Source organism: Mobula birostris, chromosome 19, assembly GCF_030028105.1.
Source record: "Mobula birostris isolate sMobBir1 chromosome 19, sMobBir1.hap1, whole genome shotgun sequence".
In the NCBI taxonomy this organism is placed as follows: Eukaryota; Metazoa; Chordata; class Chondrichthyes; order Myliobatiformes; family Myliobatidae; genus Mobula; species Mobula birostris.
Genome location: NC_092388.1, coordinates 46,164,775 through 46,453,132, shown reverse-complemented (window position 1 = coordinate 46,453,132; position 288,358 = coordinate 46,164,775). Strand labels below are relative to the sequence as shown.

The 288,358-nt window shown below is 42.0% G+C and overlaps 1 protein-coding gene across 1 annotated transcript; it reads right to left on the bottom strand.

The window, feature by feature from the left end:
* Window positions 1-80,032: 80,032 nt before the first annotated feature.
* Window positions 80,033-284,618, bottom strand: elmo1 (engulfment and cell motility 1 (ced-12 homolog, C. elegans)). The gene is made up of 22 exons (XM_072283537.1): window positions 284,512-284,618; window positions 253,529-253,680; window positions 250,313-250,353; window positions 248,678-248,750; window positions 245,200-245,250; window positions 241,645-241,814; window positions 235,248-235,283; window positions 224,195-224,294; window positions 218,864-219,015; window positions 215,777-215,855; window positions 204,076-204,126; window positions 198,847-198,969; window positions 197,222-197,350; window positions 191,314-191,418; window positions 181,213-181,321; window positions 159,857-159,993; window positions 107,666-107,829; window positions 104,114-104,226; window positions 101,770-101,877; window positions 99,836-99,918; window positions 93,812-93,889; window positions 80,033-81,686 (listed from the first exon to the last, which is right to left on the bottom strand). The coding sequence occupies exons 2-22, from the start codon at window positions 253,604-253,606 to the stop codon at window positions 81,486-81,488; spliced, it is 2,181 nt and encodes a 726-aa protein (XP_072139638.1). The 5' UTR covers window positions 253,607-253,680; window positions 284,512-284,618; the 3' UTR covers window positions 80,033-81,485.
* Between the last annotated feature and the right edge of the window lie 3,740 nt (window positions 284,619-288,358).

Sequence of the window (288,358 nt, the reverse complement as noted above, 5' to 3'; positions counted from 1 at the left end):
GAGGTGAATGGGCAGGTATAGTACTTGAGCCTGTTGTAGGTGTTAAGTATCAGGAGGGAGATCAGTGGAGGGGGCTGAATGGACAATGGAGTCACAGAGAGAGCAATCCCTGCGGAAAGTAGAGAGTTGTAGGCAGGGAAGGTATTGTGGTAGGCGATTGCAGACAATGATGTGCAGGATGCAGAGGCTCATGGGCTGGTAGGCAAAGACAAAAGGAAATCTATCCCTGTTAAGGCGGCAGGAAGATGGGGTGAGGACAGATGGAGGAGAGGTGGGCAAGGACAGCGTTAATGGTAGAAGAAAGGAAACCCCATTCTTTGAGGAAGGAGGACATCTCTGATGTTCTGAAAAAGAAAGCCTCATCCTGAGAACACATGTGGCAGAGACAGATAAACTGAAAGAATGGAATGGCACTTTTACAAGTTGCAGGGTGGGAAGAGATATAGTCAAGATAGCTGTAATATTCAGCAGGCATATAAAAGATTATCTGTCTCCAGAGATGGAGACAGAAAGATCGAGAATGGAGAGAGAAGTGTCAGAAATGGACCAAGTGAATTTAAGGGCAGGGTGGAAGTTGAAGGCAAAGTTTGATGAAATTGATGAGCTCAGCATGGGTGCATGAAGCAGCACCAATGCAGTCATTAATGTGGTGCAGAAAGAATTGGGGAGCATTACCAGAGAATGCTTGGAACATGGGCTGTTTTATGTAGCCAATGAAAAGTCTGGCATAGCTGGAGCCCAAGAGGGTGCCCATGGCTACACCTTAGGTTTGGAGAAAGTGGCAGGAGCCTAAAATGAAATTATTGAGTGCGACAATTAGTTCCTCCAGATGGAGGAGGATGGTGGTGGTGGGGAACTGGTTAGGTCTGTTGACTAGAAAGAAGTGGAGAGAATTAAGATCTTCTTGATGAGGGGTAGTTGTGTAAAGGGACTGGACACCCATAGTGAAAATGAGGCGATCCACTTCAAACTGAATTATCAAGTTCGCTGATGACAAAACAGTGGTGGGCCTCATCAACAACGGTGACGAGATGCCATATGGAGATGAGGTAGGATGATGCAAACACAACAACTTGAGTCTTAATGTGGATAAGACTAAAGAGATGATTGTTGACTTTAAGAAGGTGCACTCCTCACTTCAAATACAGGGCTCCTCAGTGGAGAGAGTTAGGAGCACCAGATTTCTGAGTGTGCACATAATGGACAATCTCACCTGGTCCCTCAACACCAACTCTTTGGCCAGGAAAGCACAGCAGTGTCTCCACTTCCTGAGGAGATTGAAACAGGTACTCCACGCCCATTTTAACCAATTTTTACAGAGGCACCTTTGTGGGCGTTCTGACCAGCTGCACCCATGTCTGATTAGGGAATAGCAATGCATCTGATGCAAGCCCCTACAAAGGATTGTGAGGACTGCTGGAGAAATCATTGGGGTCTCTCTTCCACCCACTAGCCGGATTTATCAGGAGCACTACGTACACAGGGCCATAAGCATTGTCAATGATCCCTCCCATCTGTCCAACTAACTTTGGTGCCCTACTATCAAGCAGGAGGTACCATAGCACTAGGACAAGATCTGTTAAGGTGGGACACAGTTTCTTCCTCCATGCCACAAAACTAATGAACTTTCACCCCGGTCTCATCATGTATGAAGCGCAAGTATCATTATACTGTTTACTTTTTCACCTGTATCCTATGTGTGTTATTATTTGTTAATTTATTTGTGGTAATATTACTTTATGTGTGATATGTTCTGCACCTTGGTCCAGAAGAAAGTTGTTTCGTTTGGTGATATTAATGTGTGCAGTTGAAAGACAGTAAACTGAACTTGAATTTCAACTTGATTAGGGCCAGGAAAGTGAAAGGTGCTGAAGCGAGCAAAAGCATGTTCAATGTCGCAGATGTAGATGGGAAGGGGCTGAGCCAAGGGGGACAAAATGGAGTCCAGGTATGTGGACATGAGTGGGCCAAGAGCAGGCAGAGACAATGAGTCTACAATGACAGTCAGATTTTCTGCCTCCTATCAACAAGGCTAATTTTGGATTATATTTGCCAGCTTATTTTGGATCTTAGATATTCTAACATTTTCAGAATGTTACAAGGCCCAGAGCTTAGCCTCCTGCTCTATTTGCTTAACACCAATGTCATATTTAAGTTTGCTGACGACACCACTGTCGTTGGCTGAACCAAAGGTGGTGACGAGTCAGCACGTAGGAGAGAGACTGAAAATCTGGCTGAGTGGTGCTTTAACAGCAATCTCTTACTCAATGTCAGTAGGATCAAGCATCTGATTATTGACTTCAGGAGAAGGAAACCAGAGGTCCAGGAGCCGGTTCTCATCAGAGGATCAGAGGTGGCGAGGTCAGCAACTTCAAATTCCTTCGTGTTTTTATTTCAGAGGAGCTATCCTGGGCAATTATGAAGGAACCATGGCAGCACCTCTACTTCCTTAGGAGTTTGTGAAGGTTCAGCATGACATCTAAGTCTTTGACAAACTTCTATAGATGTGTCGTAGAGAGTATATTGACTGTCTGCATCACAGTCTGGTATAGAAACACCAATGCCCTTGAACAGAAAATTCCACAAAAAGTAGTGGATACAGCACAGTCCGTCACGGGTAAAGCCCTTCCAGTCATTGAGCACATCTACACGAAATGTTTTGCAGGAAAGCAGCATCCAGCATCGGGTACCCGCACCACCCAGGTCATGCTGTCTTCTCACGGCTGTTATCAGGAAGAGGATACAGGAGCCTCAGGACTCACACCGCCAGGTTTAATAGCTATTACCCCTCAGCCGTCAGGCACTTGAACCAAAGGGGATAATGCCACTGAACTTCATTTCATCATTGAAATGCTTCCAGAGCCTATGCAGTCACTTTCAAAGATTCTTCATCTCATAGAACCTAGAACAGTACAGCACAGGAACAGGCTATTCAACCCACAGTGTTGTGCCAATCAAGCTAAAATGCAAATCAAGAACATTCAAACACTATTCCCTCCTACCTACACCATGTCCCTATCCCTCCATCTTTCTTACATCCATGTGCCTATCTAAACATCCCTTAAAAACCTCTAATCTATTTGCCTCCACCACCATACCACCAGTGCATTCTAGGCCTCCACCAGTCTCTGAGTAAAAAAATCTATCCCTCACATCCCCCTTGGACCTACCCTCTCTCACCTTCAATGCATGCCTCTAGTATTAGACATTTCAACCCTGAGAAACAGATACTCTCTGTCCACTATATCTATGCCTCTCTTAATCTTGTGAACCTCTGTCAGATCTCCCCTCAGCTTCCACCACTCCGGATAAAACAACCCAAGTTTATCCAGCCTTTCGTGATAGCACCTGCCCTCTAAACCAGCTAGCGTCCTGGTAAACATGAAATACAATATTGGAAAGTGTATGGTTATGTACTTTGGTAGAAGAAATAAACGGGCAGACTATTATTTAAATGGGGAGAGAATTCAAAGTTCTGAGATGCAATGGGACTTGGGAATCCTCGTGCAGGATACTCTTAAGATTAACCTCCTGGTTGAGTCGGTGGTGAAGAAGGAAAATGCAATGTTAGCATTCATTTCTAGAGGAATAGAGTATAGGAGCAGGGATGTGATGTTGAGGGTCTATAAGGCGCTGGTAAGACCTCACTTGGAGTACTATGTGCAGTTTTGGGCTCCTTATTTAAGAAAGGATGTGCTGACGTTGGAGAGGGTTCAGAGAAGATTCACTAGAATGATTCCGGGATGAGAGAGTTAACATATGAGGAACGTTTGACCACTCTTGGACTGTACTCCTTGGAGTTTAGAGTAATGAGGGGGGACCTCATAGAAACATTTCGAATGTTGAAAGGCATGGACAAAGTGGATGTGGCAAAGTTGTTTCCCATGGTTGGGGAGTCTAGTACGAGAGGGCATGACTTAAGGATTGAAGGGCGCCCATTCAGAACAGAGGTGTGAAGGAATTTTTTTAGCCAGAGGCTGGTGAATCTGTGGAATTTGTTGCTATGGGCGGCAGTGGAGGCCAAGTCATTGGGGGTATTTAAGGCATAGATCGATAGGTATCTGAGTAGCCAGGGCATCAAAGGTTATGGTGAGAAGGCAGTGGGACTCAATGGGAGAATGGATCAGCTCATGATAAAATGGCGGAGCAGACTCGATGGGCTGAATGGCTGACTTCTGCTCCTTTGTCTTATGGGCTTATGGTCTAAATCTCTTCTGCACCCTCTCCAAGGCCTCAACATCCTTCCTATAGTGGTGTGACCAGAAATGTATTCAATACTACAGATGTGGCCTAACCAGAGTTCTATAAAGTTGCAACATAACCTCCTGACTTTTGAATTCAATGCCTCAACTAATAAAAGCAAGCATTCCATAAGTCTTCTTAACCACCTTATCGACCTGTGTAGTCACTTTCAAGGAGCTATGAACTTGGATACCAAGGTCTCTCTGCTCAGCAACACTGTTAAGGACCTTTCCCTTAATAGTGTACTGTCTCCTTGCATTTGCCCTACCGAGGCGCACCACCTCACATTTATTTGGATTAAACTCCATCTGTCACTTCTCAGCCCATACCTGCAACTGATCTATATTGTGCTGAATTCTTTGCCAGTCATCTACACTATCCACAACCCCACCAATCTTGGTATCACCCACAAATTTACTAACCAACCCATCCACATTTTCATCCAGGTCATTTATATACATCACACACAGCAGAGGTCCCAGCACAGACCTCTACAGAACTCTACTAACTGCAGACCTCCAACTCGAATAAGTCCCTTCAACCACAACCCTCTATCTTCTATGGGCAGGACAGTTCTGAATCCAAACAGCCAATTCACCAGGGGACCCATGCATCTTAATCTTCTGAATTAGCCTCCCATGAAGGACTTTGTCAAACACCATACTAAAATCGATGTAGACAACCTCCACTGCCCTACCCTCATCAATCTCTCTCTTCACCTTGTCAAAAAAATCAGTCAAGTTGGTGAGACACGACCTGCCATGGACAAAGCCATTCTGGGTCTCCCTAATGCAGCCATGGGTTTCCAAATACTCACATATCCCATCATGGAGAACAATGGTGCCTAACGGCGACTCCTTTGCCTGCATCTTCGGAAACAGCTCTATTTCCACCTTTAATATCTCTATTTTTCCCTTTCAGGGTTCTTTTGGAGACCCTGACCTGGAGTTACACGCTGACTTCAGTTCTTTGCGGGAATGGGACCCGCTGTCAGGGTCTCACAACTGGCCGCTATTCGATATACCAAGGACGCAGCCTAGAAGATTAGCGTGCCTTTGGAATTTCGGGATTTTGTGGCTCAGGAGGCGGGCGGACTCGAAGTCAGTGCTGTCGCAGGAAATCGATGTGTTGAGGGAGACGGAAGATTGAAAGCAACGAGCTGGCTGCTGGCTGTGTGCCCAGAGACCTGAGTTCTTTGGGCACAGAGCTCGGAAGAAGCGACGCAACAGACTTTTAACATCGTAAATCAGCGAGTTGTTTGTTATGTCTCCCCTCTCGCTGTGAAACTGTGACACCTCTTTTTCCCTTATTAGGGAGAGAGGGCCTGTGGTATGTCAAATTACTAGGTGAACTAGTAGTCTTTGGGGTACTGCAAGTCTGTGTCTTTATTGATGCTTTACTGTATGCTTGAGTGCTCGGGAGGATGCTGGTGCTTTTTTTTGCCGGTGGGGGAGAGGAGATTGTCGCTTTGCTGCTGCTTGTGTGTGGGAGGGGGGAGCTGGGGGGGGTGACATTGGGGTTCTAACATTTAACTGTCATTCATTCTTTGGGGAACTCCTCTTTTTTTGTGGATGTTTGCAAAGAAAAAGAATTTCAGCATGTACGGTATATTGTATACATTTCTCTGACATTAAATGTACCTTTGAAGCCTTTGAAACCTAAGGATTTTCTCTGGCAATTTCTCTACAACTGACATGAGACTCACTGGCCTATAATTCCCAGGATTTCCCCTTGGTCCCTTCTTAAATAGGGGTACAACATTAGCCACTCGCCAGCCCTCTGGGACCTTGCCTATGCCTAGAAGGTCATGAAGATACTGGTCAAGGACCAAGCCATTTCATACAAGACAAATAGCTCCGAATTATAGTTTACAGAGAAGGATTGGAAGGTCTGGCTGTAGAAAGGCTGTCATGCAGGGATATATTTCTGAGATTCTGCTTCTGAACGGAGGAGGCTAAACTTGTTCGAAGTGGAAGCACTAAACTGGCCGATTTAGATCTCTGCTTTACATACATTCCCATCCCCTTTTCCTTTGAAGTTCCTTTTACAATTAGTCGCTTTGCATTATCACCTCCAATGTGTGCAGCTTTCAATGTCACTGCTCCAGATTTGTCAGAGCAAAGTAGCTAATATCCCTATATAAGCTTCCCCTATCAGATGGAAGGCTTAGCTTCATTTCCAAAAATACCCTGCTTTCACTGACATCGAGTCGTCATGCAAGTGCCTCACAGATGGATGATTGCCTGTTTAATTAAATTGATTTAATCCAACATGTTCAATAATTATAAAGCAAAATTCATCATGCGGTATACACAGGGGGTCTTTATCCTTTTTTGCTATTATATTGTTCCAAGTAAGGAACTCATCCGCTTGATGGCTGTAAATACCATATCCTCGATGAAGTGAAATTTCCTTGTTGCTTTATTTTTTGAGGCAGGCACATCTTACGTCACATTCTTTGTGTTTTCCTATTGATAAACTAAAATGTTAACCCCCCCCCCCACCCCAATCTCTCCCCCGCCCACCAAACCCCCATTGCAGCACTACCCTGTTTGAAAATGCTTGAGCAGTCGTTAAAACTAATGAACCGCCTGACATCTGGGAACCAAATCATTTTTTGAGCTCCTCTTTGTCAATTGGACAGTTGAGAAAAGATAATCTATCTTTTTGATTGTGTGTGTGTGTGCTCGTAAAAATGAGTAATGACAATGGCTGCGAGTGAAAGAATAATAGAATCAAACATTTCATGGTCAGGAGCAAGACAGGAAGAAAAAAAAGGAGAGTTTCCTATGTATTAATCTGACAGCTAGCATTTAATAACTGTTCCTAACTGAAGACAATTGCTTTATGGACAAAGCGAAAGTTTCAGTGTATGAGTAATTTAGTACTTGATCTGTGGAGGTACAACATATTTGACAGGAACAGCTATTTGTGCTTTCCATCATTAACATTTTCATGGTAATATGTCTATGTCTACGTATTATAGACTGATTGATAAGACAAATTGCAATGATTAATCAACAAATTCATTAGACTTGTATAAGCAATTGCTGGGATATAGAAGACAAAGTAGGTGGACTGTGGCCATTTCTCATCTCTCCCTTGCCAATGGTGAAGTTTTGAAGATCTGGATGGGTTGGTATTGACTCCATTTCCTATTTCCATTGCTAGAACCTCAGCAACTTTCCCCACTATTCCACATCCCTGTCATTGCTGATTCCTTTTCTGTAGCTGGGGCTAACCAGAAGACTGCAAATTACCTTCATTCCTTAGCACAGAGCTATTTTTGTTCCAAGTTCACCCTGAGCAAATGAAAATCAATGTGTGCAGAGTTCATATATGTTTATAAGTGGGGAAGATAGTGAGACCATAAGACATGTGAGCGGAATTAGGCCTTTTGTCCCATCAAACTGCTCTGCTATGTGATCATGGCTGATTTATTTTCCTTCTCAACCTCATTCACCTACCTTCTATCTGTAATTTTTGATGCCTTTACTAATCAAGAACATATATATCTACTTTAAATATACCCAATGACTTGGTGTCCACAGCCGTCTGTGGTGAACAATTCCACAGATTCGTCGTCACCCTCTGGCTAAAGAAATTCCTCCTCATCTCTGTTCTAAAGTGACATCCTTAAATTCTGAGGCTGTTCCCTTTGGTCCTAAACTCTCACCACTGAAAATATCCACACCATGTCCACTCTATCCAGGCCTTTCAATATTTGATAGATTTCAATGAAATCCCCTTCCTCCCCTTATTCTTCTAAACTCCAGCAAGTACAGGCCCAGAGCCATCAAATGCTGACTCTTTCGTTCTTGGGATCATTCTTTTGAACCTCCTTTGGACCCTCTGTAATGCCAGCACCTGGTTTCTTAAATATGGACCCCAGAACTATTCACCAGACTCTGACCAACCACCTTATAAAGCCTAAGCATTACACTCTTGCTTTTATCATATACTCATAGAATCATAGAGTGGTACAGCAAAGAAACAGGCCCTTCAGCCCATCTAGCCCATGCTGAATTCTGCCTAGTCCCGTCTACTTGCACCTGGACCATAGTCCTTTATACCTCTCCCATCCACGTAACCTGTTCAGACTTCTCTTAAATGTTGTAATGGATCCCAGCCCATATAAAGTAGGGCTGGGTCACTTCAGGGCTCCCAGTTTCAAATAACTGGGTAAAGAAGTGGCAAGTGAAAGGAAGAGTTTTGCTTTACTCAGTAACTTTCCAAATCTGGAATGTACTACCCGATAAGGCGATTCGATAGGATTCAATAGCAGCTTTCAAAAGAATGCATACCTGTGAAGGATAAACATGCAAGCAAATGGGGAAAGAGAAAGGAGTGGGGATATTTTGTAGCTCTTCCAAAAGAGATGGCATGTTTATAGTACGCTCTTTCTGTGCTCTAGGATTCTACAAGAATATCACTTTATATATCATCTCCATAAAAATGTCATCCTCTCTTCAATTCTTGAGCTGAAGGCATCTGATAATAAACTTCATAACCTGAGTAAACAGGAGCATGGCTTAGAAATAGACTCATACGTGGCATCATTTCTGCTCTGCACCTACTGAACAATGGAGATATTTTATCTCTGCGATCATTTTCTTCATGCTATAAGACAAAGGTCCCCAATGGGAATATTCTTCATCATCTGAAATTAAGATTTACTTACAGCTAATGCTGCTGCTAATCAGCTGGAGATCGGTCGTTGGCAATCATCAGTTTTGTTTGGTAGACAGTAATACCTTATTAGTGGAATCTGCACATGCCTCCAAGGCTACTTGCACAATAAATATGTGATAATCATTTGAAGTATCAGGCTCAGCTGCGATAGAAGTAGACTGTAGATTCAGACTAAACTCTGGGGATTGAGTATGTTTTCGTAATGTCCTCAGGCCCCACAGAATTCAGACAGCTCTCAACTCTGCACTGTTCAGCATCTTTGATTTCATTCACACCACAAGCAGCAGCTGTGTCCAGGCTCAGAGCTGCTCCCTCCTCATTTAAAATGCTCCATAAAACCTACGTCCTCGTCTGGACTATTGATCACTTGATTTAATGTCGTATTATGTGCATATTGTCAAGTTTTGTCGTGTTTCCAGCGACAGGGCCCAAGCCCGAGCGTGAGTAGTTAGCCAATTTCAGCACCAGGCCAGACTGAAAAGCTCCGGGTGTCGGGCCCAGAGGCCATGGATGGACTGGTGTTTAGGTTGCTGCTCAGCGAGGTCTGTGCACAGAACTGAGGCTGCAGCCTCAAGTATCAGACTCCTGAACTGGCGGCAGTGAGGACTGCCTTTGTGCCTGTGAACTCACTTCTGTGAACTTTAGTTCTGAATGTTGTTTGCTTGCTTTTAATTGTTTGCACTATTTGTTCTTTTGTTTTGCATGTAAGGTGTTCCCGGTCTTTTTTTAGTGGGATGCATTGGGTTTTTTTGTTTTGAGGCTGCCTGCGAGGAGACAGATCGTAAGATTGTATATAGTATACATAATTTGATAATAAATGTACTTCGAACTTTGATACCCCTTCTGTGAAGTAACTAGAGGCATTTTACTATCATCGTTGCCACTGATATCTGGGATGAGGAAGAACCATTATGAGAAGAACCATCCCTTGGGTTTGAAATTAAACCATTGGAATTCCATCTACATGTCTGATATCAATGGTGAAATTGAAAGGTCCCAAGACACCACTGAGAGAAATATATGGGGAAACATTTCCTCTTTTTTAGCCAAAAGCAGCACGAAAAAGATGTTCACTGGATTCCGTGATCCCTCTGTGTTAGAGTGGGTGAAGTGTTTCCTTTTATTCATTTTCAGGATGAAGCAAGGCAGCATTTATTGTCCAACTTGAAATGCCTTTTAGAAGGTGTTGGTATGCAACTTTCTTGAGTATTATATTCTCTGGTGAAAATACTCCATTATTTCTTTTGGACAGGGAGTTCTATGATTTAAACACCTCCTCCTTGGTCTCCATTCAGGGTCCCAAGCAGTCTTTCCAGATGAAGCAATGCTTCACCTGCAAATCAGCCGGGATTGTCCATTGTGTCCAGTGCTCCTGATGCCACCTCCTCTACACTGGTGAGCCCATTGTACACTGGGGGACTGCTTCATCGTGTACCTCCGCACCATCTGCTGCCACAAGTGGGACTTCCTGTTGGCCAAACATTTTAGTTCCCATTCCAATGTGTCAGTCCATGACCTCCTCTTGTGCCAAGATGAGGCCACTCTCAGGGCGGAGGAGTAACTCCTCATATTCCGTTGGGAACTCTCCAACCTGATGAATATCAATTTCTCCTTCTGGCAAACACATCTCTCTTCTCTCTCCCTTCCTTTATTCCTCACTCTGACCTTTTACCTCTTCTCACCTGACGATAACATCCCCCTGGGTCCACTCCTCCTCCACTTTCTCCTATGGTACACTCTTCTCTCCTATCAGATTCCTTCTTCTCCAGTCTTTGACTTTTCCCACACACCTGTCTTTGTTTATCACCTTCCAGCTTGCCTTCTTCCCCTCCCTTCCACCTTTTTATTCTGGCATCTCCCCCCTTCCTTCTCTGTCCTGAAGGAGGGTCTCGGCCCTAAAAGCATCGACTAACTATTAGTTTCCATAGGCACTGCCTGACCCACTGCGTCCCTCCAGCATATTGTGTGTGTTGATTTAGACCCAAAGCTGATGAAGGAATGGTACAATAATTCCAAGTCAGAATGGAGGGCAATTTTGAAGGGAACCAGTGACTACTCCTGCCATGAGCCTACTGCTCATGTCCTTCCTGGTGGTTACATGCACAGGTTTGAGGAATGCTTTCAGAGTGCCCTAGCTTAGTAAATGCAGTGAATTTTGCAGTGACAAATAACGGAGATGTTGGACGGAGTGAGTTTAGGATGGTGGATGGTCCATAGCAGTTACTGGATGGTTACTCTAAGCCACCAGATCTGGTGTGAAGTCAGAATTCTATCTCCACAAGGACTATGTGGTTATTGCTTCTACCAATATTGCATGGACAGATTCGCTTGTCAGATGTAGGTTAGTGAAAATGAGGTCAGGTAGGTTTATCTGTCAGGTTGGTTCCAGACATCCTGCCACAGACCCAATACGGTGCTATGTTCTTTGGGTCTCAGTATCTCCTTCAGAGATCATACCCTTGATGATGGACTTTGAAATTCCCTTCACTTTGCTACTTGCAGTGCTTTTTCCAAATGCTGTTCAGCATGGAGGAACACTAATTCATTAGCTTAAGGAGCACAGTCAGTGATATTGAAAGGAGGCTCCCTTCCCCATGTTTGCTGATATCATGAGACCTCTGGAGTCAATATTGTTCTCTCTTATGTACACCACAGTGACTATATCCTGTTGGTAGGATGCAGCATACCCAGAATTATGATGGAGGAGTTGATTACATTGTCTGTGAGTCATGGTTCTGAGAACTGTTGCTTTTCTTATCTGTATAGGACAGTGCCCTCAAATTAAACACCAGCCCTCAGAACCTTCTGAGGAAGATTTTCAAGATCAGCTCATCTGGGAGCTGACATTACTGTGCCTAAATTCAGTTCCTCAGTCAATGCAATTTGGTGTGTTCAGTTTTGTTAACTTTTTTTTAAGGTAAGTGCTGTGGTAAAATAAAATGGCATGTTAGATTTCTTTAAAGGGCATTTGGGAGTCAATAATATTGGACTAATAAATTAGCCAGTCTAAGTAAAGATGACAGATTTCCTTCCCTGTAGGACATTTGTGGAGCAGATGAGTTTTTACAACTACCTACAGTTTCTTAGTCTTAATTCCTAAGACTAATTGTCATTTTTTTCCCAAATCCCATATTAATTGATTTCTGATTCCACAGCTGTCATTGTGAGACTTCAACTATGTGTCTGGACTGTTAGTCAAGTTAAGCATCTAACCATGTTAACTGCCCATCATTTTTGTGCAGATTATTTACAAGCAATATGATGCGATGTTTTGTAAATGCAGATTCCTCCTAAATAGACATACCATAGGTGTAAATGTGACGTTTCCAGTTTTTATACCTGATCCAATGTACAGGTTTGCAATGGAGCTTAAAGGGCAAAAGCATATTTGGATGCTTTCTCAATTAATCATTTGCTAATGACAGCAGCTATTTTTATGCATGGTAACATGGATAGTTAAAGGACTGAAATCTCAAGAAGCAAAACCCAGAAGTTCGTAAGTATTGTATAAAGAGAAAGATCCACATCTAGAGTATGTTGCATCTTTCACAACCACCCGACTTTATACAATCATAGAATAGCACAGGAAGGCATTGTGTCCATGTTGGTTCTCTGCCAGAACATCTCCCAAAACACTCTACAACTGATCAGTGCTTTTGAAGGCAGTCACTTTCAAATATATCAGGGAAGTTGTTGGAAAGCTAAGTATTGCCAAAAAAGTAAGGCTGCCTGTGTTGGCTGAAGAAAGTTCCCTTATGAAGAAAAATTTAAAGAAAGGGGACACCAAGTTGGGTAACAAGTCAGAAAATAAAAGCAAAATATAGTATATATTCAGTTATGTATAATATATAGTTTAATTGTCAGGTTTTAGAGCAAACCACAGCAGAGACAGCCTTTACTAAATTCTTCAGCAACCTTAGCTTCAGTAATGATGCCAACAGAATTTCAATTCTCATTCTTCTAGATCTAAGTGCTGTCTTTGACACAACTGACACAACTTTCACCTATATCACCTTGAACTTCCAATATGTGCCTTGTAAGGCATGAAGATGCCCGATGCAGGCCTCTCATGTTCTGAGTCGACGTTCCCTCCCCCTTCCTCCCCACCTTGAACTGAATTGAATTGAATTGACTTTATTTCTTACATCCTTCACATACATGAGTAAAAATCTTTATGTTACATCTACATCTGAATGTGCCATGCACAATCGTAGTAATTTATAATAAATAGAACAGTCAATGTAATATAGAGTACACTCAAATCAGCATGAGTTCATCAGTCTGATGGCCTGGTGGAAGAAGCTGTCCTGGAGCCTGTTGCTTCTGGCTTTTATGCTGTGGTACCATTTTCCAGATGGTAGCAGCTGGAATAGATTGTGGTTGGGATTATTTGGGTCCCAATGATCCTTTGGGCCCTTTTTACACACCTGTCCTTGTAAATGTCCTGAATCATGGGAAGTTCACAACTACAGATGCGCTGGGCTGTCTGCACCACTCTCTGCAGAGTCCTGTGTTTAAGGGAGGTACATTTCTCAGAGATGCAGCCAGTCAGGATGCTCTCAATTGTGCCCCTGTAGAAAGTTCTTATGATTTGGAGGCCCATACCAAACTTCCTCAACTGTCTGAGGTGAAAGAGGTGCTGTTGTGCCTTTTTCACCACACAGCAGGTCTGTACAGACCACGTGAGGTCCTCGGTGATGTGGATGCCAAGGAACTTGAAGCTGTTTACTCTCTCAACCCCAGATTCACTGATGTCAAAAGAGTTAGCCCGTCTCCATTCCTCTTGTAATCCACAACCAGCTCCTTTGTTTTTGCGACATTGAGGGAGAACTGGGTTGGGCTTTCTGGCAGTGTCCTTAATTGGTTTCATTCATATAGCTAAGAGAGAAATTTATTTTTTGTCTGTATTGGAGACCAATTTTCTAAGAGATATGATGTTGTTTCTCAGGGAAGCTCTCTTGGTCCCCTACTCTTCTACTTGTACATGCTCTCCTTAGGAGACGTCATTAGAGAACATAAACTTGATTTGCACATTTATGCAGATGACACACAGTTGTATATTTCAGTTGGGCCTGATGATGGCAACACACTATCTTCTCTGACATCTGGTATGGTTGCAATAAACAAATCCATGAGCAATAATTTCCTAGCAGTAAATGAAGATAAAATTGAAATACTTTTGGTTGGGCCCAAAGCCATAAGAGATAAATGTCTTGATAAACTTTGATAACTTGGCTTCTCGTGTAAAATCAGAAGTAACAAGCCTGGGTGTTATCCTAGATTCAGATTTGAATTTTAAATCCCACAGGAAGAAAGTGACCAGAGCAGCATTTCTATACTTAAGAAATAGTGCAAAGGTACATCTGTTTCCTTCATGTAATGATGCTGAAAAACTAATTCATACCTTTATATCAAATAGACAAGATTACTGCAATGCACTTTCTACTGGTCTTCCTATGCAATCTATTGACAATTGTAAACTCATTCAGAACACCACTGCTAGACTTTTATCCAAAACAGGATGAGGGAACATATCACTCCCATCATAGCTACTCTGCATTGGCTTCCTGTATCTTTTAGAATTGCTTTTAAAGTTCACTAACTTGTTTTTAAAGCTCTTAATGGTCTGGGACTAAAGTACATTAAAGAATCGATTTTTGTTTTATAGTCATTCTTGAGCTCTCAGGTCTACCTCCACTGGTCTCTTAGTTTTAAACAATCTCCCTCAAAAGATCATTGTCAGGTCAACTTTTTTGAACTCTGCTCCTAGACTGTGGAATTCAACAACTAAAACTATAAGGATCTCCTGTTAGGGAATGAGATAGGTCAGGTGATGGAGGTATGTGTTGGAGAGCACTTCGGGTCCAGTGATCACAATGCCATTAATTTCAGTATAATTATGGAGAAGGATAGGACTGGACCCAGGGTTGAGATTTTTGATTGGAGAAAGGCTAACTTTGAAGAGATGTGAAAGGATTTATAAGGAGTGGATTGGGACAATTTGTTTTATGGGAAGGATGTAATAGAGAAATGGAGGCCATTTAAAGGTGAAATTTTGAGGGTACAGAAACTTTATGTTCCTGTTAGGTTGAAAGTTTGAGAGAGCCATGGTTTTCAAGGGATATTGGAAACTTGGTTTGGAAAAAGAGAGAGATCTACAATAAATATAGGCAGCTTGGAGTAATTGAGGTGCTCAAGGAATATAAAGAATGTAAAAAGAATCTGAAGAAAGAAATTAGAAAAGCTAAAAGAAGATATGAGGTTGCTTTGGCAAGTAAGGTGAAAATAAATCCAAAGGGTTTCTACAGTTATATTAATAGCAAAAGGATAGTGAGGGATAAAATTGGTCCCTTAGAGATTCAAACAAGAGGACATGAGAGTTAAAGGGAAAAAGTTTAGGGGTAACATAAGGGGGAACTTCTTTACTCAGAGAGTGGTAGCTCTGTGGAACGAGCTTCCAGCAGAAGTGGTTGAGGCAGGTTCGATGTTGTCATTTAAAGTTAAATTGGACAGCTATACGGACAGGAAAGGAATGGAGGGTTATGGGCTGAGTGCAGGTCGGTGGGACTAGGTGAGAGTAAGGGTTCGGCACAGACTATAAGGGCTGAGATGGCCTGTTTCCATGCTGTAATTGTTATATGGTTATAAGAGATGTAGACTCAGTTGGCACTTTTAAACACCAGCTAACAACCTATTTATTTAACCTTGCTTTTAACCTTTTAACCAGCATCTTTTTGACTTTTATTTCCATGCTTACTTTTATTTTATTTTCATGTTTGCACTTTATCCCGTTGTAAAGCACTTCAAACTGCATTGTCTTTATGAGAAGTGCTCTGCAAATAAAAAGAAAAACGTTTTTATGCCATTGAAACTTCTCAGGAATTTTCTATATATTTTCTTTCATTTATTCAATATACAGTATATTATCTAAAATCACATGAAAACTGAAAATCATGTTTCTGATGGCCCTTGCCCAAAAGTATTCCTTCAAGCCAGCATTATTAATAAAACATACAGATTCTCAGAGGGCAATCCTTAAACCACACCACCACACACCCTGGAAGTAATGAACAATTAGTCCCTAGGTGTAACCAAAATATTTATGAAGCTTTGAACTAGGGTGTACTAGTGGCTATTGACTCATTTCACAATCGCTCACCAAGTAAATCTAGGAGTTTTTAAACACGCTGTACTCTCATCCATTCAACTAGATGATATTTTAAAGTGGAGTTGATGGTTAAGCAGCATCTAAGGCAGGAAGTGAACTATCCATTTGAGCTGGAATGCTGACTGTCCATTTCCAGCTGAAGGTGCTGCCAGACCCACCGAGTTCCTCCAGATCCTTTGTGTGTTTCTCCTCATTTCCAGCATCTGCAATATCTTGTATCTCCTTATTCTAGTTAGGTTTTATTCTACCTCGGTTTCTCTGCAAACCGTTACAGAGATTTAGAGTTGTAGAGAGGTACAGGATGAAAACAGGCCTTTAGACACCTGGGCCATGTCCCCCTCCAGATTTTACCACTTAACAGCTCTAGGGTCCAGTTTATGCTGGCCAACTAACTCACTATATTGCTTGTTTTTAGGGTTTGGGAGGAAACAGAGGACCCGAAGACTTCACCGAATATCAACACTCCATCTGCCAGATCAGGCAGCTGTGTTTACAGACATTTTTAACCTCTCCCTCTCCCAGTGTAGAGTGCCCTCCTGCTTCAAAGCATCCACCATTATTCCTGTACCTAAAATGACTAAGGTAGCATGTCTGAATGACTGGCATCCTGTCGTACTCACCTTAGTAATAAGGACTACATCTGCAGCATGCTACCACCCACACTGGATCCCCTACAATTCGCCTACCGATGCAACTGATCGATAGATGACGCAATAGCCACAGCTCTACACACGATCCTTACACATCTGGAGAAGAAGGATGTTTATGTGACAATGCTGTTCTTGGACTACAGATCAGCATTCAACACCATAATTTCCTCCAGGCTTGACAAGAAGCTCAGAGATCTTGGCCTTCACCCCGCCTTGTGCAATTGGATCCTGGACTTCCTGTCAGATCACAGGCAGGTGGTAAGAGTGGTCTCTCTCACCTCTGCCCCTCTGACCCTCAACATAGGTGCCCCCCAGAGCTGTGTCCTAAGCCCCCTCCTTTACTCTCTGTATACCAATGACTGTGTTGCCACCCACAGCTCCAATTTGCTAATCAAGTTCGCAGATGATACAACATTGATTGGCCTAATCTCAAATAATAATGAGGCAGCCTACAGGGAAAAAGTCATCACCCTGACACAGTGCTGTCAAGGAAACAACCTCTCCCTCAATGTCCCAAAAACAAAGGAGCTGGTTGTGGATTATAGGAGGAATGGAGACAGGCTAACCCCTATAGACATCAATGAATCTGGGGTTGAGAGGGTGAACAGCTTTAAGTTCCTCAGCATACACATCACCGAGCATCTCACATGATCTGTACATACTGGCTGTGTGGTGAAAAAGGCACAACAGCGCCTCTTTCACCTCAGACGGTTGAGGAAGTTTGGTATGGGCCCCCAAAATCCTAAGAACTTTCTACAGGGGCACAATTGAGAGCATCCTGACAGGCTGCATCACTGCCTGGTATGGGAACTGTACCTCCCTTAATCGCAGGACTCTGCAGAAAGTGGTGCGGACAGCCCAGCACATCTGTAGATGTAAACTTCCCATGATTCAGGAAACTTACAAAGACAGGTGTGTAAAAATGTCCCAAAGGATCATTGGGGACCTGAGTCACTCCAATCACAAACTGTTCCAGCTGCTACCATCAGGGAAATGGTACCACAGCATAAAAGCCAGGACCAACAGGCTCTGGGACAGCTTCTTCCACCAGGCCATCAGACTGATTAATTCTTGCTGACACAACTGTATTTCTAGGTTATACTGTTGCACATACTATTTATTATAAATTACTACAAATTGCAGTTAGACAGAGACGTAATGTAAAGATTTTTACTCATATATATGAAGGCTGTAAGTGATAAAATCAATTCAATTCAATTCGGAACAAGCAGGATCTCCCAGTAGCCATCCATTTTAATTCCACTTCCCATTCCCATTCCGATATGTCCATCCATGACCTCTTCCACACTTAGATTGGAGGGACACCCTATATTTCGTTTGGGTAGCCTCCAAACTGATGGCATGAACATCGATTTCTCAAACTTCCCATAATGTCCCTCACCCCTTCCTCCTTCACCATTCCCCATCCTCTTTTCCCACTCTCACCTTATCTCCTTACCTGCCCATCACCTCCCTCTGGTGCTCCTCCTCCACTTTCTTTCTTCTATGGCCTTCTGTCTCTTTCACCAATCAACTTCCTAGCTCTTTGCTTCATCCCTCCCCCTCCAAGTTTCACCTGCCATTTGGTGTTTCTCTCTCCCCTCCCTCCACCTTTAAAATCTTCTCCTCAGCGTTTTTTCTCCAGTCCTGCCGAAGGGTTTCGGTCCGAAACATCGACTGTACTTTTTTCCATAGATGCTGCCTGGCCTGCTGAGTTCCTCCAGCGTTTTGTGTGTGTTGCCCGGATTCCCAGCACCTGCAGATTTTCTCTTGTATATGAAACCCACACGGCCACAGGGACAACTTGTAAGCTCCACAGACTGTACTGCAATTCAGGATTGAACCTCGCTCGCAGGTGGCTGTGAGGCAGCTGTTCTAATATTACTTGTACTACTTAAGTTCAAAGTTCAAAGTACATTTATTATCAAGGTATGTCAGAATCAGAATCAGGTTTAATATCACCAGCATATGTCGCGAAATTCGTTAATATTACAGCAGCAGTACAATGAAATATGTAATAAGTAAATATAGAATAAACTGAATTATAGTGATTTTATATGTGTCTATTAAATAGTTAAGTTTACATAAGTAGTGCAAAAAAAAACAAATAAAAAAAGTAGTGAGGTTGTGTTCATGGGTTCTATGTCCATTTAGAAATTGGATGGCAGAGGGAAAGAAGCTGTTCCTGAATTGCTGAGTGTGTGCCTTCAGGTTTCTGTACCTCCTTCCTAATGGTAGTAATGGGAACAAGACATGACCTGGGTGACGGAGGTCCTTAATGATGGATGCTGCCTTCCTAAGACACCGCTCCTTGAAGGTGTCTTGGATACTACGGAGGTTAGTACCCATGATGGAGCTGACTAATTTTACAAGCTTCTGCAACTTATATCGATCTTGTACAGTAGACTCCCCCCCCCCGCCCCCCATATCAAACAGTGATGCAGCCAGTCAGAACGCTCTCCATGGTACGTTTGTAGAACTTTGAGCGTCTTAGCTGACAAACCAAATCTCCTCAAACCCCAAATGAAATATAGCGACTGCCTTGCCTTTTTTATAGTTGCATCAATATGTTGTGAGCAGGTTAGGTCCTCAGAGTTATTGACATCCAGGACATGTACAAACCATACCATATACATATACATACCATGTACATACCATACCATATACATCCTTGAGATTCAGCTTCTTGCAGGCAGCCAGAAAACAAAGAAACACAATAGAATCCATTAAAAACATTACACAATAAAGACTATCAAACATCTAATATGTGAAAAAGAACAAATCGTACAAATAAAAAAAGTAAATAAGTAACACATAGAACATAATGTACCGAGTCTCCGAAAATGAGACCATAGCCACAGAGCCAGTTCAGCACTGGGATGACGCAAAAGCCCAATATTGTTCCTTTCCAAGTTGTTAGGCAAAGTCTGTTCTCATATTTCTATTTCAAATAACCTTCTGCAGCCAAGTTTCTGAGGGACTGCCTGGATTTCCACCTAGAGGAATTTCCAAGACTGCCAGTGCTTTATGAACTCCTGGTCTGTTTTATCTTCTCCCACCACTCTGCTCTTCATTAATGTTTAAACAGCTTTAGGTTCATTTAAGTTCATTTTATTGACAAAGTAAGCACGTACAATACAACTCTGATATTTGACTGCTCCAGGTAGCCGTTAAATACAGAAAGACTATGGGTGTTGATGAAAGAAAAGACATTAGCTCTCCCCACCCCGGGACAAAAAAGAAACAAAACTCACAGACCCAAAAATTCCCCCACAGCAGCAAAAAACAGCCACAATAACAATCCTGAACCCCCCCCACTCACAGAAAAGAACAGCAACAGTAGCAGCAAACTCCCAATACCTCAACACACAAAAATTAACATATCACCCACCTGCCAATTGTTCACAGGAAAGAAAATGTTGAAAACTAAAGGAAACCAATATAAGGTACAGCCCAACATTCACACAAATCTTCAAACATGGGAAATGTCTTTTCGTCTGCATACGAGGAGAACAGCCTTTCTGTAAAGAGTGACCGCCAACCCGGGTACTAAGATGCCAATCTGGCTGCAGAACGTCTCTGCTGGGAGCCATCGCTGACCTCATCCACATTCACCTCGATGCTTCAGTCTTCCTCACTGCTTCGAGAGAGAGTTGTCCAGCTCCGAGTGAAGCTTTATTCCTGATTATAACACTGCTTTTCACTGAATTACCCCGGCCCGAAGAAGGCAAGCGAGAAGGGAATTAGTTGCTTGTTGATCCCAAGTACAGTATTTAGTAAATAGGAAAAGCATTATACTTGGGCCATCCAGTGACGTCATCGTCCAGAATGGCAGCCTAAAATAATAGCTCCTCCGGAAAAACGCTTTTTTTGCCCCGTTAATCTGCCAAATACAAGATCTCTCGAAAATATCTGAACTGGTAAAGGGGGCAAGAATGAGGAAAAGGAATGGATATATAAAAGCATCACTGCGGAGGCTGTGGACGAGGGGGGTGCAATGAGCGGCTCTCCTACATGAGCGCGTGGTAGCAAGGCTGACGCTGGGCCTCGTTCAGGCGAAGCGGCAAATTTAATAAAAATTCTCGAAGAGATACGGGAATTCCAAAAAGACATAAAACAGCAACTAAATGATATCAAGTCAGAGTTGACCAATGTTAATCAAAAAGTACCAGTGGCAGAGACACGAATTGAGAAGGTGGAAGATCACGTTCAAAACGTGGAACAGATGCTAAGTAAGATGATAAAAGTGTTAAATCAACAAGAAAATAAACTACTCAGTCAAGAAGGAAGGTCAAGACAGAAGAATATCAGGATTTATAATGTTCCTGAAGGAGCGGAGGGGTTGTCTATGGTGGGGTTTGTAGATAAGTTACTACGGGACATGCTGGAGATTCCCTTGACTATGGAACTGGATGTTCAGAGAGCACGCTGCGTGCTCATTCCGAGGCCTTCTGGAGATAGGGAAGATAAGCCATGGTCAATAGTAATTAGATTCCTTCAGTACAGAACCAAAGCAGAGATTCTGCACAAGGCCTGGGGAAAGAAGAAGGTATTTTTGAATGGGAAATTAATATATTTTGATCAAGATTACCCCCCAGCAATCCTGCAGAAACGTAAAGAATATTCTGAAGTGAAGCGAGTATTAAAGCAAAGAAAGATTAGCTACCAGACTCCATACCCTGCTAAACTGCAAGTGTTTTATGAAGACAGGATGCAGCTGTATCAGACAGTGGAAGAGGCGACTGCAGACATGAAGGACAGAGAGTGGATAAGCTAAACAGAAGCAAAAATAGATGGTGCTATACTTACCTCAAGAAATACATATCACAATGTGGATTTTGTATTACTCAATTATTTTATTTTTTATTCATTCATTCACTCCTTTTTCCCCACCTAAGTGAGAATATATACATGGGAAGAATACACAGGGAAGTCTTTTCTGTGTAATGGACATAGATTTTTTCACTTACTTTTATGGGTACTGCAGTGGGGGCCCTCAACTCGCAGGTAGGAGAGGCTATCCCCCACGGCTAGATGTTTCCTCTAGTTCAACCCAGGGTCATCCACTGGAGACCTCAGCCTTGGAATCACACCTTTGTTACCTTTTTTTTCATTCGCGTTTCTTGGTTCTTATTTGTGCAGGGAGTTTTATTCTGCTAATTTCAATGACAGATAAATACACATGGCTAAGGACAAATTAAAATTCTTTTCTTTTAATGTCAATGGGCTGTTAAATCCAATCAAATGCTGTAAAATCCTATCAAAAATGAAGAAAGAACAAGCTCATGTAGTACATTTACAGGAAACTCACTTAAGTGATAATGAGCATGGAAAACTAAAGATATTGGGCTTCACTAATTTGTTTTTCTCCTCATATATATCAGGACATAGGAGAGGAGTTGCTATTCTCATCTCAAGCAAGCTAAATTTTGAAAAAGTATTCGAAATGGGAGATAAGGAGGGAAGATATATTCTGGTAAGGGGAATATAGACGGAAATTCAGTTACTCTATTGAATATATGCGCACCCCCAGGAAGTGATATTAGTTTCTTCCAGAAAGTTACTAATATTATGGTAGCGGAAACAGAAGGTCTCTTGATATGTGGGGGAGACTTAAATTTACAATTACAACCAAAGTTAGACTCTTACAATAGAAAAACATATGAAACAAAGTCCTTACATAAGAAAGTTAAATCACTTTTCGAGGATGTTGGTCTAGTTGATATATGGAGGGACATTTTCCCCGACAGAAGGGATTACACTTATTATTCTGCCTGCCCATTCCGTATATACAAGAATAGACTATTTCAAAACATTTGGAAAAGATAAAGACAAAATAAACACCTGTGGAATTGGGACAACAGATGTAAGTGACCATGCACCTATATATTTATCTGTTGATTTTGACCTACAACCAAAGAATACTATTTGGAAACTAAATTCAAGTCTACTTAATGATCCCTATTTTAAGGAACAAATTAAAAAAGAAATTGGTATTTACTTAGAATTCAATGATAATGGAGAGGTTTCACCTCCCATTCTATTGGATACTCTGAAGGCTGTCTTAAGAGGGAAAATTATAGTGATATCTTCATATAAGAAAAAAAAGGAATAAAATATTAGAGGAATTACAAAATAAGCTGAAGGAACTAGAAAAAAACACAAATTGAGTTTGGCACAGGATACATTAGAGGAAATTTAAAAAATTAAGAATGAAATTAATAGTTTGGTTACACAAGAAATCAGGAAAAAACTAACGTTTCTGAAACAGAGACACTATGAAAGTGAATCTAAATCTGTGAAAGTACTGGTGTGGAAACTGAAAAAAAAAGATAGCAGAAAATACAGTTCATAGAATTAGGGATCCAAGAACAAAAGTGATAAAAAATAAGGTAAGTGAAATTCAAGAAGCTTTTGAAGTGTTTTACAAAACGCTATATTCCAAAGTTCCAGGGGGAAGCACAGCCCAAATTGACACCATCCTAAATTCTCTACAGTTACCCAATTTAAGCAACGAACAAAATAGTGCGATGACTGCTGACATTACTGAATCTGAACAAAAAATTGCAATTAGTAGGCTTAAATTAAGCAAGTCACCAGGATCAGGTGGATATACGGTAGAGTGGTAGAAAGAATTTTAAAATGAGTTAATTCCCATTTTACTCCCCACACTGAATTGGGCTCTAAAAAAAGGTGCAAATGCCGCCCAGCTGGATGGAGGCAATAATCTCAGCTATACCGAAAGAAGGCAAGGATAAAATGGAATGTGGGTCATTTAGACCAATATCTGTTCTTAATGTGGATTATAGGTTATTTACCTCCATCATGGCCAAACGATCAGAAGAATTTCTACCCACACTGATACATAATGATCAGACAGGTTTTATACAACAACGCCAAACACAAGACAATATACGAAGGACACCACATTATGGATCATATACAAAAAAATAAAATTGAAGCAATAGTGATAAGCGTGGATGCTGAAAAGGCATTTGATTTGGTTAATTAGAATTTTCTTTACAGAGTTCTACATAGATTTGGTTTACATGACACAATTATTAAAACTATACAGGCACTATATGACAATCCTATTGCTAGGATTTAAATCAATAGATATTTATCAAATAGTTTTACCCTAGAAAGAGGCACGAGACAGGGTTGTGCATAGTCACAGCTACTCTTCGCATTACAGTATATCTGGAACCATTAGCTCCATACATCAGACAAAATGAAGATATCGGGGGAATTACTATTAAAGGGACAGAGCATAAATTGACCTGTTATGCAGATGACATCTTGATCTATCTAGGGCAACCAACATACTCTTTACCTAAATTGATGCAGTCCTTTGAACAATATGGTCAATTATCAGGATACAAGATCAACATAGATAAAACCCAATTACTTTCATATAACTATAGCCCACCAAGAGAAATTGAATGTAGACATCCCTGGGCATGGCAAACAGAGTCTTTCAAATATTTGGGCATCACTATACCAAAAGATGTGGCAAAATTATCAGAATGCAATTATCTGCCTGTATATATAAAAAAAATTAAGGAAGATATAACAAGATGGACCCTAATTCCTTTTTTTAGTCTCAGTTCAAGGATTGAATCCATTAAAATGAATATATTGTCCAGACTATTATATCTCTTTCAGACCCTACCAATAGAAATTAACCAAAATCAATTCAATGAATTGAACAAAATGTTATCAAGATATATATGGCAAGGTAAAAGGCCTAGAGTTCGTCTCAAAACTTTGCAATTATCGAAGGAAAAGGGGGGATGGAGCCTACCTTCTTTTAGAGATTATTATTTTGCAGCACAGTTGAGAGCCGTGATATGCTGGTGCAACCCATCATATGGCGCTCAATGGAAAAACATTGAGGAGAGGATACTTTCCGTCCACATATAGGCAATTTTGGCTGATAACAACTTACAAAGTTACATAATTACTATTGATAACCCATGGGTGAAATGGACTCTTAAAATATGGAAAACTATTATAAAAGAATATAAACTCTAGGGAGATATGCAATTCTTAAATGGTGTGCATATGACTTGGATTTTACGCTGAATAAACTGGATGCTAGATTTAAGGACTGGACAGCTAAAGGAATAACAGTTTTTTGCAATATAATGAAAGAAAGAACACCGTTCAGTTTTGAAATGCTTAAAGAGAAACACTTATTAGAAAAACAAGACTTTATGGGTAACACACATAAAAGTTGCTGGTGAACGCAGCAGGCCAGGCAGCATCTCTAGGAAGAAGTACAGTCGACGTTTCGGGCTGAGACCCTTCGTCAGGACTAACTGAATGAAGAGCTAGTAAGAGATTTGAAAGTGGGAGGGGGAGGGGGAGATCCAAAATGATAGGAGAAGACAGGAGGGGGAGGGATGGAGTCAAGAGCTGGACAGGTGATAGGCAAAAGGGATATGAGAGGATAATGGGACAGGAGGCCTAGGGAGAAAGAAAAGGGGGAGGGAGGGAAAAATGCCCAGAGGATGGGCAAGGGGTATAGTGAGAGGGACAGAGGGAGAAAAAGGAGAGAGAGAAAAATAATGTGTGTATATAAATAAATAATGGATGGGGTATGAGTGGGAGGTGGGGCATTAGCGAAAGTTTGAGAAGTCAATGTTCATGCCATCAGGTTGGAGGCTACCCAGACGGAATATAAAGTCTTGTTCCTCCAACCTGAGTGTGGCTTCATCTTTACAGTAGAGGAGGCTGTGGATAGACATATCAGAATGGGAATGGAACGTGGAATTAAAATGTGTGGCCACTGGGAGATCCTGCTTTCTCTGGCGGACAGAGCATAGGTGTTCAGCGAAACGATCTCCCAGTCTGCGTCAGGTCTCGCCAATATATAGAAGGCTCACCTGTGAGTTGGCTGGGGTGATATACTGCGTCCAGTGCTCCCAATGTGGCCTTTTATATATTGGCGAGACCCAACGCAGACTGGGAGATCGTTTCGCTGAAATGATAATTAATTCTGAGGAAGAATGGACAATAATATGGAGGTATCAATGGAAGTGTACCAGTTCACAGAAATGGAAGGAGATTGGATGGAAAAACTTGATTAGATATTTTATTACACCCTCTCAGAAATACCATTATGATAGTAACCTCCCTGTTTGCTGGAGAAATCAAAATGCAAACCATTATCATATTTACTGGGATTGCCACAGTATCAAAGACTATTGGAGTGGGATACACAATGCCCTACAAGACATCTTTAAATACCCTTAGAAAGTAAGACCATATATTTTGGGTATATACCTCAAGAATGGTTGAAAGGAGATAAATATTTAATGAATGTACTGCTGGTGGCTGGTAAAAAGACTCTTACCAGGAAATGGTTATCACAGGAGAGCCCAACTTTAAACGCATGGATGGAAATTACAATGGATATTTATAAAATGGAGAAGATAACAGCATCTGTTAATCATAAGTTAGAACAATTTGATTCATACTGGAGAAAATGGTTTAACTACATAACACCTCATAGGCCTGATTTTATTCTCACAAATCAATGAATATGTTGTAAAAAAAAGATCATTCCCTACTTGTATATTGTTTTCTCCTTCTGCTTGTTCTCTTTTTCCTCTCTTTTCTATAAGTGTATACCTTAGATAAATATTATGTGGAGATTTGTGGCAAATATGATTACATGATATATATGTACAGTATCTGAAATACATCTTATGGAAATATTTGTTTGATGATGAAGTTCAATAAAAAATAAATTACAAAAAAAGGAAAAGCATGATTCTTAAGTGCTTTTTTGCAATTGAGCAAACACTTTATAGATGTAGGATGGAGTTGGGAACATTGCCTGTTAGAAATTATTCTATACGAAAAAAAAATGTCAGACTGTTGAGACTCATCAAAATGCTGAATCAAGGCTGCATCGGGGCTAAAGCAGCCATCCAATTTATTTCTAACCAGTTTATGTAATAACCAGTTTATTTGCAGGTGAGACCAGAAGGCACATTATAAGAGAAATATGTAACATGGTGCCAATTTCACGGACATCAACTGACTAATATTGAAAATCTACTAACTTCAATGTTCATTCATACATGTACCCTATCACCTTCCCTTACTGCCATCAGCTCAAGATCTGCAGATGCAGACCCAAGTTTTGTGGCTGTGAATGCATTTGGCTGTGCAAACTGAAGGCTAACTGCCTCTTTGTTATTTATGTTCCAAGTCCCACTCACCTGTTGGCCCTGCAATACTGTCCTACAGTTGTTCCTGGTTGGGTAATGCTCTCTTCCTTGTTTTCACTCTCTTGCATGTCTCAGATTTACCCTTTTTCCTTCTCTTCTCCCCTTGGAGTCAATGGTGTGTCATTCTTTTTCTCTTGATCTTCTGCCTGCTTGTGTTAACTAAGTGATGTGTATTATTAAAATGCATGATATATTGTAGGAGAAATATGTCTTGGTGTGTCTTTAGCTACAAAGTCCTAAGTTTTGAAATCTCTGAAATTTCTTTTCTAGTCTTTTCTTCTCCTTTCGCCCCACTTTAAGTTGTTTCTTAAAACTACCTCTCCAAGAAAGAATTTGCTCTTCCATCCCAATATATCCTTTTTCAATTTGCTATGAATTTCTGCCTGCCGGTGCTCTATGAGGTACTTGGCTTTGTTAAAGGAATTATATGAATTAATCTTGTTGTTGTTATTATAGTGGGATCATTTCCTTGCCCGCATTATACTTGGCTAACAACCTTATCCTGTATGAAACATATTTGGACCATCTCACTCCAAGACCTGTCTATTTAGCACACAAATTCAAGTCCTGTGAGGGTAATGTAGACAACAGGGAAGGAAGAAAGACTCAACTTATAACATTGTGATTGAGTTTGAATAAATGTATCTGAATGAGCCCAACACTGGAAACCTAATTGATCATATTATGTTCCCATCACCACCATTATATGACATTGAAACAGACAAAGTCACTTCTCATTTTCTTTGTAACTGTAAGAGAGCCAAGTACCCAGGAGTTCAATTTGAAATAGAGGTTTTGAGCTATAATAATTTCCTACCATCCCACGCTTACTAATCTCTTTGTGGCCTGCAGAGACTGTGGCTCTAGTAATAATGCTGTATTGAAATTCTTAGATGTCGAGATATATGCTAACATTCACTTAGTAAGTAATTGCTTTAAATTTTAATGCCTAGTGACTGGATTGCAATGTTTTCTTTTATTGCCCAAAACAACGTGAGACTGGTGAATATCCAGCTTGAAATGGCTGTAGGGTGGTTCAGACTCCAACATAAACTCCACAACAGGGCCTGCAGGATTCTTGATGGGATCTCACTTAGTTTCATACATCTCCCATAGTTGACTATAATGGAAGAGATACTAATGACCATCAATATACATTTAGTTGCTATGCAGGAGACAGAGGCCGCAGAGTGGGGGAGACTGCCCTCATATCCACTCAAAGGAAGGTGCAAATCCTGGCCAATGGGATTGATATCATGGGAGGGCGGTTGCGGTGGAGGGCGCAATGGTGGACATTTGGGAGGGGAAGGCAAGAGCTTACTACTTGTGGTCAGATAAACCTGAAGTGGTAACTGAGGTGACCTTTTGCACTGAGATACCCTACACAGAATGCAGAAAGAAATTTCATTTCTTCACAACACACAGTCTGGCGATCTCTTTGTTATTGTGTTCACCTGCAAAGGGGAGATGTCACAAGAAAAATATTCCACACAGATCTCTGAGTTCACATCGGGAATAAAAGATGTTAAATCATAAACTCAGGAGATTCTGCAGGTGCTGAAAATCCAGAGGAACAAACACAAAATGCTGGAGGAACTTGGCAGGTCGGGCACTATCTATGGAGAGGAATAAATAGTTAACATGTTGGACTGAGACCCTTCATCAAGACAGGAAAGGAAGGGGGAAGACGCCAGAATACAAACATGGGAGATGGGAAGGGGTACAAGTTGGCAAGTCCTGCCGAAGGGTCTCAGCCCGAAACGTTAACTGTACTTTTTTCCATAGATGCCACCTGGCCTGCTGAGCTCCTCCAGCATTTTCTGTGTGTTGAAGTGATAGGTAACACCAGTGAGGGGGAAAATAGGTGAGTGAGGGAGGGAGAATGGAGTGAGAAACTGGGAGGTCATAGCTGGAAGAGGTAAAGAGCTGAAGAAGAAGGAATAAGATAGGAGAGGAGAGTGGACCATGGGAGAAAGGGAAAAAGGAAGGGAACCAGAGGAAGATGATATCATGACATTATAGTGATTGAGGCAAAGTTCGTTCACGTGTTATGTTCAGTGAAAATGGATCTGCGCAACAGGACATTAGGTGATGTTGTGTCTCATCTGGGTTCTCTTGGTTTGTTTGTGATCTAAGGATTATAGTAAGGATAATTTTGCATTGTCCTTAAGGGGATCTCCTCCTGGCAATGCTGCCTGAGAAATTTGCTCAGCAAGGAGTTGAGGCTGAGCAGAGAAGGAGCTCCATAGTGGCCTCCTTCCTGCTTCTCTGCAGGGCCCTGTGCGGGGTCCTCTGCAGGGCCCTGTGCGGGGTCCTCTACAGGGCCCCATTCACGGTCCATGCACATCAGGGAGCACGTGATGACAAAATATTGGTGTGCAGGTGCTGAAACCAGAGGCATTTCCCAGTATTATCCTATTAATTGTCTAGCTCTCATTGTATCCACAGAATAAGAATCAGATTTAATATCCCTGGCATATGTTGTGAAATTTGTTGTTTAAATAAATATATTAAAAATAAATTAAAGTAGCGCAAAAAGAGAGTTTTAAAAAAGTGAGGTAGTATACATGGGTTCATTGTCCATTCAGAAATCTGATGACGGAGGGGAAGAAGCTGTTCCTAAAATGTTGAGTGTGTGTCTTCAGGCTCCTGTATCTTCTCCTTATGGTAGCAATGAGAAGAGGGCATGTTCAGGGTGCCTGGTGTCCTTAATGATTGATGTTACATTTTTGAGACATCGCCTTTCGATGATATTTTCGATGCTGATGAGGCTAGTGCCCATGATGGAACTGGCTGAGTTTGCAACTTTCTGCAGCTTTTTCCGATCCTGCGCAGTGTCCCCTCTGTACCAGACAGTGATGTAACCAGTTAGAATGTTCTCCATGGTATATCTGCAGAAATCCAGTTTCTGTGGTTAAAGATGTCAACAGCCATGATTGTATCCTCCAAAATCCAACCCTCTGGAGGACTATCCATTGAAAAAGTCCAAAAGTGCAGACTCCCTCCTGATGAAGCAGTTACATGTGTTTATTGGGAGAGTGGCATTTAGAGTTGTACAGCTCAGAAACAGACCCTTCAGCCCAACTCATTGATGCTGACAAAGGTGTCTTCCTAGTTCTTTTTGCCTGAATTTGGCCTCTATCCCTCAAAACACATCCTATCATGAACCTGTCAAAAAGTCTGTTAACCACTTCCACTGGATATACCCACTACTATCTGTGTTAAAAACTTGCTCCTTCAAATATTTTCCCTCTCACCTTAAATCAGCACGCTCTGGCTTTTGTCTTCCTTACCCTGGGAAAAAGACTGACCACCCACCTTATCTGTGCCTCTCATTATGTCCTAAACCTCTACTAGATCATTCCCTAGACTCCCTCACTCCAGGGAAAACAGCCTCAGCCTATCCAATCTCTCCTTATATCTCAAGCCCTCCAGTCCCAGCATCACACTTGTGAATCTTTTCTGCATCTTCTGTAGATTAATTACACCGTTTTCATGTTAAGGCAATCAGAAATTGCATTCAAATATTCCAGACATGTTTCCCCTAATGCCTTATATGAAAATGTAACATGACATTCTAATTCTTGTATCCAATCCCTCATCCAATGAAGACAAGTATGCCATATGCTTCCCTCGCCATATGATGACTTATGTCACCACTTCAGGAAACTATGTATCGGTATTAATTATTTTCATACTGTATTGGTGTTAAGTGGGAAACCATCCCCCATTTACTATTTTCATTATCATCTCCAGAGTTGCAAGTTTCATTCTCATTCAATAGTGCCAAGAAAAGATTAAAATTGGAAAAAGCTATGGAACAGTTTTAAATGAAACTGTGAATCAAACAGGGAACATATGGAAGATTTTTCAAACGAGCTGGTGTCACATAACGACTACAGGAGCATGTTGTGTGACATGCTACCATGAGGAAGTTCTTGTATGCACAGTGTGCTGTAAATTGACAGTGTGGAAGTCCTTCCTATCCATGATAGGCTCTGGGTAATTGAGAACAACGCTTACGGACTTCTGCACTCATAGGACGCCAGCAATACTGACAGTCCCAATTCCTGAGCTGACACTTGGTCAATACTGAAGTCAAAGTAAGTAATCACTTATTTGTAAGTGTGATGTCTGGACAGGAATATTGGGAGGCATGGTAGAGACCTGCTGCAACTACTTGGATTGACTCTGAGGGAGGGAAGTGTAACCTTAACTTCCACAGGTGAGCACCCTGAGCACGAGAGTGTGGCCACGGATCTTCTCACAGAGTGCCTTCTTCTCGGTGATGGAAAACATGAGCCTACAGTTAACTCGTTCACCAGGTAAAATCTGGAAGTTTCTTGCCACTTGCCTTGAGGTTCTCAACCTACCATCAGCCATGGTCATAGCAATGTTTCCAGTACTACTGAGATACTATGGGGTAGCTAAATTATCGCAATAGCTAAATTTAGGGAAAAGAATCACTCCAGTGTCGATTGTAACACGGTGTCTGCATTTTGGCCGGTGTTGGGGCAGCTTGCAGTCAGTTTCTGAGGCACTTTGCCAGACCTAATGACAACTGATAATCCCTTTAAAAAGCAAAATAAAATGGCAACACATCAGTGAAATAATGTTCCTAATTCTAAACACTCTGTTCCATGATAATCGTATAATTGAGTTTTTTGGATTCAATTTATAGTGAACACATTTGAAAATGTGTGATATATGAATACTAATGTTACTTAGACTCTGCCTGATATTGGTCTGTGCCAAAGCGAATAGGTCCCTGTGCTCAGCCCAATTTTAGCTCCGGCATAACTTCACCCTGAATTGAGTCCTCTGGGAAATGTCCAGATTGGAGCTAACAGCACTTAAAATCGGGAGCAACACGATCCAGTATTGAGGGTTTTATATGTTATAAATATACACTCATTGTCAGCTGCTGTAGTATTGCATCAGTGAATGATATCTCACTTTTTGTCCCTTCAATCAGCCTTTTAATTACAAATAGCATTTGAATTCACAGCTTCTTCATTACGGAAGACAACTGAAATAAAATCGCTTGTCAGTTGACCTTTGGAGAAAAGAAGAGCCTTTCTTTACTTGGTCCCACTTTATTGTTTAATTTTGGATGCAAATTTGATCTGTTTGCCAAGTATTGAATGATGGGATGTGACTGTGGTGCAGAATATGCTGAAGACAATCTTTCAAGAAAATAACTAAAGAGATAGACCTGCTGTTGGTAGGCCCAACTTCAACGATTTCTTTCTTTTATTGTTACTGTACTTCTATCTGTTTCCTCTCCTACTGTTGTGGGTAATAAACTGAACTGTGACAGGAATCGAAAAAAGGCTCATTGTATTTTCTGCCCTCTGTGTTTGTCCAGTATCCAGTCCTATTGAAGCCAATTTGACTGAATGGGGAGCTGGATGTATCACAGGAAGCTTTTGCAATTTCATCTCTTTTGCCTCTCTTTTCAGTTTCACTTCCAGCTTTCTGTTCTCTGCTGCACTTAAAACAGCAATAGCTATTCCTTGCTTTGGGTAGACATTACCTTTCAGAAAAGATCATGCTCTTTTTTGACTAAAATTACAAAATTAGAAAGCATGAAGAAAATTCAATGGGTGCCCCATCTCTGCAACTGTTAACCCACAACAGCGACAATACTCCCTTCTTTTCCCTTATTATACTATTCTGCTCCACCCTTTCTCAATCTTACCTGTGAGTCACCATATGCCATAAATTCAAAGAGAGTCTGAGTAATAAAAACAACTAACATGGAAGGAGTTCCTCAGCCCATCTAGAACATGCCAACTGTCCACTAACCAGTTATACTATTCCTATATTGATTCTCATATTGTCATCAACAGTCCCCACCTTCTACCTCTCACTTATACTCTAGGGGCATCTGACAGTGACCAAACCACACACCTTTGGGATGTAGAAGGAAGCTGTACACCTGGGGGGATCCCTCAAGCTCACAGGGAGGATGTGCAAATTCCATACAAACAGGTCCAAAGATCAAGAGGAAATCCAGGTCTTGGGTCCCACAAGGCGGAAGTTCTACTAAATGTGCCATTCTGTCATCACCAACTCTTCAGACAAATGGATGGTCAACACTGTTATTTTGTCCAGAAGAATTCTATTCATGGAATTATTCTGATAGCTGTCATTATTGAAATATTTCTTCATTACTCTCTTTCATATTGCTGCCAGTCATGATTTCCAGAAGTGATAGATTGCGCACTGTGAGCTACGAGGACTTTGTCAACCCTGTGATCGTTTGTCAAGAAGTTAACTTGGATAGAACTGAATGGACAGTGTGGAGCAGTACTTGAAATGAAAGGCTTCCGTTCAAATCTAGTGTCATGTCAAATGTTTTGAAGGGTTGCTCTCGGATTCTGCAGTGCAATGTCTGTTGTCTCATTCAATCTCTCAAGTTCTGTTTTGGATTCTTCCTTTCACTTCAATCCAAATATTCTCATCACACCTGTCAGTGGGTTAAACATCCACTGTTAATGGTCAGATATCCTCCTGGTGAATATCATATTAGCTTGTCAGTCAGATAGTTGCATGTTTAAGTTCTAATTCAGCAAAGTGAACCCAAAAAAAAACTAGGTAGATCAATGCTGAAGGAGAGTGTTGCTCTGGTGGACCTGATGTCTCAGATGTACATTTAACTGAACGTCAGTCTTCTCTGTCATAGTCATACAACATTCAACCCAATTTGTCCATACCAACCAAGATGCCTCTTTAACCTTTACTATCCATTTTTTAAAAAATACAGAAGTCTTCGTCAGTGGAGTTCAGGTGGTATAGGTGAGTACACACTATTCTATAAACTAGCACAAACTGACCAAATACTCTACTGGTGTCCCAACTAGGAGCATTACAAAGGTTCAACATTAAAAGTCAATTACCCTAAATGGTAACATAACTTCTTTGAACATAGTTGTTGCTGGATCTAATGCTGCATTTTCTGTTTTTATTTCACATTCCAGAAAAACGTAGATTATTTTATAGTTTTTGATTCAGCTGATTTTTCCACTCTACCTTTAAAAAAGGCAACTTAAGAAGCCTAAGATTCCACTAATCATTCTTAATATGCCCTGTGACATTAGCTAATGTGTCCATGAACCTTAGAACGAAGCCACTAAGTCTATATTGTTAGCGCCCATTTTTTCTGTGAAAATGTATCACCTCGCTATGAAATGCTGTCTGCCACCAGTCGTCAGATCTGCTAGGCCATCATCCTTTCAGATCTGCTTGAGCTCCACTCCTCCAGGCCCGCACCTTGTTGCCAGATGCACTCTGGGGTCACTCTACCCTCTCTGTGCTTCTCCCAGCCTCCTGCTACCTCTCTGCCCTAAGTCGTTTGCTCTTGCTTCCCATTGCTTCCCCTTAACTTGTGCGCAGGCTTGTCACCCTGCACCTCATCATCTCCTCGGGCATATGCTTAGCTGCCCCTTTGGACTTCCCATCCCTGCTTTTGGTTCACCCTACAAGGTCCACTAGAACATCGTCCTTTCAGGTCCACTAGGTTCAAGTTCCTATGGCATTGGCATTCTACTCAATGTTTTCAGCAATGTTCTTGTTATTACATTTATGTTTGGTAAGCTTGGAGTACATAAACAAGCTTCCAATATTCCTACATTGCAAATAACATTAAGTCTACTAGCTGTGGAATTTGAAAATTACTTTAATATTTTAAGCCTTTTTCTTTGTGGAATAAATTTCCCTTGATTGGCTTTTCAACCAGAGGAAATTGTCTTCTGTTTATTCTTTGGAGATGAAGTAAATTAAGGTTTAGTGCGTGAGTCGATTGCACAAAAAATACTGAAGAAATATTTGGAGACCCAATTGTTCCTCTGTGGGTTTTCTTTCTGATTAAGTTCAATTTGGCAATGTCCTTGGGGAAAAGTTTAATTTTTAGGTGTGGTGCCAAACTGTATCTGGATGATCAGTAGCCTGCTTATTTGATTTTCCAGCATATCAGATGGGACTCGGATCCCACTCCCGAGATTTATTAACCTGCTATTGCATTGATAGAGCCAAATGGAGGCTCTTGTATAAAAAGTCTGAGTGCTCTTGTACCACTTTCCAGGAAATGGAACTGATCTACTGGAAATAGCTTCTCTGTTTACTTATCTTCAGCTCAGTGACATTTCCTTAAGTGTTAGCCAGATAAGCTCTGTACAGTACTCAAACACAAAAAAAAACTTTTTATCAGTAACATCACATTTAAATATGGGGCAGTTCTTGTTATTTTATGGCAATATAAATATGTTCACCTCCTGAGTCTTCTCTGTGCATTAGAGCAAAGCTGGTGATCTACCAAGTATAAATCTGCATTTTCACTTCCTGTTGAACCTTCCTACTTTCCATGATTATAATAGAGAAGGAGATGAGAATAACTGGGTAGGAAAGAAACTACAGCTTCTTTAGATGATAGGAACGAACAAAAGAGTGAATAAGGAAGTTAAGATAATTGGAAAGAAGAGTAATAGAAAAGGTCAGAGTAAAACAGGGAGATGCATGGGAGTTAATAAAAAAGAATAGCAGGAAGAAATGAATTATTTGTCCATTTTCATAATCAGTGCTCCAAATGACCAATTTTTGTTCTTCATTTTTAAAACTTAAGTTGACCGTTCTTTTAGATTGTTAAACTGAATTGTTAATGTCAAATTTTTTAAGAGAATAAGTTGGTTCCTCACATTAAACAAATATATTACTTACACAAGCACATATTTGCATATTTATGGAGCAATTATATGAATGAGCTACAGATTTTAAAACAGAAAAATTGCAAAGTATTTAGGTTTTGGTATGTATTATTTATCACATTAATATTTCCCATGCTATTTTTATAACAGTTAATTTTCAAGCATAAACTTTGATAAATAATTCATCACCATATTTAAACTATGCTCTAAATGTTATAGCGGATTTAATTTAGCATTAGAAGATTTGGAGTAAGAATTTAAATGGATTTACCATAAATTATAAAGGTTAATTATTTTTCAAATTGTAAGATAATGATATTAAACTATGCAACATTCCTGGCCCTTGTTCTTAAGAAATGATAATCCATCACCCAGGTAAAAGCTGTCAGAAATCCCTATCAGGATATGATGGGTTACCTTTTCCTTTATTTTATTCCAGAATGAGGAGCAGGATCTGACATGTGTTAGCCACAAATCCAGCATTCCATAACTAATGAAAAAGGAAATGGCAAAGAAAAACTCCCATTTGTAATTACAAATTGGATGTTCAAGAACTTGTCGATGGATTTTGCTCTGACCTCACTCAGTCTCAAGTTGAAGTGGCAGCGGAGAAAGAGGAAATATATAAGGACACACTTTTCAATTGAAGCCAGTTTCCAACAATAATCTAACGGACAAATGGGTACAGATTTATGGGACATTGCCAGGTCTAGTTTCACATAGGCCTGGAAATTTCATCACATAACTTGTGTAGTAGTGTTATCATTCTTCGGCCAATCACATGCCTTACTGAAGGCACAAGAGACTGCAGATGCTGGAATCTAGAGAAACAAACAATTTGCTGGAGGAACTCAATGGATTGAGCAATATCTGTGAGGGAAAGCAATTGTCGACATTTTGGGTGTAACTTCAAGTTTACTTTAAGCAAGGTGCACACATATCCCGTGTAAGCGTGATGACAAATGCAATTGACGTATTTATACACATAACCTGTAATTTATTATTTAAAAGAACAATAATGCTTAATCAAACAACATATATATACAAGATTACGCAAATATATCTGAAACATTAAATACATAACACTAGTGACTTGGCTTTCACAGCCAGCTGTGGGAAAGAATTCCACTGATTCACCACCCTCTGGGTAAAGAAATTTCTCCTTAGCTCTGTTCTAAATGGACAGCCTTGTACTCTGAGGCCGTGCCCTCTGGAAATAAGAGCAGCTGTCATGCTGAACATTTAACCTAACAACTTAGTGACATTTCAATGCCAACTAATCACTGTCTGACGTGCAGTTGCCCTTTTAAAGTGGTAAAAGGAGGCAAGCAAGAACATGAGAAAATAGGAGCAGGAGTCGGCCACCTGCCACTCAAGCCTGCCTTGTCATTCAGTCAGCTTCTCAACTCATCTTCTGTGTCAGCTCTCCATAATCTTCAATACCCTAAGCTTTCAATTTTTTAATCTATTTCTACTGTAAGTATATCAAGTCCACCTCCCTGAAGGCAATGGATTGTTAGACTCTGAGAGAAGAAATTTCTATGCACCTTTGTTTAAATAACTGGCCTCTTATTATGTTGCTCCTTCCTCTTGCCTGTGTGACTCTCCCTTCAGTGAAAACTTGAATGGCCTAATTCTGCTCCTATGTCTTATGGTCTAAAACACTTCAACATGTACCTTCGCAAACAAGAGAAAGTCTGCAACACACACACACACACACACACACACACACAAAATGCCAGAGGAACTCAGCAGCCCAGGCAGCATCTATGGAAAAGAGTACAGTCGATGCTTTGGGCTGAGACCCTTCAGCAGGACTCATGAAGGGTCTCGGCCTGAAACGTTGACTGTTCTCTTTTCCATAGACGCTGCCTGGCCTGCTGAGTTCCTCCAGCATTGTGTGTGTGTGTCAACATGTACCTTATTAGCCCCCCAGAGGAACATAAATATTTAAATAAAGTCACCCCTCATTCTTCTAAATTCCATTGAATACAAACCCAAACCATCTAGCCTCTAATGATACGATAACCATCTCATTCCAGGTACAGCCTGGTGGATCTCCTTTGAATCCTTCCAACCCTACTGTATCCTCTTTTTGGGCAAGGGGACCAATACTATGACTTCAGCAGTTCAATCCCTCCCATGCCCTCTGAAGTGCAACCAGGGAACGGAGAATAAATTGCTAAATTGCTTTCTAACCAACACCCACACATAAACAACAAACTTTGGGAAATGATGCGTAGATGAGGAAACCAAAACAGTACAACTGAACGGGTTGTGGTTTGTACATCAGGAATATTTTGACAATGGGATAATTTAAGAAACTGGACATGAGGTATTCCTGCAGGAACATGGATGGGCGGCCAAACACCAACTCCGTAATGTTCAAGAAAAAAAGGCAATCATTTCCCACTGTACTGTTCCTAAACACTGAGGGGATTTGTTTTTATCCCCAGGAATCTGTTCACACAATTAGGCTAATATGCAAGGTTATGCGAAACATAAATCTGCTGAAGGGCTAGACATTTTAACAGATGATTAATTAAGCTACGATCTAACAGTTGCATGAAAAATATTTCTGGACAAATTACTTGCCTTTAGGGTAAGGAGATGTAAAATGGGTAATTTAAATGTTGGTTTAAAATTATATTAATACTGTAACTATTTCAAACTAATGCACATTCAGTTGATTGGCACAAATGACCTCTAGAGAGTACTGTATAATTAAATCCAGTTCATTAACGCAATTCTCCATCAAACTATATAATAGGAAACTCTAGTCAGAAGTACTAAAGACTATTGCTTACTTCCCTTAGCAGCTCCAGGTTTATTGCCAAAATGACCCATGGCATATTCCAGCATTTCGTTCAATTCTAGTTACTGAATTTAAGGCCTAATTATGTGCTGGCTTTAATCGAGCACAACTTTTTCATCATCTTTTACCATTGGGATATCGAAAAAGCGTAGAAAGTGGAAAAGAGAAAGAACTTCACATTTATCATGTTGTCAGAATTTACCCAAATGATTGGAAAGAAGTTAACTGCTCCTGCATTATAATCATTTTTATATGGGCAACACGACAGCCAATTTATACATAAAATTCCTGCAATACAGATGAACATGTTCACTTGTTTTTAGTTGAGGGAACTACTTTAACCAGAAGGATAAATCGCTGCTCCTCAAAGTATCTTTTATAATTGCTCCAATGAATGGAATAGGCAAGGGACACATTTACAAGGTACTTAAAAGAACTCCAACAATGTAGCACTCCCTAAATTCTGCAGTGAAGTGATAGTCTAGATTATCTGCTCAGTGTGGACTGTAATAGAGCTTGGGGCCTTTTGGAGCTTTTCACGGGCAGCAATAATCATGAGAAGCCATTTGTTGGTGACACAATGCAAGGATTAAAAACAACTCAAGGCCTTACGAAACTTATCAGTGGCTGCAGTAATAACAATTTTGGCACTCAGCAAAGGGCCAAAAAAAAGTAGCAATACGTAAGCAGAGCAGTCATCCCATTTTTTAAGAAAGGAGGGAGAGAGAAAAAGGGCGATTATAGACCAGTTAGTCTGACATCAGTGGTGGAGAAGATGCTGGAGTCAATTATAAAAGATGAAATAGTGGCACATTTGGATAGCAGTAACAGGATCGGACCAAGTCAGCACGGATATACGAAAGGGAAATCATGCTTGACTAATCTTCTGGAATTTTTTGAGGATGTAACTATGAAAATGGACATGGGAAAGCCAGTGGATGTAGTGTACCTGGACTTTCAGAAAGCCTTTGATAAGGTCCCACATAGGAGGTTAGTGGGCAAAATTAGAACACATGGTATTGGGGTTAGGGTACTGACATGGATAGAAAATTGGTTGGCAGACAGGAAGCAAAGAGTAGGGATTAACGGGTCCTTTTCAGAATGGCAAGCAGTAACTAGTGGGGTATCGCAAGGCTCGGTGCTGGGACCGCAGCTATTTACAATATACATTAATAATTTAGATGAAGGGATTAAAAGTAACATTAGCAAATTTGCAGATGACACAAAACTGGGTGACAGTGTGAAATGTGAGGGGGATCTTATGAGAATACAGGGTGACTTGGACAGGTGGAGTGAGTGGGCAGATGCATGGCAGATGCAGTTTAATGTGGATAAATGTGAGGTTATCCACTTTGGTGGCAAGAACAGGAGGGCAGATTACTATCTGAATGGTGTCAAGTTAGGAAAAGGGGAAGTACAACGAGATCTAGGTGTCCTTGTTCACCAGTCACTGAAAGTAAGCATGCAGGTACAGCAGGCAGTGAAGAAAGCTAATGGCATGCTGGCCTTCATAACAAGGGGAGTTGAGTATAGGAAAAAAGAGGTCCTTCTGCAGTTGCACAAGGCCCTGCTGATACCCCACCTGGAGTATTGCGTGCAGTTTTGGTCTCCAAATTTGAGGAAGGACATTCTTGCTATGGAGGGAGTGCAGCATAGGTTCACTGGGTTAATTCCAGGGATGGCGGGAATGTCATATGTTGAAAGATTGGAGCGACTGGGCTTGTATACACTGGAATTTAGAAGGATGAGGGGGGATCTGACTGAAACATATAAGATTATTAAGGGATTAGACACGCTAGAGGCAGGAATCATGTTCCCGATGTTGAGGGAGTCCAGAACCAAAGGCCACAGTTTAAGAATAAGGGGTAGACCATTTAGAACGAGTTGAGTAAAAACTTTTTCACACAAAAGGTTGCGGTTCTGTGGAATGCTCTGTCTGAGAAGGCAGTGGAGGCCAATTCTCTGGACTCTTTCAAGAAAGAGTTAGATAGAACTCTTAAAGATAGAGGAGTGAAGGGATATGGGGAGAAGGCAGGAACAAGGCACTGATTGTGGATGATCAGCCATGATCACAGTGAATGGCGGTGCTGGCTTGAAGGGCCGAATGGCCTACTCCTGCACCTGTTGTCTATTGTCTATTGTCTACTATTGGAGTGACCACTGTTGGAATGGACAGCATTAGAGTGCCCAGGCTTTGGCTCAACAGGCTTGGTCGAGAACAGTTGGAAGCTTGAACTTAGGCTTGAGAACTTAGAGGCACGACATGTGGGATTGTAGGGTATCTAATGGTCTCCCTAATGACTATGTCTGCAGGAAGCGCACCCACCTTCAGCGCCTGACTGACTGGGTCAAGGAACTGGAGCTGGAGCTGGATGTACTCAGGACTATCTAAGTGGCTGAAAACCTCATAGATGAAACTTTTACTGAGGTGGTCACACCTAGAATGCAGGCGTCAGATACTAGATAGAACGTAGAACATAGAACATAGAAAATCTACACCATATTGCAGGCCCTTCAGCCCACAATGTTGTGCCAACCATGTAACCTCCTCTAGAAGCTGCCTGGAATTTCCCTACCATATAGCCCTCTATTTTTCTGAGCTCCATGTACCTACCTAAGAGTCTTTTAAAAGACCCTATTTTATCCACCTCTACCACCCTCACTAGCTGTGTATTCCACGCACCCACCACTCTCAGTGTGCAAAAATTACCTCTGACATCCCCCTTGTACCTACTTCCAAGCGCCTTAAAACTAGGCCCCCTCATGATAGCCATTTCAGCCCTGGGAAAAAGCCTTTGGCTATCCACACAATCAATATCTCTCATCATCTTATACACCTCTATCAGGTCATCTCTCATCTTCTGTTGCTCCAAGGAGAAAAGACCAAATTCACTCAACCTATTCTCATAAGGCACGCTCCCCAATCCAGGCACATCCTTGCAAATCTCCTCTGCACTCTCCCTATAGCATCCACATCCTCCCTGTAATGAGGTGATCAGAACTGAACAGAGTACTCCAAGTGGGGTCTGACCAAGGTCTTAAATAGCTGTAACGTTACCTCACGGCTCTTGAACTCAATCCCACGATTGATGAAGGCCAACACACCATATGCTTTCTTAACAACACTATCAACTGCGCAGAAGCTTTGAGTGTCCTGTGGACATGGACCCCAAGATTTCGCTGAACCTCCACACTGCCAAGAGTCTTACCATTAATATTGTATTCCGTCTTCAAATTTGACCTACTGAAATGAACCACTTCACACTTATCTGGATTGAGCTCCATCTGCCACTTCTCAGCCCAGTTCTGCATCCTATCAATGTGCCGCTGTAGCCATAGACCATAAGGCCATAATACATAGGAGCAGAATTAGGCCACCTGGCCCATCGAGTCTGCTCTGCCATTCAATCATGGCTGATCCTTTTTTGCTCCTCCTCAAACCCAGTTCCAGGCCTTCTCCCCGTAATCATGTCCAATCAAGAGCCTATCAATGTCTGCCTTAAATACAACCAATGACCTGGCCTCCACAGCTGCATGTAGTAACAAATTCTACAAACCACCCTTTGGCTCAAGAAATTTCTCCACATCTCTGCTTTGAAAGGGCACCCCCCTATCCTGAGACTGTGCCTTCTTGTCCTAGACTCTCCCACCATTGGAAACATCCTTTCCACATCTACTCTGTCTAGGCCTCAATGAAAGTTTCAATGAGATCCCCCCTCATTCTTCTGAATTCCAGTGAATACAGACCCAGAGCCATCAGATGTTCCACATATGATAACCTTTCATTCCTGGAATCATCCTTGTGAACCTCCTCTGGACCCTCTCCAATGCCAGCACATCTTTTTTAAGATAAGGGGCCCAAAATGGTTCACAATACTCAAGGTGAGGCCTCACTAGTGCATTATAAAGCCTCAGCATCGCATCCTTGCTCTCATATTCTAGACCTCTTGAAATGAATGTTAACATTGTATTTGCCTTCCTCACCACTGACACTGAACACCCCAGGGTTCTGAAAGAGGAAACTGAAGCGGTTGTGACAGCATTAGTAATGATTTTTCAACAATCACCAGATTCTGGAATTGTTCCGGAGGTCTGGAAAATTGCAAATGTCATTCCACTCTTCTAGATGGACAGAGGCAGAAAGAAGGAAATTATAGGCCAGTTAGCATGACTTCAGGGTTAGGAAAGCCATTAGAGTCAATTATTAATCAGGTTTTGGAGTACTTGGAAGCACATAATAAAATAGGTCAAAGTCAGCATGGCTTTCTTAAGGGGAGAACTTACCTAAAAAATCTGTTGGAATTTTTTGAGGAAGTAACAGGAAAGATAGGCAAAGGAGAGTCAGTGGATGCCGTTTACTTGGATTTTCAGAAAGCCTTTGACAAGGTACCGCACATGAGGCTGCTTAACAAGATAAGAGCCCATGGCATTACAGAAGAGATTCTAGCGTGGATAGAAGATTGGCTGACTGGCATAAGACAAAGAGTGGGAATAAAGGGGACCTATTCTGGTTGACTGCCAGTGATTACTGGTGTTCCACAGGGGTTGGTATTGGGACAGCTTCTGTTCACACTGTATGTCAATGATTTGGGTGGTGGAGTTGATGGCTCTGTGACCAGTTTTGTGGATGGTATGAAGGTAGGTGGAAGGACAGGTAGTGATGTAGAGGTAGGAAGCCTGCAGAGGAACTTAGACAGATTGGGAGAATAGGCAAAGAAGTGACAGATGGAATACTGTATAGTGTAGGGAAGTGTATGGTGATGCACTTTGCTAGAAGGAATGAAGACATAGGCTATAAACAGCTTAATTTCTACCTTTAATGTCTCTCTTTTTCCCTTTTCAGGGTGGGTAGGGTTCTGTTGGAGGCCTTGACCTAGACTTACACTCAGACTTCAGTTCTTTGTGCTGGTAGGACCCACTCCCGGGGACTCATGACCGGCCGCTTTTCAAGGTCCCAAGGACGCAGACTAGAAGACAAGCATGCCTTCGGGGTTCCGGTGCTTCACAGCCCTGTGAACAGGCTGATTCTATGCCGATGCCGCCCACTGAGGCGTCGCGGTAAAAATCAGAACATCAGAATAGCTGTCGGAGGCTCTGTACTCAGCGAATTGTGCTCTCTCTTCTTGGTGGGGGAGAGTTTGTTGCTGATTCTTGAGTTGGAGAACTCGGAAGAAAGAAACATGACAGACTTTTAACATCGCAAATCAGGCAATTGTTTTGTTATGTCTCCCCTTTCACTGTGAAAGGGAGATACCTCCCTTTCCCTTTGCTAGGGAGAGAAAGGGAGCCTGTCGTATGTTGCATGAGTGATTAGTTTTTGTTGTACTGCAGATCATGGTCTTTCTTGGAGGCTCTGCTATTGTTTACCTGGTGGGTGGAGGGTGCTGATGCTTTTATTGTGAAAGTAAACAGGAGTGGGGGGGGGTCATAGCTTTGCTGCTGAATGTGGGTGGGAGGGGGAGTAGGGGGCTTTGTGTTCTAACATTTTTACTGTCACTCATTCTTTGGGACACTCTTCTGTTTCCGTGGATGTCTGTGAGGAACAAGAATTTCAGGATGTATATTGTTTACATTCTCTGATATTAAATGGAACTATTGAACTATTTTCTAAACAGGGAAAAGATGCAAGGATTAGGTGTGCAAATGGACTTACAAGTCCTTATGCAGTGATCCAAACAGGTTGAGTCGGTGGCAAGGAAGGCAAATGTGATGTTATTATTTATTTTGAGAGAGCTAGGAAACAAAAGCAAGGATGTAATGCTGAGGCTTTATAAGGCATTGGTCAGACCGCACTTGGAGTATTGTGAGCAGTTTTGGGCCCCTTATCTCAGAAAACATGTACTGGCATTGGAGAGGGTCCAAAGGAGGTTCACGAGAATGATTTTGGGAATGAAAGAGCTGACATATAAGTGGCATTTGATGGCTCTGCCCTGTACTCACAGGAGTTTAGAAGAATGAGGGGGGATCTCATTGAAAATATTGAACATTGAAAGGCCTAGATAAGGTGAATGTGGAGGAATCTAAGACCAGAGGGCACAGCCTCAGAATAGAGGGGTGTCAATCTAGAACAGAGGTGAGGAGGCATGTCATTAGCCGGGGGTGGTGAATTGTGGAACTCATTGCCACGGATGCTGTGGAAGCCATTGTTCCCTCCAAGCTGCGCAGGTGCGCAGCCGCACAGTAACTGAAATGCTTCCATGCACATAGCCATTGTTGCTGCGCAGCTAGAGTTAGACACAGCTAGAAAAAGTTTATGAAACATGCAAGTTGCTTTGTTCTACTGCATTTCATTATACCCTTCAATTAATAAATAATATCAAAATTACAGTGTGTGATTTTTCAGTTTTCATTCAAAGAGTTGATAGTATGCATATTCCAAACAAAACATTTGAAGTACCATGCAGGCCATGTAAAGATTTCCTGTTCAGAGCAATGGTTGCTCCAATACAGCTGTAAAGAAAATTACAGAGAGTGTTGGGGGAGGCCAGGACACTGTGTGTATTTAATGCGGAGGTTGATTAGTCAGAGCACCAAAGATTACGAGGAGAAGGCAGGGGAATGGAGTTGAGAGGGATAATAACTCAGCCATAATGGAATGTGGACCAGACACGATGGGCCAAAAGGCCTTATTCTGCTCCTATGACATATGGGCTTATGGTAATAAATGGAGCAAAACAGTTATAGCAGTGTGAGTATTATACTTGAATGAAAACTGTAATATGGGAACATCTTTAAAACAAATATTCATAATTACTCATTACATGCAGAAAAGCTGCCAAAGTAAAACAGTCAATTTAATAAATATTTATGAAAAGTATGTTCAGCATAGTTCTATTTCTTTCCAGTAAATGTCTTATGAAAGTTCATACAGTAATGTTTTAGAAATGATGGTAACCAGCTTGGTATGGAAATGTTTGTGGAAAGGTAAAGCAGGACATGCAACCATAGACTCACTCAAAGAGCTGGCACAACTCTATATTATCCAAAATCACTCAATGATCTCATGAAATAATTTTATCTGAATGAAATCTATATCATAATCATTAAATAATTACAACAATATGAACAACCTTCATGAGTCTGTTTTTGTTGTGTATTTAATATTTCAATAATATTTGTGTAGTTTTATTTATACCTGTATACTGTTTGATTAAGCATTCTTGTTCGTTTAAACAATTAGTTGCAGGGTTATATGTAAAAATATGTTAATTGTATACGTCATCATGATACCATGTGATACACGCACGTCTCGTTTAAAATAAACTCGAAGTTAAACCCAGAATCACGGACTCCCATATCTTCCTTTGAATTAGTTTAATGTTTTGAAGATACAAACCATAACATTGGCAACAAGGTATTTTTAAAACAAACCCACAAGTTTATTTTGAGGTTCCCCCACAGTGATATATTTGAGTTCAAGGGAAAGGAATGGTCGAATTAAAGGAAGACAGGATTCCCAGCCTTTGAATTAGTTTAATGCTTTAAACATACAAAACATAACAGTTTTTATTCCAGTTCTGTGAAGCAGTGATCAATATTATACTGGGTAGGATATATCATAGTGATGAGTCTCATTTGGCTAGTTCATTCTATCACATGCTCCAAGACATCAAAAACTTTATTCAGGAATACTGTAATCAGGTAACATTTTTGGTGATTTTCATTGAAGAATAAATGCAGCATAAGACTCTGGCAAAAACTCCAGCAACCTTTATTCCATGGTGTTCTGTGCTCGGTATCAGACGTGGGAGGTCCTGAAGACTCCCAGCCTCCTGGACGGCCACATCTGCGCCAGGTGCATCGAGCTGCAGCTTCTCAGGGACCATGTTAGGAAACTGGAGATGCAGTTCGATGACCTTTGTCTGGTCAGGGAAAGTGAGGAGGTGACGGAGAGTAGCTATAGGCAGGTAGTCACACTGGGGGGTGGGGAGACAGATAAGTGGGTAACAGTCAGGAGGGGGAAGGGGAAGAGTCAGGTACTAGAGAGCACCCCTGTGGCTGTCCCCCTTAACAATAAGTACTCCTGTTTGAGTACTGTTGGGGGAGACAGCCTACATGGGGGAAGCAACAGTGGTCGCACCTCTGGCACAGAGTCTGGCCCTGAGGCTCAGAAGGGTAGGGAAAGGAAGAGGATGGCAGCAGTGATGGGGGACTCTATAGTTAGAGGGTCAGACAGGCGATTCTGTGGATGCAGGAAAGAAACACGGATGGTAGTTTGCCTCCTGGGTGCCAGGGTCTGGGATGTTTCTGATCGCGTCCACAATATCCTGAAGTGGGAAGGAGAACAGCCAGAGGTCGTGGTACATATTGGTACCAACGACATAGGCAGGAAAAGGGAGGAGGTCCTGAAAGCAGACTACAGGGAGTTAGGAACGAAGTTGAGAAGCAGGACCTCAAAGGTAGTAATCTCGGGATTACTGCCTGTGCCACGTGACAGTGAGTATATGAATAAAGTGAGTTGGAGGATAAACGTGTAGCTGAGGGATTGGAGCAGGGGGCAGGGATTCAGATTTCTGGATCATTGGGACTTCTCTTGGGGCAGGCATGACCTGTACAAAAAGGACGGGTTGCATTTGAATCCCAGGGGGGCCAATATCCTGGTGGGGAGGCTTGCTAAGGCTATTGGGAGAGTTTAAACTAGAATTGCTGGGGGGTGGGAACCAAACTTAAGAGACAGAGGAAGAGGTGGTTGGTTCACAAATAGAGAAAGCTTGGAGAGAGTGTGAGAGGGAGGATAGGCAGGTGATAGAGAAGGGACGAGCTCAGACCGATGATTTGAGATGTGTCTATTTTAATACGAGGAGTATTATGAACAAAGTGGATGAGCTTAGAGCGTAGATTAGACTTGGAGCTATGATGTTGTGGCCATTACAGAGACTTGGATGGCTCCGGGGCAGGAGTGGTTACTTCGAGCGCCAGGCTTTAGATGTTTCAAAAAGGATAGGGAGGGAGGCAAAAGATGCGGGGACGTGGCACGAGATAGTGTCATGGCTGCAGAAAAGGACGGAAGACATGGAGGGATTGTCTACGGAGTCTCTGTGGGTGGACAATAGGAACAGGAAGGGGTCAATATCTCTACTGGGTGTTTTTTATAGACCACCCAATAGTAATAGCGACGTCGAGGAGCAGACAGGGAGACAGATTCTGGAAAGGTGTAATAATAACAGGGTTGTCGTGGTGGGAGATTTTAATCTTCCAACTATTGATTGGCACGTCCCTAGAGCAAGGGGTTTAGGTGGGGTGGACTTTGTTAGGTGTGTTCAGGAAGGTTTCTTGACACAATATGTAGATAAGCCTACAAGAGGAGAGGCTGTACTTGATTTGGTATTGGAAATGAACCTGGTCAGGTGTCCTAACGAAGGGTCTCGGCCTGAAACGTCGACTGTACCTCTTCCTAGAGATGCTGCCTGGCCTTCTGCGTTCACCAGCAACTTTGATGTGTGTTGCTTGAATTTCCAGCATCTGCAGAATTCCTGTTGTCTGGTCAGGTGTCAGATCTCTCAGTGGGAGAGCACTTTGGAGATAGTGATCACAATTCTATCTCCTTTACCATAGCATTGGAGAGGGATAGAAACAGACACATTAGAAAAGCGTTTAATTGGAGTAAAGGGAAATATAAGGCTATCAAGCAGGAACTTGAAAGCATAAACTGGGAACAGATGTTCTCAGGGAAATGTACGGAAGACATGTGGCAAATGTTCAGAGGATATTTGTGTGGAGTTTTGCATAGGTTTGTTCCAATGAGATAGGGAAAGGATGGTAGGTTACAGGAACCATGGTGTACAAAGGCTGCTGTAAATCCAGTCAAGAACAAAAGGGGAGCTTACAAAAGGTTCAAAAAACTAGGTAATAATAGAGATCTGAAAAATTATAAGGCTAGCAGGAAGGAGCTGAAGAAAGAAATTAGGAGAGCCAGAAGGGGCTATGAGAAAGCCTTAGTGGACAGGATTAAGGAAAACCCCAAAGCATTCTACAAGTATGTGAAGAGCAAGAGGATAAGATGTGTGAGAATAGGACCAATCAAGTGTGACAGTGGAAAAGTGTGTATGGAACTGAAGGAGATAGCAGAGGTACTTAATGAATACTTTGCTTCAGTATTCACTACGGAAAAGGATCTTGGCGATTGTACGGATGACTTACAGCAGACTGAAAAGCTTGAGCATGTAGAAATCAAGAAGGAGGATGTGCTGGAGCTTTTGGAAAGCATCAAGTTAGATAAGTCACTGGGACCAAATGAGATGTACCCCAGGGTACTGTGGGAGGCGAGGGAGGAGATTGCTGAGCCTCTGGCAATGATCTTTGCATCATCAATGAGGACAGAAGAGGTTCTGGAGTATTGGAGGGTGGCGGATGTTGTTCCCTTATTCAAGAAAGGGAGTAGAGATTGCCCAGGAAATTATAGACCAGCGAGTCTTACTTCAGTGATTGGTAAGTTGATGGAGAAGATCCTGAGAGGCAGGATTTATGAACATTTGGAGAGGCATAATATGATTAGGAATAGTCAGCATGGCTTTGTCAAAGGCAGGTTGTGCCTTAAGAGACTGATGGAATTTTTTGAGGATGTGACTAAACACACTGATGAAGGTAGGGCAGTAGATGTAGTGTATATGGATTTCAGCAAGGCATTTAACAAGGTACCCCATGCAAGACTGATTGAGAAAGTAAGGAAGCATGGGATCCAAGGAAACATTGCTTTGTGGATCCAGAACTGGTTTGCCTACAGAAGGTGAAGAGTGGTTGTAGACGGATCATATTCTGCATGGAGGTCGGTGACCAGTGGCATGCCTCAGGAATCTGCTCTGGGACCCCTACTCCTCATGATTTTTATAAATGACCTAGATGAGGAAGTGGAGGGATGGGTTAGTAAATCTGGGGGTGTTGTGGATGGTGTGGAGAGCTATCAGAGGTTACAGCGGGACATTGATAGGAATAAAACTGGGCTGAGAAGTGGCAGAGGGAGTTCAACCCAGATAAGTGTGAAGTGGTTCATTTTGGTAGGTCAAATATGATGGCAGAATATAGTATTAATAGTAAGACTCTTGGCAGTGTGGAGGATCAGTGGGATCTTGGGGTCCAAGTCCATAGGACGCTCAAAGCTGCTGCGTAGGTTGACTCTGTGGTTAAGAATGTATACAGTGCATTGGCCTTCATCAATCGTGGGACTGAGTTTAAGAGCTGAGAGGTAATATTGCAGCTATATAGGACCCTGGTCAGACCCATTTGGTGTAATTGTGCTCAGTTCTGGTTGCCTCACTACAGGAAGGATGTGGAAACCATAGAAAGGGTTCAGAGGAGATTTGCAAGGATGTTGCCTGGATTGGGGAGCATGACTTATGAGAATAAGTTGACTGAACTTGGCCTTTTCTCCCTTGGAGCAACGGAAGTTGAGAGGTGACCTGACAGAGGTGTATAAGATGATGGGAGGCATTGATCGTGTGGATAGTCAGAGGCTTTTTCCCAGGGCTGAAATGGCTCGCACAAGAGGGCACAGTTTTAAGGTGCTTGGAAGTAGGTACAGAGGAGATGTCAGGGGTAAGCTTTTTACGTAGAGAGTGGTGAGTGTGTGGAATGGGCTGCCGGCGGCGGTGGTGGAGGCGGATACGACAGGGTCTTTTAAGAGACTCCTGGATAGGTACATGGAGCTTAGAAAAATAGAGGGCTATGGGTAACCCTAGGTAATTTCTCAGGTAAGGACATGTTCGACACAGCTTTGTGGGCCGAAGGGCCTGTATTGTGTTGTTGGTTTTCTATGTTTCTATGTTTCTTTAACATTAACCTCAGAGGACAGATGCCACCTCAGTTTAATGTCCCATCTAGAAGTCAGCAACCCAAATGGAAGTACTTTTAGATGCCGTCGTTATGGAGATTGAGGCTGGCATTCTATGTGAGAATATGTCAGAAGCCCAGTTCACTGCAATAAACTGAAGCCGGTGAAGATTTACTGCAGTGTGCAAAACTGGAAAGCAACTAAATTAGTCAATCCAGACTGACAGGAGTTTCTGAGGCAGTTTATTTAAAACAGGGTGAAAGGCTACAGAGAGAGAGAGAGAGAGAATTCTGTGGTAAATAACACTTGAAACTGTCTTCATAAATTCTTTAAAATGGGATATAAAAAAACTAGCAGAGGATGGAGCTGCTACAGATTACAGACTGGTCTAGAAACACTAGGCCAAAAACTGTTCTTATTGTTTTATTTATTCGGGCAGAAGATGTGTTTACTACTGAAAGGGACGGTATTTATTGCCCTTCTCTAATTGCTTCCAAACTGAATAGTTTACCAGTAACAGGCTAGTTAACCACATTGTTCACAGACAGCCTGGGTAAAGATGATGGATTTCTTACCCCTAAAGACAGGGTTTTTTATGATTAGCTACTCGTTCCATGATCAGCATTAACAAAACTAGAATTTCATCAGAGATTTTATTTCACCATCTAATTTAGTTTATTTTTTTCTATCTGCATTTAAACTGATATCTCTGTATCACGTCAGGATGATTGGTTTGTGAACGTAACCAATAGGAGCTACCTCACCGTATGATCAGCAAGGAAGGGCCCAAGTCTGACCCCAGTGCTTGTAACACAGTCTGATCATAACAAACTCCGAATCGGAATCAGGTTTATTATCACCGGCATGTGACGTGAAATTTGTTAACTTAGTAGCAGCAGTTCAATGCCATACATAATATAGAAGAAGAAGAAGAAGAAATAAATAAGTAAATCAATTACAGTATATGTATATTGAACAGATTAAAAATTGTGCAAAAAAAGAACAAAAATAATATATATTAAAAAAGTGAGGTAGTGTTCAAGGGTTCAATGTCCATTTAGGAATCAGATGGCAGAGGGGAAGAATCTGTTCCTGAATCGCTGCGTGTGTGCCTTCAGGCTTCTGTACCTCCTTCCCAATGGTAACAGTGAGAAAAGGGTATGCCCCTGAGACACCTCTCCCTGACAATGTCCTGGGTACTTTGTAGCTTGTACCCAAGATGGAGCTGACTAGATTTACAACCCTCTGTAGCTTCTTCTGGCCCTGTGCAGTAGCCAACTCCCCCCACCCCCCCAGAATACCAGACAGTGATGCAGCCTGTCAGAATGCTCCCCATGGTACACCTATAGAAGTTTTTGAGTGTATTTATTGACATTCCAAATCTCTTCAAACCCCTAATAAAATATAGACGCTGTCTTGCCTTCTTTATAACTGCATCGATCTGTTGGGATCAGGTTAGATCCTCAGAGATCTTGACACCCAGGAACTTGAAACTGCTCACTCTCTCCATTTCTGATCCCTTTATGAGGATTGGTATGTGTTCCTTCGTCTAATCCTTCCTGAAGTCCACAATCTGCTCTTTCGTCTTACTGACGTTGAGTGCCAGGTTGTTGATATGACACCACTTCCTGTTTTATTAGTGGGAAAATCATAATCCATTATGGCAACAAACCTAGTGCAAGCAGAGGCACCTGTTAGATTACATCACCATCTGAGCAAATGATTTCAAGATGTCCACATCACCCATTCTATGACAGTTATTGATGACTGCTGGACAGGCCACCATTTACTCTTCTCTCTTATCTCCATCATATTGGTCCCAAAACACCAGTTTCAACAGAAATGTTAGGACAGCAGTACAAAACACTCAAGGATCCTATCAGGTTTCCTCTGGCGCCACCTCAGTCAATGTGTTAACCACCAGATCTTAGAAGCCATGGAGTGCCCGCCACTGAGGGGTAGTCCTGATATCCAGCAGAAGTGAAGTGACTCTTATCTCCTCTATCAAGAAGAACCAACACTGGTTTGGTGAAAACAATCTGGAGGCAGAGGAGGCATTAACCACAAACATAAAATCAGAAGATCCATTGATTCTTGAAGAAAAAGAAGGAGGTCCATAGGCACCTGAAGACAAGGTCCAGTGGAAAATCCAAGATGAAAGAACAGATGGCAGATGGAGAAAGCACAGGAAACTCAACAATTCACTGCCAACCATGACATACACAGAATCCTCTCTGATATAAAAGCCATCTCTGGCCACAGCCCCATTACACTAAGAACCATGAATGAGAATGAAGTCGTCCAGGACTTGATATAATTGCAACTTATTCAGCTTTGATGACACTCCTGATCAAGAAGAAATCAAAAAGGTTATTTCCCAACAAAAAAAAAGTAATAAGGCATAAGAAGTAGATGGTACTCCTGCTGAACTCCTATAACTCAGCAGTGACAAGTCATGAATCCACAACCTTATCATCTACAGCTAGGAAGACAAGGATATAATAGAAGAGATAAGAGATGCTGTAATCATGGCCATTTGTAAGAGATAAAACATATCCAACTGTGGTAACTTCAGAGAGGTTTCTGTGCTGCCTGCCACAGGAACGCCCACGCCAGAGTTGTATTCAACCTCGTTCTCCTAGAGGCTGAAGCGTAGCTTTTGACCATTCTAAGGAAAAGACTTTGGAAGATCAAAAACACAGATCTGACATGAACATTCCCCAACCAAGCTCTTCTGTTCCTCAGTCAGACAAGTTTGCTCATCCCTGTCTGGCCATCAACCTGTCAATCATACCCTCTCACTATATAATCCCTCAATCACTGATCACTTCCTACTGATCACTGCCTCCCTTCAGCTATTATGTTTCTGAACACGAAACATCCTCCATTGATCCTCCTTTGAAATAATCCCCATCAGTGATCTCTGGTAGCCAAAGCAAGCCCCAAGCCCAATGCTGACTTTCCAGCTTGACCCCTTATTTGAACCTGGTCCCAAGCTCTCTGGTTACTCATCAATCCTCAGCCCTCCTCCCAGTCCCACTCTGTTCCACTCCTGTGACTGTGAACCCCAGTCTAACTCTATCTAGTTCCTTCGCAGGAGCAATGTATGCATAGGAAGGTCCTTTGAATGTACAAAACCTGTCTAGTGTTCAGTAGCTGACCTTAGAACTAACCGCTTGTTGGCTTGTCATGTATGGCTGATTAATGGCACATTTTAATTTCTAAGCAATATGTCTGAACTAGAGTCACTGTGGAACCATGTCTCCCAGTGATTTTACTTTAAACTTACACTGGTTTATCAGCTGGCAACAGTACATGCTGATTATGTGAGTTATTTTAGAGGCACATTGGATAATCCAGGGCACATAAAGAAAATTTTAAAAAAGGTGAACAAAAGCAAAGAAACGTTATTAACCAGGGCATCTCTTCCAGACAGAATGGGCTTATTATAAGGTCCAGTTATCATTACCGCTGTATTCACTGGGTGAGCAAACATTTCATAAAGAATTACCAGGAAACTTCCTGGATTAGAGAGCATGTCTCATGAGGAGAGGTTGAGAAAGCTAGGACTTTTTGCTTTGGAGTCAAGGAGAATGAGAGGTGACTTGATAGAGGTGTACAAGATGATAAGGAGTATAGAAGGAGTGGACAGTCAGAGGCATTTTCCCAGGATGGAAGTAGCTAATGTAGGGGAACATCATTTTAAGGTGGATAGAGGGAAGCATAGCGAGGATCTCAGATGTAAGTTTTTTGCACAGGGAGTGGAAGGTGTGTGGAACGTGCTGCCGAGATGGTAGTAGGGGCAGATATATTAGGGGAATTTAAGAGACTCCTGGATAAACACATGGATGGAAGAAAAATGGAGGGCTATGTGGGAGGGAAGGTTTAGATTGAAGTTAAAAGATCAGCACAACAGTGCTGTACTGTTCTACGATTCCATAATTTTTGTCTATTGAAGTGGGCAAAGCTTTAGCTGTTAGGGTTCTTGATGGACTTTAAGGACAACAACAAGGTAGGACTCCCACTGTTGTCCTGAATGTTTCATATTTTTTACTTCTTAAATTAGTATTCCCCGCATTTAGTCAAAAAAGTAAATTATCTGACTTGCCCAATTAAGTGCTCAGCCTAATTTATACTTGTTACCCTTTTAGCATTCATTGCAGATGAACTTCCTCTTCATTATGCAGTCCTAGATGCTTCACCAAATGTGCCTTGATTAGTTAATTGATCTCAGCACTCTACAGTTGTAAAATCATTGTCAAGAGGGACTCCAGCCATGCAAAGTGTCATGAGGGCATCAGGCCCTGTTTTTACTGCTCCTCGTGTTTTGCACAATACTGATGAAGTACTTGGCAGCCGACAGGTTTCTCCAGTGACACCTCCATGCAAGGACAGCAGTACACATGAGCAGAAAGTATTAGAGGCAGAAGTGGAAGAGGTAAATGCCAACCTTTGACAGATGGCAACAGCGAGGAACACCACAGTAACATTTTCAGACTGAGAACCTCAGCTAAATGCTGCTGATTGAGCTGGCAGTGGTAAATGGGAACCCATGTGCCATGTGGGAGGAAGTGAAAGCTGCCTGATTTCACCACCTATGCCTTTGGGCTGGAGGGAAGGATGAGTCTGCTGGCTTGTGGAGGGAAAGATGATCCTGGCAGAGGGAGAGCTATGATACTTAGTTCTGTGCCAAAGTAGCACCCTGCCATTGTCATTTACCAAAAAACCCCACTGCTCTATCAATTAAATTACATTACCCGTCTTATGAGGCAGAGATTAGACATCAAACAAACCACCATGATAAAACTAATATCCAAAATTTGAGGGGAAAAAAAAGCTCAGCCATCTGACACAGAAAATATGACTGAGGCTGCAGTACTGATCGATCCCTGTTGCACCCTGCAATTATGAGCTGCCAATTCAGAAATGATCCATTTATCCTGGATTTTTTGCATTCTGGTAGTTATCTCCACCCTACCCATCTTTAAAGGAAGAAGGAAGAAATCCCAACTTCACTCACACGTCCTTATACTGTAACATAAAGGATTATAAGCCCAAGAGATTCTGCAGATGATGGAAATCCCGAACAAAACACACAAAATGCTGGAGGGATTTAGTTGCTCTGGCTGCACTGATGGAGGGGAATAAGCAGTTGGCATTTTGAGCCAAGACCCTTCATCAGGACTTAATACTGTTTTTAAGAAAGCATTACTGAAAGCACTTATTACTTTATGGTACAGAGTAATAGCTTACATTGATAGTGTGCTTGAGATTGGGATCTTAGAGGCACACTAGAACAGAAGGAAGTCAATATGTTCATGCAAGCTCTATGAAACAAATATTCAGTTGGCCCCACTCCACCTCTCCTTTCCTACAGCCTACAGATTTCCTTAGCGAGTCTACAAACAATTCACTTTTCAAATTTCCTTTTGAATCCCTCTTCATCATCTTATCAGACAAAGCATTCCAGTTGATAGCCTCTCGCTGTGTAAAGAAAAATTTCCTTCACCACCCACCACCCTAACTCTACTGTTTAGTCAATTGTACCTGACCTGGCCTGAGGTTGCACTGGACAACAAAGATTTTGCTTTCTGAACACTTATGGGTATCTTGTGGATTTTGGGCTGTTGATCATGAAAATCACCATGAAATTTCCCTATTACGCACCATTGTTTAAAATTGCCTAAGTTTGATGTTTCAATTCACAATTCAAATCATTTAAGATGTTGCCCACACTGTTTTCTATCTTGCCCAGGCATGCCAGGTCATACTCAAGCAGTGTGAATACTGCATGGGAGGACAGGTTTTAGAGAGCCTGTTAAAACATCACACACACACACCATTCTATGCATTGCATTTACTGTTTTATTGGTTTGCGATCACATTGATGTGCATGCTATATGAGCATAGCATACTCTTTATAATAAATTAATCGTATTTTCTGGAGAATTTGTGAAGCAATATGTCTTGTCAATGTTGCAACAGCCTTGATACTCTCTGTTATATTTGTGGTGAGTATACACTTAAATGTCAAAGAATTGAATTGAATTGAATTGACTTCATTTCTTCCATCCTTCATATACATGAGTAAAAATCTTTACGTTATGTCTCCGTCTAAATGTGCAATTTATAGTAATTAATAATAAATAGTATGTACAACAGGATAGACAATATAACATAGAAATATAGTTGTGTCAGCGTGAATTATGCAATCTGATGGTCTGGTGGAAGAAGCTGTCCCGGAGCCTTTTAGTCCTGGCTTTTATGCTGCGGCACCATTTCCTGGAAGGTAGCAGCTGGAGCAGTTTTTGGTTGGGGTGACTTGGGTCCCCAGTGACCCTTCGGGCACTTTTTACACACCTGTCTTTGTAAACATCCTGAATAGTGGGAAGTTGGCTTTTACAGATGTGCTGGGCTGTCCACACCACTCTCTGCAGGGTCCTGTGATTGAGGGAAGTACAGTTCCCATACCAGGATTTGGGAGCCCATACCAAACTTCTTCAACTGTCTGAGGTAAAAGAGGCGCTGTTGTGTCCTTTTTACCACACAGCTGGTGTGTACACAGACCAATCCTCAGTGATGTTTATGCCAAGGAACTTAAAACTGTTCACCCTCTCATCCCCAGATCCATTGATGTCAATAGGGATTAGCCTGTCTCCATTTCTCCTGTAGTCCATAACCAGCTGCTTTGTTTTTGCGACATTGAGGGAGAGGTTGTTTTCTTGACACCTCTGTGTCAGGGTGATTACTTCTTTGCTGTAGGCTGCCTCATTATTATTTGAGATTAGGCCAATCAATGTAGTATCATCTGAAAATTTAATTAGCAGACTGGAGCCGTGGGTGGCGACACAGTAATGGGTATACAGAGAGTACAGGAGGGAGCTTAGGACACAGCCCTGAGGGGCACCTGTGTTGAGGGTCAGAGGGTTGGAGGTGAGGAAGCCCACTCTTACCACCTGCTGGCGATCTGACAGCCTTTGAGATCTACTTGGGTGTAAAATTGTTTACCAAGACAAAACCTGAGGTCCTCACATTTATTGTGCAACATGCACTGTTGATCTTAGAGCTTGGCTCAGAGGTACTTGCAAGTCAATAACATCTGCTGTCCTGATGATATGGTGAGAGCAGAAGGATCAAGTGACAGACTGCTAATTCTGTCTGGCCAGTGTGCCTGGTTTCTCTGCTAAAGACAAGATATCCATGGAATACCTCAATTTTCCTTCATCCATGAGACCTGTGCCACATGACAATAGTCTTCCAATACCAAAGCCACCTGAGACATGGAGTCTTGAGGAGGCAGATGAAGATGCCATGATACACAAGCCAGGAATGGGAAACGACACTGACCCTGATTCGGATTTTGAACCTTTTATGCCGAGTGATAACTCAATCTGAGTTAATTGCCTGGTCAGAGACTTGGGTTTGTCAAAGGCAAAAGCAGAATTACTGGGTTCTATACTGCAAGGATGGAATCAGCTGTCACCAGGCACAAAAATTTCCGTGAAGGATTTTGTATTTGAGACAGATGTTTCTCAGAATAACTGATGCCAATATTAAGGAAGGCATTTTTGTTGGTCCACAAATCAGATAGGTCATCAATGTCAGAGAATTCAAAGAACTTCTAGTGGAACTGGAGAAAATCGCATGGAATGCATTTAAGGATGTTGTTGAAAATTCTCTTGGCAATTACAGAGCACCAAGCTATGTGCAGCTGGTTGACAACAAGCTTCAAGCATCCAAACCTGGAAGTGCAACTTGTCACTAAAGATTCATTTTCTGCATTCCCATTTCGACTTCTTCCCTGTAAATCTTGGTACCGTCAGTGACGAGCATGGTGAAAGGTTTCACCAGGACATTTTGGTCAGGGAGAAACAGTATCAGGGCAACTGAAATCCATAAATGTTGACTGATTATTGTTGGACACTTAAGCAAGAAGCTTCAGATAGTAGAAGCGAAAATCATCAACAAAACATTGTTAGCTAAGTTGAACTAGTGCAAATTGTCAGCACTGTTATGCAATTAAACACATTTATATTAAATAAAAATTAATTTCTTGTTTCTCCAAATTCCCATGTGACACAAGTAGCCTGAAATTATATTTATATTCAGTCTCAGGTGATCTATAATAAACATAAACAATTTCCAAGGAAGCAACACTTTTGAATAAAATTGCTGTCCAGTGTTATAGACCCATCTAGCAGAAGGAAATATTTATGACATCAACATTTTGAGCGCTTGCATTAAATCTCCCCGTAAACTCCACAACTCCAGGAAAGGTAACACCTGGACTCATCTGTCTGCCCATATATATCCACATGGCTTCTTTTTAGGAACGAATTATTGCTGTGGCATTTCCTACATCCATTTGTGAAGCCCAAAGGTTCCTTTGGTTTAGTATCTCTGGCAGTGCAGCGCTCCCTCAAGTCCTCCCAGGAACACTCAAATCTAGAGCATGGAGCTAAAAGCACCCATCTAACTCCTACAGCAAAAACACTCTAAAGATGACCCGCAGATGACTCTCAGAGTGGGGACAGCGTGTCAGTTTAACCTGTGCATTCTCGAGTTGATGAATGAGTTTTCAGACAAAGCCACTGTACTCCCTGGAATATCATCTATAAAGAGACCATCTTCTTTCAGCAACAGTACCTCTTTTCAGTATTAGTCTACTTTCAAATCAAATATTTATTACAGACTAAGTAATGGCACACTTGCTCACAATTGTTACCACAGATCATTGTTAAGTGAAAACTTCCTGCATTATTAATCATTTGAATATTGTTGCTATAATGTGCTGTTTCTAGCTCCATGGTTAATTTAGTTTGCGAGCCTTCAAATAAGGCAGCAAATGGGCAATTACATGACATTGAAAAGGAAACATGCCGAAAGAAATTTAATCTGCAAGTTAAAAGTTCACTGCGTTACCAGTAGCAGTAGTTCTTTTAGCTTGAGAATTAGATTGGGGATTGCCCTGGACCTGATCACTCCCATGGAAGTATTGAGACACTGACCCCAGTCAATGAGTATTCTATCAATCTACTACAAAACATCAATAAAGGTGTTGTGGACAGTTTTACTCATAGATATTGAGGTTCAATGTAGGTTTTGCCAACACCATAAGATTCAAGATTGATAAATGTCATTTCCACTACACAACTGTAATGGAGAATGAAATATTTGCTATCCCAGATCCAATGCAGCACAAAAAAGCATGGAAGATAAAGGGCACAATAATCATAAAAAACAATAAATATAAATACATAAGATAGGTCATATACATAGATTGATTGCATGTCCATAAAGTGAGGCCACTATGTGCATAAGGGGACTGACAGGAAAAAATAAACTAGTGGTGGAGGTATTGATCAGCCTTACAGCTTGGGGAAAATAACTGCTTTTGAGTCTGGTGGTCCTGATGTGGATGCTATGTAGCCTCCTCCCTGATGGGAGTGGGACAAACAGTCCATGAGCAGGGTGGGTGGGATCCGTCCTGATGTTATTGGCCCCTTTCTGGCACTTTTCTGTATATACGTCCTTGATGGCAGATAGGCTGGTGCCAGTGGAGCACTGGGCAGTTTTCACCACCCGTTGTAGACCCTTCCTGTCTGCGGCAGTGCAGTTTGCATACCAGGCAGTGATGCAGCTTGTCAGGATGCTCTCTGCTGTGCGTCTGTAGAATGACATGGGAATGGAGTGTCCAGCTCTCTTCAGCCTCCTCAGGAAGTAGAGGCGTTGGTGAGCTTTCTTGACTGTGTAGAATGTGTTCTGGGACCAGGAGAGATTGTGTGTGATATGTACTCCCAGGAGTTTGAAACTGCTTGCCATTTCTCCTGCTGCGCCACTAATGTAAAGGGGGGTGTGAGTGGTGCAAGTTCTCCTGAAGTTGGTAACAATTTCTTGCCTTGTTGACATTAAGGAAGAAGTTATTTGCCTGACACCAGGCCTCGAGCTCTTCCACGCCCCTCTAGGCGTCTTCAACCAGAGTTAATTCCAGAGGAGAGTGACTTTGAGCTAATTCTTATTAGCTATGATTAAGCTAATTCAAGATGAGAATGGCCTTGACATCATGGCAGCATCACAAAGCTCTGTTAAAACTAAAATCAGGGAGATCAAAGAGAAAGTGCTCCACTGACAATAGTCCATAAAGAGAGATGGTTGTGGCTATTGTACCAGTCATCTCAAGATTCAAGATTATTTCATCTGTCATGTGTACATCGAAACAGAGTGAAATGCATTGCTTGTGTAACAACCAACACTCCCAAGGGTTTGCTGGGGGCAGCCAGCATTTCCGACATAGCACTTCCACAATGCTTGACAGAACCACGCAGAACATAACAAACAACAAATAACAACAGCCCCATTGCTTCCTTCCATCCACCGCACATACACAGTCCCATAACCCCTAGGCAGGCCTTTACCTCCAGCCTCCAGCGGACACAGACTCAAGCCTACAAACAATGGGCTTCAGCCTTCCCAGCGAACTCATCGACTTGTCTCCAGCCAATGGGCCTAGACTCTCTGACCTCCAACTCATCCTTGGGTCTCAATCTTCAGCATTGCTTCCAGGATATGCCAATCACTGAACACTAGGCCTTGAAACCTGGAATCGCCAATGATGGGAACCCAAACACCAGTCTTTGAACTCTGGTCTCACCAATTCATGAGCCGGGGGGGGAGGTGGGGAGTGTCATTGGAACTCATTCCTCCTGGCCATCCAGAACTCCCACTCCAGAACCTGATAACCACTTGCTGACCTGGGGGTTCCCCCATTCACTCTCTTCAGGTTCAACATCTAACATAGAAACATAGAAATAGGTGCAAGGGTAGGCCATTCGGCCCTTCGAGCCTGTACCGCCATTCAGTATGATCGTGGCTGATCATTCAACTCAGAACCCTGTACCAGTCTTCCCTCCATACCCCCTGATCCCTTTAGCCACAAGGGCCATCTGACGTCCGACCACAGATGTCCCCTATCCATGCCACTGGTCTCTGAACACAGATCGGGGACTTAGGCTCTGGCCTGACCTCAAATTACCCCACATCCCTCTTCCTAAAACCCTAACCTGACCCCTAATTTCTGCCAACAAAACCATCCTTTGGAACCTAGAGAAAAACATAGATAGACAGATAGAGGACAGGTAGATAAGCAATTAAAAACAGATAATTTGAGATACAACTTAATAGAGGTTGCAGGTCAGTGCCACCTTGAATGAGGGAGCATGAAGACTCGGCATGTTGTCACAGGAGCTTCTTCAGGTCCACTCAATATTAACAGCTTTATAAGTAACCTCTCTTCCATCTTTAAGGGCAAAACTGGAGATATTTACTGTTCAATTTTATTTGCAAGCCCTCAAAAAATGAAATAGTGCACTTCGTGAGCGGGATGATCTTGACGGTACTCAAGCATGGGTTGTGAAGTAATGTGCGAGACTTGTACTGCACAGCAGCCAGGCAATGATGATTGGCAACAAGAGGGAAGTAAGCACCCATACTTGATGTCCCACGACTTTACTGTTGTTGGGTCACCCCGCTATTGAATTCTGAGGGAAAGGGTTGTGTCACTATTGACCAGATATTTTACTGACATTGCCAACAAAAACAAGTTAGAGGCTGGGTCTTGTTTAGCAAAAGACTCCTCTCCTGACACTGAAATGTAGAATACACTCCACTTGCCTGACCTGTGCAGTTCCTGCAACACCCAAGAAGCCAGATGTCATCCAGGTCAAAGTTCTCCACTATGTCTGGCACTTCATCTCCTTCCTCCGTCTCCACTTTCCAAATATTCTCATCCTCCATGCCTGCAGTATGTACCACATAATAAAAAAAACATTGCAGAAACACACCTAGGCTGCTTGGACAGCATCTCCCAAACCTGTAGTCAACATGACTTAGATAGACAAGGACAGCTTTGGCATTAGATTATGAGGACACGTGGTCCTCTTTTATTGTCATTTAGTAATGCATGCATTAAGAAATGATACAATGTTCCTCTAGAATGATATCACAGAAACACAAGACAAACCAAAACTAAAAAACTGACAAAAACCACATAATTATAACATATAGTTACAACAGTGCAAAGCAATACCATAATTTGATAAGAACAGACCATGAGCACGGTAAAAAAAAGTCTCAAAGTCTCTCGAAAGTCCCATCATCTCATGCAGATGGTAGAAGGGAGAAACTCTCCCTGCCATGAACCTCTAGCGCCGCAAGCTTGCCGACGCAGCACCCAACCACAGCCGACTCTTCAGTCCGTCCGAAAACTTCGAGCCTCTGACCAGCCCTCCGACACCGAGCACCGAGCACCATCTCTGCTGAGCGCTTCGACCCCGGCCCCGGCAACAGGCAATAGGCAAAGCCGAGGATTCGAGGCCTTCCCCTCCGGAGATTCTCAATCGCACAGTAGCAGCAGCAGTGAAGCAGGCATTTCGGAAGTTTCTCCAGATGTTCCTCCGTGCTTCTCACGTCTGTCTCCATCAAATGAGGATTGTGCATGGCCCCTATTTAACAAATACGATATCATTTCCGAGCGGCCGCACGCACTATGTCGCGTCGCCATCTTCTCCTCCCCTCATATGGGAGCACTTCTCCATTGTCCTGAACTGGACACATCTTGTCATTCCTTCATCGTGCTTTATCTAAGTCCTTGAACTTCTTACCCAACATCACTGGAGTTATATCTTCACCAAACATACTCAACATCGCCATCTTAATTAGGAATGAATAATAAATGTTGCAGGACATTCCAGGCCACAACAGCTGGGCATAGTTGTGTAGTGGTTAGCACAATGCTTTATGGTACCAGGGTTCAATACCTGCCACTGTCTATAAAGAGTTTGTATGTTCTCACTGTGACTCCATGTGCTCCAGTTTCTTCTCACAGCCCAAATACATACCAATTGGTAAGGCTAGGGTTAAATTGGGGGTTGCTGGGCAACGTGGCTTGAAGGACTGGAAGAGTCTTTCAAATCTGCATCTCAATAAATAAGTGTTCTTAATACCAAGGGAGGAACTTTTATATAAAATTACCTTGAATTCATTGAATCTATCAAGCCATTGAAACCATCAAGACTATCCCAGTGCTTACTGCAACACCTCATCTAATGCCATCATCGATTCTCCTTTCTTCATCTAGTTTTCTCTAAAATGCATCAATGCTTTTCACTTGATCTTTGCCATGAGGTGGTACATCTTATTTTACTCTGTTTGATCTTGGCTTTCCTTTGATTTTTTTTCAGTCTCTTCCAGAACGTCCTGCAGCTTTCAATGAGTCAAGGAATTGTGCTGAAAGGGCACTTCAGTTTTGCGAGTGGGCTGGATGACAAAGGAAACCTTTCCTGTCCATCACTGTGAGTGTGCTTGGAAATTAAATAAAGAGCTCAAGAGAAAATACATTTGGGAATTGCATACTGCTTTATAATGTAATTTTAATTTAAGAAGATGTATTAGTGATAAGACTGTACTGTGTTGATAGAAATTGGCATTCTTAACCATGAAACAGGAGTAAAATTTTACACGCACATGGATGTTTTTTTTTCTAGTTTCTCTCCTTATAAGAGAACTCCAGGCATTTAATAAATTTTATTGAATGCACTAGGCACATCTGCAGTATTAGCAGGCAGTAAATTGTATTTTATTTCTTCATTTAGTAAAGCCAAGCTCTAACATGATTTTTTCCCAGTGTTCTTCAGTCAGCAGCTACCCTGCAAGCAAAATGTAGATGTGGTCGTCATAGAATTCATAGGTCTGGGAAGTTAATCTGAGCCGTACTGAGAACGAAAAAGCAAGTACACTTTCAAGTAACTGTGTCAATCAAAGGAACAACTATTAGGAAAATTCAACAGTGAAGATAACTTTTTTTAATATATTAGTGACCTGCATTTCCCAGTACTGATCCAGGTTTAACTAGATTACTTGAAATGTTAGTATCCTGTTTGAACATGAGCTTCCAACCCCCAGAATAACCGGAATCAATACACCTTCTCTCAGCTCCATAACACTGCAGGTTCTGCATGCAATTCATCAATTTTTTTGCTGAAATCTCCACCCATCATTTTCATTACCTCCAATTTCAATGACCTCTCTATTCCACTGAATTCTTCAGACATGAGGTTCACTGGCCATACCTACAGTAAGTCCCATTCAGTGACAGTCCTTCCCCTATGGATTTACTTTGCTTGTTGATTTCCCTGTATGACAGAAATGGAATTCTCTTCCTCCTGTCAAATATTTCCAGCCCATCACTTCTCCCTATCCATAGAACCTCCTCGCAGAGCACAGTTCAAGTTTTCCCTTCATCTGTCCCTAGTCTTTGTGTGGGTGGTATATTACTGCAGCTTTTGGTGCTGGTGTCTAACAGCTTCAACAAACTGGTGACGTCTGTGCAGAGTTTCCATCTTCTCCTTGTAACCATGAGGGTTTCCTTCGGGTGTTCTCATTTCTTCCCACATCCCAAATTTATACCAGTAGGTTACTTGGCTCAGTAAGTTAGCGTAGGTAGCAGGATATTCTGACAGGAGATAGGTGTGTGCATACAGTGCAGTTACTGCCTGTTACACCATTGGCATTTAGGGCAGCAATGAATGTCCTCCATCTCTTTCTGTCCTGGGCCATCTTCTCTTTTGTCTCCACGTGGTTTAGAGTCATCATTTCTGTCTCTAAAGTATGGCATCAAGTTGTCTTTGGTCTCCTTCATTTCCTCCATCCTTTAAGGGTCCAATGAAGTGCTGACTTGGTGATGGAGTTGGTCTGTCATCTCATCATGTGCCCAATCTATCTTCAATGTTTCCTCATGATGATTGAGGCCATGTCCTTTTGAAGACCCTGAAGGAGGAGTGTGTGGTTGGAGATCTCTTTTGGCCAGAAAATACAGAGGATCTTCTGAAGACTCATGGTGTGGAATGACGACAGCTTGGCAAAGTCATTCTCTGTCATGCGCAGCATTCTGACTCATGTCTGAGTACGGACAGAACACAGCTCTGGTACAGCTTCACCTTGGTGTGGACGCTGTACTTGGTTGATCCCCTTATGTTGCTCATTGATCTAAAGGTGTTTCTAGCTTTGCTGAGTCTGCACTGGGTGGCATCCTTGGTCGCACCATCCTGCTGAATGATGGTCCCCAGGTAGGTGAATCTGTCAGTGCTGGGTGTGTTGATGCCATATGACCTGACAGGAGGAGGAGACTCTACATTGAGGGCCATGGTCTCAGTCCTTCTCTGCCTGAATCTAAGTCTAACTTGTCCACCAAAGGGACACAGGCACTGAGCTTTCTTTTACACGTGCTAGTATATACATGATAGTAAAGTGAGGCCATCCACAAAGTCATTGTCTTCTACAGTAGAGAATAGAGTCCACCTGTTCTAAAGTAGAGAATAGAGCCCACCTGTTTGTCTTTTGTTGTTTGCCTCATAACCCAGTCAATCACCAGGTTAAACAATACTGTTGACTTCACACAGCCTTGCCTGACTCCTGTCTTGACTTCAGAGCTCAAATTGCAGTCCCCAGTTGGACAGGTGAAATTTGCATAGAAACTTTGGATAAGCTGGACAATTTTGGAAGGGATCCTATATGATCTGAGAGTTCGCCAGAGGATCTCCCTGTGGATACTATTACATAGAGTTGTCTGTGCCACTCTGCACTGTTCTATAATGTTATGCAGCGTGAAGATCTGAACTAAACAACCGCTGTTTCTCCTAAAGCCAGCTTGTTCTTCCCTCAAACACATATCGACAGCATCTGTAATGGTTTGGACAATGACTTTGGCATGAATATTGCTGGGCACTGACAAGCGTGTGCTGCCACGCATTTGTTGCAATCGCCTAGCGCTCCTTTCTTGCAGATCCTAACTATAACTTCCTTTGCCCAGTTCTTGGGTAGTTGTCCCCATTCCCAGATTATATCAAACAGTGGCTGCAGGATGGCTGCTGCTACTTTTGGTTCAGCTTTAAACAGTTTGGCGTTCAGCTTGTCATGTCCTGGAACTTTGCTTTGCTGTTCTTTAATGATTTAATTGCAGCAAAAATCTCTTCTTTCTTGGGTGGATATGTGTTGATATTGAGGTCTCTGCTGCCCTTGTATGTCAGGTTCTTTATTTGCTGGTGGTAATTCAGTAATTCTCTGGGATATTCTGTCCAAGGTACTTCTTGCTCTTTCTCAGTTGTCAAAAGCAGACTGTTCTCTCTTAGGAAACCACTGGATGTAGCCTGGAACTTTCTGCTTACCAATTTTGAAATCTTGTATACAGTATATTTCCCTGATCACTTTGATTGGCTACAGCTTCAGCCTCCTCTGCAAGGTCTTCAATGTAGACTCTCTTATCCTTTCTTACAAATCTCTTCACTTTCTTGTTAGCTTCAGTGTATGCTAGTTAAAATTTCATCTAAATTCTTGTTGACTTTGCACCTTACACTCCCTTCTTAATTTTTCGTCTTTCTTCTAAGGCTGTCCATGCTTCCAGATGTATCCATCCGTTTTTCTTCTTTCCAGCTCTATAACCTGGACAAGCGTCACAGCTCTCCTTGAAGACTGAGGCAATCTGTTGATCCTGACTACTGACACATCCTGGTCAAGGTTTTGCAAGGCTGAATGGTGAAGGCAGATCTCACACTGGAGTCCTTAAGCTTTTCAACATCAAAACATCTTTGTACATGTGTTCTGGTCCCAGCTTGAGTTTCATCACTACTACAACAAGGAGGTGATCACTTCCTGTATCAGCTCCTCTCTTCACCTTTACGTCCTGCAATGATCGTCCCCATGTACCATCAATCATTAAATGATCAGTCTGGTTCTTGTCACGCCCATTGGGTGAGCATCATGTCAGCTTGTGGATTTCATGGTGTGGAAAGAGGGTTCCCCCTATGACCAGATTGTTTGTGGCATAGAACTCCACCAGTCTTTCCCCATTGTTACTCATCGTTCCACAACCTTGTGCGCCCATGACCCTAGTGAAGTGTGAGTTGATATTTCCCACTTTGACGTTTAGATCTCACATGACGATGATTATGTCATGGCGTGGTATTAATTCTACCGCTGATTGCAGCTGTTTGCACCTGAATCCATCTGACTCCAGCCAACGTAGCTCTCCGAGTCATTGAGGCACAAAAGCTTCCAAGGCCTTCGACAAGGCTGAGGCCATCTTGGAGGGGCATGTGGTGTAGATATCGGGATATTCTGAATGGGGGTGGGTGGGGCATCTCAGGGAGAATGGGGTGTAGAGAAATAAATGAGGAATAGGAGTGATAGATGTGCTCTCACGGTCAAGAGCTCTGACTGTTCCAAAGCTTCACCAACTTTAGAAGAAGAAATTCCTCCCCAGCCCTGCTTTTAATGAGCAACTATTTATTATAAACATATACCCTTTACTTCTACTTGCGCTCACAAGGAAAATCCTGCTCTCAGATATATTTTGTCAACCCCCTCAAGCATCAATAAAATCAATATCATATTCTTCTAAATTCAGATGATTATAGGCCCAATCTATCCATTCCTTCCTCATATGTCAACCCTTCATCCCAACAATCAACCTTAGGAACTTTCTCTAAACGGCTTGCAATGCAAATATATCCCTCCTTAACTAGGGAGACTGAAGATATATGTAATACACCAGATATCCCCTGATTAGTGCCTTGTAAGCTGTGGCGAGAATTCCAGGCTTTTATACTCCACCTCCTTTGCAATAAAGTCCTTCACTCCACTGCCTAACTAAATACTAGCTACATCCGATCGTTCTGAGTTTCCTCTACAAGCTGCATTCTGTAACCTGTCTCCAGTTAAACAATCTTCTACTTTTCTATTCATTTGATCAAAGTTGGTAGCTCCACATTATCCATCTGCAAATTACTGCCATTGAATTCACCACTATTCATCCCTTTGCAGATCTTTACATCCTCATTACAGCTTGTTTCTGGACCTATCGTTTTCTTATCAACTCTGGCAACAAGATACTTGGTTCTTTAATCTGAGTCATTACTATAGATTGTAAATAGTTGAAGTACCAATATTGTATTGATTCCTGTGGAAAACTAATCATTACATTTTGCCAACTTGAGATTGACCCAATTATTCTTGGACTCTTTTCTCTGCTAAACCTCATCCATGCTAATACACTATCCCCAACTCTTTATCTTGTGCAATAACATTTAATTTGACACATTAATACAGACATTAAAAAATAAAATTATATCTTCAAAGACTCTAAGAGATTTGTCAAACACAATTTCCCTTCCATGAAACTACATTGAATCATCTGGCACCTTTCCAGAATCTAGAGAATTTTGGAAGTTTCCAACCAAAGCAGTCACTGTCTCTGCAGCCTTTTCTTTTAAGACACTGCATGGCAAGGCCTAGATCCAAAGGACTTGTCAGTCTTCTGTTCTCTCTCTTTACCTTGTATTTCTGTCTAATGATAATAATTGTTTTAAGTTCCTCGTTCCTTTCAAGCACAGATTTTCTACTATAACTTGGATGCTTTTACAGACTTCAATTGCAAAGACAGATGTAAAATATTTGTGCAAAGGCTCTGCCATTTCCATATTTCCCATTAATAACTCTCCGGTGTTCTCCTCTAAAATATCAATGTTTACTTTAGCTGTTCTTTTTTTTGAAATTCTTGCTACTTTTACATTCATTGTTAGCATCATCTTATAATCTATTTTTCCACTTTATTATCTTAGTTATCCTTACCTCTTTCCTAATATTTTGTATTCTGACCCACCACTTAGAATTGCAACATTGCAAGAGTTTTCTTTCAATTTGATATTGTTCTTAATTTCCTTGGTTGGCCATGAATGAATCATTCTTCTCATGATGGCTTTATTTCTGAATGAATTATACTTCAGTCAAGAATTATAAAACATCTTTGAATGTCTGTTACTGTTTATCTACTGTCTTATCTTTTAACCTACTTTACCACATGGCACGTGGCCAAGTGGTTAAGGCATTGGACTAGCAACCTGAAGGTCGCGAGCCCCAGTGAGGCAAGTTGTGTTGTGTCCTTGAGCAAGGCACTTAATCACACATTGCTCTGTGATGACACTGGTGCCAAGCTGTATGGGTCCTAATGCCCTTCCCTTGGACAACATTGGTGTCGTGGAGAGGGGAGACTTGCAGCATGGGCAACTGCTGGTCTTCCATACAACCTTGCCCAGGCCTGTGCCCTGGAGAGTGAGGACTTTTCAGGCGCAGATCCATGGCCTTGCAAGACTAACAGATGCCTTTAACTTAACTTTACCAGCTCACCTTAGACAACTCTGCTCTCTAACCTTCTCATTGCCTCTGAGTTTCTATAAGGCATTGGTCAGTCCATATTGGATTACAGTGAGCAGTTTTGGGCTCCTTTATCTAAGAAAGGTTGAGCTGGCATTGAAGAGGGTCTCGAGGAAGTTCATGAGAATGATCCCAGGAATGAAAGGGTTAACAGATGAGGAGTGTTTGATGGCTCTAGGTCTGTACTCGCTGGAGTTTAGAAGAATGAGGGGGATTCTCATTGAAACCTATGCACAGATAGGGTGGCCATGAAGAGGATGTTTCCTGTAATGGGTGAGTCTAGGACAGGAGGGAACAGGCTCAGAATACAAGGACGTCTCTACAACAGAGATGAGGAGGAATTTATTTAGTCAGAAGGTGGTGAATCTGTGAAATTCATTGTCACAGTCAGCTACGGAGGCCATGTCATTGGGTATATTTAAAGTGGTGGTTAATAGGTTCTTGATTCCTTAAAGTTGTTACAGGCGGGTGTGACTGTGGGGACAAGCTCCCACTACCTATTAAATGTTCCCAATGGTGTGTGCCCCAAATAGCCTCTGACAACCATGTCCAGCTGCTGGCCTTCACGAGTGGCTTAGCTACTAAGCCCAGCAAAAACCGCTTCTACTGTCAGAAGAGGCAAAGATGATTTTCTGGCGCCTTAAAACTGGTTGTTTCAGGCAGGTGGGGCTCATCAGCTGTGGCTGGCAGCTCAGCTGGGAGAAGGAAAACTCTGATCTCAAGCCTCCACTGCCTTGCGGCTATACCCACTCATGGGAAAGGCTTCGGGAGTAAACCCCGAGGGGAAAAAATCTGGAGCTGGAGTCCCTAAGGTAGTCCTACATTGAGTTCAATGCTGACTGGCAACTCCTGTGATGCTGCTGGTGCCGAACTGTATCGGTCTCAGCCGTTCTTTTGGGTTCATCGGAAGTACGGAGAGAGGGAGCTTGCTCTCCGTATCATACTGCCCTGCCTGCGTTTCCAGACAGCCAGGACGCGAGATCCGCGATCGACCCTGACTGATGGAGTCCTCACTTGTTCACTCTAACAGGTTCTTGATTAGTAAGGGCATCAAAAGCTATGGGAGAAGGCAGGAGAACGGGGTTGAAAGAGATTATAAATTAGCCATGATGGAGTGGGTGAGCAGGCTCGATGGGCCGAATTTCCCTCATTCTGCTCCTATGTCTTATGGTGTTTATTTAAGATACCGATCTCATATCAAGGTTGGCTCTGCAGCCCGCAGTCAACGAACGACACAGAGCTAAATCCAACTGAACTGAACCAAACTGAATATTCTTAAGCTGTTTCAATGATTCTGTGGTGTGATGTATTTATATTTTGTGTTTTTCACTCATTTTTTGCTGTGTGCGTGATTTGTTCCTTTTTATTGCACGTTGGGTGTTTGATGTTTTCTTTGAACAGGTTCCATGGTGTTTCTTAGTTCTGTGGCTGCCTGTGGGAAGATGAATCTCAGGGTTGTATATTGCATACATACTTTGATAATAAATGAATCTTTGAATCATGGTCATACTGAATTTGAAATTTTGTTGTATTAATTCTTTTTCTTTTTACTGATCCTGGTTCATTAAAACATGGTAAAATCTATAATGGTCTGTCTTTGATTGGTTCTAGTTCAAAAGAAGCTGCTCCAAATCCACTTATCCTCTGACTACTGTATACTGTACGAGAGGCATTGATCGTGTGGATAGTCAGAGGTTTTTCCCTAGGGCTGAAATGGCTAACATGAGAGGGCATAGTTTTAAGGTGCTTGGAAGCAGTTACAGAGGAGATGTCATGGGTAAGTCTCTTATGCAGAGAGAGATGAGTGCGTGGAATGGGCTGTCGGCAGCGGTGGTGAAGGCAGATATGATAGGGTCTTTTAAGAGACTCCTGGATAGATACATGGAGCTTAGAAAAAATAGAGGGCTATGGGTAACCCTAGGTAATTTCTAAAGTAAGTATATGTTGGGCGCAGCATTGTGGACCAAAGGGCCTATATTGTGCTGTAGGTTTTCTATGTTTCCATGTTTTCCACTTTAATCTGTCCAATGTATATGAATATTATTGTTGTCCACAACTATTGCAGTTCTTAGAAACAAGGTTATTACCTCCACCCAATATATTTCTATATCTTCATCTTCCAAGCCAGAATCATTTCCAACCAAGGTATTGATCTTGTTCTCTCTGAACAGTATTTTTCCCATCTCCTTTTCTTTTCAGCCTACTCTTTCAAGGTGCCGGGTATCCCAGAATGCTCAGTTCTCAGCCTTGGTTGACAAGCAACCACATCTCTGTATGTCTTTCAGATGATGTTCTTCTACAGCTGCTTGGAAAATTGTGTTACTCGGAACTTCGGCGGTGCTGCACCGTATGATTTTATGAACTGTGGATATTATTCAAATTAATACTCCAACACACTTCAATTCACCTATTTTTACAATAGTATAATAAATTTTCCAGTGAAACTAGTAAGTTTAAAGGGAGCAGAGAACTGAAGCTCTGAGTGAGTTTAAAGGGAACAAAGTAATCGAGGGCCCTGTGAGGTTTAAAGGATTGTTGGATCTGGGGCCCTGGTGCAAAGGGACTAAGAGAGTTTCCCATGGTTTATGAAGTGCAAAACCATCAGGAATTCCAAATAGGAAAATAGGTAACTAGAATTTTACTGTATTTCCATTTAAGAATGGAGCCTTCTTTCAGATAAACAGCCATTAATTTTGTTATAGGCACGAGAAAGTCTGTAGATACTGCAAATCCAAAGCAACACACACACACAAAATGCTGGAGGAACTCAGCTGGTCAGGCAGCAACTGTGGAAATGAATAAGCAGCTGACTTGCCTTAACTGGCAATTGTACCTTACTCTACATCAAAAAAACACGGACTACAAATAGCGGCTTTGTACTGGTGGCTTGAAGCTTCAGGTCATGGACCACATCTTCAGTGCCTCGGATAATGTGACTGTTAAAAATGCACATTAGTTGAATTGAGTGCTCCATCGCGTTTTTATTATACATAATCACTCCAGGGAAATCGAAAAACAGGGGATGCATTTCATTTACACTTTCACACACTTGAAAGCAAAAGTTAATGGATTTTCCTGAAACAGGTTCACTGCACCTTCAAAGCAATTTTATCTAGCAATGTTGCAGCTAGAGGTTTTATTATGTCACTGTAGATTAAGCTGTTAACTGCTGAGCAGCTATTGGGATTTTGGAACTCCTTTTTAAATATTCTCTCTTATTTAATGTTTTCCTTAGGATGTCAGGGAATGATTCAAAATGCAACCGATTAGAACTTTTTTTGATTAATCTGGCACCTGACCCTATAATTTAAAATACAGTTCAGTGTTGCAGGTTACATTTCAGGTTAGCACGAGTGCAATAGTAATAGATGGACAAACAGATATTAAAAAGGAATCCCATTTTGACTATTAGGTAGGATGTAAAACATCCCAAAGCTCTATTCAAAGAGCCAAAGTGTCCTCCTAAGGTGCCACAGCTGCTAAAACGCAAATAAACATCGCTGTCTGTGGGATTTATCTTTATATAATTGTGACTTTGAAGCAAAAAGAAAATCATTACATCAGAGATGTTCTGAGAATATACAAAATTCAAGATGAAAGTAAATTGGTAAATTGGTTTATTATTGTCACATCTACCAAGGTACAAAGAAAAACTTTGTTTTGTATGCCATCAGTGCAGATCATTTCATTACACCAGTACATTGAGGTAGTACAAAGAGGAAGCAAAACAGAATGCAGGATATCCATAATGTTACAAGTGTTATAGTAATGTCACAGTAGAGAAAGTGCAGAGCAAAGAGACAATGAGGTTCACCAGGTTGATTCCAGAGATGAGGGATTAGACTATGAGGAGAGATTGAGTCACCTGGGACCGTACTCGCAGGAATTCAGAAGGATGAGAAGAGATCTTGTCGAAACATATAAAATTATGAACAGGATAGATAAGATAGAAGCAGGAAGGTTGTTTTCACTGGTAGGTGAGGCTAGAACTAGGGGACATAGCCCCAAGACGCAGGGGATTAAATTTAGGATGGAGATGAGGAGGAACTGCTTTTCCCAGAGAGTGGTGAATCTGTGGGATTCTCTGCCCAATGAAGAAGTGGAAGCTACCTCAGTAAATATATTTAAGACAAGGTTGGATATATTTTTGAATAAAGGGGGAATTAAGCGTTACGGTGAAAAAGCGGGTAGGTGGAGATGAGTTCATGGTCAGATCAGCCATGATCTTAATGAATGGCGGAGCAGGATCAACAGGCCAGATGGCCGACTCCTGGTCCTATTTCTTATGTTCTTAAGGCCACAACAAGGTAGATTGTGAGGTCCAGAGTCCATTATATCGTACAGGAGATCCGTCCAGGAAAAAGTGGAGAACAGATTTCTTAGATCCTTCTCCTCCACTGCCCTCCAAACCCTATTGGTCCATGCTTCCTTCCTCGGCAGAAATTTAGAGCAGAACATGAAAATTTTAAAAAAACTAGAAACATTCAATATTACTTGGAGACTGACTGACCAGATGAATGTTTCCAGCACTTTCTGCTTTTATCTCAGAATAAAAGGGACAATGGTACAGATGTATTTCATATTTTGGTTGATGTAGGAAAGTAAAGGAAGAAAGAAAGATTCCTTGGCTCAGTATCAATTCATTTCTTTCCTGAATAGTAAATTCTACATTGTCTTTTGAATACCACAATTGAACCTGTTTTCCCCATCATTTTATGGTGTGTTCCAGATTATTACATGGTTGTGTAAGACTCTCTTCACAATTACTTTAAGCCTTATCAACCCTCTGACCACTGGAAGCATTTCTCTCTTGCCTGATTGAAGCATTTCATGACTTTGAACACCTCTGGACCTTCTCTACTCCAGAGAGGACCCCAGCTTCTCCTTCTTCCCCCCATATAAATGGACATCATCCTCAGTGCTTTCATTGTACATCTCTTCTGTACACTTTGCAGCTTGGTAGAGCAATTGCTCTGCCCAAGATCTGAGAAGTTACAGAGTTGTGCACACAGCTCAGCACATCACAAAAACCAGTATCTCCTCCATAGACTCCGTCTACACTTCTCAGAGGCCCAGTAATGCAGCCAAAATCATCAAAGACCCCACCCAACTGGACACTCTCTCTTCTCCCGCTCCCATCAGCCAGAAGATACAAAAGTAAGTACCACCAGGTTCAAAGACAGTTTCTGCCCCATAGTTGTGAGACAATGAAATGGATCTCTTCAATAAGATGGACTCTTGACCTCACAATCTACCTGGACATGGGCTTGCACCTCATTGTCCGGTGGCACTGCACTTTTTCTGTAACTTTACACGTTGTTCTGCATTCTGTTACAGCTTTTCCCTTGCACCACCTCAATGTACGGATGCGATGAAGTGATCCATATGGGTAGCATGTAAACAAAACTTCAGTCCGTGAAACCAATATTCCTCTCAAAAGTTTGTCATCTGTCATAAAGTGTGGCACCCAGAAGTGAAAAGAATACCGCAAACGAAGCCGGAGGAAGTGCTTCAAATGTTTGCTGTGATTTTATATCTTGTGAGCTCTTTAAAAAAACAGTGATCCAGGTATCTTTATTTTAAAGGAACCTCCTTTGTATGGTTAATGGCTCTTTTTCCCTTTCCTTTAAATTTATGCCATTTAATTCACACTCTTGCTCATCATTTGGCTTATCAAGATTAACCTTCTCCCTTTGCTGTGTCATTATTTCACGTCTCCCAGGTCGGGATAGTTGCCCAGATGCAACACACCTTCTATTTAAAACATCCAAGTCAGTTATTAAGAGCCAAAATAATCAGAATTTCCTGGAAATGGGTTGGGCCACACCTTTGGAAAGAGAAGCTGCTGAAGAAAGAAAGTTATGAATAAGAACTAGGAGAAGTTGGAGAGCAAACGTATTTTAACTTGCAGTGAAGGAAGAGGGGTGGGAAGAATGGAGACCAAGAGAGACAGAACGATGCAAATTGTGTCAGTACAGGTTGAGAGAGCATGGCAAAGACTGAATTGTCGAGGCTGGCCTCGCAGCAGAATGTGCAAATAGAACTCAGCTGGCCAGCGTTAAAGGGGAGTTAGTGTTAAGGGCATCAGTCTATCATCAACATGCCCCCATGTAGTTGTGATGATATCAGAAGGGATTAATGCCTATTTTTGTGTATTTATTTATTTATTGAGATAGAGTGTGGAACAGGCCCTTTGCGTCACATCACCCAGCATCCCTCGATTTCACCCACCCTAATCACAGGACCATTTCCAATGAACAATTAATCTACCAGTACATCTCTGGACTGTGGGAGGAAACCAGAGCACCCGGAGAAAACCCACACATCCTACAGAGAGAACGTAGAGACTCCTCACAGATGCGAAGATATCCCATTGTGTTCAACATTTCACTATACTCACCTGCTATCATTGGAAGAATGCAAAAAGGAGAGGAGCAAAAGAAATTTCTGAATCTAGAGGACTGTAGACTGCTATAATGTAGAAACGGGGCACTCATCCAGTTCTTTGGAACAGCAATTCAATTAGTCTCACTCTCCCTGCTTCTACCTCAAGTCACTGCAGGCTTTTTGTCTGAACATTGCAATTGAATCTGCTTCCAACTGACTTCAAGCTGGTATTTTCTGGATCATGGCAACTCATTGCTTAAAATTTTCATTCCATGTCTGCTTTATTAGCCAAATGTCTTAGAAAAATTAAGCCAATTCCCTTTGATCAACTAAAGAAATGGAAAATGCAGCATTGTTTAGAAAAAAATCTTTATTTTATTGGCTGGCAAAGGTGGCAAGCAACCTACTTAATGGCCTCTGATGTACCAGTTTATTAAGAGTTTCACCAAGTGTGGGAAAACGTGTCTTAATTTCACTGTCTTTTCATTGTCAACCGTCTCGACTTCTCCACCACTCTCTCCAATTCCAGCCTCACTCCTTCCAAACACTCTATTCCCCACTCTCTCTGCATCAATCCTATTCTCACCATCAAACCTGCAGGTAAAGGTCGTGCTGTAGTAGTCTGGCAGACTGACCTCTACCTTGCTGAGGCCCAGCAACAACTGTCAGACACCTCCTCTTATTTACCCCTCAAACAGTACCCTATACACCTCCATCCCCCACCAGGAAGGCCTCAAAGCTCTCCCTTTCTTTCTGGGCACCAGACCCAACCAGTTCCCTTTCATCACCACTGTCCTCTGTCTAGCAGAACTTGTCCTCACTCTCAATAATTTCTCCTTTGGCTTCTCCTACTTTCTTCAAACAAAAGGTGTAGCCATGAGTACTCACACAGATCCCAGCTATGCCTGCCTTTTTGTCAGCTAGATGGAACAGTTTATGTTCCAAGCCTACACTGGAGTCACTCCTCCACTTATCCTACACTACGACGACTGCATCGGTGCTGCTTCCTGCACCCATGCAGAGCTCATTGGCTTCATCAACTTTGCCTGCAACTTCCACCCTGCCCTCAAATTTTCCTGGTCCATTTCCAACACCTCCTTCCCCTTTCTGGATCTTTCTGTCTCCATCTCTGTGGACAGCTTATCTACTAATGTATATTACAAACCCACTGACCCGCACAGCTACCTAGACTATACTCTTCCACTCTGTTACTTGTAAAAACACTATCACCTTCTCTCAATTCCTCCATCTCTGCTGCATCTGCTCTCAGGATGAGGCTTTTCATTCCAGAACAAAGGAGATGTCTTCCTTCTTCAAAGAAAGAGGCTTCCCTTCCTCCTCAACGCTGCCCTTAACTGCATCTCTTCCATTTTGTGCATATTTGACCTCACATCATCCTCCCACCACTCCGCCATGGATAGGGTTACTCTTGTCCTCGCTTACCACCCCACCAGCATCCATGTCTAGTACATAACTGTCTGTAACTTCCACCATCTCCGACTGTATCCCACCACCAAGCACACCTTTCCCTCCCTACTTTCTGCGTTCCATAGGGTTTGCTCCCTACACAACTCCCTCATCCATTCATCCCTCCCCACTGACCTCCCTTGCTACAGATGCCCCTACACCTTCTCCCTAACTAACATTCAGGTCCCCAAACAGTCTTTCCAGGTGAGGCAGGACTTCACCTGTGAGTCTGTTGCGGCATCCGGTGGGCCTGGTGTGACTTCTTGTATATTGGAGAAACCCGACATAGATTGGGAAACCACTTTGCTGGGAACCTGCACTCCGCTTACCAGAAAAAGTGGGATCTCCCAGTGGCCACCCATTTTAATTCTGCTTCCCATTTCATAAGTCCATCCATAGCTTCCTCTACTGTCACAATGAGCACACACTCAAGTTGGAGGAGCAACACCTTGTATTCCGTCTGGGTAGCCTCCAACCTGAAGACATGAACAACGATTTCTTGAACTTCTGGTAATGCACCCCCCCATCCCTCACCTTCTCTATTCCCCATCCCCTTTTCTCTCTCTCACCTTATCTCCTTGTCTGCCTATTGCCTCCCTCTGGTGCTCCTCCTCCTCTCCTAATCAGACTCCCCCTTCTCCAACCCCGTATCTCTTTCACCAGTCAACTTCCCAGCTCTTTACCTCACCCCTCCCAGTTTCACCTATTACCCTGTGTTTCTTCCTCCCCTCCCCCCACCTTCTAACTCTGACTCAGCTAAAAAAAAAAGCTGAGTCGGAAAAAACTCCAGTCCTGACAAAGGGTTTCCGCCCGAAATGTTCACTGTACTCTTTTCCATAGATGCCGCCTGGCTTGCTGAGTTCCTCCAGCATTTTGTGTGTATCAATTGCACTAACTTCCTTTTACTTTCACCTAGGTTATGGGCAGATCTTCCAGCACAACCTTGGCTGATTGTGGTGAGCTTTAGCTGCTAAAAAGTTTCTGATGAATTGGTTTCCTTTGCAGTGATGATGACTGAATCTTGAGAAACCTGTATGCTTTTGGGCCATTGCTCATTCTCAACAGTACTCTTGGAATTTATCAGGCAAGATGCAACACTTCATTAATAATGCTTTCTCCCACTGGCTGGATGTGGCGCTAACTGATAAAATTGTAGCTGAGTCACTGCTGGCAAGGATGGATGAACCTGGACAATGTGTTGTCTAACAATCTGACACCTTCGCAGGAGGACAGCATTAAATAATTCAGACAAGAACATCTCTTATCCAGCTGGTGATCATCTCTCTAAAGATTCGTGACACTCCTCAGTGACAAATAGCCAGTATGTTGCCTTTGAAATGACTTCTCTGCTAGTGAAACAGCAAATTGAATCCATCCTCCTTTTGACCAAACCCAAGAGTTTAGTAAACTACAAAACCCATGCCTGTTGCTAATTTCTGATAAAAGCATCATCTACAGTTCTAAAAGAACAGCTTTACATCTTCCCAGTTTTTGGCTGTCAGCCCATCCATTAATCACAGTGGCTCTTCAGCGGGTGCCTGTAATCAGTTCATACAGCAGGCTGCAAGGAGAATGAAACAAGGCCAGAGACACAGACTTTCCAGAAGCTCCAACTTGCAGAATTATAATTAGCTTTCAGATAATGTAGAAACTAGGAAGGTGTTTACATCCAGCTATTTTAAAAATGAAGAATTGAAATGACTACCATGGATATGAGTCTGGACCTGGTTTGACATCCTGCTCGGGTCCAAAATTGGAGGCTGGAGAATCAATATCAATCTGTCCTTGACCTGAATCAGCATACTCCCTATCTGCTCCACACAGGTGGGCATTTGTACTCCTCCAAAAATGAACTAATGTCAAGTGTTCAACCTTTATATTCAAACAAAGGTTTGCCTCCATTTTGACACTCCCTTGTGAAACCATATTACCAGGTGTGCATGAGTTGCAGTTCAAAGATAAGAGTAAAGAGAGGGAGTTCAGCAAAATTTCTTGGGTTCAAAGAATCATATATGCATGGAAAAAGTTAACAGGGAAATCACAAAGCATAGAACATGAATAGCTTCAAGGTGGATGCACTTCTGATAAGAATATGAATATGGAGTGAAGATGGGTTTAATCACAAAATAAAAGATTTGTTTCAACCAGATCAGAATCAGGGTTCTTGCACTGGTCTATATGAGGTACTATTTGTTGTTTTGTGGTAGAAGTACAGTGCAAAGACAAAATTACTATAAGCTACAAACTAAACAAAATAGTGCAAAACAGAGGAATAACAAGGTGATGGGCATGAATTGATGCACCTTGCAGAAACATGATAGTGGAGGGGAAGAAGCTGTTCCTAATTCATTGAGAGTCAGCCTTCAGGCTCCTGTATCTCCTCTCCGACGGTAGCGATGAGAAGAGGGCATGTGCTGGATGGGGAGGGTCCTTAGTGCTGGAAGCACAGCCTCTTGCAAATGTTTTTGATGGTGGAGAGAAGGTGGCCAACCTCTGACAGGGCTCCCCAAATGTCGGGCAAGGCGCCCAATGTGGACCTCAGAACTTTGCATGTCACTGGCTCATGACAGACAAACAGGCTATTAGAGTTTCCCCAAACTCCTTGCAGGTCTCCAAACTCTCACTGCAATGAAGGTTCAAAGTTCAAAGCACATTTATTATCGAAGTTTGTACACATTATACAACCTTGAGATTCGTCTCCTTACAGGCAGCCACAAAACAAAGAAACCCAACAGAAGCCATTAAAAAAGACCGCCAAACACCCAATGTGCAAAAAAAAAATCGTGCAAACAATTTAAAGTTAACAAATAACATTCAGAACTGCAGTTCATGCAAGTGAGTTCAAAGCCACAAAGCCAGTCATCTCTGCAGCTGGTCCAAGAACCCATCAGTCACAGGCCACAGCCTCAGTTCAACCCCACATTCCTTAAATCCAGGACACCACCCCAAAAAAAAACAAACCACATGGCTTTTCTGCTGATGGTTCAGCTAAGCTCAAGACCAAAATCACTTCATAAACCTTTTCAGGGAGAGATATTACACATTAAAATTGATGGCAGAAAATTGTGAGGGATGACTGGCTTTCATAGCTCTGCGCCTGAAACAGAAAATCCACCTCGGCGTTGCCAGCCTGTTGCATGTACAGCATCTCATTAAAATCAACGGCTCCTTTGTGACAAGTGAAAGTAAATCCACTCCCCGGTAATAAATCTGTTTCTTTTATTGAAAACTGCAAGATTCCAAGGACATTTATTCCAATATTACAAAGCGGCGAAGGAACATTACAATACCCAGATATGCATTCCCCATAAAATATATATGTAACAAGGCAAAACTGGTAAAACATTTTTTTATATATATATATATATGTATAACATATACAAAAAATGTTTTCTTGTAAATTCTTTTACACAGAAATAATACAACATTGACATAATACTGGCTGTTTGGCATGTTCCACAAATAAAAAAAACACTCATGCAATACAAGGTGCTTTACACTACAGAGGATCAAAGCCAAGACCATATGCTAGTTTAATAGGGAATTAGTCTTTCCTTTTAAGTATGATCCATATTCATGACCTACAATGTTACTTTCATCACGATGTAAGCTTTGTCTACTGAACAAGTGTACAGCTGCAGGGCTGATTCTGAGAGGGCAACTTGAGATATGAACAGACCTAGACTGATTTCAGAAATCCTGAATGGAAAAACGCCGATCATTTGTTTTTGATGTACAGATCAAAAAAAAAGATCCACCTCACTGCCTCATATCCTCAATCCCCCCCTTGTTACTCTGGTAACAAAGAGCAAAGGACGGTCTCAAAGTGCTGTCAGAAACAAGGCTTTGGTAAGAAGGTGACGCATCAAAAGATCCAGGAGTTGGTTTCCCTCTCAATGGAGGTTGTACTGTGCCAAAGTCACTGTCCTTAATGATACGGATACTCATTAAGTAACAATTTGGTCTAGCTAAACATTAGTAGAGGCTGAAGAGCAGCAGGAAGGTAGATAGTTAATAGATGTGCTAACAAAAGAAGCAGTTCCAGCCGACGCTGATTCCAGTTTATTCTCACAGGCTTGTCTCTGTGTTTAGTTACAGTCATAAACAAAGTCATAGTTGCTCGGCTCCTTGGGGATAGGTGGTGGGGCTTCTGGAATTTGGATATTTTCTAGGTCAAGGAGTCGCAGCTTCATCTCCATGCTGAGGAGCGTGTCAAGGTCATTCTTAGTCAGCTCGCTCATCATCTCCTTCCCGAGTAAAGCATTCAGCCCGTCTGTCCACACACAGTACTGGAAGAGAGAAAAGGTACGGCAATGAGAACACTGGTCAACCTTCCGTAAGATAAACTGCACAGGGAAGATGCCATTCAGCCCACACAGTCTATGCTAGCAGCTGTGCTACACACACCAAATGCTGGAGCAACTCAGCAGGCCAGGCAGCATCTATGGAAATGGAGAAGCAGTCAATGTTTCGGGCCGAGATCCTTCTTCGCGGCTGGAAAGGAAGGGAGAAGCAGCCAGACCGAGAAGGTGAGGGGAGGGGATGGAGGACAAGCTAGAAGAGAATAAGTGAAGCCAAGTGGGTTGGAGGGGAAGGAATGAAGTCAGAAGCTGGGAGGAGATAGGTGGAAAAGGTAAAGGGCTAGAAAAGAAAGAATACGACGGGGAGGAGAGTGAACCATGGGAGAAATGGAAGGAGAGGCACTAGGGGAAGGTGGTAGATAAGCAGTTGAAGTGAGAAGAGGAGTGGTGGTAAGATGAGGGCCAGCAAGGGAAATTGAAGGAGGAGGAAAGGGGAGAGGGATAAATTACAGGATTGGAGAAATCAATATTCGGGCCATCAGGCTGGAGGCTACCTAGACGGAATACAAGTGTTGCACCTCCAGCCTGAGAGTAACCTCATCAGGGAGCCATGACCGACATGTCTGAGTGGGACAATATATAGGACATTAACTCACTTGAGCAGAGATTCAGTTATAGAGACACAGAAAATTACAGCACAGAAATAGGCCCTTCAGCCCGTCTACTGTGTCAAACCACTTAAACTGCCTAGTCCCATCAACCTGCACCCAGACCATAGCCCTCCAAATCCCTCCCATCCATGTACCTATCCAAACTTCCCTTAAACATTGAAAGCAAAATCACATCCACCACTTGTGCTGCCAGCTCGTTCCACACTCTCACCACCCTCTGAGCAAAGACATTTCTTCTCGTTCCCCTTAAACATTTCATCTTTCACCTTTAATTCATGACCCCTAATAAAGTCGCACCCAATCTCAGTGGAAAAAGTCTGCTTGCATTTACCCTATCTATACCCCTCATAATTTTGTATATCTCTGTCAAATCTCCTCTCAACCTTCTCCGCTCCAGACAATAAAGTTCTAAACTTTTTAATCTTTCCTTAGAACTCAGGTCTTCCAGTCCTAGCAATATCCTTGTAATTTTTCTCTGTAGTTTTTCAATTTTGTTGGCATCTTTCCTGTAGGTAGGTGACCAAAACTGAACACAATACTCTAAATTAGGCCTCAGCAATGTCTTATACAACTTCAACATAACACACTGAATGACTTGTGTACTCAATCCTGTGGTCTATACAGGCCAGTTGCTAAAACTTTCTTCACAATTCTATCTACCTGTGATGTCACTTTCAATGAATATGGACCTGTATTCCCAAATCCCTTTGTCCTACAACATTCCTCAGCGCCCTACCACTCACTACCCTGGTTGGTCCTCACAAAGGACAATACCTCACACTTGTCTGCATTAACTTCCATCTGCCATTTCTGGCCCATTTTTCAAGCTGATCCAGATCCCACTGGAAGCTTTGGTAGTCTTCCTCGCTGTCCAGTAGACCCCCAATCGGAGACATCTGCAAATTTGCTGATCCAGTTAGCCACATTATCATACAGATCGCTGATATAGGTGACAAACAACAACAAACCCAGCATCAGTCTCTCCAGCACACCACTAGTCACAGGTCCCCAGTCAGAGGGACAACCATCTCGCTGGCTTCTCCTGCAAAGCCAATGTCTAATCCAGTTTACTACCTCATTTTGAATGCCAAGTGACTGAACCTTCTTGACCAGCCTCCCATGTGGGACCTTGTCAAATGCCTCGCTAAAGTCCATGTAGACAACAACCACTGGCTTGCCTTTATCAATATTCCTGATAACTTTCTTAAAAAGTTCTGTAAGATTGGTTAGACATGATCTACCATGCATAAACCCCTGCTGACTATCCATAATCAGTCGCCATCTATCCAAATACTCATATATCTGGTCCCTTAGAATGTCTGCCAATAACTTTCCTACTACCGATGGCAGGCTCCCTACCTATAATTCCCTGGATTATCCTTAGAGCCTGCCTTAAACAGCAGAACAACGTTAACTATCCTCCAATCCTCCTGTACCTCACCCGTTGCTAAGGATGATTTAAATATCTCTGCTAGGCCCCTCCAATTTCTGCACTTGCCTCTGCTTAGGGTCCGGGATTTGTTCACCCTAATTTGCCTCAAGATGGCAAATACCACCTCCAGTATAGGGCACTTGACCTTGCTGCTGCTTGGCCTCAATTATATAGACACTGTGCCCATCTCCTGAAGCAAAAAATCCATTTGAAGGCTCCCCCTTATCTTTTGACTCCACATGTAGATTACCATTCTGATCTTCCAGAGGATCAATTTTGACCCTTGCAATCCTTTTGCTCTTAACATATCTGTAGAAGCCCTTAGGATTCTCCTTCACTTTGTCTGCTAGGGGAACCTCATGCCTTCTTTTAGCCTTCCTGATCTCTTTCCTAATGGTTCTCCTGCATTTCTTATACTCAAGTACCTCATTTCTTCCTACCTGCCTGTACCTGCTATGTACCTCCTTTATTCTTAACCAAGGTCTCTTGAAAACCAAGGTTCCCTAACCTGTTGCCCTTGCCTTCTGAAAAACACAGAGAAGCTTTGTGTCCTCAAAATTTCAATTTTTAAAGCCTCCTACTTAGCAAATATATGCCAGAAAACAGCCCATCCCAATCCACACTTGTCAGATCCTTTCTAATACCATCAAAATTGGCCTTTTTCCAAATTAGAATCAACCCAAGAACCAGACCTATCCTTTTCCATAATTACCTTGAAACTAATTGCATTATGATCACTAGATTCAAAGTGTTCTCCAACAGAAACTTCTGGAACCTGCCCTGTCTCATTTCCTAACAGGAGATCTAGTATTGCACACTCTCTCATTGGGACATCTATGTACTAATTAAGAAACATTTTCTGAACACATTTGACAAAGTCTATTCCATCTAGTCCTTTTACAGTATGGGAGTCCAAGTCAATATATGGAAAATTAAAATGACTTACTATCAGAATCTTACGTTTTTCATACAGTCTGCGATTACTCTACAAATTTGTTCCTCCAAATCCCTTTGACTGCTGGGTAGTCAGACCTTTCTTAATCCTCAGTTCCACCCTTAAAGCGTCACTAGATGAGTTCTCCAGTTTGTCCTGACTGTGCACTGCATGACATTTTCCCTGACTAGTAATGCCACCCCTCCCCCTTTAATCCGTCCTGCCCTATCACATCTAAAATAATGGACCAACGGAATATTGAGTTGCCAGTCCTGTCCCTCATGCAACCAAGTTTCACGAATGGCCACAATATCTGTTCTGGCACTCTGGTTCCCATTCTCCTGTAGATCTAGTTGAAACAACCCTACCCCCAACCCCACCACCTCTCACCCCGTGCAGTACCAGCAACCTTCCCGCCAGGATATTAGTTTCCCTCCAGAACAGGAGATCCTTCTGTTCAGATCCCACCTTCCCTGGAAGAGAGCCCCATGATCAAAAAATCTGTAACCCTCCCTCCTTAACCACATGTTAAACTGTAAGACCTTCTTATTTCTGGCCTCACTGGCATGTGGCATGGTTAGCAATCCTGAGATCACAACCCTGGAGGTCCTGTCCTTCAACTTAGTACCCAACTGCCGAAATTCACTTTGCAGAACCTTGTACCTCTTCCTACCTATATCCTCGGTACCTTTATGGACCATAACCTGTAGCTGTTCACCCCTCATTTGAGAATGCTGAGGGCTCGATCCGAGACATCCTGAACCCTAGCACACGAGGCAACATACCATCCGGGAACCCTGAACCTCCTTTCAGTTCCTCTAATAAACGATTCCCCTATCATCACAGCTCGTCTCTTCTCCCCCCTTCCCTTCTAAGTGCAGAACCAGACTCAGTGCCAGAGGCCTGACTGGTGAGACTTTCCTCTGCTAGGTCATTCCCCCAACAGTATCTGAAATTATCTGTTTTCTGGGGATTCTCACAATTAAGGAGGTGTAACTGTGAAAGATCATTGCAGGTAGAGCATCAGAAAAGTTAGCATTACCAAGACAAGGCAAGGAAAGGTCCAAATCTCATATTGACAAACTCTGTTTCCTAATGAGGGGAATATAGTATCTGTCAGAGAAAAACAGATGACACATTCAGCTACTATAATAAGATGGAGAGTGACAAATCAAACATTTTGGCCCCGATTTGATGGATTTTCCAGCCTATGGGAAACAGAGGACCTGAAGGAAGATGTAGACAACTTCACAGAAGAGATAAGTGTCCCTTCAGCACTACTCATGAGTTAGGAGTCAGCAGAGCTTTTCCAGTGTCTCCAGGACCATAGTCCTGGTCCCTCCCTCTATTGTATATGGAGTGGCCAAGTTGGGCAGGGAAGCCTCTCAAACAATAAAATCGTTCAACGGTTTAAAAAAAATAAGTTAACACTACTAAATGCATTCATCATAAATATAACAGTTTTCCAGTTTCTTCTTAAAATTGTAAATAAGGTTTATTTTGTCACATGGTGTGAGCAGAATTATCTGCAGCTTAATGTGAAAAAGACTAATGAGCTGGTGGTAGACCTGAGGAGAGCTAAGGTACCGGTGACCCCTGTTTCCATCCAGGGGGTCAGTGCGGACATGGTGGAGGACTACAAATACCTGGGGATACGAATTGACAATAAACTGGACTGGTCAAAGAACACTGAGGCGGTGTACAAGAAGGGTCAGAGCCATCTCTATTTCCTGAGGAGACTGAGGTCCTCTAACATCTGTCGGACGATGCTGAGGATGTTCTACGAGTCTGTGGTGGCCAGTGCAACTATGTTTGCTGTTGTGTGCTGGGGCAGCAGGCTGAGGGTAGCAGACACCAACAGAATCAACAAACTCATTCGTAAGGCCAGTGATGTTGTGGGGATGGAACTGGACTCTCTGACGGTGGTGTCTGAAAAGAGGATGCTGTCTAAGTTGCATGCCATCTTGGACAATGTCTCCCATCCACTACATAATGTACTGGGTGGGCACAGGAGTACATTCAGCCAGAGACTCATTCCACCGAGATGCAACACAGAGCATCATAGGAAGTCATTCCTGCCTGTGGCTATCGAACTTTACAACTCCTCCCTTGGAGGGTCAGACACCCTGAGCCAATAGGCTGGTCCTGGACTTATTTCCTGGCATAATTTACATATTACTATTTAACTATTTATGGTTTTATTACTATTTAATTATTTATGGTGCAACTGTAACGAAAACCAATTTCCCCCAGGATCAATAAAGTATGACTATGACTATTTTGAAATATCAAAAAATCTCCTCCATAACATTAATTCTATTTTCGATACTGAGTATTCTAGTCTTCTCTCTTGCTTTGGTTTACAAGGAACAGAATGCGTGTGGCACCTCAAAGCTCCACCTATTTCTTCCTTTTGTTTCATTCAGAATGTGGAGGGTGGCAAAGAATACCCAACACTGCTCTCATCCTGACCTCCACCTTTGTGTGCGGCTGTATCAAGCTGAACTTAGACATTTAGTACACTAACTTCAAGTACCACGGCACGCCAAGGTTCTAGCAGTCCCTGGTGTTGCAAAGGATGGGCCTGGCTTTGCTGCTGCACAATGTTTCATTGAACTGGACTTTGCTGCACTACCTGTCCGTCATAAAAAGGTTTCTGCAGTAAAACACCTTGGACCACAAATCCAATAGCAGTGGTCAACACCAAACTTCCTGCAGGCCCTGTGGGAGAGAGACACAATGTGGGACGATCTCCTCAGCAGACCGTCAAAACTATTGGGCAGAATATTTCTCTGCCAGAACCCACTATCAAGCACCAAGATCTCTGCCAGATGAAAGGGAGCCCTCTGTCAGAGTTGGAGCCTCACTCACAACATACCCTGCCTTTAGGCCCCTGAGGCAACTGTCCAACTATTTGTGGATTGTCTGTTTGCTTTGAAAAGGATGCAGTGGCTCTGGGCAATGTTTGTCCCAAGCAAATGTGTAACTGAGTCTCTCTGATCTACGGGTTGTTCCCAGGGCTGGATACTGAGACTGACATCAAGTGCTGCTGGAATATCATCAACTAGGCCTCCCCGAGACTTGTTGATCTTCCAGTATATGGGAAGATACTGCTGACCGGCACAATCTAGGCCACAGGATTATGTGCTGAGGGATCCACCGAGGCTCGGTGCAATTAATGCAAAGACTTTGTGGGAGAGGAATGCAGTCTAAACTTCTGCCACTACTAAGGGGCTGGGCCCAGTGTAACACTCTCTCAAACACTGTTCAGAGGCCAGGAGTGGCATTGGTACTCTATGCAGAGCAAACATTGTTTTGATGAGACTATGAATGCAACTTAGGAGACGTACTAATGGCATTGTATTTTCTCTATATAGTTTCATGGTTTAGCTATGTGTGTGCATTGGGGGGAGGGGTAGTTCCGGGTGCTCTGATTTCCTTTCACATTCAGCCTGGTACATTACAGGTAAAGCCCCCCCCCCCCCAACCATTGAGCACATCTACATGAAATACTGTCAAAGGAAAGCAGCATCCATCATCAGAGATCCTCACCACCCAGGACACGCTCTCTTCTCACTGCCGTCCACAACTGAAGGTACAAGTGTCTGAAGACTCACACCGTCAGGTTCCAGAACAGTCACTACCCCTCAACTATCAGGCTCTTGAACTAGAGGATAATGGCACTCATCTACTGGAGTTATCCCACAACTGATGGTCTCACTTTAAGGACACTTTATCTTGTTATTTCATGCTCTCATTATTTATTGCTATTTATTTATAGTTGCATTTCAACAGTTTGCCTTCTATGCTCTTGCTCCTTCCTTGTTCCCGTCTACAGTTACTAATCTATAGATTTGTTGCAAATCTCTATAGGTAAAAGAATGTCCGGATTGCATGTGGTGACATGTATATACTCTGATAATAAATTCTACTTTTGAACTTTGTCGGAGCCATAAGTAGCACTGGTGCTCTGTGCGTAGACTGTATTAACTTGACACGAAAGGCAAGTATTGACAAGCATTATGTTTTCTCCATACAGTATACTTTCCTGTTTTAACTTGTGGGCTTCCTCTGGGTGCTCTGGTTTCCTCTCACATTCAAAAGAAGTTCGATTAGAGTTAGTTAGTTGTGGGCAGGCATACTATGCTGGCGTCAGAAATTCGATTAGAGTTAGTTAGCTCTGGCAGGCACACTACGCTGGCGTCAGAAGTTTGATTAGAGTTAGTTAGCTCTGGCAGGCACACTATGCTTGCGTCAGAAGTTCAATTAGAGTTAGTTAGCTCTGGCAGGCACACTACGCTGGCGTCAGAAGTTTGATTAGAGTTAGTTAGCTCTGGCAGGCACACTATGCTTGCGTCAGAAGTTCAATTAGAGTTAGTTAGCTCTGGCAGGCACACTACGCTTGCGTCAGAAATTCGATTAGAGTTAGTTAGCTCTGGCAGGCACACTACGCTGGCGTCAGAAGTTTGATTAGAGTTAGTTAGCTCTGGCAGGCACACTACGCTTGCGTCAGAAGTTCAATTAGAGTTAGTTAGCTCTGGCAGGCACACTACGCTTGCGTCAGAAATTCGATTAGAGTTAGTTAGCTCTGGCAGGCACACTACGCTGGCGTCAGAAGTTTGATTAGAGTTAGTTAGCTCTGGCAGGCACACTACGCTTGCGTCAGAAGTTCAATTAGAGTTAGTTAGCTCTGGCAGGCATACTACGCTTGCGTCAGAGGTGCGGTGACACATGCAGGCTGTCCAGCATAACCGTCGCTGATCTGATCTGACGCAAAATGATACACTTCACTGTATGCTTCAATGTACATGCGACAAATAAAGCTAATCTTAAAAAAAGTATTTTTTAGAAAATAAAAAAAAAGCATGTGTTATCTTGAGAATTGTACATCCACTCTGAACAAGCACCTCAACTAGCACTGACTCTCTGGTTGGGAATGCCATCCTAAATTCCCACTGATGCAGTACCTGGTTCCATACTTGATTGTTCCTGGTTTCTGCAAACTGGTACATGAAAGTGCAACAGACTTGCATGCCTGTAGTAAACTCAAAAGTGGAAAGTGATGGAGTTGGATATTACATTTTAAAATGTTTATATAATACAGAGTCGCACATCACCTCACAACTCTTACAACCCCAGAATCACTTTGGTCCCTGGTGCCCTCTGCATGGAGTTTGTCCGTGAGAGTTTCCCACAGATACTACATTTTGTTTCATTTCCCAAGGGCATCTAGGTCGGGAGGTTAATAAGTCACGGTAAGTTGTCCCTAGCATAATGGCTCATGAGAGAATCAAGGGGTGTTAATGGACATGTGAGAAAGGATAGGTTTACCAGGAAATAAGTGGGGGGTAGGATTGATATTTGCTCTGAGACATGACATAAGTCATCTTGCCTATCACACACAAAATACTGCAGCAACTCAGAAAGCCAAGCAGTATGAATGTCAATTTCTCCTTCGGTAAAGAAAATCACTCCCCACCCCCCCCCAACACTTCCTCTATTCCCAATTCTGACCCTTCACTTCTTCTCACCTGCCTATTACTTCCCCCCGGGTCCCCTCCTCCGCCTCCTTCCCTTTCTCCTATAGTCCACTCTCCTCTCCTATCAGATTCCTTCTTCTCCAGCCCTTAACCTTTCCCACCCACCTGGCTTCACCTATCAACTTCCAGCTAGCCTCTTCCCCCTACTCCCACCTTTTTATTCAGGTGCCTTCCCCCTTCCTTCTCAATCTGGGCCCGAAACATCGACTGTTTACTCCTCTCCGTGGATGCTGCCTGACCTGCTGAGTTCCTCCAGCATTTTGTGTCTGTTGCTTTGGATTTCCAGCATCTGCAGAATCTCTTGTGTTCACGATCTTGCTTATCATGTCATAAGAAAATATACAATGAGGAAAATGCAAGAGAAGGCCTTTGGAGGAATCTGGAGCAATGTAGAGGGTGCTGGTCAAATCAGCAGGTCAAATTGAAGGGAAATAGACAGTCGATGTTTCGAGTCAAGACATTTTATATGGGCTGGAAATGTCTTGACAATGACCATACTGAATTACACTGATCTATCAATCTACGTTTAAAAACAAACTCGACAACTGAATTTCTCCAACATAAATAAGCCCAGCCAGTGGTGTAGTAGTATTGGCATTGGACTTTGAGGCAAATGGTCCTGGGTTCGAATCCAGCCTGCCCCTTGCACGCTTTCCATTCGTGCTGGGTTAAGCGTCAAGCTAGCAACTCAGCCTCACAAAAAAAGTCAAATGCTACAGAAATGGCAAAACACCACCCGATCCTCCACAAGGTGTGAAAAAGGAAAAACAAAAATTAGGAAGGTGCTGCATAATTTCTACTAGAAAGAATCTGCTTCTTTCCATTTATGTTCTGGGAGTTAAAACTATCCTCCAAATGTCAGTGCAGTTTTCAAAACTAAATATCATTTGATGTTCAACATCCTACAGCACGTTTCCCATTTGTGTAATTAAAAATGCTTTCCTTTAACAACTGAGTGTCTATGGCGTTTTTATGGGCACTAGGATGCTGACAATGCAATGGAGATAAATTAGCACTTGGCAAGTGACTCGATAGATTAGTGACATATTCTGGGCTCGTAGCACAATCCAGAGGCAGCTTGCATATCTCGCACTGCAGTGCTCAGCATCTAGTTTATGCCATAATTTCTGCTCGCCAGGAATGCAGGCTTTCACGGATATAAAAACTGGGAGACATTGAAAAAAAAGAAAAGGGCATCTGAACTAAGCAAACCACATTTTAGATGTTATTTTAAACACCAAAGAGCTTTATGACACAAATTGTTCTTTATATGCATTTCAAGGATAGGATGACTCGACACTCACCTTGATTTACCTGCATTCATAGAGCTCTTGTGTTGAATATTTGTCCCTGGGATGTGGATGTGCCTGGCAAAGCCAGCATTCATTGCCCATCCCTAATTGCTACTGAACCAAGGAGGTGGTCAAGGGTCAATCACACTGGTTGCGTCTAGTTCTGGTCCTATTGCTGAATTAAAACTTGCTGCCTTGATATTTGATATGCTGAATGCTATTTGGCTTAGGTAACCCCTTGCCATTCAAGGAATGTGCAGAAATGAAGACTGCATTGTTTCTGCAAGAGACTACTTACAGGAACGACAAAGGTTGGTAGTGGTTTTGATAGTGTAGGAGTTTGTCTTAGGCTACAATGTGACATAGGCAGGACGCAGAGCTGGGCTCAGAAGTAGCAGTTGGAGTTCAATCCGGAAAGGTGTGAAGTGGTACACTTCGGAAGATTGAATTTGAAGGCAGAGTACAAGGTTAATAGCAGGTTGCTCAGCAATGTGGAGGAACAGAAGGATCTTGGGGTCCAAGTCCAGAGATCCCTCAAAGTTGTCTTTGGAGCAAAGGAGGACTAGAGTGTTTAAGATTATGAGAGGCACAGACAGAGCCAGCACCTTTTTTCCCTAGGGCATTAATGGCTAATACAAAAGGATATTTTTACGGTGGATGGAGGAAAGATCAGAGGAGATGTCAGAGGTAGGTTTTGTTTTACACAAAGAGTGCTAAGTGCCTGTAATACACTGCCAGGGATGATTGCAGAGGCTAACAGGGTAGATATCGAAGAAAGAAAAATGGTTATGGGCTATATAGGAGGGGAAGGTTAGATTGATCAAGAAATCTGTTAAAAGGTCGACACAACATTGAGGGCCGAAGGGTCTGTACTGTGCTGTACAGTTTTATGGCATCTCTGAACAAAGTTGCTCTGTAGTACAAATTCTCTCCCTTCAATGCATTCTGATTAAGCATACAAAGCAAGAAAACAAAAGTAGATACTCATTCTGCTCTCTTGCCGTGGGAGTCTGCAGTTACTGTGTTCTAATTCTTCTTTTAGGAGGAGACTTTACGCTGTGTCTACTATTTACAACTGAGTAGCTCGGGCAGCACAAAACACACCACAAATGACCACAGCTCAACGAGGACTGCTTTGGTTGCCCGGTGAACTTTGCTAAGTGAAGTCTGATGCGTTAATAAGGTATGTCACCTCCTGTGATGCTTAATCCTCAGTTTGAATCACAGCTAAATGGCTTCTGAGAAGTGCGACAGAGAGTCACAACATAATTCAACTTGTGGTTTACCATACAGGCAAAGTTTAGAAAGTTAGGCTCATCAAGAAATGAAATCAAAACACACACAAAGGCTGACTAAGGCAGACACGTAATGGAGCAATAAGAGACTTCATTTCCCCCATTTAGAAGTTCACCCCGCTGGACTCCGACTATGGACTTTTTTCAGACTTATCATTTTTAAATTCTGTGTTTTTCACCCACTCTTTCTCGTTGTTTTCTGTGCAGGGGAGGGGGATTTGTGGGGAGGGGGTCAATGTGCCTGTTCCGTTTTTGTTTGTTTTCTTTTTGTGCGGGGAGTTGGGATTTGGGGGTTGATGATCGAGCTGCCGTCCTGTACTTTCCTGTTTTATCTGGAGACGAAGAATTTCAGATTTGTATACTTCGATAATAAATGAACCTTTCCAGGGGTGATCTCTCAATCCCAAAAGGACGGCAAACACCACCAGTGAGGACAGTCAGAGAAATGCTAATATTAGGATTTATCAACGCCAACACTGTCATCTGAACAAAGAAAAGCCTGCAAAAGCTGGAGTTCTATTTTACTATTCATGTGGCATTTGTCATGCTGAATTATATTTACATTAGATGTCACACGTACAACAGCTCCAGCATTTTCAGTATTTACTTTCACTTAATCTGTTCATTATTTCATTGTTCTTTCAGTCTGCAGCAGAGCAACAGCACAAGCACCTGACACAATTCTACAATTAAATGGAGCTGGTCTCATTTCTGCAGCTTTTTTAACAATATGAAGGGAAAATACCAAACAGATCAATTATGACTTCATTTAAACTGATGGGATCGAGGCAGTTCCCGTTCCAAAATACTTGTGATACTTTTTATTTAAACCATGAAGCAAATTACTAACAGATACATTCTCAAAGCTTGTCAGTTTGCATATCAAGTACAAAATTGCTCAGAAGGCAGTTTAAAAATAGCATGAAGGGAGGGGAGAAGTCACATTTACCTCATGCTTGTCAGGGGCAATGAAGTTCAATGAGTCATCAGGGTCATACAGGATCGAGAAGGCGAGCTCCAACACCTCCTGTGGGGAACCAGAACAATGTGAACGGGCAGTCAAACAGAGAGGAGGCCATCCCCACTAATGACAGGTCGCATCCAAACCACGTGCATTTCACAAACTTTAATTTGAGGATCAAATTCAACAACAGTGGCTCCATTTTAAAAGAAATTTTAAAGGAGTAAAGTGCTCCATATATGCTTCATGAGAGCTTTACTTAATAATTCACATGATAGAGATAAGGGAAGAAAGGAACTTGTTAAGGAACTTGTTTTAGGAGTGTCTGAAGAGAGAACAACAGGGTCAAAGGTTCATTTATTATCAAAGTATACAACTCTGATATTCGTCTTCTCCAGACAGAAATGAAACAAAGAAAACCATGGGAGCCATTCAAAGCCCCCTCCCCACCCCCCCCGGCACAAAAAAAATCTCACGAATGGCAACACGATCATCAACAACACCCCCCCTCATTCCACTCAAAAAACTCTAGCAAATCGCACCAAATGGCAGCAAGAACTCCCTCCCTCACACAAAAAAACTAACAGATCACACCAAACGGCAACTTAAAGCAGCATGGAGGAGGGAATGAGCAGATTTAGTGGATTATCGGGAAGAAAATTAAATATCAGCCCTGGTGCAGGTTATTTTCTGAGGCTAAGTGCAGGTAAAATGAAGAATAAACAAAATGCTTCTTGTTTTTTTTTTGGAAATGATAATCAAGGCAATTGAAACCTTCTACAATCCAGAATTTGCATTGAAAGGTACACACACACACACACACACACACACACAGGATATGCGTGCTCCAATCTGTAATTCACCTTCTGAAAATTCATTTTAAAAAAACTTTGTTTAAAATTTGCGCCTTGCACTTCTGTCAGTGATAAATTTCTTTTCCAATGCAGTCAGCTTCTCAAATGATTTTGCCAAAAACAAGACAGGAACCAATGTTTGGAAATAAGAGTCTGAAACATAGTTGAATTTAGCAATGCAAAGTTTTTAATAATGAATATCCATTTTTTATGATAAAAGTATGTGCCTTTGGTGTGTGTGTTTGGGGGGGTTGTAGAGAAGAGGACTGGAGAGATACAAGTAATGTCAATCCACAGTTCCAAAATTAGACTTTTATGACTGGGGAGATCAGTCAGCAGTAATTAGGACTTAATTTTAGTATGCTGTTAAAGTCTCTGTTAGATGTCAATCAATCAACATGCTTTAATACTTCCATCAGCTTACATGTGTTAACTGCTGAAGTTCATGTCGAATTACTGATTCTGTCTCGAGTTCAAGTGATGAATGCTTACTCGCCCAGTCCAACGCTTTCAGTTTCCGGGTGTTCCATGGTTCAAGAACAGCTATTTCCCTTCAACCATTTAGTTCTTGGAAAAAACCCTAATTACTAGAGTTTAGCAACACTAAGAGTACTCTGATCACTTTGCACTAAAATGGATTGTTCTAGTTGTGTTCCTTCTTGTAAAAAATTGTGTTTATGGTTTACTTATGAATGCTGGTTATATGATGCTGCGTACTTGCGACACTGCTGCAAGTTAACTTTCCATTACACCTGTGAATACCTAAACTTGCGCATTTGACTATAAACATGACTTTGACGTGGGCTTCCCCTTATGCCCCCAAACAATCCTTCCTTCTCCATGCCCCTTTTTCGATATAGGTAGCAAATCCCCTAATCAAATTTCTTCATACAAAGTGACTGGCTTCAAGTTTCTGCTTAGAAGTGACTTAACTCAAGTAACTGGTAACTGGGGAGTTGATCTGAAGTAAAGCTTTGGGAAGCAGAACAAGCTCGCTTTTTACCTGTGCTTTCCATCTCTTGTGGTCGGAAAGGAACTTTTCATTGTCACAGAGCAGCGATCCATTCTACAGCCCCCTGACTCTCAGTGTGTCCCTTGCAGCAGCTGTGCAGGACCACTGGGGTACAGTTATCACATCAGCATTACACTGAATATTCTGCTACGGCCCTCCTGCCTCTATCGCTAATGCTTTGAGCACAGCATCTTGCAGCTCAGCAGAACTCGACAGGCTGCACAATGGGTCCTGTTTACCCATCACCTCCCCAACTTTGGCCTCATAACAGACAACGATTCCTGTCCTCTCACTGTTTCTGATTCACCCCAGTGTTTTGTCTTACGTGGACAGATGAAAATGACCAGTTTGGGGGTGGCGGGGGGGGGGGGGGGAATTAAACAGTTCACCTTGGAGTATTGTGACAACACAAACTCCACTCAAAACCCATGACAAGTGACTGAGAAAAAACGAATTCTACAAAAACGGTGACTAAACCAATCAGGGTTTCACACTGACAAAATGCCTCAACCCATCATTGCAACCATTTCCACTTCCTCCCACACCAACTGGTGAGTCTCTGGAGCTCTCTACACCAAACGGTTGTGAAGGCAGGATCATTGTGGCATTTCAAGAGGTAATGGAGGTCTTGATGGGGGCTATCGCTCTTGCTTACGTGGTGGTGGTGGGGGGGTCAGGTAGGTGCTTCCCCTGGGGTGAGTGGGGGGGGGTAGGGGAGGTTGATGCTTTTGTTACTGCTTCTGCGGCGGGTGGGGAGAGTGAGAGGTTTCAGGGCTTCCTTCATTCTATGGGGACCCTTGTTTCGTGGGTGACTGTGAAGTGTACAACTTTCAGGTTGTATACAGTATACATTCGCTGATATTAAATGAAACCAAAAACGTTTTTACGAGATCAGGGAATTGAGGGCGATGTTTAACTGGCACACAAGAGTTGAGGCCTGGGGCAGATTGACCACAATCATATTAAAGGATGAGCAAACTTGAGGGGCTGAATGGTCTATCCCAGATGCTATTTTCTTCTGTTTGAATGTTGTTCTGTATCACCTCCCCTCAAGACTTCTACTACCCCTCATTTTAACTTCAGGACAACAGGTTTCCCTTGTTACAACTCTATTTAAATACCTCTCCTTACCCATCCTTGGCAAGGCCTGCCTTCACTGCCCAAGCTGATCCAGTCCTATACTGATATGTTAAGAACAAACAAGAGAAGATCTGCAGATGCTGGAAATCCAAGCAACACACAGTCCCGCTGAAGGGTCTTGGCCCGAAACATCAACTGTACTCTTTTCCATAGATTCTGCCTGGCCTGCTGAGTTCCTCCAGCATTTTGCGTCTGATATGTTAAGAAAGTGAACAAGCAAGGATGCCCATTTTGTTCCCGAGAGAACATCAGCAAACCAGTTAGGGTTTTACAACTATATGACATCTTCACGGAATTACACAAGCCAGCCATTCAGAATCAGAATGAGGTTTAATATCACTGGCATACATCGTAAGATTTGTTGTTTTGAGGCAGCAGTATATTGCAGCACAATAAAAAATGTAAATTACATTAAATATATATTTATTAAAAAGCTAAAGTAGTGCAAAAAGAAAAAAAAAGTTCATGGATTCAATGTCCATTGGAAATCAGCATTTCACAAGGACAATGCAGCTAGATTGCAATTCTCACCCCATAACTGCTTTCTCTGTGCTAAATCATTTTCATCACGCTGTCCTTTCCAGATGGCAACTGATTGCTGCATAAATAAGGTATTTCTTATGTCACCCATGTGATTTGCTTCTCTTACTGTTCCCAGAATTATTTTTCCTCTAAATTTCAAACTGCTACGGTGAGATTTGAGCTCTCTCTCTCTCTCTCTATCTTTAGTGCTTAAGTGACTGGATTACTGACTGCCACAGTGTTAGGCTACCCAGCTCTATTCTCACTGTATGCAGAATATATATTGGTTTCCAACTGCTGTAAAGTCCCTTTGTGCTTTCAGTATTCGGGAGACATTATTTCCTGAGCTATGTCTCTTCATGTGCATTCTCCTCGCATTCAGTGTTTTCATTCCAATCGTTTGTCTGCACTCAGCGTGACAGCACAATTCGCTCTAGGATTCATCACCTCTGGTGTAAAAAAAATCATAGTAGCTTTCACACTGAATCAAGCCAATTTCTGAGCAGAATTAACAACTTGGGAGCTGTAAAGAAAGGGCCCATGTGGGAGAAAATGACAGCAGCTAAGACCCCCCACACAGGACTCGATCTGGATTATTGGATCACTATTTCCTGCAACACCTGCTGCCAACTAAAGGATTAATTAAAATGATGGGAAAAGGCTAAGGAAGCAAACGCAGAGGGCGGGTTTAATAATGTTCTTTTGTCACTAGTGCCAAATATGCCATTTTCTCCTTTGTTTGAAACGAGAGATGTGCAGCCTCAATATTTAACATTAACCCAAGTAACCGATCACGAGGGAGTTAAGATCAAAGGCACTGACAATTTCATACAAAGCTGAAATCAGTACAGAGGGATAGGAATCCTCCATTGACCAACAAACTGGCTGAGGTAGTTTGTCTCCCACCCTTGGAATACCCCCCACCCCCTGTTTTAGCAAAGGGCACATTCTTTAGCTGAGAGACCAACCCTCAGAGAGGCCCAATAATGGTATGGAGAGGCCATTAGATACACACATGAAATTTCAAGAAACGGAGAGACCACGTAGAAGCAAAGGGGATTTAGTTTAATTTGGCACTGTTTCGGGCAGATTTTGTGGGGTCAAGGCCAGTTCCAGTGCTGGACTTTCTAACTATGGAAGTCCAATCCCAGTGCAATGCAAGTCCATTCTAAGCAAGGGGCAGGCTGTGCCCTAGAAAGGCTTTGAAGAGCAGAAAAGCCCCAGGTATGAAAATATCAGAAACATCCAAAAACACAGGTAGCATAGAAAAATGAAAACACTATTTTTTAAATTAACATTTTTAGAAATACAATTAAATGAATAGCTACATTGAAATTAACATTATTAAATCAAATAGAAAGGAAACCAAACTCTACATATTTAAATTCTCCCTATGGTCCTTACATCTCATGGATTTCAATAGGCTTCCAGGCCTAAGCTGATAACTCCCAGGAGATTCGAGAAAGTTTGTGTTGCTCGGTTAGGAGTCTATTAGCATAATGTAGGGCGGATTTGAATATATCTGCTGGTTTTTAAAAAAAGGTGTGGACTTTTGTTGGATAGGGTGCGGAATTAGTTTGCACCCAACCCTGTGGATTCCCCACTGGTAATTGAAGAATTTCCTCCATGCCAATCTGTTGAAAACTGCTCTCAGATCACCTGTTGGGAAGCATAGTTGGTCAATGCTGGTGCAAATCTGCTCACAATTGATGGATAACATTAACCAGCAAATGTTAACCGTGTCCATTGAGATTCAATTCCTCGTTCTCCATTCACGCATGGCCTTTAGGTGGTGAGATGTGAACCACAGGATGCCTTTTAAATACACAGAAAATATGGTTTGCTCTCATGGGTTCAGAAACGAGCACATAACCTAGGTTTAGTGGAGTACTGAAGAATCACTGTCAAAAGTTAAACCTGGACCCTGTTGGGTGAACATAGAAGATCTTCAGTTTTAAGATTTTCAACTGAAATAGCTTCAATAACCTTGGTAGTGGATACCTCCACATTTACTGGACAGATGACCTTAGTTGTTGTCACTTTTGTTTGTGGAGCTTTGCAATGTAGAAACTGACTACCAGGACTGCAATACTGAAGATATTTGCATTTAAGTCTGCTCCATTCTCTACATAATACTCATAAGAGTAGGAACCTAAATATGCACACTGAGCCAAACAGTAAGTTCTAGCTTCTTTTCTCAAAAACCTTGAACTCCCATAAGCTTTAAAAGGTAAAATCATTTCGGCTCCTGAATAAGAACATTTAGGCATTTGAAGATTAGAAACCAAGTTGCAAAATACAGTGATCATCAGCATTCCCTGTCCATTCAATCTATTTTACACTGTGTGTGTTTGAAAACATATTTAGACACGTTCCTGTTTGCAGTACTGTTGTACATGCTCCTAGGTTAATTCACGGCATCTGGATTTATAAAATTATCTTTATGCATACAAAATATTTTAGGAGGGCAAAGTGAACTATTACCTTATTTTGTTTAAGAGCACCTTTTTCCTTCATATGTGGACAATCCTTTCCTGTCACAATAGCTTTAATATCCGCCACGGGAACTGTGGAGAAACAAGAAGCTGCTAAGAAATAAATCCTGCATTTGATACAAAGAACTGTATGTAATATTCATGGTAGAGATCTTTCCAACCAGCGCATCAGTGATCCATAGGTCACACTTTTCAAATTGATTCATCCTATCAGTATCATGACACCACACTGAGATTAAGTGATTATCTAGTTTGTTTAAACAAAATCATACAAAAAGGCAAAATCCAGCACAGATTCTGGTGAGGGGGAGAGAGATACAAAGAACACCAGCGGAGATAAAACAGATCTTAAGTGCTGCAGAAAGGAATAATGAAATCTGCAAGGAATATCGAAATCAAAACATACACAGGCTGCAATTACATCAGGAAAAAAAACGTGTACGGTCAGCAGCCCCTAACACGGGTGATGATGGTGGTGCAATGGAAATGGAGAATGCGTTGAATTACTTTGCATCAAGTGAGAAAGCAATCCCAAATATTCCAAGAAAATTAAAATTGAATCCGAAGCAGTGAGGAGCCAAAGCGATGACAAGCATCAATGAAGGAAACATCTGAACAAATCTCTAGGTTCAGATATTTGATTTGGTGTTTCATAGAGAATATTGCTGATGTGCATATTATAATTTCTCACAAACTTAAGATTTGCCACCCTTGCTTCTCTACGAAAGCTAAGAGAGAAATGGAAAACTGGGAATTATGGACAAGTTAACCTGCTGTCAGGTCTGATCAGAAAGAATCTGCATAGATTTGCAAAGGGTGGAAGTCATCTAACAAACTAGATTTTAATTTTTTGAAAAGGCAACTTAAGTAATGGACTTCCAAAAAGTAGTTAATTAAGTCCCTTGTAAGAAATTCTTAGCTAAAAACGAAGCTTGTAGAACTGAGGAGAAATTGAGCTAGTTAGGAAATTAACTGGGTGGTAACAGACAGACAGAGCAAGAATAATGGATGCATATTTGAATTGGCAGTTTGTGACTAACTGTATCTTGCTAGGTTCTGTGATGAGGTGGCAACTATATATATATATCATTCTTATTAATAACTTCCAGTTCTCTAAGTCGCTAACAACACAATAAATAAAAGCTATTTTAAACATTTTATAGAATGAAAGGAATTAAAGTTAAGCAATGGACAAAATGGGGGTAAATAGGTTTCAATGCAGACAAACACAAGATCAACCAATTTGATCCTGATAAGGCTAAAGCAGTACAATTTAAATAGAGAAAGGATTTCTAAAAGTCCTTGGAGTTTTACATGCACAGATGATAAAATTCTTATGGACAGAGAGTAATAAAGCCAGTCAAATACTGTTCTGCTGATGGGTTTAGATCACAATCACAGAACACTTTGGTTAACCCACAGCAGGATCAGTACACAGCCTTGGAGGAGAGCAGAATGATAATTAGAAAATTTGAAGGGGGGGGTGGTCTGTTACTTGAAGATATACTTGTTGGGAAGTTTGGGAGTTGATTCTATCAAGAGTTCAAGGGAAGCTGATACAGCAGTCAGTAAAAACTTGATCTGAGATTTTAATTTGTAAATGCAGACTACTAAAGGCATCTAAAAATATTGATGTATTTATGGAGTATAAAATGATGTCTAGAATATTTCAAAGTAATGTACTTTCTAATTTGCATGTAAGCACATTTCTAGCCTTTGCTGATCAAAAGCTCAAAGTAGAACAGTGCACTCCATTTTTGGATTGCCAGACTAAAGTTACACAGCAACATAATGCAGCTCAGGCATAATAAATGTACATTCCGGTTTTCATTGCCCGAGAATGATATCTGTAGTCATCATGAGCACTGAAAAGCATATGAGTTGCAAAGTACTTTATGCCATTCGGTTAATGATGTCACCTACGCTTGTCCTGCAAAGATTCGTACGGCACCTCCCCCTGTGGGCTTTCTTCCAGGTCACCATAGTGCAGGACCTTGTGGTTTGGTGAAAGCCGACAGTACCAGAATTTATCTGCAAAAAAAAAAAGTTCACTTATATTACTGACATTAAAATTCTGAGGAAACACTCAACATTTTGATTTAATACAAGAATAGAAAATATTAGAAATACTTTGCAGGTCAGGCAACATCTGTGGGAAGAGAAACAGTCAACATTTCAGGTTGAGGCTCTTCCTTCAGAACTGACCCAACACTTCAGTCCAGTCAAAACATCATGGCTGAGGCAGAAACAAGAGACCCATTTCCAAAGCTGATTGGCTATTCCAGCTGATTCTGCAAAGACGGTCAATGAGGAGGTTCATGTCACCGTGCTACATTGCAATTAATGTACAATCAGCAGGAGGTAGTCACTGCAAAGCACTCATAGACTAATACCACCCACGCCGACTCTATCCCACCTATGGGTCATCATGTAAGGATGCTTTCCTGCTGTTAAGAACTTAGGACTTCTACCTTTGCTTCACAAATTTACATATTGTCCTTTTAACCTCACTAGACTGCTCCAATATTTAGAACATTGCCAGAGAATCGGATAATTTAATTGTTGATGATGAACCAGGATTTATTGTCTTCTATTGTTAGGATCAGAAGAATGGTAAAGGTCTAGTGATTGCAAAGAAAGGAGCTTACTGCTCCTGATTTAGTTGGAAGAGATACATTTCTGAAAAGTGCTTTCAAGCACTGGTAACCCGAATTAACATCAGCAAGATTTGTACTGTGCATGTAGACTGTGTCTTCCCTACCACACGGCAATCAACTTTCTAAGGTCTACAGCACACTGCGTAATTGCATGACTTTTCATTTATCATATCATTGACTGATCTCAGAGCCTGGGTGACGTGATGTCAGTTGGAAACAGTTTCGCATATCAAACTCAATTACATTCAAAGACACTGAAGGCTATCTAATACGAAGCAATGTTTCTATCACATAGTAGGATCTTCTCCAAATCTCGACTATAACCCTCCACTGCAAGGAAGTGTGCCTAACCAAGATCAAAAAATCCATTCCTTTTCTGTGATCCCTCAACTTTCTCATTCATCTACATAATGGTCCAACTACTAAACTCAGTTGTCAGTTGAATGAGCTTCCTCTTACCTTACTGTATAATATGTTGGCCAAAGAATCACTTTCCTTCCACTGTTACTGCATTCATCTACTGAACGTCCATAAAGCTCTCAGCTTGCTTCGTTCCTACTTCTCATTCACGTGCTGCCCCTCAGTAACACCACCCGTAGAGTTGATATCAATAACAGCCTGCTCAACTACACTGCAACTTTTCTCCATCCCTCTCTCTTGACAGACCACCCGCTCCTTGTCTCGGTTTGGAAAAGAAAAAATTTCATCCAACTATAGATTAGGAAGACTAAACCCATTATTTTGGCTCCTGCTTAAACTCTGTTTTCTAGTTATTCTACTCGATTTTCTGGCCAGTACTTCATGCCCGTTCACAGCCTCAGTTTATTACTTGGCTCGAGGCTAACTTCACCGCCTCTTCAGCACTAAGTTTGCCTACTTGCACTTTCAAGCAAAAAAACTCACCCATCTCCTGCTGTGCTTAAACTTGACTGCTCGATGTAGCTCTCACTAAATTAAGGCATTCCAGACTCGCTTCCTGCCTTGCATTTGCCATGAACTTTAGCTCAGCCAAAAGCCTAATTCTGTATTTAAAGCCACCTTCACCAATTTAACCCCCAGATCTTTGTTAGCTGCTGGCCCTGCAAAGCCTCCATTTTCATGCCCACAATCAACTCCAGCCACAGTCTACACCCCATATCGCTGTCCCTTCCTGTGTTCTCACAACCCCATCAGTGGCAGAATGTGTCGACCCACCATTAGCCTCATCTGCCAACTCAGAACCACAGCACTGCGTTGGAAGCAGATCATCCTTAAACACCAACGAACAGCCTTGGAAAACAACATTAGCTGCCAAACTTAACAGCTGTCAGGTGAAAATCCTGCCATATGCAACTTAGTTTCATGGTGGCAGGAGCACCTAACTGAAGATTAGCAGATGCTCGGAGCTCGAAGGAATGGGCAATGTCAACACTGCTAACGTCACAGAGATTGACAACACACACACACAACTCACTGTATAGTACAAGAGCAAGTTATAAACATTATAGATGAATAAGGATTTAAATTTATTGCAAATAGATATACTCAAAACCTGTTTTATGGAAAAATTGATTTGACTGTCCATTCACAGCACTGAAATGTTCACCAGGGTGCCTGGAGAGTTCATGTACCTTGTCGTCGGCGACTACTGATCTTCCTGAAGCAGGTGCCTTCGCACAGTCGGTTCAGCCGCTGCTGCTTCACCAACTCAAGGATCTCAGGCTGAATCTTCTCCCTAAGTTCGCTGCAGACAGGAAGACAAACCGTCATCAGCCGAGACCTACACCCTGCTCAGGAAGCATCTTGGAAAGGAGGCAGAGGTAGAGTGTGAAGTGGTGGGAGTGTACGCAAGGACACAGAGCAGGGAAGGGACGACCACGTGGGGCGGATACGAAAGGCAGGTGGGGAAGGGTAATGTGCTTGAGATGAGTGGGAGGAGGATGAGCAGTAGGATGCAGGGGTCAGGCAAATGCATGGGTGTGTGGTGGAGGGTGGGGGTAAGAAGGATGCTGTCAGTATATTAGTGAGCACAGTGGCAGTGAGGTGAGGCGGGAAGTGCACAGTACACAAACAGGGTCTGACAGTCAGGTACGGCCGTGGACCTATTAGGAAGGACAGGGATGGGGCAGCTGATGTAGTAAGCGAAGTGCTTCTGGGTGGATGACAGAATGTTTATTGCAATATGATGTTCTGCACCTTCAAGAGGACCACAACCCTCATCGTTAGGTTTGGAGGCTTGTGTGCCTCAATGATCTGGAGGGCTACGTTGGCTGGAGTCAGGGCTTTATGCGTTGGCTCTTGGTAGGGTCACCCATGCCAACAGTTCAGAGGCCAGACTAAGAGTGGTCCACTGGTCCTCCAGTGGCAATTAACCTAATAACCCACCATTTTAGGGATGTGGGATGAAACTGGAGCACCCAAAGGAAACCTACAAGGTTACAGGGAGAATAAGCAAGTACCACACAGACAGCACCTAGAGTCAGGACTGAACCCGGGTCTCGGGCACAGTGAGGCAGTGGCTTTACTAGCTGTGCCACTCTGCCATAGAGCATAGGGTAAGTATTGGATACTGTGTTGGGAAAATGTCACAAAATGTCGGGGAGAAATAAAACAAATTAAGGAGTTTGTACATTAAACAGGAGAATGTTTGGTTGATGATACGTTTGATGGGTAGGATATATTTGTCCTGGTTAGTTTTCCTCGGGATGATGAAGGATTAAAACCAGAAATAAAACTCTAACTTGTTAAAGAATCTCCACAAATTTTCTGTCCATTCTACTTAATATATCAATGAAATTTGGAAATCTCCTTTACAATAAGTCCAACTGACAGCTTCATATCTGCTTCAGGTATAAAACCTCTGTATGTTAATTTAAGAATCAAGTCAGTCCCTACTGCACACGATGTCCCTGATTTAGGATTAACCATAATAGAACCACAGTCTTAAATTAAATAAATAATTCAATTATTTTACACTAAATTCCCTTATATACAGGGAACACATAAGTTTCCCTCCTACTCTTTCTAATAAAAGCTAAAAATAAAACGGAAGAATGTGGAGACCTTGGGAGACAGTTACAATTCTGAATGAGCACCAAGTCCCACAGCACCAAACCATTCAAACTGCTAATCAAACAGAGATCTTGTTACTTCTTTTGAGACCTTGTTCAGTGAGACCCTTACTAAACACAATTTCCCTTTTCATGCTGACAAAGTGATCTGAGACCAGGAGTATAGATTTACAGCGATGCAATATAAATCATAACGATTTTATGCAATAAATTAGGAAATTGATTACATACTAAAGTACCTGCAAACAAAAAGTTTGCGCAGAAAGAGATTTCACTGAGCTGGTAAATCTATTTTAAATTATGGTTACCGTGACTTTCATCTCTCTTTTTAAACTTTTCCCTGTCGGGTATTCACTCCGTGACAAGCCAATGCCGTGGAAGTTTAGAACTCGCATGTAGCGTGCTAGAAATGCAATTTCCCAACAAACATGTCATGAAGTTGTCAACATTTAGGGCAAACACAGGCACATGAATCTAATTAACCCACTGTGCAACTTACCTAAAAGCTGAGAGTCTGAAACTAGGAAGTGATGGCTCTGAGGTGTTAGCATTTGCAGGCAGTACTTACTAGAATGTGGGGCAGACTACTGCGCATTGGTCAGAGTCATACAGAAAGAAGTTCTTCGGCCCACTGACTCCCCACCGACTATCAAGCACACTGATCCTACGTTAACACACACAAACACAATGCTGAAGGAACTCAGCGGGTCAGTCAGCATCAATGGAGGAAAATGAACAGTTGATATTTCAGGGCAAGACCCTTCAGCAGAACTCTGAGGGGTCTCAGCCCAAAATATCAACACTTCATTTTCCTCCACTGATGCTGCCTGACCCACTGAATCCTCCATTTTGTGTGATGGCCCAGATTTTCTGCATCTGGAGTTTCACGTCTCTCTAATCCTACACTAATCTAATTTCTATTTCTCCCCGTCTTTCATCCATATCTTATAAATGGTGATAATAGTTGAGTCATAATTGGCCTCATACTAGCTGACACGTGATTGGCAGTTGGAGGGGGGAAAGGAGGAAGGTAAGGGATGGGAGAGGAAAATTATTAACCATATTTATTATTCCTTATCACATGCAGTGAGTTTTCACATTAATAAATGGGGAAGAGGTGAGAGGTCGTGCATGTTCAAACAACCCGTAACATATGCTCGGGTGAAATTCGGGCAGTTAGATTTTGTGTTTGACCTCATTTCCGGGAAAGACCAGAATTTATTATCTGCCTTAAGTGCTTGAACTGAGGAGACACAGTCACCAACATTGCCTTAGGTCTAGAGTCTCGTAAATGCCAGATGGGCAAGGATGGCACACCCCCTTCCCAGAGGGATATTAGTGAACTGTACTGGCCTTTACAACACTCCAGTGATTTTCTTGTCATTACTACTGACACTAATTTTCCTTTTGAAAAAGTGGTCTGCTCCCTTTAAACTGCCCAGATGTCACAGTGAGAATCACACATGCCTCTCCACATCAATAACCCAGACTTCCAGATATGATATCACAAAGTTAGTAACTTCATAAGCTATTAATCCTATTTTTAGAATGAGGATGATATATCCCTGTGCATCGAACTGCATATCTGAAGTGTCACCTTCAGGGAGGAGGAGAAAATTAGGCACAAAGAGAATTATTATTAATATAATCTGCTCTTTATGATAATCATATGAATTAAACACATTTTGTCGTGTTTTCTCTGTGACAGCAATGAGAATACATCACAGAGCTTCTGAAACCAATTATTTTTTTAATCCATATCCAGTCTGTATCTGAATTCTATTGACGTCAAAACCCTTGACAATCTTTTAAAAAATCTATTGATTATAATCATGAAAATATCAAATTAGCTCCAAAAAAACGCTGACGTGCAGGAGGCAGAACTCCAAATTTCCACAAGCCTTTTGAGTTGTTCACTGTAAAGATACCAGCTCTAATTTTCAGACTGTACTCTCTGGTTTTTAATATCTCATTGCCAATGGATAAAATGTTTCTGCCTTCCTTTATCATGTCAGGAACTTCAATTAGATCACACTCCTCAAATGAATAGAATAAAAATCGAATCTACACAAAATCTTCCACTTGGATGTGCGAGAGCTGTTGGGTGCTTACAGGATTGGGCGAGATTGGAAGTCCTCCTGGTTCATCCTCTCCGACTGTCGGATTTTCAAGATCTCTGTGTAACTCAGGTTCTGCAACTTGCCCTTGAACTGGTCGAGAGAATTAGGCTTGCTGGTCAGTGCTCTCATTATCTGCTCTTTTACAACTTGCATTACCTGAAGTAAAAGAGGGAAAAAATTAAAAACCTTCTGCAGTGTAACAAGCTGGGCTACAGTTGAATCCCCTTCCACTCAGTACCAGTCCCCCTGTTGAATAGTTTGCTGGCTTGAAGGTTCCAATGAAACATCCATTATTCCAAAGTTACAGGAACTCGAGCTGCTCTATTTACAGTTTAGGTGACTTCAGTCTACAAAATAGATTCTGGACTCATAGAAGTGTAGTACAAGGGCGTGCATGGAACATTGTTAGCACTTGTGCATTCTGAGATCACTTTCATATTAGTTTTGTTCTTGCCATGGGTCAACATGCCAAAATATTGAAAGGCTGAAATCGAGTGGATGTGGAGAAGAAGATTCCTATAATGGGGGAGCCTAGAACCGAAGGGCACAGCTTCAGAATACAAAGTCGTCCCTTTAGAACAGAGATGAAGAGGAATTTCTTAGCCAGAGGGTGGTGAATCTGTGGAATTCATTGCCATAGACGGCCGTGAAAGAAAACTCATTGGATATATTTAAGGAACACACACAAAATGCTCGAGGAACTCAGCAGCCATGCTGAAGGGTCTCAGTCTGAAACGTCGACTATTTACTCTTTTCCATAGAAACTGCCCGGCCTGCTGAGTTCCTCCAGCATTTTGTGTGTGTGTGGCTTGGATTTCCAGCATCTGCAGGTTTTGTCTTGTTTGTGATTGGATATATTTAAGGTGGCATTTGATAAATTTTTGATGAGTAAGCACGTCAAAGGTTGCAGGGAGAAGACAGAAGAATGGGTTGAGAGGGATGAGAAATCAGCCATGATGGAATAGTGGAGCAAACTCAACAGGCTGAATCACCTAATCCTGCCCCTACGTCTTACAGTCTTAAAATGGTGCCTTTTCCTAATTATTTTCAGCTATTTCCAAACAAGGTCTCAATAACTCTAGTAGGTTGTACTTTTATATCTATTATTTAAGATGCAAAAATTAGAATGCTTGCTTGTATACTTGTTCAATACATTGATGTCAATGTACTTTGATGATGCATTTTACACAATTACATTGACTAACCATCTCCAACACTCTCGTCACCAGGTATCAGTAATCAGCAGTACTGGTTAGGACTTCAGGGAGATCTTCCTGCTCTCCTTTGATTCATACCATGGGATCTCTTACACCCAAAAGGCACAAGGGTCAACAGGATTACTGTGGTACGGGCAACTTGCATTTCTGCTTTGAAGTTATGGAGGGGAATATAATACACAATCCTCTGAAAGGGCAACCAACTCAGCTCCATTTCACCTTTCTCCCTCTTGAACAATCTCGTTGGTTCAAGGTGCTACTCAAGTGCCAGTGATGACACGCAGAGCCAAATCTCTTCTGAGAAGGGATTATTGGATTATATTCAAGCAAGAAAATTACGAAATGGCTGACTCTTCATCAAACAGGCAACAGCAAGCACCAACAGTAAACACTTAAACCCAAGCTTTTTTGCTGTTTGCACAACTTTGGATGACAACGCTTTAGATATTTATCTATTTAAGATGGTAGGAAGTCCACAGTGCGTGGTTTTTATACGGAGTGTGCCATGTTATTGAGACTCTTTGCAAACCAGGTCTGTTACAAAGGCTCCAGTAATTCTAGAAAGGACACTTCCTTATGGAACAGTTAAAAATGAAGTGATGGATTATCCAATCCCAAGTAATGCCTCAAATCATCTAAACAAGCAACACATTCATTTCCTCTTACTCTGCAATTTCAGCCTTAACCTGTGCCCTCTGGAAGCTTCGTTCGTGTTCCAAACGTCCAGACTCATCAAGGGACTTTTGCAAATGATAGCCGGCTTTGCAAATGCAGTGTGCAGTGAAAAACAGAGACAGAAGTGCAGCCCGAGTTGAGGGTGTTCTCATGCAACAGAAAGTGTACTTCTGACCTCCATGGTCTGGAAGCATCAGCTTCCTCAAACATCTTAATTTGAAAATGAGTCCTGAGGACCGCAGCATTTTTAGTTGCTAAGCAGTAGAACACAGCACTTTCCCTCAGCCAGCTGCAGCATCTCATGTATTCCATAAAGCACACACCATGACAAATACTACAAACTGTAGCAGATAAAGGGAATACTGCCTGGCAGGGGACAGCAGCTATCGGCAGGGGAGCGGGGAGGTGAAGGGAAATGGACAGTTCATTTCCCTCTATAGACGCTGCCTAACTTGCTAAGTTCCTCCTTGTGTGTTGCTCCAGATTTCAGCATCCACAGTCTCTTGTCTCCTGGGTTAGGAGACCAGCTATCACAATCTAATTTATGAAATTGATTACAGATTAAGGTGGGGTGCAGATGGCAGCTCTTGTTCAAGTTTTCCATAAGAAGCCCGCAAAATGTCCTCAGCTCTAAAGAGAGATTGTACCCAGCTTGTGCATCACTATAAAGTTTGCTGAAGCAAAATTAATATACGATTCTTCTCTAATCTGTCAGAATACGAGATTACCAAAAGAAAAGAAAATGCACCAAAAACCTTCTCAAAGCATCCAAGAAAAAATATAACAGCTTCTTTGATTGGAATCCCTGGCCTATGATTACATAAAGTGGAGAAGGAGCATCGAACGTGGACACAGAACAGTTCATTTCCCTCCACAGATGCAGTCTGATCCATTGACTTCCTCCTACATTTTATGTGTTGCTCCTAACAGGGACACTCTCATGCTAAAACAGCATTCCTTTTAACTGCTATGGTTCTCAGCATTTGCTTTTGCTTGCCTGTGCTGTGTGCTCTATGGAGATTTTGCGGCTGACTAGGGACGTTCCAGGTTTTGGTGCTTAGCAACTAAAAGATACAATGCTCAGGACATGTTTTCAAAGGAAGATGTCTTAGGAAGCTGGCACTCTCAGACCATGAAGATCAAATGTATTTGCTGATGCATGAGAATTCGCTCAGCTCATACTTCACATTGTCTCCACCAAGAAACTCTAATATGTTTGACTGGAGCACAAAAATAGTGGAATGCCATCTCCTTGGATCAGTCTGTGGATCCTAGACTAATTTGATCAGCCATCTCAGATCCGTAGTAGAAGCAGGTTTTCCATAATCCTGGAGAAAAGATGCCCGGAAGATGCAATTTTTAGAATTAAGAATTTCAGAAATACTTTAACTTAAGAAGCAGTGGGAAAAAAGAACAGCACATACACAGGAAAAGATTTCTGTGAGAGGGTCTTCTGCAACCAGACATATTAGTGAACATATCACTGCACAGGAAGTGGAATTTATTGTTATTTAATTTAAAATTATTTCTCAAGTGGAAAAAAGGCAGTCAAGTTTCATTATCAAATTGAAATGCCTGTCTTATTGTTCCCAACGCTGGGTTATCAAGGGATTTGATTCTGATCACTACATCAGTCAAAGTACTTCTGTACAGTCTTCTTCCTTATCTTTCCTGAGGCAATGTGATGTGTATTTGAGCTCTCTGGATCAACCATCAGTCTCCTGTCCAATCCAGCAGTAACAGTACACATAAATCATTCGTAAACAAAGGCCTCATTGCTCTTTGCACATGATAAGCAATTTTCTTTGTTCCAATCCTTCTTAGCATCCATTTAAAATAGCATAGATAGCACAGAGTCATAAATACTGCAAACACGTTGTCTCCTTATGATCACTTTCATTATCCTCCGTAGTTGTGGTCAGATGAAGAATTACAATAGCACCACAAACTACAACACGAAATGTTTCAGGACGTAGATCGAACATGTAAAATCAAAACAATCCCTTCTTATTTAGAATCACTGTTAAATTATACCTTTGAGTCACAAACCTGCAATTAGTTACAAGGAACACCTATGATTCTTGGGGATACCTGATCTTCATTATAAGAACATTAGAGGGAGGCTGAGAGACAGAGAGGGCTTAAAGGCTGATTTATACTTGTACATCAAATGTACGCCGCTCGTACCCTACGCTGTACTCTACGCCAACCCTACGCCGTAGCCTAACGCATACCTCTCCCAAAACGTAACTACGTGTCACGGCGTCACAGACCGCAACAACTGTGATTGGTCCGCTTGATAGCATCGCATTTCCTCCTAAACACTGCAATAGCTTCCCATTGGGCGACTGAAGGGCAGGGAATGAACTCTGGCTGCAATGCTTTCCATAAAGCTTTTACAGACCTCTGAAATTATGGAGGACCCTGTGCTTGACACCAGTTTGTAGCTAGCTGCTACAGCCTGTTGACTTCCACCTGAAGCTAAAACTCGAATGGTGATTGCCAGTCTCTGAGTATACTGTGCGTACACTGATACGAAATAAATGGTTGGAGACGATGAACCAAATCGTCAAATCTACCTGCCGACATCTGAAAATATTTGAAATGCATTTCTTCGTCCATGTCTCTCAGTGGCCGGACAAGCACAGAAAATTCACCCTCCTTCAGTTTCAGTCGCCATTGTTTGAAGTTTGAGTTTCTTCGTGTTGAGTTTCAACATGAAGAAACTCAACACAGTGGCATAGAAACCCCACCGCCAACTAGCGTTTTTGCCGGTGAATTGCAGAGTGACGCAGACACACCAACGCACAAATATAAATGCTCACAATGCAGTAGCCCACTTGTGTCGGCTACAGCGTAAACTAGTACGCACAAGTGTAAATCAGCCTTAAGTGTCACAGGGCCTGTGAGCTCCTTTGTTGAACTGACATCTTGTTAGGTGTACTAAGGATGTTTCTTGTTCAATCCTACAGATGGTTACAGAAGATAGAGGGTACAAAAATCAGAAGATGAATCTATAGATTTTATACATTAGACAATCAATTGCCCATTTCGAATCTCATAATAAGGAAATGTTCAGCAGCCTGTGCTCTTCATTCTAATGTTACTCTCACATCCTGGAAAGCTGCAAAACCAACCTCACATAAAATAAGGCAGATACACATGGCGTCACAACCAGGTCTTGAAGAGTCTGGCAGTGGTGCTCGAGACCAAGAGGATAGCAATGGACTCCTTGCCCCCTAGAACGTTCTGACATCACCAGCATTCGTCCAGGAAGAAGAGAAAGGAACAACTAATCTTCCTTCTCAGCCAGAAAGAGGACAGATGAACATGGCTCGTGACTGGAACATGCCGGTGGATATCAATAAGTAACTCACCTTTCCACTGGAAATTGCTACCACCAACCTTAGGCCAGACTTGGCTCTCATCGCAGATCGTCTACATCGTGGAACTCACAGCCCCATGGAAGGATTCAGTGGCCGCAGCATATGAGCGCAAGAGGCTACGCTGTGCAGGTCCAGCATCTGAAGCTCAGCGACGGGGTTGGAAAACCGAAGTCTGTCCAGTAGAAGTGGGTTGTAGGGAATTTATAGCCACATCCATCATCAAGTTGCTGAAGGAGCTCGGGATCCATGGTCAGACTCTACGGCAAACCATCAGAGGCAGCGGAAAGAAGCAGTCACTGGGTTTGGATCAAGCGAAAGTACCTCTCCTGGGTTCCAAGATAGCATCAAGAGAGTGGGAAGACACAGTGGGGGGGGGGGGGTGACTCTGGGACACCAGAAGTCATCGTTGAGCCCTCCGAAGACATAGTGGACTAATCGAGAAAGAAGGGTGCCCACATGAAAACCCCTGCGTGTCAGCCCTGTGCCACTCCCAAAATCAAGGCAGTCTCAAGCAAATGCTCATGACCCATTGGTACGAGGGATATTAACATCTTACCCTGTGTTTTTTTGATTTTGTAAACTTTTCCCCTTCTTTAGTTAAACATATCCCTTGAAATCTACTTTGATGAGGATCTTTCGTTACCTGTTCTAATGTCACCAGGTGTGTCCCAGTGTCAGACCTTCTATAATGCTCAACTATATGCCAGTGGTTAAGGTTTGGTATAAATGCAAATTACTACTGTTGTTAAGATTTTAGTTCTCTGCTTCCTTAAATGAAAAAACAATGGGTTTGGGTATACAAAACTTGTTCTCTGCTTCTTATGAATACAGTATCATTTGGCCTGACTTTGCACAGGCCCATGCTACACTAGTACAGCCCGCGTGACCAATTAACCTACTCACCCGTATGACATTGGAACGTAGGAGAAAGCTGGCGCACCCTGGGGAAACCCACACGGTTATGGGGAGAACGTGCAAACTCCTTACAGGCAGAGGATGGAGCTCACCCCACACTGTTGGCGCTATAAAGTGCTACGCTATTGTGCCACCCCAAGCTGAGATACATTTATTTGGCTGGGAAAATGAAAGTCAGCAGGCTTCGTTCTATGTAGTAGAAGAACGTGCAATGCCAAAGCAAATTCACTCTGGGGATAGTGGGTCATGCAGAACGCCAAAAATACTGAATGGACCGAGGACACTGACTAAGTGCCTGGTTAAATGACCGAAATCAAGAAGTATCTTTAAAAAGTGAGAAAGGATTGTTGGAAGAGGTTTCTGGAGATTTGGGCCCAGATAGCAAGCAGGTGGAATGGCCATCAACACTGAAGGAATTAAACTCCAGAATGCATGAGTGCCCACACTTGGAGCAGGACAGGAACTTGGGGGATTGTAGGGCTGTCAGAGAGCAAGGGAGGGTTTTTTTTTAAATTGAGGTGCTGCACTGGCAAGATCAGAGAGCAGTGCCTTTTAGAGTCGGGATGCAGTCAGCAGATCTCGGAGTGAGTTTACGTCTATAATATTTGAAAGATACTGGATGACAATGTCAGTATCTCCCATTTGTCAAGTGTCTGTAGCAACACCCATGCCAACCTATAAAAGTACCACTATATGAAGCATTCCTTGCACTGCTGAATTTTTTAACTCTAAGGAAACGTGGGCTTCAACAGTTTATAAGCATGAGAAATTCTAGAGATGCTGGAAACCCAGAGCAACACACACAAAAAGCCAGAGGAACTCAGCAGACAGGCAGCATCTACAGAAATGAATAAACATTCAATGTTTCAGGCTGAGACCCTTCTTCAGGACTGGAAAGGAAGGGGGAAGACGACAGAACAAAAGGGCTACATGTCAATGAAATGCCTGGCTTTCATATTTCTGATGTACTTGTGCGTTGAAATGATCTGTATGGATAGAATGCAAAAGAAAGTTTTTCACTGTATCTCAATACTAAAAGAATTAACTATTCTATTAAATACCATCATAAAAATGGTGACGGGTGCATATGCAGTGGGTTATTGCAGCAAGTGACTGACTAACCCTGTTCCTTCAAGGAGATGACATTCACACTGGGCGCTTGAGCTAACTTGCTTGGCATATGTCAATGTCTGAATGAAAAGCATTAATTGGTCTTGCCTAAAACATCCACTCTTTATTCACTTCCACAGATGTTGCCTGACCTGCTGAGTTCCTCCAGCATTTTGTGTGTGCGCGCGCGTGTGCTGCTCCGGATTTCCAGCAACCGCAGAATCTCGTGTTATTAATGGTCCGTTAACTACACAGCAGAGAACGAGACCAGGAAGCCCCTTTGACCAAGCTGTCATCTGTGTGGAATTGATGCAACATGAAGAGCACTGGCTAGCAGTTGTATCGTTCCGCAATTCTAAGCAGCTGCCTAGCGTGTTTGACCACATGCTGTCTATCACCCTGAGATGGTTTCCACGCAGAGGGCCACTGGAAGAAAAAAATAGCACCTAGGGAAAACTCAATAGTTTCACGATGCCAACAACCAAAGTAGCTGACAGCTGAGTGAACCCTCTGACCCAGAAAACATCAGTTTCAATTTTTGCTCAAGAACCTTGAGCACAAAATTTACACTCCAATGCAGGATGGATGGAATGCCATACCGTCTGAAATGTCAGCTTCCAGATGAGCTGTTAAACTAAAGATCACATGCCACAATTTTAAAGGAGAGAGAAGCTACTGCCGGTGTCTGAGCTAATTTTACCTCCTCGCCCATCAATACAGATTATCTGGTCATGACTAACCCTGCTGCTTGCAGGACCCTTGCTGCGCACAAATTTTCTGCTGCGTTCCCGACATGACAACCAGGGCTACGTTTCAGAGGTAATTCTCTGAAGTATGTTGTGATGTGAAAGGCTCCGATGCAAATGAGTCTGTCTTCAATCACTGCCACTGGAGATGGAGTGCACCAGCTGCTTTGACCCTTACCTCAAACTGGGGTGGGGGAGGGCATTTGGATTCAATTGACATTTTCCTATTCTGCCATTTGCGCAGGTTTGTGAAAGCTGTCAAGTCCCTTGACAACATTGATATAATAACATTGCAGAAACGGAGCTTGATCCAATTTGAAAGCAAAATTAGAATTTTTATTGTAAAGGGAGACAGAAAATCACATTTATAATGGGTGCTGTAGGCAGTGAATGTTAGGGAAAATCTGGGCTACATTATGTTTGTTAATGTACAATTTAAATTTTACATTGCTTATATTTTCAAATGTTAACACATCCTGCATAACTAATTTAGTTCTGTTGATGGCTTTCTACCTACAAACACCAAGCACTACTAAGACATTGAAAAGCTTTCTTTTCATGTGTGAACGTTATTAATAGGATTGGCAAGATTATCAAGCAAAATGAAACATTACAGATAGCCTTTTGTCTGCATTAAATTGCCAAAGGAAGGATGTCACAGGCACATAGGTGGCTCAGGAGAGATTTAGTAAGAGAGAGATTGAGAGAGATTTAGTAAGAGAGAGATTGAGAGAGATTTAGTGAGAGAGAGAGATTGAGAGAGATTTAGTGAGAGAGAGATTGAGAGAGATTTAGTGAGAGAGAGAGATTCAGTGAGAGAGAGATTCAGAGATTTAGTGAGAGATTCAGTGAGAGAGCAATTCAGAGAGATTTAGACCGAGGTTTAGTGAGAGTGAGATTGAGAGAGAGACAGCAAGATTCAGTGTGAGAGAGAGGGGGATTTAGAGGGAGAGAGAGGGGATTTAGTGAGAGAGATTGAGGGAGATTGTGTGAGAGAGATTGAGGGAGATTGTGTGAGAGAGATTGAGAGAGATTGTGTGAGAGAGAGATTGAGAGAGATTGTATGAAAGAGAGAGATTGAAAGAGATTTAGTGAGAGAGATTGAGAGAGATTTAGTGAAAGAGAGAGGGAGCAAGATTCAGCGTGGGGGAGGTTTTGTGCGAGAGAGGGGGATTTCGTGTGAGAGAGGGGTGGTTTAGTGTGAGAGAGACTTAGTGAGAGAGATTTAGTAAGAAAGTATGAGAGGGAGAGAGATTTAGTGTGAGAGAGATTTAGAATGAGTGAATCTCTCACTCTTTCTCACTAAGTCTCTCACTCTTTTTCACTGAGATTCAGTACAAAGGTGAAAGAGAAGGGCGAGGGGGTAGAGAGCGAGGGGGAAGAGTTTGATTGATTTTGTAAGTGAGTATTCTAGAGGGATTTGTTCAGAAATGGTAACTTGGCTCCCTTCTCCTTCTAACAGAGATAAACTACTGTCACTTCTCAATGCAAAAGCTAATTGGAATATTCCTTCAAGCAGGAGCCTGAGTCCATATTAGCCAGCTGTTCCTTGTTTCCATCAGCTTAGGCATTAGGGAATGGGAGCAATGTGCTGCAGATGTAACAGGTTCCTGCGAGCCTGTTACCAAATGCTTAATCTTGTGATGAATGCAAAATCAAACTAAAATATTTCTTGCTTTCATCAAAAATAAAGCAGAATTAATAATTGACCCATCACTTTTTGAAGTACACCAAACGTAAACAAACAGCACAAATCTAATTAGTTTCACACTTTTTATTGTTAATAATGCATTGCAGATTGTTAGCACCCAGCATTAGCGTTAACTTCTAACTACTGATGGCACTTCTATAATAATGGCCTTCAAAACAAAATATCAAGCATTTCTCAATAGGTATAAAACATACCATATGCAAACCTTTATAATCTGATTTGATGTGCTGAGGTCCGTAGCTTAGACAGAAATAATTAACAAGATTACCAAGCACCAAACAGATTAATATACAACACCCACAAATGACCAAATGTTGACCAACAGCTGCTCTAACCTGACTAGCATTACCCAACCCAGGTGATCAGTACCTCTAAAACCCGAACTATATCCCACTCAGTACCGCTCTATGTTAGCCACATCTTTCTTAACCCTCCACCTGTCTGAGATCTCACACTGGATAGGCAGAAACTGTTTTCAACTAAATTCAGTGAAGGTTGAACCTCCAATTGTCAGTCTCCATTATAAATTGCTCTCCCCAGCCACCAACTCCATCTCTCCCGTGGCAACGGCCAGAAAGTGAGCCTGACTGCTCAGCAACCTTGGTGTCACAACCGACTTGAGAACATGACTTGCATTCACTTCATCATTTTACCTATTTAGACTAGTTGTACAACACTGCTCACTCTGACCCCATTTCAAGCTTACCTGCTACTGAAATCCTCTAAATCCTTTTGCTACCTCTCGACTTACTATGGCGATGGACTTCTGGTTGGCTTTCTTAGTTTCACTTTTAAAAAAGAACCTGGTCAGTCCAAACAATAACACCAAGTTCTGATGTCCTGTCACCCTGTGTATGCTGACCTCAGCTGATTCCCGATTAGTAATGCCTCAGTTTAGAAATTCCTATTTTCACTTACAAGTATTCCCATGGACTCATTCATCTACATCTCTGAAATCTTCTCCAGCTCTATAATGCTCCGAGATGAATGAATCTCCATTCCAGCCTCTTGAGTAGCCTTGAGCTCAATCTTCCATCACCAACAATAATGCTTTCAGCTGCCTAGATCCTAAACCTTACAAATCACAGCACTAAAGTTCCTGGAAACTTAGCATTAGCTCACACAATGAAATACTCAAATTGTTCTGTGCAAGCAGCATTTGACCACTCAATCTCTCCAACCCCAGCTATGAGTTGCTGGCAGCTGATGATTTCAGCGTGCTGCTGAACAAAGATTTGGAATAAGGCTAACATTCTCAACAGTGTGCTTCATGTTAAACCTGGCCATCGATGTGTTAAGTGCTTCCTGGCCTTTGGCAGATGAACATCGAAGAGAAAAGATAGTAACAGCCCAAGGAATGCCTGGAAAATACAAGTTTCTTTTTGTCCTTTGTTCAAACATCACAAAGCCATGAATTCTCAGAGTGAAAGCAGTACCAGTTCCTCTAAAGATTGTTGAAATAATGATGTCACCGTAAACTCTCTTTTAATTGCATTTCTAACTCTTTTATCCATTTTATTAATGTGATGATTCCTTCTCAAGTTTTTATTCTGGTTGAGCAATTGGACAAACTGATCATTTTCTCTCGAGTGTTGGAAGCTGAAGGGAGACTGGATAGAAGTTTATAAAATTATGAGAGTCATTTGAGATTTTCACTAGTAGAAATGTCAAATACTGGAAATAATTCAGAAGATGTGTAGCTCTGCCAGTTTACGGTTGGGTTGAGTTGCCCTTTGATCTTGGCAATGTACTTGCAAACGTTTCGGCGGCATGCTAGGAGACATCGTCAGTGTGCTGTTGATTGTGGTGTGCCCTCAAGGCCAAGAACTTGGAGGACACGCCACAATTAACAGTGCCTGCCGATGTCTCCGCACACGGTGACGAAGCATTTGCTAGTAAATTGCCAAGATCAGCGAACAAATCACCCCGAACGTGGCAATTAGGAAGGAGATGCATTTTAGGTAAGAGGGGGGAAAAAATTAAAGGAGCTATCTCGGGCAAGATTTTTTTTAATAGAGTGGTCGGCGTCTGGAACAGTATTAAGGGCAGCGTTAGGGGCAGTAATGGAAGCAAACCCAGTTGGGGCATTTAAGAAGCTTTTAGATAGACATAGGAATTTGCAGGAATGGAGCCATATGAATCATATGCAGGCGTAAGAGATTTAGTTAACTTGACTCTGCGCTCAGCAGAGACATGCTGGGCAGAAGCTGTCCCTGCGGTGTGCTGCTCTATGTTCCATGGTCCTCCCACTTTCCATCTCTCTCACTCCTTCCCCTTTCTGTACTTTCTAATTCTTCCCCAGACTCCAACAGCTATTTTCACCGCTATTAAAGTTATTCATGAATGCCCTTTCCCTGCGTCCGTTAAAAGAAAGCAAGTTTAGGCCCCCACGTAAGTTGCGCGATACTTGGTTGTTGTTGTGCACCATGGAGAAATGATTTAATGGTGAATGCAGAAACTATGCAGACCTTGGTCCATGAAGTATGCATCACAGGGAACAGGCAGATATTTTGGGGCTTTTTCCCCCTCAAATGCAAGTACAGTTTTTTTTTACCACCCTTTGCGATAGAGAAGGAACAATAGAACTGCAGGTAGTTTAATGAACCAGAAAAATGTAATCAGAAACATGAACATACAATAATTAAGTAGCAGGAAATAACATAATGCCAGGGAGAGAATTCTCTGTTAAGTTCCTCTTAATAAAAAATAACAAGTTGTCATGTGCAATTCTACATGTATTTGAAACCACTATTTGAACACCAAATGCCTTAAAGCTACGTGCACAGAAACTCTGATGCAGAATGATAAATGTGCCACACAAAATCAGTTTCAATATCCTCAGCAAGCTGTGCAGACAAAAATCTGACAAAATGGAACAAAACAACCAAATAATTGAGCAATGTTCATAATTATCCTTCACTTAAAAGAGGACATTATGGTAGAAGTGACATGTACAGTAAACATGGTCTGATGTGGAAATCCAATGTTTACATTTAGTGCAAACCAACTGAAGTTATAAGATTTCAATGCACCTACTGCAACTTCAATAATGCTCACTATTTGCATAACCTCTGCACAGTGCAAAGGGAAGGAGGAATAACGTTTTTGAAAAGAGAGCAACTGGAAAGAAAGCATTAACAAGAAGAACATTAATAAGCGCAGGCAATTCAGCTTCGCAGATCTGTTTTATCATTCAGTAGTTGACTGGAACTCCACGATAACTCCACAACACAGATGGCTTGCATAAATTCCATTATCATTTAATACCCTTAACTAACAAAACTCCAGCTGGTGAACAATAAATCCTAGCTCCTGTGGACCGTGGCTGGCCAATATTGGATGCGAAATCCGCTGCAGCTATAATTGTTGCAAAGATCTCAGCACAAAACCCCAGCTAATACTCCAAAACAGATGACCAGAGAACGCACACCAGGTTTTGCCTTTCAGAAGATCCAAGGGGGACATGAGGTTTGAAGACAAGTTATCAGGCGGATGTGAAAGTTGTGCTTTGTTAATTGACAAAATGGCAGTTGACATTTTCTGAGGGAGAATGCATTGGATTTTGGGCCTGGAAGTTCCCACCTGGCAATATTATAACTCCATTGGGCATGGGTCTCAAAGTCATCGATTTCCACTTTGCTGAACTTAATGACTGAGCAGGAGATATTGGAACACATCCTACCACCCTGCCTGCTCTTACTGATAGTTGCTCAACATTCCCTGTGCAAAATGTTTTGCTTCCAGTTTGCCCTGTAACATTGACATCTAAACACTCAGAGACACCTTCTTTTACAACTCTTTTAAAGCTTCTGCTGCTCCAAACACCTCAGCCTCAAGGCTCCCTTAATCACATGCCATACCACAGCATTAACAGGACTCAAGAGCAGAAGCCTGGGTGATGACGGTCTTATGTAAACCTGATGCTTCTTATGTGTTGGCGCGTGGCGAAGTGGTTAACGCGTCGGTCTAGTGATCTGAAGATCACTAGTTCGAGCCTCAGCTGAGGCAGAGTGTTGTGTCCTTGAGCAAGGCACTTAACCACACATTGCTCTGCAACGACATCGGTGCCAAGCTGTATCAGCCCTAGTGCCCTTCCCTTGGACAACATCGGTGGCATGGAGAGGGGAGACTTGCACCATGGGCAACTGCCGGTCTTCTTTTCCCAGGCCTGCGCCCTGAAAAAACCTTCCAAGGCGCAAACCCATGGTCTCACAAGACTAACGGATGCCTATAGATGCTTCTATAGATGCCAAGACTTCCACATCTCTCCAAAATCCCAGATATCACTCATCCCTGGAGACACTATCCTTCTGCATTACAGAGCAAGGTGGACACAACTTGCAACAGTGTGTTTGCTGATACTGGTAGTCAGTGGTAGTGGCCATTGGGCTGGAGAAGAGAGTGGTGAGGGGAATGATCAGCAAGGGTGAGGTGGAGTTGGGTGAAGAAATCAACCTGCTTTTTCCATTTCTGATCAGTGAGCTTGGATGACTCCTGGAAAGTGCCCATGCAGAGGATGATCAAAACCACGTGTGCTGGCGATGCTGACTAGTGTTGTACGGTGTGTCCATGCAAACTACCCTTACTACCACAGGTACAAAGGAAGTGCAAACATGGAGGGTTTTCCGAGTTATGTCAAAGCCTCTAAAGGTATTGTACCTGAAAAATACAGCTCTCAACAGTACTCGAGTTCTGAAGGATCTGACACAAAGGCAAGAGTGGAATTCCAGATAACTGCATGATTTCATCCATTATAAAATAATTCACAGAATTAGTACTTTCAGTAACCTCCTTTGGCACAGCTGACAAAACAGAGAAGACAACTTTCAGACTTCGAACCACTCACAAAGTCTAATGTTCGTGGTTTGATTTCTGGATTATTACCAATAAACACAAGCTCGTTAACTTTATAACGCAATAAGGAATAATTCAATACTTCCTACATGTATATAAATGACATTGAACTACCCATCAAAGATGCCTTTTCTGAAGCAGATGTGTTGATACTTTTGATTGCCACATTTTCTGTTGAAAGGGGTGAGTTATGAATTTGATGGTTAAGGATCAATGCTAAATAAACTGCAATCAAAAACCAACTGGACATTTGAATAAAGACAGAACATGTTGGAAAGACTCAGCAGAACAGGCAGCTCAAAGGAAGAGAAAAAACTGCTCAACGTTTCAGATTGTTCACACTTTAGGTGTGTTTATCTCCAACATAAATTACCTGATCCATTTTATTTAAGCAACATTAATTTGGAGGGTCTTGTAAAATTAACATGAGTTAACAAATCGTCCTTATCAGAACCTACCTTTAAACAAGTAACTCTATAACCAAAGAGCGACCACATGGATCATTTTGAATAGGTTGATAGCACTTTCACCAGTCTGATGGCAAGGTTCTGCTCCAGGGTACCAGGTAATAAAGAGTGAAAGTTTGAGAATGAGGTGCATTTGCGTGCAGTGACATTATTCAGAGGGGACAGTCATTTAAAATCCACTCAGTGAATCCAATAGGTGAATGACACTGCTTAAGGTAGCACACAACCAAAAATATATGTTTACTTGATCACTTGCCCCTGGGGATAATATTACTGTTTTTAGAGTTATCACTATGCAAAAATTGGGTGTAGTGTTAAAAGCTTTAATTGCTCTAAAATGCACTGGAACATGCTGAGGTTCTAAAAGACTGATCAAAAAAAATGTAGAATTGTCTTTGAGAGCCTCAGTACTATAAAGGCATTTGCAGCCACTGAAGTATTTTGAAGTGTAGTAACACTAAAAATATTTAAGCAAGAAGCCATCTACAGTATAAATAAACTAGTAATGCTTTATTTGTGCAAAATTCTAGTAACCCTTTGTTGGTATTTCTACATACTGTATCTGCAACACAACTGTTCTTGAAGCTCTGTTCAGAGACTCAGTGTCGTCCGGATGAGGGAAGGTGGGTAAATAACCGTAAGGACACTCTTTCTGAAACGCTCTTCTACATTCTGTAGCTGTTATCTCCACAGCACACCAGTGGACTCTACAGGAACTCAGTCCCCAGGACCGCCAGCAATGGTATGCAACTTGGTTCACTCCCGACATCAGCAGCAGGTGGTTTGTTATCACATCCAAGCTATGGCAGCCCAATCCAGCATCACCTTCCTGTGCTCTCACTGATCTGCTTTCCAAATTCAATAAAGGCAAAAGCACAAACACTTCCCATCTCTCTTCAGTACAGATATTGCCTTCATGTATTGAGGCACTTACCTCAACATAATGAATGTTACATCAAACACGAGGGATTGCTCCCTATGCGACTCCCTTGTCCATTCGTCCCCCCCATCCCTCCCCACTGATCTCCCTCCTGGCACTTATCCGTGTAAGCCGAACAAGTGCTACACATGCCCTTACACTTCCTCCCTTACCACCATTCAGGGCCCCAGACAGTCCTTCCAGGTGAGGCGACACTTCACCTGTGAGTCGACTAGGGTGATATACTGCGTCCGGTGCTCCCGATGTGGCCTTCTATATACTGGCGAGACCCGACGCAGACTGGGAGACCGCTTTGCTGAACATCTACGCTCTGTCTGCCAGAGAAAGCAGGATCTCCCAGTGGCTACACATTTTAATTCCACATCCCATTCCCATTCTGACATGTCTATCCACGGCCTCCTCTACTGTAAAGATGTAGCCACACTCAGGTTGGAGGAACAACACCTTATATTCCGTCTGGGTAGCCTCCAAACTGATAGCATGAACATTGACTTCTCAAACTTCCGCTAATGCCCCACCTCCCCCTCGTACCCCATCCGTTATTTATTTATATACACACATTCTTTCTCTCTCTCTCCTTTTTCTCCCTCTGTCTCTCTCACTATACCCCTTGCCCATCCTCTGGGTTTTTCCCTCCTTCCCCTTTTCTTTCTCCCTGGGCCTCCTGTCCCATGATCCTCTCATATCCCTTTTGCCAATCAACTGTCCAGCTCTTGGCTCCATCCCTCTCCCTCCTGTCTTCTCCTATCATTTCGGATCTCCCCTCCCCCTTCAAATCTCTCACTAGCTCTTCTTTCAGTTAGCCCTGACAAAGGGTCTCAGTCCGAAACATCGACTGTACCTCTTTCTAGAGATGCTGCCTGGCCTGCTGCGTTCACCAGCAACTTTGATGTGTGTTGCAATGTTATATCAAATTCCTCTTTATTGCAATTGATGATGACCAAATCCATTAGAATAATCAGTCAGATCAATTCAATGCAGATCCACAGAAATGTGGAAGCTCATGCTGCTGGAAGGTGGACGAATCTATACTTACACTGCTCTGGTCACGGCGTTTTCATTAGCAGTAGGATTACTCTGAACTACTGGAAACAATCTCAGTGCAGATATCTTTGTAACTGAAGGCGCTAGTGCAAAGTCCACCTTGTTACCTGATGAATAGCATATGTTTTGTGAATACGCAAATGACTGTACCTCAAGAGTCACTTCTCTTGGGGCATTCCTTGATCAAGACCAAACATTCAAAAATAATCACTTTGCTATCTCTGTAAATATATTACGACTTTCTCTTTTCCTCTGATCGCTTCTCTTCCCATTAGCTAACTAATGCGCCAATCAGAGGAACTAAATTCATAGTGTTACAGGTTCTTCCGTACACTAGATTGTGCCTATCACCATGCATCTACTTTCATTCACCCAATTTTACCTTTCTCACCCTCTCACCAACTTGCACCAGATTCAACCACCCATCCTGCTTCCTTTTCTCTGGGATAGTTTATAGTAGCCAACCAACCTACCAATACACATATATTTAGGAGAAAACCGTACGGTCTCAGGGAGATTATGCAAACTCCACACAGGATTGCCGAATCCACTGATTTGCTGCTGCTGCAGGTAGCGGAGCTGCTGGCTGCACTACTGTGTTATTCCAAATCTCGCAACCTCTCATTGCAGGCATTTTAGATCTAATCTGAAACAAGGATCTTCAACAAATCTGGCGAATATGGAATGAGCTCACCGGAGTCTTTCGGTAGTCGCATATAAACATATTCAGGCAGGGTGTCATAATGGAACTGAGGAGCCCACAATACCATGCCATATCCTTCTCAATTGGCATTAATTTAGCACAAGCACTCTGAATGGAGCCTGCGGACTTCATGGGTTATGTGGCTCTATTCTACACTTGGCTAGTTACCACGTGACCAATCCCAGTCAGGTCTTACTTCATAAGCTTCATAAGTTTCCTAACACACGTAGGTTTATCTATGCAGACGACCTATGCATAGCAACACAAACTTACTCCTTCTAAGAAGCTGAAGTATGACTTACATCAGTCCTCGAAGCAATAAAGCAGTATTATGAAAAATGGTTTCTGAACCCAAATCCATCAAAAACTCATGTGTGTGCATTCCACCTGAGGAACCGAGAAGCAGCTTGGAAACTCAAGATCTTCTGGTGTGGGAAGGAGCTCGAACACCATCCGACTCCAATTTACCTGGGCGTGACATTGTATAGGACGCTCTCATTTGCCACCCACATCCAAAAACTCCAAGGGAAAGTTGGCTCTTGCAATTCTCTCTTGAAAAAATTAGCAGGCACGAAATGAGGAGCTAATGTTCACACACTTAGATCAACTGCACTAGCACTCTGCTATACACCTGCAGAATACTGTGCACCTGTGTGGGGCAGATCAGCCCATGCGAAGAAAATAGACCCGTTGCTTAATGAAGCCTGCTGAATAATCACGGGTACACTGCGCCCCACACCCACTAACATCAGTTACAGACGGGCAGGCATTGCTCCCCCAGAGATCTGAAGACACACTACAACAAAAATTGAAAAAGGTAAACAGAGCTCGGATCCACGGCACCCACTACGTCATCATGTGGCAGTTTCCAACCACCTAAAATCGAGGAAAAGCTTTGCTACAGTGGAGGAACTACCGCACGGAACGTCCCCCCAAACATACAGGATTGACCTCTGGCAACAAACAGAAGCCAGAACCCCACCAAACAATACAGTGCAAGACCCCACAGAAATGTTGCCGGACGGGGCACTGCTTGACAGACGGAAGTGGTGCACTCTCACCAGAGCGAGAGCGGGAGTTTGTAGGACGGGAGACAATGTGGTGAAGTGGGGTTTAAAGACCAGCGAATCCTGTGAGTGTGGCGAAAGGGTGCAGAATATTGAACACGTTCTGCGCAACTGCCCACTCACACCTGATTTAGCTGACACTGACTTGCTCAACATCAACCAAACAGCACTAGAGTGGCTGGCTGTCTGGTGTGACGAGCTATGAATGATGAACAGTGATCACCCTGGGCTCACGACTGCTAATAGAAGGCCATTCAGCATCACTTTCATAAAATTATAATTGCAAAATGCTTTATGCTCTTCCTTCTTTACAAGAGTAATATATTCAATGTCATTTAAATGCCCAGTACACAAGAAAACAGTGCAACCTATACCTTTCAGTAACGTTGTGCAGTACAAAAATTCTTAATTGACTTCAACTTATGGTTATCCCCAGACACCTGGAAATGGAGCTGAAGACTGGCTCATTTATGAAGCTCTATTTGGTTAAAGAGACAACAGTCATCGTCAAATAGAGTCATGGAACAATATGGCATGGAATCGGGCCCTATTGTCCAACAAGACTGCGCCAGTCATTGTGTCCAGCCTGCTAGTTCAAATTTTCTGCATTTGGCCCACATACCCCTCTACGTGTAACCCCTCCATGTACTATGCGACACTGAGACACATGCTAGGATGCATTGGGACACATCATGTAACCTGTGGTCATCAGGTCTTTCAACATCAGACACTCTCGCTCAGGCGAGGCAGCCAGGGTTGATCAGGTCCTGGCTTGTCACCCAGCAGCACTGATTCACAGGTCACACCCCTCGATCCAGAGCCGTCTGGAGGCTCGCTCAGCGGCCTCTCTGTTGGTCTTGAAACCTCTTTTCTTTGCAGCCCCTGCGGTGCCCAGAAGAGAGTGAGCAGCCAAGCAAGACCTCCACACCCCACTTCAATAGGCTTGCATCGTGCGCTCCACCCCTGTCTCTGGCATTGCTCTACCAGCTCCTGGTATTTGGCTTTCTTATGTTCAAACGCCTCCTCAATCTGGTCTTCCTGAGGAACTGCCAGTTCTACCATGACCACCTACTTCGAGGTTTCGGACAAATGACTGTCCAAGTGCTTCTTAAATGATACTATTGAATACACGAAGAATGGTCACCCTGTGAAAATGAAATGGTAATGTCCTTTGAAGCGTGCAGCCAATCTTTGCAGGAGTCGGCCGTCTGGCCCGTCGAGCCTGCTCCACCATTCAATAAGATCATGGCTGATCTGACCATGGGTAAAGAAACAGATCTTACTGTTGGCCCGACTATCGCTGCAATGTAGACAGTCCTCACTTTAGGACTGAGCAAGATAAAGATATGCAACACGAAGTTAAAAGGCTCAATAATCCAAACACCGAGCAGTGTGACATGGGCAAACAAACCTCGCCAACCTGCCCTCAGAAGTAGCAGAAATGAGGTTTCCAGTTCCTGAAAACGCCAAAGACAAGTAGATCTGGTGGGAAGGAAAGCGTACAGCAAGCTTGCCCTCATCAATTGAGACATTAAGTAGAAAAGTTGGCAAGTCATGTTGCAGTTGTAAAGAATTCTGATTCAGCCGATACTCTGCACTGTGTACATTTCTGGGTGTTGCATGCAGGAAGGATGTGAAGCTTTTGGGGAGGGTATAAAATAGGTTATCTTGGATGTTACATGTACTGAACAGTACGAGTACCAAGGAGAGGTTGGATAAACTTGAATTGTTTATGCTGGAGTGTTGGAGATTGAAGGGGAACCTAACTGTAGAATATAAAGCTATGAAATGCGAATATAGGGTAGGTGGTCAGAGTCTCTTTGCCAGCATGGGAATGCCACATACCAGAGGGCATAGCTTTAAAATGGAAGGGGAAAAAAATCTAAAGATTTATGAGCATGAGATTTATGTTTTCTTTAAACACACCAACAGTACTGTCTGGAACACACGGCCAGCAGAACTGGTAGGAGCTAATATAGTGGCAATATTTTAAAAAAACATTTGGACAGGTCGATGAGCAGGCAGGGGATAGAGGGTTATGGACTTTGTACAAGCATATGGGACTAACCTAGACTGGATTCATTGTTGATTCAGACATGGTTTGTGAAAGGAGCTGCTTCTGTGTTGTTCGATCTTGTATGTTCCCACCTTCCTGACTCTGTGTGTGTGTGTGTGTGTTGTGTATATACACCCTCTTTCCCCCTTACAATTTACAAGCAGGATGTGAAGAGAAATAATGAGAAAGGTTATAACAGGATGAATAAACTCGTGAGGAGAGAGAAAGAAACAGTGGCCACACTTCAGACACTGTGTTGGTCAAAGTATTGTACTAGCCCAGAGCAGAAATCATTGTATTAGGATCACATTTCTTGCAGTGGAGGAATACAGCTCGATTTCAGATTTCATTGGTCAAGGACCCCTCACATAAGGTACATGCATGAACTAAGAATCTTAAAGATGCTTTTTAGGATGCACAAACACTAATGCTGTGGTCTCAGTTACTGATAAGGAAAGCAGCATCACGTTCAAAATGGTATATACCGTATGTCAAAGCTGCCCTCCTGTGACAGATTGATTTCCTTATAAACAGTTCAATTAAAAAGTACTTGACACCTGGATATATCTCAGAAATAATTTGAGATTTTCAAAACAGTCAAACTTCACCCATTCCCAATTAAGTATACAAATGGACAATATTTCAGAAATGATTTCTTGAAGGAGTTTTACATGCTCTCATATATTAAATCCATTCTCATCTCACAACCTCCTTTGATGCAGCATTCACAGCTTGATTACACCAACGGGAGCTGACGACAATCAAAGATTCAGTGTACCCTTACTGAGAAATGGCATCTGGAATGAGACTGTAAAATCTCATCCCAGTTTATGACCAGAGAGGCACTGTATTTAATATCCCAAGCCTAAAGATTTCTGAAGGTTCAACATTAACAAAAAAAAACTCAACAAAATCTTTAAAGCTAGATTTACATAATATACACAGAAACAGCACAACATAGAGGACACACTAAGCACCAAGTAATAGTTTTTTTTTAAAGCAGAGTGGTAAGGCGGTATAACCCAGCCAACTGGCAAGTTTTTGATCTCATTAAATTCCCATGAGAAAAGGGAACTCAGTGGAGAAGTCATTTCGATTTTAAAAAAAGAGCTGATATTCTTCACAAAGGAGCTATTTATGGTTTTCAATATTTGGTACAGATATAACAATGGATTGAGAAACACAAGTGATACTCATTCAGTTCTCTCCTCCCTTCTAACTGGATGCTTTTCAGGCCTTCACAAATAAGACGGCATCGAAGAGCTCCTCCAATGAAGTACCTAAGAATTGGGGTGAAGGCCTCTATAACTGATTAGCTCCACCACCCTCTCCCCATTCCCACAACTTTACATTATTCTGTGCAGGAGGGATCAGTTCTAATCAGCATCATTTAAACCGTCAGCACCTAACTTGGAACAGGGGCCCCTGACTTCACTGCTTTTCGGTACTTTTCCAAGGTGTCCACGTTCCATCCTTTGTTATTCCATGCTTTCCCCCTCTGGCCAGTTTAGATTAGGCGTTTCCAACCTGGGGTTCATGGACCACTTGCTTAATGGTATTGATCCATGGCATAAAAAAGGCTGGGGACCCCTGGTTTAGATGTTGACCACAATATCGGGTCCAACACACCCCTTCCCTTTCCCTAATTATTCCTCCTCACTATCTACTTCAACGCGTCAGACACCATCTGAGCTGCAACTATTGGAACAACTTGAACTAATCAATATTAAACATAGTTTGCATCCAGTGTTACAAGAGCTCTTCAAGATACCTACAGAGACAGCCCACAGGAATCTGAAAAACAGTTCAAAGTTATTTCAGAGAATTCAATGAAAGCTGTTCAAAAATACTGTGGCTAATGAAATAGTGCAGGTTCACTATTCAAGTCACTTCAGACCCGATTCATAAGTGCATGAATGAATATTTTTGGTGTAAATGACACTTAATATTTAATCTCATATGTGGTGTCTCTAGTTAAAAAAATAACTGCTTTAAATTTCTGTTGATATCCAAGCATTTCCCATCACAGATTTGGTAAAATGACTCATTATTAATAAAATATAACTGCAAGCTTAATAAATTATAAACAACAACTGGCTCTACCCAACTGAACCACAAAGCAGCAGAATCACAAAGTGATGATTGTTATCAATGCAGTTCAAAAAAATCTCTTGGCTTTTCTGTAAGCTAATAAGAACAAGGGGATAAATCGAAGGGGAAAATTAGAAACTCCGAGAGAGAGAGAGAGAGAGAGAGAGAGAGAGAGAGAAAGAAAAGCTGAGAATCCTGAAAATCCCAAAGCAACAGTCCTACTTCTGCCAGGTTATACAGTACTAACAGAGGCATAACATGTAAATTTTAAAAAAACTTGCATGCAATAAACAGCTCCAATTCTGTGCAGGGAAGGTAACAGCTACTCACACAGATGCTGCTGGTCCATAGTGGCAGGTTGCAAATCTTTATTTACGGAGCTCAAAAGGAAAGAGAGAGGGTGTGGGGCAGGGGTTGGAGAAGTGGGTGGCTGAAGGAGTAGAAACTCTCTTTCCAAGATTATCAGCACACCCTACTAACAGATGGTCTCTCAACAGAGTTCTTGCGATGCAAAATGCTTTTAAACAAAACACCTTTAATCTGTCCAAGAGAGATGAGCTGGAATCAATTTGAAGCGGCAAAGCTCCAAATCTGAAGAGGAGTGTGCGGCTTTGCCTGTGTTTATAGAGTAACCTCTACCTGCCGATATGCGGATTGGCCGATGCCTCTGTACAAACGTCCAATCGCAAGAGGTGGCTAAAGATGTCAAGAAGATGTCCTGCCCACTGCTCCAGCTTCCCTTGGCATTACAAGCATCGTGTGTACGAACAGCCCGATCTCATGTATCTCTGACTGTTAGGCAGGAGATATAGGGGCAGGACAATTAAACAGTGAGAGAGAGATCAAATTCATTAAAATCGCCAATATTTCATGAAGTGCAGAGAGAAAGAGAGTCTAGGTTCAGTAATTACCATTTCCCATTACCATGGAAACAGACTCCGGCAGCAAGTCGAAATCTGTTGTGAACAGCTGCTGTCAGCTTCGTTAGGGGTACCGGCCCATCTTTATATACTTATTTTAACCTACAGCCTGACAGAATTTTTTTCAACTGCTGGCTGGACTGTTACACTTTACAATTTTTACCCTCTGTTCGCACTCCCCACAGCACAAAAAAGAGTAAAGAACCGTAAATTTTGTCGAATATTACAAATAGTTTCTTTAATTCAGCTCTCAAAAATTGTCATATTTAATAAAGCAAACTGAGATTTTTCTCCATTACAAAATGTGGCATTTTTTCTGTATCAAATTTTTCAAGCATCCAATGTCACACCAAGGTAATAAATTTAACAACTGACGTTTAAATTACAGTGGTTTGGAGATTTACAGTTCACTTATTAACTATTCTATGAAAGCTGCAATGGGCAAAGATCTGTCATCTGTAATTTATTCAAGTGTCTACAACTTACTCCCAGAGTGATTAAGGATGACACATGAGCAACGCTTTGACTGCCAGTATCTGAACAATAGGCTAGAGGTGTATTCTGTTAGGAAGTAGTCAAGAATGAGCCACAGGTCACCCATCTATGCAAATCACAAATGAATTTCTTGAGTGGTGGACTCAGAAAGCCAGAAGAATCCTTACATCAAAATAAAGACCACTCCTCTCTTCTCCCCACCCCCCACCCCACAATGTAGTTCAAAGCGTAGCCGAAGTGACAATGAGATGTTAAATTTAGGCTTGGTCAGACCCTAAAGATGAACGCACAAATTTCAGAATATCAACTGAAAGAAGAGCAGCAGAGTTTCTCTATCTAGTTGCTATTTATAACTCAAGCAACAGATCATATAATTATCATCTTTTGGATGCTTATGAGTGTTTTATGTGGATTTGGTAACTGCTTTTCCAACATGTATTTGTTTTCTTTCTCTCTTCTGTTCTAATTGCATTCTTTCTTGTATAATGTAAATAATTAATTTATATTTTTCTTGATAATGCTGCTTATATGATTTGCCTGTGATGTTGCTGCAAGTTTTTCATTGCACCTGTGCATGCAACAATAAACTCTAAAATTACAGCAGCAAATGTTCGTAAAATATGTTGGAACACTATTCAAAAAAAAACCTGTTGAATTATTAAACCCCTCCTTTGCTTAATTTTTAATAGAAAAGGGTTTATTTCACAAAGCCTGCATTTTCAAATAAGGCAATTTATTTTTCTCAAAAATCATAATCTTACACAATCCCTTGTGAAATTGGAGGAATTTAACAGTTTTTTTTTGTCCTTCAAGGGATTGAAACAACATGTAAGACAGTGACTTGATTATGGTAACAAAGGTGTATTCCGTATCCCCTCTCTAGATCTACGTAACTTGAATTTTTCTTATAAATATCTGAACTGTTGCAAAAACAGGCATCACTCAACTTTAAGATATTGCTAGCCAGAAATTAAAAACAAGCCTCACAAAATACTTATTAGTCCATTTAAAGGGCAATTAATAGTTCCTTGAAGCTATTTGCATTGCTCACACCCAAGACTAATAATATTATCATTTCACTTCATGGGTGAAAATATTTTTATTCCTAACTTATCTACTACGTTCTTTGGTTTTTGAAGCTTTTATAACAATGACCAACTGCTGGCATCACAGAGTTGAAAGCCTTAAAATTTTATCCAAATCAACTGTTGTGAATCACCAAAGATTTCTGCGGTCTTCAGTCTGATTACTCAAGCCGTGCTCAGGTAAATTTGAAGCCGCAGTTCCAGCTGCTTTCTGTTGAGCCAACACTAGGACCATGGAATCAATTCCCACCGACGATGGTAAGGACAGGGAACCAGCATGGAGGGTAATGTTTAAACTCAAAAATGAATTCTACATCATTTGTTGTATCATTTAATTAACTAAATTAACAGAGAAATACTCCTTTAGACTTCTCTGTCTCTTTTACACATCAAAAACGATTATAAAGGCTTTGGCCCAAATTCTTGGTTGATATTTTCACAGTAGAGAATTGCCATCTTTCCAATGCAAAGGTAAACAGATGGTGGACACTAGTAATTCCAGGGTAGTATTTGTAGAGGGGCATTTGAGAATTCCCCTATGCCCTAATAAATAATTATTTCTTCTTCACTGCCTAAAACAGATTTCCTATTCATACATTTTATCGCTGTTTGTGGATTACTGCTGTGGGAAAATAGGCTACTGCATTTATCATGACAGTACTACACTTAATGAGATACTTTCATAGCATTATAGTGCTTTGGGACTTCTTGAAGTTATACAAGATGCTCTATAAATTCATACCATTATCGCTTTCTAGAATCTAAAGTTCCACCTCTAGACCCTCTCAGAAGCTCAGTGACTGAGTGACAGAAATGTAAACGGTACAGGAAGTCTTCTTTCGTACAAGACAGCAACAATAATGATAACTTTTAATTTGGACTCTTTGGTCAATTCAACTCATGACTTGCCATTTTTCCACAGTCAAGTACTGTATAGTGTTTGCCAATTAACTAATTCGTAAGCGTTGTGTTGTTTATTGATTAGCTGAATGATTCCTCTCTGATAAATGAAAGATAAGGTAAATTAAGATGGTTTGAACAGACCATTAGCGTTAGATGTAGTGAAAGAGAAACCAAGGATAATAATAACTGCTACAACTGTTTTGGATTTTTGATACGGACAAATAAATTAAAATTTATGGCTTAACTACCCAAATAATGATAAAGCAAGGATCAACTGCTTGGCTGTAATTAATTTTGTCTTGTCTCACACACATAAAAAATCTGCATCAAGGTCTAACTGTCCTTACAATTCAACAAAACAAGGTACTGTTTGCAAAACTTGAACAATATAGTTAAATATGAGCAGCTGTCAAAAATCAGTGAGAAGAAATCCTGTCAGCTCTTTAAACAATAATTAAATCCCCGGGGAAGTGAGCAAACAAGCAGCGGATTTGAAACTTAATTATCTGCAATTTTATATCTTTCAGTGAGAGTCTACCGGCTTGCATCAAGGAAGTGCAATACCTGGATTTCACAGTATAAATGCCAAACCTTCCTCCATGTATTAATTTGTCTCAGATGAAGCACCATGAAATGGCCTCCTCCCAGCCCTTTATGCCTGCATCAGCTTTTCACATCAACAAAAGAAAGGCGTTCAGGAAATCCCTCATAGTTCCCCTGCACTTATCCACAGTTTATTCTACACCAATTGTTCTTTTTCATAAGCATTAAGCATTGTTTGGGGGCTGCTAACGTTCAGTCAATTACTGCTGAAGGACTGATGAAGGCTGGAAGTAGGTTTCTCTCATGTGTTGAAATAAATATCATGTAGTAAAGTGCCTGAGAATGTCAATAAGTGTTCATGTGACACATCAATGTTGCAACAATTTTAAAGAAATGCAAGAGAACACTTAAGGAGGAAATCAGGAGGGCTGAAGGGGGGGGCGCGAGTTTGCTCTAGCAAACAAGATGAAGGAGAATTCTAACAGCAACTACAGATATATTAAGAGTAAAAGGATTGCAAGGGACAAAATTGGTGCTCTGGAAGATTGTAGTGATCATCTATGCCTGGAGCGGAAAGAAATGAGGAAGATCAACGCAGGGTCGATACCAGTGAGGCAAAGCAGTAGTGAGGTCATGGACCATATACAGATTGCACAGCAGGAATTGTTTGCTGTCTTGAGAAAAATCTGAGGAAAGTTACAGTATAATCTCCCTTTAACGAGAGTATATCCAGTAGGACTTAAGATCTACATTTGAGTTTAGAACTTTACGATCATCAAACCCAATACCATCACAAACTCACTCCCCTTCCACGTCATTTTCTGCCCCTTTATCTCCTTTCTTTCTGTCATCCAAGGTCCTATACATGCTTTCCCTTCTTTCTCCTTTCACCTTCACCCTTTGTCATATAACTTCATGTGACATCCGTCCAATGACCTGTTTTTTCGCTCTTTGCTTCCTTCCAATCTCCCCACTTCTAAAAAAAACCCTTTAAACTTATTTCCATGCTTCTGAAAGATCATCCACCTCAAACGTCAACCCAGTTTCTCTTTCCACAGATGCTGCCTGACCTGCTACTCATCATATCTTGTGGTATAATTACATTAAACAATATTTCTTTGGAGACGGACACAAGGGAACCCACACCTTGTTTTCCCACAAAGAAGAACAAAATTACACTTGTCATAGTAATTATAACATTCCACAGAAATTTATCTCCAAGCAAAGATTACCAAAAGAGAATCAGATGTTTTATTTTCTTCCGTTTCTCCCCCCTGGAGTGGCTGTGTTGATTGGCTTCCATCCTTTTCCATGAAACAACAGCGCACCTCAAGAACACTTGGTTGGCTATTTATTGCTCAAGACATCCCGGACTTATGAAAAGCATCACATCTCTCCAAGTTCTCTTTTGTTTCCTTTCGCACTGTGAATACTATTCAGTCAATCACCAGCGAGTGCTTTTAGCATCCCACAATCAGTGGAGCTTATTCTTCGCTCAGCAATGCAGATTTTCTGACTCATGGCCTCTTAACTCACTTGCCAAATGGCAATGCATCAAATATGATGATTCTACAATTGAACAGGCTGCGAAGAGCAATTATTCGTTACCATCTCTCTTGTCTTTCAAATAGGGCCTGCCCAACTAGCAGTATATGCTGCCTCACAGCAGTACCTTATCTTGCTACAGGTCGCCTGAAAACAGGAATATTTCTCCCATCTAAAACAAAACCTTCCACGTTTTCCAATGGATTATTTTCTTTGAGTGAATGCAAACTGTTTTCCAATGGACAAATACCTATCAGACATGGTGATCAAAGAATTGGTTGTTAACTTTCTTGAAGTAACTTCAAGTACTTCACAGCATTGGTGTCACTTTCACACTCACAATACAAAAGAGCACATTATTTTATTTGGGAACAGCAAGGTAGATAACGCTGAAAATCAAAGTTTGAATGCGAACAGGGATAAATGACTTCTTATAGGATCATGGGCTGAAAGTATGAGATAAAGAGGTGGGAAAAGGATGGAGTGAGGTACAAGATACAGCTACAGGGAAAAGGTAGATAAATAGAAACAATTAGAGAGCTCTCTCAAACTGTTGCTGTAGTTCCGCTAAAATGGTGTCTTCCTGCTCTGTGTGAACCTATTGTCTACATGTGTGAACTTTAAGAAGATTGTTTCTTTATATCCAAGAGGAATTAATCTTTACTCCTCAATTGTATTCAATTTATTTTTGGAATTGACTTGTAATGATTAAGTGATGCATTGCTATAATAGATATTATAATCCATAATAAAATATACTAAATTTTACATTTATAAACTATTAACTATTAGATTCTCTGAAAGGTACATTTGTTAGCAGTTAGGAATTGAAGGTAAATCAGAAATACCATTTTGGTTAAATTGTACATTGAACATTGCTGTGGTGGGCTTTTAATAAAATTATAGAACCTAAAGACATCCATTCAGTTTATGACTATTTAATAACATAACTGTTATCAACTACACTGATTAAGTGCAAGCCAATCAATATTTCATTGACCAAGAACAAGCTAATTAATGTGCCATTAGTAAAATCCACACAATCAATACACACTTATATCTGAACAAAGCAAAAACTGTTCCATTCACTCAAAAAGCCAAAGAATTGAGCATTGAGAACAATCAATGTGTATTATTGTAGCACCAATGCAATCATTCTCAAACCAGCAAATAATATTAAATTAACAAACAAATCTCTTAAGTTGTATTCTTTTTCAAATTCCTATGATCATTTTTATATATTAATGGTCATAAAATGACTTTGCGTCTTCCCCTTTCTTTAAAGTTCTGGACAGGAATCAGATCTTTGAATCTTCACTTGGCATGACAAGTTAGGGTGTGTAAAGATGTTGTTTTCTGTCAGCTGAAATGAAACAGCACTGCTGGAACCCCTGCTACATAACAACCAGGCTAAAAGATCAGTGACATGTAGTAGAAGGAATTTATTTTTGCAATCCCATCTTACACTCAAAGTACGAAAACCAAAAAGATGTGCATTGAAAAGGAGAGGACGCTTGGTGCTAAGTGGGATGGTGATGATTAGGTGAATTGAAGCTGAATTTGAACTCCAGTTCCACAGGAGCCAATCCCGTCCAAGGGATTGGCTCCTGTGGAACTGGAATGGCTATAAATGGCTATCTATCCCGACTGAAGATTTTGGTGAGCAAAATCTCCTTAAGGAGCAAGATAAAAACCAGCTTCAGTCAAGATCACAAGCCCACTGAGGCAGATTACAGCAAGATACTAAACAACATATGAAGGACTACATAGTAATTCTGGACTTAAATAAACACTATCAATAGACATATGTAATAATCTAAATAACTGAATAGATACTGTAATAGCAAAAGTCAATGGGTATTATTTAGATAAAGTTTATAAAATCTCTCAGAATTTTTATAGCCAAAGTTGAAGCTAATATAGTTAATGTTAATTATTAACTTTAATAAGAAATCATCTAAGCAACCGAAGACATTGTAGATGGGCACACATGTTATTTGGAGGTTTGAGACTACTTAGGTCCCATATGGCTCCTATTAAAACTGTAACTACTTCACAGTCAGTAAAAATACCTTGGATGATGAAATGGTGAATCACATTTCCAAGTTTGCCAATGATGGGTGATGTAGCCAAAGAGGCCAGTACATGGAGTTGGGTCACAGATTACTTATGATTTTATCGAACAGCAAACGGGCTTGGAGGATTACACACACTATACCTGTTCCAGTGGATATTATCTACACCTAACATGAAGTCTCTGAAAAGATGTACAAAACATATATATGCACAGTATTTTCCAGTGTCAAAAGATCTTGGTGCCTACAGAATTATGAGAGGTTGTATAAATTCATCATGTAATATCTGACTATCTGAGATTGTTTCAAATTTGATGATCAATTAAACATGGTGGGCCTGTAGAAATTAGTTCTTCAGATGAGAATCAAAAACAAAGTATATAATTTTACTGTAAATGAGGGCATTCGGAAGTGAAATCAGCAAACACTCTTGATGGTAGAAATATGGAACCTATTACCACAAAAAAAGCAGAGGGCTTATATAATTGGAGCCTGCAAAGGTGAAATAAGTATATTTTTGTACAGCAATGATATCAGGGAACATGGAGCAAAGCAGGGGAAATGGAATTGAAGGCAGATCACCTGTGATTTGATTGAATGGTGGAACAGACCCCAGTGACTGATGGCCTGTCTTGCTCCTATGTTACTTGGAAGGTTCGTAAACATCTATCATGTCAGCCATTGTACTTTTGTAAGTCTTGTGCATTATCAGAGTGAAGCAATGTCACATTCAGATTGTAGTGAGACCCTGGTAAACATCTCCACAGGCTCTAGCTTACTGACTGGTACTACTATGAGGAATTCACTGGTTTATACTAAACATTAATCTACCATGTAGCAGGAATAAACAGGAATTTCAATAGCATTTAACAGCAGAAGAGGCAAAATAAAATTCCTTGTGCTTTGGGTGCTGAATTACACAGCTACAAACAATCAGCATGATTGAAACAAGAACTAAATAAAACCATCTTGAATGTCAACATGATGCAATAAAAATCAAACCAAGATTTAATTGGATTGATGTTTTAAATTTAAATGCACTTTTCAATTATAAATCAAACCACTGAAAGGCTCCAACAATCAGGATTCATGTTCATTTTAACTAAGTTGTAAATAATTTCTGAACAGAAAGTAGGATTAGACTTCAGTTTTGTTCAGGTGATTAATATGCACTTTAGGATTATGCAATGCAACCATAAGAGGACTCTCAATCATTCATCTTCCCACTGTCGCTCCTTTTCTCTTGAATGATGGAGTCCTTCTCCATTGTGATTTGTTAGGATACCTCAGGCCATAATTCATTGCTGTGGGCCATTACTAAGAAGCAGGTAAAAAAAAATTCAGCAGAAACAAGCTCACATACATATCAGCTCACACACAAAGTCATTTTTTGAATTATCAATTAGTTGATTAGTTTACAAAAATAATGTTGGAGGGCTAGCAAATATATCGCTCAACTGTGCTCAAAGAGAAAAGTGCTCACAAGATTACATTTGTCAGAAAACGCAATGGAATTCTCAGAATTCGAGACTTCTGGAAAGTGAACAGGAAGCTTGCAAGAATTTTATGCAACAACTTTCTAAATGTTTAAGTTAGTTACTCCCATGAGTAATAAATTTAAAGCATATAATGGAGGCATTCAATTTAAAGGGCTATTTCTGCTAGCAATTAGCTTAAGGACTACTGGATCAAATATCATGATTAAGTCTGGTAAATCAATACACAGGGATGGCACAATAGGTAAGATCTTACACTAGCTATCTACAGGCCCAAATTAAAATCCAACCATAATAGCTGTGGGATTTAAATTCAGATGAATAATCTGTAATTAAAAAAAAAATTAGCAATGAGGACCACTAACATGAGAAAACTGTCAGTAAATTTCACCTGATTTGTTAATTTCCTTTGGGGGAAAAGATTGACCATCTTTACCCAGCTGGGTCTAAATGTGACTCCACACAAGCTAATGGGAATGACTCTTTAATGCCTTCTCTAAAGGCAGAGCAAACCATTCAGTTCAACAGCAATTAAGAATGGGCAATAAATATCCACAACATCAGTCCCAAAAAGAACAACAGCATACACAACCTACTGGGTCATGTTCCAAGCTGCTACCTCTCAAGGGTGAACCTGTTTTTAGAACTATTAGCATACTTTTCAAATATCAACAGAAAGAGCCATGACTTTCAACCGAGTAGTATTTTAGGAGAAGGAGCTCACTCGCTCCAAAAGGAGTTGAATTGAATCGACTTGATTTCTTGCATCCTTCACATACATGAGGAGTAAAAATCTTTCTGCTACGTCTTTTGGGTAAAGTGATGTTAATTCTCACAGTTCAAACAGTGGATAAGTTAAACATTACTGAGTAAACATCTCAGCCAGAGAAGGTTACAATGCTGCCTGTCCTGCTGAGTCCCTCCAGCATTTTGTCTGTGTTGCTTTGATTCCCAGCATCTGCAGATTTTCTTGTGTTTGTGAAGGTTACAGCGATGCCATTAAACCAGAAGGAGAGAGGGTCCATTTTTTTTTAAAAACATCATGCGGAGTTACATGACTTGCACAGGCTTCAGACTTTATACTGAGAGAGAAAGAGCAGGATGCAGAGGCAACTAACAAAGTAAACTGACTGGCAGGCACAGCACTCTTGAGTGCAAAGTGAATTAATTACTAAGTGATAGGATCTGCATATTTGTACATTCTCCTCATGACTGTGTGGGTTTCCTTTGGGTAGTCCAGTCTCCTCCCACATTCCAAACATGCACAGTTAAATTATTAGTGATCAACCATAGAATAGTCACCAAACAGCTAGCTGCAACTGCTGCAGAAAAATTGCATCGTATAATTATCTATTTAAAAATATCCTAACCTGCTCCACAATGGCAATACAAGGCAGAAATTGATTCTAAGACATACAGTACAAATTTAAAGAAATGCTGAACTCACTCAGCAGATAGGCAGCATGCACGGATAGAGAAACACAGTTGATGCTTTCAAGTAAGAGACTCAGACCCGAAATGTTAACATGCTTTCTCTTCCTACACATTCTGCCTGCTGAGCGTTTTGAACATTTTCTGTTTTTACTTCAGAATTTCAGCATCTGCAGATAGCAGGACAAATGATTAAAGGTTATTTGTAATTTAATAAAGACATTAGTGGGGAGAGTGGAAACTCCAGAGCTTGGGGCAATCGAGCTGAAGGTAAGGGTGAGCAAAACTCAGGAGATTAGAATCAGATCTGGAACAGAGCAGAGAACTGACAGTCAAGAGAAAATCTGCAGATGCTGGAAGTCAATGTGATCCACACATAAAATGCTGCAGGAACACAGCAGGCCAGGCAGCATCTATGGAAATGAGTAAACAGTCGACCTTTCAAGCCGAGACCCTTCATCGGGACTGGAAAAAAAGAGATGAGAAATCAGAGTAAGACAGTGGGGGGGGAGGAAGAAGTACAAGGTAGTAGGTGATAGGTGAAACCAGGAGATGGGGAGAAGTGAAGTAAAACATAGAAACATAGAAAATAGGTGCAGGAGTAGGCCATTCGGCCCTTTGAGCCTGCACCACCATTCAGTATGATCATGGCTGATCATCCAACTCAGAACCCTGTACCAACCTTCCCTCCATACCCCCCGATCCCTTTAGCCACAAGGGCCATATCTAACTCCCTCTTAAATATAGCCAATGAACTGGCCTCAACTGTTTCCTGTGGCAGAGAATTCCACAGATTCACCACTCTCTGTGTGAAGAAGTTTTTCCTAATCTTGGTCCTAAAAGGCTTCTCCTTTATCCTCAAACTGTGACCCCCTCGTTCTGGACTTCCTCAACATCGGGAACAATCTTCCTGCATCTAGCCTGTCCAATCCCTTTAGGATTTTATACGTTTCAATAAGATCCCCCCTCAATCTTCTAAATTCCAACGAGTATAAGCCTAATCGATCCAGTCTTTCATCATATGAAAATCCTGCCATCCCAGGAATCAATCTGGTGAACCTTCTTTGTATTCCCTCTATGGCAAGAATGTCTTTCCTCAGATTAGGAGACCAAAACTGCACACAATACTCCAGGTGTGGTCTCACCAAGGCCTTGTACAACTGCAGTAGAACCTCCCTGCTCCTGTACTCGAATCCTCTTGCTATGAATGCCAGCATACCATTCGCCTTTTTCACCGCCTGCTGTACCTATCTGCCCACTTTCAATGACTGGTGTATAATGACACCCAGGTCTCACTGCACCTCCCCTTTTCCTAATCGGCCACCATTCAGATAATAATCTGTTTTCCTGTTTTTGTCACCAGAGTGGATAACCTCACATTTATCCACATTAAATTGCATCTGCCATGAATTTGCCCACTCACCTAACCTATCCAAGTCACCCTGCATCCTTTTAGCATCCTCCTCACAGCTAACACTGCCGCCCAGCTTCGTGTCATCCGCAAACTTGGAGATGTTGCATTTAATTCCCGCATCTAAGTCATTAATATATATTGTAAACAACTGGGGTCCCAGCACTGAGCCTTGCGGTACCCCACTAGTCACTGCCTGTCATTCTGAAAAGGTCCCGTTTATTCCCACTCTTTGCTTCCTGTCTGCCAACCAATTCTCTATCCATATCAATACCTTACCCCCAATACCGTGTGCTTTAAGTTTGCACGCTAATCTCCTGTGTGGGACCTTGTCAAAAGCCTTTTGAAAATCCAAATATACCACATCCAATGGTTCTCCCCTATCTACTCTACTAGTTACATCCTCAAAAAATTCTATGAGATTCGTCAGACATGATTTTCCTTTCACAAATCCATGCTGACTTTGTCTGATGATTTCACCGCTTTCCGAATGTGCTGTTATCACATCTTTGATAACTGACTCTAGCATTTTCCCCACCACCGATGTCAGGCTAACTGGTCTATAATTCCCCGGTTTCTCTCTCCCTCCTTTTTTAAAAAGCAGGGTTACATTAGCCACCCTCCAATCCTCAGGAACTAGTCCAGAATCTAAAGAGTTTTGAAAGATTATCCCTAATGCATCCACTATTTCTTGGGCTACTTCCTTAAGCACTCTGGGATGCAGACCATCTGGCCCTGGGGATTTATCTGCCTTTAATCCCTTCAATTTACCTAACACCACTTCCCTACTAACATGTATTTCCCTCAGTTCCTCCATCTCACTGGACCCTCTGTCCCCTACTATTTCCGGAAGATTATTTATGTCCTCCTTAGGGAAGACAGAACCAAAGTAGTTATTCAATTGGTCTGCCATGTCCTTGCTCCCCATAATCAATTCACCTGTTTCTGTCTGTAGAGCTGGGAAGTTGATTGGTGAAAGAGATACAGGGCTGGAGAAGGGGGAATCTGATAGGAGAGTACAAAAGGCCATGGAAGAAAAGGAGGAGGACCAGAAGGAGATGAAGGGCAGGTAAGGAGATAAGGTGAGAGAGGGAAATGAGAATGGGGATGGTGACAGAGAGGGTGAGACAACTACCAGAAGTTCGAGAAATCAATGCTCATGCCATCAGGTTAGAGGCTACCTAGATGGAACACAAGGTGTTGCTCTTTCAACCTGAGTGTGGCCTCATCGCAGCTGTAGAGGCAGCCATGAGCGAACATGTCAGAATGGGAATGGGAAGTAGAATTAACATGAGTGACCATTAGGAAATCCCGCTTTTTCTGGTGGACGGAGTGAAGATGCTTGGCTAAGCGGTCTCTCGGTCTATGTTGGGTCTCAGTGATACACTGGAGGCCACACTGGGAGCACCAGATACAGTAGATGGACTCCAACAGACTCAAAGGTGGAATGTCCCCTCACCTGGAAGGACGGTTTGGGGCTTGGAATGGTAATGGGGGGGGGGTATAGGGGTGGGTGTGGCATATGTTCCACTTGCCAGGAGTGAGATCAGTGGGGAGGGACAAACGGACAAGGGAGTCGAGTAGGGAGCGATCCTTGCGGAAAACAGAAAGTGGGATGGAGGGAAAGATGTGCTTGGTGGTGGGATCCCATTGGAGATGGTGGAAGTTACGGTGAATTATGTGCCGGACGCGGAGGCTGATGGGGTGGTAGGTGAGGACAAGAGGAACCCTATCCCTGGTGGGGTGGCGGGTGGATGGGGTGAGGGCAGATGTGCGTAAAATGGAAGAGATGCAGGTGAAGGCAGCGCTGATGGTGAAAGGAGGAAAGATCTGTACTATGTAGAATTTTGGGCTTCTTACCTATTAATGAATATATTTAGTATTGACAGAATGCAGCAAAAATCCACCAGATGGATTCCTAGGATGACAGGACTTTGAGAGGTGAGATGAAGTAGACTAGATCTCTATTCCCCAGCATTAAAACATACAAATTTCTTAGAAGGCTTGATAGGATAAATACAGGATGGATGTTCCTAAAGGCCACAAGGTCCAGAACTAAGAGTCAAACTCACAGAGTAAAGGTAGACCATTTAGGACAGAAATGAGGAGGCAGTTCTTCTCTCAGAGGGTTGTCAACCACACAGTTCTCTACCACAGGGGATCATGGAGACTAAGTGCATTCAAAACAGAGAATGACAAAGATACTTAGATATTAAAGCAAAAAAAAAGGGATATGGAAGATCGTGCAAAAAATGTTGCTGGTAAATATTTGTGGTGAAAGCCTGAGGGGATAAATCATAGTCAGAAAGAGTGGTAAATATTTGTGGTGAAAGCCTGAGGGGATAAATCATAGTCAGAAAGAGTAACATCATGAAAATAGATCCTTCGGCTAAATGGGTTCATTAACTTTTATGGTACACTGAACCTAACCTAAATCATCCAATTTGCCTACACTTGCTTCTATTTATGGACTTATGTTGATAAATATTCAGTGACAATGTATACATATGTAGTATAAATGCAAAACTACTAACTCTCATATAAAAATCACATAAAAGGCATTATCTCAAGCTGTTATGCAACATAGTGGTTACACATGGAAATTACCAAAGCTATTACTGCATAAACATGAAAATGATATCTGAGTAACACCGAGATAATAGATGTCATCCACGTAATACAAGTGTATTTTGGTTTGTACAATGGATACGACCTTTTAAAGCACAACTTGTCTAAAGATCTGACAAAGGGTCTTTGACCTTCAATGTCAAGGGTGAGGTTTCGGGGTACTTGGAGGCACATGATAAAAATAGGCTAAAGTCAGCATGGTTTCCTTCAGGGAATTCTTTGAGGAAATAACAAGCAGGACAGACAAAGGAGAGCCTGTAGATGTTATATGCTGGCTGATTGGCAAGAGGCAAAGAGTGGGAATAAAGGGAGCCTCCTCTGATTGGCTGCCAGTGACTAGTGGTGTTCTGGTGGGGTAGGTGTTGGGACCGCTTCTTTTTATGTTGCATGTCAATGATTTGGATGACAGATTTTATGGGTTTGTGGCTAAGTTTGTAGACGATATGAAGATAGGTGGAGGGGCAGGTAGTGTGAGGAAGCAGGAAGGCTGCAGAAGGACTTAGACTAATTAGGGGGATGGATAAAGCAATGTGATGGGATATAGTGTCGGGAAGTTTATGGACATTGTTACGTGCATGTGCACTGTACGGCCCTGTTGTTGTTTTCTATTTTCTCTCTCTCCATCCATCCTTCCTCATTTCAGGTGTGCTAAGCTGCAGGCTGATCTCCAGATAGAGTGCGGCTGGACTCGCCCCTTGTCAGGACTGCTCCAATCGGGATTTAGGGAGTTCTGTACTGTACAGCATCCGGGAAGAGGGAGAGAGAGAGCCGTTGGCGCTAGTCTTTGTATTAATAAATTTGTAGACTTCATGCTCTGACCTGCGCTTTCCTATTGCGGATTTCAGCTTTCGGATTACTCCCTTGGACCTGGTTGCCCTGGATCACTTCTGTAATTATGTGTGGATACTGAAGTGTGCTGCAGGTGGGACTGCCTGCGTCTGCCTTGTCCTCTTCCCGCCACAAAAAACACACAACACTGGGGTTTGGACTTGTTTTTAATGTTGTTTCACTCACACCTCTAGACTAGAGCTATAGCATAAATTGAGGATTCGCCCGGGATACTGCCTGTTGGAGTCAGTTTCTTTTGTAAAGGGTGAGTTGAAGTATTTTTTCTTTCATGAGTGATCACTGTATTATTGAGGGTTCTCCAGTTAAGTTAGTGTGTTCCAGCTAGAATGTGCTCACTCCTCCCATCGGAACACTAGTTTGTTATTTTGCTTTGAGTATTTTCTATTTTTTTGTTTTGGAGGGTAATCCTGGGTGGGGATTTAATCCCCAGTGGGGGTACACTATCAGGCATTTTGTCTCCGAGTTGAGCGTTTAAAGCCGCCCCAAGCCCGGCAAACCCTTGAACAGCGGCTAGGACTTAGTTAGGGTTTGTTGGTTGGGTAGACAGGGACCAAGAAGAGTGCTCTTCAACCTCGTTGGCTGGCTTGGTTGGTGTCAGTCATTGTGTTTACACTCACTGCTGTTTGGATGAAAGTCTCTCGGTGTGGATATGGACCAGTTTAGTGTGCAGGTGCTTTAGAGCGATTCTACTGTGGAGCAATTAGACAAGTGCTGTAAGGATGATGACCTGCCAGCCCTGGCAGGGCACTTCAGTATTCCAGTGGTGAAACAAGCCCTGAAAGAGGTCATTAAGCATACTGTGTTTGAAAGTCTGACGGAGCGTGTCATTTTTGTGCTTGGTGCACAGGCACGATGGGGGAGAGGTACCCACAGCCGAGAAATCTGAGAGCCAAGAGGTAGAGCAGGTGGAGGCTAAGACTGGGCCCAAAGTCACTTTGCCACACTATGTGTCCGCTGTATCTGGAGGCGAAGGTTTGCTTGCCAGTATCCGCCGTCTGGCGCGGCTGCAGCTTGCCTCAGAGGAGAAAAAGCATGCGCTGCAAGCCCAGCTAAAGTGACGACTGGAGGTTCGCAGACTGGAGATCAAACTGCGGCAGCTGGGGCCTGAGGCAATGAAAACTGCTGCAGCTCCGGCTGCACAGCCGGCTCCCGCTTCCTCACCCGCTGTGAGCTCTGACCCAGTGATCCCACAGACAGGGTTTGATGTGGGTAAGCACTTCAAATTAGTGCCACGTTTTCGCAAGAGTGAGGTGGATTCGTAATTCAGTGCTTTCGAGAGCACAGCAGCGTCATCGAAATGGCCTAAAGATGGCTGGCCTCTCTTATTGCAGTGTTAGTTTGCAGGGAAGGCGCAGGAAGTAAGCTCTGCTCTGTCGCCGTCCAACAGCCTCGATTATGATTCTGTTAAAGCTGCTGCCCTGCATGCACATAAGCAAGTGCCAAAGCTTTAGGTCCTGTAGAAAGATCAGGAGCTGATTGTGAACTACAGGAGGAATGGAGACAGGCTAATCCCTATTGACATCCATGAATCTGGGATAGAGAGGGCGAACGCTTAAAGTTCCTTGGCATAAACATCATCGAGGATCTCACGTGGTCTGTACATACCGGCTATGTAATGAAAAAGGCACCACAGTGCCTCTTTCACCTCAGACATTTGAAGAAGTTTAATATTGGCCCTCAAATCCTCAGAACTTTCTACAGAGGTACAATTGAGAGCATCCTGACTGGCTGCATCACTGCCTGGTGTGGGAACTGTACTTCCCTCAATCGCAGGACTCTGCAGAAAGTGGTGCAGACAGCCCAGCGCATCTGTAGATGTGAACTTCCCACTATTCAGGACATTTACAGTGGCTGGTGCATAAAAAGGGCCTGAAGGATCATTAGTCACCCCAACCACAAACTGTTCCAGCTGCTACCATCTGGGAAACGGTACCACAGCATAAAAGCCAGGACCAACAGGCTCCGGGACAGCTTCTTCCACCAGGCCATCAGACTGATTAATTCATGCTGATGCAACTGTATTTCTATATTATATTGACTATCCTGTTGTGCATATTATTTATTATAAATGACTATAAATGGCACATTGCACATTTAGATGGAGACATAACAAAGATTTTTACTGATGTATATGAAGGATGTAAGTAATAAAATCAATTCAATTCAATCACAACTCAAACCTGGGTTGAGTTTGCAAGGGAGAAGGGCCATCTCTCTGAATAAATGGTGTGCACTAAATAATGTGACGGATTTTGCTTCTCTTTGGGAGCTGATAATTTTGGAGGACTTTAAAAACTGTTTACCTGAACGTATTGTTCTGTATCTGAATGAACAGGAATGAATTCCTTGTCTCAAGCCACTGTGTTAGCGGATGAATTTTGCTTTTCGCACAAGAGTGTATTCAGAGCAGTGAGAAGGGAGTCAGTGTTGCTACGGCTCACGATGAGAAACAGCTTCCTCCTACTTCACCTCATTCTAAGGAACAATCCAAGTGTTTTTACTGTCACAGGTCAGGTCACTTAGTCGCAGACTGCATGAGCCTGGGGCATAAACAGCAGCGGCAGCAGTCAGACCAGTCTCAAGGTGTGGGTCTGATTAAAACTGAACGTGTTCCTAGGGCTTCAGCTGATGTAGGATCCAAGCCTGATCCTAGCTCAACACTTCTGTATTTCACAGGCTAGTCTCAGAGTCTGGTAACCCAGACGAACAGGTCTCGCCACTACCAATTTCCATTTAGAGCGCTGCTGGACCTGCCCCTTGTCTGGACAGCTCCAATCAGGACTTGGAGAATGCAATTTTTTTAAAAAAGCCAGCATCTGGGAAGGGGGAGAGAGATAGACGCTGGGGAGAATCGTCCGGTAAAGAATCGCGCTAGTTTTTGTATTAACAAATGCAGTCTTTGTTTTCTGACCTGTGTTTTTGTATTGTGGATTTTGGATTTGGTTGCCCTGAATCAATTCCATAAATATTGTAAATATACTACAAGTAGGAACTGCCTGTGCCTGCCACAAACCATATAACAATTACAGCATGGAAACAGGCCACCTCGGCCCTTCTAGTCCGTGCTGAACTCTTACTCTCACCTAGTCCCACCGACCTGCACTCAGCCCATAACCCTCCATTCCTTTCCTGTCCATATAGCTATCCAATTTAACTTCAAATGACAACATCGAACCTGCCTCAACCACTTCTGCTGGAAGCTCGTTCCACACAGCTACCACTCTCTGAGTAAAGAAGTTCCCCCTCATGTTATCCCTAAACTTTTGCCCTTTAACTCCCAACTCGTGTCCTCTTGTTTGAATCTCCCCCACTCTCAATGGAAAAAGCCTATGCACGTCAACTCTATCTATTCCCCTCATAATTTTAAATACCTCTATCAAGTCCCCCTCAACCTTCTATGCTCCAAAGAATAAAGACCTAACTTGTTCAACCCTTTTCTGCAACTTAGGTGATGAAACCCAGGTAACATTCTAGTAAATCTTCTCTGTACTCTCTCTATTTTGTTGACATCTTTCCTATAATTCGGTGACCAGAACTGTACACAATGCTCCAAATTTGGCCTTACCAATGCCTTGTACACTTTCAACATTACATCCCAACTCCTATACTCAATGCTCTGATTTATAAAGGCCAGCATACCAAAAGCTTTCTTCACCAACCTATCCACATGAGATTCCACCTTCAGGGAACTATGCACCATTTTTCCTAGGTCACTCTGTTCTACTGCATTCTTCAATGCCCTACCATTTACCATGTATGTCCTATTTTGATTAGTCCTACAAAAATGTAGCACCTCACATTTATCAGCATTAAATTCCATCTGCCATCTTTCAGCCCACTCTTCTAACTGGCCTAAATCTCTCTGCAAGCTTTGAAAACTTTTCAACATAATTGTATAAGGGCTAAGAGAGTTGTAAAAGCGCGCCTGAAGGCTTTGTGTGTCAATGCAAGGAGCATTCGTAACAAGGTGGATGAATTAAAAGTGCAGATTGTTATTAATGAATATGATATAGTTGGGATCACAGAGACATGGCTCCAGGGTGACCAAGGATGAGAGCTCAACATTCAGGGATATTCAATATTCAGGAGGGATAGACATGAAAGAAAAGGAGGTGGGGTGGCATTGCTGGTTAGAGAGGAGATTAACGCAATAGAAAGGAAGGACATAAGCCAGGAGGATGTGAAATCGATATGGGTAGAGCTGCATAACACTAAGGGGCAGAAAACGCTGGTGGGAGTTGGGTACAGGCCACCTAACAGTAGTAGTGAAGTTGGGGATGGTATTAAACAGGAAATTAGAAATGTGTGCAATAAAGGAACAGCAGTTATAATGGGTGACTTCAATCTACATGTAGATTGGGTGAACCAAATTGGTAAGGGTGCTGAGGAAGAGGATTTCTTGGAATGTATGCGGGATGGTTTTTTGAACCAACATGTCGAGGAACCAACTAGAGAGCAGGCTATTCTAGACTGGCTATTGAGCAATGAGGAAGGGTTAATTAGCAATCTTGTCGTGAGAGGCCCCTTGGGTAAGAGTGACCATAATATGGTGGAATTCTTCATTAAGATGGAGAGTGACAGAGTTAATTCAGAAACAAAGGTTCTGAACTTAAAGGAGGGTAACTTTGAAGGTATGAGACGTGAATTAGCTGAGATAGACTGGTAAATGACACTTAAAGGGTTGATGGTGGATATGCAATGGCAAGCATTTAAAGATCGCATGGATGAACTACAACAATTGTTCATCCCAGTTTGGCAAAAGAATAAATCAAGGAAGGTAGTGCACCCGTGGCTGACAAGGGAAATTAGGGATAGTATCAATTCCAAAGAAGAAGCATACAAATTAGCCAGAAAAAGTGGCTCACCTGAGGACTGGGAGAAATTCAGAGTTCAGCAGAGGAGGACAAAGGGCTTAATTAGGAAGGGGAAAAAAGATTACGACAGAAAACTGACAGGGAACATAAAAACTGACTATAAAAGCTTTTATAGATATGTGAAAAGATAAAGATTGGTTAAGACAAATGTAGGTCCCCTACAGACAGAAACAGGTGAATTGATTATGGGGAGCAAGGACATGGCAGACCAATTGAATAATTACTTTGGTTCTGTCTTCACTAAGGAGGACATTAATAATCTTCCGGAAATAGTAGGGGACAGAGGGTCCAGTGAAATGGAGGAACTGAGGGAAATACATGTTAGTAGGGAAGTGGTGTTAGGTAAATTGAAGGGATTAAAGGCAGATAAATCCCCAGGGCCAGATGGTCTGCATCCCAGAGTGCTTAAGGAAGTAGCCCAAGAAATAGTGGATGCATTAGTGATAATCTTTCAAAACTCTTTAGATTCTGGACTAGTTCCTGAGGATTGGAGGGTGGCTAATGTAACCCCACTTTTTAAAAAAAAGGAGGGAGAGAGAAACCAGGGAATTATAGACTGGTTAGCCTAACATCGGTGGTGGGGAAACTGCTACAGTCAGTTATCAAAGATGTGATAACAGCACATTTGGAAAGCAGTGAAATTATCGGGCAAAGTCAGCATGGATTTGTGAAAGGAAAATCATGTCTGACGAATCTTATAGAATTTTTTGAGGATGTAACTAGTAGAGTGGATAGGGGAGAACCAGTGGATGTGGTATATTTGGATTTTCAGAAGGCTTTTGACAAGGTCCCACACAGGAGATTAGTGTGCAAACTTAAAGCACACGGTATTGGGAGTAAGGTATTGATGTGGATAGAGAATTGGTTGGCAGACAGGAAGCAAAGAGTGGGAATAAACGGGACCTTTTCAGAATGGCAGGCAGTGACTAGTGGGGTACCGCAAGGCTCAGTGCTGGGACCCCAGTTGTTTACAATATATATTAATGACTTGGATGAGGGAATCAAATGCAGCATCTCCAAGTTTGCGGATGACACAAAGCTGGGCGGCAGTGTTAGCTGTGAGGAGGATGCTAAGAGGATGCAGGGTGACTTGGATAGGTTAGGTGAGTGGGCAAATTCATGGCAGATGTAATTTAATGTGGATAAATGTGAAGTTATCCACTTTGGTGGCAAAAACAGGAAAACAGATTATTATCTGAATTGTGGCCGATTAGGAAAAGGGCAGGTGCAACGAGACCTGGGTGTCATTATATACCAGTCATTGAAAGTGGGCATGCAGGTACAGCAGGCGGTGAAAAAGGCGAATGGTATGCTGGCATTTATAGCAAGAGGATTCGAGTACAGGAGCAGGGAAGTACTACTGCAGTTGTACAAGGCCTTGGTGAGACCACACCTGGAGTATTGTGTGCAGTTTTGGTCCCCTAATCTGAGGAAAGACATCCTTGCCATAGAGGGAGTACAAAGAAGGTTCATCAGATTGATTCCTGGGATGGCAGGACTTTCATATGATGAAAGACTAGATGAACTAGGCTTATACTCGTTGGAATTTAGAAGATTGAGGGGGGACCTGATTGAAACGTATAAAATCCTAAAGGGATTGGACAGGCTAGATGCAGGAAGATTGTTCCCCATGTTGGGGAAGTCCAGAATGAGGAGTCACAGTCTGAGGATAAAGGGGAAGCCTTTTAGGACCAAGATTAGGAAAAACTTCTTCACACAGAGAGTGGTGAATCTGTGGAATTCTCTGCCACAGGAAACAGTTGAGGCCAGTTCACTGGCTATATTTAAGAGGGAGTTAGATATGGCCCTTGTGGCTAAAGGGATCAGGGGGTATGGAGGGAAGGCTGGTACAGGGTTCTGAGTTGGATGATCAGCCATGATCATACAGAATGGCGGTGCAGGCTCGAAGGGCCGAATGGCCTACTCCTGCACCTATTTTCTATGTTTCTATGTAAAACCTTCACTGAGTTCATTATCCACAACTCCACCTACCTTAGTATCATCTGCATACTTAGTAATCCAATTTACCACCCCATCATCCAGATCATTAATATATATGACAAACAACATTGGACCCAGTACAGATCCCTGAGGCACACCACTAGTCGGTGGCCTCAATCTGACGAACAGTTATCCACCACCACTCTCTGGCGTCTCCCATCCAGCCACTGCTGAGTCCATTTTACTACTTCAATATTAATACCTAACGATTGAACCTTCCTAACTAACCTTCCATGTGGAACCTTGTCAAAGGCCTTACTGAAGTCCATATAGACAACATCCACCGCTTTACCCTCGTCAACTTTCTTAGTAACCTCCTCAAAAAATGCAGTAAGATTTGTCAAACATAACCTTCCATGCACAAATCCATGTTGACTGTTCCTAATCAGACCCTGGCTATCCAGATAATTGTATATATCATCTCTAAGAATACTTTCCATCAATTTACCCACCACTGACGTCAAACTCACAGGCCAATAATTGCTAGATTTACTCTTAGAACCCTTTTTAAACAATGGAACAACATGAGTAATATGCCAATCCTCTGGCACCATGCCCGTTTCAGGTTGAATCGGTCGTGAGGAAGGCAAATGCAACACTGGCATTCATTTTGAGACAACTACAATATAAAAACAAGCATGTAATGCTAAGGCTTTAAAAGCATTGGTGAGGACTGGCTTAGAGTATTGTGAGCAGTTTTGGACCTCTTATCTAAGGAAGGATGTGCTGAATGTAGAAGAGATGTGGAAGAGGTGCTTCCGGTAGTGGGAAGGAGGGGTCTAGGACTAGGGGACACAATCTCAGAATAGAGAGACATCCATTGAGAACGGAGAAGACAAGGAACTTATTTAACCGCACAGTGCTGAACCTATGGAATTCGTTGCCACAGGTAGCTGTGGAGGCCAGGTCATTGGGAGAATTTAAGGCAGAGATTGATAGATTCTAGTTAAATCATGACAGATTACAGGGAAAAGGCAAGAAAATGGGGCTGAGAGGGAAATGGATCAGTCTTGATGGAATGACAGAGCAGACTTAATGTGCTAAATGGCCTAATTCTGCTCCTGTCTTATGGTTTACTTCCTCTTCCGACACACGAGGCCTGAATTGCTGAGTATCTCCAGCATTTCATGTTCTTATTTTAGATTTTTACCCTTGTAAATGTACATTTTCTATCAAGCCCGAAGGGATTTGTTATCATGCACTGTACCTACTCAAATACTCCCCACAGTGAAGCACAGTGAACAAACATGCTAAACTGAATCCACACTTATGCCATTCAGAAATGTTTACCCATACGCATAAAACTAGACTAAGATCTTACTTGCTATTTGGCTCCATGCAATTTGCAACTGGGTTACAAAATTTTGATATTTCAACCAATTAGATCCAAGTTTTTTTTAAAACACAAAGAATACAAAAACCTGACTAATGAGTTATTTTGGGGAGCAAGCAAAGGTGACAGACTCCATGACACTGGTGTGTGTCAGAAAGGTTAGGTTGATGAGTTAACTTTTGAATAATGTAAAGTTAATTAACTAAAAAAATTGTGGTAAAAATAGAGGGAAAAAAAGCTTGCAATTTATTTTAACTTCTGTTTTCGGTTTTACCACATTGTGTCTTTGATTCTGAAAATGACTGACTGCAATAGGTTGTGGTATTCCACAGACTAATATCTGAGAGAAAGCATTAGTCCTTTTATTTGAAATGGTTTAAAACATCTCTTTGAAGTGGGATATAACAGACAAAGGGAAGTTGTATATACTATAGTTTTCACTTGTATATTATAATATAAAACTTATAGTAAGATAGCATTTTGTTTCTACTCCAGCAAATAAGCCTGGTTTGTGTAGGTAAATTAGCAAGTCCTGCAGTACAGAACTACTCAGAGATAATCTTATCATCACAGGAAGCTAGCACAAGAGAATGCCACAGTCTTGCAAAGTATTTAAAGGTAAAGGAACTAGCTTCAGGTAGGTCTTCATGACAGTGAGGATAACTCCAGAATATCCACTAGGCAGCTTCCATAGTAACCACAGTCCCGAATTAGGCCAACGACCTACAAGAACACATAGACCAGAGGAAATGGATGCCTTCACCAGGGTAAGCAAGGCCTTAGCACGAAGGCCAGGCTTGTAAGGCATGTGTTGATTGTGCATGCAAGGTGACATCAGAGAGAAGTGACCACATACTTTCGCATTTTGGGTTGGTCAAGAAATGATAATTGAATGCCTGTATAAACTTGCACTCAGCCTCAGGAAGATCAAGGAATTAATTGCGGATTTCAGGAAGGGGAAGTTGGGAGTACAAACACTTCTGAGAAGTCAGTGGTGGAAAGAGTAAGTAAGCAGATTCAAGTTCTTGGGTGCCAACAACTCAGAGGATCTATCCTGGGCCCACCATATTGACGAAGGCACGCAAGCAGCTATACTTCCTTAGGAGTTTGAGAAGATTTGGCACGTCACCAAAGACTCTTACAGAATTTTACAGATGCAGCGTGGAGAGCATTCTGATTGTTTGCATAACTGCCTGGTATGGAGATGCCAATGCACAGGATTGTAAGAGGATTCAGAGGGTTGTAGCTCCATCACAGGCATAAGCCTCCCCACCACTGAAGAGTTTTTCCCAAAGGTGGGGTCCAGCATTAATGACCAATACCATCTGGGGCATCATTACTAACATCAGGGAAGAGATACAGGAGCATGAAGACCCACACTCAAGCTCTAGCAACAGTTTCTTCCCCTCTGCCATCGGATTTCTGAATGGTCCATAAACCCATGAACACCATCTTGCTATTCCCTCCTTTGCACTATTGATTTATTTTTATTGCATCCTATAGTAATTTGTACCCATACAAAAAAAATAATCTTAGGACTCATGTCAGTGACAATAACCTTATTTAAATATACACAGAATAATACAGCACTGGACAGACCAGTTGACCCAAGTCAGAGCAAGTTTGTATCAGTATTCACCAAGGAGGATTCTTGCGCCAGTCTTGACGTCATTTTACAGAGTGTGTTATCCACATCCCTAAATTTTGTTCATTTGCATCTTCATCTAAAAGCTTCTTAAGCTTCACCAGACAGCAGGCTTCCACTACTACCCTTGGCAATCTATTCCAGGCACCTACCACTATCTGTGTAAAAGATTTTCCCCCTCCTGTTGCTGTTAAATATACCTCCTCTACATTAAAAGCATGTCCTCTGGCATTTGACATTTCTACCCCGGGGAAGCAATTCTGACCATCTACTCGATCCACGTCTCTCATAATTTTAAAAACCTCTCTCAGATCTTTCTCATCCTCCGATACCCTTGAGAGAACAACCCCAGTCTGTCTAACTTTTCCTTATACCCCATTCCCTCTGATTCTGGTAAACATCTTCTGCACATCCTTCCTATAATGGGGCAACCAAAACTTCATACAATACTCCAAGTGTGGTCCGACGGAAGTTTTATATAGCTGCAGTGCAACTCCTCACTCTGATAACACTCCTACCCATGAAGGCAAGCATGCCATATAACTTCTTTAACACCTTATCCACTTGCATATTCGCTTTCAGTGAACGTTAAACAACTCCCACCTGTCAGATGTGGACTTGACCTACAACAGCTACTCACAATCAATGACCCTTCACTCCTATCTTATTCTGTTGTAATTTGCCATCTCCCAATTTAGTGGATCGGATTTTATCTTTATTCGTAACCATCTTAAGATATAATGACCTGTGGTCACTATTCACAAAATGTTCACCCACCCTCAGGTCTATCGCCTGCCCCTGGCTCATCTCCCAAAACCAGCTCCAGTACTTTTCGCCTCTAGTTGGACTCTTCACATACTGAAGAATGCACTGAAGAAATCCCATCCCCCCTCTAAGCCTCTTGTATTTCAGGAATTTCCAGTCTAGTGGGGATAAGTCTCCCACTATGCCAACCCTGTTGTTCCTGCATCTTTCCATAATCCGAGTAAATGGCTGTTCCTCCACTTCTCAGTGGCTGTTGAGAGGTTTATAGTATTACACCAAGAGCATAATTACATCCCTTTTATTTTGGAGCTCCACCCAAGTTGCTTCTGCGGATAAATCCTCCAGTGTGTCCCAAGCACTACTGTAATATTCTCCCTTATCAGCAGTGAAACCCCTCCTCGTCTCTTCCCTTCTCTATCAGGACTAAAATAAAGGAGCCCAGGCATGTTGAGCTACCAGTCCTATCGCTCACCCAACCCAGTCTCTGTAATGGCAAGAACATCATAATTCCACGTACTGATCCAGGCTCCAAGTTCATCAGCCTTACCTAGCATTGAAATAGACACATTTCAGCCCATCAGTCCCATCATGTTTCTTAGCTTTCATCTTGTTGTCCTTCCTTTCAAACTATTTTTCATGCTCTCAGCTCTACCACTCTATCAACTCTATGTTTCACACCCCGATCACTCTAGTTTAGACTCTCCCAAATAGCACTAACAAACCTCTCGGCAAGATTATTGTTTCCCATCCGGTATATATTCCCATCCCATATAGTCAATCAATAAATACTTCTCTGCTTCAGCCAAGTACAGACTTATGTGAATGATTATTTAGTTCCACAACACTTGGTGTGATCTTTCAATTGAGTGGGCATGTGGTAGAGTGGAAGCATGGTTGGTTGAATATGGCATGATGTAAATTTGATGTGAACTGGCCAACGGTTGCCTGTCTGGTTGGATATCTACACTTGAGAGGTACAGTAAAAGATATTTGAAATCAGCCAATCATGCTGGAGGCATTCAGCCCCGTATAAAGGCTAGTTGCCATGCCCATGCATGTGATGGACGTCTGTCACTTCTTGTTTCAATTAGAGGTGGCATTCCCCCCAATTTTCCTTTAATAGAGCCTGTTCCTCCCCAAGACCAAGAAGGCCCTTGGTGCAACCTTGTCTATCCTCCTCTTCAGACAGGATGCCACTAGTCCATCCACGGGGAGTTACAGGCATGGGGATCCTGAATCTACTGAAGCCCCCATCTCATGGTTTGCAACTGGACAACAGCCCATAATGCATCAGTTCCTCCCTGTCCAAGTCACGTTACATATTGTTTCATTAAAAAGATTTCAGCTTTCTCTCTTTCATTTTGTTACAGGAAGAAATTGCTTTTGTTTCACCCAGTCTAAATAGAAATGACTGGTATTGTTCAATTTTAATTCAAAATGCAGTTAAAAACATTACTGCAGATCCGAATTCCAATTTTTTTTGGGTGATTGGCTTTTTCCTCACTAGAGATTTTATCATTTAGGAAGGAACTTTAATTTGTTTAACTAAAGATGTCAGTCATTGTCTTACAATATTCTATTTGTTTTAGGTTCCTCAACATAGACTTTGTGTGACTTTCGGAAACAACAATGGCAGTGTAAAATAATTTATTCGAAAGTCAGCCTCATATTCCATTGCCTGACATCTGCCATTGTGGAAAGGTGCAGAGAAGTTAACCCCTTTCCACTGATGGCCCATTCACTCTGAGATTCAGAGAACAAAAGTTTCAACTGGGGAAACAGGGATGAACTTTGACAAATGGTCCCCATTTTCATTGCCTGGGCAATATTGACCATGACTTCAGTCTGCATTTCTCTGATCAAATCCCTCACACTCTCTTTCAGACATCCCACCCTGCAAAAACTGATTTCAGGGAGGGACCACCAACAATTTGCGGGACACTTCTGGGAGGGGTAGGATGTCTGCAATAGAGTAGCTCCTTAGCAGCTAGCCAGCTAGTTTAAATAACGTTAGCTACGCTAATGAACGAATGACACCTGTTAAACTCACCTCAACATGTCTTTCACAGTCTTAACCCACCATGGGCAATAGAAAAGTCACTGTTGCAAACAGTGCAGTGAGCAACACTGTCATTATTTTTGACCCCTATTAGGCAGGAGTACACTTTAGTGTAGTCTGGGGTGACGTACGTTTCATATTTTCTTTTTTTTTTTGGAACACTCTGCCATGGCACGTTCTTGCTCTCTCTCTCTCTCTCGTGGTCTCTCACGCTCTCACTTTCTCTCTCGCGCTCTCACTTGCTTTCTCTCTCACTCGCTTTTACTCTCGCTCTCGCTCGCTCTCAAAACAACTGATTTCCATGATATTGTATATAATTTGCGGGCATCAGGGAGCCACTATTAATATGCGGGAGACTCCTGGAACTTCTGGGACAGGTGGGATGTCTGCTCTTTCCTCTTTAAAACATGCTGGTTAAAATCCATTTCTTTCTCTATAAGATTTTGGTCAACTGTCCTAACAGACTTCTTGGATCTTTTAAAGGTAGCATGCAAGTACAGGAAGTCATTTTTGGGTATATTAGTTAGCTCTTCATTACAGTAACACTTAGAACTATGCCCCTTCATGTCAGCCATTTCAGCCCTGGGAAGAAGCCTCTGGCTATCCACACAATCAATGCCTCTCATCATCTTATATACCTCTGTCAGGTCACCTCTCATCCTCCGTCGCTCCAAGGAGAAAAGGCCAAGTTCACTCAACCTATTCTGACAACCATCCTGGCTGCCCTTATGTTCTTGTCCATGCCTGACCTACTTTCCACAGACACAAAGGCTGGATGGATTGAGACATAGTATTTGAGGTTCTGTGAATTGTTGCAAAATTGTACGCTACGTTGAACTTAAAGCTTACAACATTCTGAAAAGAAGATGGGATATTTATCCATTATAGTACCACAAACCAGTCACACTTCACAGCAATATCCCACCGACATATCAAATAGCAGATATTTTAAGACAGTCATTAAATTTAGGAGGCTGTGATTTTTTATTGTGTTCCTTAAAGCAAAAAAAAGTCACAATATTTTAACAATGTCAGGACTTCAATTTGATGACGTTACATAACATAAAATCACACTTTGCTGTAAGAATATGGATCAGAAACTATGATCACTTGTATTACAGTCCAAATGTGTACCAGCACTGACCTTATTGAAGTCTTCAGATGTCGCTCTCATTTCTTTCCAAGTCTTATTCAGCAGTTGGATGCAGATGCAGAAGAACTCCTCAAATGAGCGGTCGTGTGTGAAAAACATGGGGTGGAATTCGTTACAGGTGTCACTAGCTGCGGGGTTAGACAGGAACGGGATGTTAGTGAATGGGAGGAGATGCTGAAGTAGCTGAAGAGCAGTGAATAGAGGAGGGGAGGAGATCAATGAGAGTTAAAGAGATGATATTGATCCAGTATGACAGGAACACAGAACATAGAAATCTACAGGCCCTTCAGCCCACAATGTTGTGCCGACCATGTAACCTACTCTAGAAACTGCCTAGAATTTCCCTACCACATAGTTCCATGTACCTATTTAAGAGTCTCTTAAAAGACCCTATTATATCTGCCTCTACCACCATCACTGGCAGTGCATTCCATACACCCACCACTTTCTGTGTGAAAAAACTTAACTTCTGACATCCCCTTTGTACCTACTTCCAAGCACCTTAAAACCATGCCCCCTTGCGTAGCCATTTCAGTTCTAGGAAAAAGCCTCTGGCTATCCACACGATTAATGTCTCTCATCATCTTATACACCTCTATCAGTTTACTTCTCATCCTCTGCTGCTCCAAGGAGAAAAGGGCAAGTTCACTCAACCTATTCTCATAAAGCATGCTCTTCAATCCAGGCAACCTCCTTGTAAATCTCCTCTGCACTCTCTAAATAGTGTCCACAACCTTCCTGTAGTGAGGTGACCAGAGCTGAACACAGTACTCCAAGTGGGGTCCAACTACGGTCTTATATAGCTGTAACATTACCTCATGGCTCTTGCACTCAAACCCATGGATGATGAAGGCTATCACACCATATGCCTTCTTAACAACTGAAGGAGACTGAAGAAAATTGAGGGTGGTGTGAGGTAAAGGGCTTGATGAAAGAAGGAAAGGAAAGGAAGGAGAGGGAACTGAAGATAAATGTGAGGAGATAAAACTGAAGAGTGGAGGGAAGAGATTTAAAATAAGACATCAAACATCACACGGCATAAAGGAGATGTGTCAGGGGGTGGTAGGGAAGAATGGAAAAGAACTTATAGATTGTGGATAGAAACAAGACTAATATTGCATAGGACTGAAAGGTGGAGAGCAGGAAGGAATGAAGACAAGAAAGGGACTGTAGAGCGAGGATAAAACGTATTACACCCACAATTGACAAATTTGAAAGATTAGGCCGTGGTTGTCATACTCGCCTCGAGTAAAAACACAGAGTCGCAACAAAAGTCAACACCCTCAAAACACAAATAGATGTGGTATTGTGGTCATTTACCAGATGGTTACGATACTTCATGCCTCTTTGAAAAGACAAATTCCTTATATTAGTCGTAATAAATAGATTTGAAACACCTTATCTTTTCATCATGACTTAAAAATTAGCCCATGGTTTTATCTTGGTCTGGTAATCTGCAGTGACTAGGTGAGCCGTGTTCCAATTTTACCAGGTGGAAGGCTGTGATTCCTTTAGTGCCTTTTCATGAAACCATTTATTTTTCCCTGTAAACCACAAATCAAAACTTTTGAAAGCATCTCCACTGGCATGTGGTTTGGATTTTGGAAGACATTCAGGCGAGGGATAACTCTGGCATTCCATGAATCCACCAAAGAGCATTAAGTAAATACCCTACAGCCAGCAGAAAGCAAGGAGAAACAACCAATTGTAATCCTTTATAATAAGGCATCCAGTCTCCTCAGCAAAGCCAAAAGTACTTCAATTTTTACATTAGAACACAAGGGCAATTGCACATGCAGCAGCAAACGGCAATGAAACACTCCCTAAACTTTTCAATTCCGGCATTAATTAGTTCAATAGATAAAATAAATAATGTTTTATCATATTCTTCCTTTCATAATCAAAAAGTTATAACTCGGTCTTTTACAGTGAATAATGCACTTTGAGCTCAATCACCTTTGAAATCACCAAGATAGAGAGCAGTGCCATGACATAGTGATATTGGTGGGGAGATAAAAACATTGACCTAGGTTAAAACTGCATTTCAGAACTTTCTGCTGAACACAGAATCCCAGCATACTTCCAGACTTCTCTGTTTTCTCTTGAGTTTGCCTAGTGGAATTTTGTTGTATGTAAAATTAGTGCTGTGACTACAATTCAGAGTGAACCCACTGACAGTATAGCACTTTAGTGCATCTAAAGGAGATGAGGAGGAAATGTGGATGTTATTTTTCCCTCAATTGCCTCAGAGAAGTCAGAGTGAGGGAGAGATACAGCATGAAAACAGGCCCTTCAGCCCATCCAGCCTCTCCCTCCCCCTTTATTTACACTAATGCTGCACAAATCCCATTTTTGTCCCCCTCACATTCTCATCAACTCCTCACTCATTTGACCACTCGCCTACATATTTACAGTGCCAACTCACCTCCCAATCCACGAGTGAGGAAACTGGAGCACCCAGAGGAGACTTGCACAGTCACAGAGCCACCAAGGTACTGAATAGTCAAGCTGAAAATTTTCTGCTTCGTAGAGACCCTCTGCTGGCAGTAGTCAACCATGGAGATTTAGCTGGATTATGGAGAGCAAGCTACTGGCCAGGCGGCAGGCTTTCCCTCTCCACGTAGCTGATGAATTCAAAGGAACGGCACAGACCAACACGGTTGGGCACCAGGGGTGTCTCAGGAGTTGCCAGTCAGCGTTGAAGTCAACATTGGACTCCCTTAGCGACTCCTGCTCTGGATTCTTCCTCGGGGTTTACTCCTGAAGCCTTCCCCCAAGTGGGTGTAGCCACAAGGCAGCAGAGGTTGACGACCCCCATTTGCCCAAAGTGACTGGTTTTAAGGTGCTAGTAAACCCCTTCTCCTGTCAGTAAAAACTGTTCCATCGGGCTTAGTAGCTAAGCCACGCATGAAGGCCTGGAGCTGGACTTGGTTGTAAGAGTCTCTTTGAGACGTACACCATCGGAAGCATTTAATAGGCAGTGGGAGCTTGTCCCTACCACCTCTCCCAGCTATGACACCCTTCGGAAACTAGAAGAACCCTCTTAAAGATGGGGATAAAATGGGGAAGTTTTATTCACCAACTGGTTACTCCCTACTTGGCCCAGGAGTTGCTGCTGCTACAGATCAAAAAGGATTTCCAACATGCCATTCGTGGCAAAATTTGCCAGTATTGCCAAGACAGTCATGACCACCTCATTCAGAACAGCCACTCCTATCATCAGTCTTTATTGGTCAAGGTTCCTTATTTCTATTCAAAATTAATTAATGTGGCTCTTCCACATGGGGCGGCACAATACTGCAGAGGTCAGCACAACACCTTACAGTAGCAGGGACCTGGGTTCAGTTCTCCCTGTGACTGCCTGCGTTGTACATTCTCCCTGTGACTGCCTGCGTTTCCTCTGGGTGTTCCGGTTCTATACCCAACCCCACAGTCCAAAGACATACTGGCTGGTAGGGTCACTGGTGATTGCAAATTGTCCTGTGATTAGGCTAAGATCAAATCGAGGGATTTCCGGGCGGTGCGGCTCGAAGGGCTGGAAGAGCCTGTTCTAGGCTGTTTCTCAATAAATAAATAAGATTTTAAAAAACCCCTCCTCCGGTGCAGCTTAATTTCAGCCCCTACATCAGGCAAGATGCTGTGCTCAAACGCAGGCTGAATCCACGACCTTCTAAGTCAGGGCTGGAAATAGTGCCACGAGTCAGGCTGACACTGCTCCGCGTGAGCAATGAGATTGATGTGTCCACACCTCCAGCATCTACAGTATTATTAGCTCATCATGAACACCTGATACTGGTCCAAGCTACTTTCTTTTCACATGAATCAAACACATCACTGCTGACTATAATGATATAAAACAGGATTTACCCCATTTCCCTGACATACTAAAGATTACTCTATGGTGAATGAAATCTAGAACTGCAGCTGCTGTAAGTGTGAAATACAAATAGAAAACTACTGGAAATACTCAGCATCGCCAGCAAGCTTTGGACCACAGTTCTGACAAAGCATTTTCAATCTAAACTTTAACACTGCTTCTCATTCCATAGATGTTGCCTGACCTGCTAAGTGTTCCCAACATTTGCTGGCTTTATTTTGATACTCTGTGGGTTACCACAGCTGAAATATTAATGGCAATCTAAACACAAAATATAAATCTCACGAGACAACTTCGCTCACAAATGTTGTCCTCAACTGACCTGTTAACCTGCTCCATATCTCTCAAGGATCCAAGATTAAAGCTTATCATATTTATCCTAATCAAAAAGTTTCTGATGCTGATAGAATAGAATATTAAGAGAAGTTTGATGTACGAAATATTGTTGGAAACCTCAAGAGATTTGAACAGAAGAGGAAGCAGCAAACCCTTCATTACAGGATTATCAGATTTTCCCAGCAGTACGCAATAAATTCCCCACATGAAGAACAAACCAGTCAAGGTGTTTATTTCTTCAATCCTATTTTTAACTCAACTTGAAAATGACTTGCAACACTGGGAGTAACAATGGAGCTGATCTTTCACTGCCCTGGATATGCCTGTGTCTTTGAAAATGGCCGTACTTGTCCCTCTCATGTTTTTGAATCATAATATCCAAATTAAAATCAATACCTATGCTTCTGCTTCCCTCTCAAACTGAAAGGCATTCTACCAAAAACTAAAGGAAACGATTTTGCGAATTTAAAGGATCAAAATCAGAATCAGAAGCAAGTTTAATATCACTGGTATATGTCATGAAATTTTTTTTGTTTTGCGGCAGCAGTACATTGTAATGCATAGTAACTTTTTTAAAAATCTATAAGTTACAATAAAAATATATTTAAAAAATTAAATTTGTGCAAAAAGAGAGCAAAGAAAAAAAAAGAAATAGCGAGACAGTGTTCATGAGTTCATTGTCCATTTAGAAGCCTGATGCGGAGACAAAGAAGCTGACCTTGAATCGTTGAGGGTGTGCCTTCAGGCTCCTGTACCTCCTCCCTGATGGTAGCAATGAGAAGAGGGATGATGGATGATGGGGGTCCTTAATGATGGATGGTGCCTTTTGAAGGTGGTCCTCCACGCTGGGAGGCTGGTGCCCATTATGACACTGGCTGAGTTTACAATTTTCTGCAGCTTTTTACGATCCTGTGCAATGGCCCCTCTATACCAGATGGTGATGCAACTAGTTAGAATGCTCTCCATGGTATATCTGTAGAAACCTCCCAGATCCTTTGGTGGCATACCATCTCATCAACTCCTAGTGGAATACAGCCAAGGTCGTGTCTTCTTTGTAACTGCATCGATCTCTTGGGGCCAGGATAGATCTTCATAGACTTTGGCATCCAGGTACTTGAAATCGCTCATCCTTTCCACTGCTGATTCCTCGAAGAGGACTAGTGTGTGTTCCCTTGGCTTCTCCTTCCTCAAGCCTACACTCAATTCCTTGGTCTTACTGATGTTAAGTGCAAGGCTGTTGTTGTGACAACACTCAACCAGCTGCCCATCTCACTCCTGTGCCTCGCCTCATCACCATCTGAAATACTGCCAACCATAGCTCTGTCATCGGTGATTTTACAGATGGCGTTTGAGCTGCGCCGTGGGTGTAGAGAGAGGGTAGAACAATGCAGTGAGCTAAGCACGCATCCTCCTGGTGCATCAGCGCTGATGGTCAGAGCGGAGGAGATGTTACTTCCAATCCACTCTGAATGTGGGCACCCGGTGAAGATGTCAGGGATCCAGTTGCAGAGGGAGGTGTAAAAGTGTAGAATTTGTAATTTGTTGATTTGAACTGAGGGAAGGATTGTGTGGAACGCTGAGATGTAATCAATAAACAGCTGCCTGATGGAGGCATTGCTATTGTCCAGGTGATCCAACGCAGAGTGGAGAGCCAGTGAGATTGCATCCGCTGCAGACCTTTAGTGGAGAGAGGTGAACTGCAGTGGGTACAGGTCCTTGCCTAGGCAGGAGTAGATTCTGGCTATGACCAACCTGTCAAAGCATTTCATCACAGCAGATGTGAGTGTAACTGAACGATAGTTATTGAGGCAGCTCACCCCGCTCTTCTTGGGCACTAGTACGATTGTCGCCCTTTTGAAGCATGTGAGCACCTCCGACTGTAGCAGGTGAGACCCCTGCCAGTGGGCTGGCACAGGTTTTCAATGCCCCACCAGGTGTACCATCAGGGTCTGACGCCTTGCGAGGGGCTCAGCCGCTTGAAAGATGTTCTGACATTGGCCTCTGAGACAGAGATAATAGGATCACCAGATGCTGCGGGGATTTGCACAGATTTAGTTTTATTCTCTCTTTCAAAGTGTGCGCAAAAGGCACTGAGCTCATCTGGGAATAAAGCGTCACAGCCATTCACGATGTGAAGTTTCACCTTGTAGGAATAATGATCTGCAAACCCTGCCAGAGCTGACATCTGTCTGATTCAGTCTCTAGCTTCACTCGGAATTGGTTTTTTTGGGATAAACCTCAATTCTGAACAAATATTGCAGCTTCAAGTTCCTGGGTGTCAAGATCGCTGAGGATCTAACCTGGTCCCAACATATCAATGTAGTTATAAAGAAGGCAAGACAGTGGCTATACTTTATTAGGAGTTTGAAGCGATTTGGCATGTCAACAAATACACTCAAAAACTTCTATAGTTGTACCATGGAGAGCATTCTGACAGGCTGCATCACTGTCTGGTATGGGGGGTGGAGGGGCTACTGCACAGGACCAAAAGAAAGTTGTAAATCTAGTCAGCTCCATCTTGGGCACTAGCCTACAAAGTACCCAGGGCACCTTTAGGGAGCAGAGTCTCAGAAAGGCAGCATCCATTATTAAGGGCCTCCAGCACTCAGGGCATGCCCTTTTCTCACTGTTACCATCAGGTAGGAGGTACAGAAGCCTGAAGGCACACACTCAGTGATTCAGGAACAGCTTCTTCCCCTGTCATCCAATTCCTAAATGGACATTGAATCTTTGGACACTACCTCACTTTTTTTAATATACAGTATTTCTGTTTTTGCATGTTTTTTTGTAATCTATTCAACATACATAATTGAATTACTTGTTTATTTATTATTTTTATTTTATTCTTATTTTTTTTCTCGGTTACGTTATGTATTGCATTGAACTGCTGCTGCTAAGTTAACAAATTTCACGTCACATGCCGGTGATAATAAACCCAATTTTGACAGTTCTGTGGGCAAAAACGCCTCCTTGTTAATGAGAGAGGTCAGAGGAAAATGGCCAGATTGGTTCAAGCTGACAGGATGGCAACAGTAACTCAAAAAACCACGCATTACAACAGTGGTGCGCGGCACAGCGTCCCTGAACGCATAACATGTCAAAACTTGGTGGATGGGCTACAGCAGCAGCAGATTACAAACATACTCAGTAGCCATTTTATTAGGAATAGAAGGCATGTCATGAAATTTGTTGTTTTGTGGCATGTGTCGGTGTATATGACAATAATAAACCAATACCAATATTTTTCTAGCGAGCGCACAAGCGGAGGGAGGTGATTAGCAACAGGTTCCCAGTTTAGCAATGCACAGCAGCAGGGAGGGCTCAGGTTCACATTCATTTCCAAGCCGGAAGTACACCGCCCTCTATTAAAACGCAAAGTCTGTATATTTGAGAGAGCTCTTATTCCAGCATCAAGAGTGAATCAGCAGTCTGCGAAGAAATACTAAGCTGGGTACCTGCACAGTCTGTACAGGTTTTATCAAAATCTATGATAAGGTCCGTAAGGCAAACTAATAAACACCCAGGACATCCAAAGGGAAGTGGCTAAACCAAAGTCAGTTGAAGAAAACAAAATATAACAGTTGCTGGAAAGCTGCAGGAGGGTGCTGGGAAGCTCAGTACTAATCTCTCATGGACTACATTTCGGTGACTTGCACTCAGACATAGAAGGTGTGCTTTAATAATTTACAGGTAATAGTGAAAATAGAGTGGTGGATGGATGGTGAGGGAGACAGCGAGAGATGGATTGAGCAGACAGAAAAAAAGTGGCAAATGGAGGTTACTCCAGAAGTGTGGGGCAATACATTTGAGAGGGCAAAGAAGGCAATGAGTACACAAGACATGCTTGACACTGAGAAGTGAATGGGAATAAATTTATCTTGGATGTCTGAGGTGCAGGTTTACAAGAAGGTTCATGCAGCACATCAGATACTTACCTTTATTGGTCGTGACACAGAATACAAGTGCAGGGATGTTTCCCTTTCACTTTCTGCAAGACCAGGATGACCATAACTCGAGCATTTTGTTTAATTCTGGTCAACTATCGGGAAAGTAGTGACAGCACCTCCCAGAGGTCCTGTGAAAGATTTATGAGGATGTAATAGAGAACAGCAGTCGCAAGGGGAGATCGACAGATTTAATAGCTTTCTTCAGAACAAAGGAAGTCCAGAAAGGATTCTATTGAGGTGGATTTGGCAGGTTGGACAGCTAAGGCATGATGGGACAAATATCTAACTCTTGTTTTGGAATCGCACAATAATTCTAAGCAGAAATAAAAATGCACCATTTCTAAAAGAATTCACCATTTTTCCAATCCCATAAAATACATTGTTGAATTTCCTTTAGTATTCACTGCCTAGGAAAACTGGCTTTAATTTATAGAAACACACATCAAAGTTGCTGGTGAACGCAGCAGGCCAGGCAGCATCTGTAGGAAGAGGTACAGTCGACGTTTCAGGCCGAGACCCTTCGTCAGGACTAACTGAAGGAAGAATGAGTAAGGGATCTTCCTACAGATGCTGCCTGGCCTGCTGCGTTCACCAGCAACTTTGATGTGTGTTGCTTGAATTTCCAGCATCTGCAGAATTCCTGTTGTTTGCGTTTAATTTATAGAGGTGGAGTGTTCTAAAAAAAAAATGGGGTCATTTTGACATGTCAGTAGGGGTCAATCATTACTTAGGCCACCATCTCCTCGATTTTCTTCTCTTTCGAGACTTGCATCTTTATACCCTTTCGGAGGCCCTTGCAGAGATATTTACTTCATAGTTGGCCACTGGTGAACTTCCCCGAGTCTAACAGGTTGCTAATGTCACTCTATTGTTTAAGCAGGGCAGCAAGGAGCCACAAGACGATTAGCCTGAGAAGGGAAGTTGCTGGAGGGAATTCTGATGGACAAGGTCTATCAGCATTTGGACAGAGCCGGATTGGCAGGAGATAGCAAGGCTTCTTGTGCAGAAAGTCACGTTTGATGAATCTTTTAAGAGGTAAACAAAAGATAGATTTGGGTAGAGTAGTAGATACTACCTGTTTTGGACTTTAGCAAGGACTTTGATGAGGTGCTGCATGGCATGCTGGCATGGAAGGTTACGTCCCAGCAGCTTGTAGAAAGGTGCAAGCACAACAACTTGAGTATCATGGTGGACAAGACTAAAGAGATGATTGTGGACTTTAGGGAGGTACAGGCTGACCACTCCTCACTGCACATTAACAACTCCTCCGTGGAGGGAGTTAGGAACACCAAATTTCTGGGACAATCTCACCTGGACCCTCAACATCACCTCTTTAGTCAAGAAAGCACACCAGCATCTTCTCTCCTCTTCCTGAGGAGACTGAGGTGAGTCAAGCTCCCCTCACCGTTCTAACCAATTTTTACAGGAACACCATTGAGAGTGTCTTGACCAGCTGCATTACCATCTGGTACAAGAACTGCAAGGCATCTGACCACAGAACCCTACACAGTAGGGGTTCCCAACCTGGGGTCCATGGACCCTTTGATTAATGGTAAGGCTCTATGGCATAAAAAGGTTTGGGAACCCCTGCTGCAAAGGATTGCAAGGTCTGCTGAGGGGATCCTATGGGTCTCTCTTTCACCCATCTGAGATACTTATCAGGAGGGTGGAGTAATCAGGGCCCTTTAGCATTGCTGATGATCCCTCCAATCCATCTCACCCCCCACCATCAGGCAGGAGATACCGTAGCATTAGGACAAAGACAGTGAGGATGGGAAACAGCTTCTTTCTCCCGGCTGTGGGACTACTGAACTGCCTGTGACCACCCAGGTGAAGCGTCAGTAGAATTACACTGTCTACTTTTTAATGCCAATCTTCTAAATGCCAATCTTCCGGAAGATATTTTATTATTTGATCATTTATTTGTGGTAATATTACTTTATGGGTTGAGTGTGAGTTATATGTATAGTGTTGTGTACTTTGGTTGTTTCACTTGGTGGCATACATGTATACAGCGGAATGATAAATTTGAACTTGAATCCAGGGAGAACTAGTTAAATAAATTCCAACAATCTCCCAGTCTGCCCGATGTGGCCTTCTATATATTGGCCTCCCGATGTGGCCTTCTATATATTGGCGAGACCTGGCGCACACTGGGAGATCATTTTGCTGAAGCAGACTGGGAGATCGTTTTGCTGAACACCTACGCTCTGTCTGCTGGAGAGAGCAGGATCTCCCAGTGGCCACACATTTTAATTCCACATCCCATTCCCATTCTGACATGTCTATCCACGGCCTCCTCTACTGTAAAGATGAAGCCACACTCAGGTTGGAGGAACAACACCTTATATTCCGTCTGGGTAGCCTCCAACCTGATGGCATGAACATTGACTTCTCTAACTTCCGCTAATGGCCCACCTCCCCCTCGTACCCCATCCATTATTTATTTATATACACACATTCTTTCTCTCTCTCTCTTTTTTCTCCCTCTGTCTCTCTGACTATACCTCTCGCCCATCCTCTGGGTCCCCCCCCCCTTTTCCTTCTCCCTGGGTCTCCTGTCCCATGATCCTCTCATATCCCTTTTGCCAATCAACTGTCCAGCTCTTGGCTCCATCCCTCCCCCTCCTGTCTTCTCCTATCATTTTGGATCTCCCCCTCCCCCTTTCAAATCTCTTACTAGCTCTTCCTTCAGTTAGTCCTGACGAAGGGTCTCGGCCCGAAACGTCGACTGTACCTCTTCCTAGAGATGCTGCCAGGCCTGCTGCGTTCACCAGCAACTTTGATGTGTGTTACTTGAATTTCCAGCATTGGCAGAATTCCTCATGTTTGCATAAATAAATTCCAAAACGGCTTAGAGATAGGAAACAGAGGTGGTAGTTTCACAGAATAAAGACTGGTGACTAGTGGTGTTGTGTATTGGTCTGTTTTGGGACCCTTGTTATTCATTATTTATATAAATGATTTGGATGCCATGTCCTTGTCTTAGCTTATGCAAACTTGATCAATAAGTCTGCATATGACATAAAATTAGGAGCTGTTGTTGAAAGTGAAGAAGGTTATCGTAAATCATAAGGGGGTCTTGATCATATAGGGAAGAGGTAGAGGAGTGGCAAACAGACTTCAATATAGATAATTTGTGAGGCGACACATTTTGGAAAGTCAAACCAGTATAGCTATGAAGGGTAGGGCACAAGGAACTGGAAAGGAACAGAAGGATCTAGGAGTAGAAATGCATAGTTTGTAGAAAGGGGTTTCATGGGGTGATAGTAGTGAAAAAGACACTGACCTTCATCAGTCAGGGCAGTGAGTATAGGAGTTGGGACGTTACGTTGAAGTTGCACAAGATGTTAATGAGGCCACATTTGGAGTACTGTCCAGAGTTTTGATCACCCCACAAAAGGAAAGCCATGGTTAAACAAGAAAGAGTGCAGAAAAGATCTACAGGGATGTTGCCAAGACTGGAGGGCGCGCGTTATAGGGACAGGTAGGCCAGGCTAGGTCCCTAACTCCTGGGAACAGAAAGAGGGGTGAGCTTACAGAAAGGTTCAGAATTATGAGGGGCATAGACAATGTGGATGGTAACTCTCATTTCCCCAGGGTGGAGGAGCCCAAAGCTAGAGTGCACAGGTTTAGGGTGAGAGGGGAACGATCTGAAGGAGATCTGAGAGACAACCTTTTTTTAATTCAGAGGGTGGTGAGTATATTGAGCTGTCAGAGGAAGTGGTTGAGGCAGGTAGAATCGTAACATTGAAGAATCAGTTTGATAGGTACACGTAGGGATGGAACCTAGAAGGATATAAGACTAAAACAGGAAATTGCAATCATCTGGGCAGGAACCATGGTTAGCATAGACTGGTTGGGCCGAAAGGCTTGTCTCTATACGATATTGCTCTATGATTCAATATTTCCAGGTCTTCTTCCAAGGATTTCTAATTGTCCTTACCCATGGGTCTTCAGATCCTGGTTTTCATAAAATCTCTGCTCCCTTCACATTTCTCCAGAAATATCCTTCAAGCAGGGCCAGAGTCAGCATCGATTGTTTGGGCCAAAGAGTCTGCACTCGTGCTGTAATGTTCCATGATTATATTGCTGTTAGCAAAGAATGTCTCCTTTTATAAAACCGTATCAGGGGGTCCTGGACCAAAGTTTCTGATTGACAAGAGCTTCACCTGGTCCTTGCCACTTGGCTTCAAAATGCTGCCAGTCCCCCCAGCTCCCTCCTCGTGGGTCCAAAGTATCAGAGTCTGTCATCAGTGTGCCTGAATCAGCACCTAAGCCAACTATACTGCTCTTGTAAAGTGGATTCAATGCAAGCAACACTTCAGCTCGTCTGATTGTAATACAATAAAAGATGGCCTTTGAGTTCAAGGGAAAATTTCTATTTTGGGAGAAATTCTATTTTGGAAAAATCTTTTTGACTCTGCACCTGCCATTCCTGTATTGACCCAATTTGGCAAAATAACAGTTTTAAGGCGAGCTATGAATAGTAGATTCAAATGGATTCAGACTAAGGATCAAGAATACAGAAAGGGATACGTAAAGAAAAATATTGTCATAGATAAATTGTAAAAAAAAATGCTACAAACACACACACACACACACACACACACACACACACACACACACACACACACACACACACACACAGCACAATGCTCAAAAGAAGGGAAAGTAACAGCCATAGCAAGGCAGTGAGGAATAACTGTATTGCCATTGCCAGCTTGAATAGCAGGAAAGTGGGAAAGTACAGACCACACATTGACAGCAATACCTTCAGGCATTAGGCAGCTAACGTTTCAGTGATTAAAACATTAATGTTCAACAAGATAAACTACACCAAGCAAAGGGAAAAGTCAGATGCTCGGGCCATGTCTGAGATAAGCAAATGAAACAGACTATTTCTCATGTTAACAGCGCTCAAACCAATAACAAGAGTAGTAGATTAGAGCTGCAATCAGACTGATCAAATCAGAAGGATTTGCTAAAACCCTGGCTGTTAAACTGAAAAGCAGCATACAAAGGTCATTTGATGCTAATGAGACTTTATAATTCTATTCTCTGTAATTCAGGCTCAAAAAAGATACTCAAAATTCAAAGCAAATTTTATTATCCAAGTATATATATGTCATCATATACAATCTTGAGATCCATTTTCTTGTGGGCATACTCAATAAGTCTACAGAATAACCATAACAGAGTCAATGAAAGACCGCCAACTAGGGCTTCCGAACAGAGTGCAGAAGACAGCAAACTGCAAATGCAATAAGAAGAAACAATAATAATAACCTCTATAACAGAAAATGCTAGTTGCATTATATTTGTATGAGGAAATTACGATGTTTCTTAACTTGTACAAATATTTAAAGAACATGTAATTCCTAGATAATGTTTTAATGAGGTGGTGTGGCCCTGGGCTGCTAAACTCAGTACATTTGGCACTGCTCGAGTTTGCTCACATAGTAACTGCAGCAATGACACACAATAGCCTTGCTTTGCAATCTAGCAGCAAAGGGAGACTACCTCTAGAGTCCACAGCCTGCCTAATACGCCAGAGGCCATTTCAGCCTCAGTCTGACCTTGATCTTTGATTTACACTTCGCATTAGAATAGAAGACAATTGAAGATCTTTCAACTTTGATACTCCCAAGGGCCTATAATATATTCAAAGCTAAGTCTGACAGATTTCTGGAATCCAGGTAAGTGGACCCGAGGTAGAAGGTCAGCTGGTATTAGTGGAGGGATAGTGCTGGGTCAGGAAGCCATTCGCACCACACTCACACACAGAACAACCAAGGGCTGAGGTCACTGAGGCTATTTAGGCTCACAATCACTCTAAACAAGTTTTTTTGTCTTAACTGGCCAACAAACTTGGTAAAAAAAAAAAAAATTTTGTCCATCAGGCAGCAATTGCGACTTCAAAACAAGGCCTTGAAACAATATGAGGCCTTTTGTGGTCTCGGAACAATCTGAAGCACTGATAATGGACTGATAATATTCCATTATAGCATGGAGGTGAGCTTCCTTACAGCGAGGTCCTACAAAGATCAAAGCGGTAACATTTAGGCCTTCTATTTTTACGTAAAATTAGTTAAGGATAAATACTGACCAGGGCATTGGGCAGAATCTTCTACCTTTTTCTCATGAGGTCTTTTACACTAGTGCGATCATACAAGTCGAGCAAGACATTCTCCTAAGAGGTTGTCGATGGGTGGGTCCTCGGGTGACCCTCAAGGCCAATCTAGGATCCACATATTCTGGTGCAGTGTGAACACGAGTAAGTGGGATCTGTGGTCGGGTCTTTTGGTCATTCAGTCTCTCTGTTTGCAGTGGCACAGCAGAGGGTTGCTCTCATGTAGCACAGCTCCCTCCTGAGCAGATTTCCCTCCAGGAACATCTATTGAGTGCAAAGCCTTCCCAGTTTTTAAGATGCAATGCTGAATTTCTTACGGCTGATTTTGATGTTACCTTTGAAGTGTTTCCTTTGAACACCAGCGGCTTGCTGACCTTTCTTCAACAGGGAGTAAAGGACCTGATTGTGGAGACACAAGTTAGGCATCCAAATGACATTACCTATCCACTGGAGTTGGTGTTGCTTTAACATGGTGGATTTGCTGTTCAACGTTGACCTCCTCCAGTATGCTGGTGTTAGCGCGCCTGTACGTCCGGCTGCTCCTCAAAATCTTTCGTAACGTTCTTAGGTGGTGTTGCCTCAGGGCTTTCAGGTGTCTACTGTAGGTGGGTCATGATTCAGCTTCTACAACCCCTGTGATGACACCTCCAACACTGCAGAGCTCCCTCAGTTCAAAGATCAGTCAAGGAACCAAAAGGCCATCACTGTGTCACAATTGCCAACTATTCCAGGCAGCAGAGTGACACAACTAATACAGCCACTGTCGTCACGGCTCTAGTAGCCAGAGTTCAATCCTGACCTCTGGTGCTGTCTGTGTGGAGTTCCCACGTTCTCCATGCGACTCAGGTTTTCTCCTATATCTAAAACAATTAGACTTGGAATTCTTCCCAGATCCTACCAGCTAGGATGGGTGGAAATTAAATTGACATCCTCAGGCAACCTTATGTAGGATCCTCCTTTCCTAGGCAGAATAAGACCATAAGATATAGGAACAGAATTAGGCCATTCAGCCCACTGAGTCTGCTCTATCATTCCATCATGGCCGATCCTGGACCCCACTTAACTCCATACACCATATCCTTTGATGCCCTGCCTGATCAGGAAACTATCAGCTTCCGCCTTAAATATACCCACGGACTTGGCCTCTACTGCAGTCTGTGGCAGAGGATTCCACAGATTTACTATTCTCTGGCTAAAAAAAAATCCTCCTTACCTCTGTTCTAAAAGGTTATCCCTCAATTGAGGCTGTGCCCTCTAGTTCTGGATACCCTCAACATAGGAAACATCCTCTCCACATCCACCCTATCCAGTCCTTTCAACATTCGGTAGGTTTCAATGCGATCCCCCCGCATTCTTCTAATTTCCAGTGAGTACAAGCCCGAAGCTGCCAAGCTCTCATATGTTAACCCCTTCATTCCCAGAATTATCCTCGTGAACCTCCTCTGGACTCTTTCTATTGACAACACATCCTTTCTGTGATACGGGCCCCAAAACTGTTGACAATACTCCAACTGCGGCCTGACTAGCACCAACATTACCTCCTTGTTGTTATATTCTATTCCCCTTGAAATAGCATATGCAACAGTCAACACCATCTTGCTGAGACCCTGGTTATGGCAGCAGATGATGCCAAGAGACCACATTTATCCTAATTCAACTTCATAAAAGTTGCCTAATGGTCCATTACTGATGGTGCTTCCTGTTCAATGCCTCTGCACCTAGACAGCACTCATATATGCACGGGGACTTGGAGCACATTTTCAAAATACTTGTTTCAAACTTCAGCACAAGGGAAAAAGCTCTTTTTAAAGACCTGAAGAGCCTTTGACTGAAAAGGAAAATAAATAAATCATGAACCCTCAGCAAATCTGCCAACCAGTGCTTTTATGCACTTTAACAATTGCACTGACTTGTCCGTGTAATGAGAAGAACATGCAGCACTGCCTCCTTCCTCTGCTCTACAGTATCTGATGTCTCCAGACTGACTGCTGTGATCCCCAAGGCACACATCGATTTCACTGAGAAGTCTACTCCCTCAGGGAGCTTTCATTAATTCAAACAATAAAGGGGCTTTTCCAAACCACTTACATTATTCATTAAATGTTAGCTATTGCGTTACCTCATAACACTTAAATTTACCAAAATGCTCAACTATACTCTGAGGCATTCATACCTTGCTTAATTAAGGAAACCAAAAGTATGGCAGCTCACTAGTGTAGTGCTCAGTGCAACACTATTTCGCCACTGTCTGTAAGGAGTTTATACTTTCTCTCCATGAACACATGGGTTTCCTCCAGGTGCTCCAGTTTCCTCCCACATTCCAAAGACATATGGTTAGTAGGTAATTGGTCATGCGTGTAATTGGATGGCACAGGCTCGTTTGGCTAGGAGGGCCTGTTTCTTGGCTGTATCTCTAGAAATTAAAACTGCTTGCAGTGCTACAGGTGCAGTCTCAATCTATTTGGTTCCATCTCTGGAAGCAATACAAAAGCAATTGTAAAGAGGATACATTAGGTAGATCCAATGAAAGAACTTGCCTTTTGCAAACCCAGGTAGATTGGACCTAAGTATATTAACAGCCACAATGCTGGAAACTGTTTGCATATAGCAAGGTGACACGAAAAAAAAGATAATAGCAAGACAATCTATTTTAGGGATGTTGATTGATGGAGGCATGTTGGCTAGGAACCAGGGAGATCAACTTTTGCTCTTCTTCCAGAAAGTGCCATGAGATCCTTTCTATCCCTTCATGAGGTCAGTGGGACTTTGATTCAATTGCTCAGTCAAAAGTCAGTGCAATTGTGCAGCACTGCCACAACAATGCAGTGGAGTGCCAGCCAGCATTACAAACTCAACAACAGGATTTGAGCTCACAAACTTGATCGCTTTAAGAACTGAATGCAAGCCTGAAAGTGGATCAAGTTTTCTCTGGATCCTAACTTGCCTTTATTACGTTTATATTTGACCCTGTTACTGTGCGCCACATGAGTTGTACTGAATTTAACATTACAGTGATACTGTACTGAATTTGCTTTGAACTGTTAGGAAGAGCTTAGGTTTCGTTAATATTTTTAAGACTTTAAAATCCTAACATGGCTCAGCATTTTATTCATTTTACATCTGAGCCACTGCATCCAGTGAAATGCAAAGTTCACCAGGCCACATCCACAATTTACTGTATAAATGGACATATTTAACTGTAGCATAATATTAATTTAACTTCCAAATTAGCCCTTTAGCCCTTGAATTGACCAGCTATTCTTCTACTGTTTCAATCACATTGAATCTAAATAGAGTATTGTTTGAAACGTTCTTGATGACACAAGCACCATCTATCAAGTGTTTGAGAGTCACAATAGAAGACGACAATTTAGCAATTAACTCCTTGCATCACAAGGAAGCTATATTTGCACCAAGGCTGAAAATATCTCTCATTCTGATGCCTCAAAAGGATAATCTGAAAGAGTCTGGTGCCTCTTCTGAGATTAAAAGAAATATAAAACTACTTTACAATAAAGAAAGGCGTGTTAGGGCAAAGTGAAAATAATCCCAACAGCTCACTCGCCTCCTTCGGCCCCCGACCAAATGCCACTGCTCCTTCTTTCTCCCTAATCTTGTATGAATCTAAAATTAATCCCAAAATCCAGTCTCTATTGCAATTCTAGACAAGTTCCACTGCACTTTTCCAATTGCTCCCTATAGTCCTGTAAAATATCCAACTGCCCCGGTCTTTCTCCACAGCCTTGAAACACTTCAATATAACATCCTACTCGCCGTGACTCAAATACTGATGTACCACACAGCACCCACTCTGACTTACAGAAGTCGTGCACTTTTGTTTTATTGCTCCCAATAACGGATTGGGCTACGGGCAACGCTGTCCTAAATGGTAGTGTTTATGATTATCATTTTACTCGCGTTTACATTTTTTGCACTTAGAATGACACGGAAGGTGTGCCCATGCCTGTTCACAGGAAGCAGTCTCTTGGATCGTCATCACTCGTTCCATACTTTCCTGTATTCCTGTAACTCACTCCTCCACTCCACTCCTGGCTTCAAGGAGGAAGGACCAAGACTCCCATTTGAGATAGACTTTGAGCAACATTCGGAAGGTGCCGTCAGTTGCCCTTTAATTCTCCTTGCCATTAACCTATACTAAAGAGTGTTTTCTCTTAATCTTCAATGGTGATTGATGGAGGTGCCAAATAAAAGGGCTGCTTTGTTTGCACTGCAACAAGTTGCAGGAACCAGGGCAAGTGCAGTGTATTTTATCACCCTCTAGTCTTGTGACTTGGAGATTCGAGATGGTTTATTGTGCAAAGAAGAACCAAATTATTGTTCTTCCAGATCCAATGCAGCATAAAAAAAAAGCATAAAGAACATAATTGTTTCTAAAAAATCACAATAAACAGAAATAGATAAAATTAGGTTATATACATAGTCTGACTGTATGCACATAAAGTGATGGTAGGTTCAGGACTATCTGCACATCTGACAGAAAATGATAAAGTAGTGGGTGGTAAGGGACATGGTGGGGTGGGTTATGGGCGGAGGTGTTGACTTTGGGGAAGTAACTGTTTTGAGTCTGGTAGTCCTGGTGTGGATGCTGTGTGACCTTTTCCCTGATGGGAGAGGGATAAACAGTCCATGAGCAAGGTGGGTGGGATCCTTTATGGCATTGCTGGCCATTTTTCAGCACCTTTCTGTACATATGTCCCTGAGGGTGGGTGTCAGTGATGCTTTGGACAGTTTTAAGTACTTTTTGTAGAAACCCTGTCTACTGCAGTGCAGCTTCTGAACCACACAGTGACGTAACGTGTTCAGATGCTCTCAACTGTGCAGCAACAGAATGCCGCGGGTATGGTCATGCACAGTCCGTCTTTCTTCAGCCCTCTCAGAAAGGTGGTGAGCCTTCTGGAGTGTGGAGGATGTGTTTCGGAACCATGAGGGGGTTGTGCAAGGATGATGGAAAGGCTTTGGGGTGACAGGTGAGTCATTTACCACAGAGTGCCCAGCCTCTTACATTGTAGCCACAGTAGTTATGTGGCAGGGCCAGCTGAATGGTGACCCACTCAGGATGCTGGCAGTGAAAGGCACAACAACTAGAATGTCACTGAATGTTAATAGTAAGTGATTAGACTTTCTTTTGGTGGAGATGGTTGTGTCTGACACTTTTGTTCATCCACCAACTGTAAAACTTTAACATATTGAAAAGCCAAGTATGGTAAATAATGAGAAGCTGAAATCTAATTATGAGTTAGACTCCTTTATAGTCCTCATAGGACTGGACCATAGTTCGACTCCTTTATAGTCCTCATAGGACTGGACCATAGTTCGACTCCTTTATAGTCCTCATAAGATTGGACCATAGTTAGAATCCTTTATAGTCCTCATAGGATTGGACCATAGTTAGAATCCTTTATAGTCCTCATAGGATTGGACCATAGTTAGAATCCTTTATAGCTCTCATAGGATTCAACCATATTTCACACTTACTCATTTTTTTAAATAAAAGATTTAGTACAAATTATCTAAGTCAGATTCAGTGGACTGTGAGATTAAAGCATATTGGGAGGGGATTAGAGATGGCAATAATCTTTTATTCGTTCTTAAATTAAAAAGCTGTGATGCCTCTGTAATGCCCTGGTTACGATTTTTATTGCTATGCTGTAGGTTTTCATTTTAGCAGTTCTGTAAGAGCTGTCTGTTCTACTTTCAGCCTGTTCAGATTTGAGCTGAAGAAAAGGGTCTTTGTTGTTCAACTCAGGAATGTTGTGTCAGCCAGTCAGGATGGTGGAATTTGGAGAAGTTGCTAAAGAACACTGGGCAGAGAGGCTTTTGTGAGGAATATTGATGTGGGTCAAGGTCTTTGTCGGCAGGAGCTGGGAGAAGACAGGAGGGAAGATGGCCGAGGATGCCCCTGTTGCACAAGATGCTTCGTGCAGATGAATGGCTTCAAGAAGGAAGGACCAAGACTCCCATTTGAGATGGATTTTGAGCAACATTCGGAAGGTGCTGTACGTTTTCATGCAGACCGTGGGTCCAGCGAGCGAGTTAAAGACGTCTTCCAGCTATGCGCCGATTTATGTGCACATTTGGACTGGGTTAACTATAATGGGCCCTTTTTAAATTTTTTTTCTTTTCTTTTTCCTACTAACTGATAAAGCTGAAATTTCCAAATATACTTTCTTTATAATTGTATGCCATGGACGATCTGTTATTTCTTATCGATGGCTAATTGCATAAGGCAGTCTTTACACAGTATTCACACAGGTCGGGGTTCGTGTGGTCGAGACATCCTGGCTTCCTGGTGTTGGTGGGACCAAATTCATACCAACCCTAGACGTATGGAGTTCGGGAAAGGTGGTTTTCTCACTGCTGAGTCCAGTGGCTGTAGAGAGGGGCTACCAAGCCACATCTCTAGAGACGCCTGGTTAAAAAGGGGTTTCACCCCCCCCCCCAGTCTTGTGTTTCATATTGCAATGTATTACGAGGAACTCCATAAGCCACCAATAGTGTGTAATAGAGAAATAAGCTAACCAGCCTTTAAGTGTAGGCTGGAGCTGTATGATCAACCTCAGAACTTCCAGGGCAGAATCTTTGGCAATGTCACTTTCAAAGATGTCAAACAGATTCTAGGTATAGTTGCTTATATTTCTATTGTGACTACAAACACCTAAGTAAGTTTCTTTTTTAAAAAGGTACAGTGGTTTGCTAAGTCCTTGCCATGTGAAAAGTGCTGTTTAAATGCTAGTATTTATTTTCAGTTGCCTCCCTAACAATGAACAGCTAGAAGATAGATTCTTTGCCATTCAGCTTCCATGTGAAATCCATTGCAACCCCTTTCTCTGAAATCTAAGATGCAGATAGGAACGTCTCATATTCCAATCCTCACCCTTGTTCAGGCAGTAAACTACCAGAAAGTAATAATAGCAATAACATTCATATTTTACATAAACCATCTTTTATGGAATTGATATCAACAGGTTCCCTCTTTACACAGTAGGTTAACAAACACTAAGGCTTTATTTAGAATGGTAGCATGAAAACTTACGAAGTTCTCCCACTTTGAGGATTTCACACAGCATCCTGGTAAGCTCAATACTGCTTCGACCAAATGGACACTCATGTTTATCTTCCCGACTGCTGTTCTCCAGCACAATCTGTCAGTAATCAGATGAATAGTAAACATATTACTAAAGGTCAAACTTCTGCATTCCAAAACGCCAAACCACAGAGTGGTAAGGAAGGAGTCTGGGATAACTCAATGAATCTCTGGCAAGGCGACCACATCATCTGAGCTGCAGGTTAACCTTGTCTGTACTACATACATAATCCCTTGATTTTAAAACTCAAGTTTCTAGATTCATTGGATTACATCAACTGAGCAGATGCACATCAGATTTTCGCAGCAGAAGAGTCTGGTTACTGCACTAGTGATCAGGGCCCTATATTGTTAATTTGAAGATGACTTTTGTTAGAACAATCTTTGGGTTTAGCACAATTATTTCGCAAACAACTTTGGCTGCCAGTCTTCACATCTGAATATGGATTGTGGATTTAATTTGGAGAGCAGCTCTGAACAGTGGGTTCCAGAAAGCCGTGAATCTCAGACAATGCTGATTAAAATTCACTTGGATGTCGAATATGGAGGTGTGTACTTTCAGAGAAAACATCGCCTATACTTGGTAAATATGAAATCGTTCTTTGATGCTTAGCACGTAAAATACCGAGCCCCACGTTGGGCCAGAAAGACCTTTTGACCCAAAGTGTGTCCGTATGATGCCTGCTGTACCTCGTTTTGTCAAATAAAGACGCTGTTTGTATCTACCAGTCACAAACAAGAGAATATCTGCAGATGCTGGAAATCCAAGCAACAGGCACAAAATGCTGGAGGAACCCAGCAGGCCAGGCGCATCTATGGGGGAAAAAAGTACAGTCAATGTTTTGGGCCGACACCCTTCTCTAGGACCAGAGGGGAATAAGAGATGAGGAGAGTGGTCCTGCCAAAAGATCTCAGTCCGAAATACTCACCTTTTTTTCTTCAGTCCTGCTGAAGGGACTCGGCCCAAAGCTTCGACTGTGCACTCTTTCCGATAGATGCTGCCTGGCCTGCTGAGTTCCTCCAGCATTGTATGGCTGTTGCTTGTATCTACCAGTACTTTTCTCTGGTGGCTTCATTCACCCAACAACTTTGAATCCCGTCACAACAGTTTGGAAATTTATTTATTTAGACATACAGTGCAGAACAGGCCCTCCCGGCCTAAGGGCCACACCACCCAGCAACCCACCGATTAAACACCAGCCTAATCACAGGACAATTTACAATGACCAATTAAGCTACTGACCGGTACATCGTTGGACTGTGGGAGGAAACTGGAGCACCCAGAGGAAACCCACAGAGTCATGAGGAAAACGCACAGACAGACAGTGCTGGAATTGAACTCCCAACTCTAATCGTGAGCTGTAATGGTGTTGTACTATCCACTATGCCACCGTGGGGCCCCAGCTTAATGTCATGTATTAAATAAACTTGGAATGAAAATATTAGTATCAGTGAACATGGAGATGAAAGTTCATAGTGGTGGAATCAGGTTCAATGTTCTTGGAGGAATTCTGCTGCCATTGTAGAGTCTGGCCTAGAAACAACTCTAAGATATGGTTAACTCTTATCTGCACTCTGAAATGCTTTAGAACAGTTAAAGTTCAAGGTCAATTTAGAATGGGCAATTGTTTGCCTTCCCAGTGATGTCCACATCCGAAAAATGAATAAGTAGGATGGATTCTGCATTGACAATTACTGAAATGTCGCAAGATGTTTCACAGCGGCAAGGCTAAACCTGGCACCTATCCACATAGTCGGAAGATAACTGCAGAGATCGGATTTGAAGAGTAACCAAAGGAGAAATCAGGAAGAAGGCAAATTAAGAAAGAGGAGGGGGAATTTCAAATTCAAGGGAGGGTTTTTACTGAAAATGCACAGGGCTGATCACTGACGTGAATTTGTCTGAGTTTTGTTTGGATGCAAATTTACGGACGGTAGAATAGGGGATGCTGAATAGTACAGGATTAGAACTGTGAAATCCAAAGGTAACAAGGCTTGGATGAGGTCTTTAGGGGTACAGAACATAAGCTGAGATGGAGTGCAGTTGGGTGATGTTAATGAAGTGGAAATAGACAGTCAGTGGTGACACAAAGATACGCAATTTGAAGCTCAGCTGAGGCCAAATACAACACCCAAGGTTGTGAAGCATCTGATCCATTTGCAGATTGGAGCCAGGAAAAGGGATGGGAGAAAAAGAGCTTGCAATAAGGATTGAAGACCACGGCCAATTACATTGAAGAAAATTTGAGTTTCTCTAGAACTAGATGTGAACAAACAGTCTGGCAATTTAGGGATAAAGGAAAGATGTGAGCTGGGTGCAGTCAGCACAGATGTGAAAACTGACTTTAATTTTCAGACGATACTGCCGATGACCAATCTGTAATTGGGCAATGGCAGGAAGAGGCAGGGGTGTTCAACAGAACAAGTGCAGATCATCTGGAGGAAAGAGAAATAATGTACCCGCGGACTGAAGTGGGCAGGTACAGTCCCTGGAGAATGATGGTGGGCAAACAGGAGATGGAGATGGAAATGGATAGATCACAATTACATATGGTATTAATAAGTGACATGTACAAAATACCGAAGGAACTCAGCAGGCCAGGCAGTGTCTATGGAAAATAGTCCAGTCGATGTTTTGGGCCGAGACCCTTCAGCAGGACTGTGCACTCTTTCCCATAGATGCTGCCTGGCCTGCTGAGTTCCTCCAGCATTTCATGTGTTACTTGGATTCCCAACATCTGCAGATTTTCTCTTGCTTGTGATTGCATATTTTGGATTGAGGCACTTCAGCACTGTGCAAGGGCCAAGCACCCGATTCGGGGCACTTAAGCAGATACTCTGACCAATGCAAGTGCAAGTTTAGGGGACTATAGAACTGCCAGCTTTGCAGTGCATCAAGACCCCAGTATGTTGTGTCTTTAAGAAAGGAATGGTGCAGATAAAGAACAGATTATCACAGCAACTAGTGTTACCTGAACTATACAACTCTCACCAAGCTTTCATCACACAGAACTGCAGACAGTAGCTGAAAGCTCTGTGCATGTGGCACAAAAAAGGGGAAAGAACACACACACACACACACACACAGAGTCTGCCATATTGAAAACATGGAATAAGCCATTAATATTTTTCAGAATCGCACTGATAAATCAAGATTTCAAAATCTGTGTAATTGTTCTCTCTTGGTAGTACGTCATTGCAATCTTCCCTTCAACTGAACAAAGACTGAACTGCCTCAATTACACATGTTCCTGGCAATAAATCCGTGCATATTTTGACAGGCCGTCATCAAATCATTTTATCCAAGTTGCAAATGAGATGGAGATGTAACCGGATACAGTAAAGAGACTGCCTTTCAGACTTGCTTTAAGCTTAGCTGGAAATATCAGCCTGCACTCACGAAAAGGAACAAAGGGACCCAAGCCCTGCCATCACCTGGACCATCGGCCACACCCAAGGGAAGTAAAGACTCTGGAGCTCACCTAGTTTCACAAGGTCACAACACATGACAAGGCCAGGAACTGATTGAGGTCTCAAAGATATCACGGTATTTGAAGCCACACTTCTCTCCCATCCACTCTCCACACTGCATGTGAATTGTGCATAATATATAATCATTCCAGGCACTGCAATTTACGCTGTAATCAGCCACATCATGTTTGTGAAAGCCCTTAGAAATATCCACTATATATTCAAACCCCCAATGAAAAAACATTACAGGTCAGAGCAGCCTAGCAACCAAATGATCTGTTTGAATCTTTACAAAACTGCAGGAACAAATAATTTGAAGTGAACTGTTAACACATTCACTTCTCAAGGCACCATATCAACTGTGTTTCTTTGCTCAGGCTGTTAGAATGCAAGAGCAAACTAGTGAAAATAAAACTGAACAAGTTAGAAATCCTCAGGAGGTCATGATGAGCTCACTATAACTTTTTCAACAAAACTCAGTGCATTCTGATGAAAAGCCACTAATCTGAGACGTGCACCTGCCCACTTACCTCCTCCCTCACCTCCAAACAGCCTTTCCAGGTGAGGCAACACTTCACCTGCAAATTTGTAGGGAGTCGCCTACTGTATCCGGTGCTCCTAATGCAGCCTCGACATTGGTGAGACCCGACATAATTCGTTGAGCGCTTCTGCCCACATCCGCCCAAAGCAGAATTTCCCAGTGGCTAAACATTTAACTTCCTAACCCCACTCCCGTTCTGACATGTCGGTATACGGCCTTTTCTTTTGCCATGATGAGGTCACACTCAGGAACAATGCCTCATATTCTGTCTAGGTAACCTCCGACCTGATAAAATAAACAATGATATTTTCTTCCAGTAAAATTTAATTTCCTTCTCCTTTCCCTTTTCAATTCCCCATTTGCCTCTTCTCCTCACCTGCCTATCATCTCCTCCTGTGGCCCTTCTTCCTCCCTTTCTCCTGTCAGATTCCTTCCTTTCTAGCCCTTTAACTTTCCCAGCCACTTGACTTCATCTAACATCTTCTAGCTATCCTCCTTCCCTTACCCCCAACCTTTGTATTCTTGTGTTCTACTCCTTCTTCTCCAATCCTGATGAAGAAGGGACTTGGCCTGAAATGTCAACTGTTTATTCATTTCCATAAATGCTGCCTGACCTGCTGAGGTGCACCAGCATTTGGTGATTGTAACTCTCCTTCCTTTTTCATAATGCTACTTGAACTGTTAGTATTTTCAGCATTTTGTGCTCTTATTTCAGCATTGTGGCAATCCTGACGTCCAGTCTTCAGGATGCATTTGACAACACTACGAAAGCAACCGGCCCATATGCCTTTTCATACCAATAATTCGCCTTTCAATTTTTGTTTCATAATTTGAACCAGTGATACACAGTAGAAAATATCTGCAAGCAATTATTAAAGAGAAACTGCCGAGTTCTGACTGACATTGGCCTATGCCCCGTGCACGATTGTATCAACTGGGAATTGGAATCTTACCCAAGTCAACACGTAATGATTTTAAGCCCCAATATCACAGACACAAGTTCATAGCCCTGGCCAATGCTTCAATGCAGTACCAAGGATCTACAATGAAGGGTGTCTCACAGAACGGAATGTTAAAGCAGTGCCTTGCCTATTCTTTCAGGCACTTCATAGATTTCCCTTCCCTCCTCCCCACTCCTCAAATCTAAAGGCTGATTACTGGGCAGGTCTCCGGTTATCATTCAGCTAACGTCACAGAACATTCGATAATGAACTCACTGCAATTTATACATAAATTGCCATGCATAAATTGGCTGCAGTATTTCTTATAAATGACTATTTCAAAAGTAATTTATTGCACCTCTGCCTCCTAAGCCAAGTCATACGAATCAAACAATCAAGGCACTTAAACAATGGGTGCAAGGCCGCTTAAGACGTGGTCGCTATATGATAAACTTCTTTCATCCTCCACCAACATGGACGATTGACGTCCTGAATAGACTCCGTGGGTTGAAGGGCTCATTTTCATGTTGCAGGCACCTTCATAATGAAATGTCCGTATGCATTGGAGCTTTGATGCTCTAAAATTATAACAGGGGAGCAAATGGCTTCAGGCCAATCCGCACTTTCCTTATTTTCCTGCAACCCATTCTCTCTCCTGTAGTCATCACTGGCACTGCCATTATTCTACACAAAGTGACTTTTTACAGCAGCTAATTAACCTCTACCATGTAGGAGACACCTGACTCAGCCAGAGGGAACAATGCAGTCACAGAGAAAACACGTTCTCTCAACACAGGCGGCACCAAAGCTCAGGATCAAACCAAAGCCCCCGAGTTGATGAGGGGTCTCGGCCCAAAACACCAACTGCACTCTTTTCCAAAGATGCTGCCTGGCCTGCTGAGTTCCCTCAACATTCTGTGTGTGACCCCCGAGTTATGATAGACACAAGAGATTCTTCAGGTACCTGAAATCTTGAACAACACACATAAAATGCTGGAGGAACTCTCCAAGTCAGAAAGCATCTATGGAGGGGAATAAACAGTTGACATTTCGGGGTGAGACCTTTCATCAGGAGTGGAAAGGAAAGGGCAAAAGCCAGAATAAAGGGCGGGGAAAGATAGCAGGTGATAGGTGAGGACAGGTGAGGGGGAAGGTGGGTGGGTGGCGGAGAGGAGATGGAATGAGAAGCTGGGGTGGGGGAGCCGATAACTGGAAAAGGTCAAGGGTGAAGGAGGAATCTAATAGGAAAAGGCAGTGGACCAAGGAAGGAGGAGGAGGAAACCAGAGGAAGGTGACAGACAGATGAGGAAAACAGAAGGGGTGAGAAGGTAACCAGAATGGGTTGTGAAAGAGAGAGAAGTAGGGAGATGGTGGGGGGGGGGGGGGGTGAGAAAGAGTAATTACCAGAAGTCAAAGAAATTGATGTTCATGCTATCCAGTTGGAAACTATCCAGACAGAAATTGAGGTTTTGCTCCTCAAACCTGAGTTTGGCCTCAAATTGGCTGTAGAGGAAGCCATGGCCAGGCAAATCAGTGTGTGAATGGCAAGCCACTGGGAGTTCCTGCCTTTTGCAGCAGAGAGAGTGAAATAACTACTGCCATGATGAAACCAACTTTCACAGCAATGGAATACTATATAGCAGTAGTATTCCCCTCTGTCGATGCTGCTGAGTTGTAAGTGTTGCCTTGGAGCTTTGAGGTAGTGCCAGTGACTCTTGCATCAGCATACCATCCACATTAAGCACATTGCAAGAAAACTTCAACAACCCATTATCCCCTTCTTCATAAATGTCAATGGGAGATGTTCACCACATTCAAGTTCACAGGAACGCATTTCCTGCACTAATTAACAAAAATTGGACACGGTTTCGGCGAGCTGACAGCCCAGGATTATTCTATGATCTGGCAAGTGAAAAACAAAATCGTTCCCCCACCCCCCAAAAAAATACAATCACTCTTTGATTTTGTTTGCAGCAGCATCCTGGAAAAAGGGAACACCAGGACAGTCCGTCAGTGTTGCTGTAGACAGACTATGCATCTGGAGTCCTTGTGTTTGCTGACATTAGAGAGAAAATCAATGACAAATTTTAGAACCCAAATATTTGTTCTTGCATTATTCACAGTCCAGAAGCAGGAACGTACTGTGATCCCTGCTTTACTTGCATTTGCCTGAGTAAACAGAATACATGTTGCCCTTTTCCTTTTGCCTAAGTTACATCTGATATTTACGGAGCTGGAAGAATGCTCCACTCATCCAGAATAATCACGAGGGCGAGTTCTTTTGCTGCTGGCAATGGCTCACTTCATATTCACCACCTCCCAATTTGAAGTGGAGACAGGAATCTCCTTCGGGACTGGCTTTACACTATTTTGATAAATGGAATTATCTGCCAATGGCTCAATCGTACTCATTTGCAAGAAACACAAGATGCTGTGGCAAAAACTATATAAGGAACAAACATGTAATAAGGTATGTTCCTCAGGAAAACTACAAGCACGATAAATCCTGCAGAATGTCTTCTTTTCACTGATTTACATTTGGTCCCACTTTGAATCAATCTTCTTGTTTGGATAATTAATAACCCTTATAAGTTGTGTTGCTAGCTACATGCTCTGACATATCCACAAGAGCAAACTGAGCAGAGACATCTTCATATTAACGAAAGCTGAACAGCAGTCCGTTTTCCATTTCTTATTCCCTTCCAATAATAAATTCTTGAAACTCCAGGGGCCAAGCAGTAGAATGGCAATAGCATAATAGGAATAAAAATTCAAGTCGAAAGTAATAAATGTCTGTCTTGCCAATGCCATCTGATGCCCACAGGCAGAATCAGCGGAGTATTTAATTTGCAAATATTTTCCTTAAGACATATGTGCGGCAACTCACAAAAAAGTGGGCTTCCCTGGATAAACTTGAGGATTATAATCTCAGTGGAGTCAGGCTTGCCTGTGAGCCTGCTGGGGTCTACTTTGTGAAGGCTGGAAGCCTTACTTTGGGACGGTGCTCCCACTGGAAGAGGGAAGATACTGAGGGAACTCTCACGTAATCTCTATGGCTAGAAAATTTCAGGCCTAATCAAGTAAACCTGTTACGGGCAGCAGTAAAGTTGTCTGACCTCAAGCGGGGTGGCGTAGTGATTAGCACAATGATTTACAGTACCCACGACCGGGATTCAATTCCCACCACTGCCTGTAAGGAGTTTGTATCTTCACCCTGTGGGTTTCCTCCGCCAGTCCAAACACGTACTGGTTGGTAGGGATTGTCCCGGGATTAAACTAGGATTAAATTGCTGGATCACACGGATCAAAGGGGTGGAAGAGCCTATCCAGCACAGTATCTCAATAAATAAAAATAATCACAGGCTGCCTGATGAGAGTTCAGAGGCTGCAGGAACTGACCCCACTACAAGTGCTCAGGGAACACAGGAATGAGAGACCAGGTGAGAGGGAAGGAAGAGAGAACAAGGTGAGTAGAAGAGTGTAGGAATTGGGGACTGGTTGAGTGGAAGTCGCAAACATCTCTCGGTGAACTACTGGGATTTCCAAATGGTCAGTCAGGATGTCACTGGAGTTTTCCCCTCCCCCGTATTCTCCTGCAGGAAATAAAATTTATAAAAATTAGACTACTTCATCTATCTGTGCATCAGATGTCACAGAATTAGCTTAGCCATGAAACTCCTGGCTTTCATTTGGAAGTTATTATAAAGCCTAAAATTGGATTGATCTTTCAGATTTGGCACATGGCCCCAGCTGTTCCTGCTGCCAAGGGGATACTAATGGACACAAAATGCATTTTATGCTGATGCGGTGAGTCACTTCCACAGAAACACTGATAAATTAATGCACGGAGGAGGTGGCCCAAAAGATGCTTGTCAAATTATGAAGCTGTTTGAAGGCGACTCTTCTACCTGTGGGCGAAGCTGAAGGTAACGGTCATAAATATACAGTGGATACAAACAAGCCGCACAGAAGCTGAGGAGAAGCTTCTTCAGCCAGCAAGCAGAGAGGAGATGGAGCTCATCTGCACGTACGCATCTCAGAAGATTCCAGAAGGGAGAAAGGGGCAGAATAAAAACAAAAGGATTAGGTATTTGCCTGACAGAAAGTAACACTGGTGTAGATCTGTGGCACTGAATACCCAGTCACCGTGCTATAAAATTCTATGTCACTCCATCAGCTACAATCACGACCCTGACTTATGTGAGTTGTAGCAATGACTAGCTTTGATAACTGAATAAATTATGCAAATACCATGCTTCTGAGCATGTAGCCTGTGGTGTAAACAGAAACAGGAATAGGTCATACAGGCCCTGCAGCCAACTTAATTAGATCATGACTTATCTACATCAGAATTTAATTCACCCACAAAGCTTAGTAATTTTACACAACAAATATCAACCTTGGCCTTGACAGCCTTTTCAGAATCCAAAGCCTTCTGGGGGCAAAAGAATTGCAGATGTTCCTGTCCACCTCTGTGGGAAAAATGCTTCCCAATTTCCGGTGTTTGGTGGCCTGGCCCTAATTTTAAGATTAGAGACCCTCAACATGGATTCCTCTTGCAGTGGGGACAGTTTCTCTCCAGTGACTCAATTTAATCCTTTTTTTCATGGAAATGCTTCAATCTGATCATAAAACAGCTTTTATGGACAGGAATACAAGCCATTATTCTGGAAATCACTTCACGGTCAATAAATTATTCCTGAGGTAAGTGCCCCAAATAGGAAATGGGAACAGAAAGCTAAGAACTGTTGACTCTGGGAATCAGAAATAAACACAGAAAATGCTGAAAAATGCAGGTCAGGCACCACCACAGGAAAGAGAAACAGACTTGATATTTTGGGTCGGAAAACCTTGGTCTGCAGAAATTCCTGACGCTGGTGTTTTATCTTCATTCTGTTTTTTCTTTCTGTGGAACGCTGACTGTTGTTCCCAGCATTTTCTGTACAATTGGATTTTAAAGGCATCTCTGAATAACGAAGCCGCAACTTTCCGACTCTCCACATTGCATTGCAGGAGTGTTCAGACAGCATCACTCGGTTGTAAAACCATCCACAACACTGGCATTGACAATGAAAGAGATTAAATGACAGGCCTTACCCTAATGTAGGCATCCTGATGATGCTTGGCAAAGTACAGCATGTTGTCAAGGGCCAGCATTCCTGGCGGAGTCTCTGTAAAATCCATAGCGGGATTCACATGATTCTAGAGAAAAGAAGAAGTAAAGGGAAGTTACACAGCAAGCAGCAACTTCAGAAACAAGCAGACTTTCACCGTTTTGATTAACAGCAAACGTAATTACAATCACATTAGTCAAGCCGATTGTATCTACTCTGAAATCACAGAAGTACAGAAGGAGATTCCTTGCTCCACCGACTCTGGAAGAGTAACCAACCCCACTCGTTTGTCTTTTCCCCACAGCTGTGCAATAATCCCTCTCTAGTTCTAAACATTCAATTCACTTTGATGATTGGCATTGAATCTCCTTCAAGTGAGCCCGGAGGTTGGCTGGGAATTGATATTATTCAGGATTGAAGTGGTCTTCTTATCTAAAGAAGGTTTCCAGATCCAAATGTGACCTTTGACCTCCTTTTGGTCACCAAGAGCTACCCACATTTGGTGGCATCAGTATTCTTGGACAGAAGGCTATTCAAGTGGAAGATAAGGTGATGCTCTTCAATCTTGCATTGGGCCTCACTGTAATAGCACAGGAAGCCACAGACTGTAGGTTTAGAGCGATGGAGAGCCAAAATGATAGGCAGCTGAAAGCTCAGAATAATTACTCTGTTTTTAACATAGTACTTTGCATTGCAAAAGCCCAATCTCCATAGAGGAGACTGTAACTAGGACTCCTTCTGGATATCTGTCAAGAAGAAGGGGAAAGTCAGAGAAAACTGAAAGGCCATGACTTTAAAAACATCCCAAAATGACTTTTACACAGAGAAGTAAATATCAAAAGTCAAGTTTATCGTTTTATGCACAAATACATGTATGCAACAGGTGTAATGAATAACCTTACAGCAATACAGAGACATAGCATTAAATAAGAAACATTCACAAGAAAAACAAATTAACATAAATTGTACTCAATTTTTTTTTTTACAAGAAAACATGCCTAGAACCAAAAAAAGCAAAATCAGTTTTAGTATGAAGTGGTCATAGTGTTCTCAACTGTAGTGATTATGGCTTTGTAGGTTGATTCAAGAACCAAATGATCAAATGAATGTTCTGAAATATGATGGAGAGACGCCAGGCTTCTGTTATCTCTTACCCGATGGTAGCAGCTAAAAGATTGTATGGCCTGGCTGGTGAGGATCTTTGATGATTGAAGCTACGTTTTAGAGTCAGTGCCTCCTGTGGATGTGGGGAGGGGTATGCTTGTGATGTACTTGGCAGAGTGCACGACTCTTTGCAGCTTCTTACATTCCTGCATCTTCAAATTGCCAAACCAGACCATCATGCAACCAATCAGGATATTTTCAACGGTACACCTATAAAACTCCGTTAGAGTGTTCAATGACAAGTCTTGATCTCCTAAGAAAGTTAAGATGTTCCCTACAAGTGCGTCTTTGTGCTGGGCCCAGGACAGATCATCCAACATGCCAATGCCGAGGAATCTAAAGCTGCTGACTCCACAACGCTCTGGTGATGCTTGGCAAAGTAGAGCATGCCGTCAAAGGCCAGAATTCCTGGTGGGGTCAATGGAAAATCCATGGTAGAATTCACATGATTCTAGATAGAATCTAGTTTGAAACTGGCCCACATTTATCTTCCTAAAGTCAATGATCAGCTCTTTAGACTTGTTGACATTGGGCAAAAGGAGCCACTCAACCACATGACCTTAGCCCACACTGACAAGCTGACGCAGCACCACCTGAGTTTCATCCATCAGTGAGTTTGAAGCTGGCACTGCATGCTGTGCTTAGCCACACAGGGGTGTGCGTGTCTGTGTGTACATACACACACACACACACACAAAGGGCTCAGGATGCAGCCATGTGGTGCACCTGTGATGATGGTCAGCAAGGAGATGTTGTTATTAATCCTCACTGATTGAGGTCTGTTAATGAGAAATTCAAGCACCCAGCTGCAGATGGAGGTACAGAAGCCCAGGCCTTGAAGCTCGTAGGTAATGATGTTCAAGTTCCTGATGCCCAGAGAGTCCCAGAGAAGAGTAAAGAGCTGGGGAAATCACATCTGCTGTTGCCCTGCTGTGGCAAATTGGAGTGGATCCAGGTCACCTCTGAGGCAGGAGTTGAAGTAGTTTTGATATGCAGTTAGTCAGATGGAAAATGAGACAGCCAATTTGTATGTAGCAAATGCCCCACAAACAAGGTAAAAATGTCCACGTGGTCTATTTTGATCATGAGGGTTGACTCAGAGTCATAAGGCAATAGAGCTTGGATACAAACCATTTGGCCCCTCTCCATGCCAGCCGCAGTGTCCATCCAGCTGGCCCCAATCTCCTGCATTTGGCCCAAACCTTCCACGTAACTATCCAAGTGCTTCTTAAACAATACTAATCTACTTGGTTCAACCACTTCCTCCGGCAGCTCATTCCATATACTCACCAATCTCTGCGTGAAAATGTTGGCCCTTCAAGCCCTTTTTAGATGTTTCCCACCACCTACATCTATGCCTTATAGCGTTGGACTACCCTAATCCTGGGATAAGAAAGGAAAGAAGGAGAAAAGTGAAAGTGAGAGTGAGAGGGATAACTATTGACCAAAAACTATGGAGAACTCCCCTGCACTTATTCTAAAGATAGCCCTGTTTAAGGTGGACTGTTCCTTCTGATTTGCACTGGACTCCAATCCAATGGCCATCTCACTCAAGAGATTATCATTCACAGTGCTGTAGGTGAGCAAAGAAACCAAATATGAGGAAAAGACTAGGCACAGTTTGGCATATTTATCATTTTTGACCTTGATGGGGAAAGAAAAATTCACATTTTGAGAAGGCCTTTGAATCCAGGTACAGTGAGAGCAAAGGGACAAAAATAAAATATAAATGGAGCAGAAAAAAAATGACAGAAAAGTGAAATACAAAAGAAAATTACATTTTTTTTTACAATAACTAGCAACTTAAGCCTGATACCTAGAGTACAAAAATTATTTTCACCCTTACCCTATCCTGATTCAAAGAGGCAGTAATTAAAAGGGCATTCAAACTGTAATTTTAGTTTAACTATATTACTTTAACTTGCTGTCCCAAGTTTAGCTTGGGTTTGCAATGCAAATGCTATTTCACCACACACGATTCAATGCACTTCAATCATGAGATGTTATTTTGCCAAGCTAATTGCAGAAAGCCATAAATTAAACAGCATTTTAGAGTTTGGCTTAACTGCATGTCTGCCTCTTATCTGACGATGTGGTGCCATTTACTTATCAATAATGGAGAGAACCATTAGGTTCACAGTTATTTTGGCAGCAAATCCGAGCCCAATGAGATTCTTAATCATATAAAAGTGCCCTAAGTCTCTGAATTATTTAAAAACCATCACAAAGCAAGCGTGCATTAGCAGAAATAAAAATGACAAAACAAGAAATAAATCAAAAGTTGTAACAACTATAAAAAGTTGGAAATTATTTTACAAATCTGTTTGTTTTGAGGTCCTTTCCCCGCTCGTCATATTACCAGCTTAATTCTGAAAGCTTTAACTGTTCAATTTTCATCAGCTCTTACTGAACAGTAAAATGTCAACAACAAAAATTTGAAATGTCAAATACATACTTCAATTTCTTGTTCATTCCAACGGAAAAGGTCAAGCATGCAATTTCAAATATTAGCTCCAAAAGCTTTTACAGAGCTGCACAGAGGGGTTAAAGTTCTTTGTTCAGAACTTTTAAAGATCAAGTCACAGAATTTAAAGATATGTAAGTCACTCTTGAAATCATTTTACAGCCGGCACTTTCCCCGTCATTAGCTCATATCAAAAACCAGCCACGAATCTGAGCGCATGCTTCAAATATGGTTTAGTGGTAACACTCCCAAAATTGGAAGTGTCTAATTGGAGCCCAGAGCCCAGGACTTACATTCCAAACTAAGCTGCCACTTCAGCCACAGATGATTTATTTTAACTTTTTTTTCCCCTGCAAACTGCTGAGGAATTCAAGATCAATAATATAGTGCATGAACATTACACAGAGGAGGATTGGATCTGACAGGCAATTATAGGCTGGGGGAAATAAATGTGTGACATTCAGCATTGAACTAAACTCAGGCTTATGATGGATGCAAGAAGTTAGTCACAAGAATGAAACGGCACCAAATTAACCAGGATTAACGCAAATCCATGTTTAGAAACCAAAAACACACAAAACGTGTAAATTAGGTAGTGTTCTTTTACCTCTGACAGTGATACTTATGACCTCGCAAACTCAAGTCAATGCTCATCGTTGCTGCCGACTTATTTCTTACGGTAATGATTGATTACCTTATTCCACACACCTCATGGCCACTCTGCAGGTTCATGACTCAAAAAGTAGTTACAGAAAGAAGGAAGCTGCATTTTTGTTGATTTACTTGAGAACAACTAGTTTAGAGTATCTCCTTTTTCTTAATATCCCTTTCTTAGCCTCAATGCACGAATCCAAACATGCTTGAGACAGTCACAAAGACAAGGCAATCATTGCTGAGGGAAACATTAGAGGTGCTCTCTGAAACTGCATCCTGCCAAGAGCCCTCGCCGTCAAGAAAATAAAAGGCAGGGGGAAAAAAAAAAAACGGTTTCCCATTCCTACTGCCAGGAATCGTGGCGATAGCAACTTTGCAGGTGTATTTAGTTAATCACACATTTGAACAGGTGGATTTAAAACTAAATAAACCCAGAAACGATTGAAGAAACAAAAGTAACTCCATCCATCAAACGAGCTTTGTGCAAAAAGAAGCAGGCAGCTATGTGCAGCGTAGCAATGAACTTTGCTCGTTTCTGCCTCAAGGTGGATACTGAAAAATTAAGCCCAGAGGCTATGGTCATTATGTAAATTGTGGGCACTATTCAAAATTCAGGAGTCCATGTTAGCTAACACAGAAATTAATTTCCTACTGTTACAAACTCGCTCAGAATAGCAGTTGCATCAATTAATTACCAACATGCTTTGATCTGTTAATATAGTCACAAACCATGAAAAACTAACAGCATTGTTCAATACTGAAATTGAAGCTGCTGGTAATTTATTATAGATTACTTAAAACATATGCAAAGTAGTTAAAATAATCAGCAAACTGATGGAAATAATGAAACACAATTAAGAAAGATTTAGCTGTCAATACAGAAAATAGGTTCTTAAATCCACAACAGAACAGAAATATTTTACACTGTAGGGGAAAAAGCAACATAATTATAGATAAGTAAAGCTAATTTATTCATGGAAATGATTCTGAATTAATTTGGGATTCAAAGATAATTGCTAAGAATTCAAAAGTTCAAGGAGGCGCAGGAATATTGCTAAAGCAGGAATATTGCTATTACTTGAGCAAAACTATTTTAAATTTAAATTGCTTTGTTGTCAATTTCTGCCATGCCAAGAGCCAACGATCTCAACCAGCACTGCAGATGTAATGAATCATTTCAGAAGACGTGGTGCTTTCTGCTCTGTATAAATAACGATTGCCTATTTGTAGATGTGATCCAACTATGTCAATTTTGGGCAAAAAGCTTGGTCTTCAAGCCTAATTTGAAGATAAACACCTTCCTGGCTCTAACATGATGGATGATACAAGTATCGACTTGACACAAAGACAGGAAAAGATTTTGTGCTAAACATGATTGGGAAATGAATTTGGAATATAAATAAATATAATTAATTATCTGGCTTTGCAGCATAATCATCCCACCTTTGAACATAAGGAATTGCTCCCTATTCTTGCTTCAATTCAGAGAGGATCCTGATCAATACAGTGAGAGTTAGAAGAGAGAGGATTCTGAGAAAAAAAAGAACTCTTAAAACAACCTTATGTATTTCCCTCTTGCAGTGCTTCTTTGGTGATTGAGAGAACTTACAATGAAACCCAGTTTTTTATAATCTCTGGTGTACATAGATTTTCGTTTCTCAATGTTGCCACTGTTGCTCGGTTCCAGTTCTGCATCGAACGCAATCCTACGTAGCTCAAAAATGATGTCTCTTTGGGCCTGAAAAGCAAATCAGGAAGGAAACGATTAAGTAGAGCAGGATGAAGGTAATGGGTGTGAGATCAGCTGTGCAATTCATCAAAAGGCATTTCTTCACAATCTAACTCCTTTGAGATTATCTTCACTGTCCTCTCCAAGTGCTGCAAATTAGTTTTTTTAATGTATCAGAAGTCCAAGGCCAAAACAGTATCGCAAAAGCTGATTTCACAACCTCTGATGCATTCACATTATTGTCTATTAGCTACTTAAATTGATTTGCTCAGCAAACTAAATTATGTTTTATGTTATAAGAGACGGTGTTCTTATTTGGACATCAGATTTAAGCACTGCCCCAAGTCACACAGGTTAGCTGCAGGTAGTCAGCTTGAGCTACACTAGAACGGAGGATCCTTCATGATCTCCCCAGAGCACAGCGAAGGCTCAGGAAATCAGATGATCCGCTCCTGGTATTAAGTTCTTCAGAAAATCTATTGTCATAGCACGATGCGCACTTGAAAATGTATTGAGAAAGCTAAAGTTCTCTTTATCTGAGATTTCCCAGCCTGAGAAAGAGAACCTGCTAGTAATAGATAACAGACAAAGCCCAGCCGTTCCTCTATCTCAGGACAACTGGAAATGAATGACAAACATCAGCCATGCCAACAATGCACCTGTTCTCAAAATGAGCAAGAAAAAAATTAAATGCATTCAAATACTGCAGCAACAAAGTGACTTCCAATCCCGTTGCGGCAGTCTGAAGAACAGGGCTCTTGGCAGCTGGTGCGATGAAGAAAGCTCCAAATAGAGCATTAGTTGACAATGAATGAAAGAGAGCTGGATAAACTCATGTTTCAGATCACTGTACTAAAAGGCAGAACAGGAACAGGCCCTTTAGCCCATCATGTTGGTGCCAAATCTACCTACAATGCCAATCTAACTAACCCTGTCTGCCAAGATCCACGTCTCTCTGTTCCAGGGGTCCATGGACCCTTTGCTTATTGGTATTGGTCCATTAAAACTGTTGGGAACCCCTGCTCTATTCCCTTTCTGTTCATCAACTATCTAAAAGAATTTCAGGATGTCTATTTCAAATGTATCTATTGAAACCTATTAAAAACCTCTGAAGTGCTGCTATTGTATCTGCTTTATCTTCTCCCTGGGAAACCTACTACTTGCTGTAAAAAAAATTCATCTCTTTTAAATTTTTCCTCTCACTTTAAACCCTTGCCCTCTAGTATTTGACCTTTACACCCCAGGCAAAAGACTGACCGTCTATGCCTCTCATAATTTTATAAACTTGTGTCACGTTGTTCCTCAGCCCCTAACACTCCTGAGAAATCAATCCAAATTTGTCCAAAGTTTCCTCGTAGCTAAAACTCTCCAATTCAGGCAACTTCTTGGTGCGCCTCTTCTGTGGTGACCAGAACTGCCAACAGTGCTCCAAGCAGAGTCCAACCAAAGTTTTATACACTTGCAACATACCTTTATACACTTTCATTATCGTATAAAATACTCACCTGGTCCTGCGGATCCATCTTTGTCATCATTCGGTCTTCCAAAAGATTAAAAGTCAGCACTTGGAGGACATACAGCTGGTGAGCCATTTCAGTCTGAATGCTTCGGTTTCCACGGATAACGTGCTGTCGCATAGAAAAGAATTCTTCTCAGGACAATGTTAACAGTCTGTTCATAGTGCATTCTCACTTACACACTTACTGACTGCATAGGTAGGAAAGTGCTTGTAAACCCTTGTGAAGCACAATTTGTATATAACAACATTTGTTGTCCCATTAAGTTTTTAAAATTCTCCTTTGTTAAGTCATTTCTTTCCCATTCACTTGGGGGACGGGGCTTGGTAATGATTCACTACATGATGGGTCAATGCACTCCACTTGCCTTTTGGTACCTCAGCCAAGCAGGCATTTTCGTTTTGAACCGGATGGTGGGTATTGGCAAACTGTTAAAATGCAGAGAGCAACAAAATCAAACCCAGAACCAACCCTCCAGTTTTCTGGTAAAGGCCACTAAGTAGTGCTCTGAAACAGGGACCTTTCCCTATACCAGCCTTAATGCACTGAAGCCAAGAGTTACTCTGCCAGACACTGAATAAAAACCCACTCTTTCTCTATTAGAGAACACAGTAAACTTTGGGTTGCTTTAAAGTGACCGGAGGCCTTAAAACTCACTATATTAATGAATATTTTGATTTCCTTTCATCAGAAATTCACTCTTTCATGTGCCCATGCAATAACTCCAGACTAGGTCACTAGAAAGGAATTTGTATTTTTGAATTTCTCCTAAAGTTGTCAATTATTGGAATCTAAGAGACAAATGACAAGAATGCTCACCCAAATGACCAGCTCTTTTTAAACGTTAAGTCATTTTAAATACCTCTTCAAATAAAAGGATAGAATGTTAAACACTAAAGAAGAAACCTTCACTGGAAAATTAAAATTATATTCTTTTGGAGTTTCATGATTTTACAGGCCAATTCCCTAAGAATATTAATTAGATGAATATGTGTTTTTCACATTTCCAAAGAAGAGAACTGTAATGAATATTTTGCGATTTTCAGCTCTAGCAGTTACTGAAGAAATGGCCTATAAAGTTAGACAATTCAGGCTCAAACCTTCCATGAAAGCAAGATTAGAATTTGGTTAATTTTAATTTTCTGAGGTAGGCTTCTTTCCATATTCAACATTCTATCACCGGCTTCAATAGAATTATAAATAAAAAGGCTTGTGGGTAGACTTGGGGTGAATTTTTTGAACAGGTGAAATGTGCTATCACAACAGCACTGGTGAAGAACCTGGAAATGAGGAAGGACATTCTTGCTATTGAGGGAGTGCAGCAGAGGTTCACGCAGTTAATTCCCGGGATGGCGGGACTGTCATATGTTGAAAGATTGGAGCGACTGGCTTGTATACACTGGAATTTAGAAGGATGAGAGGGGATCTGATTGAAACATATAAGATTATTAAGGGATTGGACACGCTAGAGGCAGGAAACATGTTTCTGATGTTGGGGGAGTCCAGAACCAGAGGCCACAATTTGAGAATAAGGGGTAGGCCATTTAGAACGGAGTTGAGGAAAAACTTTTTCACCCAGAGAGTTGTGGATCTGTGCAATGCTCTGCCTCAGAAGGCAGTGGAGGCCAATTCTCTGAATGTTTTCAAGGAAGAGTTCAATAGAGCTCTTAATAATAACGGAGTGAAGGGATACGGGGAGAAGGCAGGAACGGGATACTGATTGGGGATGATCAGCCATCATCACAGTGAATGGCGGTGCTAGCTCAAAGGGCCGAATGGCCTACTCCTGCACCTATTGTCTATGGCAGTACCCATGAGATTGCTTTGAGCAGTTTCTGCACAATGTCATGTGGATGAGATAGTTGACTCTCAGTAAACATAACAATCTTCTTCTGTACGCTGCATGCACCTGGCCAGTAAGGCGGTTTCGCCTGATATCCAGCAGCTCAGTTTTACCTGTGGACTCCTTGATGACGCACTCACCTTTGGAATTCTCTCCTCTATCACCTTTGGGCTGAGGCTGGTTGGAGTTAGGGGTGTGTAATGGATTCCTAACATAGCATCAGTGAGCAAGCTACTGGTGACAGAAGTACCACTTGATAACACTGATGACATCTCCCATCACTGTACCAATGGTTAAGGGCTAACTTTTCACATTGTTTGTCAATGAATTAAATAATGGAATTGATGGCTTTGTGGCAAAGTTTGTAGATGATATGAAGATGGGTGGAGGTGTAGGCTGTGCTGAGGAAGAATGAGTGGGGATTTCATTGAAACCTACCGAAAGGTGAAAGGACTAGATTGGGTGGGTGTGGAGAGGATGTTTCCAGAACTAGAGGGCACAGCCACAAAATTGAGGGGCAACCCTTTAGAACAGAGGTAAGCAGGATTTTTTTTTTAGTTACAGAGTAGTAAATCTGTGAATGCTCTGCCACAGATTGCGGTGGAGGCCAAGTCTGTGGGTATATTTAACGTGGAAATTGATTGGTCAGAGGATCAAAGGATGTGGTGAGAAGGCAGGTGTATGGGGTTGAATGGGATCCGGGATCAGCCATGACAGAATGGCAGAGCAGACTCAATGTACTTAATGGCCTAATTCTACTCCACTGCCTTATGGCCTTATTATCTCATTGGATTTGCCCTGAAATTTTCCACATTGTCAGGTAAATTGTGGAGCAATAACTGTATTGGATCAGTTTGACTACAGACACAGAAAATATTGAGGAAAACTGATTGCTACAGAGCTGCATGGTCTTACAACTTTTACTCCATCCAGGAGTCTTAGTAAATTTGTTACGACATGAGCATGAATCAGATTGTCTGAAAAATGTTTCCAGTGACAATAGGTACCGCAGGCAGAATGTGAAACACATACAGTATATTCCCTTTGTTTAAGTTTTAATCACTCTCAAATTCCTCTATTCTCATAAGTTTCCAATATGAACTTTATTCCAATAATATGAATTTTTAAAAAGTCCTTCTATAATTGTTTTTATTATTCCAGTCCAACGTTTACGTTTTGTTTGTGAAAAATGGTAGAACTCTACAGACTTAGTCCTTGACTTTCACAAAAACCCTCCAAGAGGACCACAACCTTGTCATGGCTTAGAGGCTTGTGCGGCTCAGTGACCCTGGGGGCTATGCTGGCCGGAGTCAGGTCCTTACGCTTGGCAGGGTCACCCATGCCAAACAGGTCAAAGGGTGGAGGCCAGACTTACGAGGTTCTCCAGGTTCGGGGGATCAGCGCAGGGTTAACAGCCCTGACTGGGCAAACAAAACTGTTATGGAAACAGCAATGAAGAATCCTTTGACATCTGAGCGGCCACGGACAGACAGAGATGGAGGACCTTCATTGCTGCCAGCAGTGCAAGTTCCACAAATTTATTGTGTAAAACATGACTGTGAATCTGTTATGTTATATCTACACAAAAGCTCCCTATAATTGTGGTGTCATACCCCAGTACACTTTATAGAAGCACTATAAAAAAATAGCTTTTACATTCAGCCATATACAGGAGACATAGGTGTACTGAGTAAATCTAATCATCAGTCATGTTATCATTCCAGCCTCTTGTGCATTAAGTCCCCCCCACCCCTCAGGCTGGGCTTTACTATTAAACTCCTTGGCTTTGCAGATCACCTCCTAAACTGCTCCATCGTTTTCTTCTTTCAAAATGTACTAGCCACTATGGAATGATACTGGGAGGTTATATCAATATAGAATTACAAGCAAATTACAGCTTCTCCAAATGATCACTATGATTTAAGAATCATTCTGCGTAAATGTAATGCCCTTTGTCAGCTTTCTTCCTGCAGTAACTACAGTTGGCTTTTCAGTACTGCTCCCAGTAGATTTGTCTCAATTCAATGTGATTTTAACATTTCATTCTATTTGAATTCTCCCAAGAACCTACCAGGTCTTGCTGAACATGTATAACTGCTAGCTTAATCCAAAGAGGGTTAGTAATGATGAACATAATTCAAAACAATAGCTCTGAATTCACTTTGAATTCACCAGTAGGTTTTCTATATACAGTTGCTTAATGTAAACATCATTCAAACAGCAGTCAGTTCAGAAATTCTTGTTGTCAGTTTTAAATCTATTGGTCAGCAGCACATATCTGACATGTTGGCAGGAACCTCCAGCGGGTGTTTATTTGTAAGATGCTAACATTCACATTGTAGAGGCAAGAGATTTAAATCAAGGAAACGCATATACAATGTTGTCCCTTGGTCCAGTTCTGACTTGTCACAGATTTTCCAAATCCTGGAATTCTTGCCTTTCCCCGGAGATTATTTGGTTGCGTGGTTTGGAACTCTCTGACCATTATGAATATGGTACAAATGTACCAACCACCGGGTCTTCTCTCACCTTTAATTTGCTCATACACAAGATTGAGGCAATTATGAGGAACATTCAACACACTGCCCACTGTTAACCACATAAACAATGGCCTGAATACAGAGAAGGTATTCTATTAAAGTCCTTCCTACAACAGTTATACCTATTGCTCATCCCCATCATCACAGCCCCATCACCATCATCCCTTCAGCTGTCAGCCTCTTCTCTCCGGTGCCCTCTTCCTGACCTACTCTGCTGCTTCAGGGGAATGCGTGGGCCATTAAAAAAAAAGGCCTTTTATGTTTCTTTCTTATAATTTTTCAAGAGCCAGCAGGATTGCTCATATGTGATCTATTTGGACTCAAATTGGTTCGAGAGCTGTGCTCATTTCTACTGCTTGCACGATTTCTGTTTTTTTCCCTCTTTCTCTGTGCACTGGGTGTTGGTCTTTATTTTATTTTAATTGGGTTTTTTGCTTTGTGGCTGCCTGTAAGCAGATAAATGTCAAGTTGTATAATTCATACATTCTTAGATATTAAACGTACTTGAATCTGGAATCTATTTCTCAAAGGATAACATTTCCAGCCCAATATTGCCCAACCCTACTGCTACCTCCAGCACTGACAGCAACACCAAAGTTCTACTTCGGTCTCACTCACCATTTTAGCACCCTTCTTACAATTCAACTCTTGACCATCCTTTCACCACCTTTGAGTCAATGCCAATTTTAAACCCAGTTTTGTTCCTGTTAAGTACTTAAGACATCCTACACTGTTAAAAATACTATTTAAATAAAATACATTTCTAATAAATTATACAATTAAAATAAAAGAACTAACAGTAACTTCTAAATAATATTTTTTCCCCAGACTTACAGACAAAATAATGGCACGCAATTGTTTCTGGGCCAAGATGTTCGCTATTTCCTGTGTAGAAAAAAAGAAAAAATTATTTAAGTACAAGCTAACAAGAAATTAGTATTTTGAATAGAAAAGTTCTCAATGCACTTGGAAGGCCAACATCATGTGAACAGCATGTTATCACATAAGAAAATGTACAATGTTAATTACATTTCATTGATTTTGGTTTAAACATCAATTGTAAAGCAAATATCCAATTCCAGTATTGTGAAACAATTATTCTCTCATCAGCTCATTGTTAAACATCAAGTCAACAACTGCTATGGTCACAAACTCTGACATTCATTACCTTGCATCACAGTGACATTTCCCAATCATGACAAGGGAAAGGAATTTTACTCAGCCTACAGGGGATGCCTCACCAACATTTGGCAAAGTGTTTTGGGCATCTATGGGGGACTCAACAAGAGACAATTACCATAAACTTAGCAACAGCCTGCTGGAGGAACTCAGTTGGTCAAGCCTGTATCTGTGGGGGAAAAGGAACTGTCAATGTTTCAGTTTATAACCGTTCATCTCCACAGCTGCTGTTTGGCCCACTGAATTCCTCCAGCAGATGGTTTCCTGCTCCAGACTCCAGAATCTGCAGTCTCTTTTGGATTCATACGGACAACGTGATAATCACCTTCAAAGCCACCTCACAAAACTAAAATCGATACTTAATTAAAAAGCAAAGGAAATTCTGGAGATACTCAGGCGATCAAGATCATGGGGAGAGAGAGAGAGAAAAAAAAGAGATAATACTTCCGGCCTTGTGTGTTTGATAGTCTTAAACAAAACATTAACTCTGTTTCTCTTATCACTGGTACGGCTGACCTGCTAAGGGGTTAGAGCAATTCAAGTTTTCACTTCAAATGTCCAGTAGTAGTTTTACTTTAATATCATTAAGAGTTTATTCCTTACTAAAGGAATCTACAACAACTCTTCAGCAAGGAACAGGAAACTAAACCCAAGAGCTTCTCATAAACATGATGCATTCACTTTATGTAAAGGGATAATGTCTCTGACACCAGTCAATCATTTAGCAATATGAACATCCACGCACAAGCCATGGCTGTCACAGAAGATACTACTCATGCATAGTTATGAGCAATGCCAGAGCATCAGAAGATTAATGCCATACTTGCCCTCCGCAAAGAGATCTAATCAAAGAAAAATTCACGCTTCATAATTTGCATTGCTTAGCTGCATTTCACATTTACCTGCAATTTTAAAAATATTGTTTTCTGCTCTTTCTCCCATCTGCTTACTGAGCTTGCCTTTCAGCAGTGAGGCTCCAGTTCTCTACTAGTGTTTCATTGTATTGGCATCTTTTAAGAACGTTCTTGTTTGCAGGTTTAGAAACTCCCCTCTTAAAGGGGCAGTCACCCAACATGTCATGAGAAGGAATGAAAGGAAAAGGGTCAACTGTTGGTGAAACAGTCACAATGGTATCAGGATCTAGAACGTTCCTCCATTGAGATCATGCTTCCTATTTTACACGTAGGCAGTAACAAGGCCTGTATTTTCAGTTTTTATATTTTTGGGGAGACAGAATGAACATAGAACATAGAAATCTACACCACATTACACACCCTTTGGCCCACAGTGTTGTGCCAACCATGTAACCTACTCTAGAAACTGCCTAGAATTTCCCTACTGCGTAGCCCTCTATTTTTCTAAGCTCCATGTACCTATCTGAGAGGCTCTTCAAAGACCCTACTGTATCCGCTTCCACCACCGCCACCGGCAGTGCATTCCACACACCCACCACTCTCTGTGTGAAAAACGTACCCCTGACATCCCCTCGGTACCTATTTCCAAGCACCTTAAAACTGTGCCCCCTCATGTTAGCCATTTCAGCCCTGGGAAAAAGCCTCTGGCTATCCACACGATCAATGCCCCTCATCATCTTATACACCTTGATCCGGTCACCTCTCATCCTCTGTCGCTCCAAAGATAAAAGGTCAAGTTCACTCAACCTATTCTCATAAGGCATACCCTCCAATCCAGGCAACATCTTTGTAAATCTCCTCTGCACTCTCTCTATAGTATCCACATCCTTCCTGTAGTGAGGTGACCAGAACTGAACACAGTATTCCAAGTGGGGTCTGACCAGGGTCTTGTATAGCTTTAACATTACCAATGAAGAGCAAATGGAAATGACATTTAAAATATACTTGCCCTGTTCACATGGGCGTTACTGTCAGTTTGGATGGATTGAGCAGAGGGCAAGCACGGCAATAATCTTCTTAGGCTATACAACTGCACTACCACTATAGCATGCTAGTGGTGATAATCCTTTAAGTGCCTTGTAATTTAACAGCCTTGTTATCATAACTCCAATTCTCAGCATGGTTTCAAATCTGGTCACTTATGGAATGGTAGCAGAATAATCTTCCACAAAAGCTCCAACTACTTCACTAAATTCTCAAGGAAAGGGAGCAAACTTGGTTTAGCGTACACACAACTCCCAGTTCATACTGGGAAAGTAACTCAGTACATTCAGCATCTTAAGCTTTAAGCTGAGGTTCTGCCATTCAGTACAAGGAGAAATGTTTCTCCAGTCCCAGGCTGGAACATCAGCGTTAAGGCTGGCTTTGATTATCCAAACTTAACAGAGGAGGCGGTTAAGAGTCAATCACTTGGTTGGGCTGGAGTCACCTACAGATCAGCTGCGGTAAGGAAGCTAAATCCCCTCCCCAGTAGGACACCAGCGAACTAAATATTCTTTTCTCCTTGATGCTAGTCCAGCAGTTACATTGTTACAGGTACCAGCCATTGTTAAAGTTGTTGACCCACTTAATTACTTGAACTTAAAATTCCCTGGCTGCTACGGTGGAATGATTATTCAATGTTCCTGAGCTTGTGATGCCATTAAGTGATTTTTAACTTAACCACGATACTAAGCACACTCACAATGACTTAGGCTACGTCCACACTAGACCGGATAATTTTGAAAACGCCGGTTTCACATAAAAATGACAGGCGTCCACACTAGGTGTTTTTGAAAATACCTCTATCCACATTAAAACAGATATTTGGGCAAATATCCTCCTACTGGGCATGCGCAGGACACATCTACAGAAAACAAGCGAAGAGGTTCTCCCACAACACCGCAAGGATTTTGATCCACTAACTAAGGGTAAACGAGAAAGGTACACAACTCCAGAGGAGCAGGTGTTTCAGGGTACTTGCTTTTTGCCCTTGGACTTTTTACTAGCACAGAAAGCAATTCTGGAGTGCTCTTGGCAAGTTGCAACTGTGCATTTTCTAGACAGACTCGAAACGTTGGAAGGAACAAATGTAGGTGTGGATGTGTGAATGAAGCTGGTGAAGTTTTGTCCTGAATGACACCAAGCTTCTTCAATGCTGCTGGAGTTGACACTAACCAGACAAGTGGCAAGCCCTCCATTCCACCCCTGACCTGTAAGAAGAAAATATCTGGTAAAGTGCTGCTGGCTTTCACAAGGCAGAATCTGGCCAGTCTGGCTTTGCTCGAGCAGCTGCTACTGGAGTATCCACTTATGGCAAGCGTGGATGCAGCAGCTGGAGTACAGTGAGCACAGGCAGTCACTACTCTCAGGAAATTCCCAGACATACCAGTTCAGCAATTATGGATAATGCATATATCCAGCATCTTTTAAATTCAGGTTTTCAGGATTCACATTTGGTATTTTCAAATGACAATTCTGTTCCTCTGAATCACAATTACTATAGTCCAACAACCTGTTTGTTTGCCTGCTCTATAATCAATCTCTTTCACTATCATACCTTTTGTCATTTAATTCTTTGCCCTCCATATCACCGATAGCTGTTTTTATTTCCTTTTCACTTTCTCTGCGTTAATTTGTTCCTGTTAACTTTTCTCAGTGCGGATCAAAGCTCATTAAGCTGAAAAGGAATGTTTTCTCTCTCCAGAGACACTGCACATTTCCAATAATTTTATTGTTTTCATTTCAGAATTTAGTTTTGCTCTCCTGCTAGCTGCTGGTTGCACTAGCAGTTATTTTTAGAAAGTCCATTTTAATAAGCCAGAATAACTTAACATTTTAACATTGGCTGCAGTTCAAAAGCACTCTAGTTGTTGTCAGATGCTTCAAGATCCCAAGGTTGTGAACGGGGCTATATTTCTTCCTCTCACATTTTCCTCTTGGTTTTGAAGACATCATGACCTGGTTGAATAGCTGTACCTTTCATGCAGAATGCTTCTTCCCTTCCTGTCATGCAGCTCAGAGTTAAAATGTCAAGAAGCAAATCTCACAGATAGTCACAATCAGAAATTCAATGGGAGGCAAATGTGAGTAATAATGACAGCCTAAACTCTGTCTAAAGCGATAAATTCTAAATGGCCACTGCCAAGACAACCGTCTTGCATTTCTTACAAATCTGTGATCATTCAAATCTCTGTTTCCATTTTTTTTTACTTTTCATCTAGCCCACCAACTTTCAGGAACTTCCAACAGCACCAGACTTCCATGATTCAAGCCCTCAATGGCTTCACTCCATTTCATCACTTCTAACCCCACTAGATCTCCTCACAACTCCAATTCTGGTTTTCCACATACTTTGTTCCAGGTTTGACAGCCAGATTTCTACAACTCCCCACACACTTTTTGCAACTTCCCATATTCTAGTAAATTCCTTAAAAATCTACCCCTTTTAACAAAATAATTACCATCTAGCACAATTTCTTCTTCTTTGGCCAAGATAAAATTTTGCTTGATGACATACTTGTAAAGCCCAAGACCTTTTCCATTGGGATGAATGGCCTTGTTCCTCTGGGACCCATTGGGCCAAAATGGCCTCCTCTGTGTTTTAGTAAATATTGGGTTCTATGAAAGAGGAATTAAAACCTATGTGAATATCACCATCATTGGTCCTTCCAACTTTAGTCTTGAACGTGGGTTTGTCTTTGTCACCCGAGAATAATTAAGAGCTATTTTTGTCGATCTGGAAAAGAAGTTTTTTTTTTTTAAAAAGTTTGTTTCTTTTGGGAAAATAACAGTTATACTTTTCACTTGGTATTTCTAGGCAACAGATTGAGGAAGCATATTGAGTATAGAAAGGGTAATACTTTTACAGCTTTGTTTAATTCATTAGAAGCTTGCTGAGATGGCAAGATGTCTCACAGAGTGAATTAGTATTGCATTTAATAAGCTTTAAGACAATTATAATAACTAATCCTCAGAAGTGTTTCTAAAACGTATCTGTAAAATTGTCAGCTTTGAATAATGCAAAGTTTTAAATAAGGTCTCTTGTGTTGGTCATTGACATAAAATGATGTATCCACTGGATGTTTCAATAACGTTTGATGTACATGTGACAAACTTCATCTTTAATTTTTCTTTAAAGAAGCTATACATTAACAATTAGGGCGATGGGGTGGAGATGCGCCTCTACCAAAGGAGGTGTAAGGTGCTCCTTCCCTCCGCTAGCCTGCAGGTCACCCTTGGGCAAGGTGTAGCACCTGCTTCGCCTCCCAATCAGAGTCACGTGAAGTCATGGGAGCAGGTGGTGGATGGTCGTATGAGCAGCAGGTGCACATCACAAGCCCTGGTGATGCCACCACTGATGCCAGGCAGACAAGCTCTGAAGAGTATTGATAATGGCTAGGGGTCACCTGCCTTGCAAAGAAACTGCCCAGAAGAAGGCAATGACAAACCACTTCTGTAGAAAAATTTGCCAAGAACAATCATGGTCCTGGACCATGATCATCCAGGTCAATGGACATGGCACATAACAATGTTGATGACATTAACAATTATTCCCTCTGAAAATTAAAGTTTTTTTCTTGGTGCTTACATTCTTGCAGCTTTCGAGTAAGAATGGGACTGTAAGTCCAGCCACCACATCATCTTGCCGTTACTAAAGATGTCTTAGTTCATACTGGTGATTAGGGAGGAGCTGACAACCACGTGAGAAGGAAAAGGTTACTCAAAGCTCTTGCATAGAATCAATGGGCCAAATGGCCACCTTCTAGGTAAAGGTACATTCATGTAGCTAAGTCAACTCTTGACACATTGGACTACATCTCTAGAGCTCTGTTACACGGAGGTCACTGGTTTAAAATGGTGCCTTTGTGATACGATAATGCACATACATCTACTGCTATCTGGATCCAGTCGAAGTGCAATCTGAAAGCTTCCTGCCCATGAAACTAACTGTTCAATTATTCAAGAAGGATTAACAACTTAACAATATTTCCTGTTAAATATTGCAGTTGTCGCACTTTGAGAAGCGTGATGATTTTTGAACTGGATTTGGGTTGTCTTAACTTAGTCACCAGTGAAAGGGCCATTTCTTCTCTGAAACCTGAAGGCAGGTCTCAAAAGTGAACAATTAATTCAAAAATGAACAAGAGTGGCAAGATGCTCTGAGGCAATCTAAACAATATTCACGTGTGGTGTCATGTTAAATGCAATGATGCGTAGATCTAAAAAAAGTAGGTCAATGCTAAAATTTTGGTAAAAGATTGCACTGGCTAGATTTCCAGAGCTTGAATTTTAAGTACAATGAACAATGAAAGATTAAATCTGAATATCAAAAAGCATGAAAAGGTGAAGTTTGGGGTGGTATAACGTTTATTGTGTTTAATATGGTCCCAACAGTTCTTAATGCCAGTATTCCATCATTAAAGATAAATTAAGTTAGAAGATAACTACAGGTACCAGCTTGGACATTAATGAGTTAATATCAAGCAGTCCTCTTGTACTGTAAAAAATCTATAGCAGAACCACATTTTTGTGTGTCAATGGCATTGCTAATGAGCCCTTGCGTGGAAACATATTTCATGTTTTATCTTCCTGAAGAACATCAGCAGTCAGCTGTAGAGCCAAGTTCATTTACCTCGTATCGCAGCAGCTCATCTGGTCCCGTTCGCAAAATTCAATTTCATTTGCTCTTTATGAAGATGTGCACTGGCTTGAGTCACCAGGAATAAATCTGAGCGGCAGCTTCTCTTCTTTCAACATGGCCCCACCAATAAAACTTGCTTCTGCCATTCATGCATAATTCAAAGTTCAAAGTAAATTTATTATCAAATTATGCACATGCCACCGTATACTACCCCGACATTTATTTTCTTGCAGTGGAACTAATACAAAGACTGACAAATAGCCACCGCGCAAAAGACAATCTGTGCAAACACAAAAATAAACAAATAATACTGAGAACAAGAGATGTAGAGTACTTGAAAGTGAGTCCATAGGTTGTGGAATCAGTTCCGTGTTGAGCTGAGAGAAGTCAGCCACGCTCATTCGGGAGCCTGATGATTGAAGGGTAATAACTGTTGCTGAACCCGGCAGCGTGGGACCCAAGGTTCCTACACTTCCTTCCCGAGGGCAGCAAAGAGAAGAGAGCATGGCCTGAACAGCGGAGATCCTCAAAGATGGAGGCTGCTTTCTTATGGCAGTGCTTCTTGTAGATGTGCTCAATGGTGGGGAGGGCTTTTCCGATAGTGGACTGGGCTGCATCCACTACTCTTTGTGGGCTTTTCCATTCCTGGGTATTGGTGTTTCCATACCAGGTCGTGATGCAACCAGTCCACTGTGCATCTGCAGAAGTTTGTCAAAAACTTAAATGACACCCCAAATTAGCACAAACCTCTAAGAAAGTTGAGGTGCTGCCCTGCCTTCTTTGTTAATGGTATTTGCATGCCTGTCCCAGAACAGAACACCTGAAATTTTGTACAGGTCAACTTTTTTTTTAAATAAAGATAATTCAACACCAAGACTAGCAACAAGATTAGGTTTATCAGGTTTAAAATGAACTGTATCAAGAAAAACAATGCTTATCAAATCAGTTGAGGTGCATTCCCATTTAAGTGAACCACAAACTGGGAAGCAGTCAGCACTAGGTCAGGAAATTGGCCATTCCATGAGAAAACTTTTCATAGGTTTTCAGCTGCTGCTGACAGACAGTGAAACCAACATAAATGTTCCAATCTCAACTGCTCAAGTGCCATTTTCCAAACTTATTTGGATTAAAGCACACAGAGAATTTAATTCCAGCTGCTCACTTTCCGACCATAAAACACAAAGAAATTAAAACCTGAAAGTAAAAATATCTGAGGCATAAAGTTCTCTCACATCGTGCCAGACAAGTGAATTCTATGTAAAACACAAGCACTTTTACCAGCAGCAGAACTGCTGCCTCACAACTCCTGTGATCTGGGTTCAGTGCAGTCTGCGTGGAATTTGCCTGTTCTTACTATGGAAGGATGCCTTTCCCCTGGGTTCTCCAGTTTCCTCCTGCAAACCAAAGACGTGCAACTTGGCCATAATGTGGAGAAGAGAGGAGAAGTTCAAGAACAGTTATTACCCCTTAACCATCAGGCTCTTGAATAAAAGGGGCAAAAAGGGGCTAACTACACTCACTTGCCCCATCACTGAAATGTTCCCACAACCAATAATCTCACTTCAAGGACTCTTTATCTCATCATCTGATGTTCTCATTCAATAATAGGCATCCGTTAGTCTCGTGAGACCATGGATTTGCCCCTTGGAAGGTTTCCAGGGCGCAGGCCTGGGCAAGGTTGTATGGAAGACCGGCAGTTGCCCATGCTGCAAGTCTCCCCCCTCCACGCCACCGATGCTGTCCAAGGGAAGGGCACTAGGGCCGATACAGCTTGGCACCGGTGTCGTCGCAGAGCACTGTGTGGTTAAGTGCCCTGCTCAAGGACACAACATGCTGCCTCGGCTGAGGCTCAAACTAGCGACCTTCAGATCACTAGACCGGCGCCTTAACCACTTGGCCATGCGCCAACACATCTCATTACTTATTGCTATTTTTATATATTTGCATTTGTACAGTTTGTTGCCTTCTGCACTCTGGTTGATCTTTCATTGATCCCATTATAGTTACTGTTCTATGGATTTATTGAGTAAGTCCACAGGAAAATGAATCTCAGGATTGCATATGGTGACACTTTGATAATAAAATTTACTTTGACTTTTGAACTTTGAAAGGATGGGGGGGAGGTAGAAAGAATAAATTGCGCTAAGATCAGCTCAGTGTAAAACTGGATGCTTGTTGGTTAGTATGGACTTACTGAGCCAAAAAGCCTAGATCTATGACAAAATGAAATTGGATGCTTTCGGCATAGATCTGTATACTCCATCCAGGAAACAACTTGTGACGTACATTGTGCAAGGGCCACTGCAAATGCAAAGTGACATCAACTGGTGTGCGATTTTCACCTTGATAGTACTTGCACAAAGTGAAGCTCATAATCCACACACATTTGCTGGAGGGTTCAGACCTGCTTTAACACCAGTAGCTACTTCCACTTTTATTTCAAATGTCTGCTCCGGTCATTGCCTTCCATCCATCCCCCAGAACCCTCAGGTTCTCGCTACTCCTCAGCAGCACTCAGGCCGTCTGGTTCTTTGTTCCTCCAAGATCACGTATTCGCCTTTTATCCTAGTCTTCATTTTCATTCATTTTTAATGATTCCTTTTCACATGCTTTTACACCGTGAGCCTTTGTCTTCTTGCTACCACATGAAATCAGCTCATCACGATGGTAGAAAGCAAGCCCAAAATGTCTGTGTACAGATGCATCAAGCTAAGTGAGAGGTAGCCCATACAAAAAAAAGTTTTCTTAGGGTACAAAAGGGAACAGAGTTCAAGTTGTTTCTGAAGCTGCTCTCTTTGTTACTTGCTCTTGATTTTTTTTGATAACCTTGGCAACCCTTATTCACAAAAAGCTTAAAAGGTAAACACTGGCTTCCCCAAGTTTTAAACATCCAAACTAACAAAGTGTACCAGGCAGTGAATGGAAAAAAAGATGCTTGATAACAGTGGCAAAAAAAAACACAGCAATAACAATACACAACTTCCTGAAGCTGTTTAGAGAAAGACTTGTGAACCCAGCTCTGAAAAGTGGCTCAAAGGCAGCTTTAGTGAAGCAAGTATGCAAAAGTTATTGACAGAAGCAGATATGCCTGGTGACCTCCATCTCCTAACATTTCTTTTATTCACTTAGGATACTCGCATTGCTAGGAAGCCCAGAATTTATAGCCCACCTCCAATTACTCAAATGACATGTGGTGACCAGTCTCAGTGAACTACAAGACTAGTTTGACACAACTGGGTGGTTTTTAGACCTACTTCAGAAGCAATAGTTTGTGGCTAGAGATACAGACAATGCATACTAGGATAAGGTAGCATGTTTCCTTCCTCAGAAGATCGGACTAAATTTATTAATAAAAAATAGACATTCCAACAGTTTTATACTCTCGCCTACTTTTTAAATTTGCTGGGTCGTAAACTGATTTTAATCTTCAAACAAGAGAAAATCTGCAGATGCTGGAAATCCAAGCAACACGCACAAAATGCTGGAGGAGCTCAGCAGGCCAGCCAGCAAACACGAAAAAGAGTACAGTCGACATTTCAGGCTGAGTCCTGCTGGACAGTCTCAGCCCGACATGTCGACTGAACTCTTTTCCGTAGGTGCTGCCTGGCCTGCTGAGTTCCTCCAGCATTTTACCTGTGTTGCTTTCGTTTTCAAAAATGCCTTTGCAGGATTCGAATTTGAGTACGTTCAATTATTAGTCCAATATGAGGGATGAAAATGCCCAAAACAGTAAAGTTTAGAATAAAGCAGTTAACTCATTCAACCATGCCTAGTTTCACACGTGATCGATAATGAATAAATATTTGGCACAGTTCAAAGCTAAGGCAATTCTGAGCTCTAATTGAGATGTTCTTGAATCAATCAGAGCTCAGGATTCCCTTCAGAATCATTCTTTCAGGAAAACCCATTCCTGTGAGACAGACTGCCTGAAATAAAAATGGATGTACGTCACTTAAACCACTGAAAGCATGCTAAATCACCTAGCGCACTGAACCGGGTATGATACAAGTATAAAGTACAGACATGACCTTCAGCTTGATCCACTGCAACTCATCTGCTTCCCAAGTCCCTGCATCCAGGCCTTGCCTCTTCTTGATACTGTCATTAGACGAGACTGAAAGGAACCTGAAGACCCACACCTTACAGTTCAACATCTTCTCTCCTACGCCATCAGGATCTTGAACCAACCTTAAAAATCCCAATACTATTTCGGACTGTATTTCTTTTCTCTTTCTCCTTGCACAAATGTTATGTTTACTTTGTCCATTTTGTCACGTAAGCTATGCTTAATTATGTTAATCTACACTTGTAATGCAAAAAAAAAGCTAATTTTCATTACATTTATACCCTGTGGATGTGTACCTACGACAATAAACTTAAACTCATTCCCAATTACAACCAAGTCCATCTAGGTACCTTGCTTCCCAATTCCTTCGTGACATGCATTAACCAATATCATTTTTGTCAGTTGTTACTGTGAGTAGAACAGGGGCATCGAAGTAAAATATCTGTGCAAGATTTCAAAGCAATTCTGGAAGTTGCAAAATGAAGGTGGAGTGTGAGGAATTCTCTCAAATCCTCCAGCCCAGTAACAATACGTATGGTGCAACCTCACATTTAAAACATGCAGTAAGTAACTCACAACGTGTCTGTTTTCATGTTAATCCAGAGCAGCTGATAACCAGAAAAGGAAATGTCTAATTTTGAGGTGGTAAGAGCATAATATCACACAAGTTTAATATCGCCACCTTATTGAGTTTGACAACTGACGAATCAGGTATCGGATTGAAAGTGGTATAATTGAAAGTTATATACATACCTGTCTTCTGTCGTCGGGGGCTTTAAGGAAGAGAGCGTTTATCACTGCAATCGTGTAAGTCTGAATGTCAGCATCCACCCTTTTGTGGCCAAAATAATACCAAAAACACATTAGCCTGGAAACACACATTTGTTTTTTCTACATTTTATACAAGGCCAACATCAGCAATTCTGCCATAAAACCATATTGTAGCAATCATTTACATTCACCAAGTGTCAAAAAACAAATTGCTAGTTGACAGCCTATTTCTAATGAAGATCTACTTCTCATACACAAATCTATTGATTGCAACCTGTATTTTCTCACCACACTTGGTCAAAGCAAACACTGCTTAGCTTAAATCTGAGAAGACCCTGCGCTGATCAACCAGTTGGAATGTTCACCACTCTTAACCTTTCGCTCCAGCAGTCTGAGGTGCCCAGCTGCTTCAAGCAGGCTTCAGTTATACCGGCGACCTGCCTCAGTGACTATCATCCAGCAGCACTTACATCTACTGTGATGAAGTGTCCCGAGAGGTTCGCGAGGCAACACATCAACTCCTGCCTGAGAAGCGACTTGGATCCGCTCCAATTTGCCTATCGGCAGAACAGGTCCCCAGCAGGTACCATCTCACTGGCTCTTCATTCAACCCTGGAACATCTGGACAGCAAAGATGCATACATCTGTATGTTCTTTATCAACTATAGCTCAGTATTCAATACCATCGTCCACTCAAAACTAATCAATAAGCTTCAAAAACCTAAGGCTCAAACCCTTCTTCTGCAACAGGATCTTCGATTTCCTCACTTGCAGACCCCAGTCAGTTCAGATTGGCAACAACATCTCCTCCACATGTATATGAAGGATGTAAGTAATAAAATCAATTCAATTCAATATTCTGGCAATTCAAGTGTCTATCTTAAATATTGAGAGAGTACCTGCCTCCTCTATCTTCTCAAGCAGTGTGTTCCAGATTGCAACTGACCTCTGGATTTTAAAAAATCCAACTCAGATCCCCTCTAGACCTTCCACCTCTCACCTTAAATCTACGCACTCTTGTCTTAGACACCCCACCACCAGGAAAATAGCCTTACTATCTCCCATTTCTATTTCCCTCAACTCTTTTGCAGTTGGCACAGGTTAACCCCTCAGCCTCTTTCACCAGGAAAAACAAACCAGACCTATCCAGTCTCCCTTCATTATTAATCATGGTGAATCTGCTCTGCACTCCCTCTAGCACAATCACGTCATTTCTATAGCGAGGCAAGAATCTTCTCTTAATCTACTCTAATGGACAGCAGTTCCACTCACTCAACCACCTCCAAGTAACTGAACTCATCTTTAAGTAGCATGCTAATAAATCTTCTCTATACCACCTCCAAGGATTGACTGCTTTTTCTCCAGTGCAATGCCCAGAATTTAACATAATTCATCAGCTGAGGCCCAACCACAGATTTATAAAAAGTCTTAGCACTTAGCAAGTCATGATATTGTAAGTTTTAAAATTCCTCTTCCTGTTGCAAAGAACCAAGTATGTACAACCCAGGTCTCCTGAATTTTATATTAACTTAAATTTCAAACTACATCACTTCAGAGTCCACTGCGATAACATTCAATTGCTAAGTATTTGCCCATTTTACCTGTCTATACCTTCCCAAAATCTGCAGTCTGCCTCAATGTTTCCTGAAATTATATCCTGTACATCTACTCATCGACATCAGGGTTACTGATTGTGCATTCTGAGTCACAACCTGCTAAGTCAGTATCATTGCCTCCTCCCTCACTTTCCGACAATTTTCTTATATCCATGTCCTCTGGTTATCAACAGAAAGTTTTTCCCCATCTACTGTATCAGAGCTCCTTGCGACTTGGAACAGCTTCAAGAACCCTCTCCTTCAGCTCATTCACTCAAACTCATTGTGAATTTTCTGGAAACACTACAATTGTTCACCCAACAAATAAGTGACTTGGAGAAACCAGACACATTCGCGTCCTGACTGGATTTATATTATGGTTTCTACAAAACGAAGCACAATTAAACCCAGATATTCCAGGAGACTCCTTGCCAAATGTAGAATCAACTTACAAACGGGTTACAGCACGAAACTGGTCACTTAGCCGCACTAGTCAGTGTGTTCCTTTGGTCTACTTTGACGCCAAGTTCCACGTGAGCCCCCTTCTTCTTACCCCTTCCACATCCTTCAATTCAAGCCCATTCCATCATCCTCTCATCTCATAAGACCATAAGGCATGGGAGCAGAACTGGGCCATTTGGCCCATCGTTGGCTCTATTTCACGATGGCTGATGTATTATCCCTCTCAAACCCACTTTCCTCGCTTCTCCCTGTGACTTTTGATGCCCTAACTATTCAAGAACCTATCAACCTCTATTTTAAATATACCCAATCACTTGGCCTCCACAGTTGCCTATGGTAATGAATTCCTCAGATTCACTACCCTCTGGTTAAAGAAATTCCCCTCGTCTCTATTCTAAATGAATGTTCCTCTATTCTGAGGTTGTGTCCTCTAGTTGTAGATATCCACTATAGGAAACATCCACTCTATCTGTGCCTTTCAACGTTCGATAAGTTTCAGTGAGATCACCTCATTCTTCTAAACTCCAATGAGTGCAGGCTCAGAGCCATCAAATGCTCCTCATTCGTTAACCCTTTCACTCCCAGATCATTCAATGGCAGCACATACTTTTCATTATTTACTTCCATTATCCATCTAAATTACCCTCAGAGACATCCAAATCTTTTGACTCAACTATCACAATTAAGTCAGTGGATTTCATATTCTGAACATTCTCTGTAAATTCCCATGAATTCTTAAAGGATTTTTATATAAACTTATAATATTCACAAATTCCAGCAGTGATATCCCTGTTCTATTTTAAAAATTTTTTTTGGAGAAAACAGTCTCAGATTAGTTACACAGTCCTTACAGTTGTGACGTCATTCTTGTATTTCAGTTTTCAATTTCCAATGACCCTTTGTGCTTAGAAATATGGTACTTGTTTTTGTAATCAGTCAGACCCAACATATATTAATCTAACTCAGTATTTTACGAGTATTTCAAGGCAAGAGCTGCTGCATGAGATCTCACCCTTGCAGATGCGGCATCAGTTGTCCAATAGTGATCTCTTGCGCCACCTTCTGGTAGAGATCATAGCTATTCAACACCATGGACTCCAAGATTGCCAGCGACCGTTGTAACACCGCCACATCCGTTGCAGTCTTGTTCACATAGTTTGCTATCTGGCAAATGCACAAAATAAAAATAAAATGTTTAAAGTCTTGCCTTGAATTTTCAACAAATAAACAGAGACATACTCATCCCCATTTCTTCTAGTGTGGCAGCACAGTTGCTAACCCAGTGCTTTAAAGCAGTGGTCCCCAACCTCCAGGCCGCAGATCGACATGGGGCCGTGAAGAATGCAGCGGTGCAGTGGTAGCCGGAATGCACCCAACACATCTTTAAGAAAAAAAGCCAAAATAAACAAGCTAATTAATTACGTGCCGGGTGGCACCTAATTAATTAGCTTGTTTATTTCGGCTTTTTCCTTAAAAATGTACTGGGCGCGTTCCGGCTACCGCTGCATCCTCCGTGGCCCGGAGGTTGGGGACCACTGCTTTACAGTACAGGCAACTTAATTCTAACCGCTGTTTTGTAAGGAGTTTGTATGTTCTCCCTGTGACTGTGTGGGTTTCCTCCAGGTGCTCGGGTTTCCTCCAGGTGCTCCAGTTTCCTCCCACTGTCCAAAGACCAAGGTTAATTGGTCATTATAAATTGTCCCGTGATTAGACTAGGGTTAAATTGGGGGATTGTTGAGTGACACCGCTGGAAGGGATGTATCTCAATAATAATAATAATAATACACATTCTGCAAAATTGGTATTTTAGAACACCGGGCACAGAACGTAGAACAGTACAGCATAGCGCAGTCCCTTTGGCCCATAATGCTGTGCTAACCTTTTAGCTTACTCCAGACTTTTCTGAACCATATTGAGTTAATTGGTTGGGGAAAGGGTGGGGGCTTGAGAACAGACAGATGGGGAAGGACCTTACCAAACTGGCCCTCTTAATCCATCCACAAATTTGACAGATTTATTCTAACCGAATTCCCACACTCAAGAATAATTTTAAAAAATGGTGGTCAATGAAACTAGTTAAACAGAGAAGCCCAAAATTCAAAAGTTTGTCACTGTAATTTCAACCTCATGACGATGATGAAACAAATGTGAGTCAAAGGGAAAAGTCATAACGGCCATCCAACATTTATTTTCATTACCACAAATTCAAAACAAGGGTTTGTTTTACACAAATTGAGACAAGAGTTTCTTTACCCTTGTGATGTCAGCAATTTTTGTGCATCCAATTAACAACATTCCTTTTGGTGCTTTGCCATGAAAATAAGCTCACATCATCCAGGATTGACCACCATCCATTACCCAAGGGACAACCGGGTTTTCAGAGGATGACTGGCTCCACATTTATCTGCTACACATCAGCACCATCTGCCTGTGGTACTGACACTGCACAGCTCCTGTTCAGCCCAGATCACAAACCACGAACCCTGCTGTGCCACGATTCCTGACTCTTGCAATTCCGAAATAGCCTCCGATTCCTTTTAGGGGTGGGGCATTATTGAAACATGGTGGTTCAGCATTCAAAATATTTTCCCACAGGAAGATAGTCATAGGGCCAAAGTATCCCTGCACAACACTCAGCCAGGAATTATAAGTCAGATATTAATTACGGACCACTGTTGTGCCTGGAAATATTACCCAAACATTGTAGGCAAAGCCATGTATTTAATACAGGCTTAGAAAAACAAGCCCTTTCAATTTCACATGGGCTGCCTGTTCACTTTGCAGTCTTAATGCTGATTAGTCTATGTACAAATAATAGGAGGAGAGGAGGATGGAGACTTCTAAACTGTTAAGAAGGTGAGGCTGGTGCAAGTGGTGAAGCTGTGTGAAGCGATCTGCAGGATTACACAAAACCCTGGACACTCACATTGGAGTTACTCGGTCTCTGCACCCACCAGACCCTAGTTCTGTGCTGAGCCTCAATAAACTCCCCTCAAAATGATACTACTCACTGGCAGAGCCATTTACCTCCTACTTTTGCTAGTTTGAACGTAGTAACAACCAGTTTGGATTACAGAAACAAGTGATCTAATAACCAACATCAGACACCACAGAAACAAGCACTTCAGTCCACTGAGCCCTTGCTATCCATCAGGCACCCGCTCCCTTCAACCCTGCATTAATCCCACTGTTTTTTGTTCTCCACTATTCCCAACAAAACTCCCTCCCGATTCCAAAATTCATCTACAGACAGGTGATTAACTGACCAACCCACATGGATTTAGATCGAGAGAGGCAACTGAAGTACCAAGGGAAGGCCACACAGTCACAGGAGGAAAATGCAAACTTCATGCACAGGCACAGCACCGAGGGAATTCAGGTTGCAGGAATACTGAGGCTGTATACTAGCACTTAACTGCAGGATTTGAGACGGTTTATAAAAGAGAAAAGACACAATAATCCAGGCTGTCACGCCTCTGCCACTATTCATTTAAAATCATGGCTGTTACATATCTTAACACCATCTGCCCACAGAGGCTCTGCAACAAATTCTACTAAGCTTTGGAAATCTTCAGTTGAGCCAGCCTCAACAACTTGAGAAAAGCTTCTAGATTTCCAACACTCTTGTTCAGCCTCATCCAAAACAGGTCCTTAATCCTGTAATGACCTTGCTCAGAACAGGTCCTTTAAATAAATAAGTTGCCTTGCTCAAATTGTAACGTGATGCTTTTTTTTTGTTTCTATGTTTTCACTCCGAAGGAATTGGGGTAAATAGAAACTACCAACTCCTTTGATCGTCTAAAAACAGTTCACTCTTTAATTTCCAATGCTCAGGAGAATACAAGGCCATCAATACAATCTGTCTTCATCACACAATCGTTTTAACCCCAGGATCATTCTGGCAAATATAAGACAAACCCTTTTCCAAGATCAATATACAGAGTACAGTGCCCCAAATTGGATTCACCAAAAATCAGAACTTCCAAATCATTCCTTATAGAACCATAGAAACTACAGCACAGAAACAGGCCTTTTGGCCCTTCTTGGCTGTGCCGAACCATTTTCTGCCTAGTCCCACTGACCTGCACACGGACCATATCCCTCCATACACCTCTCATCCATGTATCCGTCCAATTTATTCTTAAATGTTAAAAAAGAACCCACATTTACCACCTAGTCTGGCAGCTCATTCCATACTCCCACCACTCTCTGTATGAAGAAGCCCCCCCCTAATGTTCCCTTTAAACTTTTCCCCCCTCACCCTTAACCCATGTCCTCTGGTTTTTTTCTCCCCTTGCCTCAGTGGAAAAAGCCTGCTTGCATTCACTCTATCAATACCCATCATAATTTTATATACCTCTATCAAATCTCCCCTCGTTCTTCTACGCTCCAGGGAATAAAGTCCTAACATATTCAACCTTTCTCTGTAACTGAGTTTCTCAAGTCCCAGCAACATCCTTGTAAACCTTCTCTGCACTCTTTCAACCTTATTTATATCCTTCCTGTAATTTGGTGACCAAAACTGAACACAATACTCCAGATTCGGCCTCACCAATGCCTTATACAACCTCGTCAGAACATTCCAGCTCTTATACTCAATACTTCGATTAATAAAGGCCAATGTACCAAAAGCTCTCTTTACGACCCTACTTGTGACGCCACTCTTAGGGAATTTTGTATCTGTATTCCCAGATCCCTCTGTTCCACTGCACTCCTCAGTGCCTTACCATTAACCCTGTATGTTCTACTTTGGTTTGTCCTTCCAACATGCAATACCTCACACTTGTCTGTATTAAACTCCATCTGCCATTTTTCAGCCCATTTTTCCAGCTGGTCCAAGTCCCTCTGCAGGTTCTGAAAACCTTCCTCACTGTCTACTACACCTCCAATCTTTGTATCATCAGCAAATTTGCTGATCCAATTTACCACATTACCATCCAGATCATTGATATAGATGACAAATAACAATGGACCCAGCACTGATCCCTGTGGCACACCACTAGTCACAGGCCTCCACTCGGAGAAGCAATTCTCTACTACCACTCTTTGGCTTCTTCCATTGAGCCAATGTCTAATCCAATTTACCACCTCTCCAATTTATCACCTCACCTCTCCTAGCGACTGAATTTTCCTAACTAACCTCCCATGCGGGACCTTGTCAAAGGCCTTACTGAAGTCCATGTAGACAATATCCACTGCCTTCCCTTCATCCACTTTCCTGATAACCTCCTCGAAAAACTCCAATAGATTGGTCAAACATGACCTATCACGCACAAAGCCATGTTGACTCTCACTAATAAGTCCCTGTCTATCCAAATGCTTGTAGATCCTGTCTCTTAGTACTCCCTCCAATAACTTACCTACTACCAACATTAAGTTTACCGGCCTATAATTTCCCGGATTACCTTTCGATCCTTTTTTAAACAACGGAACAACATGAGCCACTCTCCAATCCTCCGGCACCTCACCTGTAGACAGCGACATTTTAAATATTTCTGCCAGGGCCCCTGCAATTTCAACACTAGTCTCCTTCAAGGTCCGAGGGAACACCCTGGCAGGTCCCGGGGATTTATCCACTTTAATTTTCCTCAAGGCAGCAAGGACCTCCTCCTTTTCGATCTGTACAGTTTCCATGATCTCACTACTTGTTTCCCTCAATTCCATAGACTTCATGCCAGTTTCCTTAGTAAATACAGACACAAAAAACCTATTTAAGATCTCCCCCATTTCCTTTGGTTCCGCACATAGCCGACCACTCTGATCTTCAAGAGGCCCAATTTTATCCCTTACAATCCTTTTGCTCTTAATATACCTGTAAAAGCTCTTTGGATTATCCTTCACTTTGACTGTCAAGGCAACCTCATGTCTTCTTTTAGCCCTCCTGATTTCTTTCTTAAGTATTTTCTTGCACTTCTTATACTCCTCAAGCACCTTATTTACTCCCTGCTTCCTATACATGTCATACAACTCCCTCTTCTTCTTTATCAGAGTTGCAATATCCCTTGAGAACCAAGATTCCTTATTCCTATTCACTTTGCCTTTAATCCTGACAGGAACATACAAATTCTGCACTCTCAAAATTTCTCCTTTGAAGGCTTCCCACCTACCGATCACATCCTTGCCAGAGAACAACCTGTCCCAATCCACACTTTTTAGATCCTTTCTTATCTTGAGATAAGTGCAGCCTTTTCGTTATTTTGTACCTGTTGACTGGATTGTTATCTCCCCATGGAAAAGGCAGATAAATGAAGTATCAGTGCACAGAGACAATGTCAGTTAATTAATTCACCCCTCCCACAGCATTGCACTCCACTTTGCTGCAACAACCCAGCCATCTTGGTACCTTTTTGATGAAAGCAACTGAGAAAGTGTCCCAGGAGACAATCCCATGGTCCATGAGTTCAACAAATGCAGTCAGTGTGAAGGACAGCATGTCCCCGAAGCTGAAAAGACAAACGATCCCCAAGTCAATTCCAGTTCTCCCAATGTTGACAATTAAAGAAAACAAACCAAGAACAATTTTGAAGCAGGAAACAAGGAAAGAGAATAAAACAGAAGGCGGCCAACTGGTATGACAACAATCCCTATGGGTAGCACAGTCACCAGAAAGCACTGAGAGCAGCTGGAAGAAAAAAACTGAATTATGCATTCTTTATAAACAGCAACACCACAATCTGAAAGGAAGTTTAATTAGTAGTAATAATAATAACAAAGCAGGCAAAAGAACATGCAATTCCCATGCGCTGGATTTCAAAGGGGCTCCCAGATTAGGCCAGTGACCAATTGCAGCCACAGCTTTTTCCAGAAAGACAGTTACAGCCAAGAATGACAGCAGTCTCGTCTCCTTATTAGTAGCATGTTAGGGTATAGATTGAAAATTTTTAATAATTAGCTCACGGAGCCATATGCTGCTTTTTTTGAGCTGCACCATAAACAAGTGTTAAATCAAGTTGCAATTTGTGGAGGTCTGCATTGGTTTGTGTTACCTTTCCTGAGACAATGGAATGCATGCAACAGGCTGGTTATGTCTTCACGTCTGTAATTAATCACACATCCTCTCATTTCACACACACATTATATTAGAATGAGCGTAACCCTGGCCACAAACAGCCCAACTTCTCATAGGATAGTTGGTGCTGCTGAAAAGGTAATAAAAAGGAAGCTTGCTTGAATCTTGTCAGCTGGAGACTCACTGATAACGTCTTTGATCTTCTCATGGTTATATGCATTAGCCAGTACAAGGGAGCTTGAAATAAGGCATTCCCGACTCCATATAAATTGCCAAATAGTGCTAATGATAATGATAATGATAAAACACTCTGATAATATAACTCTGATGACATAACAAGGTGAAACAACACTGAACACTGCCTGCACTTTGATTTCAGAGTGGGAAACTCCAATGCACAAGCATTCCATAAACAGCACAAATTTGAATGTCTTGTTAAATTGGTTCATATAAAAATGCCAGTGAGGGAAGAGTCAAGGTGGGAAACTTGGTCAAGATGTAAAACTCCCTGTTCTTATTCAAATAGCTCCTTGGGATCGTCAGCACCCAGCTGAAGTGTGCAGATGATAATATCCTACCATTCAACTTCATTAGCAACAATTCACCAACACCCAAACCCAAAACAGTGGCATGGCATTCAATCCTACGAGTTCACAATGACAAAGTGTTACACTGATTCCCAAATTTGATCATCTTAGCTCAAAAGAGAAAAAAAAATAGCCCTTGTTGTGAAATGTGTTTGCAGATACACTGCACCTCCAAAACAAACCACTTATTCTCCAGGAAGCTGGTTGGTTAATTTCAGTTTGGAGACTACAGCATGGCTGTTTCCACAAGTATTCAATTCCTCAAACATTTGCAGAGCAGCACAGGAAAATGTTGCGGCGTAATGGGGAAAGAGGAAAATACAGTGAGACTACTGTGGATTTTTAAAAAAGCTGTCACAGACACAATAAATCAAATGCTGTCTAACGTGGCATTATATCGGATCCCCAAGATGACACTGCAAGGAACCTAACCTCACACGTTGGGCCCCCTCCAATGACCATATCTGAAAAATTCTGCATTATCGCGAACGATAAGCATGTTTGAAATTCTATTATTTCTACATAAGCAGAACAGCTATTCTTCCAATTATAGTTTCTAGCTGGCTGAACACAGTCACAGCTTATGAAGTCAAAAACAAAAGAGAGCAAAGAATTAATGGGAAGCTGGAGGATTGGGAAGCTTTTAAAAATAAACAGAAGGCAGTAAAAGGAGAAAATACGAGGGTGAGCTACTAATAATATAAAAGCATATACCGAAAATGTTTCTTAGATATATAAAGAGTAAAAGACAGCCAATCAGACTGTTGGAAAATGATACTGCAGAGGTAGTAATGAAGGACAAAGAAATGGCTGTCAAAATCAATAAGAATTTTGCATCGGTCTTCAATGAGGAAGACACCAGCAGTACTCCAGAAATCTGAGAGTGTCAGGGGCAGAGGCGAGTGTTGCTGCTATTACTAAGGAGCAAGTGCTTTGCAAGAAGGTAAATAAATCACGTAGACCCCAGGTAGCTGAAGAGATTGCAGAGGCATTTTGGCACAATGATCTTCATAAATCAAAGTACTGAGAGAGAAGTTAGGACGTTACATTGAAATTATAAAAGACACTAGTGAGGTCTAATTTAGAGCATTGTGTGCAGTTCTAGTCACCTACCTACAAGAAAAATATCAATAAGATTTTTAAAAATTGAAAAAAATGTCAAGGATTTTAGGAACTGAGTCACAGAGAAAGGTTAAGACTTTATTCTCTAGACCGTAGGAGAATGAGGGGAGATTTGATAGAGGTATACAAAATTCTAAGGGGAATAGATAGAGCAAATGCAAGCAGGTGCTTTCCACTGAGGTGGGGTGAGACTAGCATGAGAGGTCACAGGTTAGGTGTGAAAGGTGAAATATTTAAGGGGGAATATGAGGGGGAGCTTCTTCACTCAAGAGGATGGTGAGAATGTGGAACGAGCTGCCAGTGGAAGTGGAAGAAAAGCAGTTTCAATTTCAACATTGAACAGAAATTTGGATGGGTGCATGGACGTAAAAGGTATGGAGGGCTATAGCCCGGGCGCAGGTCAATGGAACTAGGCAGACTAGATGGGCAAAGGGCCTGTTTCTGTGCTGTCGTGTTCTGTGACTCTACTAGTAGTGAACTTTCAAGAACTACGGGATTCTGGAATATCTCCAGAGGACTGAAAAATTGAAAATGTGACTTCACTCTTTAAGAAGGGAAGGAGACAAAAGACAGGAAATTACAGGTTAGTTAGCCTGACTTTAGCAGTTGGGAAGATGTTTCAAATTACTTAGAGGCATGTGATAAAATAGGCTGAAGTCAGCACAGTTTCCTTAAGAGGATATTTTGCCTGGCAAACCTGTTGGAAATCTTAGATGAAATGACAGGCAGTATAGACAAGTGGATGTTGTTTACTATGTTTCTGTTGTTTACAGAAGAACTATGACAATATGCCACACATAAGGCTGCTAAATAAGATATTATTACAGGAAAGATACTAGCATAGATAGAGTGGCTGACTGACAGGAGGTAAAGAGTGGGAATAAAGAGTGTTGGATGCTGGTGACTAGCGGTGCTGCGCAGGGGACAGTGATGGGACCGCTTCTTTTCATGCTATATTTCAATGATGAATTGAGGGCATTGTGGCCAAATCTGCAGACGACGCAAGACAGGTGGGGGGTGGGCAGGTAGTGTTAAGGAAGCAGAGGTCTGCAGGAGGAGTTAGACAGATTAGGAGAATGGGCAAAGTGGCAGATAGAATACAGTACCGGGATGTATAGTCATGCACTTTGGTAGAAGGAAGAACGGCACCGATTATTTTCTAAATGGGGAGCAAAGTCAGAAATCAGAGGTGCAAAGGGACTTGGGAGTCCTTATGCAGGACTCCCTAAAGGTTAGCTTGCAGGTGAGTTAGTGGGAAGGAATACAAACGCAATGTTAGCATTCACTCTGAAAGGACTAGAATACAAAATCAAGGTTTATAAGGCATTGATCAGACCGCACTTGGAGTAGTGTGTACAGCTCTGGGTGCCTTATCTAAGAAAGGATGTGCTGGCATTGGAGAGGGTCCTGAGGACATTCACAAGAATGGTCCCGAGAATTAAAAAATAAATGTATGAGGAGCACTTGATGGCTCTTTGCCCGTATTTTCTGGAGGTTAAAAAAAAATGAGGAGGATGGGGGAAGGAGGAGATCTCATTGAAATCTATCCAATATTGAAAAGGCTAGAAAGAGTGGATGTGGAGAGATGTTTCCGTTAGTGTGGGAATCTTGGTTCGGGGGCACAGCCTCTGAGTACAAGGGTGTCTCTTTAGAATGGAGATTGGGAGGAATTGCTTCAGCCAGAGGGTGGCAATTCTGTGGAATTTATTGCCGCAGATGGCTGTGGAGGCCAAGGCAAAGCGCAGATTGATAGTTTATTGATTAGTCTGGGTTTCAAAGATTATCATGAGAAGGCAGGAGGATGGGGTTGAGAGGGATAATAAATCAGCCATGATGGAATGGCAGAGCAGACTCAATTGGCCAAATGGCCTAATTTTGCTGCCTAATGGTCTTATGGAAATAATTATGCCAAATTCAAGCATTCATTGTTCACGCTGCTTCCTCAACATTGAATCACGTGGCTTCAAACTATGAATCATTTCCAAAATAATTAAAATTATCATCGGCACCAGATGTGCAGTAGGATATCTTGCTGGAGATGTGCAGGTAATTCATAATCGATCTCAGCGCTGAAGAAGAGTGAAGAACCTATTACTCCTATGAACTACAGCTTCCAAAGATCAATAATTGCTTTAGGCAACAGTTTTTACCCTCTGTAGAAATCCATTTGGAATCAAACTACAACTGTCACTTCAACGAAGAGCCTGTCCTTGCAGCAATAGGTGTGGTTTTGGGTCCTTACTGTGCACAAGCCACTAAACTGAGCCTCATGTGGCAAAAGTTAGTTCCAATGCAGGCGTGAAGAGTCAAGTGACTCAGAACTGATGTACAAGCAGTCAGACAGTGTGGAAAACGCATTTTGCCCTTCTATTGCACCTTTAACACAAAGTTCAGAGGAATATTTAAGAAGCCAAATGTTAAAGAAATAAGGGCAAGCGACTCGAAACCCGATCAATGCTGCTGTTGCTCTGCCTATCGTGTCTGTTGCAATCAGAAAAGATTGACCCAACCTGATCTACTTACTTATTTATTGATATGCAGCATGGCGAAGACCTTCCCGCCCTTCAAGCCACACCGCCCAGCAATCTCCCAACTTAATCCAAGCCTAATCACGGGGCATGCTACAACGACCAATTAACCAATCGACCGGTACGTCTTTGGACCGTGGGAGGAAACTGAAGCACCCGGAGGAAACCCACGCGGTCACAGGGAGAGAGTATAAACTTCTTACAAGCAGCGGCAGGAATCTCATCTTCCTCCACTTGATGTAGATTACGGAAGCGTCTTAATGGAGGAAAATAGAAACAACTGCCAAAAGATTTGGAGGGAGAAAGAAGTAGATGACAACATTTTTAGGCAGGTGAAAGCCTGCTCTAACGAACGGTGAAGTGTGAGAAGCCAGAATTAGATGGATAACTCAGAGTTGTTGAACTTAAAGAGGTTCTAAAGATTTGATGGCCAAGCCACGGAGAGATACAAACACATGGAAGAGGACTGCACAAACAGTAAAAACTGAAGTGAACCCATAAGTATATGTCCTCAAGGCATGTTGGTGTTCTAACGCTAATGCCTACAGTAAGAATTATTGAAACAGAATACAAGATGTTGTTACTCCACCCATTATGTCAGTTCCACTCAAGAAAGGTCTCCCAAAGCTAATCTCATCTTCCTCCACTTGACCTGCAGCCCAGCAGGTTAAACAGAAACCAAAGTGGGCTGTGAAAAAAAGCACTGCGCCAAAGACTGTCAGTTAATAAGACAGAAAATATATGAACCAACGGCACAGGGGAAGCATGGAGCATTCTGTGGGTAAAATGGTGCAGTCCCTTTATACCTGGGAATGTTGAAATCAATGTAGACATAACTACAGTGCACGTTTCCAGCTAATGGTCCGACTTAAAATAGCTGTCTGAACAGGATTTACTTTCACACCCTGGACATTCATTCAGCTTTCAAAATCTAAAATACGATATAGCTAAATAAAGGGGGCATGGCGTTTATGGAAAAACACTGACGTACATATGCTGGAAACATGAAAAAGTACTGGAACTATTCAGATCAGGCAGCATCTGTAACAGGAGAAAGAGGGCTAACATTTCAGATCGAAGACGGCATCAGAACTGATGCAGCATTAAATAGATGGCTTATAAACAAACACACCAGACTTCGAAGTTCAACCGGCAATTACTGTACTCGTTGACTGGAAAAAGCAGCAAAAGACCCAAAATGCACAAAGCTGATCTTCCAGCGCACTGGTCATGTCCTCTTGTTGGTAAAGCTACAATGGTCTTGCGCTCACTGCAGGTACTGATCTTGTTACATCTCCTTCAGAGATGTGCTAACAATCCAAGTTCAATGCATAAAGGGGGCAAGGCACACAAGGGAAACTTTTACCCCTTCCTCTGTCCTTTAGAATCAATCGATCAGGAAAATCAATCCAAGTATTTCTGGACAGGCATTGTGATGAGGGGAAGAGAGCTATTAAAAATCATCTATAAAAGAGGAGAGAAAGTCTCATTTCTGAGACATGAGGAAAAGATCACTCCTCCCCACCCAACTCCAAGTTAAATGATCTCAGTTATAAAGATACAAGAAATTACAATATGAATGAGAAAAGTCATTATCCATCCAGTAACATCCTGTTGGCCACTCTTCACAATATTCCCTGGTGCTTGCTTACAATGCACAAGCATGAAACAATCATCTCTCTTGCTCTCTGTGAAGCAATGCCTGATCAGTCCCAAACTCTTGCCCCTTAAAATGCTGGAATCATATGAATAAAAAATTATATCTTTTCCCAAAACAATCATGTTTTCCTTCAAATTCCAATGCCTGTCCAATTTCAGCACAAGTTAAACTATAGACAGCAGGGACTGGCTTGGACTCTCTTTAAAATCAGCCGGCATTGCGATCATCTGATGATCAACAGGATTAACTACATAAAGTTTTAATTACTCTGATGACCAGTCATAATGAGTACTGGGACTAAAAACAACTAATCGGCCCATTCCTCCAGCCCAGTTCCACCCCCCCCCCCGCAAATCTTTCAGATCCTGAACTTCTTTGAATTTCCAAACAAATTTTGTGCACTTGCCTTATGTGCCGGTTTTACATTTGACAGTTCCCATATTTTATCCAGTTCCTTTACTCATTCTCATTTTTTTTCCACAAGTTCAAACACCCCAATTAATTGTACACCAAGTGGAATTCCAACCAACTTGCACAAGTTTCTAGGTCACTGGTGATAAAAACATAGAGTGGGAATGACAGTAATGTCACTAAATGTCAGGGGTGTTCACATTAGTGGCAGTCTTTGTTTAATTTATGTGACATTAATGTGATTTGCCATTTATCAGGCCTATGCTCCAATTTTGTCCATGTCCAGCTACGTGAATGTATGGAATCCTTAATTTCTTGAGGAGTTAAGAATGAAATTAACAGCAGGACTTTCATATGAAGAAAGACTGGATGAACTGGGCTTGTACTCGTTGGAATTTAGAAGATTGAGGGGGGATCTGATTGAAACGTATAAGATCCTATAGGGATTGGACAGGCTAGATGCAGGAAGATTGTTCCCGATGTTGGGGAAGTCCAGAACGAGGGGCCACAGTTTGAGGATAGAGGGGAAGCCTTTTAGGACCGAGATTAGGAAAAACTTCTTCACACAGAGAGTGGTGAATCTGTGGAATTCTCTGCCACAGGAAACAGTTGAGGCCAGTTCATTGGCTATATTTAAGAGGGAGTTAGATATGGCCCTTGTGGCTACGGGAGTCAGGGGGTATGGAGGGAAGGCTGGGGCGGGGTTCTGAGTTGGATGATCAGCCATGATCATAATAAGTGGCGGTGCAGGCTCGAAGGGCCGAATGGCCTACTCCTGCACCTATTTTCTATGTTTCTATCCCACTGTTAAACTTATTACAAAAGGAAGGTAACTTATGAAGTAGCTCAAAATGGTTGGGCCTAAATATTGCCTAGTGGAACTTTTACAATGCTGCTCCATTGACCTCCAATAATCACAACCATTTTTGTGTGAAATACGACTACAAACATTGTTGTTTACCCTTGAAGCCAATTGATTTCAGTTTTACCAGATTTCTTGACGTCACGCTTGGCCAAATGTTGCCTTGTTGTCAAGGGCAGTCACTGTCACCGACCTCCGGAATTCAGCACTTTGGCTCTAGACCTCATCATGACCTTGAGGACAAAGGTCAAACTAAACATCGACGAGAAGGTAACAAGTGCCACTTGACAGCTTTGCTGATAACTGAGACTGGATTAATTGAGCAGTAGTTAACTGGATTAGATCTAACCTGCTTTTTGTAAAACACAATATAGGTACATTGTTACTCACAATTTCTTATAAGTGCCTTGTGTTGGCACGATACTAGAACAGCCTGCCTAAAAGTACAGCTAGTTCAAGAGTGTCGCAGTTCATCTGGGATTCTGTCTGATCTCTTAACCACTGATTCACATCGGGTAAATCAAGTTGGTTGAAGACAGTTTTTTTTGTTTAGGAGCCAAAGAAACATGAGCCAATAGATTTCAAAGGACAACTGGAGGAGTAGCCAATCAGGACCAAGGCAAGCAAATTGGGGGGGGGGGGTGCTCTATAAACACGAGCACTCCCATAGAGAAACACCAACAATTGCACCAAGCACATCTCCTCGACTGGTGATGGAACATCTGCAAGCCAATTGCCAAGCTCGGTGAACACCACAGCATTGTGTGATGGTGGGGATATCAGGAGGAAGCCAAGATCAATCAGCCATGCTATATTTCTTGCTGAACCTGGCTGTGAGTGCCTCAACTACTTTTAAGCAACTGTTTGCTAGACCCTGCCACTGAGAATAGGGATATTCTTGGAACCAACTCACTCCTCCACCTCTCAGTAGACACCACCATTCACAGCTAGATGCAGCAGGCCTGCAGAACTCTGATCTGACCCAATGGATGTAGGATCACTTAAAGTTGTCAACTGCATGCTCTCTTTGACTATTTATATTTTTATCCTGCATTGCAGGTTCAATGAGTCTCGAAATAATTCTCAGACATTCCTGGTGCTACTCCCAATTCGATTTCTCATTGAACTAGGATTTATTCCCTGGTATTATTATAGAGTCCACTGGAGCTTCTCCTGTCAAATTATATGCTCTACTGGCCAATGCCATGATTTTTTATCAACTGTTTATAACACTCTCCACATACACCTGGCTTCAAACCCACTTGGTAACTAAAGCGGGTGTTTAAGGAGAAATCCACCAACACCATCCCAAACCGTGGGGCAAACCAATCCACACCGTACATAACGATTTTTTATGTCAGAATTCTGCGGTGAGAGGAAAAGAAACTGAGAATTCAGTACAACCAAAATAAGTATAGGGTTCACCAATGAACTGGTAAGATTTACATCTGATAAGATGCAAGATGTTAAGATTCTTATCGGTAAATGTATATTCTGCATCCTAGTTTCATATATGAGATATTTATTGAAAAAAAATTGATCAATATCATTAATTACAATCAGCCAAATGAAGTGATTTTCATCACACAGAGGGATAAGGGATTTAAGTGAATGTGGGCTTCTGGAACCCATTTCAAACCAAGCTCCCCAATAAACGGTTTAGAGAAATGGACAATGTTATTACACAATTAAGAGACAGTCCCTGAACACTGTCCCTCAGACAGTGTAATAAATTTAAACAAGTGGAATGCCTCTTTGCAAAACCTATTTAATCCCTGACCTAGGAACTGGGGCATCATATTACAGTGTGTAAGTTGCTGATGAAGCTACACTTGGAGTACTGTGTACAGTTTTGGTCACCCTGCTATAGGAAGGAGGTGGTTAAATTGGGAACAGTACAATCAAGATTCAGAAGGATGTTGTCAGAACTAGAGGGCCTGAATTATAAGGAGCGGTTGGCTAGGCTTGGACTTCATCCTTCGATCTTATGGAAGTGTTTAAAATTATGACAAGCACAGGCAAGGTGGACGGGAGGGGCGGGGCTTAAAAGGAATTTTGGACAAACAAGGTGGGCACTGGGTTCAGCATGGATTTGTTAGGCTGAAAGGCCTTTGGCCATGCTAATTGGCTCTACCACCCTACAGCCAGAGAATTTAAGATACTTCTTAGATGGTCGCACAAATTTATGGTGACACTTAGGGTGTCAGTAATCCTGGCAGTTACAGTATTTCATGGCGACAAAATGGAAAGATAACTTTTAAACACATTACAGGGACACTGCCTTTTTTATTTCATCTGGTAACTCTTTTCCCTGGTCTCCAATTCAATCAGTTCATGATTTAGACTCTCAGAGGCAGAATGTAGCTATTGACTTCTTCCCTCCCAAGAAACCATGCCCCAGGTGTCCTTTCACTAAAGCATAGGATTCATAGCTCCTCGTCCTTTTTCAGAATCTCCAAGTAAATTTAAATATTCGTTGTAACTCAGCTTCACCACAGGGATGCTTCATTCCGAGTGCTTTTACACTATGGTGTTAATGCTAGAACTGTATTAATAGCAACAATCTACACAACCTTTACAACAAAACATTACTGCATTTGTGAAAAACAAATTAATCAACTGGCTCAGTAACAGCAGTTTAAACAGTCACTCGAGAGACTTAACAGCTCAGCTTCCAGGTCTGTCTCATTAGACCAGATTGCATCATCAAAAGGTACGAAGACAGCACTGAAGTCTGCCTGGGAGGAGGAGAGGGGAACAAATTTCTTCAGCTTTGAGTCTTTTACCCACAATCATATCGCTAAATCTCTCTATAAGTATAGATTTTCTTTGCCACAATTAAGTAATTCAGGACACAAATGTATAAGGGGGAGAAAAACTGTTTCTTCTGGAAAGGATTTACAGCTCAAGGATTTGGCACCTAGCGCCAGCAAGTGCCTTGAACATTTTTAGTCAGTGTAATTCTGAATCACATACAATCTGATTCTGGATTCTGTGTTAGGAAAGCAAACTGCCAGAACAAAGGAGTGCAAACAAACGACTGCTTTTTAGTGGAGAGAGGAGAAATTGCTGAAGTGCCCATTGCATGCACACACAAAGCACTGCACAGAGCGAGAGGCGATAGATCAGAGAGGGAAGCATTATTTGTAAGTGTAAGGGCTTGATTTCCAACCATGCAGTGAGAGTACACAAAGTGACTGTCCAATTGGATTCTTACCAGGGCTTCATAATCTTCTGTAGTTTCTGATACCGTCTGCAAAAATTTAAAAACTTTCACATATTACACAGTTCTCCAAAAATATAACTTACATAGTTTTGCACCCTGAATTTCTTTCTTCTACTCTCTCAGAAAAGTTCATTAAGTTGAAGAGACAATTAAAATACAACCCAAAATGGCTTTCAACACCTAGTCAGAGGTAGTATCCCCATTGAAACATTGATGAAGAATTGAGAGTTTCCAAACCTCGCAGTAAAACACTTTGAGTGAATGACATGTCATGTGTAGGAAGAAATGTAAATATCATTTGTTAAGCCCAAATCCATCCCCAGTTTGGAGGAGCTGAGAGAATGAATAAGGAAAAATAAAAGATATTTATGATTATTGTGTACAAACTTCCATTATACACTCCAAACAGAACTAAATTGTAAAGGCAAAACATACAGCACAGAAGACTGCATGGCCCATGATGGCTCTTCCTATTAACTATCCAGTCAGTCCTATTTCCCCTAAATTCTACACCTATTGAGATAGTTATTGTTTCTAAAGTTACTGCCACCAGTTTTATAGGCTGCACATTCAGGTTCCTTGCAATACACTGCAAAAATATAATTCTAATTTCCCTTCTGGGTTCTGCTGCATAGATGAATGACTGATGGCCCCGATTGAAAGATAGTTTCTTCCTACTTAACCTATAAATTCTTAAACTCCACTAACACAATGCCCTATTCTGTCCCCCCATCCTTAGGGAGATTTTTCCAAGCAGGTAAAAGCAACTGACCTTTGACTCCATTTTTGCTGCAAGCACAAGTAAAATGGCAGGCAGAAAGCTGTGGTGACAGTAGAGGCTTGAATGCAGCTTGGCAGCATTGCAGAGAGATTCACAGCACTCCCAACACCGAGTGGGTGGCATGGGAACTCAGAGAAATTGTTAAGGAATTGCTATTTGTTGAATCTATGCCAGCTCCCATTAGGTAAACCCCATTCCTCTGCAAACTGTTTTCCCTCATGGCAAAGCATTTTTTTTTACCTGAAAGCCTGCATTAATTCTTACAGGTAGCAAGATTCACATTATCACAACTTTAAAAAGGTGCACTCACAGCTTTTGCCTCTTAAATTTGTATGTTTTGGTTCTCAAATTAACATTAACGGGTCAGGTGGCATCTATGGAAATGAATAAACAGTCGACATTTCAGGCAGAGACACTTCCTCAGGAGGCTCGGTCATTTCCATTGATATTTATTCATTTCCATAGATGTTGCCTGATCTGCTGACTTCCTCCAGCACTTTGTGAGAGTTGCTTTGGATTGCCAGCATCTGCAGACTTCCTCCTGTTTAACATTAATTTTGATCGGCTTAACCCATCTACTCCCCCATTTATTGCATCTACATCTTGAACACTCCTGGTCTCCTGATTTACAAGAGATGGCTGAATGGCCATGAGAGAAAGTGCCACTGTTTAGAATCAGTGGAAGAATCTACCCACTGTGGCACCTCCTCAATGCCTATTAACTTCACACGGAATGCCATTGAAATTCATAGTATAGAAATGGACCATTTGGTCCCATTACTATCTACTTTTTGTTTTACACTCCACATAGATCTCCTCACTTTCTTTATCTCATCCTGCCAGCATGTCTTCTTAATCTCCTCTCCTGCTATTATATCCAGCTCCTTTTTAATTGCCTCTAATATGGTTTGCTTTAACCAATCTACAAGGTAGCGGGTTCCACATTCTTGAATTCTCGACAGACCTGCAGTACTATCAGCAATACTGAGTTACATCGCAATTAGAATCTAAAATATATTCACATCAATATTATGTCCAGAATGTCTATTGCCCAGGTATGTATTATTCTTGTGCAAACTAATTCCTAAAAAATAATTTGTGCAGTCCTCCTCCCTTGAGTCCGTGAATAAATGTACCCATATCGTCCCTCCAGTATGTCACTACTGTGCCTCAGATTCATTTCATGATGAATAAATGGTTTATTGAGGCTTGCACTCATTCAGTGCCCGTTATGTTCCTTTTCAGATCACCACACTTGCAGCGTAACAAACGCAGAAACCAATCTGTGCATAGCAAGCCCCCACAAATGTGAGAATGGCCCAGGCAATCAGCTTCAGAAAAACACAGGCTCATAAACGTTGGCACGGTTACTCAGGATTGCCACTCTGGATAGAGTGGCAGGGCGGCCTTGGCAAGGCATCCATTTGGAAAGTGGCACCTTTCGTCTTGGGTCATGAACCGAACGGGATTGCTGTGTTTAAGTCAGCACAGAGAGGCCTGAACTGGGCTTCGAAACCTCTAACTCAAAGGCAAGAGTGCTACTCCCTAGGAATGATGACAGTATAAGATATCTTGTAGGACATGGGGACCCCAATAACCCGAGCATCCTTTTTTGCCTCTTGATTAATGTTTTACAGAAGTGTCAGTGGATAGGACATAGGAAATGCAAAAACGTGTGGCTCTTACGGCTGACCAAATTATAAATCCTCATTGACTAGAGAATGTCGTGGAGGACGGTCACATGGGGTAAGCATCAGTGAACAATAGGTATCAGGAAACAATACTTCTATAGGATAAGAGAGAAAATAATTTCATAAAACAGCACACTATGCACAAGGGAACAGTGTCCTCCACTCAAAAAGTGAACAGTTCAAAGATGCAGACCGTGGAGAGTCATGGCACCTTTATCATTAACCAGAGATGCACTGTGATTTTATTAATAACCAATACCGTAATGGTCTTGCATGGTTGGACTCTACTGACTCAAAAAGATGGGGCAACTTGGCAAGTATTCAGTGTGAAACCTCTTTAGCATACACTGCTCCACCCACACTAGCACGACTAGACCAAAAACAAATACAGGCAGGACTAGTAGAAAATACATCATTACCCATCTATCCATCTGATCATCCTACCGAGTGATCGGATTGGGTGTCGCGAACATATGGATTTCTTCTTACTCTAAATCAAGTTACAGTGTGAATGCAAGATACAATCTAACAATTTCCATCTAATCAAAAAATAGACGCTTTTCAAATTAAATTATGTTCCAAACTCTATCTGGTATGATTTCAGTCGAGCATACCAGTTGAACAGGAAGCTATCTTGCTTTCTGTTCCTGTTTACTGTCTGGCTGCAGCCTCTGAATAGCGTGCAAGTGTCCACTGTAGGGCCAGACAGGCTCCGTTATGGTACAGCTTAAAGCCCAATTTCCATCTTAGGTTAGAACACTCCTGAGTTCTGAGAATTTTGTGAGGAACCTCTATTCCAAAGCTTAGGGCAAAAGTTTAACAACTACTGTTAACCTGACAGTTTCTGCTCTAGCCATGTTGTAATAATGAAGCACATAAAGACGGTACATGACTAGCACACCCGCTCTTCATCGGAAGGTAGCTGCCCTACTTCCACTCCTCAACCTTCAGAGCTCCTAGCGTCTTTACAATTGAGCTAGCAACATTTTATACCATTCCAGCGGGTATGACCAATCAAATCACACAAGACTTGACATGCGTGGAACCAAAAGTACTCTGGAAAAGAACACAAGTGATAAGATGGAGCCAGAAAAGTATTCTATGAAATATAAACAGAGTCAGACCTTGGGCTGCAGGACCTCAACATTTTAATTCACTCACTTCACCTCCTTCTGCACTCTTCAGTCCTCTAAATCCCTGTAACCTTTCTCCGGCTATAGAAGCCAATACTCTATACTTATTCCCCCTTGCCCATTAAAGCATCTGCAGGAAGTATTACTCACACCAAACAGACTTCATCGGGCAAAAAAAAGGAAATTACACTACCCTATAATGGAACTGTTAATTCTCTTTAAAACAGGTGGAATCACTAAGATATCGTATCAAATCATGCAGCCTTATTTTCTCTGTGCTTGAACAAAATCCTTCAACTTGAAACAACTGCTGCATTCAGGGCTAGAAATGAGAGCATGGCGATTGGAGTGAGAGAGAAGTACAGCTGAACAAAGGGCAGGCAATAAATTAACATCCTCTGTGACAGCAAAGCCCACAGTGATGGAGTGTTACCTTGTGGCCTCTCTAAACTGTAGTAGCAAGTTCCTTTTCACCCACATCCCATGAAGCTTAAAATAAACCTCAGCAGCTTTGTTTTCAGTGAATTCAAAGAAAATTTATCCCTGCCACACAAATCGAATTGTAAGTCAAATAGTTGTATTTCGCTCCTCCAGTTAGAAATATTCCCAAAAGTTAACGTGTTGAAATGATTCTCAATAATGCTGCCTCCCTCCCTATTATAATTACTGATCTTGCCCTCAATACTAATCTGACTCTGTCCTGAAATTGACTGTGTATAAGCCGAGAAGTTAAAGTTGTTTAGAGAGCATATTAATAGCTTCTCATACTTTTTTTAAACAGAGGTACTAAGTCATCACGTGTTTAATTAAGTAAAATTAAAGAAGTAAATGCAGCGTCGGCACATACAAACTTCTAAACCCTCAGTATACTGTCACTACTTTCTCACCCCAACGCACCACTTCAAATACATAGGCAACAGAACTGCTTCCTGGTGGTGCAGAGATGAGGCTTGATTACTTCAGTGAACTAGCTCCAAATGTCACAATTTCTTACACAAAACATTCAGGAGTTTGAAACTAAATGCCAAGGAGGGAGGATCCACACTTCCTCAGCTGACTAGGGCACGTGCACTCCTGCGGCCCCGGATACACATCGTTCCCAGCATTCAGGATTTTCCCTCCCAATGTTGACAGTATTTGAGGATTCAATTGGCATTTATCTAAATCTGTGCAAAAGTGAAGGGGCACCTGAGAATTCTCCCCCTCCACAAACTGGTACCATTCACTCCTTGACTTACTCTAGCAGCGGAACAGTCAGTGGGATATTGGAGCTGCCCTTCCACAAAAGATTTACTTAATCACTGTCAAAAGGCATGCCCCTGTTACTGAGAAAATGCCTATAGTGTTCCACAAACAGCACGCGAGCAGAAGAATGGGACCAGCTGACAGTATAGATGAGGGCACTTCCGGGCAAAGTGACTAATATTATGCTCTCAGCAAAAAAAAATTACACAACTCACGGAGGATTTTTGCTGTTGTACGGTGCGGTTCTCTTCAGTAGAGTTTGTGGGCGATGCCCTTAACCCATGGGCTCACCGTACATAAACTTGCCAACAGTTCCACTCTAATTTCTTCAATAACAAGGAGCAGCCTACAGGAAGCATGTGGAGGAAGGTGCCACTCTCACACCTGTACCGGTGACACAGTTAGTGGGGTGGTGATGACCCCTCCCCACCCTCCGAAGTTCAGAACGCTGCCGGGTACATTGGACACAGAATCCAAGTTAATTCAAATACTCATCTGTACTAACTTACACAAAGTGGGTTGGAAGATCACAGGGTCGCGAATTCTATTATTTTATGAGGCAGCAGAGGCTGCTATTTAACCGAAGCCTCCATTCTGACTCTTTGCTGAGCAATCCCACCAGTCCCGGCCCTTTTCTCTGCAGTCTCTCTGAAGTCACTCCCTCTTGACCGCCTATTTAATTTGGGACACCTACCCTGCTGATCTCCTTGACAAGCCCTGCTGGGAAATTAACTGTCACCTATTAACTCCTGGATTCCGGAGTCTAAAGTTCAAAAGGTCCAGAATTCAGTAAGAATGGTCGAATGGTATCAGTTCCCTTTAGCCACCTGCAGGAAGATTCAGCTCACTGTTTTTTTTTACGGACCGATTTGAATCTGACTTGAGGTTACTTAAAGCAGAGGAAGCACTGGACTGTGAATTTTTCAGTGGGGAACCAGAGCTGTTATTAGTGGCTCAAGGAGACTTGAGGAAAACTGGACATAACTCAGTGGCAAATCCAGCATCTGTCGCCACTTGGAAAAACATCAGACCGAACCAACAGGGGAGGCGGGTTATGTTTCAGGAGCAAGAATTAAGAGAGCGCATACTTTAGTTACACTACTGGCAGTTTGAGAATTTGAATTTGTTCCAAATACTGAGATGGTTATTAGCACCTCAAATAGTTCTGTGACAAAGAAAGGAAAAGTGCTGTTCTAGCCTGGTCTGGCTTATGATGATTCACCACCATACCTGACTCTAAACAGCCCTCTGAAATGCCTGAACAGATGCACTGTGGAATTAGAATCAAGTCATAAATGCTTGCTTTGCCATTGACATCCCAAGAAGTAATTGAAAAACTGTTTTTTTTTAAACTAAAATCCAGGTACATGATTTAATTACACGTTTTACATTGCAATACATCTGAAATTGACTCTCTCCTCCGTCCCCACTCTAATTTCGGCATCCTAAAACATTTAATACTTTGTGACACTGGGCCTCATTCTTCCCATCCAGCCGTTCACTTTAACTAGAACTCAGAGCTACATCGCGATACTTACTCAGATCCACTTTCCACCATCTGAGTTAGCAGGGAGATGCCGTCAAGGTTAATAAACTCCTGGGCAAAGGTGATGTCACGGGAGTGACTAGCCAAGTCTTTCAGGGCTTCCAACTTGGCATCCATGCTGGAAGACTGGATTCTCTCATGGAGAGCCTGCGCAGTTTGCGTCTAGACGAGTGATACGGAGACAAGAACAAGAAACGTGGCAGAAAGACAAAAAACATTTTTAGCCCTTGCTCGCTCTCTAATAAACTTAATCCAAAATAGAGCACAGGTCCAGGGGTAACAGGATCCCCCAAATACATAAACCAACCCAAACCGTGTTAGATAGAAAGGGTTAATCCACTCAGAAGGGGTATACAGATGAATTCAACAAGACAGTCACATCCTGTACAGCCTTCACCAAGAAATGAACTCATTAAGAACTCTAATATTCTCCACTGAAGCTGGGAGGGTCACTAATGGTGCAATGGAGATCTGAGATGAAACAACTTTTAAGAAGAATTTACATGGGGACAGTTCAAAACCCACATTAAGAGCAACTAAATTGAGTCCTCCAAGCCCACCCAAGACTGGAACAGAAACTCTAGGCCAGAGGTTCCCAATGTGGGATCCACGGGCCCCTTACTCAATGGTATTGGCCCATCGCATAAAATAGGTTGGGGGCCCCTGCTCCAGGCTGATATATCCCAGCACAGTACTGAGGAAATGCTGTACCATCCAGTACTGCCTTTCCTTTGCACAGTAAAACATTTCATCTGCCTCTCAGGTCAACATAAAAGACCCCATGGTATTTTGTCTTACAGGTGGGGAACTCTCCAATTGTGTACAAATTGGATGTGATGTTACCCACAACAGAATCAGATTTAACATCACTGGCATATGTCCTGAAATTTGCTGTTTTGGGGCAGCAGCACATTGCAATACATAATAATAAAAAAACAAATTACAATAAGAAATATATTTTTAAAAATTAAATAACTAATGTAAAAAGAGAGCAAAAAAAATTGAGGTAGTATACACCGGTTCATCATCCATTCAGAAATCTGATGGTGGAGCAGAAGAAGCTGGTCCTAAAGTGTTGAGTGTGTGCCTTCAGGCTCCTGTACCTTCATTGGTAGCAATGAAAAGAGGGCACGTCCTGGGTGATGGGGATCTTTAAAAAGGCAATGCCACCATTGCCTTTTGAAGATGTTCTCAATGCTGGGGAGGCTGGTGCCCATGATAGAGGTCAGTTCGCAACTTTCTGGAACTTCTTCCAATCGTGTACAGTCGCCCCTCTATATGTGGTGGTGATGCAACCAGTTAGAATGTTCTCTAGGGTACACCTATAGAAAAATGCGAGAGTCTTTGGTGTCAAACCAGGTCTCCTCAAGCTCCTGATTAAATATAGCCACTGTCATGCCTTCATTGTAATTGCATCAATATGCTGGGCCCAGGGTAGATCTTCAGAGACGTTGACACCCAGGAACTTGAAGCTGGTCACCCTTTCCACTGCTGATCTCTCACTGAGGACTGCGCATATTCTCTCGACTTCCCCTTGCTGAAGTCCAGAATCAATTCCTCGGTCTTCCTGACATGAGTGCAAGGTTGTTGTTGCGATACCACTCACCCAGCTGATATATCTCACTCCTGTACCAACTGAAATCAGCACAGTAATGGTGTCATCGGCAAATGTATAGATAGCACTTGAGCTGTGCCTAGCCACACAGTCGTGGGTGCAGAGAGAGTAGTGCGCACATTCTCGAAGTGCACCAGTGTTGACTGTCAGCACGGAGGAGATATTATTTCCAATCCGCACCGTCTGTGGTCTCCCGATGAAGTCAAGCATCCAGTTGCAGAGGGAGGTACAGAGACCCAGGTTTTGAAGATGGTATTGAACTTGAGCTGTAATCAACAAAACAGCAGCATGATGTAGGTATTAGACCACAAGATATAGGAGCAGAATCAGGCCATTTGGCCCAATGAGTCTTTGCCACATTGCCATTGTAAAGAAGATCCAAGACTGAGTGGAGGACCAGTGAGACTCCATCCACTGTTGTCATATTGTGGTGACAGGCGAATTGCAGTGGGTACTGGTCCGTGCTTAGGCAGAAGTTGATTCTAGCCATGACCAGTCTTTCAAAGCACTTCATCACAGTAGATGTGAGTACAACTGGACGACAGTCATCGAGGCAGCTCATCCTGCTCTTCTTGGGCACTGGTATGGTTGTGATCCAGGCGGGAATCGCTAACTGCGGATTGAAAATACTCTTGAACACTCCTGCCAGTTGGCTGGTCACAGGTTTCCAGTGCCCTACCAGGGCCTAACGCCTTGCGATGGTTCACGCTCTTGAAACACATTCTGACATCAGCCTCCAGGAAGGAGATCACAGGAGCACCAGTTGTTGCAGGGACTCACACAGGAGTAGTTTTATTCTCCCTTTCAAAGCCTGCATAAAAAGCACTGATTTTATCTAGGAGTGAAGCATCACGGCTATTCATGATGTTAGGTTTCGCCTCATAGGAAGTAAAGGCCTGCAAACCCTGCTAGAGCTGACACGCATCCAATTCCATCTCTAACCTCAATCAGATTTGTTTTTTCACTCCTAATATAGCCTTCCATCGTCATATCTGTAAATCTTGTGTGGTTCTGGATCACCAGTCTTAAATGCCACAGATCTAGCCCTCAGCAGACTACCAATCCCTGGTTCAGTCGCGGCTTCTGGTTTGGGCGTGTACCACCAGAACAGTATCAGCCCTTTTCAGTGAGCTTCATTATTTAAGTCCCTTCTCATACTACCCTTAGTCATCGTTGATGTTTACATGGCATCACATTACTGTGACACAAAGTTCAGCCTTATTTCTTAATACTGCAAGTTCCAAATGCTGTAAAAGCCCCTGAGGATGAATTGAGAGCAACTCCTTCAATGGATTCTCACGATCCTGGTTCATTCTCAAGGGGGCAATGCTGAAAATGACTGACCTTCCCACTGTGAACCATTTTCTCTCTTCATTCAAGAGGTCAGAGATTCAAATTATTTTTTTTTTAAAGTGTGTGTTACGTTGTTTTAAACTTCTGCCCGTCTGCTTTGTCTATAAAAAGATATAGCACAACTTGAATTGACAGAATGTTTTTTTAAGCCTTTACTTGGCCATAGTGCTATGAACCAATGAACTGCTCTTGCACCATTGTCAACTCTTGTAATTGTCATTATCTCATTGCTGCTTGTGCAATCTAGCAGCCACTTTATGCTCTGCAAGATTACAATGTGATAATGACCAAATTCATTCTATTTTAGGAATAATGGTCAAGATATAAATATTAAACAGGATGTTGGGAGATAACAAGTGCATTTCGACTCCTGCGAAAGACTGCAACGTGAATCACCCATGTCCCTCGAGCAAAAGGAACAAACAGCCTTCAGCACCAGCTCAGCTGGTACAAATGGTTTGTTGAAAGCGTCAGTCCAGTCATTGTAATACAGAAAAAGTGCATAGAAAATAATGTAAAAATTGAATTAAAACAAATAACTAGTCTGAAAGAAGCACGAACAGCACGCAAGCTACTTACTGGTGATGATGCTAATCGAAGGATTGCACCATTTTTGATTTCATTGCGGTTCTGGAAAACAATAAAAATCAAACTGGTTACATAGTGACAAGTGTATTTTATATCAAGTGTTCTCATCAGATGTAATTTATTGTTTCTTTCCCTGCCTTCAGTGTTGGTGATCACCAGTTGTATGACATTTTCTTGTCAAGTCCAGGAATCCCAGTATTGGATCTCAAGAATAATTCTATGCATAATACGTCAACATTTTATTCTTACATGGAACATATCAGCTAACAACAGCAAGTCATCAGAAACGACCGCTATCCAAAGCTTTTTCTCCACATCTCATCACTCTAGGCTGGGGTTTGTCAGGCAGTGGAGAAAGAGAGCAGAGGCCCCCCCTTATCTCTACATCACTACATTGCCATTATCACAACAAGTTCCTCAATCTCCAATCCTCCCTTCCTATCCTGCTTATCCCACTTCAGGATTGTACTAACAACCAATGTGCACTGCAACCCACAGGTTCCTGTTGTGTTAACTATACTTCCTCACACCATGCTTTCTACATAAACTCCATTTCATTCCCCCAGCTGTTCTGACCATTACACCTTCTAGACCAGTACTTTGAATGCTGGCTGCTTTTTTCTCCGCCTTCAACTATGATTTCCACAGAGACGAGGAGGAATATGTTTTGCCAGAGAGTAGTGAATATGTGGAATTCTTTGCCACAGGCCAAGTCACATGTACATTTAAGGCAGAGGTTGATAACTTCTTGATTAGTCAGGGCATGAAGGGATATGGGGAGAAGGCAGGAGATTGGGGCTGGGAGTGAAATTGGACCATCCATGATGAAATGGTGGAGCAGACTCGAAGGGCCAAATGGCTTAATTCTGCTCCTATATACAAAAACAGTGAGAAAAATGGAATGAAAAGATTGCCCTGAGGCCTGGCAAGGGTTCAAAGAGCCAAACCACTCCCGTCGTCATAAGAAAATATATTTTAAAAATACACAGTGAAAGTTGCTGTCATTGGAGAAGAAGTGAGATGTGAAATTGCAGACAAGTTAATTATGAACTTCATGAGCAAGGTCGGGGAGTAATTATTTATCTGAAAAAAAACTTATAAAATAGCTGACAGTTCAAAGGCAATTGTAAATAAATCCATTAGGAAGACAAAAAAAATGGTTCATCCACAAGTGGGCTGAAAATTCAACTGTTACACACAGACTGGTTGAGATGAAGTGGCTTAGAACTATTAAACAATTTACAAACAGAAGAACTGCATGCTTGAGGTACGTGGGCTGAGGTACAACACTAGCACTGATCATTGTGCGAAGTTAGGAGGTAGTCCTCTAAAACTGAGATTTGTAGGAAATTCTCAAAGAAGGTGAACACTCTTTGGAATTCTTAACCCCGAAGGGTTTCGAAGGTTTAAAGAGGAAGTACATAAACATCAGGCAATTGAGGGCAATCTGGTGAACTGGTGCAGAAGAGATGAGAAATGGGCAAAATCACATTAAACGGCGAGGCAAGCTCGAGGGACAGAGTGGCCTCCTGCTGTCCTCTATATCAACAGTGCCTGCTCCTACTTCTAATGTTCTAATTTACAATGTTCTCAGTGTTAATGAAGGCTAAAGAATTAATCAATAGAAGAATCTTCTTGGAATACTAACATAAATTTTCTCTTGAATTTTATATTTTTCATTATCCTACAATAATACTTTTATCCAGTTATTTCACCAGTCTTCTTCACTACCAGAAATATGTATATTCACCTCTTGAAGTACCAACTTCACCACTTGAGGGCAGGCTTCTATCAGCTTAAACCTCATTATGAAAAAAAGCACACAGAGGCTTTTCAAAAGGTCACAAGGAGATACTCCAAGAGTGCTCCAATTAAGTCAGAGGTTGAGCATGACAGTCAACACTAATCAGTTTCGGAATACATCATCAGGCACCCCCGATGGGTGCAGGGCAGAGGAACGCAAACATAGACTCCAACAGAGCAGAGGTATCAAGGGTAATAGAGAATGGGGGTGGAACAGAGGGGAAGAAGATCAGAGGAGATAGTGAGTGCAGCTAGAACCTGGTCTGACCAGAAGAATTTTGGGAATGCTCGGAAATGTAAACTAACCTGCTCCTCGCACCTGTGATTTGAAATGCTGTGTCACACGGAGGGTGTGTTTGGAGGATGAGGGGTTGGCAATTCACAGCCGAGATGAGAGACCTAGTAAAGTTATTATTCAGGAGGATAGTGAATATTGAATGTATACAACAATGGATCATCCAAATGCCTCCAAACCAGAAGATGCTTGGACTTGGCATGTACTCGAACAGAGTTTGATCTTTTTCCTTTGGAGACTGAACGAAGTGACAAATGTAAAGTGTGGACCCGAGGTAAAAGGATTAATATTGTTTCATTCACTGACTCATGAAGAAGGGTCAGTTAGAATCACCCATCAGCTCCATGCATGATTATCTACATTGTCTCCTGATCCAACATATAACATCAATGTTAGAATTCACATGCTTTCAGATCCCATCATGGACTTTGGTAGCTGCAAGACCTAAAACTTGACGCCCTTGCCCTTCCTGTTTCACTTGGGCCTCCTTGTCCTTGGCACTCACTTTCTGGGATTTTATTTCTAACCCACTCTCACCTTCACTCTTTTGAGGCATACTGCAAGTGATATGATATGACAATTCTCTCATATCTCCTTTCTGGCTTGGTGCCAAATTCTGCCTGATAACACTCCTGTGAAGCTCTTGAGACAATTCACTGTAACAAGGTGCAATGTTAATAGAAAAAGTGTAGGAACAAGACCCCGTCCAGCTGTAACACTAAAGTATCTTTAGAGGCTGAGAGGATACCTTAATGAAATAGAGGAGCAAAACGTGCATTATTTGCTGCAAACCACAAGGTACTTAGAGAACACTGTGTTCTTCCGGAGAGAGACAGATAGCGGCAATCTGTCAACTTTACTGTGTCTGTCAATATTGAACAGCGCACTTAAAATTCCTGCTTAGTCCTTCAGTGTTCCCATAAACAAATGTAAAGTCATATCCAGATCAATTGTAAAGTCATATTCTGCCAATGCTGTTGCTAAGTGGAGTCAGACACTGACCTTACATAGAAAGCACATTACAAATGCTATAGCAGCCCTCAAACTCCTCCTCTGCAAAACCTTATTAGTACTACAATAAACGCAAACTCAAAATCTGTATTGTGCTCTTACAAACACACAGACACGCACACTTTCTTTTGTTTGTGCACATCCCCCCCCACCAATACCTCTCTCTTATGTGTGCTGCTTGTTCAGGCTCCACACCCTCTGCACATGTTGCAATGTGACATGAAATAAACCAGACTAGAAACGACAAGAAACTTCCTTTCACTCTGTCCATCTGTGTGTTCAGTTCTGATGGTTACCGAAAATCTTTTTATACCAATCCAAGCAGACACAGAAGGGAACATTTTAAGTGTGCAATCTTGCCTTTTCAGTGATGTAGAAGTTTGTGCCGTCCGCATACTGCAGAGCATAGTTTTCAGGTGTTGGTAGAGACCAGCTAAACGAAAAAAAAAGAGTTAACTTTCTGTACTGTTACAGCAGCAGAAAACCAAATGAGTGTTACAATCACACTCTCACTCTGACATTTATTGACTCCCCTCTTCTCGCTCCATCCATTAACCTGCTAGAAGACATGAACATTCACACCTATCATATGCTCCACATGTACAAAGGCCAAAGGATCCTTCAATATGGCAGCAGATAATTATGAGGGCATCATAGAGTCACACAACACAGATATAGGTTCCTTAGCTCACCATTTCAAAGTCATCAAGTACCTGTCTAAGGGCGGCACAGTAGCGTAGTGGTTAGCACGGCGCTTTACAGTCCAGGCGACCTGGGTTCGATTCCCACAGCCACCTGTAAGGAGTTTGCACATTCTCCCCATTACCACGTGGGTTTCCTCCGGGTGCTCTGATTTTCTCCCACAGTCCAAAGATGTACCAGATGGAGGGACATTGTAAATTTTTCTATGGTTGGGCTATGATTAAATCACCCAGGGATTGCTGGGCAGCATGGCTCAAAGGGCGAGCAAGGCCTACTCTGCTCTGTATCTCAATAAATAATCCTATTTACCAGCAGTTGATTTGTAGCCTTCTTTACAAAGGCAAAAGCCAGGAGCCTTATCACTGCATCAACTGTTTGCTATATACAGTCCCATAATCATCAAGATTGGAATCAAGAACTGGAGCTAAATTGCTGACTTCCTAACACCTCCCCTTCACCCCCACCCTGCCACCTCTTCCCTGAAGCAGAAACACTGAGGCTAGCTGCAGCAACCCAACCAACCTTCTGGAGAAGAATGCTGACCTCAGTAGAGATTGGCAAGTGAACCCTAGGCCTCCTGAGGCTATGGAGTTCAGCACAACTTCCCTGGTCCGGCTTTGGAGAGGGATTTGTATTTGCAAATTGACACATTACAAAACGACAACACCTGGAAGGCAGTGAAACGTCTCGCGGGTTGAGAAAGACATCACAGAAACTCAAAGATTTCTTTCACCTGACCTTGCTGAAAAGTTTTAATCTTCAATCTCATTATGCACTCTCCACAGACAAATGGCTAATATTAGCCCAGAAAACATACTTAACATTTTAACTTCAACACAGAAACATTAGAGAACAGCAGCACAAGAATCGAGCAAAAGTGCTGGCTTGACACAGATAATCCTTGGGAGTAATTACTTCAACATTTGCACCTGCCTCTCATAAATCCATCATCATAGCTCAAACACACTTTCACACAGAGTGCACACTCACCTAACTCTACCTAGATCTTGGCCAATAAAGTACAAGAAGGTCTTTTTACATCAACAAATAAATAGTCTTGATTTCTTTGATTTCTCAATTAGTAAATCTTACTAAAAGAAAATTAGTGACTATTAGATTTTTCCATCTCAATAGAACCCAAATAACTTGTCACATCCCTCCATTTAAAAGCTTAACAGCTGACCTCTTGAGGAGCAGCAGACCACTTCCCTTGTCACAACCAAGATATTTTCTTTCTGCAAGGATTGCTTTAGGAGCTATAGATATTGATTCGTGAACGGTGGAAACACTTACCCATCACAAACTTCCCGTATGATTGACGCCAGGGGCTTTTTCTGCAATAATGAACAGGGGGAAAAAGTCAGATGTTTAATTTAAAGGCATGCTCCCCCAACACCAGGCCCACCAATTACTGTGCGTTCTGGCCTTGTTTTGACAAATTATTTTTGGCATCTTGACAGTCATTGGCAAAGACTCTTGAGGCTGCTTAACAAAATGGAGTAGAGATTAGTTCTGGGCACACAGCACAAACTGTCCCCATCTCAGTCAGACAGCCTGGTACTGAGGGATAAGCGAGAACAAAGACAACCATCAAACACGTCAGGTCGTGACGCTGATCCACTGAGGATGTCATCAATTGCTTGCTCGCACTATTCCACCGACGAAGTCACAGATTTGGACAGCAAGTACTTGGAAAGCTCTCTGGCACTCTAGTCATGGGCACATAATAAATTCCATCTATCTGTCCGAGACTGAGGCTTCCAATTTGACCTTTGCAAAGTTCTGGGTGGGCTGAAATTAGAGACACAAGGGATGGAAGATGCTGGAATCTGGCGTGAAGGCTCAATGGGTCAAGCAGCATCTGTGAAGGCAAGAAACGTTCGAGACTCTAGATCCAGACTCTCCACAACAGGTTGTTTTTAGTGCAAAATTAGTTTCCAGCTCTACGTTAATACAGGCACCAAATCTGGTTCCATTTAAGTCTATTTACATGTAAGCCACCTTATAGGATTCATTGGGGTAAACTGTTGACAATTCTTGATTTCAAGCCTCAGCCTAATTGACATATGCAAACAATAACAAATGCCAGCAAATAATCCTCACATCTGGAATACAAACAAAATGGTGGAACTGAGGTGGCAATCTCCCAGTGTGATGCTTCTAGACATATCCACAAGCTTCTCCCATGGGCCTAGTCCGACAGAGGAGAGGAACTTAGCAAAGTAACTTGGAAATGCCACATAGTAATGTTGGAGCTAGTGTTATTTGTATTCCCTGCAATATCTGTGCAAATTCTTTAATGAATACAAGATACACGAAAGTCACTTGATGTTTTAATTTCAGCCACACAATAAATTCAGCTAGCTTAATTTGCACCACCCCCACATCACCTTGGTAGCCAAGTTGTCTCTATTAGAACCTAAAGTCAGTAGATTTTTACATGATTCCTCCTCAAAGCCAACAGCGAGTGTGACAGTTCAACTGATCACAAAACGAGTCAATCACATGACCACCTGAACAGGTTCCAATTGCCTGAAGGCATCAGAAGGAGATGTCCAAGGGAATCAGTTTTCCTCCTTCAATGCCTCAGGATTTTTTTTTAAATCGATGAGGTATGTGATTGTGGGGTGAGACAGGAAGTTATACAATTGGTCTAGATGTAATTCAACTGCTTTTCAATGTCAAATGCTTGTACTGAATGAGGTTTAACTCAAGGATGGCAGCAATCTAAAAAAAAGGCACAATATTCTCTGATCTTGCTGGCTCTACACAGATACACCGATCAAAATTATCAAATTAATGAATTATGTAGGATCCAGGAAGTCAAACAATCCAAAGCTCCACTGTGGTCAAATGTTAAGTTTAGCAGGATAATTCCAGAAGTGACAATAAGACTACCTCATAGCTCCAACCACCATATTCAACCCTAATGGGTATGGGGGTAGGTGGGGGGGAAGTGTATGTGTGGCATATGATTGAGATAAATTGCTCCCAAATGAATGTGGCTGTCAGGACAATCCATGGAAATCTTAGAGAGCAAGAAGGAAATTGGATTGCTCTGAGAGGCAGCATAGACTCTGTGGGTTAAATGGCTACTTTCTCTGTCACAAGATAACATAAATACACACACACGACAATCACCCGCGCAGTACATATGCACAACAAACATCCGCGCAGTACAGACACACAACAAACACACCGACACCATTTTCCAGATCAAACACAAATTGCTCTGATGTCCTTAGCTGACAGGCAGCTATGCTATACATCTCACTACGAAATGTCTCTCCTTAGATTGCCAAGCTAACCTGGTCAAAGTCATGAATGCACTGGTTGCTCAAATCTCAAAACCAATGGGAACAATAATTCCAGCCAACCTACACAAGGGTAAAATCAACAAGAGTTGTCATTTTTCCTTTCTTCTTCTACAAAATGCTGACAAGATCAAGTGGAAATCTCCAAAGAATGATGAGTTCCATTAGATATACTCACCTATGACTTTTTTAATGAACATAAAATGAAGGACCTTACACTACAACTCTATAGAGTTAGAAAATTAATTTTCAGTATGTAACTCGTACTATTTAAATCTATTCCAACTTCTGGCTGATTTTTCAGAATGGAGTTTAATTAAAATACTGAAATGCCTCTTAGTCAAATGACTATTGTAAAGTATAGCTGCATTGTGAATCACTACATCCAGTACACTGGTTCCCAATGTATACAGATACCACAGAGCCGCTTTGAAAAGCAGTTGCATAACATGCCCTAATATCGCAATGTTCTGAATACACCTCAGCGATATGTAAAGTTGAACTCCAGGATCATGAACAAGGAGTTGTAACTTGCAATTCTACATCATAGGACATACAGAGGAGCCAACCTCCATCAGACTAGAGAAAGGGGGACCAATTCCTTTACTCCCTGAAAAATGTTCTTTTCAATCCAAAATCATCTGACATCACTGCTCTACCCTTGTTATTTTCCAACAAAAACATAAATATTAATGGTTTCCATTTAAACTTACGGTCGATGCAACAGTTTGAAACCAGGGAGTTGTGAACATCAAGAGTTCTTTGGTAGCCTGCACAGTTCCGCCATTTCTTCAATATTAAATTTTAGTTTGCTTAACTCCAAGCTCCAGTTGCACTCCATCTTGAGTACAAATCTTAGACTGGGATCCCAGCAGAATAAAGAGGGAGTACTGCATTGTGGGAGATCCTACCTTTCTGATGACAGTTTAAAATCAAGTTCCATACTGCCTTCCAGGGAGGTATCAAATGCCCCACGGGATTATTTTGAGGAGCCAAACCAATTCACATGAAGTTCTCGCCAATATTTATTCCATAACAAATAAATTGTCACAACTTCACCATTGCTCAATTAGCATACAATTTCACTTCATCAGCAGTTTATTGGTCATGAAATGTGTTGGGATATGCAAAAGTTATGAAGGACGAAGTAACTACACATGGAGAGTCATTCACTTGTGCTGCATAGAACACTCACCTGATCAATTTCCATCAATTTGGGGAAAGCACCCGGCCATTCAATGGCCACCTTCACAATGTCCGACGGTGGTGGCATGTTGATGGCTTATACGCTCACTGAAGAAAACAGAAGTTCCCTTGGAGTACAACTGGCCTGAATTTCATCCAGTCCTAGAACGGATACAGAAGTAAACAGGGTTTGAAAGAGATGAAAGTGTAGCCTAGATAAAGTCACTGAGCACCAACAGGGCCCCGTAACCATAACAACCAGGTGATAATATAGAGAGCTACTGAACAAAGGTGGAATTCTTGTTCGAAGCATTGACTGGGCAGTGGCAGGGACCCCAGAGAATAATGGTGCCCCATTTCCAAATCCTCCAAAAGCTCTAACAACTGCCAAACATCCTTACCAAAATTTATCAACCGTAACATCTGTGCATGGGTTTCAACAGTTTTAAAGTATCACTGACATTGAGACTTAAAAACTATTGGAACTGACATAATTATTTAAAACAATGCATATTTTTAAAAAAGGTTTAGCTTAGATGATTACCATTCAACTTACCTTCCACATTGCCTCAGTTCTACAAACTCTATTGGAATGAGCGAGATCACAGGCACTCTGTCTGTGCACCACATCTGGCATTAAATTCAGCACTTACTGCCGGTCAAACAACAATTTCCCAACTCTATTTAGAACTGCTCAGCACAGAACAGTGAGGTTAGTCTCCCACGTTTCTAACTGTGGGTACATTCAACAGTCCTTAAGGGAGCACTAAATTCTGCTGGCCGTTGACGCACTTTGCAAAGGGCCATGATTTGCATTTCAATAGATTGTTTGCCGATAATGAAAATTCATTATCATTAATGCCCATTCTTTTTATCACAGCATGTGTCAAGTGTAAACTCCTGAGACGCCCCGTCCTTCAAGTCTGTATAAAGACCGTCTCTTTAACTAACAGTTTAGCCCGATTACATTTTGTGAAGCACCTTGAAACTTCTACTATGCAACAGTGGCAAATTAACAAAGCTTTGTGCTTGAAGGATTCTGCGCCAGTTTAACTCAAATAACCACACTGGTGCCAAGTCGGACTGAAACAGCCAAATGGCCTGTGTGAGTGAACCAGACTAAAAAACTGGTGAACAAGCATTTCAGAAAGCGGAACTAAAAATTGGAAACTAGTAACGGAGAGAGCAACACACAGGAAATGTTGGAGGAACTCAGCAGGTCAGGCAGCGTCTATGCCTGGCCCGCATCCATAGATGCTTCCTGGTCTGCTGAGTTTGTGTGCGCGCGCACACACGTGCTACTTTGGATTTCCAGCATCGACAGATTTTCTCATGTTAGTACTGGGGAGAGATTCAAAACTGTGACTCACTTCCCGGTGTGTATGGCAAAAGAATACGCAGAGCTGACTGTGTACTCGAGGGACAACAGGTTGCACAGAAATAAGCAGGGGATCAGTAGGATTGTTCTAACAGCCAGGACAGACCTGAAGGTCCAAAAGACCTCCAACTGTCGTAGGGAAAAATGTGAAGAAGAAATGCACTGAAGTAAATCACTGTGAGCAAGCAAAGGTGGAGGAATACAGGTCTGAGGGAATAGACCATTGACGTTCACTTAAACAGTACCAACGTGATTCATGACCAATTCAGATATTCAGTTTCTTGACTTGCAGTCTTGGGTAATATGAAGTTAACTGGACATTTCCATCATAAGTTTCCTTATAAACATCTGAAGTGACTGTTGAATAGAAAACGTTATTCTAACAATTTTAAGATTCCTTTCAGATGCAAACATCAAAAATTTACAGCATTCATTTATACTAGGTGTAGTTGCATATTAAAAGTACGTTCACAGACATTTACTGCTTATTTATTTATTATCACGTTTCTTTTTCTATTTACATAGTTTGTCGTCTTTTACACATTGATTGCTTGTCCATTCCATTGGATGCGGTCTTGCACTGATTTTATTGGTATCTATTATTTACTGCGAATGTTTTTTGACTTCTCCAGTGTGCTCAACACCATCCGCCCTGCTCTGCTGGGGGAGAAGCTGACAGCGATGCAGCTGGATGCTTTCCTGGTGTCATGGATTCTTGATTACCTGACTGGCAGACCACAGTACGTGTGCTTGCAACACTGTGTGTCCGACAGAGTGATCAGCAGCACTGGGGCTCCACAGGATATAAATGCTAAAAAAAGCTTCAATTGATTCTTACTGACAAAGCTGTGATGTATTTTTTAAACTAATGTTTCGTGGTTTAACCAGTCAAAAAATCTATTTAGAAGACCAGACATTACTTCACGTATCCGCTCATTCTAAGCTACTGTTTTAGAACTCAACATTACAACACTATCCCTGCAGTTTTTAGAGAACAGTCCAGATCAGCATTAAAACAACTCTGACTGTCAAACTTCATGCCACACCAAAGCAGTAATGTGCAGGAAGGGCTGCGTACAAGCAGTATATTTAGATCCTGAGCCTACTCATAACCACAAACAACATCCCTTCCTTGTGTGGAAATAGAACGACATCAGTAAAAAAGAAATACTCAAGGAACACTGAATGTTGTCATATTTTCAAACAGCAGGCATTTCCGATGGAGAACGGGCTGTGAGCTGGCGCAGGCTGATTGCCAATCGACTGGCCCATTAACCTTTCACATCACACATGAGGGCCAGAAGAACATCCTCGATTTTACCAGCTCCTTCACGCTCTGCCATGACCACACCGATTTTCCTTTGCAGCCATCTTTAATTTCTCTACTTTTTCTATTATCCTTGCACCATCAACTTTGTAACAGAAAGGAGAGAAGCTAAACTTCTTATTGAGAGAGAGGCAGACTCTGGCAGGCAGGGAGGGGCAGAGGCACTGCGGGGGGAGAGTGAGAGAAATTGTCAAGGGTAAGAAAGATTGTTCGAGAGAAATGAAGTCAAAAGAATATGTTGGATATGGTCAGTATATCAGGCAGTGTATCAATATTATATGGATAACCTTAGAACAGAACCCTTCTAATGCAGTCAGCCAAAACGTGTTATCTGAAGTTGCTGAATTCCAGGTCTACAAGCCTACAACATGCCCAGGCTGAAACGAGGTGCTCTTCACCATGCTTATGCAGGCAATAATTTCAGCTAGCTAGCTTTTTTGGTGAGCTCAGAATCCAGCAGTGTGATAGCTATTTTATGTGTGTGTGTGTATATATATATATATATATATATATATAAATAAATAAATAAATAAAAACAGAACCGTACAAGCTTAAATGAGATGGTGTCAATTTCAATAATTTAATTCAGACCATTTATTTCCAAGAATTAATGGTGCTGCACACAGGAAATCAAATTTGCAAGAAGAAGCATTAAGTGCAAAGTAACTAAGTTTACACGAGGCTTTTCTGCACCTATTTCTGAGCATGCTATTCCAGTCACTGGATTCACAATGAAACACTATAGTTATGAAATAATTGGCTGGAGCAGAAAAGATGAAGTTAATTATAACACAAAACTTCAATATTTGTAAGAATTGTGATGGTAAATATCGAAGGACGTTTCCCTGGTGGCATACATTTAACCAGGTTGCCTCGTGTTTACCAACCTGCCATTGCGGATTACTGAGTGATTTCTAAGAGGGATGCGTTGGGAATATGAAAGGAGCTGAACAAATCACAAACAAGAGAAAATCTGCAGATGCTGGAAATCCAAACAACACACTCAAAAAGCTGGAGGAACTCAACAGGCCAGGCAGCATCCATGGAAAAAAGTTCAGTTAACTTTTCGGGCCATTCCGAGACATCTGCAGATTCTCTCTTGTTTGAGACCGTTCTAATAACTTTCTTTTGCTCTTTTACCTGCACCTACTCCCAATTGTTCCTGGCATGGTTCTGTCTTCTCTCATCTGGCATAGAAAAAAAAGTTAAAGCCAGTTAAACAAAATCTGTGTGTTCCTTAAGCGTTCTTGGTGTCTGGGAAATCCAAATGCAATTATGAAAGAAAGTAAGACATTTGAATCAAAATTAGGACAAAATTATTTGCTCACAGAAGGAGGTTAGAACAACAGAAATATTTTCTTCAAGTATCCAAAGGTCCTAATGTGATTTGAAACTTCACCATCTAATAGAAAGGTGTCCAGTACATAGTTATCATTGTTTAGCATAGAGCTCAATCATAAGCCCACAGTTCTAAACACATCAATGGTAAATAACTGAAATAACTCTGCACTGCAAAACTACTCATCAAGGTCCCTGAGACATGGAAACCAGTCATCTCAATGCATTCCAGCCTGGAGTACCTCTGAAGTACCTTCATCAAATCAAGAAATATTTAAGCAAACCGGAGATGAACAAACATCATTTATTGACAGCCGCCAGCTTCTGAAGGGAACTTTGACTGCCCCTATCCTCAGGACAAAAAGGTAAATAATCAAAATTCAAGGTCTAGGGCTGATTCAGTTGCCACGTGTTTGGTGTTTGCCCTGCACTCTGCTCCTTCTGTGCTCCTCCTTTCCCGTCACAAATTGGGTGAAAGTCACTGAACCCTCATGCACTGATGCGGGGGTGGGGGGGAGGAGGAGAAAACATGGTAAATAAAACAATAAGCCTTCTCTCCCTCTAAACACACACACACACATATATATTCTGGAAATCCAGAGCACATTATGTGGAAGGAGCTCAGCAAATCAGGCAGCGTCTGAGGGTGGGAATGAATGGTTGACATTTTGGGCCGAGACCCTTCACCAGGACTGGCTGAAGGGTCTCGGCCCGAAATGTTGACCCTCTGTTCCCATCCGTAGATGCTGCCTGACCTGCTGAGCTCCTCCAGCACATTGTGTGTACTGCCTCCACTTTCGTTTCCTAGTTTCATGTGATATCCCCACTTGGATACTTAAACACATAGAAAACAGGATGGGCAACTCAATATCACAGCCAACCAACTCAGGATCAGAAAATGGAGAGATAAGGAGATGCAGATGCTGGAATCTGGAGCAAAAGAAACAAACTGCTGGTGGATCTCAGTAGGTTGGGCATCATCCATCTATGCAGGGTTCCAGAAGTTTGAATTTCATTCTAGAATCAGAAAATTCTTGATATAGACAAGATAAAAGCTTCCATTCTCGACGAGGTTACTCCTCAAAAAATCATACGGGACAGCTTGAGAGGAGGGTGGTGGGGAGAGGGCAGTTTAAGAAACATTAATAATCAGCTGGAGACTGGGAGGAAGAAGTTATTCAGACCTCATCAGTCCAAATTCTTACTGCTGATATAATCAAATAGCACTACATATTGCATGCTTTACTGCATGTAGGCATTTGCTCCTTATCATTCCCATCAGGAAACAATGGGACCATTGTAAAAGAAAGATCTCTGATCTCAAGATACCAGGGGGCACAGCAAATCGGTTTCTGAACTATTAGTATGAGCTCAGCACATTCTGGCTGCGATTGCTATAGAACTTGTGCTGGTTGTTCTTTTTCAGCTCAGCCACAGAGGTCAGAAAGGGTGTAATGTGACGTCTGTGGCAATAACAGACCCTTTATTAAAGAATGGCAAAGGATAACCAGAAACAAGCAACAGAATCCAAAAACTAAAGCTCCAACCAAACTGTGCATAATAGATCCTACATACTCGCACATCGCTAAAAACAGAAGACACATTGAGGAAACATAAAGCATGTCTCTTCATCACTCTAGCATCCAGTTGAATCAAAAATATTCACCACAATGCACCAGTTTTTCCTTTCAAATAAAATTCTAATTAGGACGTAATCTTACATTGGAACTGAGGACTAGGGGCCGGCTGGTGGCGCAATGACATCGGCGCCGCACCCAGGAGCGGAGGTTCCTGGGTTTGAAACCAGTCCGGTCCGCTCTGGGGTATGCTTTCCATCCGTGCCGGGTTGAGTGTTGAGATCGCAACTCGACCTCGTAAAGTAAAAGGGAAAAAGAAGGCAAAAATGTCTGTGTGAGGAGTGGCGCACCACACAGTCTCACTCTTGCTCTGCGCCTTGTAAAAGCCATGAAAAAGACATCATCACGGATGCACGTGCGCACACGCAGGCGCACGCCAAAAAAAAACTGAGGAATAGGCTCAAAAACAGAGTCAGAATCAAGTTTAGTATCACCGGAATATGTCGTGAAATTTGTTGTTTTTGCAGTAGCAGTACATGGCAATACATAATAATAGAGAAAAACTTGAATTGCAGTATGCATATCTTTTTAATTTATTCATTTACGGGATGTGGGCATGGCCAGCTAAGCCAGCATTTATTGCCCATCCCCAGTGGAGGTGGTGATGAGCTGCCTTCTTGAGATGCTGCAGTCCCTGAGGTGTAGATACACCCACAGTGCTGTTAGGGAGTGAATTCCATGATTTTGATCCAGCAACAATGAAAAAACAGTGATATGTTTCTGAGTCAGGATGCTGAGTGACTTGGAGGGGGATTTCCAAGTGGTGGTGTTCCCAGGTATCTGCTGTTCTCTTCCTTCTAGATGGTAGTGGTCGTGGGTCTGGAAGGTGCTGCCTTAGGAACTTTGGTGTGTTGTTGCAATGCATCTTGCAGATAGTATACACTGCTGCAACTGTTTGGCGATGGTGGAGGGATTAGATGCTTGTGGAAGGGTACCAATCAAGAGGGCTGCCTTTAATGTATATATTAAATACTTAAATAAGTAGCGCAAAAAATAAAAATATAAAAAAGTAGTGAGGTAGTGTTCACGGGTTCAATATCCATTTAGAATCTGATGGCAGAGGGGAAGAAGCTGTTCCTGAATCATTGAGTGTGTACCTTCAGGCTTCTGTACCTCCTTCCTGATGGTAGCAATGAGAACAAGGCATGGCCTGGGTGGTGGGGGTCCTCAATAATAGATGGCGCCTTTCTGAGGCACTGCTTCAAAAAGGCATCATTTCAACCAAAGGCATCAATTGAATTGTCGAAGTCAACAATTCAACCTTCATTTCAACCAACAATTCAGCCAGTCCTTCTGAATGGTTTTTCGACCCGAAACGTCAACTGTACTTTTTTCCTCCATGCTGCCTGATCTGCTGAGTTCCTCCAGCAGTTTGTGTGTGTTATTCAACCTTCATTGCTCTGTTTTCTTTTTGAATCTTTCCTCCTTTAACTCCTGTTTTGTCTCAGTCACAAAGAGGGAGTACAGTGAACATGACCGCCCTCATTCCACTCATATCTAGAACAGTGGTTTCCAACCTCCTGTGCACAAAACCCACTGGAATCCGAGAGCTGTGAGAACACTGAGGTAACTTAGCTAGAAAATTCACCAAACTAAAATATATAATCAGCATGTCAGTTGTCCCAAAGGGAAAGCTGCGAGCAGCCTCAGGAATTCTTGACTCCTTAAATGTAAAAACAAAGGGTATGGGGAAAAGGCAGGGGAGTGGGGATGACTGGAAGAATTGGATCAGCCCATGATTGAATGGCAGAGCAGACTCGATGGACCAAATGACCTACTTCTGCTCCTATACCTTATGGTCTTATGGTAATGGTCTGTGTCACCAGCAGGTACTCACAGGGTGGGTAAAGTGGATTGGGGAAGGGAAGGACGTACATTTTAATGAGTGTGATCAAATGTGGTCAACCTTCATCCAAAATGGTTGAAATCACGAACAAGCCATAATCTAAAACACTAATTATCAGATATCGCCGTTGCACTATACCCAGAAGGGCATAAAGGTTGAAATGCCCAAGGGTTAACAAATAAGATAAAAATAATTAGATAGCAACTAGTGGAATAAAACAGAAAGGAATTATCACTGTATCATTTACTAGGTAAATATCTTCAACTAAGAAGTTGATAGAGTGACACATGATAGATGGTAGAGTGATAGAGAGAAGATGATGGAACGATAGTTGCAGTATTGCACAAGTAGAAATAGTCAGGACTTTGCAGAATGTCCGATCTGGATTGAACATGGCTTGGTCTATGGAAAGCAACACACACAAAATGCTGGAGGAACTCAGCAAGCAATGGAGAAGAATAAAGAGGCTACGTTTTGGGCTGAGGCCGTTCAACAGGACTCCTCATAGACGCTGCCTATCTGCCGAGTTCCTCCAGCATTTTGTGCGCATAGCTCTGGATTTCCAGCATCTGTAGGATCTCAGGTGTGTGTCGTACGGCAAATGTTTTCCCCGAAACTGCAGAGAATTATGGACCAGCTCGGTACATCATGGAAATCAGCTTGGGCCTCCATGGACTATGTCTTCTGCTCTGTCATTATACGATTATTGAACGGTGCCTGGTATAGACTCTTGACCTCATGTTATGGCCTTCCACCTAATTGGTTACCTGCACTCCCTCTGTGTAACTGTAACACTTGATTCAACATTATTTTTACTTTATACAGAGACACAGCACGGAATAGCCCCTTCTGGCCCTTCAGACTGTGCTGCCTATTTAACCCCAGCCTAATCACAGGACAATTCACAATGACCAATTAACCTACTAACTGGACGTACAAGCTCCTTACAGAAGACGCTGGGATTGAACTTTGACGGCCCGCGCTGCAACAGCATCACTGTAACTGTTACACAATCGTGGCACACACCTGTGTCACCGTTTTCCTCTCTACTGCCTCAACGCGCTGTGTAATGAAATGCTCTCTCTGGATGGTATGCAAAACAAGGTTTTTCACTGTCCCCGGTACATTTGACAATACTAAACCCACTTCGCTTGCAGCAGTTGGGAGATCACTTTAATCTGTCCCATGAAAAAGGAGAAACAGAGTTCCACTCAGAATCAATTGAAGCCTGCAGCACCATTCAATCCACATCTTAAAATTATAAAAACAGTATTCATTTTTTACATTCTAAATTAAATTCCTTCATCCGCTTTAAAATGGAGACAAACTTCTGCAAAAACTAGTCTTCTGCAGTGAGAACTACCAATCATTGGTGCTGAGGTACCTTCACTCAGAATAAGAAGAAGTTATAGCCCCACAATAATCAGTGTGGATACAAGACAACAGGAAAAGCTGATGCGTTTAGTAGATATTGAAGACAGTAATCTGTCACTACAGGAAATCCAAAATGAATGGAATCCCTACTGATTTAAACAGGAATTGAAAACAACAATTACAGAGACAACAAACATGAGAAAATCTGCAGATGCTCGTAATCCAAAGCAACACAGACAAAATGCTGGAGGAACTCAGCAGGTCAGGCAGCATCTATGGGAAAGAGTAAATGGTGGGCAGAGACCCTTCCTCAGTTTACTCAATTACAGACAATCTTTGGGATAACAGACCACAATTCGGGATCACAGTCATTTCTTAAAATCAAGTTTGGTTAGTTGTATGTGATTTTTTTCCATTCTGAGGAAAAGGCTCCAATCTCTAACAGTTCACCTGTTTGGAATGATGAAAGCATTGCATAAAAACCAGTGTTGAGCCCAGTAAGCCTGAGCTGCCTCCATGAAAGAGCAATCTTCTGATGTCAATCGAGCGCACCTGACCCACAGCCTGCACATTTTTTTCATTCAACTATAGATCCATGATCCTTTTTAAGTACACTGCAGAATCCTGCTAGTTCATTCCAGACCACAACTTGCTCTGATAAAATATATCTCATCTCTCCTCTGAAGTTTTTGCCGGTTACATTAAATGCATGGTGTCTGCTTAATGACATACCCGCCAACGAAGTCAAAAAGCTTCCTCAGTCAGACCATCTCTTAGCTACCTCAGGATATACCCTTTGGTGTATAAATAGAATAATGAACTCAGCAGGTGAATAAATTATCCTTTGCTGTCAACCAGACTCTGCTGGACAATTCTCTCATGTAATTTAGAAAATACAGCCAATCTAAATGCTCTAACCCATCAAATTTGACTAGACGGAAAGACCTCTGGTCAAATAGTTCCAAGGACACAACCAAGAGAGGTACATCAGAACAGGTCAATGCAAAACCGTACAGGAAGAGAATTAACTGATTACTGTGCAATGCAACAACTAATGAAGTAACAGATCACCAACAACTAATGAAGTAATGGATTACTGTGCAATACAATAACTAATGATCTATAAAACAACAGTGTGCACATGATTAAGTTTTATATAATAGATAAGGAGGGGTAGGGAAATGATACAGAAGTATAACCTGGGATCTCACCAGCCTGTTCTTAGATATATCAGTATGGCAAATCTCAAAGTCTCATGGTCCATATGGTTTCATGATACAGGCTGCCCTCCGGTTACGAATGTCTCACGTAACTAATGAACAAGCTCCCTGAAGATTATTAAACTCAAAAGTCCAATCTACATATGTATGATCGTTCCTACGAATGGCAGAACTAATTTCCTCTCTTTGTCCACTTTTAATAATAATCAGTTTTTTGCACTTTTAATGCCATTCTTTACAATACTCTGGAGTACAGTTACCATAAGCGAGTGATATTTGTAAATTTTCTGACTTGTGGGACAAAATCTAGTTAGCAACATGTGTAAAACTAGAACCAGGGTTAGCCTGAATACCCATCTGTTTCTGGGCAGGAATTCCAGAGATCAGAGCCAAACTAATGGAAAACATGGTCAACAAGTGTATAGAATAAAAGTTAGAAGTAAACAAATGGCCAGAAGTGGAAATTGGCAGAGAATGAAGAGGGTTATAGAGCTGGAGGAAAAGGGGAGGGTTTGGTGGATAATTGGAACTTGGTGAGTTTGAACTCAACCAATGGAGTTTTAGAAAAACTTAAAACTTGCAGAAAGTGCATATGGAGTAAAAATGTTGCTGTGAAGTACATACAGATTAATAACTATTTCAGGCAGGGATACATATATTGTTAATTCCCAACCCCTCCCTCAGGCTGTACGTGATCATGGGCAAAAATATAAGCAAGGGTTTGGTTCCTGCTCTCTGAAAACATCTGTGGTGTGCTGCTGACTTAATTGGAATGCAATCCTGCTCTTGTTGATGAAAACAAGATGTCCTTCCTTAACCAGCTGTGTGCAAGATGCCAAATTCAAGATCTGCACCACAAGGGAGGATTTTTTTGTGTTACACTACTTTGCTTATATTTCACAAGTCATGAAAAGGATCATTGTAAAAACTAAAAATGGGGTTTAGCAGCTGGTAGAAAAGGTTCAGAGCTGGCCGGCTCATCAGAATCTAACCAGCATCCCGTGACTGTAGTCAGTGGACAAAGTCAACGTTCTTGTGACAGGCACTTACAGCCTCTTGAGTGAATGCCAGAATGCAGCAAAGACTGGGCTGTCTTTCTTTGTATCATATCAAAAAAAAAATCCCACATTTCCATCGATTAATTCAAGGATTAAAGTACACGGATTCTTTCTCCAAGTATGCCAACAGGATTCCAATTCCTCATAACTCATGGCGAGGGAATGATGGAGGACAATTTGAACCAGTGCACACCATTTCAGCAGCAGAACAGCAACAGTTAAACAAGTGTGGCAAGATCCCAGCTTGTATCCCTCGAGCAGCAAAATTTGAACGTTCGGATATTTAAAGACAAATTATTCCGCCAGCTTCAAAACAAACTGGGAAGTGCGAGGGTAATCACATCATAACGTACAAAAGAGCTTCAAAATGATCCATTTAATGGGAATATGCAAGAAGCCAGAATCGGAGGTGTGCACTTGTCTAATTAGCTTCTGCACATTAGCATAATTGTAATGTTTTGTTAGTTTTGTTAGGAGTTGATTATCAGAATGATACTGGCATAATGTAGTCAGGCAACATAAATCCATGGCTAACAGTCACCCTAACGGGTTTCTGCTAAACTTGTTGAAATGAAATACACATCAGAGACCTTTTAGTCAAACCCACTGCCAACTCCTATTTATACTGATTATGCTGGTAGGCTGAGGCCGCTCATCCATCTTAAACTTGAAAATGTCTCCACCACACAAAACAGATACAGGTTGATATTTATGGGCTACAGTTATATTGAGATTGATTCCAGGGTTGATTTGCCAGTATTTGACCATGCAGTCCTTTAAAGCTGGCCTCTAGAGCTGATAAAATACTGTAATTCCATTTATCTACCTGCTTTATCTGAGACAAGGAAGACAATCCTGACCAACTAAACTTTATCAATTCAGTTTTGAAAATGCCACCTATCCTCGTGTAAAACCTCGTGACGCAAAGAGTTCAACATTCTCACCCGTGACTGAGCGGGCTCCCTCCGAGTGCTCTGCTTCCCCTCCACAATCCGCAAACGTACCGGTTAGTACGTTGGTTGGTCACGGGTGTATTTGGGTGGTGTGGGCTCGTTGGACATATTCCCATGCTGTTTCTCCAAATAAATTAATGAATATGGGACACATCCTCCCTGCACTCATTTCTGAATCGCCGTTTTCTAACTTCAAGATTACATCTACTTGTTCTCTATTTCTTCCATAATATAGCTCCTCCAAATCTATGCCATTTCAATTTTTGTGATATCCTTAAGACCCCATTTTAACTATACTCTAGCCTCCTATTGCAATCTGTATTCATCCCAATGCAAACTGTAATAACGTAACCACCTATTGAATGGAAGGAGGTGGAGTGGAGTGATGATGGCACTAAACGGCGACTTCTTTGCTTGCATCTTCGGAAACAGCTCTATTTCCACCCTTAATATCTCTATTTTCCCCTTTCAGGGTTCTTTTGAAGACCTTGACCTGGAGTTACACACTGGCTACAATTCTTTGTGGGATGGGACCCACTCTCGGGGTTTCATGACCGGCCATTGTTCGGCATGCCAAGGGCTCAGCCTAAGTATTTGGCTCGGCTTTGGAAGCCTAAGATCTCGGGGCTCTGGAGATGGGCGGATCGAAGGTCGGTGTCACAACAGGAGACCTGTATGTCATCTGCAGCTGTGTGCCCAAAGACTCGTGACCTTTGGGCACAGAGCTCGAAAAAAGTGACTTTTAACATCATAAACCAGCGAGTTGTTTGTTATGTCTCCCCGCTCACTGTGAAAATGGAGACACCTCTTTCTTTCCCTTATTAGGGAGAGAGAGAGCCTGTGGTATGTCAAGTACCGGGTGAACGAGTAGTCTTTGGAGTACTACAAGTGTGTGTCCTTGCTGTTGCTTTGCTCATGCTTGTGTGCTCGGTGGCAGGTGCCAATGCTTTTTTTTTGTCGGTTGGGGGAGGGGGGGATTGTGTTTGCTGCTGCTTACGTGCAGGAGGAGGGAGCTGGGGGATAGAATTTGGGGTTCTAACTTTTAACTGTCGTTCATTCTTTGGGGCACTCCTCTGTTTTTGTGGATGGTTGCGAAGAAAAAGCATTTCAGGATGTATATTGTATACATTTCAGGCCATTTTCTTAAGGGCAGAGATGTAAAACATCTAACAGACATGGTGAGCTCTTTGGAAATGACCACACTGTCACAGATGTAAGCAAGAACAGTATGGACAAGGGCAAATAGGAACTATCAAGGTAAGAAGAACCGAATTCTGTGGGACAAGAACAGGCTTAAACACAGTATCTACAAAGACAGTGATTCATAAGGGAGGATGCAGAAACAAGCATACAAGTTTGGAGGATACAAGGCTGGATGGTATACAGGGAAATTCTCCTGAAGAAATTAAGTCAGTGATCGTCTGAAAAACAGTGTTCAGCAGTGTGTTATGGTTCGAGGAGGACACTGTGCCGGCAGGCATTTAACTTCTGTGAAGTAGAGGCCAGTTTTCCCAAAAACAGCATTACCCTTGTCAGCAACCTTGATAACAGAGATTCCCTTGGACCCCTCTACCAAATCTTCTTTCTGGCAACCTAACACACGCTTATTCTCCAAGTTCTAATGAAAGGTGAATGACCCAAGAGGTTAATTCTGTTTCTCCCTTCACTGGTTCTGCCTGAGCTGCTGGCTTTTCATGTACTTCTAAAATAAAACAGAAATTATATTCCCAAAGGAGCATTATCCTCCAGAAAGGAACATATTACCTCTCTTACTTCGCAAGACTTGCTTTGTTCAGTTGTTTGCAGCCGATTTTCACCTTAGTTTATTTGGCAGTGAGGTGAAGCTTGGACAGCGAGGAACAAACATACAAAGCACATCCACAATGGGCTTGATTCACATCTCATGAAGCAATTCTTTACAGTCACAAGGCCAACTTGCATGCCCTCTCATTGGAGGATCTAAGTGATACAAGATGATCAAGCTTGAAACTTGTCCAGAGATCCTCACCACCCAGGTCCATCAGCGCTTCTTTCACCTCAGACGGTTGTTAAAGAAGTTTGGTATGGGCCCCCAGATTCTAAGAACTTTCTACAGGGGCACAATTGAGAGCATCCTGACTGGCTACATCACTGCCTGGTATGGGAACTGTACTTCCCTCAATCGCAGGGCTTTGCAGAGAGTGGTGCAGACAGCCCAGTGCATCCGTAGATGTGAAACTTAACATGATTCAAGACACTTACAGAGACAGGTGCATGAAAAGGGCCCGAAGGATCACTGGAGACCCAAGTCACCCCAACCACAAACTGTTCCAGCTGTTATCATCCGGGAAACGGTACCGCAGCAGAGAAGCCAGGACCGACAGGCTCCGGGACAGCTTCTTCCACCAGGCCAGCAGACTGATTAATTCATGCTGATACAATTGTATTTCTATGTTATATTGACTGTCCTGTTGTACATATTTATTATAAATTACTATAATTGCACACTTAGGCAGAGACGTAACAAAGATTTTTACTCCTCATGTATATGAAGGATGCAAGTAATAAAGTCAGTTCAATTCAAAGATCCTCACCACCCAGTCTCTGCTCTTTCCTCGCTCTGGGATCAGGTGGAAGGTATAAGAGCCTCAGAAGGCAAAGTACCAGGTTCAAGGATAGTTACTACCCCTCAACCATCAGGCTCTTGAAGAAAAGATAACTGCGTTCATCTATTGAGATGTTCCCACAACTAACGATCTCACTTTCAGGACTCTTTGTCGTGTTATTTCATGTTCTCATTATTTATTTATATTTGTATTTGCACACAATTTGTTGTCTTCTGTACTCTACTTCATCTTTCATTGATCCTGTTTATAGTCTATAGACTGGCTGAGTAGGCCCACAGGAAAAAGAATCGCTGGGCTGTATGTGGCGGCATGTATGTACTCTGATAATAAATTTTACTTTGAACTGCTTCCACATTTACAGTTAACTTCAGTTTCCAGGAATGGGAAAAATCACAGTGGTGCAGATCATGCAGACAACAATTCTGGAATACAGGCGTCCCCCGCTTTTCGAACATTCGCTTTACGAAACCTCACTGTTACGAAAGACCTACATTAGTACCCTGTTTTCGCTAACAGAAGGTGTTTTCACTGTTACCAAAAAAGCAGCAGGCGATAAAAGGCAGCGCACGTCCCGAGCAGCCGCTCTCCCCGGATTCGGAACGGCATTCTAGCCGGCATTGCTTAAACACGTGTCTGTGAGCAACAGTTTGCAAGGTGAGTTCTAAGGTATCGGAAAAGCTTGAAAGAGCTCGTAAGGGTGTTACACAGCGTAAAACTCGACATAATTAAGCGTTTCGATCATGGTGAACGAAGTAAGGACAAAGTGAGTTTGGCTTGTGGAAACTGACGAACATGATGTTGAAGAGGTTTTGGCATCCCATGACCAAGAACTGACAGATGAAGAGCTGATGCAATTGGAAGAGGAAAGGATAACAATTGAAACCGAATGAGTAATGATAAAGTACGACTTTAATTTTGAAAGGGTACGTCGGTTTAGGGGATATTTGCAGGATGGTTTGAATGCTTACAAACGACTGTATGATAGAAAAATGCGCGAGGCTCAGCAGTCAAGCAAGTCTTCCACATCAGCCACAGCAGACGACGAACCTCAACCTTCGACATCGAAGCGGGCAGTCATAGGAGAAGATGAGCTGCCTGCTCTAATGGAAGCAGACGACGAGATGACACCTCAGTGTCCCACCGCCTCAACACCCAGGCCGCCGACAGATACCAATTCGTGGAGAATGCAGCAGTAGCCGGGAGACACACAGCACATCTTTAAGAAAAAAGCCGAAATAAACAAGCTAATTAATTAGGTGCCGCCCGACACGTAATTGTCGACCCAGATCAGTGACGATTGCATCGCCTCTGACCTGGGCTGACAATTACGTGTCGGGAGGCACCTAATTAATTAGCATACAACAGGAATTCTGCAGATGCTGGAAATTCAAGCAACGCACATCAAAGTTGCTGGTGAACGCAGCAGGCCAGGCAGCGTCTCTAGGAAGAAATACAGTCGATGTTTCAGGACAAAGGGTGTCAGCCTGAAACATCGACTGTACCTCTTCCTAGAGATGCTGCCTGGACTGCTGCGTTCACCAGCAACTTTGATGTGTGTTAATTAATTAGAATGTTTATTTCGGCTTTTTTCTTAAAGATGTGCTGTGTGCCTCCCGGCTACCGCTGTACCCCTGCATGCTTCGCGGATCGGTATCGGTTCGCTGCCTGGAGGGTGGGGGCCACTGCACCACCCAAACTCCGACGATTCAGTCTAACATACCACCATCAGCGTGCTCTGCGCTTTCCCAATTCCGGTAAGTGATACTACACTGTACATACATTATTTCTAACAACAGGAATTCTGCAGATGCTGGAAATTCAAGCAACACACATAAAAGTTGCTGGTGAACGCAGCAGGCCAGGCAGCATCTCTAGGAAGAGGTGCAGTCGACGTTTCAGGCTGAGACGTCAGGGTCCTGACGAAGGGTCTCGGCCTGAAACGTCGACTGCACCTCTTCCTAGAGATGCTGCCTGGCCTGCTGCGTTCACCAGCAACTTTTATGTGGGTTGCATACATTATTTCTACTTTATATAGGCTGTGTATTTTTACGTGTTATTTGGTATTATTTGGCAGCTTCATAGCTTAAAGGTTACTGGAGAGCGTTTGCGCTGTGTTTCTGCTGACAGTGCTTCCGTGAGATTTTCGCTACGGAGAACAGTTCAGGCAATGATTGTGGAAAAGTATTTCTACTTTATATAAGCTGTGTATTTATCATATCATTCCTGCTTTTACTATATGTTACTGTTATTTTAGGTTTTATGTGTTATTTGGCATGATTTGGTACGTTATTTCTGGGTCTGCGAACGCTCACAAAATTTTCCCATATAAATAAATGGTAATTGCTTCTTCGCTTTACAACATTCCGGCTTACGAACCATTTCATAGGAACGCTCTACCTTCGGATGGCGGGGGAAACCTGTATAGATCATCCAGAGCACAACTAGTTATGGAAATGAGGAAACCACCTCCACAGAAATCAACAGTAAAACACAGGCTTATTGTGAGATGAGATTGCTCTCTCTGCTACTCATTCTACCGAGCAGCAAGCACACAGTAATGTGACAGGTTTATTTAGTTTGATGGTTAAATTACCCAATGCACCCACGGTTTTATTTTTTTCTTAAATCTATTTTACCTTCTCTTCAGCATTTTGTTCTCACAGCAATGCGGTTACTCCTGCTCAACAATGAAACACTTTTCCATTTCAGTATCAACAGGAGCACCAAACTCTGTCACATGAGGTACTGGTACCACTAAAATAAACATTACCTCCACTCCATTGCGTTAATGGACAATACAGTGTCCATTTGTTATTAGTTACATCCTGCAATTTTAACTTTAAAAAATAACTTTATTCCAGTATAGATAACACTTTTACCCCATCAGTCAGGGTTGCATTCAAATTCAGGTTTCAGATAGAAGGCCAGACTTACCCATTGTACCAATTCTGGCCAGTTTCGATTTCGGTATCCGCCCAAGACAGCTATCACAGGCAAGGGCTTTTTTTGGAAGTGTAGCTTCACCATTACAAAGCAGACTTAAGTCTGATTTATACTTCTGCGTCAACGCGACGCCATAAGTACTGCGTCACCGCAAACCCTACACAGAGCCGACGCCGATCCCTACGCCAGAGCCTCACGCGCACCTCTCCCAAAATGTAACTACGTGCCGCAGCAACGCAGAATGCAACAGTTGTGATTGGTCCGCTTGGTAGCATCACATTTCCTCCTACGCTGCAATAGCTTCCCATTGGGCGACTGAAGGGCAGGGAAGGAACTCTGGCTGCAATGCTTTCCATAAAGCTTTACAGACCTCCAAAATTATGGAGGACACATTTCGCTTTTACGAAGAAAGACGCTCGCTTCTTGTTTACCCCGAGAAAGACTACCATGACCGTTAAGCCTTGCACAGGCAGGCGTGTGCACATGCGTGACACGTGCGAATTGCAGAGCGACGCAGACACACCAACGCACAAGTATAAATGCTCTCAACGCGCATAAGTCACTTGCGTAGGTTACGGCGTCGAGTTAGAGCAGAAGTACAAATCAGGCTTTACTTCCTGGTCCTTCATCCCTAGCCATCTGGACAGCAACACTTGCTGGGCAGAGTCCAGGGAAGCCTTTGTCAGAAGGGAATTCATCTTTTTTTTCCATTAATCAAACTTGTTCACTCCATCACTTCTGAATATCTTCAAAGTTCAACATAAATTTATTATCAAAGTAAGTATATGTCACTATATACCCCCTTGAGATTCATTTTCTTGCAGGTGTTAAAGAATACAATAGAATCAATGAAGAACTACACACACACACAGGGTGGTGAGCATATGGAACGAGCTGCCAGTAGAAGTAGTGGATATGGGATTGATTTCAACATTTAATGGAAATTTGTAGAGATACATGGATGGGAAGGGTATGGAGGACTATGGTCTAGGTGCAGGTCAATGGGACGAGGCAGATTAACAGTTCAGAGTGGACTAGATGGTCTGAACGGCCTTTTTCTGTGCTGTGGTGTTCTATAACTGACAGACAACCAATGTGCAAAAGACAAATTGTGCAAATACAAAAATAAACTAATAAATAATACAGAGAACATGAGATGTACAGTCCTTGAAAATGAGTCTATCGGTTGTGGAATCAGTTCAGAGTGAAGTTATCCATGCTGTCCAGGAGCCTGATGGCTGAAGAGTAATAACTGTTCCTGAACCTGGTGGTGTGGGTCTTGAGGCTCCTGTACCTCCTTCCTGATGGCTACAGCGAGAAGGGAGCATGACCTGGATAGTTGTGATCCTTGATAATGGATGCTGCTTCCTTATGGTAGTGTAGATGTACACAATGGCTTGGAGGGATTTTCCTGTGATGGACTGCACGGTATTCAGCACTTTTTGTTGGCTTTCCCGTTTTTGGGCATTGGTGTTCCCGTAGTAAGTCGTGATGCAACCAGTCAGGATACTCCCCACATCTGTAGAAGTTTGTCAAAGTTTAAGATGACATGTCAAATTTGTACAAACTTCTAAGAAAATAGAGGTGCTGCCATGCCTTCTTAGTAATAACACTTACATACTGCTCCTTGGACAGATCCTCGAATATGGTAACGCCCAAGAATTTTGAATTACTGACCCTCTCCACCTCTGATCCCTCTAATGAGGGCTGGCGCATGGACCTCCACTGTCTTTCTCCTGTAGGCAATAATCAGCTGTTTGGTTTTGCTGATGTTGAGTGAGAAGTTATTGCTCTTGCACTATTCAACCAGATTTTCAGTCTCCCTCCTATATGCCAATTCATCATCACCTTTGATTCAGTGAGCAACTGTGGTGTCTTCAACAAACTTAAACATGGCATTGGAGCTGTACTTAACCTCACAATACCCAATCTCAATGCCCATTTCCAATTTCCCAAAAATTTTTAACCCTCCCCTCTTCATGCTCATATAAATCTCCCTCCCTTTGAACTTTGCGCACTTTCACTGCCCCTGAAGTTCAAGGAGCAACATGTTCCAGTATATAATTTTGTCTCCATAAATGACAGCTCTGATCATATCAACCTGCTGCAGTTACTTCTTTCTCCATAGTTTGACAAAGACTCACCAGGCTGCTCAAAGAAGTGCTTTTTAAGCTACATCTTGAATACACAAAGCATTTAACAACAATTCAAATGTAGGAACAGACTGGTATTGTTACAGTGGAGATCACAGATGCCACATTATAAAATTGCAACCTCTGTGGGTGTAGGCTTTGTGACGAGGAAGCTACTCCTCCTGCACAACAAGGGTAGAGCAACTTCTATCATTTGTTAAACACATACTCCATAATAAATCCAACATTAATTTCAGAACCTATGTAAAGTTAACCTCCATTCACTAAGTGATAAATTCCAATCTCAGTTTTGTCCCAATAAGATCTTCAATTCCATTACTCCTGCGGTCTTTATCTTTATCTCATCTCCATTTCGCTGACAATTAACATTGGCAAACTTCAGGGATGTGTGCTTAGCCCACTCTACACCCATGACTTTGTGGCTAGGCACAGCTCAAATGTCACCTATAAATTTGCCGACGATACAACTGTTTTTGGCAGAATTTCAGATGGTGACGAGAGGGTGTACAGGAGTGAGATGTATCAGCTGGTTGAGTGGTGTCGCAGCAACAACCTTGTACTCAACGCCAGTATGACAAAATAACTGATTGTACACTTCAGAAAGGGTAAGATGAGGGAACTTACACCAGTCCTCAGAGGGATCAGAAGTGGAAAGAGTGAGCAATTTCAAGTTGCTGGATGTCAACATCTCCGAGCATCTACGATGGGCCCAAAATGTTGATGCAGTTACAAAGGAGGCATTGACAGCAGCTGTATTTCATTAGGAGTTGGAGGAGATTTGGTATGGCTCCAAAAATACGCACATTTCTACAGATGTACTACGTAAGGCATTCTAACTGGCTGCATCACTATCTGGCATGAGGGGAGGGGATCAAAATAAGCTGCAGAAAGTTGTAAACTTAGTCAGCTCCATCATGGGCACTGGCCTCCACAGTATCCAGGACGCTTTCAAGAAACAATCTGATTTCTGAATGGACATTGAACCCAGGAACACCACCTCACTACTTTTTTATTTCTATTTTTGCACTACGTAGCTAATTTAAATATATACACTTACTGTAATCCACAGTATTTTTTCTATTATTATGTATTGCACCATACTGCTGGCACAAAGGCAACAGATGCCTGTGATATTAAACCTGATTCTGATGTTCTGATATTAAATTTCTATACAAAATACTAGTACCACAGCTTCACAACCAGGAGTTGACATGCACTGTAGTCTTTGTGTGTAGCAACTGAGAGAATAAGATAATCAAATCAAGATCAATTAGAACACATATGTAGGCTTCTCTATGTATTAAAATCAAAGTTTCTGTCAACTCTTCTTAGGAAGTTGTTCAAATAACAGAATATCGATCTGAGGAGGAGAATGTCTTAGAGCAAAGGTTTATCTTGACCAACCCACACAAAATGCAGGAGGAGCTCAGTGGGACAGGCAGCATCGATGGAAATAAACAAACAGTCAACGTTTTGGGCTGAGACCCTTCTTCAGGATTGAAAAGGGGGAAGATGAAGAATAAAAAGCTGGGAAGGGGGGTGAGGGGAAGGACAATAACTAGAAGGGGATAGGTGAACCCAGGTGAGTGGGAAAAATAAAGGGCTGGTGAAGGAAGAATCTGATAGGAGAGGAGAGTGAACCACAGGAGAAAGGGAAGGAGGAGGGGACCCAGAAGGAGGTGATAAGCAAGTGAGAAGAGGTAAGAGAAAAGGCTTATCTTGTTGCTTGAGTTAGTCAGGTTGCAAAATCAGTCCTACCAATGTTGGAAGGGTACAATTATAGCTTGGGAGTTACACAGCTTTCATTGCGGATAATAGATACGAATTTATAATACAGAGAAGTTAAACAACGCAAAATGAATGTATATAGTAAATGGCTTGGCATCCTATTCAATGCTGAATATGCTTTGAGAATTTCTACTTTGACCTTGGTACTTGGAGTCGATTCTATTGTCGAAAGTGATGAGGTGTTAAATAGAGGCCCAGCCTATCGCTAGTGACTACCACTACGCCTGTTTGAAGGGGAGCTCCCCAAATGTGTTCACAATTAACCATTAGAGCACAGAGCAGGACACCACAGGAACACCTCTGGCCCACGATGTATATTCCCACCATGATACCAAATTAAACTAATCCCACCTGCCTGCAAATGATTTATATCCCTTCATTTCCCAAATGTCCCTAAACGCAGCTATTGCATCCGCTTCACCGCCTTCCTGGAGCATGTTCCAAGCACCTACAATCCTCCATGTGAAAAGCAACTTATCTTACATTATCTCTGTTACACTTCTCCCCTCTCACCTTAAATCCATGCCTCTGTTATTTAATATTTCTCTTTTTTTTCCTGGGGGGGGGGGAAGAAGAAAAAAAAAGATGACCTTCATAACTATGCCTCTTAGAAATGAAGGTACTCTTAACAGGTTCTTCCCACACCCCCACCTCTTCAGAGGAAACAATCCAGACTTGTCCAACCCCTCTTTAGAGCCAATACTCTCTAATCGATGCATCACCCTGCTGAACCACTTCATATACGAGTGACATCATTCTAGTCCCCACACAGCAAACTCTTAACTCTTTCCTACCATTTTATACTCCCCACATTACCCTGCCCCTTCAAGACTCTACCATTCACCTACGCACTAGGGACCACCTACAGTGTCCAATTAATCAACCAGCTCTCATATTTTTGAAATGTGGGAGGAAATGGTCCTTTAAATGCCTTGATATTAAACACAGAAAGATCCTCAGTTTAATATCAAATACAATATTTTCAGCCTCCTCACATAGCCGCGCCCCCTTCTATTCTAGTAAATGTGACACAATCAACTTTTGCACACTGCTTGAATGCCCAAGTTGGTGCATTTTTCATTGATTCTATTATATTGATTATTCTATTATGCATTGATTGAGTATGCCTGCAAGAAAATGAATCTCAGGGTTGTATATGATGACATATATGTACTTTGATAATAAATCTGCTTTGAACTTTGAAACTGGAGCCTGTGAGAATCTCACCAAGAACATGCAAATTCCACACATATTGCACCAGATATCAGGAAGCTTACTCAGGAAGGTGGAGCTGTCAGCCAGCAGTGTTCTCTCATCCCAATGTCGTTCTGTCCTTGATGGCTATACATTCAACTGCCTGGCCCCAGTCTCTGGAAATTTCATCTCAGCCATTTTTTCTCTTATGTCCTTTCTAACTGCCCTAAAGACTTGCCCTTTTGACGAAACTTTTTCAGTCAGTCACCTGTCTGTAAAGATCCTGTGTATCCTTGTCATAGGTGTCACGTCTTTTGTCGAATGCTTCTTTAAATGTCCCGATATTAAACGTGGAAAGATCCACTCCCTGTTTAATACCAAAACACGGATACAAGAGGTGCTGCAGATGCTGGAGGAGCTCAGCAGGTCAGGCAGCATCTGCAGAGGGGAATAAACAGTCGACATTTTAGGCCGAGACCCTTCATCAGCATCCAAAATGGCAACTGTTTATTCCCATCCGTAGATGCTGCATGACCCGCTAAGCTCCTCCAGCAAACTGTGTGTAATATCAAGACGCGATTTTTCTCAGCCTCTTCACATGGTTGAGTCTCTCTTCTATTCTAGTAAATGTGATCATACAGTAATATTATGTGCAAGTAAGATAAAGTTATTAAAAATCCAAAAGAAAATTACAAACTGTAACTGAACATAACGGAAATTAACATTTGATTGAATTATTTATATTGCTGGTTTATTCTCCGTAAATGAAAAATTTCCCACATCTGATCAACTGATCTTCTCCAGTTCTCAACCAATATCAGATTTAAAGCAAATTAATTTCAAGTTGTTATATTAACATTGTTTTGGCACTGGATGCAGATTGGAGTTGTGCACTGCTTAAATGCAGATTATTCTGCAAGTGTCACTTTCCACATACTGCTGGGATACTCTGCAGGAGAAGGGAGAAGGTGCTGCTCTATCAGAAGTGCCTAAAAATTGGCACATTAGAAGGTATTGATCAGTTCTGGTCATTTTAAGAGGGCCAGAATTAATGCAAAACAAAGAATAAGCCGATGAAAACATGAAATGTTTCTTGAGATTGTTCGACTGATCAAGTATTCATTTTAAATGAAATTAAGTTTAACACAAATAATATTACTTAATTATTGACCTTGCATTCCTGAAGCCTAGTAATTCATTATCCTGTGCAGTGTGAGGTATTTAAATATTTCAGATTTGCAAGAAATCTTGGCTACCAGTTAATAATGTAGATAACAGTAGGACACTAACCCTTGATATTAATCAAGAGATGTATGCCTTGGTGATCCTCTGAATTGTCCATATATAGAAATGGTAATATCTTGTACAACATATTCCCTCTTTAAGATGTTGTACCCATTAATTGCCTATTTTATTCCTCTCCCCTACCAGCTTGCTGAGTGGGGACCAGAGTGAGACAAATTTGAGAAGTACAACTCATATATCCAGTGGAAACCTTGATTTCAAGGTGGTAAACACACATCATCGTTGTTGGTTGCCCATTCCATGCAAGCCTCTAGCAATGCCATTTTTCAGCTGTGTTCAGCAAAGAACTTCACTAGGCCTTTCCTCTAATCCAATAAGGAAAAAATAATAATCAACTGTGATCCATTTGTTACTCTCCCATAGTAGATTTTTCAGGTCAGAAACATAAAAGACGGGGAGAAAAGTTTACTGTCTACAAACTGCCCCAAGACATGAATCATTGTCCTGTGTAGTGTGTCCTTCCTGCCTTCAGCATACGACTGAACCAGCTACAAAACTTAGTTACATATTTATTGAGATACAGCACAGAACAGGCCCTTCCAGTCCTTTCAGCCACACCACCCAGCAATCCCCCAATTTAACCCAAGTCTAATCACGGGACAATTTATAATGACCAATTAGCCTACCAACCGGTATGTCCGAGGAGGTTGTATGGGGAGAACACACAAACTCCTTACCAACAGCAGTGGAAATTGAATCCGGGTCGCCTGCACTGTGCCGACCACTACGCCACCATGCTACCCTAAAATGGGAGGACCAGCATTTAACGCCTATATATCAACTAGGATCCACTGATGAAAACACAAGGAATAAAAAAAAGGTATGAAAATAGGCAATTCAATCTATTAACCCTGTTGTATCATATCAAAGCTCATCCATTTAATCACCTCATTTGCAACTCTCTATTATCTTTAACTTCCAATGGTAGGCTGAAACAGGGTCAACTCGTCTACCCTGCTGCTAATTAGATTAAGTGGGGTACATTGCATTCATGGACAATTCTGAATTTTTAATCCAGCGTCAAAGGATTTAGAAGATTATTCACTACTCACACCAGAGTAAACAGTCTACCTTGTGTTCCAGTGTAGAATGAAATTTTGCATTGGTCGCCATCCACTCTGCTCATGCAATCTTCCCACATCAAACGAAGCATTGCATTCAGAGCCTTTCACTATTTTCTCTCTTATTGCCATCAGGGTCTGCTGCCCTTCACTAAGTTCCACTGACTTCTGGCTGGTATTACTTCCTTTATCTGCAGTCACTCCTCATAAAAAGTTCAAACTGTATTGAAACCAGGAATGCAAGCTTTACATTCACCCTTTTACCTCCTGAATATTCATATTGTACCCAATTCTAAAAAAGGACAGAGTGCAGAGATACAGGTACAAGAGCAGGCTGCTCAGTCTATTAATCCTGTTGTAGCATATTAAAGCTCAAAAGTTTAATAACCCCAGTTGCAATTCTCCCACTATTACTAACTAGCAAAAATCTATCAAAGTTAGATTAATCAAGTTAGCATCCATTGCATTTTGTCGGACAGAGTTTGCACTTTCCTAATTTATAAAAGTCATCCACATTAAACGTGACACCTACATCAAAAGACACTGCAATCTGAAAATTTCCAGCATTTTATTTCTGTCTCTAATTTCTGCCCACACCATGCTTCTCCACTGGTCAGAAATGTTTCCATCTGCATACCTTTACAATTAAGACTTAAGAATCTTCTTAACCTTCGCTACAGAGCACAGACAAAGATTAAATAACCCAGGTTTAGACAAGAATAGCTCACCATCCACACTTAATGCCAAGGCAACTCATTTACCTGACACATACTCTGAAAGAACTTACTGGGGAAAAAAGTCTCCTCAGCCTAACCAGCCCTACCATGCACTGAACTATTAAGCTCTTTGGATCAGAACAAGACCCACAGAGGAAAGTTTTTGATAGATAGCAGAACCTTAACCCCATTTTAGCCATCTATCAAACATTCCTCAGTATCTCTGATATTAGTATTAACAAGTTAATACTTTAAACTCACAATTAGAAATTCAAACTACTGTATAAATTTAAAAAGGTAACTGCAAACTCTAACTTACCATGTTCCTATCTTCTTCCCTGCCAGTGATAAAACCTCAATTCTAATAGCACACGATCTGTCAGATCTCTCAGTTTAAATGCTGAGAAGTGCCAGTAAATTCATGCCCTTCTACTAGATTCCATACACCGTCCAACAGAAGAGAATAGTGAGACATTTATCATTAGGAACTTGTTAGAAAGTTTGCATCTTCCTCATTTAGTCATGACAGAGGTCCTGAAATTGCTGGCATTTTTGCAGATAAATGATGGCAGCTCACCCATGAAATTTCTGGCAAAACCTAGCTTCTCCAATTTTGCGTTGCTCCTCACTAAAAGTACCATGCACTGAACTATTAAGCTCACCAGCGCCCCACCTCAAGGCTCACTTGAAACTTACCGATGCTCCTGTTAAAATCGCTGGAAAATTCACTGGGCTGCTGTGTGTAGCGTCTTTAAAAAAAAAATTAGAAGTGTGCCAGAATAAACTCCAACAGTCCAGAAAACCTGGCTGGTCCAACCACCAAAACCCTGACTGTGCAGGATTAATGGGGTTTTACTGCTTTTTATTCCAGATGCGGCTTAACCGAAGTTTGACGTTGGGTGGGACTGTGACTAGAGGTTAAGGATGAAAGGTGAAAAGCTTAAGGGGAACATGAGGGGAAACTTCTTCACTCAGAGGTTAAGAGAGTGTGGTACTTGCCAGCGCAAGTGGTGCACGTCAGCTCGATTTCAACATTTTACAGAAGTTTGGATAGGTACATGGATGGTAGGGGTATGGAGGGCTACGGACCTGGTGCAGATTGATGGGAATAGGCAGTTTAAATGGCTCAGCATGGACTAGTTGGCCCAAAGGGCTTGTTTCTGTGCTTTACTTTTCTATGACTCTATGACAAAACTTTTATACATCTTTACCAAGATTTTTTTCCTAATACCATTCTGCTACTCAGTTAGCAAAACAAAGAAGCTGAGACTCAAATCAAGACATCACTAATCAGTCCTTTCCAATTCTCATCAGGTCAACCATGTGTTTTCAGTTTTATGAGCTTTAACTTTAGTGATGTCTCAAACACAGAACCTTACCAATGGTCACTTGCAGCCCACGTGCACAATGCACAGAACAAAGAGGAGAACTGCACAGGAACAGGCCATTCGGCCCACAATGTTGTGCTGAACCAGCTAAAAAGCAAATCAAAATCACCCAAACACTAAACCCTCCTACCTACACCATGTCCGCATCCCTCCATTTTCCTCGCATCCCTGTGCCTATCTAAACATCTCTTAAAAGCCTCTAATGGATTAGCCTCTACCACCATACCAGGCAGCACATTCCTGGCATCCACCACTCTCTGAGTAAAAACTTACCCCTCACATCCCCTCTCACCGTCAATGCATGCCCTCTGGTATTAGCTATTTTAACCCTGGGAAACAGGTACTTCACCAGATAGGCCTACATCAGTAAGAATTTCAGACCAGACAAAGCCTTTACAAATCGATTTCAGATCCATTCAGACTTCTCTCATATGCTCTGCTACCCTATCCTTAATTATAATTCCAATAAAATGCTCATAATTGTTACTAAACCATAACAGATGTTTTATCTCCTGGTTTATCTTTGTTTTAAGTAAACAATGCTATCATATTGCTATTTTCCAATCTGTAAGAGCTACAACCCCCAAACCCCACTGGATAATGAAACAGAAACAAAGACCATAAGACATAGGAGCAGAATTAGGCCATTCAGCCCATCGAGTCTGCTCCGCCATTCCATCATGGCTGGAAAAAAGCTTGTAAACACTAGGCAGTCAGGCAGCATCTTTGTTAAACAATGTTAAGTTGACCTGTTGAGTATTTCCAGCAGTTTCTGTTCTCGTTTCAGATTTCCAGCATCAGCAGTCTTTTTATAGATTTTCATAACTTGAAAGTTTGTTACTAAATCAGCAGCAATTGCCTCATCTAGCTCTCTTAAGCCCTGGAGTGGAAAATATCGGGCCCCACAGGTGTATCTATGCTTCGTACCATTACTCTTTTCTAATAAATATGTTTTTCTTCTGTTCCAGCCCATGGTCCATTGACCTGCTCCCCAGAATATCAGGGGAAAATTGTACGCTGACCAGTCATTCCTAACCAACACAAAGATGACTGGTTAGCTGCAGATTAATCACGTTAGCTCCAGTTCATAGCTGCAGGAAATATTTGGGACAGTGCATTTGACACATTCCACCTTGCATGTTCTGAATCTCCTGTCAACCATCTACACTAAAAGATCATTTGCAGCCAATTAATCAGTACATTTCAGGTATATGGAAGGAAACAAGAGCACCAAAGGAGAAACATTAAAGGGAAACCCATGTTACACAAACTCCACAAAGACAACACCGGAGCTTGGAGGCAGTGGCACTACCCGCTGCACACGCATGCCACTCAACTTTCGCTACAGAAGGTACATCCAAGAGGAGGTGTAAAGCTCTTCAGATGGAAGAGAAGGTGAGAAACTCATTATCAGGGAAGTGGTACTGAGCAAACTGTTGGAGCTGTGGACCAAGTCTCTGAATCCGGATGGATTTCATCCCAGGATCTTGAAGAGGAGGCTAGTGGGATAGACGATAATTATTCTAATTTTCCCAATTTTCAAACGATTATTTTAATTCTCTGAACTTCCACAGGTTTTCATAGATTCCACTAGGTTGAAAAATAGCAAGCACAAATCTTTTATTGAAAACTTGTGGAAAGCAGAAAGCAGCACATCACCAGTTACTTAGGCTGTCACAAGGAAAGGATTAGAAACTGTTATTGAAGATGTCAGAATAGGACACAAAGAGTCAAAGTAATCAGGAAATATCAAAATGGACTTCTGAAAAGGAAATCATGTTTTGCACCATTACAGGATTTTTTTCTAACAAAGATTTGTTCAAGGAGATGGATTCCCTTTTCCTGCCCGATTCACAGGGTTACGCTTTCACCACGTTCACCAAAGCAAGTCTCAGGCCGCAAGCTCCCCAGAGGACAATTCACCTTTTGCAGCCTACCCCCACACAAGTCACAAACTTGATAGAATACTCTCCTCTTGCCCGGATGAGTGCAGCTCTAACAGCAGTCGCGAAGCTCTACATCAGATCAGCAGTCCAGCTGCCAAGTTAAAACAGTTACTTCCTCACGGCTGGTGAACAATGCCTGCAGGCTGTAACATCTCCAACTTGCACTGGAGCAAACTAACAAAGCCTTTAACACCCAGCACACACGTGGGCATAACATAACTTGCAAGATCTTACCCCACTCCCCCATCACGAGTAGCTGCAACACACACCATTCCTTGTAGCTGGGTCAACATCTTGGAACAACCTATTTAACAGTGATATGAAAGGGCAATCGCCATTTAGAGTCCATGTTGGCAGCTCACCAGCACATGCTCAAGGTTAAATGCGAAGGGCAGTAACGGTTAACCTTCAGAAGTAAAGTCAACATCCTGTGAATGAGTACATTTTTAAAATCTTCAATAGTGAGGGGTGCAAAGTGCAATGCTTCGACAAACGCCTTTTATTTCCTTTGCAATTTTCTCCATTTCTGTTATAAAATAACTTGAAGAATTAAATTTTGATTCTGTTACCGATCTTGATAAGGACTAGAAACCGTCCGCACCAACTGCTAAGCGTTTTCTGCTTCGCGTTAACCTAGTTTTGCCGCGTTTTGATGTTTTATGGTTGCATGTCTCTGCAGTGCTACAAGCTGAACGTTTGGAGAGGAAGCTATCAATAATACCTAGCGTTACCGAGGAAAGTCACAGATAGATCATTTGATTTAAAAATAATTCTTCTCATCTGAAGACAGGAAACTATTTGGACTGTTTAGTTAGGTCTGACTTAGATGTCAAAAGCAAGTGGCTTGTGATCATTTTACCTTTACTAACGTAACTTCTAGTTCCTACTTAATTTATGCCAAAGGGAACCAAAAATCCTGAGGAAAGAATCTCCAAATCTGTTAGCAAAGAAAACTGACAAAACGTTCATGCATTAATGTAGTGATAACACATGACTGATTCTGACATTATTTACAAGCTCAACGTAGAGGGTTGCCATCGGCCCAGTTTATGAGGGAAATGACAGAGGAAACTCCCCAAAATTTGAAATAAAGAACCGTCATCGCAGTGATCCTTCATGTCACATGCACACAAGACACATATTCCGAGAATTCAAACAAAAGTCATTTTATCTAGTTACATATAGTGATCTGTGTAGCAACAGCATTTTAATCTCATTTTGTGCGACACTTACCATTTGAGGCCTAATAATTCAGGATTTGGTAAGACTGCAATACTTGTTGCCCAATACCTTAATGCAACTTTCCAACCATTTAAAAGTAATAAAATTATTAATTCCACTTATGGAAATAGCTAACTAGAGCTGGCTTTCTTGATTAAACTGACTGCTGCTCTCAGGAATTAATAAATTACCATTCTTATGTTCTTCTCAACACTTTTATTTCTTACACCCAGTCATTACAAACTTAATTGTGCACTGGATACTCCCAAAATGCACTCGCTAGATCTTTAGAGACCATTTTAAGTTCTAATTACAACATGTTTCTGTAGAAGGAATAACCCCACCCTTCTACATTCAAGAGCAGCATCGTCTTAATGGTGGAAATGAAGTGTGTCTATGAAGTAACTACACCAGGAAATCCTGTAGAAAACCCCTTCTCCACAAGTCCAAATAAAGTGCAGAAAACTTAAGGCAGATCCCAACAGCCCAGGCACACTGGCCATCAGTTTGCACAGCGCAGATCAGCTTTTAAATAACTTACGATTTCATGTCCAGCTCAAAAAAAGACCGTTTAATTTCTCGTTCCACCACAGAAATTCAAGAAGCTGCCACGGCACGAAGCTTACGACTGCAGCAATTTGAAAAGGAAGTAGGATTTACATCACTGCACTCTTCAGAGGAAACTGTACAATTCAACAGAGCACAGGCGTGATGCACCCACAGCAATGGGGCAAAAAACACAATTCCCAGTTTCAAGCAGGTGAACCAAGAATTTCTGAAATCAAAAAAAAACCAAAATATTTCAGAGCTCCATACAAATTTACAATGCTGATTAATCAAATGTTTGTAGTTCAGAAAATTTGGTAATAATTCTACACCTTGTTGTTTTAGCAGAATTCTGAAAGCTACTCCTTGCCATCTTTGAGAGATACTTGGTCTTGGAGGCAAATGTTTTATTTTAATCTGACTTTGTACAAAACTAATGAGACCATTCATTTTACAGCTAGAATTAGGAGGGATAAACAGAGCAAACACTGCTTGACAATATCAACCTAAAACTCACAAGCCGAAGTTTTAAATTTCTTTGTTTCTGGAGTTCACCAGATATTGACAACCACCCTATAAAATAACTGGATGTACTTGAGTAGAGATGGCACTCTTTGGTCAAATACTTGTCAGGAAGGAGATAACCTTGCAGGCTTACAGAACAAGTTACTGTTCAGAGAAAAGCATCTAATTCACCCCAAGCTGAAAATTCAACACCTGATCCAGTCTTTATTATGGGCACTTACTTTCCCTTCGAACAATTTTCAATGGGAAGGTGCAACGGGTGATCCAAAGTTTGGGTTTGCGGATTACAATTACTATTAACCCTGACACTCAAAGAGAAGGGACGTGAAAATGTATTCCGAAATTTTAATTTTTGATATCATCTAGTGATTTTCTGCACCCCCGCCCAACTAAATTGTAAATTGCAGAGGAAGCCTAAGACAAGCTTAATGGTGGTGCCATCACCTCAGTGTTGGAGGTCTCAAGGTTTCAACTCGCTTCTGCAAAACAGAAAGAAGCCACCCAACACCCAACCACCTCGTGATCTGGAAGTTCAGCATGGCGAGAAGAAAGTGAGAAATGTGACATGAGACATTTTGCAGATGCTAAAAATCTTGAGCAACACACACAAAATGCTGGAGGAACTTAGCAGATCTGGCAGCATCTATGGAGGGAAATAAACAGTCAATGTTTTGGGCCAAGACCTTCATCAGGACTAGAAGGAAGAGGCAGAAGCCAGTGGGAATAAGACACTTTTTTACTCATTTCAGAATAGGACGGAATTCTACTTGCTTGAGCTTCCTTTCCCAAGCCCCAAGAGCTGCAGGAAAGGAACACTGAATTTAAATATTGTTGGGCAAGACGCACTTTGAACAAGTTAAATGGTATCAATGCTACCCCTAAGTTAACTAGACAAGCAGAGTGTACAATCTTTCCTCTTCACTAACTTATGATCTGAAAAATCATACTGATGGAGATGTACATGAACTTGATCTCTCATGCCAGTGACCTTAAGCACCCATTAGCCATCAGATCAGCTTACTCATGGTTTAAGACAACAGCCAGTAGATCTTCAAAACAGGTGATTTAAATTATTTTAGAATATGCCCAAAGTGCTATGGTCTCTATTCACAGTCTAGCCAGTTGTCCTATGGTGTCAGTTGACCACCTTCCGGAACCACCAATATTGCAATTGTCAACAAATAGAAAAAAGGCATATCGCAGCTAATAAGGATCTCAAAATTCTTCCTATTGAGGTCATTGCTGAACTAATTCCGTTTCCAATACTGAAGAGTGGAGGAATAGAGAAAAATATTTCTTTATTTATTTATAAATACAGCTTTTCCAGCCCAACAAGCCCACACCGCCCAATTGCACTCTAATCAGCCCATCCGTCTTTGGAGTGTGGGAGAAACTGGACTAAACTCTTGTGGTCTCGGGGAAAACATACAAATTCCTTACAGACAGCGGCGGAAATGTCCACAAAGATATAGGAGCAGAAGCATGCCATTCGGCCCATCAAGTCTGCTCTGCCATTCAGTCATGGGCTGATCCAATTCTTCCAGTCCTCCCCACTCCCCTGCTTTCACCCCATACCCTTTGATGCCCTGGCTAATCAAGAACCTAATCAAGAACCTATCCATCTCTGCCTTAAATACACCCAATGACTTGGCCTCCACAGCCGCTCCTGGCAACAATTTCCACAGAGTTACCACCCTCTGACGACAGTAATTTCTCCACATCCCTGTTCTAAATGGATGTCCTTCAATTCTGAAGTCATGCCCTCTTGTCCTAGACTCCCCTACTATAAGAAATAACTTTTGACATATCTAATCTGTTCAGGCCTTTTCAACCCAGGTCACTGACGCTGTTAATAGCATTACACCAACCGCTACACTCTCGTGCCGCCCCCTACTGAAGATTAGGAACTGGCATGGGAACGAAATGACAATAAATTCAGAACATTCGTCATTAGAAATTTAACAAGAAATTTAAATGAGAGGAAATGAACGAGAATAATTATAGTTTGTTGTATCAGCAAGGATTTCCCAGAATGCCATGGGTGTGAATGGTCTACAATGCTTCCTATTTTATACCAAAACCATAGGGTGAGATGTCACCACTCTGCCCTTTAATTAGGAAGTGATTTGCAGTGATATAAAAAGGAGGATGTTTATTTTGAATGGGATTATGTAGTTACATGATTTTAAAAAACTTTCATTTCCACTTACCTAGTAATGGAAGATCAAGGAATGAAGAGTAGTGCAAGATAATTACGACTTCATAAAAGGTGAGGCCTAAATATCGACCTCAACCGCTTGGACTAGTGAAAATTCACAGCAGTGAAGTAAAGCAGTGTGAGAACATGCCTCCCTCTGCGGCTGAACCCTTGACTTTCTGACCAACAGACCTCTGCCATGATTATTCTCAACACTGGCACTCCACGTGGTTGGGTTCTCAGCTCCCTACTCTACTCTGTGCACACTCACACCGCATGGCCAGACTCTGCCCCAACTCCACCAACAAACCTGCAGGTGAAACCACTGTAGTGGGATGAATCTCAGACAGTGATGAGTCAGAATACAGTATGCAGTCTGGAGAGCTTAGTGTCATGGTGTCATGACAACATTACCCTCAATGCCAACAAAAGAGCAAGTCACTGACAGTAGAAAGGAGGGCAGTGCACCTGCTCTCGTCCACATCAACGGTGTTGAGGTTGAGAGCTCCAGGTTCCAAGGGCTGCACATCACCAATAGCCTGCCCTGGTCCAACCACATTGACATCACAGTCACAAAAGGTCACCAATGCGCCCCTTCCTCAGGAGGCTAAAGAAACTTGGCATGCCCCTGTCGACTCTTACCAATCTTTATCGATGCACCATAACAAGCAGCCTGTCTGGATGCATGACGGCTTGGTATGACAACGGCTCTGCACGTGACCGCAAGAAACTGCAGAGCTGTGGGCACAGCTCATCACATCACAGGAACCAGCATCCTGTCTGTCTACACTTCAGACTGCTTAGTAAAGTAGCCAGCATAATCAAAGACCTCCCCTCCCTGGACATTCTCTCTTCTCCCCTCTCCCATCAGGGCAGAAGATACAAAAGCCTGAAAGCACACACCACCAGGCTGAAGGACAGCTTCTATCCCACTGTTATCAGACTCCTGAGCAGACCTCTTATATGATAAGATGGACTCCTATCATCCTCAGTGTGACCTTGCACTCTTCCAGTAGCTTTTACACTCTTTTCCTCCTCATTGTTAATGTCTTAGCTCAATGCACTGTGCAATCATCTGTTCTGTATAAACAATACACAAGACAAACTTTTCATTGTATCT

Excerpts from the sequence above, each read along its gene's own strand:
- elmo1 (XM_072283537.1), bottom strand. The coding sequence starts at position 253,606 with ATGCCACCACCGTCGGACATTGTGAAGGTGGCCATTGAATGGCCGGGT. Across the intron at positions 235,284-241,644 it reads ATGGTGGAAAGTGGATCTGA|ACGGTATCAGAAACTACAGA; the intron begins GTAAGTATCGCG and ends AAATTTTTGCAG. Across the intron at positions 159,994-181,212 it reads CCTCAAAGTGGGAGAACTTC|CTAGTGACACCTGTAACGAA; the intron begins GTAAGTTTTCAT and ends CTAACCCCGCAG.